The sequence below is a fragment of the Ochotona curzoniae genome, unplaced genomic scaffold (assembly GCF_017591425.1).
Source record: "Ochotona curzoniae isolate NIBS_2020 unplaced genomic scaffold, NIBS_Ocur_1.0 scaffold_1037, whole genome shotgun sequence".
NCBI lineage: Eukaryota > Metazoa > Chordata > Mammalia > Lagomorpha > Ochotonidae > Ochotona > Ochotona curzoniae.
The window spans coordinates 4,745,085-4,984,802 of NW_024467083.1; the positions used below are offsets into that span (position 1 = coordinate 4,745,085).

The 239,718-nt window shown below is 43.0% G+C and overlaps 2 protein-coding genes and 1 pseudogene across 4 annotated transcripts in view; all 3 read right to left on the reverse strand.

Moving 5' to 3' along the window:
• The window catches only part of GFI1 (growth factor independent 1 transcriptional repressor), an 11,126-nt gene extending 9,409 nt beyond the window's left edge, over positions 1–1,717 (reverse strand). Inside the window, exons 1-3 of one of the 3 annotated variants that reach the window (XM_040998805.1) lie at positions 1,671–1,717; positions 1,299–1,517; positions 774–956 (exon numbers count right to left, since the gene is read on the reverse strand). In XM_040998805.1, coding sequence (XP_040854739.1) covers positions 774–956; positions 1,299–1,413 — 298 coding nt within the window. In that variant the 5' untranslated portion in view covers positions 1,414–1,517; positions 1,671–1,717. Of the gene's footprint in view, positions 1–773; positions 957–1,291; positions 1,615–1,670 lie in introns of those variants that run through there. The other 2 variants (XM_040998807.1, XM_040998806.1) reach the window with 2 other exon arrangements.
• Positions 1,718–25,541: 23,824 nt separating this feature from the next.
• On the reverse strand, positions 25,542–195,157 carry EVI5 (ecotropic viral integration site 5). Its single transcript, XM_040999074.1, has 20 exons — positions 194,818–195,157; positions 155,575–155,804; positions 132,238–132,427; positions 129,582–129,806; positions 128,492–128,566; positions 123,685–123,810; positions 122,226–122,369; positions 120,300–120,389; positions 120,097–120,194; positions 112,333–112,393; positions 105,448–105,501; positions 103,993–104,025; positions 103,284–103,430; positions 95,495–95,629; positions 92,697–92,837; positions 92,000–92,158; positions 81,650–81,796; positions 79,208–79,303; positions 60,115–60,210; positions 25,542–29,077 (listed from the first exon to the last, which is right to left on the reverse strand). Exons 2-20 carry the CDS (start codon positions 155,721–155,723, stop codon positions 28,763–28,765), a joined length of 2,481 nt encoding a protein of 826 aa, XP_040855008.1. The 5' UTR covers positions 155,724–155,804; positions 194,818–195,157; the 3' UTR covers positions 25,542–28,762.
• A 17,540-nt stretch (positions 195,158–212,697) lies between these two features.
• Positions 212,698–212,934, reverse strand: LOC121168694 (annotated as a pseudogene).
• Between the last annotated feature and the right edge of the window lie 26,784 nt (positions 212,935–239,718).

Below are 239,718 nucleotides of genomic sequence, written 5' to 3' on the forward strand. Positions count from 1 at the left end.
GTCCGGGGCGGCCGCGTGGCACACACCAGGAAGGACCCTCCCCGTCACGCCTCCCCCCACCGCCCCACACACGCACTCCTCCGAGCCGCGGCTCTAGCCAAGTTCGCTGGCTGCGTTAAGGATGGATAGTGAGTGGTGGCGTCCTTTGCCACACCATTCAAATCTCCAGCGGCAGCAACGCCGCTGCCTGCTCCTTCCTCCCCCAGCCGAACGGAGCTTCTCCCCCACTAAACGTGCAGCCACTCGGTTAGCAGGAAACGCGACTGCTCGCTGGAAATGAAACCCCAGCAGGCTGGTCTCGAGGCTGGGCCGACCTGGCCAAACGAAAAACGAAACAGGCTCCCTAGCCTGTTCCTGCTCCAAGACGGAGCCGCCCGCCGAGATTTTCGGCCCAGACCCCTCCCTCTCTGGACTCCCTCTGCACTGCCCAGTCCTCAGTTTGTTTGGGGGGCTCAGGGATCTAGATTCTGGAATCCTAGCACTTTTTATCCAACGCGGGTCAGAAAACGAAAGGTGGACCTTGCTGCGCGTAATCCCCGTGGACTGAGCCTACACCAGTGCCGGGGACCAGCAGACCTGATCCCGCCGCCCGGCGTGCGGGAGCGGCATTGGCAGACCAGATGCCAGCCCGCCGGGTCTCCCACCCCGCACTGTCACCTCCAGGAAAGCCTCTCCGCCCGCCACCCACTCGGCGTTTCTGCAGTCAAGGTCGCGCGTATTCCCTCAGCACCGCCGGGTCCCCGCAAGCCCCGAGTGCTCCCCACAATCCCTACCTGGAGACACGGAAGGCGACGGAGGCCTCCACAAATCCTCAAACTCAGAGCTCCGGTCGCAGACGCTGCCTTCACAGCTGTCCGGAGACGTAGAGGTTCTGTCAGGGGCCTCGGTCCTCTGTGACTCGGGGGACAAACGGTCCCCGGGCTCCGTCTTCGTTCCGCCTGCACTGGAAGTGCTGTCTGCGGAGAGGGAGGTGGGACAGGGGCTTAGGCTGGCCCGGTTGGGATGAAGTGCGGCCGGACCGCAGCACCCGAGCCTCCTCCTTCCCCTCCCAGACCCGCACCAAAACCCTCCGGGATCCAAGGGCGAGCCGGTGCAGTCCGTGTTGTCGAAGACACAAAAGCTCCCGGAGGAACCAGGATGATCAGGGGACAGGTGCGAGGGAGCAAGGCAAAACCAAAAACAAAAACCCCGCAGCACTTTGGACGTAGGGGTTGCTTCTCTCGGTCGCAGGGAGAGTGATAAAGGACATCCCTCCCCCACCCCACAGCAGCCCCAGGCGGCCCGCGCGCGCCTCGCACCTGCTCGGCCCGGCGCAGGTGCATTCTCCAAACGCGGGGAATAGTCCGGTCCGGGGGAGCGCGGCTGGTGGTAGCTGTGAGCCTTCTTGCTCTTGACCAGAAACGAGCGCGGCATTGTGGCTCGGCGCTCTTCGCCGCCGCAGCGGTCCTAGAGTCCCTGGAGCCGCTGTCAGCCCACGGTCACGGCCAGCGCTTCCTCAGTCCCGGCCGAGCAGAGATCTGAGACTGAGGGATCGAGGAGAACCAGGTTGGAAATGCAGATCACTGGCCTGCGGGGCCTGGGACTGGGCCCTCAGGCGGAGAGGGGAGCGCGGGCTGGGGAGGAGCGAGGTCTGTGGAAGGAGGGGCCGGGCCCCGGCGCGCCACGCTCACCAGGTGGCACTCGGACAGGTGGCGCAAGCCGCCGCCGCCGCGGCAGCTCAGAGGCAATGCCCGCCTCCCGAGGGCCCTAGCGCAGACCCTTAGCCCAGCTCTGCCCATGCCCCAAGGACCCTGTCCTTGCCTAGCGAAGCTGCTCATTCCCGCAATCACTCTTCTCTAAGATCCCAAGCACCCAACCAAATCGGTTGGTTACCCCGACTCGACCTCTCCCGGCCCGCCAGGCTCTGCTTCAGGCCTGGGGAGGGAGCGCAGGGCCTGATGATGCATTAGTGATGGAAGCCCCAGAACACACTCGCCCCTCCCAAAAATCCACGGCAAACGGGAGGAATACTAGGGGCGGGGAGGCGCGGGTTGGGGACAAACAGCAGGACTGGGGACAAGCGGGACAACAGTGTGTGTGTGTGTGTGTGTGTGTGTGTGTGTGTGTGTGTGTGTGTGTTGGGGGGCGGACAGAGGTGGGGAGCCTGGGGTGGCAGACGACCAACCCCAGCCCCGGGATGATCTCGCTCGCCCCTCACACTTGTCCCACACGTGGAAAGGCTGGCCTGGGTACATACAGGGGCCATGGAGAGCCACCCCAGGGGTGAGGAGTCGCTTCCAATCTGCTCACCCCAAAGCTTGTCCGGGGGAAGTCGAGCCCGATTCGGGCGCGTTGACCAGGAAGGGTAAGGTGCCTGGGATCCGTGGAACACCGACCGTCTAGGAATCAGGCTACACAGACGCGCCAGCGCGGCCAGACAACCGACCAGAGCGCGAGCCCAGCCGGGAGCCAGCCGCCCGCTGTGTGCCTCTCATTAACCCCCAATCAGTTCACCTAATCCCGGGTCGAAATCCGAGCTCAGCGGGAGGCGGGGCTGCGAGTGGGGGCGGGACCCCGCGGCTGTAGGGGTGCAAGGGTGGGGAGGCGGGTCGGAATCTGCCGCCTCCCAGGGCGAAGGAGGTGGGGGAGCCCTAACCACCCCGTCTGAGCTGCAGCCTAAGTCGAGCTGCTAGTGGTCACGGCTGGATCCGAAACGAGGGCACTGGGGACCCCAGGCCAAGGCGGGACCCAAGGTCCTCGGGTTTCGCGCGTTTTTTTCTGGCCGGACTAGGAGCGGCTCAGTTCCCAGGACAAGAGGCGGGACGCAGTCCGCGTGTGTCCGATCCTAACAAGCGGCTCGTAACGAGTTCCGGGGAGGATTCGCTGTCTGCAAGGCGCACAGTTCCCGCTCCAATTCCCCAGCCCCACTGCGTCCCCTTCCCGGGAGGAGTGGGGACAAGCCTGGGAGGAAAGACGGCTGGGCCCGTGTGGGGGCCTCTCAGTGATACTTGAGTACCACGATGCCCCTAGTGGGTGGAGGGAGCTGCCCGCCTCCGTCCGGACCGGCCGTGCCAAGGCCTGGGGCTGTGCTACCTCAGCTGCCCCTGCCCTTTTCGGCAGGCACAATCAGACGGCGCCCATAAGCCCCCCAAGGATGGCATTTGGGAGCAAAGAGAAAACGGGCTGCAGCGATTCCGAGGACCTCGCTGAGGCTTGGATCCACGCCCGGCCACCCGGGAGCAGAACGACCTCTCACACACGCGCCTCTCGCGGCCCCGGGGGCCGGCCAGCTTCACCAGTTTCTGCGGCGGGGGGCGGGTGGCAGGGCCGAGCGCGTGGGAAGGCGACCTGGCGCTGCAGCTGGCCGCCGGGGGCGGGGCGGCGGCCTGGGCGCCCGGGGCCGAGGGGGCCTCTCGGGCTGCTCCAGGGCCGGGGAAGGCGGGAGCTGTAAAGGCGTAGAGGGGGCGGCCTTCCCGGGCTCCAGGGTCAGCGCTCCCACCAGACGTTTCCTTCTCGACTGGACCCCCTCCCCACCCCACTACCCTGCAGAATCACCAAACGGACCCCGGAGCGGGCAACCCCACTTGCCCAGCCCGGCTGCCCTCTGCAGCCCTGGCACTGTCCCTCTCTCCCTCAGGGCAGCCAGCAGCAGCTGCGAGGCTGCCTGCGCCCTCGGCTGCGCCCCCGCCATGCCCCGGGCCCCCCACGGTCCCCGCCGCCGCCCGCGAGGGTGGACCTACCTGCGGGCTCAGAGCGCGGCCACTCACCGCGCTCCGACAGCTTTCAAACGGGATCCTGCTTTCGGGAGAGCCCGCGCTGCCTTTGGCTTTTTTTTTTTTTTTTTTTAATCTTCTTCCGAGCTCAGCCCCCAAAACCACAAGCTGCACTTCCTGAGCGTTACTGGGCGGCCCGCGAGCCCTCGCAGACCTGCCCCCTCAAGCAGCCCTCGTCGGGTGGCCGCAGGCTCCCCCTGGGCGCAAGACTGGAGGGCGGACACCGACCCGGCCTCTCCACCCCGGGTCCCGGGCGACCCTCCGCGGCCCTTCCGGCTCTTCTTATTGTTGTTGTTGTTTTAATAATCTGTGGGAAGGCAGGGGATTGTTGTTGGGGGTGGGGGGGAGAGGTGCGGCGTGGGGTTGGAGATCTGCAGGTCCGAACACCCAGACGACTTGAAATGACTTGAAAGAAAAAGAACTATTCTTGGCTCCCGGGAGACTTCCGCCGCGAGAAGTCGCAGAGAAGAAGACACAGATTGACTGACTGGAGCGGCGGGGAGCTGGGTGTGCGCTGGGCTCGGAGGAGGCCCGGCCGCCGCTCCGGCCCCGGGCAGCCCCCTGTCCCCGCCTGGACCGCACCGCCCCCGGGGTCCCGGCCGTGAATCACCCGCGGTGCCGCCGGCCTGGAGCCCGGGCGAGCGTCCGCAGAGCGCAACCTGCCCCGTGGGGTCCCCGAAATAGCTTGTTGTGGAAACACTTGGGGATAAATACGCCCAAGGAGGCTGAAAATACCTTGACACCCAATCCGAGAGGTTTGCTCATTTCCCTTCGGATTTAGGTAATGGTTAAATTTGGAAGAGGTGGGCGAGCGCCGAGCCCCCGGCCGAGAGCGGGCCCAGGCGGCGCGTCCCGCGGGCGCCCGGCTGGCCTCGCCCTCCCCACGCCCAGCTCGCCGGCGTCGGCCCCCGTCGGGCCCTCGGCTCGTTTCCGGCGGGCCGAGCTGCGAAAGGGGCGCGGGGGCAGCGGCTGCGGCTCGGCTGCCCGGTCCGGGCTCCGCCGGCGGGCGGCGGGAGGGGAAGCCGGAGCACGCCCGCGGGCACACCCGGGCCAGGCGGCCAAGCCGCAAGGCGTGCGTCCCTTCCCGGGTGATGGCTAACAGCAAACCTCTTCCTGGGCCACGGCACTTTGGGGAGGGTCGGCAGTGGCCCTCGGCGCCGCGTCCCTGTGTGCTCTCCATTAAGCGTCCGTGGGCTGAGTCAACGCGAGTGTGAAGGATGAATTCGGTTTATTCATAGAACGGAGGAAAGCATTCTAGAACCTCACCCACATGGGGCAACCCCCGCGGCAGACCTTGTGCTCTGCGTGTGCGGCCTGATCAAGTGGGCATCGCTGTGACCCCTTTGCTTTTCTGAATGAAATCTATTGAATTTTGATTAGTACTGCGTGCACAATAAATCTCCCATCAGACACGGAGAAAAAGATACTGTTTCTTCCTTGCAAAATAACCCTACTAGTAGATCAACCCAAAATTATTACTTTAAAAAAGTGTTTTAAAAACCTTGAAATCGTTTCCCTAAAGGATGTTTTCTGAAATGATTTTACATTGTACATTTAGGAACTATCTGGGTAACATAGCAGTGCTTCAAGCATGCACTTATCGATTAAGCATTTCATACTGCCAGGTCTGTGCTGGACGCCCAGCAATGGGCAAGGGACACGCAATGGGGCTGCTGACTTAGCCTCCTTCTGCTGCTTTTTGTTCCACACAGCCTTTCTTGACAAATGAAGAAATCAGCAATCTTAGAGGGCTATGAGCAAATGAAGAACACACTGCTAATGCCTGATGGTTTATGTACTTTATTTCACTCTAAGAGTAATCTCAGAGTCATCCAAAACTGAATCTTTCCCTTATGCGCTGCTATTCTGCTCAACAGAAATGATAGATCAGGCAAAGTAAAGTTTCTTATCAGCAAAGTTCTAGAGAAATGGCTGATCCATTTCCTCTGCTAGTTAACAAGTTCAAAGCCAAATTTTCTTGAAAAGATGCTGTGACGATTGAGTAGACTAGCTGAGAGTTGCTGTTGGGGTGATAACCAGAGCCTACGCTCGAGTTTCCTTCCCAGAAGGACAAGAAAAGAGGTTGAAGAAATGAAATGACAGTGTTCCAGGAGGTGGAAGTGCATCAAACATTGTATGTGTGTATCATATTTTAATACTGTACCATAAATAGCGAGAGAAGGAGAAATAGTATATATCAATTTACAATAAAAATTTTTTAAACTCTAAAATTAAAAAAGAGAGAGAGAATTTAGAAGAGGCTGTGAAGCCTCCTAGTAAGCACCAGGAACACTGCTTAGAAGAAATCTCTAATACAGATGCGGATTGGTCACCTTGCTTTCTGATGATCTTCCATCACCTGAACTATATGGATGCATCAAACCAATAAACCAATACCCAGGAAAAGTGCTTAATAGTAAGCTCAGGTTAGCTACCTGGAGTGCAGTGCTGAGCGTGGGCTGCTGCACTGGAGGGGAGGAGGGGAGCTCATGAGAGGAGGAGAGCCCGGAGAGGATGAGGGGCTTTAAAGTGGCAGCCCCAGAAGCCACACCGCCAGGACCCTCCTGCAGACTCCCCACTGCTCCAAACTGCCCCTTGTCCACTTCTAAACACAGGGTGAAAAGCAGACACGTGAATGTTTTTTAAAAGCTACAAAGAATCTTTCCCCACCTTCATTTACCACTCTAGAACGGAAATTGATCTAATGATAAGCAGCGTGTAAACTTGGGGCATTGTTGTCTATAAACAAAGCCTTATAGGTACTTTCCAAAAAGAAAAAAAAAAGAATTTTAAGTTTACAAATTTTTATCCATGTTCTAATTGTTATTAAACCATAATTTATGTGTGGATGCCCAATAACAAATGACCCTCTCATATCTCAATCCCAACCCAAGTTTGGGTCAGTGGCCCGTGTATTTCAAACAGTGGCTGATAGATCAGCATTCCCTTATAAAAAGGTTGGAGGCATTTTTTTAGAAAGAAAAAATCGAAGCAGGCTATTATACCTCCCTGTTTTTCACCATGTATGTCCTATTGGCTGGGGGTTGGGGGTGAGAAGCACAGAGGAAGAGGGTTTGATCCTGAAACCTCCCAGGGAGATGGTACCACCATTTCTAAGAGACGTTTCTTGTAAGGCTGGCTTCACTTAATGCCCACGGTGCTGCTATTCTGAATGGAACCATGCTCTGACGTTCTGAAGACAGTCAGCTGGAATGGTCCGTCTCGGTTCTGCCAGGACTGGCTTTTGCACCCTTGGGGAGTTAGCTCAGCTGTCCAGCCTCAGTCTCATCCTTGTAAAGGCACCTTGCTCGACCCTGGAGCTGTCCTTTGATGTCCACTGATGGCAAGTTGGCTGGGCAGCAGGAATAAGAATGTATCCAAAGGAGTATATCCCAGGTTTAACAAAATCTTTAAAAAATATATGACTCATGCTACACGTCATAGAAATGTGTTCTAGAAATAATACAACCGGCAAAAACTACTCTCCAATATTCTTACTCTGTTCTTTAGAAACAAAAGTAAGAATCTTTTTTTTTCTTTGAAGATTTATTTTTATTGGAAAAGCAGATTTACAGAGAGAAGAAAGAGAAAGATCTGCCATCTGATGGTTCACTCTCCAAATGGCCACAATAGCTGGAACTGAGCTAATCCAAAGCCAGGAGCCAGAAACTTCTTCTGGGTCTCCCACATGGGTGCAGGGTCCCTAGGCTTTGGACCGTCCTCCACTGCTTTCCCAGGCCACAAGCAGGGGGCTGGATGGGAAGTGGAGCATCCAGGACACCCATTTTGGGTCCCTGATGCCTGCAGATGGGGGATTAGCCAGCTGAGCCATCATACCAGCTCCTGGAAGTCAGAATCATATACAGACGTGATCCCATAGTCTGGTTTCTTTTCAGATCATACAGACATGATCTGTATCTGATTTTCTTGCTCAATATTATAATCATATTTCTTCTTTCTACCCTATTTTTCATACTTTCTATAATGAAAAAAGCACTCTTTTGCAGTTAAAAATGTATTTAAAACCACAATGTTCATCTTACTTGCTTTTTAACATAATCTTTTTTTGATAGCTGATAAAAAGTTCTATCAATTCATTATTATAATTTACTTAATAGATCCAGCATAGTATTTAGCTTATTTTCACTTTTTAAAAAAGTATTTATTTATATTTTTTTGAGTGACAGTGAGAGGCAAAGAGAGCCCCTATCCATTGTTCCGCTGGTTTGTTGCTCCAGTGCCTGTACCTGCTGGAGCCGGGTGAGGCAGAAGCCAGAAGCAGGGAACTCAATCCAGGTCTACCACGTGGGTGGCAGGGCGTCACCTACTGGACCCTGTGTGAGCCTACCAGGGTGTGCAGCAGCAGGAAGCTGGAGTGACAGGCGTCAAACCCAGACACTCCAGGATGGCAGGGGAGCATTCAAGTAGCTTCTCAAACACCGGACACCTATGTTTGTTTTCATTTTTTCATGATTTTAAGTAATGCAATGGCAAGTTTGCTTAACAGAGCTTTCCCCAATTTGTAATGATTTCTTTAGGATGAATCTTTAGGGGTGGCGTCTCTAGACCTAACCATGAATATTTTTATAGCCCTTCATATGGTATGTACCAGAACAAGTGTTTTGGGTATCAGGTTTATGGTTATACATAAGCCAAAGAATACTTATCACTGAACAGTTAAGAGACTATACACATCACCTCTGGAAAAGTTAGACTTCAATAAAGACCAGCTGTAGTACTGGTCTTTATTTCATATACAAGAAGAATATGTTAGACTGGGACCCAGCCCTCCAATTGCTATGGCTTTATCCTCCTGGCATTTAAAAGGACTTAGTTTTTATTTTTGGATTAGCTGCCTTGCTATTAGTTAGATAGCAATGAAAATTGCACACATATACGTATTTTCTAAGTTACATGAACTTGAGGAAAATAAGTGCAGAGTGGAATTTTTTTGTGTGATGACCTAATTCCTTACAGGGAAAAGAACTCTCTCCCTTGTTTGCTTGCAAATATGAGAGTAGCAAAACAAAATTAATATGACACCATAGGTCACCATGTGCATTAATGGCACCATTATTTGTGAAAAGGGGAGAATACATTTTTTAAACCAACATTTGTAAAAACTGTGAAATGAGCTAAAAGTTTGGAGACAAATGAATACAAGACTTCCACTATGAGTAGGCTCCACTCTTGTGTTAGTATTTTGAATCTTTCAAACATGAAAAACAACATTATTTGCTGTTAACACTTTGAGACTGGCAAGTGTAAATCTCATTGTATGTAAAAATGCAATCTACTATTATAAAAATTTAAGTCAGTTTTTATGCAAAGAGGGACTCCCTGCTTTGGTGTTCAGAGTTCAAATAAGAAAGCTGTTGCCCTCACCTCATACATATTTTTACACTGTTCCTAAGAACATAGTGACCATTTGTGTGGGTTGCACGAGATGACTCTTCACAGAAACATATCCAACATGAACTTTCATGGGGGGAAAAAAGGAGTAGACTTTAGTTGATGAATGGAAACTACAATGAAAGAGAAAATGCAAAATGATTTTTCTTTCAGGTTTTTCATCATTTCCTCCAGGATGTTTGGTAAGCACCCTGCCCTACCTCTGATGGAACACTTCACTGTAAAAGAGTAACTCCTATATATTGAAGCTTCAAGTCTTTACCCACAGAGCTCAGTGCCCTGGAGGAAATGTCTGACACCTCACCTCCTGGGGACCTCAGGCCAGGGTGGTCTGCCCTGGACTCGGAGGACCTGACCGCGTGGGTACCCTCAGCCTCACCTTGCAGGTCCTGCGGACAAGGACAGCATAGGCACTGAGGCTCTGGCTCTGTTGCTGTCCTGAGCCTCCCAGAGGAGAAGGCAAGACCAGGAGCTCTCTGAGGATGACTTCTGGTCATTTCTAGCTCATGTCAGGGACACCAGCGGTTTGAGAAATCCAACTCCTAGCTAGCAGCTTTGCAAATCCAACCAAGTCTGTTGATTGCAAATCTTGTGTCTTCCCACCAAACCACACAGCTTGTTCCACATGCAGCTCGGGGGAGGGAAAAGCCTTGAGACAGGAGTCATGTGTCTGTCACAGGCTGGGGAGGTGATGGGTTTGGGGTTGGTGCAGAGGGGACCAACCCCAGCAGTGTGGGCTTTTGGGGCATTTTGCTTAAGAAGGTCAGGGGATAACAGCGTGAAAGCTGCCGAAAGCAGCATGGCCGTGGGACAGCGGATTTGTAAAAGAAATGAAACGATAAGTCAAAACTATCTCACTGTTTTGGTCTAACCATGAGCAACATCTTGGGATGTTTTCTTCCCATCTTAAGGAAGAAAAGAGGCTAAGTATATATTTTATATGTTGTGTTCACATTATGTGGTTATGAATTTTACACATCGTGCTGTAATTTTGCTGATCCTGTCCTGGGAGAGTTGGATTACTCCTGTTTTATCCCTACTGTAAATAATGATGCAATGTAGAATTCTTTTCTTTTTAAAAATTTTTTATTTTTGAAATTTATCATACAATTCTGTATAGTCTGGGATTCCCCTCCCCACAAATTCCACCCCCCCAATTGATTTTTCCCATAATGTCACATTCTTCATAAAGAGTTACAACTCCATCAGTTTGCTATGTAAGTGTGCCCAGACATCGCTGGTACAGACAATGTCAGACAGTCCATTGTCCCATTGTCTAGGTATATCTAACATTATTTGGAAGTAGAGATGCATGCTGCATTATGTCTTCGCATCTGGATATGGTAGTCTCCATTACTCTACCACTATACATTCCAATTTGCATGATGGATTCTTTATATTAAAGAGAACATATGGTGATTCTACTATTGGATGAAAGGGTAAGAATTTAAGAAAATATTTTAAAAAGATTTCTTTGTTTATTTGAAAGGCAGAGTTACAGACAGAGACAGAGAGATCTTTCATCTGCTGTTTTTCTCCCCAGAGGATTACAACATCCAGAGCTGGACCAGGCTGAAAGCAGAAACCAGGAACTTTTTCCTGGTCTCCCATGTGGCTAGGGGCTCAAGAACTTGGGCAATCTTCCATTGCATTCCCAGGTACATTAGCAGGGAGCTGGATTACAAGTAGATAGTAGGCATGTGAACCACGGATGCTGGAGTGCAGCCAGTGGCTTTATGTGCTATGTCCCAGCACTAGGCCTTTTTAGGGGGACAGGGGTGGGGGGTTAAAAGAAGAGTTACATTTATAGGGAGCTGGATCTTGAACCAGCACTCACATAGAATGCCTTTATCCCAGGCAATGACTTAACCTGCACTCCACAATGCCAACCCCTGAAGAACCATTTTGGTTTTTAAAATTTTTCTTTCTTTGTCTTTTTTTTAAAAAGATGTATTTATATTTATTGGAAAGGCGGATATACAGAGAGGAGGAGAGACAGAGAGAAAGATCTTCCATGCACTGATTCACTGCCCCAGTGACCGCAACGGCCAGAACTGAGCCAGGAGCCTCTTCTGGGTCTCCCACGCGGGTGCAGGGTCCCAAGGCTTTGAGCTGTCCTCGACTGCTTCCCCGGGCCACAGGTTGGGAGCTGAATGAGAAGCAGGGCCATTGGGACATTAATTGGCACCAATAGGAAATTCTAGCACTTACAACATGAGGACTTTTAGCCACTAGGCTAATTCACTCGGCCCTCTTCATAATATTCTTAATGGGGGAGAAGAAGCTCCACAGGTTCCTAAATTTCCCAATCTCAGCATAGAGGCCCTTTTCACCTTCATCACTGCAGCCGGAGGACCTGCGCAACCCACCAGCACCCTGTCACAGCACGTCCTTTGAGGCTGAGCAGGACCTAGCAGCTGGCTCTGGTGACTTCTTATCCACAGAGGTAAGGATGCTGAGCAGGCATACTGACCCTACCCATGGCGGCATGGTGGCACAGCTGTCATGGATGGCCACCTCCAAGGTCCCTGCTGACATAGCATCCCTCTCAGGCTGTGCACCTTGAGTCTTTCCTCCTGCTATTTTTCTAATGGTTTCATTTGTTCCTCGTTACTTGTTTATTTGAAAATATTTATTTATTTTTATTAGAAAGGCAGAATTATGGGGAGAGAGGGCGGGGGAGGGAGAGAGATCTTCGCTCAGCCACAGCTGGGCTGGTCTGAAGCCAGGAGCTTCTTCTTGGTTTTCCGCATGGGTGCAGGAGCTGAAGGACTTGCGTCCTCCTCTACTGCCTTCCCAGGCCATTAGCAGGGAGCTGGGTCAGAAGCGGAGCAGCTGGGACTGGTGCCCGTATGGAGTGCTGGCGCTACAGGTGGAGGACTAGCCTGTTATTCCTGATTGCTAATCACTCCTTCCTCCAGGAGGAGAGAGGCTGGAATTCACTCAGACTTCCGTACTTTAAGTCAGCACTGACAGATGGCCCCGGTGGCAGCTCACTGGCAGCTCCAGTCCTGGGTCCCTTTGTTTCCTTCCTCACTCCCCACACTGCTGGGCACAGAAGGTTCGTGTTTCTTTTTCTTGTCCTTGTCATCTTTCTTACCACCTTCAGGACCAGGGTCACCATTCTGACCCTGACCCACCTTGATTCCTCTCAAGAACCATTTATCTATTTATTTATTTGTTTATTTATTTCTTTATTTTAGAGCTTTCTTACATTTTATTTAAAAGGCAGATTTAACAGAGAAAGAGGGGCGATACAAAGAGAAAGGATTCCATCTGCTAGTTCACGCCCCCAAATAGCCACAACAGAACAGAGCTAAGTTGATCTAAAAGCAGGAGCCAGGAGCTTCTTCTGGGCCTCCCGCATGGGTGCAGGGTCTCAAGGTTTTGTGCCATCCTCCACTGCTTTCCCTGGCCACAGGCAGGGAGCTAGGCGGGAAGTGGAGCAGCTGGGAGTATGAACCAGAGCCTCTATGGATTGCTGGCACCACAGGAAAAAAATTAATTTGTTATGCCACTGTACTGCACCCTTCCCCCTGAGAAACCACTTAAAGCCTATGAACACATATTGGCAAGCTATTTCCCCAAATGAATGTAATAATTATAGTCTTGTCAAAATATCACAGTATCATGGTACTGAGAGGTACCAGAATATAGTCATTACAGGCATGGCTGAGCCAGATAGCCGTGGTCATGACATTCTGGCTCTGCCATTCATTATCCTCCAAGAGTTCCTCACCCCCTCTGTATCTGTCTTCATCTCTGAACATGGTTACAGTAAAAGTAACTGCCCCCAGGCTGCTGCAGGCATTGGATGAGCCAGAAAGCAGAAAGCGTAGAGTAGCATGTACTGCAGGTTACCATCCAGCACAAGCCACGCACTGCCCAAGGCCCTTTAGTTTTAAATTTTTTAAAATTTTTATTTGAACTGCAGAGTTACTGAGACACACACACACACACACACACACACACACACACACACACACAGAGAGAGAGAGAGAGAGAGAAAATATCCTCCATTCATTAGTTCATTGCCCAAATGGCTTCAACAGTCAGAGCAGAGTCAATCTGAAGCCAAGATCCAGGAGCTTCTTCCAGGTCTCCCAAGTAGGTACAGGGACCCAAGCATTTGGGCCATCCTCTACTGCTTCTCTAGGTGTATTAACAGGGAGCTGGACTGGAAATGGAGCGCCCAAGACTAGAATTGTTGCCTATATGGGATGCTGGCACCATAGGCAGGGGCTTAGCTCACTATGTCACAATGCTGCCCCTCCCCCGGGTCCTTTTATACCTCCTCTCCACCGTTTTAAATGAGCTGCAGGGTCAGGTCACACAGCCAAAAATGATTATGCCGTCTCTTACTAGACCTCCAAGTCTCACGGCCATGGCCACAGTGAGCCCTGGGTTCCAGATTTTCTAATGACCTTTCCAATGGTCACGGGCTGTGTCTGCATGGCACACAGCCATTTAGGCGAGCTTAAGCAAGTAGAGAAGGGTAGAACACAGCTGCTTCCTTCTATAATGCTCTTAACTATTCCTGTGGTCAGACAAGGGCCAAATTATTGACAGGGGCCACCATGAGTTTCCGGCTGAGCTTTAATAAAGCATATGCTCACATATACTCCACCACAGGCCAGCGCACACGGCCCTCTGTCCCTTCCCCTGGAGGGACCATGAGCAGGGATTCTGTGCAAACCACACATCTGCTGTGTACCTTGCAGTCCCTCTGTTCAGTAGTGGAAGAAGCAACAAGATGCCCCAATAACACCAGCATGAACTCTGCCTGTGATGCTCATCCTGGGGCTACCAGTGTGGAGCAGCTGTTGATGCCTGCAGGGTGGAAAACCCAGCACACGATAGGTTCTGTAGATGCAACTGTACAAAAACTCATATCAATTTAACAAATAACTGAACATTGGCTAGATGGCCGTGCGTGTGCCAGGTGTGGGATACAAGAACAAGTATGGGGTTTCCACCCTCCTTCAACCTGCTGAGGAATGAAAGTAGCAAGGATGGAAGACGTGAATGAAGAATTTGGCTTTCTTGCCCCAGCTATTCGAAATGGCCACCTGACCCCATATGGAATGACTTGGCTTTTGCTACTCAGCACATTGCATGATTTTTCTACAGACGGGAGACTCATGTAAGATGGGACTAGAGTGGGAATTTGGAGCATGGACGTAGTGTACTGGCTGCAGGTGCATGAAGACATCCTTGCTTCTGGTTTAGGGATATTTAGCAGTGTGCCCAGTGGACAGGTATTTCATTTTGGCATCTTCCATGTTGCTTCTCTACCAAAACTTGATGGTTGCACTTGCATTTGAGGAGGAGGAAGTTTTGGTCACTGGCAATGGGTCTCTACCTTCCTTCCTTCCTTCCTTCCTTCCTTCCTTCCTTCCTTCCTTCCTTCCTTCCTTCCTTCCCTTCCTTCCTTCTTTTCTTTCCATCTCCTTCCGCTTTCTTTCCAATCACAAGTTAGGATCAACTGCGATTATTAATCATTCTTGGTTACTGGATCAGACACATTTCTCCTTGGGGACCTAAAAATGGTCATTGTGATGCAGGCGAACACAAATTGCTATTTCTTGAAACAATCAATATATATTCTTGACATGACGCAGCAGTGCCATTTTGTTAAAAAAAAAAAACACTTTGAGAAATTATGACACTGCTAGCAAGGTACCAGCTGTCTACTGTCCTGGCTTAATCCGTGGATATGTTTAGACTAAGCTATCTGGAGAAAGTGCATAAGCTAACATATGCCTTAAATAATCCTCCCTGAAAATTGCTTCTCCCTCGTAAGTTTTTAATAAATATTGGATGACAAGATGAGATTATGCTCCCAGCCAAATCCTGGAATGCTGCTATCACATGTCTAAATTCAACTCATCTGCCTTAATAGACAGTTTAAGGGTGGAGTTGAACCTCTCGTGAAAGCTGGCGTGCTCGGGGCAGCTGGCGGTACAAAGGCTTTGCCACCTCCCAGGGCAAGCCAAAGTCAGGTGTGAGCTTTCCCCAGGAGACTGCCTGGTCTGCATGTCGCAGCCAAAGCTTGAGAAAGTCACATCCACACAAGCAAACCTTTTTTTTTTTTTTTAATTTTTAGTTTCAATACAGAAAGTTTAAATAATAGGACAACAGACCTCCAAGTAATCGAACTAGATTCAACATCAACATAATCTTGAAATTTAAAAGAAATTTTAGGGGCTGGCAGTTTGGCATAACAGGGTAAGTCCCCTGCTACAGCATTGGCATCCCATACAGGTACATGTCCCAGCTTGCTCCATTTTTTAAAAGATTTATTTATTTTTATTGGAAATTCAGATATAGATAGAGGAGAGACAGTGAGGGAGATCTTCTGTCCATTGATTTACTCCCCAAGTAGCCACAGTGGCCGGAGCTGCACTGGTCCGAAGTCAGGAGCCAGGAGCCTTTTCCAGGTCTCCCGCACGAGTGCAGGGTTCCAAGGCTTTGGGCCGTCCTTGACTGCTTTCCCAGGCCACAGGTAAGGAGCTGAATGGGAAGCGGGGCTGGCGAGATTAGAACCAGAGCTCTTATGGGATCCCAGCAGCATGTTCAAGGCGAGGACCTAAGTCACTAGGCTATCGCGCTGGGCCCTCTCAGTTTTGATCCAGTTTCCTGCTGATGTGCATAGAGAGAGTAGAGGATGGCTCAAGTGCTTGGACACCTAAGCACCTACACCAGTGTGGGGGATCTGGAGGAGGCTCCTCATTCCTAATCTCAGTCTGGTCCAACCCTGGCTGTTGCAGCCCCTTGGCAAGTGAACCAGGAGGTGAAAGACCCCCCTCTCTCTCTGTGTCTCATGCCCCTCCCTATAACTCTGTCTTTCAAAGAAATAAACTAATTTTTAAAAATGTTAACCCCAAAAGAAAATCTTAACCACCCTCAGGATTCTTTAATTGGAGTAGTGAACTTTTGCCACATCCTCCAAGGATAGAGGACTTGGGATGGAGCAAGGGCATGACTGAACAGTGACCTGCATGATCTTTTGCTTAAATACCAAGTTTTAATACTGGGACTAGCATTGTGACACAGGGGCTTAAGCTGCCACTTATGCTACTGGTATCTTATATTGGAGTGCCAATTTGAGATCTGCCTTGCTCCATTTCAAATCCAACTCCATGCTAAAAATCCTGGGAAGGCAGCAGAGTTCCTGCCTTCGCATGGGAGACCAGGATGGAGTTCCTGGCTCCTGGCTTCCCCCAGCTCCAGACCTGGCTATCGTGGTCATCTGGGGAATGAACCAAAGGGTGATGGATATTTCTTTCTTTGTTTTAAACACTCTGCCTTTAGGGCCTGGCAGTGTGGTCCAGTGGCTAAAGTCCTTGCCTTGAACGCCCCGGGATCCCATATGGGCACCGGTTCTAATCCCGACAGCTCCACTTCCTACCCAGCTCCCTGCTTGTGGCCCGGGAAAGCAGTGGAGGACGGCCCAATGCTTTGGGACAATGCTTTGGGACCCTGCCCCCGTGTGGGAGACCTGGAAGAGGCTCCTGGCTTCGGATTGGCACAGCATCGGTCGTTACGCTCACTTGGGGAGTGAATCATCGAATGGAAGATCTTCCTCTCTATCTCTCCTCCTCTCTGTATATCTGACTTTGTAATAAAAATAAATAAATCTTTTTTAAAAATTAAAAAATAAACACTCTGCCTTTCACATAAGTAACTTTTGAAATGGGAAACGCAGGGTCAGACGGTGATGTATCAGGCTAACCCTCTGTCTGCAACACCAGCATCCCCTGTGGGCACCAGTTTTAGGCCAGTTTGCCCCACTTCTGATCCAGCTCTCTGCCTGTGGCCTGGGAGAGACAGGGAATGGCTCAAGTCCTTGGGTCCCTACACCCACATGGGGGACCCGGAGGAAGCTCCTGGCTTCAGCTTGGCTCAGCTTCCATGGTTGAGGCCATTTTGGGAGTGAGCCAGTTGATGGAAGATCTTTCTGTAGCTCCTTCTCTCTGTATCTGTGCCTTTCAAATAAAAATAAATACATCTTTTTTTTAAAAAAGAGAAATACTCACTAAATGTAAATTATGTAGCAAATATCAAATGTTTCTGACAGTAATTAAACAAAGGGGGTTTAGAAAGCGTGAGATAATAAGAATTAAAATATCCGCATGTACAGTAGTGCCTATCATTTTCCAACCCCTTCCGCCACGCACACACATCAGAAAGTTGTTTTTCTGCTCAACCAGGAAAGCTTTTCTATTGCTGAGGTTCAGTGTTAGGGTTGACAGTGGGTAGATAAAGGGAGTGAATGTGTGTGAACTTGTGCAATTGTTCCCATAACCAATGCCTGCCAATGCACCTAAGGTGGAGAAAGTTCAACACAATTTAAAAAGATAGTGTTGCTGTGTCATAGACAATCTCTTGTGGACAGCAGCAGCCTTGAAACTTGCCAAACTAACTACTTTTATCAGTTCTTGACCAGGAGATTGTGCAAGCTCTTCCTGCACACACTCTCGTTATGAATACAGCAGTCCTGGGAGATGAGATAAATGCTACTCTGGCTTCTGCCAGGGCGGAGCATGCCTGAGGGCGAAGAGAAGTGGGCACTGCCTCCTCCAAGGACCAGAGCTTGTCATTCACCAGGACCAACACTTCTGGGCAGGAGGCTTGGGTTGCTGATTCTTCTTTCTGAAGTGTGACTGATCCAATTTCCACACACCAGGCTTGAGGAGACAGCTTGGTCCATGGTGACTTGGAAACCCACAGACACTCAAGTCAGGACCTAGAGCGCACGCACATCCTTAATCAGTTGCTCCCAGTTGGGGGAGATCATTCCCAAACTCTTGTTTCCTTCCCGGCAGGTTTGGGAGCCAGCAGGCCATGGACTCTATTTCTTTCCCCCTGCGTCCTGTGATCAGCATTATCCAAAACTCATGTGGCAGCATCAGCTTGGGTCTTACAGCAACACCAGGTAGAAGAGTAGTTGGTGCCAGACAGGTTGGCAGAACAAGCGCATGCTGAAAGCCACTGAGCATGTCAGGCCATTTGTGGCCATCCCAGCTTAACCCAACCGATCCTGAATGATCCCAGCTGTTGTACCATTCAAGAAACATCTACCGTTCCCATCAGCAACAGAAATCAGAAGTGAACATTGCTATATGCCTCACTACAAATGAACGTATTCGTGTAGAAATCTCACGCCCAAGGTATAACTGCCACACGTGTGGACAAACCTGGGGAGCCAGGGAAGAAGGAACATTCACACAGGAAGCTCTTTGCCCAGCGGCTTGTACTGGTTTGGGGGAACTTTTGCAATGCAGTGCAGTCTCTCTTTTTGGAGCGCTTCAGCTAGTAGTAGGAACTAGCCATGCCAACAAGCTCCTGGGGGCCGAGCATCCTCCGTGCTGGCTCTGGTCTCCCGTAAGAGCAGTTTGGTGATGAACAAGGAGCTTCTCCAATTTTGACCCACAAAATAAACACTTCTATTTTAGAAAAATTAGCGAAGCAAATGAAAGGTTGTGGGAGCCGTTGAAAATAGCCACTCCAAAAACAACACACCTTCCCACACACCCTTCCTTGGGCCTGTGATTACCCAGATCCCAGCCCTGGCCTGGCCTGCAGGGCTGTGCCTAGCAGCACTCTCTCTGGAAGGCGTCCTTAGGTGAGGCGGTCTGCCAGAAAAAAGCAAAGAAAAGAAAGGCAGAGCTGGGCTCCTAGCTTAGCCTTGCAACCTGCCCAGACTCCACGGGTTAAAAGCGGGAATTTCTCTTCGTGGCTACGGAGGGATGCTTAACGACCTCACGCCAGCTTTCTCACCACTGCAGTTTTCCCCATTACCGGCCAGTTGGCAGGAGCCTTTGCGGCAATCAGCATGCCTGCGGGCTTTGCGGAAGGAGAGAGACGCCCCTGGGGCAGGTAGTTTACCTAGTCTCCGGTCTTGGAGCCTGTGGCCCGACCAGTCCTGCGCCCCAAGGGCCGGGCGTGGAGGTGGGACCCTGAGCGAACCAACGTAAGCGAGTGGAGAATGTAAGTTGTCTCCTCTGCCTGCGCTGGGAGCGGGCGGTGCTCTCCCAGTGGCACCTGCTGCAAAGGCGGCTGTTGCACGTCTGGGGGAGCTCCCGGGTGGGGAGCAGAAAGGCGCCGACGCGGCTGCCAGGGCTGGCTGTCCCGCCCTCGGGGAACAGTTAGGAGCCCCCAGGTGCAAGTCAACTGCCACCGCCTCTCTGGGTCTTGCAGTCTGTCATGTGTACAGCACGCATTTCCTTTGCAGCCAAGTCAGAGAAAGGACACGTTCAAAGCGGTCCTTCCCACCTGGCCCTGGGGGTGCTCTCGGCCGGCCGTTCTGGGGCAGCCCCGAGGTGGCACCTGCGGCTGGTCCAGGGCGGCAAGGGGGGCGAGACCCCAGGTGGGACGCGGAGGGGGCAGCCGAGGACAGAGCCGTAGGTTAGCAGCTCTGGGAGGAGAGTGGCTGGGCACGGAGGAGCTGGGGCTAGGTCCTGGGGTACAGAGCAGAGAGTGAGAAAAGATACCTGGGAGGCCCTACCTCCCCCGCCCCCAGCCAGACGTCAGCTCGGAATTCACTGCATTCTCTCCCGGCCCTAAAGGTCTGTGAGTTCCAGGCTTGGCTCCGCAGGGAGGAGCCTGGAGAGTCCATGGGGCAACCGAGGCGGCCACGGCCTCGAGACAAGCTGGGGTGCCACTGCTCCCCACAGGAGCCAGCTTGGCCCTCCTCCTCTGGCCAGGGATGGGGCCGTGGCTCCCAACCGGGCTTCCGCCCTGCCATCTGCCTTCTGCCATCCCGGCCAGAAGGCTCCTCAGAGTCAGCTTCTTGTCCTCCCGCTTCCCAACCTGCAGGACCGAGAACCACACGAATCTTTGCTTTTCCCTAAACTGACCTAAGGTCCAGCATTTTGTTGGCGATGGAAAAGCCATCCCACCGTGAGGGTTAAAGTCGGTCTGGTTCTTTTTGCCACCTCAGTCGGGCCTGCTGCGTGCTCCGTGCCTTAAGGCAGAGTTCTGCACCGTTAGGGCGCTGGAGCAGGGCTGGATGCCTTGGGATTCTGTTTCCCACCTACCTTTGAGGTCGTTCGAAAAATTTGAAGAAAAAATGGAATTAACAGGTCCTGCCCACTTATGTGAACTTTTTCAAGTGCTCACATTTCGCAGATTTGCTTATTCCATTTTACTAAGGAAGAAACTGAGTGAAAGTGATTAATTTGGCAAATCAATATGTACTGAGCCCCAAGGCAGTGCTGTGGACCACCCCTGCACTCATAAGCTCCACCCTAGTGTGAGGAGACAAGCAAGTGAAGATGGGAAATGCATGTCAGATGGGAAGCAGTGGCACGAGGAAGAAAGTAACCTGGAATGAGAGGCTTTTTCAAAGCAAGGGCCACAGGCGAGCACTGTAGCACAGTAGGTTAAGCTGCCACCTGGGGATACCTGCATCCCATTTTAGAGCACCTAATACTCTACTTTTTAAGAAAAGATTTATTATGATTTTTTTAAAGATTTATTTTTTATTGGAAAGGTGGATATACAGAGAGGAGAGACAGAGAGGAAGATCTTGCACCTGATGATTTACTCCCCAAGTGAGTGCAACGGCCGATGCTATGCTGATCCGAAGCCAGGAGCCTCTTCCGGGTCTCCCATGCGGGTGTAGGGTCTTAAAGCTTTGGGCTGTCCTCGACTGCTTTCCCAGGCCACAGGCAGGGAGCTGGAAGGGAAGCGGGGCTGCTGGGATTAGAACTGGCGCCCATATGGGATCCTGGGTGTGCAAGGCGAGGACCTTAAACACTGCGCCACCGCGCCAGGCCCTATTATGATTTTTATTGGAAAAGCAGATTTATAGAGAGAAGGAAAGCTAATAAGATCTTCTATCCAGTGACTCACTCCCCAAGTGGCTGAAAAGGCCGGAGCTGAGCTGATCTGAAGCCAGGAGCCAGGAGCTTCTTCCAGGTCTGTCATACGGGTGCAGGGTCCCAAGGCTTTGGGTTATCTTGTACTGCTTTCCCAGGCCACCGGTAGGGAGCTGGATGGGAAGCGGAGCAGCTGGGCCACCAAGTGGCATCCATATGGGTACTTGCAAGGTGAGAACTTAGCTACTGAACCATCCGCCAGGCCCAGGTTCCACTTTTTGTCTTTTAAATATCTTCATTTCAAAGTATCTTTTTACAAAATTTTTAAACTTCTTCTTATTATCATTTTATGATACAGTCCAATAGCCCCTGGGATTTTCTTTATTCCCTCCCCAATACCCTCCCCACTGACAGAGTTCTCCTGTATCATCACCATAGCATAGTTCCTCATACACAGTCATATGTCCATCATTGCGGGCATGGATAACGGCAGAGAGTCCAGCATCCTATCATCAAGATATAGTAAACAGCTTCATTGGGAGTCCATCTCTGTCTGGAAGTAGAGATGCACTGCAAAGTATCTTTATAAGTCAACTCCACGTTCTTACCATATTTAGCACTTTCTTTTTCACCATGTTTTAACTTAACAATTCAGTGGAGTAAGCATATTCAGTGCTGTACATGGCACTGAACAGCTCTGTAAACAAGGAGTGCCCTCCCCTCTGCTCAACCCTGGTGGCATCAACTGCTTTTACATTTAAAAAATGAGATGAGTGAAAGAGTGAAAAAGAGCTGTCTTCTATCCATTGGCATTCCTTGGTTCACTCCCAAACTGGGTCAGGCTGAAGCCACGAGCCAGGAACTCCAACGAGATCTTTCACTTGGGTGGCTAGGGCCCAAGCTCTCAGGCCATCATCAGTGGCTTTTCCTGGTTAAACCATCTCAGTGATTTCCCTAGTCCAGGTCTCATGGTATGTGGCAGGTTAGGATGTGTTTGGCTTATTTCACATAGCACAAGGCTTTCAAGGCTCCATCTAGGTTGTAACGTGTCAGAATTATTTCTCTTCATGGCTGGATAACATTTCTTTTGCCATTGGCAATAATGTAGCTAAGAACACCAGCGTACAAGCACCTCCTGGCTTCGTTTATCTAGAAGCAGAACTGCTGGATTGCATGACAGTTGTACTTTTAAAAAAGAAAAGATTTATTTTTTATTTGAAGAGCAGAATTACAGAAAGGAGGTGAGAGAGGGAGGGAGGAGAGAGATTCCTTGCTGGTTCACTCTGCACATGGTTGCAAAGGCTGGAGCTGAGCTGATCCCAATTCAGGAGCCAGGAGTTTCTTCCAGGTCTTTTAAGTGAGTGCAGGGGTCCAGAGACTTGTACCATCCTTCAGTGTTTTTCCAGGTCATTCATCAGGGAGTTAGATCAGAAGTGGAATCGCCAGGAGACGCAAACTGGGGCCCATAGGTGGAGGATTAGCCTAATATGCCATAACACCAGCCCAGATAATTGTATGTTTTAAAATTTTTTAAAATATTTTTATTTGAAAGCAAGATATACACAGAGAGAAGGAGAGACAGAGAAATATCTTCCATCCGTCTGCTGGTTCACTCCCCAAGTGGCCATAATGGCCAGAGCTGATCCAATTCCAAAGCCAGGAGCCAGGGAATTCCTCCAGGTCTCCCATGCAGGTGCAGGGTACCAAGGCTTTGGGCAGTCTTCAACTGCTTTCCCAGGCCACAAGCAGGGAGCTGGATGGGAAGTGGGGCCACTGGGACACAAACTGGCAACCATATGGGATCTGGACCGTGCAAGGTGAGGATTTTAGCCACTAGGATACTGTGCCAGGCCCCTAATAGTGTGTTTTCAAAAACACTTTAAAATGATTTACTTTTCAAATGTTTATTATTATATGAAATTCAGAGTTGCAGAGGAGAGACTGCTCTCTGTATCTCTCTCACTCCCAAAGAGGCCACACAGCATTGATTGAGAAGACAAGGGCAGAAGCCATGAGTCAGGAGTTTCATTTAGGTCTCCCACGTGGGTGGCAGAGGCCCATGGACTTGAACTATCTTCCACTGTTTTCCTAGGTGTATTAGCAGGGAGCTAGTTCAGAAATGAAGCAGCTGGGACAGGAACCAGTGCCCACAAGGATGCCAGCATCGCAAGTTGGCTTTACATGTTAAGCCACAATGCCTACTCCAAGATTTACTTATTTCAGGGGGAGAGAGAGAGAGAGACAGAGACAGACAGACATCCACTTGTCCACTAGAAAATGTCTGTAATGGCCAAATGGCCCAAGCTGGAAGTCAGGAACTCAATCTAAGTCTTCGACCTGAGTGGCAGGCACTCAATTATTTGAGCCACCACTGTTACTTCCTGGAGTTTGCAGGCAGGAGGAAGCTGGAGTTAGGGACCACAGCCAGATCTTGAACTAGGTATTCTGATATGGGATGGATAACATCTTGACCTGTAGGATGTCTGTTTTTCCTAGTTATTTTTTTTTAAAGATTCATTTTATTTTTATTGGAAAGGCGGATATACAGAGAGGAGAGACAGAGAGGAAGATTTTCCGTCCGATGATTCACTCCCCAAGTGAGCGGCCACAACGGCTGGAGCTGAGCCAATCCGAAACCAGGAGCCTCTTCCGGGTCTCCCACGCGGATGCAGGGTCCCAAGGCTTTGGGCTGTCTTCCACTGCTTTCCCAGGGCCACCGGCAGGGGAGCTGGATGGGAAGCGGAGCTGGATGGGAACCGGCGCCCATATGGGATCCTGGGTGTGCAAGGCGAGGACCTTAACCACTACGCCACCGCGCCGGGCCCTCCTAATTATTTTTTAAAAGTCTACTTACCATTTTTACTTATTTGAAAGGTGGGGTGGGAGAAAGATGATGAAGAGAGAAAAAGAGAGTATTAAACTTATAACTGTCACTCAACGATGTGCACAACAGCTGGGGTCTGGCAAAGCTAAAGCCAGGAGTCAAGGACTCAATCAGGCCTCCCAGTGGGTGACAGGGACCCAGCTACTGGAACCATTACATCCCCAGGCACATTATCCAGAGGCTGGCTAATAAGTGGGACCACTTGGACTCCAACTGGCACTCCAACATGGGATGCAGGTGTTCCAAGTAGTGGCTTAACTTGCTGCATCCCAGCACCTGCCCTCTTCCCTTCTTCAAATAGCCATCATTATAGGTGTAAGGGCCACGGTGGCTCGGGTTTTACTTTTTTCACTGCTAGAAATAGTCAAACTTGAAATGTATCTTCAATATATGTATATTTGTATGCTTAGTGACTTTGGTCTTTCAGTCCCTTCTCAAGAAGTAGGGGCTAGGAATGCTATAAAATATCTTAAAAGGTACAGCTTCCTGCAACAAAGACTTCATTGGTTTCAAATGTCAATGATGCTGAGATGGAAAATCCCTGGATTATATCTATTTTGTCAAATTGCACGGCTCTTTATTAAGTGCAATGAATCCCTGTGGTAATACAGCAGCATACGGAATGGTGGTGACACTGCCTGGAACATTTGCACCTCTCATGGGAGTGCCTGGGTTCCAGTGTGGGCCCCTCTTCTGCTCCCAGCATTCTGCTAATGTGCACCCTGGGAGGCAGCGGCTGGTAGTTCAAGTGTCTTGGTCTCTGCTATCCAAATGGGAGATCTGGACTTAGTTCAAGGCTCCTGGCTTTGATCTGGTCAGTCCTGGCCACTATGGGCATTTGGAGGGAGTAGGGGTGAACTCTCAGATGAAATATCTCTTTGTGTATGCCTTTCAAATAAAAAAAATAACTCATACAAAAAAATTCCTTCCATTCACTAGTTCATTTCCCAAATACTTGCAACAGCCAGGGTCAGGCTGAGTCAAGCAGTGGCCCAAAACTCCATCTGTGCTTCGTCATGGGTGGCAGGACACTTCTCCTGAGCCATCACCGGCTGCCTCCAAGGTGTGCATTAGCAGGAAGCTACAAGCGGGAGAGCAGACAGGACTTGACCCAAACACTGCTGGGGAGTGTGCACATTCCCAGGTGTTTCTTAGCCACTTCGCCAAGTGCTCACCGAACTGAAACATACTAACATCGTGACAAAGATGCATTACCTCTATGCATATACTGCAGCACTTGCTAATACTACTACTGCTACTTTTAATTTCTTTAAAATTTTGAATTTTATGGTCCAATTCTGAATAGTCTGAAATTTCCCTCCCCTCAATTCCCCCTGCAACTGATTTTCCCCATATTGTCATAACAGTACATTCCTTCATAAGGAGTTACAATCCCATCAGTCTGCTGTTTAAGCGTGCCCCGACACTGTTGGTACAGACAATGTCAGACAGTCAGTCTAGTTTTAGTTTTAAATCTCCATGTTCCAGAAAGAACAGATCTAGACCAATTGCATCCAGACTTTCCGGAACTGCACAGACGAAGCTGGACCAGGCAGACAGGCAGAGCCCAGACTTCCACATGGAAACCGTCTTGTTGGGCCAAGCACTTGGGAATAATGTTGTGGTACCCCTTCCCTTTTAAAGTCCAACAATTTAAGGAAACACAAATTTTTATAAAATGGAAAACTTTAATTGTTTAAAGCAAAGGCACAAGTAAACATTTCAGGTTATCATACAATGTTACAATAAAAAAAATTCCAACAGTAAAATGGAATATACATTATCACTTTGCATGTCCGTGGTATATTAAATGTATTTTTCTATCATCTCTTCTTCGGAGTGACAAGAAGGGATCAATGGATGCAATGTAAAAACTCTGATTATAACATCCATTCCACTTTGAACCAGAAAAGTTCATTTCGGGAGAACTTAAAATTAATTTTAAAAACTTACTGTTTTGTTAATGAGAGCAGCAATAACTTTCAAGCTAAATTCATTGCTTTATTACCTAAATCATTGATTGTATGAAATGTTAGCTGTCAATAGTCAAGCTGGTCACAAAAGAGCTTTATCAAAACATATCTAGATATTTAAGTTATAAGTTTGAATATTACAGTTTATTATATAAAAAACAATGAGGAGCAAATGACTTATGATGCCAGCAACAACGGACTTAAAAAGGCTTCCACCTGATTTCACTCAAAGGCACTACCTGGAGAGGGGCGAGCTGCACCCACTCTCAGCTGAGAAAGAGGCTTCTTTCTTCTTTCAAAATAACTGGCCAGTTAGTTGGAACTTGTCTCAATTCACCAGCAAACCTGAGTACTGCTATCCAGCAAAGACATAAGACAGAGTGGAGACTGCAGAAAGTTACATCTTTGACCTCTTCTTTCAACAAAAACAAATGTACGTTATTTTCAAAGAGGCTGTTGCAGTGTGTTCTTGATCTGCAAGGTCTCCATGTCGTGATCGCAATGCAGTTTCCACTCTATTAGGTCACTTACGGCCTCTGCACTAAGCTGACCGGCCAGGGTGGCCTCAGACCTGGAAGTGACCTATCCCAAGGCAGCAAGCTGTTCACTTGTCCCTGAATATTCCTCAACTCTAGACGTTTAACTGAATAGCATGTGAATCACACAGAAACATCAGAGGTCAAATAAAATCTATCACAGGAACGTTGTTTAATTCCTCGAAATCTCGACTGAACCACTCCACACTCATTTCAAATGACAGAAGTGGAGTCGAGTCAGGGCCTGGGTTGCTAAAGGCCAGGAGAATTTTACATTCTTTATAGCATCTTTGAATCACATATTGAATGGGAGGAGTGCTGCTTCCAGATTTTTACTGTCCAAATTATAAGAATGTCAAGAAATTAAGGCTTGCTTATCAGGATTCTTTAAATATTTAACTCCTACACTCAAGGGTTAGCAGATTTTTTTTTCTGTTAAAAAACATTAAAAATATTTGACTATATGAGCCAACAACAACAAAAAATTAGACCATGTGAGCCATATAGTCCCTGTTTCAACTATTCAGCTCTGCATGGGTGTGTACGCTCCTGTCCTTACTATGGATAGATATTTGAATTTCATAGAGTTTTCACGTAAATTATTCTTTTGTCTTTTCTTTTTTAAACAAGCTAATATTGGGAGTAGCCCACGGGCCATGGTTTGTGGTTCTCTCATCTGGATCATTCAGACCTTTCAATGGGGTCAGAGTGGGCATGCGGCCGTGAATCTATCTTGCTACGCTCAGGGACTGAGAGCCTTCCCCAAAGATAATCCCCAGAGCCCTGGACAGGTAGAGGACCATATCTGCACTCATGCACCTGTGTTGAGCCATCGCGTGAGGGTACTATGGGTGTTTTCTCCTATTTACCAGTGACAGGCATTCCATTTTCTTATGAAGAAGTTTGATGAAAAGGAAGAACTGGCAGGAAAAGAGTTTTATGGCTTTATCTCACAAACTAGAGAATCTGAAAATCCTGTTCATGGATTATTTGCAGATATTAACTGCTGTGTATCTTGGACTTTAGCCCGTTGCTTAAATTATATTAAGTAGAATATTAGCACTAAGTAATATGTGTTATCTCTTTAGCCATGACAATTTTAATAGGTATCGCCACACAAAAGAAAAGATTTGATCAATAGTGTTTTTGATCAGGCATCAGTTAAGTTATGACTCTGCTAGTGTTGTAGGCTAAGCATAACACTAAAGCTATGAGAATATTAGTGTTTGGCTTTATTTTTCAATTTTCTTTTAACCTACTATTTACAGAAGTTCTGTTAGAATGTTGATAGCAGTCATTTTGTAAAGTGTATGTTCCTCATATAAAATGATGTTCCGTGTTTGGGTGGTACAGATTTACAGATATGTACAAATAAACAGTGTGTCTGCAGTTAACATGCTACTCTTGACGGTGACAACACGTGGAAGCATCAGGGGCACAGAAAAAGCAGAAATTGAAACAGACCTTAAAACTCTCAAAATACATAACAATTCACTGTGTTTATAAAATCATACCGAAAAAAAGACTTTGTGTTTGGGAACTGTCAGTGGCCCACAAGCATAACAGTGATTTAAAATTTGATTAATTTATTCAAGAGGCAATGAGGAAGACAGACAGATACACACACACACAAGACAGACAGAATTCCCTTCTGCTGGTTCACTCCCTCAACGGCCCTGCTAGCCAGGGCAGGATCAGGTTAAAGCTAGGAGCCAGGAATTCAATCCAGGTCTCCAGGTAGTGGCAAATACCCGAGTAGCTGACAGGGTGTATATACATCAGCAGGAAGCTGGAATGGGATGTTTAGTTGGGACTCCAATCCAGGCCCTCCAACAGGGGATATGGACATCCTTAAAGGCATTTTAACTGCAATACCAATTCCCTGCCCCTAAAACAGTGATTCCAATGGGTAAAAATATCCCCCCAAACACGCAAACAAAAGGTAAATCAGATGTACATCTCGCTCAAACGTCTGTAGACAATTAGCTTAAAAGCAGATTGATAAACACAAATATACAATTTGTTCACTAAGCAAAAAAATATTGCACAAGAGCTTTCTGTGAAGAAAGTTCCATTTTCCAGGGTTTTAAACTTCAAAAATGGTTCCCACTTACATAGTTATGTTTTCTAAACAAGAATCCTTAATATTCAGTAATACTGTTAGAGCCTTATTACACCAATTAACCATATTCCACTCTAGTTGATGGCAATGGTAAGTCAGTGGTGACGATTTGGCAAAGATAAAAAGGTAGATAACATTGTAAAATATATATATATGTATATGTATTTATATGTACATATGAAACAGCTGTGTCTCAAAGATCCCTAGTCGTATGACAACTGATCCCTTAGGAACCCCCAGTCTAGGTCACAGTGATGGTCAGACAGTGGTTGAGTACGACTCCCGCCTTGCCTGGGGCCGCTCCTTTGCAATCCCGCGGTTGCTCCCTCCGGGCTCCAGCACACTGTCTTCCGTTTCGCTCTCACTACCATCTGCCCCGGCAGGGTCCAAGGACATCGGGCCAGACTTTCTGTGAAAAGGAAAACCAATGCCACTTCCCTGGAAGGAATTATCTATAAAATCTTCATCAGAAGAATGGAATGATTCGTCATCTCCCATCAAATGGTTGACAATGTGGATTCCATCAAAAGGAGGTTGGCCTGAGAAGCCCCTCTGGCCTTTTAGGCACCTGAGCTGTTAAAACAAAAATCCAAGTTAACATATGCAAATAGAGGCAGGGTACACACATCTAACAAGAAAATAAATGTTCCTACTGGAGGAAGGCAACACCTTAACTTCTTTTTTTCTATTTATAGATACGGTAACAACCAATTCTTGAGTACCTCCTATGAGTTATGTAATAGGTACATAACTTATCTTCAATGTTGTAACAGTCCCATGTGGGGATTTTAGTATCCTCACCTACAGATTAGAAAATACAGCCTCAGATAGGCTAACTTGTTAAGGACATATGGACATCTAATTAACAACATTTAGATTCAAACAGCCCCTTCATTTGCACTAGAGAGCATGTATCCATCAATCAATTTCATAGCCAACATACCGTGGACAGTCTGGTTACATTATACCCTCTCCTCCCCAGATTATTTTGAGGTAAGTCCCAGAGGTCCTATTATTTAGTCTTCACTATCACACACAGCATGTTTTCCTATTTCTGTAAAGTTTGGAAACGATCTGTAAGTCATGAACGTTCACGACGAGTCTCCACCCTTTCATAAGGATCACTTCATGCTCAGTCACAGCAAGAAATACTTCTCCCCACTCTTGGATGCACTGGAGGGGAAAGGTGGAGCGCCAGTGCCGAGCAACATTTCTGCCTTCTGCTCCAGACCCAACTGGTGGGAAGGCGAAGGTATCCCACTTGGGGGAAACGGGAGTGGCTCAGCTCTTTCCCCGACCCCTCTCCACCCTTGGCGATCAAGCTGTGTTCTTCCAACCTGAGTGTCACAGGGCTGGACCTGCAGGTGCGGAGGGCTGGGGGTCAAATTGCACTGGTTACAGGGATAGGTGGTCAAGTCTGGCTAGAGTTTCACAACTGAAAACCTGTTGTCAACAACTAAATGCACAACACACTGCACAGAACCAGTTTTATTGGGATTAAAGGTGTTTTTTTAGTCTGCTACTTCTTTGGGTCTCCTCAAACCCCCAAGCCCACACCACAGATACTGTCATTGTTATTATCGGAGTATCAAGATACCAGAGCTTATGTTCCAAATTAAAGCTTAAATTTGGTATTCTGTTATTTGTTTCATTCCCTCTACACACCAAGAATTTTTTCCTATAATAAAGAAAGAAACAACAACAACAAAATACAAATAATTAGCTACCCTGAAGATCTCTACCTTAACTGGCAAGAATCCTGCTGAAGCGCTCTGCATGTCTTCTACACTTACTATACCTATCAACCTGGTCCTGGTTTCTTAGGGACCATTCTTTGACACTTGCTATCTTTCAGAGCTCGAGTTAAAGGCAAGCAGAAATAATCAGGAAATGTTGCATACATTTTCAAAACTAACGGTTCTGAGAGCAGACACTGAAGCCTCGCCATGCTGCCTCTCGGCATTCCTGATGGGACTTCCAGGAGGAAGAGACCTAATCATCTCCCTGCTTGTCTGGGACACTGGGAAAAAAGAGGGGCGCTGGGACAAGGACTTGTGGGCAGGCACACCTTTGACCTGTGCTCCAGACCAAGAGAGCAGAATGGCAAGGAAGCACGATGTAAATTTAAATGTTACCTTTCTCCTTGGCTGAACAGAAGGCATCTACCTAACTTGGAGCGGAATCTTTAGGAAAAGTGTGCAGTGCACCAGACAGACCTCCTGGAGCTGAGGTGCCCAGGGCACTATTACAACTGCCGTCTCTGATGCAATCTCCTGTCATCACATTGCCACACAGGAGTTACAGCTTCAAGTGCTAAATTAAGTCAGTTAATCTCTTCCTTTCTCTTTTGCCCTTGGGGACCTTCTGAAGAAATAACACGGAACACCACGTGTCTTCCTTCTTCCTGGCTGTTGAGGAGCATTGCAGAAGAACCACAACTTCCCAGTTGTTTGGAAGGCTGTAGCTTTCCTTTGCCCTAACAAAATCTACTGTAATTAAAACATGGCAGCCTCATACTGGATGCAACTGCTGAAAATTAATTATAGAGAGTACAGTAGTTGAAGACTTTGGTGCCATTTTTCATATAACACACATGTCCTGAGGCTCAGGGGGTACACTGACATGTTTACACTGTACAAAACGGGGTGGTACTCCTCAGCGATAAACTCCACTAAACACCCCATTGGACCTAGACATCAAAATGCTTGCATATGAGTCCCATCTCTTCTTCCACTTTCCTTGAAGGTAAGGGACAGTCTGATGACGGTGAGGTCATCCACTGGATTCAGCTATGTATGCTGGTCCGATGAGAGATGCTGGAGGAGGCCCAGGCCGTGGGCATCTGAACTGAGAATTCAGAATCCACAGTGTGGTCAGAGGGGTTGCATGGATTTCAGATGGCGAAGAACTCCTAGAGTCCTGAACCTGGTAGGGGGAGAGGGGCAGAGCTGGGAGAAATTCGGAGCTAGATTAAGGCCGTTGAAAGTCTTGGCTGCCTGGATCTAAATGCTATACTTCATTATGTCTTTATTTAATTTGAAAGAGAGAGAGAGAGAGAGAGAGAGACTATCCAGCTGCTGATTCACTTAGCAAATGGTTGCAGCAGCCAGAGCTGGACTGATGTATTTATTTTTATTTGGGAAGGCAGATGTACTGAGAGGAGAGACAGAGAGAAAAGTTCTTCCATCTGCTGGTTCACTCTCCAAGTTGTTGCAATGATCGGAGCTAAACTGATTTGAAACCAGGAGCCAGGAGCCCTGCAAGTTTCCCACACAGGTGCAGGGTATCCAAGACTTTGGGCTGTCCTTGACTGAGTTCCCAGTCCACAAGCAGGGAGCTGGATGGCAAGTGGGCATCCGGGATATGAACTGGTGCCCATAGGGGATCCTGGCACATGCAAAGTGAGGACTTAAGCCACTAGGCTACCACACCATGCCCACAAATAACAAATACATCCTTTTAAATAAAATATTCATATATTTCTTTAAGCTTTTATGAACAATAGTTCATAAATTTTTGTATGCATAAGAACCCATCTGGGTTTGCTATTTTAACATAAAGCTTCCTGAGTCCTGCTCTCAGATGTCTGGGTTCAGCAGGTGCATGCAGTTTTAAAACAAGCATCCCAAAGGATTACTGCAGAGGGCAGTCCACAGATCATACTTTGAAATGAACCATATATCAGAATAATGTTAAGAGTAAATAATTTTGGACTTAAAGGTTTCTTGTGAATTTACTGCTGTCATCTGCATGCCATCATAATTTTTTTTATTTTAAGTTTACAGTTTACTGATCTCTTTGTAAGGCAGAAAGACCGATCTTTCATCTTCTAGTTCAGTCCCTTACACTGTAGGTGGTGGAGAGCTATGTACTTCAGCTATCCCCTGCTGCCTCCCAGGGTTTATTAGCAGGAAGCTGGAAATGGAAGTGGAGACGGGACTCAAATGCAGGCATTTTAATGTAGGAAACAGGACCAACCAGGAGGAAAAAAGCTAATCAAAATGTCAACACAGATGAGGCTGTATACACTCAGTCTCAGATATGACCTATTCTTGGGGTTTGAGGACTCCTTCACCACCTAGTTTGAAGTCTAGGTCCAATGGGGGTGTTTTATGGGATTTATCACTGAGGAGTACCACCCAGTTTTGTACAGTGTAAGCATGTCAGTCCACCTCCTGAGACACAGAATTTGCATGTATATACGAAAATGGCACCAAAGTCTTCTCATCTTCCTACCTATGTCACCTACAGGTCGAAGTTTTATTCTGAGGATCAGCTTCATAGTCAGATAATGGAACACGTCCTTTAAGAAGCAATACCTCAACCCTTGGTAACAGAGCCCTAGCTTATAGGCCCTCCTCATGCTACAACTCAGTAGACACATGCAAGGAGGCACACAGGTGTGAGAGTGTGGCAGGCTCAAGGAGGGGCAATATCCTACAGTAAGATGTAAGTTCATTTAGAACCACTGCCTATGGCAGTGATATTCTGATAAAATTGCTCTCATATACCTTGCCATTTCATATCTAACATTAGTGATTTTAGGATGATTTCTGCAATAACCTTACACAATCTTGGGCTTGAAATTTATGTGCTAAAAGTGACTAGGGCAGCAGGTGCTTGACACAGCAGATACCACACTGCTTAAGATTCCAAAGTCCCCACTCTGCTCCTGACTCCTAACTTCTGCTAACATGTACCTCCAAAAGTGGCAGGGACAGCTCAAGAAGATACATCCCTGTCACCCGTGTAATGTCCCCAGGGAGCCCCAGGCTGAGTTCTAACTTCTGGCGCTGGTCTGATTAGCCCAGGTTGTTTGTAGGTATTTGGGGAGTGAGCAGACAGCTCTCTATTTTTGTTTCTCTGCTTTTCAAGCATACAAAATGAAATTTAAAATGATTATGTATCAGCACTGACATAAAAAAAATTCTCTGATTAGCTTATCATATATTGGATCCACTGCCATCAGTCGACTGCTTCTTTCAGAGCCAGACTCTCTTCCTAGAATAGTAGGAAAGTGTGACTGTAGTTGTGCTCCAACATAAACAGGCCAGAGAAAGCCATCTCAAGGGAAATTCAGGAACTTCACAACACACACACACACACACTCTCTCTTTCTCCCTTAAAAGCAGAGCTGTTTCTAAGATTTTAAAGTCCTCATTTCTCTCTGATTGAGTCTCTGAGTAGAAAGTATCTCATACTGTCCCACATCTGAAAAGCCTCATTAGGCAGAGGCAGCACCCACGTAAAGCACGGAAGTGGGAACAGGTGCTCAGGCTAGCGGCTCAATCTCCCAAGCCCTGTGTGCTGCAGGACAAGGTGCAGTCCCTGGCTCCTGCCAGTGCATACCCCGAGGGACAGTGGCAGACAGTCCACTTAAGCCAACTGGTTTCCTGGCACCTCTTTGAGAGACTGAATTTTTTTTTTTTTTTTTTGATTCTTGTCTCAGTCCTGCTCTAGAGCCAACTGTTGCGGGGATCAGAGGAGAAAGCCAGTGGATGGGAGCTAGTTCTGTTTTTCAGATAGAATTAAAAAAAGCACTAGGTCTGGAGAACTGCTTAGCAATTTAATATGCTGGGATGTTGGGGCTGGGTGACAACCTGCAGCAATATTTAATGCACATTGTTAAGTCAAAGAAGCTTACTTGATAGGGTATTGTAGGATTACAACTATATGAAAAGGTAAATTTGTGGATACAGTTAAGTAGACCAGTGGTTCAGTGTGGGAGGGGAGAAGGATGAACAGGCAGAAGATAGTGGACAATGAGGTAGCACAACTGACTTTACACTTTTGAAATGGTTGACGCGTGTAATTACTCATTTGTTGCAGCACACAGAATGCACAATACAGAATGAACCTGCGTCTAAACTATGGACTTGAGCTGACAGCTATTATCAATATTGGCTCATCACTTGTCACCTACGTATCATAGTGTAAGACGTCAGTAACAGGGAACACTGGGGGAAGGTGTTGAGGGGGTGTGTGGGAACTCAGTACTTTCCACCTATTTTTTTTTTTCCATAAAAAGATTGTCCTCCAAGATGAACTCTACTGATTGAGATTTTAAAGCTACTTTGCTATGGTATTTCTTTTTGGTCACAATACCCTGAAAAAATATTTAGATTTTTTTTTCCAAATAAGACTTACAAGTATAAAGTACATTTATTTTAAGTGAACAGATTCATTCGATTACACTCACATATGTAACCCCAGAACCTTTCCAGCACCCCAGGAGGCTCTCATCTGTCCTCTCCTTACCCAGTGGTTACTCTGCACTCCTCCACATGGAATTACCAGCGGGCATTTCTCACCACGGAATATGTTTTGCCTGCTCTTCTACTTAACATAAAAAATCATGCAGAATGTGTCATTGCTTCTGTCTGGCTCCTGTTGCTGAATATTTTATCTGTGAGACTCATTAAGGTTCTGTGTGGCATAATATCCCATTTGCACAAATATCATAATTTATGTTTTCTAGCATTGATGGCCTCTTGGGCTATTTCCAACCGGTTACACATAATGCTGTCAGGAAAACTCTTCACATCATACGTGGCTTTTGGTGAATCTAAACTCTCTTTTCTCTTGAGCTTATACCCCAAAGTGTAATTGCTGGATCATAAGGAATATGCATGAAAACCAACATGTGCCACCATGTACACTGAATTTCATGCCTTTAATTGCTTGTATTACAAGAGTAAAGTCATGAATAAAAAAGCACTCAAGTATGCTTCCAAGTTTGTTTGTAGCATGACAATGTTGATAGTAGTAGCTAAACTGAGAACCATAACTCAGTCAACAAAATAAAAAACTTTACATAACTTTATTCTTCTCTAGTATATTAAGCTAGCTTAAAATAATAGAATTTAAAGATCATTTTTATAATTTTTTAAAAAAATCAATGAACATTTTCATTAATATGGTACTCATAACACACATGCCTGATTTATCAAATTGTATGATTTAACGCTTTTATTGAATTTTTTTAAAAAAGCACTGCTTGAGAGCCTCCTCAGAGGCTCAGACGGAGCAGTAGAGAGCATAACCAGGTCCACATGGAGGATATGGCAGTGTATCGTAACCTGCAGAGGGTACCTGGCATCACAACAGAGGACAGAACTAATCAACCAACTACCCCAGCCAAAGTTGGCAGTGAAAATCTGGGCAAACAGACTGTAAGGTGGACTATGTCAATCAGTGGATTCTCCAATGACCTCATCATGCTTGGAATGGTGAGATTGGCAGCAATTCATAACTGTTGAACTATCAAAACCACTTGAGCAATGCCCTTGGAGCATGCCCTACATCAGGGACCTGGGATGGGTGGAAGACTGGGTGGGGCTTCTGCCTTAAAATCTCCCATTTACCTTAGATACAGGGAAAAAAAAAAAAAAACAATGTGGAAAAAAATGTCTTAACCACTTTCCCGCAGCCCTTGAACGTTTTTGCCCTAATTAATTATATAAAGATTGTCAAAAATAAAGAAAAAAAAAAGCACTGTTTGGAAAACTATGGTAGCTGTATCTATAGTCTATCTCTTCTCTTAACCTCTTAACTCTAGGTGTCCTTTCTTCATCACTTTTGCTTTCCACAATTCAGCATTGTGGCTTAATAAAGAGGTACATAGATGTTGGGTGATGAACTACACATAAAAATGCCCCAAGCGCTCATTTATTCTTACTCCTTTAAATGTTGAATGAGAGTATCAATAAGCAGTCAAATGGGAATGCTAGTATTAAAACCCAAATGATGGATTGTTTCTTACCTGATGCGGACTGTTTCATCATGTTATGCATTAAGAGACAGAGTAAAAAAATGTAAAAAAAATGTGTAGAATTTATTTAAACATACTTAAGAATCTGATATACTAATTGTAACTTAAAAAGCTAACAAAATCTTAACCTTGCAATACCAACAGATTAAAAAAAAAACTTCCCTGCATATATTAAACAAAGCTAACCCCCTAAAGCACTTAGTAAATAGAAAAGGAAAGTGATATGATATTATACAACTTACACAGAGAAAGGCACAAATGCAATACAGTTAATAAGAAAACAGGAAGCTATCATGCTCATAGTCTGATGAATGTAGGTTTTGACAGGAAATAGCAGAGTTTCTAACTCACAAAAGTAAAAATTCAAATACTGAAAAAGAGTATTAAAAATCACAACAACATTTTTACATACGAATCATCATTGAAGTTTTAAGGTAGGAAGAGCCTGCAGATATGGATACCCTGATATTCCAAAGGACTCCAAAATCATTACGGACACATCATCGTTGAAAATTTTCTCAGTAGTTCACATTATTAGCCAAAAAACTCAATGTTAAACACATAAGCTTTTGTTGTGATAAACAAAAATGTCAGTGTCAGAATTTTGTAGTCTTTAAGTTCTTTCTTGCTAGTTTATTCATTTATTTTCATTTGTTTGAAAGGCAGACTGATGGAGTTAGTGGGGGTGGGCAGTGAGAGAATGAGACTAAGAAGTATCTTTTATCTGCAATTTTACTCCCGAGATGCCTGCAATGAACAAGGCAGTGTCAGGTTGAAGCCAGAAGTCAGAAACTTCATACAGGTCTCCCACGTGGGAGATCCAAGTACCTGCATTATTCTCTACTGTTCCCCAAGGTTGCACACAGTAGAAACTGGATTGGAAAGAGGGACAGGGCGTGATCTCAGGTGCTCCAATGGGAGATTGGGTGTCCCAAATGATGGACTAACCCACTGTGCAACATTACACAGCGCATCAACTAAGTAACAGAGAAATCTATGCTGAGACCATTCAATCACTCAGACAAGTGTCCATGGAGATAAAGGAGACAGAATGTTCTCTACCGTATTCTTTCTTTTAGCACATTATAGGATACTGCTAACTAGAAACAACTTAAGGCTGACTTAATATTTTAATATTTGGGAATAATAAAATTGATAATGAGTCCCTATATTTATGCTTATGTGATGCTTTATAGTGAAAAGTACTTCCATGCATATTATCTGATACTAAAAAAAAATTCTTTTCCCTTGTGTGAGATTGGAGGTCGCACTGTGCAGACAGCTACCATTTTCTGAGATTCAAAAGAATAAGAGGAAGGACTGCATTGGGTATTTTGAAAGACAATCAATCCACAACAAAGTGGAAAAAAGTCATCCACACACCAAAAAAACCCCTAACCAAATGAACTTTGATCACTACTAGACAGGGTTTAAACCATTGAAGTGAGTCATGTGATACCAAGTGAACTGCAAAACAGTTGCAGTAAGTTTCCAGGACTGAGTCATATCAGATTACAAAAGCTCCTATTTGTACATCTGGCTTTATATAATCAATCTTTGTAAAACAGAAAGCTAATGCTTTTAAAAGTATATGTAACCATTTCTGTAACTGATGTACAATGCATATAAGTGCAAATAGTTATACGTTATCTTTTATATAAGATGTATGTGAAGTCCACAGTCACACAGATTTGTATTTTAGGTTCTGAAACTTCAGTTTTCTTTCCCCTTCTTTCAGAGTTTCACCAGTAATTCTGTTCAATTCCCTACAGAATCTTTGACAGCTTTCAAACTTAAAAAAAAAAAAACATAAATGGAAAATGACCTGCTACATTTATTTCCGTTTATCACCTTCTTTAAAACCTGAACTGCAAACCAAAGATGAAAACCGGTAACAAGCACACACACCGACAGACTTCCAGAGAATGAGAACAGGAAACCAATTAGAGTGATCAACAGAGGTCACGACTCCTTGATAGCTGTATTACCCAGACAAGAGGCAAAGCTCCACTCAGCACTTCAACCAAAGGGGGAAAACGGCATCAAAAACTTATCAGGATAATATTGAATAGCTTAGAGTCAAGAACACTTTCAGTTCTGACTAAACAACAAAATTCTGGAGCACATTTAAAATTGTAAAAATCACAGATTGTATGCAAAATGGATAAAATAAAAGCTCACCGAGGGACGCTAAGCCACAGAGTGTAAGGCAAGGGCTGGGACAGGTGAGGGGCTCTGCCAAGCTGAGTCAGAGCAAACACTGGCATGCATATGATATTTGGCTGGGATCAGGCCCGGTTGGGGAGCTAATGGGACACCCTAGCTGGGTTGAGGTTCCCACTAAGGAGAACGTGGGCTGGAATGGGGTCTGCGTTCTGAACAGAATACGGTTGTAATCTCACTTGGCACAAGTGTGGACAGGGACTGGACGCATCAAGCTGGGCTAGACTCCAACACCCTCTGGTGTCCTGGAGGACCAGGGTAGATGTGGGATGGACTAGGCAAGGCCTCAACCCCTACTGAGCCATGTGTGAGCCATATGTGGGTATGGACAAGCCATGGCTGGGCTGAAACATCCAACAGTAAAAGCCAGATTGGGTTGAAGGCCAGTCAGGAAAAGCCACTGTTCCTGTTAGGACAGGAGGTGAACTGAGTAGGGCTTGCTCATGGACCCCCTGGTATGTGCAAAATCTGACATTGGGAGAGATTCTGATGGAGGAGCCTGGGCAACAACTCTGGCAGGACACAGACCTGGCAGGTGAGCGCAAGAAGCATGATCGGAAACAGCCCAGAACAGGCCATGGAAAGTTTCCTACTGGCATACATATGGCATGGGTTGGGGGCAGACCAGGCTGAATCAGTTCACATCATCCTCTGGCAAATCTGAGCACCAGAACAGAGTGTGGGTCGAGCCAGGTTTGGTCACGACAAAAACCAGTGCACAATACGGAATGCCTGTACCAGATGTGACCACAGTGCCCAACCAGCACACGTGGGAACCAGGAAGGGAGGGGGCAGAGCCAGCAGTGGGAACATGGGGGAGGTTCCCCTGCTGGACAGCTACTCCCACTGGAGAGCATTAGCTGGCATGGGTGCAGACCAGACTAGGCAGGACTACAACACCTGTGTGCCTCATGTGAGCCAGATCAGGGAAAAGCCAGGCTGAGCTGATTGTTCCTACTGGTGCAAGCATAAATCGGAGCGGGTGAGGGTTGGCTGGGCTTAGCTGCAGTATCAACTGGCAGATGCTGGCACAGTTCTGTCAAGTCAAACCACAGAACCACCTGGAGAGTGCATGATCCAGGAGTGGGAGTGGCCTACAAAGGAAATAGTGGGCTCATCCCTCTTGGATTACCACTCCCACGGGAGGGCACAATAACTAGGACAGGGGGTGGGGTAGCTAGACAGAAAGGCACCCAACAGCATGTATATGGGCTGGATAGTTGGGCTCACTGGATTGAACTAGGCTTCAATGTCCATTGACACGTATGAGAACTGAATGGGATGTAGGAAAGACTGGAAAAGTCTGCCACACATACAGGCAAACCAGGATAGGGGGCAGGCCTGGTGGGGGTTATTGTGGGTCACTCCAAATAGGCTGCAGCTCCCACTGGTTTATGTGAGGGTCAAGTGTGTGCTAGACAAAACCAGAATGGTTGGCAACACCCATTGGTTAGTGTGGAAGACAGGGCTGGAAACAGAATCAACTCAGCAATTGCAACCACCAGCTGATTGGGGTGATGGAGTGTGCCGGGCCCTGTACTTGCTAGTACATACAAGAATCTGGTCTGGGAACACTTCAGACAAAGTTTCTTTGGGCATCTCCTCAATTGAACTGCCAGACTCAGAACCCTAATCATGAAAAGACAGAGGACAGAACTAGTCAATCAACCAACTCAGCCATATATTGACAGAGAATAACTGGGAAAACGGAGTCTCTAAGATGGACTATGTCAATCAGTGGATTCTTCAACGACCTCATCACGCTTAGAACGGCGAGATTGGCAGCAATTCAGAACTGATGAACTATCAAAACCACTTGAGCAAGACCCTCGGAGCATGCCCCACATCAGAGAGTTGGGGTGGATTGGAGACTGGGTGGGGCTTTTCTCTTAAAATCCACCTTTACCTCAGACACATGAAGGAAACAATGTGGAAATAATAGTCTTATCCACTTTCCTGTAGCCATTGAACCTTTTTACTCTAATTAAGTATGTAAAGATTATAAAAAATAAAAAATGTGCAGCAAAAAAAAAAAAAAATCTGGACCAAAAAAAAGCTCACACTTTCAGAAGCAAAGTGTTATGCAAAGTGGAACAAAGCAAGAAAGTCTGAAATGGAAGGAACTTATACCATGCTTTTGTTAGCAGAGGAGGAGAGGGGGCAGAAATTTACACAGAAGTCTTTCTTCGTCTTTAATGGTGCATACTTAGGTCTATTCAGCATTCTGGGCAAGTAAAATGAAACTGTCACTGAACATCTTCCTGGCAGCTGACACATCTTGATCAAATTGAAACCATTAACATTAGTTAGAAGGTAGACTAATGTCAGTGGCGCTGAGCCTAGCAATGTATGAGGTTCTATGTAAATTTATGACCAATTACAGGAAATAAATCACTTCACACTTGTTTCACTCTGAACTTTTTAAAAAGCTACATCAAAGTGTCACGTAGGTTTCATTTGATTTAACCTTTAGCTAAAGCATTTTAAAAAGTCAAACCATTAGTGAAATATCTTCATGAAAATGAAGTACTTCTTTTTTGTCTAGATTGAATTCTGATAAGAGGAAATATTGTTCTTTAACGCTGTATCCTGGGCTTGATTAATCTCTCCATACCTCAATCAAATATACACTGAATATCTGGATGAGAAGAGCTATATTATATGCTGGAAGGGCAAAGACAAGTGTAACTGCAAGGCTTCTGGCCTTCAGTGAGTTAAGAGTCTAGAGGGGGAGACAAAGACAAAAGCCAAAGCCTGGTAGACTTTATTCCAAGATGGCACATTCAGTCATACAGTCCTTCAGGGGAAGCAACACACTGGCTAGGATGCATTTTTTGGGCAGGAGAAAGATTACGATGCAGGAGTTGGATCTCAAACAAAATGGTAGGTGAACAGTGGGAAAATCCAAGCACGTCTGGCATGGAGCAAAGCCCAGAGGACAGTAACGGTATTACCTGCAGGGACACTGCCATTGGTTGCTGTGGCTGCAATGTATATTTCAAATTGAGAGTATGAGAAATGGAACTTGAAGGAGAACAGGTGCTAACTTACGAAGGATCTTATGCCATTCAAAAGACTCGAAACATTATTATGAAGGCTGTGAAGGAATCAATGCAATGGAAATAGTTCCACTAGGTTTATCTAATCATTTGTAAAATATTGTGACTGAACGATGTGTTTTGTGCTACAGCTGGCATAGTAACAGCACTTTCTTTTGTTAAAAGGAGAACTCTAAGTCCTACTGTGTTAAGTGTCTTCAGTATTAATTCTCAATCAAAATAACTTCCATAAGATGACAAGGGGACAAAGAAGTGAATTAACTTGCCCAGAATAACACTATAAAGTATTTCCAGTTGGACCCAGCGTGGTAGCCTAGTGGCAAAGGTTCTCCCTTTGCACATGCCGCTGGGATCCCATATGGGAGCTGATTCATGTCCTGGTGACCCCACTTCCCATCCAGTTCCCTGCTTGTGGCCTGGGAAAGCAGTCAAGGACAGCCCAAAGCCTTGAGGCTCTGTGCCCATGTGGGATACCCGGGGAGGGGGGGGGTGCTCCTGGCTCCTGGCTTTGGATTGGCTCAGCTCCGGCCTTTGCAGCTACCTGGGGAATAAATCAGCAGATGGAAGATCTTCCTCTCTGTCTCTCCTTTTCTCTGTATATCTGACTTTCCAATAAAAAAATATACATAAATCTTTACTGTGTCACCAGTTAAGAGCCAGAAAGTGGCGAGATTAGATTGCATCTCCTGTTATTCTGGCTTCAGAGCCCAGTGCTCTTCAATTTCCTTAACAAGTCTGGTCTGACGGGAAAAGCTGAGTTTCATTCATTAACAATGCCTGAACCAGGTACTGTTCTAGGCCCTATACTGTCTACCTAGGCAGACACAAATTACATAAACATTGACAAATAAACTGCAATGTAGGATGGCAAATAGAATTAACCAAAAACCAAAGAGATCCTTCATCCAAATCTAAATAAGATGTATATGATATATCACAATTGCTAAATACCATGGTTCCACTTAGTGGCTCAATAATAGTATCCTTAACTTTTTAGGTGTCAGATCACAGAAAAACACCTGATAAAATAATGAGCCCAGTCCTCAAAAGGTACATCTATGTCATATACAAAATAGCTGCGAACACTTTAATAGAGCCCATCTATGGATGCCTGGCTAGATCACTCTCCAGAAGGCAGAGACTACAAATCATGCAATGGCTTTCTTGAAAGACAGTTCATAATTCGCCTGCTTACAGTATATAACTAAATGGATTTTAGTGTAGCTATGGACTTAGGAAACTGTCACCAGATTCTCATAGAATATTTTCATTCCACCAAGAGAAACCACATACCTTTTTATTGTCACCAACGAATCCTGCCCCCTTCCATAATTACTAACCTAATTTCTCTTGTAGATTTACCTGTCTTCAATATTTCATATCAATGGAATCATATCATATATTGTGGTCTTCTGTGCTGGATTTCTTTCATTTATCAACCATGTGGTAGCATTTGCGAATATCTCTCTTCTTGTATTCATTGGTAATATTCTACCACATGAAAATACTACATTTTACTTATCAGCTAACTGACTGACATTAATCAAAATGCTGCTATGAACAATTATGCATGAGTTGCAATGTGGACATATTTCATTTCTCTTGGGTATCTAAATCCTGTGGGTGGGATTGTTGGTAATGCAGAAGCCCTATGTTTAATTGCTTGAGGAATAACCCAAGTGTTTTCTAAGTGTGTGTTTTGCAACCTCACTACTGTGTATAAGGGTTGCAACTGCATTGCATCCTTGTCAGCACCTGTCATGCTGCTACATAAGTGGCATCTCACTGAGGCTTCAACTTGCATTCCTCTGATGGCTAACAACGCTGGACACACTTTATGGTCTTCATTGGCCATTTGTATTGTTTATGACTGTCTATTCAGATTCCTTAGCCTGTTTAATAACTAGATAATTCATTTTATATTTTAAATATTTATTTATTTTTATTGGAAATTCAGATATACAAAGAGGAGAGAAGACAGATCTTCCACCCACTGGTTCACTCCCCAAGTGGCCACAATGGCTGGGACTGAGCTGATCTGAAGTCAGGAGCCAGGAGCTTCTTATGGGTCTCCTATGTGGGTTCAGGGTCCCAAGGGCCCTGCTGCTTTCCCAGGCCACAGGCAGAGAACTGAATAAGAAGTGGAGCAGCCAGAACATGAACTGGTGCCCATATGGGATTGCATTGCATGCAAACGAGAACTTTAGCCACTATGGTACAGCACCCGACTCAATTAATTATTTTTTAAACTGTGTTCTGAGCATTTTAAGAATATTCCAGATACAAGACCCTTAATACATAAATGTTTAAATTATTTCTCCCATTTTGTAGGTGCTCGTACTTTTCGTAAAAAAAAAAGTTATTTACTTATTTTCTTTTTGTTTGATAAGCCAATAGAGGCAGTAACAGAGTGAAATCTTCTATCTGCTAGTTCACTGATCAAATGCCTATAACAAGCCCGAGCTGAGCCTGAAGTCAAGAGCCAGAACTCCACTGGGTCACCCCCACGGGTTGGCCCCAAGACTTGAGTCATCAACTGATGTCTCCCAGGGTGTGAATGAGCAGGAAGGCGGGACTAGAAGTAGAACTGGGACTCAAATTAAAGTCTTCCATTAAGGGATGCTATCATCCCAAGCAGCTCATGGCTGCGCCAAACACCTGCCACTTCTTAGTTTCTGGATGTGTTCTTTTCTTTCTTTCTTTTTTTTTTTTAACATTCATTTATTTTTATTGGAAAGGCAGATATACAGAGAGGAGAGACAGAGAGGAAGATGTTCCATCTGGGGGGATTTACTCCCCAAGCAGCCGCACTGGCTGCAGCTAAGCCAATCTGAAGCCAGGAGCCAGGAATTTCTTCCAGGTTTCACATGTGGGTGCAGGGTCCCAAGGCTTTGGGCCATCCTCGACTACCTTCCCAGGTTACAAGCAGGGAGCTGGATGGGAAGTGGGGCTGCGGGGATTAGAACCTGAGCAGCAATCCAGAGGGATGAACAAGAAACCCAGGCTGAGACACTACTTTATACTTGCAAGAATGGCTATCCTCAAAAAGACATATATGGCAAATGTTAGTAAGGATACAGAGAAATAAGAAGCTTCATCTGTAGCTGGTACAAATGCAAAATGGTACAGCCACTCTGGAAAATAGTATGGTTGTTCTTCAAATGTCGGAACACAAGTTTATCTTCCTAGCAGTTCCACAAAGTGTACACCCAGACCAACGACAGCAAAGGTTCGTGGGAAGTTCACTCCATCTTATTTTTTTCCCCCTTGAATGTTTATTTTATTTGAAAGGCAGAGTTACAAAGGGAGAAAGAGATCTTCCACTCATTGCTTCACTCCACAAGTGGCCATGATGATCAGGGCTGATCTGCATTCAGGAGCTGGAGTCTTTCCTGTTCTCTCACTAGGGGTCTAAATATTTGGGGCAGCCAGGCCATGAAATGGTGCTCCTAAGAGATGCTAGCATTAAGTTGTGGCTTTTAATGGGTCAGGGTGATATTCTACAAGCTCTGCCTTCAGACCAGAGATGGTCTCCCCAAGAAACTGCTGAATTTATCCGGACAGTAAGATGCTGGGCTCAATGCATGGTACATGCTTACAATGATTCTTTCATTGCAATTTGATTTGAACTGTAATACTGCAATAAGGTGGAGGAATCCACCATAGGGGGAGGTATGGAGAGAGGTTGGGGGAATCCCAGAGCCTATGAAACTGTGTCATAAAATCAAACTTTGAGAACACTCCTCCTATGTTTACATGGATGCTTATAACAAATATTCATAGTATTATTTTCATAGTAAAAAAGTAAGAATAAACCAAATAACAATCAGCAATGGATAAATAAAATATGGTCTGTCTACATAATGAAATACCATACAGCAAAAGGGGCGAAATACTGAGAGAAGACCACATATTGCATGATTCCATTTATATGAAATGTTCAGACCAAGGACATTCGGAGGGGCAGAGAGTACATCAGTGGGTTGCTGATGCAAGGGGAAGGCGTCATGGAGGGAAAAGGAGGAGTTACAGTGAGTGGATAAGAAAAAATGTCCTAAAACTGATTGTGATGATACCTATACAAGCCTGAATATACTAAACAAACAAACACTGGCTTATTTTAAGCTGATGAATTGTAAAATATTTCAATATTTCAGAAAAGCTGTTACATATACATATATATGCACAGTTACAGATAAAATCAGACACTCGTTTAGTCTGACGGTGTCAGACTAAAAATAAGTACGTTTTCTTTCCCCCAATATCTATTTATATCTATATAATTTGATCTTATTAATCTTTATTTTTTTGAAAGACAAGGGGAGGGAGGGAGGGAGAGAGAGAGAAACAGAGAGAGCGAGAGACAGAGAGCGAGCGAGTGCTCTTTCCTCTACTGATTTACTCCCATGTGCCTGAACAGCCAGGGCTGGGCCAGGCGTCAATCAGGAGCCAGAAGCTCCATCTTGCTCTCCCACGTGGTTGGCAGGGATGCAAGCACTGCAGCCATCATCTGCTGCCTCCCACACAGTCAGACTTGGAATGACGCTTGGACTCAGAACCAGGCATTCTCACATGGGATGCAGGTGCCCCAAGCAGCAGTCTTACCTCTGAGTCCAATGCTCGCCCAATAAGCAATTTTCTATTTAGGAAATTCAGAAACAAACCTCGATGGAGAAAAGTAAAATTCACGAACAATGTTGATCTACATCTAGATTTTTCCTCAACAGGAAAAAAAACACTGATTACCTCCCAGAGCTTCATTTTAAGCAGGCAGAGAACACTTACAACAAAGGTCTAAACACTTACCACTGAAGTACTCATAGGTAAAATAAAATGAATTCATTTGAAGTATTCACTTTTTTCCCCCTAGAAAATGTAACTCCTGAGAGAAAATATTTTTAAAAACATATAGTATACACATACAGCCACAAACACACCCCATGCTATTTGGCCACAGGATACAAAAATAAGCTTTCCAACAGACAAGGTTAGTATTCCTCTCTTCCTCATCCCGAGGTGCTTACAGGCTGCTGTGTTAAGATTGGGCACTTACAAACCACATGACCTCATGAATGCTATCTTATCATATCACAGGTTCCTCAGGCTGACCACAACAACTTAAATCAGGCAGGCAGCAAAGAAGCACTGAGCTTTTGACACGTACTACTAGCGTGACATACTCAGCTATCCAGCTTGTGGGGAATGAAAATCTGATTATCATGTCCAGCTGCATCTGTGAGATACGGTTCACGAAAAGCACATGATTTACTGCACTGAAGACTTCCAACCACAGTTAATGCCTAGTTTTTATAAATCTGAGAGTGTTAGCTATTCAGCTTTTACCAATTACCCTTTAACTGACAGTAAATTATGGAACATGTTTTCAAATGTTCCCATTTTAGACAACTGCCACTGACATGACATTGTTCCTTAAAACAACTAGCATTTCAAAATTGAAGCACTTGCAGCAGGTGTTTTGGCATAAAGTGGTTGGGATGCCAGGTGGGTCACCTGCATTCTCTACTGGAGTGTCTGGGTTCGAGTCCTGGCCCTGTTCCAACTCCTGTTTGTACGTACCACGGAGAGCATCAGATGATGGTCAAGTGGCTGGGTTCTGGCTAGCCCTGGCCGAGACCTGGCTATTGGGAACATTTGGGTATGTCCTGTCTGTCTTTTTCTGCCTTTTAAATAAACATTAAAAAAGACTTATGTATGTATTTGAAAGACAGTTATATAGGCAAAGAGAGACAGATGGGGAAAGAGGAAGGGCTGAAGAGAGTAGAAATGCGGGGACAGAGAGGGAGAAGAAGAGAGAAGGAGAGAACGAGAATGGGAGAGACGGGGACAGAGAGATCTCTCCACTGGTTCTCTCCTCCAATGGCTACAAAGGCTGGAGCTGGGCTGACCAAAGCTGGGAGTCAGGAGCTTCTTCTGGATCTTCCACACTGGTGTAGGGCACAAGCACTTGGGCCATCCCCCACTGCTTTCCCAGGTACATTAGTAGAGAACTAGATCAGAAGTGGAGTAGCCAGGACGTAACCAGCATCCCCTCTGGTATTGTAGGTGGTGGTTTAGCCCACCATGCCACAACTCTGGCTCCAATAATTAAAAAAAGTTTGACTTACTCAATCTGAAGGAAAAAAGATTTTTCTTTAAAAAAGATACTTAAAATTCTGAATTTTTACATTTAAAAATATAGCATACATTAAAATTTCATTGGGAATAATATTAATGAAAATGCAAAAAGACCCATAATTCTCCAGTTAATATTGATTAAAAGAAAATAATGACTAAAGAAAATGTAAAAAAAAAAAAAAAAGAAAAACAAAATGTAGTTCTTAGGGGAACTTCACCATATCTATGTATCTATCTGTCTATAACTGAGACTCAATGAAATGAATACATTATTTGGCTACAAAATGAATGCACATAGAAATAAGCATGCTATGAAAATTCATTCTTAGAAATATAGGGCATTATAACCAGTGAGAAAAATTGGATAACTTAGTGGATAATTAAAAAAAAAGAATCCAAATTAGATTGAAAGGATCCAAATCAGCTCTAAATCACATCGTATGGGCCAAAACCTTAAAAAAGCAAAATTCAAAGCCATTCCAAAACGGAACCAAGGAAACAGGTTGTATTTCATAGATGTCCTCTTGCTTAAGACAGCCTTCTCCTCAGCCTTCAGATCCATCTCTATAAAGGCTATTTTCAGTACCATGCACTAAAAACAAACAGAGGAAGTCTCTTTCTCCTTGGTTTCAGGGGTACCCCCCTCTTCATTGTTTTCCCTCCTCCCTAAATAAAACAAAAAACACCAAAAGTATTTATTTGAGAGGGAAGGAAGGAGACAGGGAGGGAGGGAAGGAGAGCGAGACAGACAGAGCTATCTGCCTGCTGCTTTATTCCGAAATGCTCACAGCAGCCAGCGCTGGTCCTCAGCTGAGGCAGGCAGCTGGGAACTCAATCCAGGACCTCCCATGTGGGGTAGTAGAGACTCAACTGAGTCCTCATGGCTGCCTTCCATGGTGCACAGAATTAAAGGAAGCTGGAATTGGGAATGGAGCCAAGACTTGGAACCCAGGCACTCTGATAGGGAATGTGGGCTTCCAGGGGCTGCCTTACTGCCAAGACCACTCCTTCCCTCATACCCATACATTGCTCCTTCCTGGCTTCCTTTGTTAAGTTTTTTATTTGCCTCCAAATCTTTGCACATGCACCTCTGCTTGAATTGCTTTTCTACTATCCTTCTTCTGGCTCTTTTCTATACCTTCTTTACTACACAGATGAGGCAGCCCTATGACAACAGACCTGCTATCATGCATCTAGACCATGCTGCCATGTGGTGCCACAATACTGCCCAGATGTCATTCCCTACCATTCTGAACTCCTTAACAACTGGGTCTTTTATATACTTAGCACAGCACTTGGATGGAAAGTACCATTACATACAAAGAAAGAGAGACTGAGAAAGAGATAATCTACCTGCCTATTCATGTCCCAGATGGTCAGAATGACCAGGAATGAGCCAGGTTGAAGCCAGAAGCTTCACTCAGGCCTCCCATTTGGTGACAGGAGTCCGAGCAACAGAAGATGATTGGGTCATCTTCCATTGCTTTTCCTAGGCCATTAGCAGGAAGTTGGATCAAAAGTAGAGCAGCTGGGACATGAATAGGTGCCCATATGGGATGCTGGCATTGCAGGCAATGGCAGCTGTACCTGTTTTGCCACAACTCTGACCCCTGAAAGCGAATTTAATGATCACTTTACTGATGTCTGAGATCTGAGGATGCCACTAGTATGGTTTCCTCACGGGACTGCAAAAAGAGAAGTTTCTTCCGTCCTTGAATAAAATCTGCTTATGAACTGCTATAAATAACCATGAAAACCATCAGTGGAGCTTAGTTATCTCCATTTCCTTCATCTGCCCTTATTTCCCAAAATTTAAGTGCCATTTTCACTTTGCTTCTTTTAAGTTGGTTTTTAATACTTGTGGGTGTGAGCATTTGGTCTAGCAGTTAACACATCGTGTATGCACTCACCCCCATTGGAGTGCCTGGGTTCAATACCCAGTTTGGATCCTGACTTCAGCTTCGTAGCAAACGCACAGCCTGACAGGCAGCGGATGATGGCTCAGGTGGCTGGGTTCCTACCACCTGCATGGTTAGTGACTATCGGTTTGGTTCCTGGTTGCAGCCTGACCCAGCCCCTAGCCATTGTGGACAGCTGGAGAGTGAGATGAGAGTGGATATGTTCTCTCTTCTCAGCATCTCTTGAATTTAAAAAAAAAAAAAAAAAAGATTTACATTACCATTCCAATTGTCATGGAGTAATTAGTAAAAAGTCTACCTCTTAAGAGATTTACTGACCAGCAATAATAAACACTGGTTCCGCCCCAAACACATGAAATCTATCTATACTCATGTAATGTTAAGCGTTGACAAAACTTCGCAGTTATCCACAAATTCAGCATACTGCGCCAGGACCTTCAAAACACACTAAGAAATGTAAGTTTCTACTTCCTGACCGGTGTGAGGTACTTTTTTTACTTGGAGCATCGTGGGTCTGAGTCTCTAGTTTGAAGCCGATTCTTTGCTCTACAGGTATCTCTTGCTTAGGTTTGACCCTTTGAGAAGACTTTCTGGAGGCATTTTAGGTAACAGTCTTCACAAACTTCCTTTCTTGCTATCTTATTTTTTCTAATACCTTTACTTTTTATTTTTATTTATTTATTTTTAATTTCGTTTTATGACACGGTTTCATAGGCTCTGGGTTTCCCCCAACGCCTCCCCAGGCCGCCCCTGCATGTTGGATTCCTCCACATTGTTGAAGTAGCACAGTTCATATCCAGTCATGATTCCTTCATTGCTAACACCTTTAACTCATCCATCTTTTTTCTTAGCTTGATTTTTTTTTCTTTCTCAAGGAAGTGACTCCATTTTTGTAGCACATCCCCTTTGCCACTAAACCTGTTTTGTTTTTTGCTCACACTCTCATGAATAAACCCCCGTTCCTTAATGAAATTATTATCATTAGAAGCACAGATTTCATTTACAAGCTAGTATTTATTTTTTCTTTAACTTCAGGAATGAGATATGTAGATGCATATGACAGGACTGAACTCTCCTTTTATGAGTGGAAGACTGGAGACTGTCTGAAAGTATTGAATAAGGCAAGGCATCCTGTGTGTGATTTATTTCAATTTTCTCCTGAACGTGGTGTTTCAGGGGCAAGGAATGAACAGGAAGTAATATATAATCCTAGAGTTTAGAAAAAAACCTAATTTAGAATCAGCTGTGAATCACCCACTCAATTACTCTTCTAACCAAATATACTTAATAGCTAAGCTAATTTGTCCTTGAATAAGTTTGTATTTTCCAAATGACATGTAAAATGAATTGGATTGATTAATTTTTTTATAGTTCTGTGCATTTGGAAATGCTGAAGTTAGCTATAAAATCACAATTGCCTCTCTTTTTTTCAGAAAGCCACCGAAGTTTAAAAGCCAAGCTTTCAATAGCTACCAGGGGAGACGGAAGCAGAACCTAAATGACCAAGTGAGAGAAACTGCCAGCACAGATGGAAGGAAGCCAAGTTCAAAATCGATTGTAGAAAGAGAAGGAAGAAATACCAAGTGACACAGATGTCTACAACTCTACATAAGACACTCATCTGAGAGAAAGAATTCATTTTAACTCAGCTGAGCAATATGTATGGGACTCCTATGATGTTTCACAGATGGTAGAGGGTCAGCAGGATTACAATGGGGCAGTGGGTTATGGTGGATCAGAAACCAGAATGCCTGGGCAGGAGTTCCTTCTTGCTGACCAAACAGCTGTGTAACTTTGGGTAAATCCTGTAACTCTCAGGACCTCAGCTTCCTCATTCATAAGATGAAAAATTCAGACACATTTTAAGAATACTTCTGGTTTCAGAATTATATGAAACTTAAATCAGTTTACAGTACTTTATGTAGTGATATTATTTTAGACATGAAAATCTGTACATAGCACAACATTGTTTTCTTTGTAAATCTGGGACTTCAAATTAGGTAAACTGTATTCAAGCTAAGACGGTACATAGGAGAAGAATGGGAGGTTTAGCCACTCATTTAAAAAAAGTCAGTAGGGGGCAGGTATTGTGGTACCTACCACAGGCTAAGCCGCCCCTTGGGATGCCTGGGATCAAGTTCCATCTCTACTTCCAATCCAGTGTCCTGTGAATGCAACTCAGAAGCAGCAGGTGATGGTTCAAGTACTTGGTTCCCCATCAACCACAGGGAAACCTGGATTGCATCCTGGACTTGACTTTGGCTTGGTCCAGTCCCTGGTGATGCAGGCATTTGGGGAGTGAACCAGAGTGTGGGAAAAAAAAATCTCAGGCCCGGCGCGGTGGTGCAGTGGTTAAGGTCCTCGTCTTGCACGCCCGGGATCCCATATGGGCGCCGGTTCTATCCCGGTAGCCCCGCTTCCCTTCCAGCTCCCTGCCTGTGGCCTGGGAAAGCAGTCGAGGATGGCCCAAAGCTTTAAGACCCTGCACCCACGTGGGAGACCCGGAAGAGGCTCCTGGCTTCGGATCAGCATAGTATCGGCCGTTGAGCTCACTTGGGGAGTGAATCATAGGACGGAAGATCTTCCTCTCTGTCTCTCCTCTCTGTATATCCGCCTTTCCAATAAAAAAAAAATAATAAAAATAAATCTTTTAAAAAAAAATCTCTATCTCCCTCTGCTTTTCCAATAAATAAAAACAAATGTTTAAAAGAAAAAAAAAAAAGAAGCCATTAGGCATAATATCTTAAAATATAAATAGAGACAGAAGATTACAAAGCAGCAGTAACCATTTGATTTAAGGGTCTTACAGAAATTTTCACAGGAGGAAAAATAAGACATCTCATTATCTCCATGGAATCTTTTGGACTGGGAAGAAAAAACTAATTATCTGAGGTGTGTGTGAGCTCCTGCATGGTACTTTAAAAACTGCTCCAATGAGAGAAACAACAAATTTAAGGGCTGCCATTGTGGCACATGGGGTTAAGCTGCTAACTGCAGTGCTGCCATCCTATACTGGTTCAAGTCCCAGCTGCTTTGCATCCATTCAGCTCCCTATCAACGCCCCATGGGAAGGCAGGGGATGATGGTCCACATACATGGGCCCTTGCCACTGCAGTTGGAATCCTGGGCTGTTGGCTTTGGTTTGGCACAGCCCAATCTGTTACTGCCATTTGGGACTGACCCACTAGATGAAACACACCTCTCTGTTTTTCCCTGTCATTTTGACTTTCAAATAAATAAAATAAATCTTAAAAAAAGGGGGGGGGGGCGGCCCAGCAGCGTGGCCTAGCGGCTAAAGTCCTCGCCTTGAATCCGCCAGGATCCCATATGGGCACCTGTTCTAACCCCGGTGGCCCGGCTTCCCTTCCAGCTCCCTGCTTGTAGCCTGGGAAAGCAGTCGAGGACGGCCCAAAGCTTTGGGACCCTGCACCCGTGTGGGAGACCCAGAAGAGGTTCCTGGTTCCCGGCTTTGAATCGGTGCAGCACCAGCCGTTGCGGCTCACTTGGGGAGTGAATCATCGGACGGAAGATCTTCCTCTCTGTCTCTCCTCCTCTCTGTATATCTGACTTTGTAATAAAAATGAATAAATCTTTCAAAAAATTTTTTAAAAATTTAAAAAAGAAAATTTAAGGGCATAGTTTTGTTCTTTTACTAGGAAGATGGGACAGGTGGTGCTGTGTAGCAGGTTAAATATGAACTCCGGAACAGCCAGAGTCCACAGTGCAATGCCTGGGACTGAGTTCAACATGGCTTCCTGCTAATGCACACACTTGGAGGCAGCCAATGAAAGCCCAAGAACTTGAGTCCCTGCAACCCACATGGAGACCCCAATGGATGTTCTGGTTCTTGGGTTTAGCCTGTTTGGCCTTCACTGTTGTAGACATTTAGGCAGAGGAGTGAACCTGTTGATGGAAGATCTTTTCATTATTTTATTTCAAACATACAATAAAAAAAAGGAGCTAGCACATATCTATGAAACTAATAGGAATTTTGTTTTTAAAAAGCTGCTATACTCTTAGGGAAAATGGACATTTTCTACTGCAAAAACATACACAAAGTTTTACAACTCTATACCTTAAGAGCTTTTCTCAAACACTAAAATTTTATTAAAAATTAAAATTCAGTCATCAGTAGCCATCAACACAAATAAAATAAACTTTATTTTTGAGTCTCATTTCTGCCACAGAAGTAGCCTGTTTTGGCAATGTAGTTTGCCAATTCTATTCTTGGCTACCATTCTCTAAACCTGTCAACAAACACGCAGCATTGCAGTATCCACAAGGCAACGAAGACTGGGAGAAGCAGGTAGTACAGAACAAGCACAAAGTGAAAAAGGTATGATTCATTATGAAATAAAGAGAAAAAATAACTATCAGTAACTATAAAACCAAATGACTAAGCTGCTTTTTTTTTTTTTACATTTAGTATTTGGGTTTTGTTATTAATTTAAAAAATGATCTCATTTATCTCATTTATTGGAAAAGCAGACACACAGAAACACATATATCACTCATTTACTTTTCATTCTCCAAATGCCTGCAACTGCTGGGGCCAGGCCAGCTCAAATCCAAGAGCTAGCAACAGGGACCCAAGCACTGAAGCCATCACTTGCTGCCTCTGGGGGTGCACGTGAAGAGCAAGCTAGACTGCAAGCTGAGCTAGGACTTGAACTCAGGCACTCTGATAGAGCATGCAGAAGTCCCAAGCACCAAATGCCTGGTCCATGAAGTCACTGTTATTAAGTTCATTTTTAAGAAAGTTTAGGGCAATGTGTAACCCAATCACAGCCCCATGCTGAATGTTCCTTCCTTTCTTTTTTTTTTTTTTTAAGATTTATTTATTTATTACAAAGTCAGATATACAGAGAGGAAGAGAGACAGAGAGGAAGATCTTCCGTCTGATGATTCACTCCCCAAGTGAGCGCAAAGCCCTCTTTGGGACTCCTGCTCTCCACATGCTCCAGGTTTCTTCCTGTCTGTCCCAATGTTGATTCTGGTCTCCTGGATTGGCACTCTTGATCCGAACTGTGAGGAATGCCTTCCTTTGAATGTCAATTACTCTCGTCTCACATTTAACAGAAAACAGAGGTCTTTTTCTTCTACCTTCCCCTAATCCTAATCAGTAGCACCAACCAGCCATTCACTCAATTTCTCAAGCTCGAAATGTGTTTTCTCTTATGAGAAGCATATCTAACGAATCCATATGGTGACATTCTACTTCTACCCTCCTTCCAAACCACTCTTATGCTCCTTCCTGGATTATTTCAATAGACTCCTGATACATTTCTATTTCCATTCTTCCCTTTCTACAATCAATTCAACATCATCAGGCAGCAAAAAATGAGGGCGAAAAACCATTCAAAAGCTTCCTATTATAACAGGAACAATAGTGTACTAAGAACAAAACACAAATTGTAACTACTGACTTATAATGCACTGTACATGATCTGAGCTCCCCCACTCCACAATCTAGGGTTTCTTTAGCATGGTTTCTCAAAGAGCCCCTCATTTTATTCTGTAGTCTTTTTGTTAGTTGTTTCTTCTGTCTGGAATGTTCTTTCTAACGACTTTTACATATAATGACATTTCTTTGCATTCCTTTTGCAGATTGTATGCCACCTTATCTGTTCAAAACTTCTTCATGGAGTTACTGCCCTATGTCAGCACCGTTCTGAAGGCTCAGTAGTAATCAGAGAAATGCATATTAAAACCTTGACACAGACAGAAAATATCTGACATTAGAGTAACTGATTGTACATGTTGATGAAGCTGTTGAATAGTAAGAACAATCTTCAATGCTCATGATGTGGCATGACCACTGTAGCAATGCTACTAAAAGATCAAACTAGAAATAATCCAAATGTCCACCAACAGAATCAACTGTGGTATATCTATGCAAATGGAAATTATATAGCAATCAGAGTGAACAGCTTATTGCTATATTTTACAATATTTTACAACAAAATTCCCAAAATCATGTTGAAAGAAAGCAGAAAGACATAAAAAGAGTACATACTGCACGAAACCATTCATAAAAAAAGTGCCAAAACCTAAAAAGTATTTTATCAGACGCAGGGCTCATGACCACCTTTGAGAAAAGCCTGAGTATTGCCAGCGTATGAAAAGAACGCTGGGTGCTTCCTGGAACTGGGTGGTAAATCCGAGTGTGAGCACTTTGTGGCAACCCACTGAGCTGTTAACTTGTGGTCCGGGTAATGCTTTCTGCTATGCTTTCTATGCAAAGGAGTTTCTTAAAATGTTCAGTTTTGATGATGGTGCATTTTTTCTGTTACAAAATATTAAGAATAGTAATAAGGAATGCAATTAGGTCTGCTTTATGAAGAACCACTGAAGAAACAGCTGCTAAATGCCTCAGCATCAGGGACAGCTGGGGCTCTTCTAGCAGACTGATCTGTTCTTCATATACTCTAAAATATGCAAGTGACCAGGTTTCTCCTTTTATGCTTTTTTGTATTGCTTTTATTCAGAGTTCTGTATTATATGCCTACAACTATTGTTTCTTCCTTTTTCTCAAAAAATTGTTGTTTTCTATACTGTGGCATTTGCAGATCTCCTTAATTTCATCTAGACCAAGGAAGAGTATTAACACACATGCTTTAAAGGCTCCTCTTTATTTTTAGAAACAAGCAGTTTGGTTTCATTTTATTCTAGGTTAATACTCTGCAACCTGACTAAAAGTTCTGCTTTGGAGTCCTAGCCTCCACCACATACTAGTTATGTGACTTTGTACAAGTTATTCAGCCTTTCTATAGCTACAAAACGTGAGTATTTGATAGGCTAATCATGAGGGTTAAAGCAATCATCTAAGGTCCAACACCTGGTTTAGCAGCTGCTGCATGAAATGTTCAACAGGGAAATGTGCTCCATGTAGAAAAGCAAATAAAACTAGAATTACTTTTGTAAAATTTTAAGGTCATAAAATACATTAAAATTATTAAGACATCATAAAATTCAACAGAGTTGTTTAAAGTGGAGAGATTTTAACTTTTGGTATGTGTTATTCTTAGTCTGAAATAAGTTTTTCCAGTAACATCCACTAGAACTATTATATCACCATCAAGAAGTGAAAAACACATGTGCACTCCAAAACATTTTCAGACCACTAGGCTAGTATGTGCTTTCCCATAAATTATACTGTAAATGTATAATTTACAAAGTTCTAATGGACCCAGAGAAGTCTAATTGACTGGTGATTTAGTTCAGCCACAGATTATACTTCTAAATACTTCTACACCCAAGTGAGTCCTCAGTGCATCTTTGGGCTTCTAAACCAGATTACCTTTCTACCCACTTCTCTCTTTTTGACATTTGTAAAATATCATTTGTTCTTAGTGGTCAACAGCTGTAGGAAGATAGTCACATTGCAGATGGTTTATTAATTCCTAGAACTAATGATTTTATTTCATGTCTCTGCCTTAAATGTTCTGGAGTCTCAATGTGCCTGACAAACTGCTTACTTTTTTCTTTCCTTTTCTTTTTTTAAAGAACTCAGCCCAAATTGTTGTAATCTGATTCATGTTTATTTCAAAGAGGCTATACAGCACACAGTGGGTGAACTTGAAGTCCTATGATCTGAGCTAAAAAAAAAAAATCCAACCTGTGTCACTGACTAGTGCATGACCATAAGGAGGTACTGAATTCCTAGGAACATTTTACCACATGTAAAACATGAATGATAACAATGCCACTTAATTTAGAGGACTACTGTAAAGATTAGATAATGGAAGCATAACACTTAATACAGTGTCTAACTCGGAGCAATTATTAAATAAAGGGCAGCTAGTACATTATTTTCACAGCACAATTTGTGTGTCCCACTCCACTGTAGATTGTGAAGCCCTACAGGGCACAGTCTGTTTCAAAATCCTTTTTCTTCAGTTCTGAACCCAGGGCCTGTCAGGCGCTCTGATAATGGGTGGGCAGGATGGGGAGGAGTGTGGTAGGAGGCATAAGAAAAGTGCAGAAAGTGGACACCTGGATTCTGTTATGGGAAGAGGATTTAATCATGTTCTACAAGGTTCCAAGAAAAAAAAATGTTTTTCCAGGGAAAGTGGATAAAATCAGGAGCAAAACTAGTCAGGCAATTAGGGCAGGAGTGCTAGGGGACAAAGAAGCCACTGGGAGGGATTCCAGATGCAGCAGGAGCTGCACATCAGTCTCTATTTGCAGTACCAGCAGGGAGTTCTTGTGGTTAGGTCAGTGGCAAAACACACTTACTGCATGTATGCAAATTTAGGCAGCAGGGTAGAAGAGAAGAGTAAAAAGCTACTATTAATCACCATTCTTAAGACTGCAGATACTGATGATATGGTTTTATGATGCCTGGGTAAGCAGCACAGAGAACAACAGGGCAAGCTGGATTATCCTCTGGTTCAGTTTGCTCCTATTTACAAGTAGCAATATTCAAACAGCATCTTGCTTGGCAAGATACTTAATAATTGTGAATCTCAAGTTTACATCCATGGAACTGAAACAACAGCACCTTTCATGGGGTGGACATCATATGGATGTGGTGTCTGACATAATGTTTGGCCCATGTTAGGTACTGGTACTCAACAGATGGTAAATACTAGTGTTATCGCACACACCTATGGCGTGTTCAGCCATTCATAAAACCAAAAAACAAAAAACCCACCGCACCCAGGTGTCAACCTGACTGGGTTCAGGAATACCTAGAACTCTGGCCCGGCATCATTCTGAGTGTCTGAGGGTGTTTCCTAAACAGCTAAGCATGTGAATCTGAGTGGATTTGGTAGAAGACCAAGCCTCCACGTGTACAGCACCATGGAAGTCTGGGGAGAATGAACACAGAAAGCCTGTTGGTCCCTCCCTCTGAGAGCTGGGGCACACAGGGCTCTCCTGAGTTCCGCCTGGGATTCTAGGAATCGGTCCAGTGCCCCAGGCTTTTTAGTTTTGAAGTGAGAGTTATATCCTTGATTCCTCTGGTTCTGATGTCTACAAACTGAGATTGAACCCTGTTCTGGCACCCAAGTTCCTACCCTGCAGGTAGAGACTCTTTCAGGTCCTCCCAGCTGTTATAACCGCATGAGCTAATCATCTTTAAAAAAATCTGCCTTCAAATACCTATATACACACACTTATCAAAATTCATTGTCTCTAGAGAAACCAGAGGAATCTAGCACTGGCAGACAAAATTGACATTTGTTGATTAGTTTTAGACTAATTTAAAAAATAGTCACTTTATATATCATTTCCTTAATTCAGCAATATCAAAGCTGCTTATCATCATACTTGGACATTTTACGTTAGTCACAATTTCATCTAAAAATGCCCTCTTGATTTCAAAGAATAATTTCTAGAGTTGTCAAAAGAATAAGAATTTCTGGAAAATGCCTATTTGTATATTGTGTTTTCATACATGTTTATGGATAAAAACAGATTATTTTAAAATGTATACAAATAGGTAAACACAATATGTGTAAGATCCAGAATCCCTCAAATTTTCCCATAGCTAAAGAATTAGCATTTACATGAATAATGCCTCAAATCTCAGAGAAAGTGAACTACATGTTCCCTTTTTGTTTACATTTTGGTCCTTCTTCATCCAGAATCTACTCTTTGCCTCCAGGAGGCATTGCCCAAAACCATCGAGACTTTAACTGAGGCTGTAATACCAGGAAAGGGTTATGTCCAAACTTTTTCCTTTGAGGTCTAAATTTATTTAGTGGCCAAAATAAGTTTCCTTCTCTCTTTTTCCTTCTTTTATAATAAAAGAGGTTTGTGTTACTGTTTGAAATCTCCTAAAGCAAGAAACATTACTTCACAAACAATTCAAAAAGATTAATATCCTTTCCTACTCATTTTGGTAAGATATTTATCATTAAAAAAAAATATATAGGCACAACTACTGACCCAGAGCTACATTAGCAAAAAGTATCTCTTTAAGTAAAACACATTAGTTTCAATACTTTAATCAGTACAGTTCCTAGTAAAACTAAAAATTTCATGAACTGAATAATACAGACTCAAGACAGAACCAGTTTTAAAAAGTGTTCAAATACAAAGAAATCTGTTAACTGATATTAGGCAAGTATCCTTTTTTGCAATCTCAGAGATAGCACCATGAGGGGAAAGAATGCATGAGTAATAAGACTTCCCTGCTCTTCACAACAGCAAACACCACAAACCAACTGTACAGGTGAAAGGCGAATTTTAGTTTACTGGAAAGTAACTTAGACACCAAGGCAAACTACCAACAGCTTCAAAACACAGTAAGAAAACCTGTCATGAAAATATTCACCAATTTTTCAGCTCACGATTACGGTTTTAGGAAAGCACATCTTTAATGAGCAGAAAAAAATCCTTTAAAAAGAGATAATCTTCTAAAATGATTAGTTATAACCAAGGACTCACAGAAAATGTTTAGCATGAAAAAGCCAGTCCTGCAACCAGTAATCAAGGGTTGTTACGATGCAGAGGAAGGAAGGAAGAAATATGTGAAGATCAAAATTTATCACTTACCTCATGATTGAGCTCTGCTATCTGATCTTTCAGTTCCCTAATATACTGGTTAGAATCAGACTTGTTTAGCTGTCCTTGAAGCTTTCCTTCTTCTTTCTGTGTGGTGACAACAAAGCAAAAACAAGAGATAATTTTCACAGCAGGTACTAAAATATTTCAATAAACAGGTCAGCTTCAGTAGACACATCCTTCAATTAGCTGAATCAAATCTACTCTTAAATTGTCTTTGAAAAGTAACACATAGTAAACAATACTGAATGGCTGCAAATAAGTTGTTCATAATCAGCTCAATTTAAAAACTGTAGCTTTTGTGGAAGTCTTAGAAAACAACAATTGCATGGATCTTCTAATTAAAAAAAAAAGTATCCTAGAATTTAAAGCTGTTTAATTTTAGGGTAGCTGACTCTATCCATGAGATTCAAGACTCAGTCAAGCTTCCTACAACCACACTGGATTTGCTTGGGAGAAAAGAAAGGAAAGGGGGGAAAAGAAAAAGCTCTGCAGGGGTCAGCATCGTAGGGCAGAATAGGTAGAGCAAGCCAGCTCCCTGCTACCGTTCCTGGAAAACCAGTAGAGGATGGCCCTAGTTACCTGGGTGGCTGCCACCCACAATGGAGACACACATGGAGTGCCTGGCTCCTGCTTTCAGCCTGGCCAATACAACCACCATCTGGGGTGTAAACCAGTGCTCTGTGTGTGTGTGTGTGTGTGTGTATAGCTCTGACTTTTGAATAAATACATTTAAGAGTAAGGAAAACAAAGTTCTCCAAATCAATCTCAAAAGTTGAGGAGGACAACCCTGAGTTTCTTTCTCTGATCATCTCAAGAGTATTTTGGGACATGGTACTATGGCATAGCAGGTAAGTCACAGCTTAGGATGACTGCGTCCCATCTTGAAGTGGCAGGGTACACAGTAACTTCTGATCTAGCCTCCTGCCGATGTGCACCTGGGAGGCAGCACATGATGGCTCAGGTAGTTGGGTCCCTCCCATCCACGTGGGAGGGATGCAGTTCTAGGCTACTGATTTTGGCCCTTTTTTTGGCAGGTGTCTGGGAATCAATTGGGAGACAGAAGAGTCACACATATTCTTTCTCTCCCTTTCATAAGTAAATCAACTTCAAAAAATATATTGGGAGTCCTGAAATAGCTGGCTAAAAGGTCCTTCTAATCCTAAATTTTCGAAGATTATCGGGACCATTTGCCAGGGGTAGAGACAGATTTGAAAGAGCTTTCTTTTTGTTTTACACTACCTGAAAACGAACATGAACTGTTTTAGATAAACAGGCTTATAAAAGAGTAAATCCAGAATTGTCTTTGGAATCTCCAGATAAGTTAAAATCAGGAAGCTGTTTGTTGATGGACAGCCTTTTAAGATTAAAGCCCTGATCCAAAGACATTTCCTGAAGTTATTGAGTAACTCCTGAAACTGGCACACCATCAGTTAACTCTGAACGGTTCCCCAGCTGCCTTCCATAGATGGAACCACCGGCAGCAGTCTTTGCTCAGTGCATCTCCTCATATTTTGTACGCAGATAGCCAGACACCTGAGTGTACACGCACACGTTTTTGTCTGTCCTGCATACCCTATGCATGCCGTTCTGCATTTTGCTATCAATCTCATAACAAACCAATCTGAAGATCATTTGGTAGCAATCCATACAGAGCAGAAAGATATACATTCAAATCTTTGGAGAGTTTTGAAGTCCCTGTAAAACTTACCTAGGTGATACCTGAATAATCACAGGTTTTTGAAAAAGCATGTTTTTAAATGTGCCTTGGGTTCTGTGAGTTACCTAGAGAACAATGGGGTAGGGAGAAGAGCAATGTGCAATACGGAGAGTCCTACTGGCAGTTTTCAAATCACTGCTCCAGACTTTCTTTTTTTTTTTTAAGATTTATTTATTGGAAAGTCAGAAATACAGAGAGGAAGATCTTCCGTCCAAAGATCCATTCCCCAAGTGAGCACAACAGCCGATCCTATGCTCTGTGGTATCCCACATGGGTGTAGGGTCCCAAGGCCACGGGCTGTTCTCAACTGCTTTCCCAGGCCACAAGCAGGGAGCTGCATGGGAAGTGGAGCTGCTGGGACTAGAACCAGGGAGCTGGATGGGAAGTGGAGCTGCCGGGATTAGAACCAGTGCCCATATGGCATCCTGGTGTGTTCAAGGCAAGGACTTTAGCCACTAGGCCACGCAGCCAGGCCTCCAGTCTTCTTAATACCGCCAACTTCACCCTGCTCTTTCTCCTTACATATTTTCCTCCAACGGCTTCTGAGGGACATCAGACTAGGTAGGACTGCTTTGGGAACAGAAAGGATAGCTACCCTGCAGAGTCAGCACCCTTATTATCACAGCCAGTTTGAACACGAATTCCTGTCTCCTGGAACCAAAACAGCAATGGCTACTACAGACTGAGTACAAAGCAAACCTTTTCACTTGAGATTCCCCAAAGGAGTTACGTCCGGAGGCCGACACAGTTACTGCGTGTGATAAGACTTTAGTCCTATGCAATCAGAGTGGTGTTGTGTATCATATTATAAGAAAACATTTAAATCATTACTTCTGTGGAGTAGGGTTTAATCCTCTACTCCAGTGGAGAGACTGGCACTTAGATACTGGCCTCTCCCTTTCTCCCTATGAAACTTTGCCTTTGCAATCAATCAATCAATCTAATTTTTAAAGATTAGTCAAGAGTTTCAGCCTAATTGATAGATGCTGAACATGGGAAATAATGAAACAAAGCGATATGTACAGAGATTTACAGAATGGACTGAGCAAATTAGCTTGGACTTGGTACAGAAGTCTGTCTTCAAATATTTATTTTGGTCTCTGCCAATGTAAGTGAAAATTGCAATAAGTCACCACTGATGAGATGGCGTACACAGCATTTATGGCCCTACAGTTAGAGCTGTCCAACACATTTGCATATTTATGTCTGGATCTTAGTTTTTTATTTATTTTTTTTATTTTATTGGAAAGTCTATATAGACAGGAGGCGAGACAGAGAGGAAGATCCTCCATGCATCAATTCACTCCCCAAGTGGCCGTAACAGCTGGAGAAGTGCTGATCCGGAGCCAGGAGCCTGGAGAGACTTCTGGGCTTCCCACATGAGAGCAGGGCCCCAAGTCCCTGGGACATCACTGACTGCTTTCCCAGGCCATAATCACAAGCTGGATGGGAAGCAGGGTTGCTGGGATTAGAATCAGTGTCTATAAGGGATTTCGGTGCGTGCAAGGTAAGGATTTTAGCCACCAGGCTACCACACCAGGCCCAAAATCTTATTTTTAATCATGTCTTTTCTTGGAGAGGGTGGAGGAGACAGATTGCTTTTTAACTGAAACATTTCAAAGGCAGAGAATAAAAGAGTATTACAAGAAAGACTAAGGAGTTTACTTCTCATATTGGTCATATTCATGACTGCTTCCTCCTAAGAGTTTCACTGACTCTGAACTAACGTTACCTCAGTTCTGCATATCCTCATGGCAGAAAAGGATGATGTCAAGCAGTGGGGAGTCAGGCAGAAAGACTGGGGTAAGGAGACAAAACAGAAAGCTCGAGAATGTTCACTGATAGGAACAGAATCTATTCTCTTCCCAGATGTAAGGCAGGAAATGGCAACAGCGAAAACACAAGTGGATACACTTGCAAAGAGGATGACTTGCCAAGAACCACTCCCTCAGATATTTAGGATTTTTAGGATCTACTGCGCTTTTTCCTTTTGTGTGTGTCGAGTTTTGGAGTCACCGTATATTCACCCTACACCCTTGTCTGATTAAATGAAAAGCAACATCCATTACTAGGGAGAAATCCTTCCAGATGAGATGGAAAGGCTAAATGGTTCAGTTTGGAGAAACATACTTTTAAAGAAAGGCAAAGTTCTTGTGGCTTCTGGACATCCCACAGCAATATCACATGAGACAACATAGAAAGTTCGAGGCAAGAAAGCTAAAGCCTAAGGCAGAAAAGACTTGCGGTCAGACTAGAAGATGATCAAGAACAACAACTTACAATAACTCTTTGCTGTAGGAAAATCTGCACTGAAATAAAGGCCCAGCAACACAGGAATCACCAAGTCCTGTTTACAAAAAGCAACCAAATGACTCCAAAGAGCTTTGTCCTCTGAAGGCGAGTCTTAATACCAAAATTTTGTCAAGGCATGATTTCTTTGGTGGAAATACAGTTAAAAAAAAAAAAAACTGGGTAAGTCAGAAACTTCACAATAAAAGATGGGTTTTTAACATTTTTAACAACAAAGGCCACTCTGGAAAAGTGATTGTGAAACGTTAAGAAGCTCTCTTGGATTTTATGTGTTTAAAAACAGAATGTTCCTTGAACATTTCATTGTAGAAAACAAGACAAAATTTAAAACTGAAAACTTAAAATATCGAGTCTGACTGGAAACCATTATCCTTCCTAGATTTAACCATATATTTTCAAAGCTTAACAGTGGATTTTTTCTTCCCATGGTAAACTTGTCAGTCAAGAAATTGGGTTCTGAGCTCCACTGAACTATTGTTTCTGTGAACATTACACACACACACACACACACACACACACACACACACACACACAGAGAGAGAGAGAGAGAGAAAATGGGTAACAACTTTGATTGAGTCCCAGGAGTCAGAGGAAGAATGGTCACGCAGCTCCCGGCCTTGCCACTGCTGCCATCAGGATGAGAGAGAGTCTATCCTGGCGCACTTGTCACACATTGGTGACACAGCAGTGTGAGACACAGCAGTTAGAGAGCCCTGCCTGGAGTATTCGGATTTAACAGCTGTCTCGGGGAATACAGCTGATACCTCAAAACCACAGGTGGAAAGCTAGAGAGATGTCTTGTTCTTTTTTTATCTAAAATTTGTGATTTTTAAAAAAACGTTCTAATGGGATCTTATTTAAACATGCTACTTCAATGATTTTTAGGATTTTTTTTAGAATATGAAAACTGAGTCATCATCTACACAATCCCAAAACAACAACAACATACTACTACACTCTAAGAAGTGGCTATCAGTTTAACCTCACTTCTGAGATAGTTCTTTGAAGTATCCAATGGTTAAGATTTTTCTGTATTTTTTAATAAGTATTTTTATAGCTTACTATTTTCAAACAGTGTCCATATGTTTGTTTCTGATAAGAAGGTGGGAAAATGTCAGCAGCACTAATAAATTTCCTAGGAACCTGCATTTTCTTGAGGTTTTCTTTTGGCCTAGCTGATAACAAGACTGCCAGTTAACTGGTTTCCTAAGTAAAACTAATTAGGTAAGTAATAAACATAAAGCAAAAGACACACAATATAACAAAGATTTTGATTCTGCTGTGCTTTCATTGAAAAGATCTTACACCTTTTGTCACACCAAAAATGAAAATTACATAGTAAAAGAGTATGAAGCAATGTTTGTGAAAGCCATAATATCACACCTTTGAATAATTATTTTAGCAATCAACCATATGTTATGTGCAGTAATCTGATTCACTTTAAAGATCTAAGCTAGAGCACTTTGTAGATGAGACTCTTAACAGTTCATCAGTAACACAGTTAATAACAAGCATGTTTAAATGTTTAGGAGTAAAGTCTAACAATGCCAACTTACTTTAAAAAGAGAGAGAGAGAGAATGTGGAAACACTTTCCTGTAGCCCTTGACCTTTTGTGCCCTAATCAGCTATGTAAAGATTACCAAAATTTAAAAAAAAGATGTATCAAAAAAGAAAGAGCAGATAAAGTGACAGAAAAAGCAAATCTATCGAAATATTAGTAGAACACAGAGTACAAATTTTTGGGTGTTCACCATATAATTTTTAAAAATTACTGCATGTTGAAAACTTTATTAGCAGTAGGAAATACAAAACAATTCATTATTCCGTTCTTCCTGCCATTTGGTAAGAGGGGTCCACATTATAGTTTGAAATCTCCCTTTTGCTCAGTAATGGATACTACTCGCTTCACATTTTGCTGGAAAAGTACACTGCACAGTAATAGGCTTCAGTTACCCTTTAACCGAGACACTGAGGACCAGAAGTAGGGTTAGGGATGGAATTCTGTACTGGTGGAGTTGTGATGGCCTTTCGAAAGTTTTGAATTTTGGAGCATTTGAGAGCATGGATTTTCACATTAAAGATGTTCAACTTGTATGACAAAATTCACATATATCAGGACTTTAATAAAACAGAATTTTTACCTATTAAAGTTTGTGGTACATTCTATAGTTGTAATGTCAAAATCTTTGCTGGAGTCCTTGCTAATGTGCCTGGGAAAGGCCCAAGAACTTTGGCCCCTAAACCACAGTGAATGGTTGGGGAGTTAAATGGCAGATGTAGGCTCTCTGTCTCCTTTTCCTAATGCCCAAATACACAGAAGGTGAACAATTTGTGTGGTCTTGCATCAGTAAGATTAGAGAAACGATGGAAGAAGTTTTCTCTAGTCCTGAGAAGCATGCTAACACAGGTTGTACAGGTGCTGTGGTATTGGAGAACGCAGCAGATACTGTCCTGCAGGTTCAGGGCACTGGAAATGCAGTGCAGAACTCTGCAGGATGCCTTACTCTCCCTATCCCACCCTGCAGACAGCCTGGCTGCTTCATGTGTTTATAGAGTGTTCTGTGTGACATTTTCTCAGAAACCAGGATTTTATCTAAATCTTCCCTCCAGGAACTCATTCTATTTGTACCTTTGTCACATCTTTCCTCCATTTGTTGTGGGACACCAGTTCCCACTCAGAGTTACATTATCTGTCATCATATCTCTTAGCTAACAGCTGTTTGACACTCTCACTCTCTCCTTCACTGTGATTATATCAAGCCTTTTAAAAATTGTTATTACTTTATCAATGATTGTAACAGGTAACTCTAAATGAACCTTTCTGAATAAAGAACAAGTGTTTCTCTACTTATGATAGGGTTATGTTTGAGTAAATGCACTGCCAACTGAAAATATCTTAAGTCAAAATGTAATTAGTAGAGTTCTCAAACCACTGGTAGCCAGAGAAAAGATTAGAATTCCAAGTATGGTATCTACTGAATGCACTGCTTTTGCACTAATAAAAAACAATTGTAAGGCAGGGGGTCATCTGTCCTTAGAACCTGCTACTTGATTTTATCAGCACAGAGGATACCAAACTCTTACCCAAGACTCTCATCTCCTTCCTAAAAATCATCGAGCAGTTAGTTGTTGAGCACTTGCTCTATGCCAGGCACCAAACATACAGCAGGAAAAAGTCACAAAGTTCTAATAAATGGATAGGTGGATCTTACGGTAAATCTTTAAAGCCAAGATAATTTTACAACTTTTGGAAACCAGAAAGAATACTAAATGCGTGGACAAGACAGAGAGAGGGAGTTAGTCTTGTACTTTACAAAGGTAGTCAGTGACTTCAAAGCTGAGATTCCAATGAGAAGGAGTCAACCAGGGCAGTATCGAGTACAGAATTAGGAACGAGCAAGTGGAAAAGCCTTCAGGTGGAAACCAAAGAACATGATTCAAGAAACAGAAAGAAGGTGTATATTGCCAAGAACTCATCTGTGACGTAAAATAGTTTAGAATGCAGTTGGGGAAGGAGGTATTTGTCAGACAACTCAGGGACTGGCAGGCCAGAGAAGGCACTTGGATATGTGAGCAAGCTTCTCTGCTTTTCCCCTAGTCATCTGGAAGACCCAATTCTTACACTCTTTCTAGCAACAATTATCTTAAAAGTGATTTAAATGTATGTACATCTTATAAAGTACAGTCATAATCCCATACATTTGTAGAAAAAGAAAAAATGAACTCCTATATGCCACTTTTTTTTTTGTGGCAAGCTTACTCCTCCCAACGGGAATATTTCAACAGTCCTGATGTGATTATTGTACACGTTTCCAGTGCGTGCAGCCATGTTAAGCGCCTTTGCACTTAGTAAACACATATACTCACATGCATGTTGCATGATATTCAATATGGATGCACATCTCATTCATACTTAGTACAGCTTTATACAAATACACATACCATCCACACACATACTTACATGCATGCTTTCAAACATACAGAGAAATGTGATGTGTACTGTTCATGATTTGCTTTCTTCACTTAGTGGATCTTACAAGTGTTTCCACATTTTTTTAAATGACCTCTTTTAAGAATCCATTAACTTATTTTAAAGATCATTTTTTGAGAGAGAGAGAGACACACAGGGAAGGCGAGAGGGAGAGAGATCTTCCATTCACTGGTTCACTACCCAGGAGGTCCAGCTCTGGCAGAAAGCAGGAGCCAGGAACCCAGAGCTTCTTCCAGGACTCCCTCACAGTAGCAAGGGCCCGAGCACTTCAGTCATCTTCTACTGCTTTTTCTAGGCCATCAGCAGGGAGCTGGATTGGAAGGGGAACAGCTGGGACATGAACCAGTGCCCCTATGGGAATGCCCTCTGCATTGCTTCTTAAGGAAGTGAAATATCCGACAGTATGGAAATAACATGGCTTAATCATTCTCCTATTGACTGGCAATAATTAATTTTTTAGAATGTTACACCAAAAATAATGTTAGATCCATCTAAGTCCTATAATAATAATTAAAAGTAACAGGAATACACAAAAACCAAAGGTATCTTTCCATGTAAATATACAATTATTCACTAATATTTACCAGCCGATGGGTTTAGACCAGGTCAAACTGGGGGAACATGTGTTAAGCACAGTGGGTTGAGCCACCACCGTGATGCCCCCATTCTAAACTGAAATGCCTAGTTTGAGTCCCAGCTACTCCCCAATTTGGATCCAGTTCCTCTTTCATCTGTCTGGAGGCTGGAAGACGGCTCAAGTGCTTGGGTTCCTGGCACTCACATGGGCAATCTGGATGAAGTTCTTGGCTTTGTCTTGGTTCAGTTCTAGCTACTGTGGGCATTTGCAGAATAAAACAGTGGATAGAAGATCTTCTCCCCTTTGCCTTTTAAATAAAATAAACAAATACATCTTTTTTTTTTTTAAATAACTTTAGAACAGAAAATGACTATGATGTATTTTAACATTTTAATTCTGGCAATTAAAATTAAAAACATGGTTTACAAATAGACATCACACCCTTAAAGGAAATAACAGAAACAATTGGTAATCTCTCTAAGCTCTTTTCATAGTGATTTCAAAATAAATCTAAGGTTATACATAGGATGTGGGTTTTTCTCTGGGAGTAGCATTACAGAAGGTTTGTGGTATTAGAAGGGTCATGACACAATGCAGGTTGCACAGTCTCAGATGCAAGTACAAAGCCTGCATTTAAAAAATATTTTATACTATACCCACCACTGGGGAAAAAAAATCTACAAAAAACAGAGATTATGCTATCTAAAGACACGGCTTACGTTTTCTTTTGGATCAAAGTCATATCCTTTTTGAAACAATTTAAAAAGCAATCTCTTGACAGTTATAAGGGTTAAATAACACTTCTTTTCAAGGCTCTATTATGAAACTTGTGTTCAACGGTCTCGGGCAACCATGGTAACTTGCAGCCTGGGCACAATGTCTAAGTTTCAATTCAATATTTTCAATTCATATTTAAAAGTGAATTGCAACTGATTATTAAATTCCTATAAAAAAAAAAAACTTCAGTGATCTGAGTAAATCCGTGACAGCAGATAAGTTTAATCAACATAGCCACAGTACTGAAACATCAACAGCAACCACTGAGTTTTAGTAAGTTATTACTGATTTCTACTTTGCCCCAAGAAAAATTAATCAGAACAGTAAATGTGGTGAGTGGTAGCCTCTCCATGACTTCAAGGTGACTCATTTGAAACATCTAGAAACAAATCCTACTCATACCATGTTCTACTGATAAGTCTCGAAACAGTTTCCTGTAACTTAGAGTCACCGACTCAGAGGTTTTAATTTTCTTTTTTGTAACTAGGAAAAATAAATCAAAAAGTACACATAGAAATCTTAAGGAAAATAACCATGCAATCAAAAAAAGTATAAAGAGAAAAAAATTAGATATTTTCCTGGCATTTTTCAATGCTGAGACTGATTTAATTTCATTTCAGAAGACAAACTAACACACATACACACAAATGTTTTTAAAGTGATAAATCTTTTAAGATCAATTAAATGCACACACAGAAGATCGCCATTTACTGTAGTTCCACATCTTTTAGGAGATAGTCCTTACAGATCATACTTTAATGGGAAATGAATTGATTTTGTGACCAATGTTTATAATTCAATGGGTTCCTAGAAGCCCAGAATCATATAAACTCTTTAAATTAGTTTTTTTTAAGAACAGTTTCAAATTCATAGAAAAACTGAGAGTTCTCATATGTGTTCCCATTATAACTTACACTTTACTATGGTACCTTTGTTACAATTAACCAGCCAGTATTGATATCTAATAGCTAGAGTCCCTAGTTTACTCCTATCTCTTTGGTTTGGCTTATTTTTGTTGTTGTTTACCTATTGCCTGTTTTTCTTTTGGTTTGTTTCTGTTCCAGGATTCCATCTAGGAGACCACATGACATTCCACTGTATGCTTAGGTCTGACTGATAACGTCTCAGATTTTGCTTGTTTTTGATGACACTGGCAGCGCTGGAAGCTGCAGTGCTCAGGTATTTTGCAGTATTTCCATGATTAATTTATCTAGTATTTTCCTCATGGCAAGACCTTTATGGGGTTTGGGGAGGAAGACCAGAGGTAGGGTGTCATTTTCATCATATCCCACCCATGGCACATAGCACCAGCATGACCCGTGACAGTGTCTCAACCTTCTGCCCGAGATCAAGTGCAATAGGATTCATAACTGGTGGCACTGACCGCGATCACCTAGCTTGGGTAGTGTTTGTCAGGTTTCTCCAATGCTGTCTTGCCCCTTGTCCTGTGAGGGGAAGTCACCATGTGTAGTCTACAATTAAGCAGCGGGGAGTTGTGTCTGCCTTGAAAGCAATCTACAAAATTTATTTCTAATTCTTCCACAAATTTGTCTCTTCCTTGCCATTACTAATTTATTGTATCATTATTTATATTGGTAAGGACTCCTGAAAATATTTAGTTCATATTTTGGGCTATAATCTATTACCATTTCAAATATTCCATCCCTTACTAACTGCTCCGCCTTTGCTCAATGGAAGCTCTTTCAGCTGGTCCCTTTGCTCCTTTAACACAGGCCCATGAATGCTGGGGTATGTTTGCTTTGGAGCACTTCCTTGCTTTCTGGCATTACAAGCTGTTCCAGGCTTATCTCATGTACTTCCTACCCCAGGTCAAGAATCACCTACTTCTCTGAGTAGTCTGGGTTCCATTTCTTGGAGAATGGTGTTGAGACACAAAGTCAGGGCACTGGGTATGAAAAAATTCCTTTTACATGAACACCAAGATGATCAATCTTACTAAGCAATCACTTTTCCTTCATTAACTCTTATCTGAGATCTTTCTAGCGGATGGTTTTAAAGGATCTGAATGATGACCTTTTAGATTCAGCAATATCCTAAACACCTCTGGATACTTAGTTCTTTTAAATTGAACAGTATACTTACCTTGGATAGCAAAGAATCATCTTTCAGTACTATAGAAAACCCACTTTATTGTAAACAATTCCTTAATTCCTAATGACTACATAATAACCCAAGTTAAAACAGTCTATATAGTGGCCCGGCGGTGTGGCCTAGTTGTTAAAGTCCTCGCCTTACACACGCCCGGGATCCCATATGGTTGCCGGTTCTAATCCCGGTGGCCGTGCTTCCCATCCAGCTCCCTGCTTGTGGCCTGGGAAAGCAGTCGAGGATGGCCCAAAGCCTTGGGATCCTGCATCATCCATGTGGGAGACCTGGAAGAGCTCCTGGCTTCTGGCTTCAGATTGGCTCAGCTTCAGCTGTTGCAGCTGCTTGGGGAGTGAACATTGGACGGAAGATCTTCCTCTCTGTCTCTCCTCCTCTCTGTATATCTGACTTTCCAATAAAAAAAAAAAAAAACAGTCTATATACCTAAATTGCTATGCTGAAAACTTGTGTTAAGACTAAATATTATTACAAAATAGCTATTTTTATCAAATTCAAAAAATGCTAAGTTGAGAAAGTAATTAAAGACAAGTAGAAAAAAAAAGCTTAATATTTAAGCGCTTAAAACGGAAACTATACCCCACAGGTACCACTCTACATCAAAAGGTTAAAAACTTCTGAAAAGAAGCTTTTTACCTAAGAGTTGGCATATAAGCCATCAACCATTGTGAAACTATTAACAAATTAGCTCAGGAAATTGGAAAGTTCAAACTGATTACAAAGCCTGATGATAACTCTAGTAATATCACAGTTACTTCACATAATTAAAAATAAAATATTTTAGAGGTAATGGTGAAGATTTTATCACTTCCTTTCCATCTCTGCTAAAACTGCCTGCTGATCTGAGCACACTGATTTAAACCTAGCTCCCCATTCTATGTCAGAACAGAATTGTGAGTGGGTGTTTTTTAAGCCAAGAGTGGTTGGGGTATTGCCCATATGAGGCATCCCTAGAGGTTATCTGTTGGGCAAATTAACGAAAGTGGGTAAATGCTACTGGGTACCAGGAAAAGAACCAAAGTTGGAGTTCAGTAGACCCACAAGGTTTTAAGTAAAGAACTTTCCATTACTTATAACAAGGTGGCATCACGTTTACAGATGTGTTCAGCTTAGTGTACAGAAGCTTTTACTATGATTATGAAAAAAACAACACTTCTTATTTACAACTGCCTAGCTTTATAGTCATCAAAACAAACTTAATTTTCGTTAAACATCTAAAGGGTTTCTCATCTATTTTTCTCAAATAACTAAACAAACAAACAAAAAATGTTTTGTGTGCTTTGTTCTACTACCTGGGAAAAAAGGACAGTTTTATTTGCAAAAATAGTCTTCAGGGCCCAGTGCAGTAGCCTAGTGGCTAAAGTCCTCGCCTTGCATGTGCTGGCATTCTATATGGGCACTGGTTCGTGCCCTGGCTGCTCTACTTTCCTCCCAGCTCCCTGCTGGTGTCCTGGGAAAGCAGCAGAGGACAGCCCACACCTGCGTGGGGGACCCAGAGAAATTTTCTGGCTTCTGGCTTTGGATCGGCTCAGCTCCAGCCGGAGCAGCCACTCGGGGAGTGAACCAGGATAAGGAAGATTTCTGTCTTTCCTCTTTGTAGATCTGACTTTTAAACAAACAAACAAACAGTCTTCAAATAATAAATAACACTAGGACCAAGAGACAAAGTTAGAAAATTAAACTAACAGCAAGTGAAATGTACTTTTTTTCCCTCCTCGCCCCCGAAATGTGTACTATTTAATTACCATTTCCTTCCAGCTAGAATGCTAACATTAACAGATGACTGGAGAAAGACAATGTGGTGTACATAAACACTAAAAAGAAGAAAACCCTGTCTTTTGCAATACAATGAATGCAAATGAAAACCATTAAAAGTGAAATAAGCCAGTCTCAAAAATATGTTTTCCCTGATTGATAGTAACATAAAAAGCACAAAAAATGCCATGTATATGAGACTGAGATTTTTCAGATTGCACTATTGTTTATAGTCAGTGTATATTCTTTAAAAGTTTTCCCCCTACTTTCTAGTTGTTGAATTCCTTACCTAAATGTGATTGTGAAGCAAATGGAAAGCATGCTACTGTAAAAGTGAAAAAAAAAAAAAAAAAAAAAAAAAAAAAAACGAGGGCCTGGCAGCTAAAGTTCTTGCTTTGAAAGTGCCGGGATCCCATATGGGCACTGGTTCTAATCCTGGCAGCCCTGCTTCCCATCCAGTTCCCTGCTTGTGGCCTGGGAAAGCAGTGGAGGACGGCCTAAAGCCTTGGAACCCTGCACCCATGTGGGAGATCCGGACAAGCTCCTGGGTTCCTGGCTTTGGATTGTCTCAGCTCCAGCCAATGCAGCCACTTGGGGAGTGAATCTCCCCGCTTGGGAGGAAATCAATGAACAGAAGATCTTCCTTTCTGTCTCTCCTTTCCTCTGTATATCTGACTTTCCAATAAAAAGTAAAATAAACATTTAAAAGAAAACGAAGGATGGATGCAGAACACGGGCAGGAGGGAGGGTATGCCGAGAAGTATCACTACGTTCCTAACTCTATTTTGTGAAATTTATTTTGTGAATCTGTCTACTTTGTATAAATTTTTAAATAAATAAAAAAAAAAGGGTTCTGCGGCAGACATTTGGCAAGATGCTACCTGGGATACTTGAATCCATGACAGTTGGCTCTCTGCCACCCATACAGGAGACCAGGAGAGAGTTCCTGGCCCAGCCCTAGTCACTGTGGTATCTGGAGAGTAAACCAGCAGATGGCAGCTCTTTCTTTCTGTTTGTCTCACTCTCAAGTAAGTAAAACAAAACAGTAAAACAATTTTAGGAAAATGCCTATCTGAAAGCAGCTATATGTAATAATGGCCAGGTCACTGTAACAGAGGTGGAGACAGTATAATCTTACAGAGAATATTAAGCAGATTATAGGTGTAGTGATGTTAGAGTAATAAAATTGGGGTACAGCATGAACTTTAAGTATGAAAGTTTCAGGCTGACTAAATAATTCTTGAAAATTTAACAAATCAAGCCTTGTAAAGACATATGCTACAAAAAGCTACAGCATGTATACACTTGATTTCAGCAAAAAGGCCAAGAAGTGATGCTATAGCATCTATAAAAAATAGGTCTTTCTTCATCCAAAGTATGTATCTAAACATAATACTTACAACTGCAATTTTCATAATTAAATTAAAATCAGACTTTAACTTAGAAATAACAAATTAAGTAAATGTACAATTTATTAAATGAGCATTTTTATAACGTTTGATTTAGGAGAAAAACTTGTAGTCACAAAAGATTAAGAGTAATCCAAAAAGCCAACCTGGAGAGGTTTGGGATAACAAGATCCTTGACTGAGTTCTCCCCCTAGTGGAACCTGAACATGATGGAAGATTTTCCCATAACTAATAACTTGCATTGTATTCAAATTAGAAAAGGAATTCCAGGTTTTAACAAGAGACCTATTTACGAAACTTAATCTGCATTGGATAAACAAATGATGAACCATTAATACATTTAGCGAAAACACATTTATTAAACACATTTACAGCAAGTTATCCAAGTGACCCTCTATCCTAAATCCCGAAAGACAAACAGAAATAATGCAAAAGCATGGAAGTAAGTACAGAAAAAGACAGCAATAGGGAAAGCAGAGCAGGGAAGCTTGGAAGATCCAGAACGCTATAGGAATAGGACAGTTCAGAGTGCACAGAACACAGTGTCCACAGGGGCTGGCTGGGAAGGGAATGGTGTGACCTGGGGCTACACACACAAACAGGGGCATAAGGAAGAGACCAGGACTTTATGCTATAGAGATTTGATACGATTTGGTAGGTAATAAAGGATTCCACGTTTTAGAAAGACAGCTCTACTAACAGCGTAGAAAGAGACAGAAGAAAAGGAAACTGAATGAAAAGTCACTACAACAATCCAAGCAAGGGGTAAGCAGATGCAGCAAAGGAGTGATGGGGGAATTGCGATGTTGCTGAGGGACTCAACCATTGTAACAACAGGGGGAAAACAGTGGGGGAGGGAGCCTGAGGGGTGGAAGGAGAAATCCCTGAGCCTATGGAAATGTATCATGAAAAATAAAAAGTAAAAAAAAAAACAAAACAAAAAAGCAATTATGCCATGAAAAGTTTCCAAAAAAGTTCTTAAAATGATTCTTAATGCCTTTAGTAAATTTTAAAATCTTTTCTCAATTTTCATATTAACTTTGATTTAGTGTTCGGACTTCCTTGAGATTTAACTCTTTTGAAAGAGAAGAATTAGTAAGACACTTTCATCTGCGTGTACTCTTAAGAATTATCTGAAGGCTGATCTCCAGGAGTAGATAAAACGTCAGTGGGGATGCTAGCAAACACAAGTACTTTATAACATGATTTGTTATTTATTACAGTTGAAAATGTTCATAGGCATATTACCTTAGAGGATAAGAACAGAACAAGTCATGACGCATTAAAAGATGAACCACTAGGCAAGACTTGAAGTACAAAAGAAGGAAAACATTTCATATGGAATAGGAATACTCTCTGATTTTGAACACATTGACCTGGAAGAGCCAATACAAATTCTAGGTGGAAATGGCTACTGTTAACTAAAGCTTTTGGACTATTAATAAAAAGATACAAGAAAAGAAAAAAAAAAACAAGAAAATAAAGAGTGGGATTAGATATTTGCAAAATACAATATCAGTAAAGAAGCACATGCTCAAAAGAAAGAGACAGTGTACTAGAAAAGAAAAAGGGCCAACCTCCCTAGTAATGAAGTAAAGGCAAATCAATGCCATGATGAATTCTTACTGCATACCCCAGCAGATGGCCAAAAATCAAAACGTGTAACACTATTAAGTATCAGAGAAGATGGGAAAGAAATAACAAGCCTTTCAGATGCTGTCACTGGGAGTTGGAATTACTACAAGCACTTGCAGAAAATACAGTTAAAGATCTGCATATCCTACAATCTATTAATCTCACACCTTGGCACACCAGCTAAGAAACTTGTGTTCCCAAGGTCAATGTAGCGTTCAAGATTGCTTGTAATCAAACCCTGTTAATAACAGTTCCACCCTGGAAATGCACAAAGTACAATAAATATACTGTTACATCGCTTTAAAATGAAATATGTATAATTAGAGTGATGACTTAGAAAACATCTGACCAAGAGATACAAAAGAAAACATTAAATATATCTATCAAAAGCTTAGAGCCCAGGCAAGCTAAGCAAATGCTCTTAAAAAATGACACAACTATGGAGTGATTAACACCGAGACAGCAGAAGGGAACAGGCTGTGAATGAGTAGGCTTCCCGAGTACAGGCATTACGCTCTAGCCTCATCTTGGGTAGCAGTTACATGCATACTATTTTTAGACATACTATAATGCAGCTTTGTTTCATGATCTCAACATATTCTCTACTGCTTCATAAACTTTTTAAAAAATTATTCTGTGATTTAAAAGGCATGCAGGGGGACACACAGATCTCTTATTTGCTGATTTGTTCTTGCATTGCCCACAATAGCCAGGGGAGGGCCTGGTCAAATCAAAGAGCCCACAACTCAATCCAGGCATCTCTGCTGGATTTTACAGAAGCCACTATTTGAAAATCATCACCTGCTACCCTTCAGGATGTACATCCCAAGAAGCTGGGATTGGTAGTGGAGCCAAGACTCGAACTTGGGCATTCTGAACTTTAGTAAAACTAAAAGCTTTTGTGCATCAAAGGACAATAGCAGCAGAGAGAAAGGCAGCGAAGAAGGAAGAAAATGCTTTTGCAAAACCATGAACAAATCTATGAAAAATCTAAATAACTTACAATTCAGCAACAACAGCCTGATTAAAAATGAAGGAAGGGGTTTAAACACCAACTAAGCACATGAAAAATGCTCAACACTGCTAATCATTAGGGAAATGAAAATCAAAGGTACTATTTGAACTATCACTTTATACCATATTATGATGTGGAGAATAAAAACACAAAACCAGTAAGTGGGTGAGAATGCAGAGAAAATGGAACATCCTGTGTACTGCTGGTAGCAGCTGACATAGTTGTTGACACAGTTGTGAAAAAATGACATGGACATTTTTTCTAAATGACATGAAAGCTTTTTCTAAAACAAACAAGCAAACAAACAAAACTAAGCATCATTATTACATGATCCTACAATTCCACTTCAAGGTATGTATTCAAGGGCCCGGCACCATGGCCTAGCAGCTAAGGTCCTCGCCTTGAACACACTGGGATCCCATATGGGCGCCAGTTCTAATCCCAGCAGCCCTGCTTCCCATCCAGCTTACTGCTTGTGGCCTGGGCAAACAATCAAGGATGATCCAAAGCTTTGGGACCCTGTATCCATGTGAGACCCAGAAGGAGCTCCTGGATCCTGGTTTCGGATCAGCGCAGCATCGGCCATTGTGGTCACTTAGGGAGTGAATCATCAGACAGAGATATTTCTCTCTGTCTCTCCTCTCTCTCTATATATATATATACACACACACATATATATACGTATACATATATATATATCTGACTTAGTAATAAAAATAAATAAATCATTTAAAAAAGGTATGTATTCAAAAGAAACGACAGTGGGGGGCTGGTACTGTGGCACAGTACGTTAAGCTACAGCTTATGATGTCAATGCCCCCATCAGAATGCTAGTTCAAGTCCTTGCTTGCTCTGCTTCTGATCCAGCTTCCCACTAATGTGCCTGTGAAAACAGTGGAAGACTGACCAAGTAACTGGGTCCCTGCCACTCACTTTGGAGACCAGGACAGATTGCCTGGCTCCTCACTTTTGCTGGCACAGAGCTGGCTCCTGAGGCATTCAGGGAGTGAATCAGCAGATAAAAGTCTCTCTCTCTCTCTCTCTCTCTCTCTGTTTTCTCTTCTCTCTCTGTCTTTGTCTCCCTCTATCTCTTTAGGTCCCTCTCCTTTTGTGTCTAAAATACATAAATAAATATTAAAGAGAGAAATGACTCTAACAGATATCATCCAGATATTTGTACAGCTATGTTTATAGTAGCATCACTCACACTAGCCAAAATGTGGAAGCAATGAACAAATGAATAAACAAAATATAGTCTCGCATATAATGGAATATTGTTTCACCTTAAAAAGGAAATTTGGACACACACTACAACATGAATGAACCCTATGGACATTATGCTAAAAGAAATAGGCCAATCAGGAAATAAAAAACACTATATGAATCCATTTACAAAAAGCATCTAGAATGGTCAAGTTCAAAGAAACAGAAGTAAATGGTGGGTGCCAAGGGCTGGGGTGAAAAAAGAATAGGAAGTTAGTGTTTAATGGGCATGGAGTTTCAGTTAGGGAAGAATGTTCTAGTGATGGACAGTGTAATGGTTGAACAACAGTATGAATGCATGGAACATTACAGAACAGTATCCTTTAAAATGACCAATTGTATGTTATCTGCATTTTGCCCTGATGAAACAGAATCACTCTGAAAGCAAGCAAGCACTGGAGTGAAGGAAGCCATGAGGGTGATGATATAAGCAGATCATTGTCCAGCCAGAGCGAAGGGGGGATACTGTGATATTTTTCCACACACTTGCGTATTATCATACGGTACCTGGATTTCAAGTTCAGCAATGTGCTGCTGTAGCTCAGCCACAGCAGCTATACTATCTGCTTCCCGGAGTCTCACAGCCATCACTTCTTCCTTATTCTAGGGTGGCAAACAGAATGACAGATCACGTGAATTGGAGCTCACTGAATTTTTTCAGATTTCAGGAAAGTAACAAAGTATATAAATCTTGTGTTTGTGTAACCCAGCATGGTCTTGGGCAGGACACATAATTGAACAGCATGCTCAATATACCCAGGGAGGCAGTATCACCCACACCAAGCGGAATGAAGACAAATCATAAAAGGCTGTGCATAGAAGAAGACATCCAAATTCCATATGGGGATATATAAAAATAATGAAACAAAGCAGGGTAAAAGAAGCAAACAAATAAATGGCAGTACATCAACTCAAAACAGGTTTTGTCTCCCAATAGATTTGTGTAGAATTCACGAAAAACTTCAGATTTGGATTCTGAGATTGGGTATCATTTGATTTGCACTACTCCATTTTTAAGTGAGAACATCTGATTTCAGTTGAGAAGGGAAAATAAATGAAAATATTATAAACAATATCCTGACATAAATGAAAAATTAAAATGTTCTAATGATTAATTATCAACAAAGCAAAGGCTGTAATCATAAAACTCAAAATGAAACAGGCTTAAATAATTTAAGAACTGGTTTCCTTGGAAAAAGTTGTATTTGAACTTGAATTACTCCAAACAAGATAAAACACACACATCCAGCATCTGTGCCACACTTCATAAAGACACAAACATCAAAAAGTAGCATTCCAATAGGTTCTTAAAACTCTCTACTATTCTGAATCTGTGTCTATTACGGATTCAAAGAAAACGAAGTGATTGTCATGATAAAACTCCCCAAAAATTTGTTTTTGAAAAACACTTTACCTTGCTTAACGGTGCTATAGCATTTAAGAAGTTAATACAAATAATCTAAGCTCTAAACAATAATGAAAGAAGATGAAATTTACTTCTCATAAACACAAGTCAGCATGGATAGTTAGCATCCGAAAACTCAAATCAAATACTGGTATAAAAAATCAAACTGGTATGAACTCAATTCACATTATTTTATTTTTGACCTAGCATAGTGAAAATCCTTCAAAAAGGACCATGGTTCAACTAGTACAAGCTCAGTACTGCCTACAGATTTCTGTCAGTGTAAACTATAGCAGCATGAATATTTATCAGGATGTAATTCCATCTCTGGACTTCAGTGACACTGATAAACCACTCAAGCTTCACTCTTGGTTTTAAATGACACCAGAAGAAGTTGATGGAATTACAGCTTTTTATGTGCCACTGAAAGTCTTATTTCTTGTAGAATATAGTATGGCTGGAATCTTTAAGGGGTATCATTCCTATGATCTCGCCATGAAAATGTGGATGCCTAGTCTACATTTCAAATCCCTGACTTGCCTTGAAGCAATCTATTGCACAACTGAGACTAGACTTATCTCTTCAGTTAATTCACACACATCCCTCTCCCTCCTTTCACCTTATCCCCCAACTCTTCTCTATATCATCTTTGTTAGATTGTAAATTTATTCCAGGAAAATGTATACATCAAATAATTTCATTTTTTAAATTAAAATATTGTGGAGAGGGGAAAAAGAGAAAAGATGAGAGAGATTGATTGGTTGAGGAAAAGAATAAGGGCATTGTGGTCCAGAGGTTTAAGCTGCTGATAATGATGCTGGCCTCCCATATCAGAGCACCAGTTCAGGTCCTATCTGCTCTGCTTCCATTACAGCTCCCTTATAATGCACCTGGGAAGGCAGCTTATGACAGCCCAATAACTGGGGGTTCAACACCCAAGAGGGAGACCAGGATGGAGTTCCTGTCTCCTAGCTTCTACTGAGCCCGGGCCTGGCTGTTGCTGCCATTTGGGGAGTGACAAAGCTAATGGAAGATCTCTGGTTCTTCCTCTCTCTGTCATCCTGTCTTTTAAATAAGAAGCTCATTTTAAAAATACAAGCATAAATAAAGGAAAATATGCTTATTTATCACACCAGTGCATACACATTTCTTTTGCTTTCTATCCAGAAAATATATTGACTGCCTGCTAATAAAATATCAGCCAAAGGAAGATTTAAGCCCCCTAAATTATGTATATCTTGGAGGCAGCTATTAAAAAACCTCAGTTTTACAGAGCCAGTAGTCAAAAGAAACACTGTAAAGAAATAATAGCGAATGCCACCACAGAAAATTAAGTTCATCAAGGAAATGTTTGAAAAGGTTTCTCCCCCAACATCTAGCCCCAATCAAGATGAGCTAATCTAGTCAGAAAGCAACCGTCAAAACAAGTTCAGGGAAAGTGGAAAGTATAACAGGGATAATGCTGGTTCTATTTCCTTTAGAATCATGATCCTCAAAGGCATGATTAACATGAACAGAAACAACCAGCTGGAAGGCACGTTTACCTTGCATTCAATCTCTGCCTGCTTGCGCTTTGCTTCACTTAACTGAGTAAGCAGTCCTTTGTTCTGCGCAGAGAGATACTGCACCTTCTCCTGTAGGCTGATCACCTCTTGCTCTGCTCTGCGAAGATGGTTACTATTGATCTGGTTCTAACAATGAAAAATAAAATTGCTCAGACCACAGATAAGATACCTGGCAAAGTTTTAAAAATGTATCCATTTTATACCTGAACAACAGCATAAAAAATGTTGCTACTAGTTCAATTTAACTTCATTCAATCAATAAACTCCAAACAAGGAGGATATAAAACTGCTTTAAAAACATATAATGTGCACCACATTGGAAATTCTCATGGTAGCACTACGTAACATTCATACAACAAGTACCTGTGGACTACAAGGATGTTAACACATAATCAAAAGGCAATGGGGTTATCAAGTGAACAGATGCAGGAATAATGGATTTAACTCTTTTCTGGTTCCCAGAGAAAACTAAAAGGTTATCACCAATACTCATTGGACTTGACACTTCCTGATGTCACAAAATGTGTAATCTGACTTGCTCTCAATTTCAAACAGACTGTGTAAAGCATAGATTGATTTTGAACTCTGGCTGTGACATCTAATGATTTTTAAGTTGATATTTCTGAGTTTCTATTTCCTAACTTGAAAATTTACATTAATGAAAGATTTTATTTCTCATTTGGAACTTAATGAGACAATATGTATAGTACAGCCTAACATGTAGCAAGAACTTAGGAAATATTAGTTGCTTATCATGATTACAGGACATGCTAATAAATATATATATTTAATATATATATACACATATGTACACACACACACACACACACACCTTAAGTTGACAAGCATGAGTTGGTTTTCCCAGTTAGCATAACCTAACCTAAATTCTACCAATCCGAAATGACTGTATAAGTGGCTTAAAAGAAACAGGAGGGATTTCATAACCAGACACATGATATCTGGGTCCTTGTTTATCAGGTCTTCAATTTTGGCTAAGCTATTTAATCCCAACGAATTTCAGAACAATAGCATAAGTGTAGATACTGTATCTGCCATTTCAAGCAGATTGTGAAGAGAGTCTCACACAGCGCCTGGAGTTTTATAAATAAATAATAAAGGCTCAGATATTTCTATTATTATACTTATGCTGTCCCACAAGACAAAATCTGGATCCTCAAACAGAGTGAGGCTCCAAACTTTCTACTGTTTCAAGAGTCTTCATCTTTGCATTATTACCTTACTGCCTCACAGAAAGTATGCCTTCCAAGTTATTCCTCCAACCATAACAAATATCTATTCTTGGGCACAGTATGATCAGTGTCTAAATCCTCGCCTTGCAACCCCTGGGATCCCATATAGGAGCTGGTTTGTGCCCGGCTGCTCTACTTCCCATCCAGCTCCCTGCTTATGGCCTAGGAAAGCAGTAGAGGATGGCTCAAAGCCTTGGGACTCTGCACTTGCATGGGAGACCCAGAAGAAGCTCCTAGCTCCTTAGCTTCAGAATGGCTCAGCTCAGGCCATGGCAGCCTATAGGCCAATGGGCAACACAGCTTAGTACTGGCCTTAAAGAGAAGAATCTGCTAACCAGAAACATAAAAACCAAGAGCAAAAGAACAGACAGAGGCACAATGAATATTACTGAAGACTCCCCTGCAAAGGAGCACAAGCCTTTGCCAGCCTCAGGGTTAACGGAGGAAGACATCAAGGTAATGGTGGATACAGAATTTTAAAAACTTGGATAAAGCTTCTTAACAACAATGAAGCACATATAGAAGCTCAAGGAACTTCAGGGATATGTCACACAGGAAATAGCTACACTGAAACAAAATCAAGCAGAATCATTAGAAATGAAGAACAAAAATAGAGCAAATTAAAACTCAGAGGAAAGCCTCAATAACAGAATGATTGAGGAAGAAGAAAGAATCCCAAAATTCGAAAACATTTCCTTCAACAATGGGGGAGGGGTGGACTTAAAAATCTGAAAGAGGACCTGAGTCAAGCTAAGAAAAGTAGTCAAGAATTAAAGAACACTATTAAAATGCCAGATGCAAGAGTTATGGGAGTTGCAGATGGCACAGAAAGAGAAGCTGGGTTGAGAAATGTATTTAGTGAAATAATAAAAGAAAACTTCCCTAATTTGGAGAAAGAATTGGGAAACAGAATACAGAAGAGGCAAAGGACTCCCAGTAGGGGTTGACCAAAAGTTGTCTTCACCATGACACATGATAATTAAGCTCTCTTCAGTTGCAACAACAAAGACATATAGAAACTAAAAGTGAAAGGATGGAAAAAGATATTCCAGGATATTGGAAAGTAAAAATGAGCTGCTATAGCCATGCTTATATCAAATAATATAGACTTTGACATGAAAAATATTAAGAAGGATACCACATAATGATCAAAGGATCCATTCAGCAAGAAGAGATCACCTTACTAGATTCTTTTTTTTTTAAAGATTTATTTTTATTATTATTTTTTATTGGAAAGGCGGATATACAGAGAGGAGAGACAGAGAGGAAGATCTTCCGTCCGATGATTCACTCCCCAAGTGAGCCGCAACGGGCCGATACTATGCCAGTCCGAAGCCAGGAGCCTCTTCCGGGTCTCCCACACGGGTGCAGGTTCCCAAAGCTTTGGGCCGTCCTCGACTGCTTTCCCAGGCCACAGGCAGGGAGCTGGAAGGGAAGCGGAGCTGCCGGGATTAGAACCGGCGCCCATATGGGATCCTGGGCGTGCAATGCGAGGACCTTTAACCACTTGCGCCACCGCGCCGGGCCCACCTTACTAGATTCTTATGATGGATTTTTTAATCTCTAATTTTATTTGAGATATTTTGATTTTTCTTTCTTGCTTTTCTTTGCTAGTCTCACTAAAAATTTGTTTCCCTCATTTTAAAAAATGGCTCTTGTTGCAATTTATACTTTAGTTTCAATTCCACTTTTTTTGCTGCGATTTTTATCATTTCTTACTTCTTGTTCATTTTTTAATAAGTCCTTGAGAGGCATTATTAGATTCTAAGATATCTAGATTTTTATAAGCATTTGATGTTATAAATGTCCCTTGAAATACTGTTTTACTACATCTCACGGATTTGGGAATTTTCTTTTTATTTTCATTTCTTCAAAAAGTTTTTTTTTTCTTGTCAATTTCTTTAGTGACATACAGGTCATACAAAAGCATCATTTTCTTCAGGAAGGTTTTGTATTTTCTTTTTCATTTCTTCAGTGACACAACAGTCATTCAGTACCATGTTATTTAACTTTCACCTTATAGCAAATTTTCTGCTTTTCTGCCTGTTGGTGATTTTGTTTTCATTTAAGGGGTTGCAAAGTAACTGTAAAATAAAGAGTCTCATATCCAGATGTGAAGATACAATGCAGTACTCATCTTTACTTCCAGATCAAAGATGGACTCCCAATGAAACTGTTAAATATATTCTGACAATGGGATGCTGGACTCTGCCATTGTCCATGCCTGCAATGTCAGGACACACTCAAATATCAGAATGATGGACTTATGACTATTGGACTTAAGACTATATACTATTGGTCCTGGCGTGGTAGCCTAGCACCTAAAGTCCTCACCTTGCATGCACTGGGATCCTATATGAGCTCTGGTTCTAATCCTGGCAGCCTAGCTTCCCATCGAGCTCCCTGCTTGTGGCCTGCAAAAGCAGTGAAGGATGGCCCAAAGCCTTGGGACCCTGCACTCGTGTGGGAGACCAGAAAGAACCTCCTGGCTCCTGGCTTCAGATCGGTGCAGTTCTGGCTGCTGTGGATGCTTGGGGAGTGAACCATCAGACGGAGAATCTTCCTCTCTGTTTCTCCTCCTCTTTGTATATCTGACTTTCCAGTAAAAATAAATAAATCTTCAAAAAAACTATTTTAAAAAGGACTATACTATTGTAATAATATAGGGAAAATCAGTGGACGGGAGGGAAATTGGGGGGAGTATAGGGAAATCCCAGAGCCTATGGAACTGTATCATAAAATAATAACATAAAGAAATCAATAATCAAAAGGAAAAAAAAAACAAGGTTAAATAAAGGGTTAGCTACGTTGAAAAAATAACTGGCGCCCCAGATGAGATCATTAGACATGAGTAAGAGAATAGGAAGATCCACAATAAACACAAAAGGAGTTATAAGATGAAAACAGAAAAAAGCTATAAACGTTGTTTCCTTCCTAGCAGCAGCGGAAGGACCCTGGCAGTCATGGCCAAGACCAAGGATTGGGACTCCCCGGCAGATGGAGTAGCTGAAGCACCTCAAAGTGGAGCTGTTGCAGCTGGGCGTCATCAAGGTTCCCAGCAGCGCAGTGTCCAACCTGTCCACAGTCCGTGTTGTCCCCAAGTCCACTGCCCAGGTGCTCATGGTCATCAACCAGATCAGAGAAAAAAGGAGCAGGAGTGGCGTGCCAGCTGCGCAAGTACGTGGGCAAGGCTGAAGCCCAGCTGGAGCGGCAATAATAGAAAGAAATACCCAACACACACACAATTTATATAGGTTATATCTGGTAGTCTAAGAGAGGGAAACCATTGAGAATTTTCAAAATTGGAAAAGAAAAAAGATACGAATCACAGTTCAAGAGGCACCACTACTGATCTCACAAAATAAATACAGACAAATCCTCACCAAGACATGTGGTAACAAAATGAGGAATGTTAAGGAAAACAAGAGGCAAATCAAGGGAAAATCGGGGTGTCTCGGAAGGAAAGTCAGTGAAATATCTGGCGGACATCTCACCAACAAAGATGTGTAAAGTTTACGAAATAAATTTAGCTAACTAAAGCAAACTCAGTGAAACTGTCATGTGAGAGTGAGCAAAGAGAGTAAATCTATTTTTACATTACTTATTTTAATAGGAAAAGGGGTCCAGTGCAGTCGCCTAGTGGCTAAAGTCCTCGCCTTGCAAGCCCAGGATCCCATATGGGCCGCAGGTTCTAATCCTGGCGGCCATGCTTCCTATTCAGCTCCCTGCTTGTGGCCTGGGAAAGCGGTTGAGGACGGCCCAAAGCCTTGGGACCCTCCACCTGCACGGGAGACCCAGTGAAGGTTCCTGGATCCTGGCTTTGGATCAACGCAGCTCTAGCCATAGCAACTCCTCTTCCTCCTCTGTATATCTGACTTTCCAGTAAAAATAAAATAAAGATTAAAAACAAAAAAAAAAAGAAAGAAAATGAGGGAGTTTACAAGGACTGAAACTAGAAAAAAAAAAAAAAGTAGCATGAAAAAACAGAGCACAAGGCACTGGCAGCCAAGCAGACACATCCAAATCGGTGCTGGCTCCACAAGCCGACAGTGACCACAGCAGTGACGCGCACACAGGAGCTGTCCAGCAACAACCTGGAAGACTGAAGCAGGCATTCAGATAACAACTTCAGATTCTGTTCAGTCAGGTAAGCATTTAGATGTCTTCATGCAATAAACACTAATGGGAAATAAAAGGAATTAGTTTAAAAAAATACAGAGAAGGTAGAAAAAAAAAGCTAAATAAACCCAATAAAAATGCAGGAAAGGAAAAGAGAAAACCAAGAAGAAGTAATGAAAAAATAATAGAATTCCAATACATCATTATGAATTCCTTTTGATTTCTATCATGACAAATACAGATTTAGAGCCAGGCTATCACTCTTTTTAGTTTAAAAAAAAAAAAAGAGAGAGAGAGACAGCCAAAGTTTCTTTCAAACCTTGGAGCCCCAAGGAGAGATGGGATGGGGTTTAAATATTTTCTGAACTGAAGCAGATTAGAAGCAGACACCAGTCATCAAGAACTACCCAGTGAGAATAAATATTAAGACTGCTGGAAGCCGAGTGTTGGTTGATGAGAGTGTGTGGCGCCCACAGGCAGCAGACCAAGAGAAGCTCACAAAATCCAGCCTGTTTTGTTTTTTTCTTTGCATACTCCAACAGGTATACGCAGCAGAGAGTGCCAAGAGGCCTGAAAAAGACCTTCATGATGCTTCAAGAGGAACACTCTGCTTCCTTCCCCAGGAAACTAAAGCTCTCATCTGTATGAAGGGGGACCAACACTGCTGTCCTTGGCGCAGTGGACAGAGTCCCCAGTCTGGGTGAACTGGGAGAAATAGCTCATCTCTCTCTCTCTTTCCCACCCTCCATTTATTTCAAAGGCTGGGAGATGGAGAAATAGAGATTGACAGAGATTCTTCCCAAATGTCCACAACAGGTAAGACTGGACCAGGCTGAAGACAGGAGCTCAGAATTAAACCCGCATCTCCCATGGCTGGCAGAGTGGCAGGGACGCATGCATGCACTTGAGCCATCCTGTGGTATCTCCTGCTGAGCATGTCAGGGAGTCAGGGCTTGAAGCAGATATTCTGAAATGCAATGTGGGCATTCTAAGCAACAATTTAGCTGCTTTGCCAAACACCCAATTTGTTTTTCTATAAATGCATACTATTCATTTTTATTTATTCTGGAAGGCACAGTGATAGAATTAAACAGAGAGAGAAAAATCCTGTCTCTGCTGGATCACACCCAAAATACCTACAACAGTAGGACTGGGCCAGCCCAAAGCCAAGAACCAAGAACTCCTCAGGTCTCCGGCACAGGTGGCAGGAACACAAGGACACAGGCTGCTGCCTCCCCAAGCACCATGGCAGGAAGCTGGGTCAGAAGTGGAGGCAGGACTTAATCCCAAGCACTGCAATATGTGGTGAAGGCATCATAAGTGGCAGCTTAACTTTCTGTACCACAATGCCCATTTTTATTCCCAATTTAAAAAAAATTTATTTGAAAAGCAGAGAAAATGAAAGATTTCCTGTTGAGTGGTTTTTTCCCCCAAATGCCCAAATAGCTCCTACAGGCAGGAGCCAGGAACTTAATCCAGGTCTCGTAAAAATGAGTGGTAGGGACCCAAGTCCTTAAGCCAGACCCTGCTGTCCCACAGGGTGCCTGTGCTGGAATGGAGAGTAGAAGTGGGACTGGAACCCACGTATTCTGATACAGGACGTGGGTGTCCTAAGTGGCACTGTCAACACTGCGCCACACGCCAGGAAGATCATGTCTTGGACTTAGGACATGTGTGGGTGGGGAGACACACTAAAACACCAAACACACCAGTCCAAGGTCACATTGCTGCCTAAGACAAACCCTTCATTAGAACAACAGGTAACACTCCCGGCCCTTCTTCTCTGAATGCTGCTGGAGACAGAATCTTTGTGAGGTGTTGTACAGAGGGATGCCCTAAAGATAATAACAGAAACATTCTGACACACCAGTCCCACTCTAAAAATAGGGCATGGCTAAAGGACTTTGAAGCCTATGGTGTGCCGTGGAGAACCACAGAAACAACAAACCTCAAACCCTGCCTATCTCCTCCGTGTGTTAACTCAAGTCTCCCACATTAAAGGCTTAGCAGAAGGAAAGGTGTGCCCATTTCATGACATAAAGCTTATAATCCCTCCACTCCACTGTCCTACACAGACTCAACAACAAAAACATTACAGAGTGCAGAAAAAAGAAGACAACATGACCAAGAGATAAAACAATCAACAAAACCAGTCTTACACAAGACACAGATATTGAAATTATCTGAATTAAATGTAACCATGACTAGCAGGCCAAAGGCAAGAAAGGAAAGGTGGAAAGGAAGATCAGACAGGTAATCCTGGCAGAAATGGGAAACCTACACACGAGGAGATGATAATGCTTCAGTGGTTTACTGGAGCACTTGAACAAGTGGAGAGGGGGAATTCTGTGAACTTAACAATGTCAGGAAAAATGCTACAGTCAAGACAAGCTGGGAAAGCAAACAGTAAAAACAAAAACAAACAAAAGGACTGGGGGATAAAAGAGCACCAAAGGGTTGTTAGGCAGCATTATGTAACCTAAGATATGTGTGACCAGAACCCCAAAAGACGACAGCAGGGGAAGAAATATTTTATAAAACAATCATCAGTGTTTATTCTTCCCATTTCCATGACCATTCTGAGGGCTGGCGACTTGACACTGGTGCTTTACACAATGGCCTTCAAGCAACAGTGTAAATCATCTGGCGTTGCTCAAAATGCACATTGCTGAGGAATCCTTCCCCAAGTCATCTAGCTGGAACTAATTTCCCTTTTTACTCTCCACAGTGACTTCTATCTAACTCTCTACTTCCCAGACTTTAGCACACCTGATTTCTCAAATCTAAGTCCTTCAACAGCTGGGACAATGCTTATCCTGCTGGAAGTTCACAAAATCATGTTGGTTGAATCTGATTAAGTCACCTACACTCATGATGAGACAAATCCTTAACACTGGCCTGGAAGCTGTATTTGCATTTTTCTTAACTACAGATAAATTCTGATCACCAAAATAAAGCTTCCTTCCCACTGTAAGACTTACATTTCTACTTTCAAGACTTTTCAGCACTATTTTAATTATATCACAAAGATAGAAAGTAACCTTGAACAATGTAAAACAAGACATGTTTATTCTTTTTCTTTTTGACTACCAGAACATCACATAAGTTTATTTCAGATGTAACAGCAGTGTTAAAATTGACAGATTTAATCTCTTCTGCACCAAGTAAACTTAGCCATTAGATTTTTTTTAAGTTATCCCCTCCAAAAACTGAGGGAGCTTTTCTTTTTCTACCACCACACATCATTTTCCCAATAGTTCTCTTTTTGGAGAGTTTCAATTGAGGAGCAATTGCCTTTGAGATGCATTTCAGAACTTCTTTCCCCAAGTGAAAACTAATCTGGACAAATTATATGTTGCATAGATTCTCTACAGATGCTTTTTGTTAGAACCCAAATGGAAATAATCTATAGTAAAATTTTGATTCAGCTCACAGTAAAAAAATATGTCCTAAAAAATATGATGTAAATATACCATGATCTTCCAGTTAGCAAGTACTGTTTGACTTCAACGATAATTTTTATCACATATCAAAACAACCAAATCAACATGGGACATTACATTAGTCACTACTGATTCATAGACATATGAACTAGACTTAGCTTCTACCTCTTCCATCTCCTCTTCCTCTGTAAGTGGAAGTTTGATGTACGACAATACATCCTTTTCAAACACTTACAGCTGAGATCAAGGCACTCAGTAGTGTGGAAGAAGAAAATCTATAATAGGGTGCCTAAACATTCAATTCAAAATTTATTTTTTTTCCTCCTTCAAAGAACATGTACTTTCATGTTTTTCAATAACATTTAGGGACACATTCAAAGGACTGATTACAGTCCAGGTGAAATGGTTGTAGAAACAGAGGCAGTGTCATTACGTATCAAAATCTACTTTGATATCTGGAAGTTTAGAAAACGGCTGAGTTCTTCAAGACATGTATTCTAACTGTGCACTCATCACATTTCAGGTGGGATGGGTGCTTTGGCAACTCTAACACATACAGAGCGGCACATGAGTCAACTCTGCCCCCTACTGACTATTTTGATAATGGAATAACATCACAGGACAGATTTCAAAAATCTGCAAATTGAACATCTTTGCAGGAAAAACTACTACATCTGTGCTGAATACGGAGCTTTTTTCCTTAACAATACAGTATAACAACTATTTATACAGGATTTATATTAAACAAGGCATTATAAGAGATTTAGAGATCTGAAGTTTATGGGAGAATATATGTTGTTCATCTACAAATACTCTGCAATTTTATACAAGGAACTTGAGCACCAGCAGATTTTGCTGTATCTCGGGATACATGGAACCAATCCTCTAGGATACTGCGGATAAGAAACTGCAGAACGTGGCCCCCGTACACGTGCTATCTGGAAAACAAATGTACTTCCACAACGCAAATGGGAATGGGTTTTATGAAAATGTCTTTGCAGATCTCAAGCATATTTAAGGTAGAATTTATTGCAGAATAGGATGATTTCTTCAAAGTTATTCTAGAATGAACTGCAGGAAGCAACATTCATGTTACAGGTCACATCTGTGGTTCTCAACAGGTGCAATTTCGTCCCCCAGAGGACATCTGGCACTAACTGGAGGCACTGTTTGGTTGAGATGGTGGGACATAGGAGAGAGGTGAGCTTCTAGGGTAGAGGGCAAGGACGTTGTCACAACTTTCTACAAGGAACAGGCCAGCTGCATAACTTATGGTCAGACTTTTCCTCTCAAGCTGTGCAATAAGGAAACCCCATGAGTGTTACCTAATAAAGTCAAACAGAATTTAACTTAAAGCAGACATTAAACCTCTGAAATCAAACAAGACAATTTTTAGGCTTCTTATTTAGGCTGGAAAATTTCAGTCTAGACAGTTTAATATGGTTATCTTTTATCTTTATTCTACACATAGTACAATCTGTGTAGAAACTTAAACTTATTAGACTTTCTCATCATACCTGTGTTTCCATTTCCATCATTCTTTGTTTTATTTCTCGTATTTCTGCTTGTGTTTCAGCTTCCCGAAGTCTAATGGTCATTAGTTCATCTTGTAACTCATTCACAGCATTTTTCTTAGGTGGGTCTTTCCATCTCCCAGTAGTACGAGCTAAATGGCGCTAAAGCAGAAAAAATATTTTTCAACAAATAACTCAGTATCAGAACAGGAGCTGGTTGTACTTAACACTTATTTCATGGGTGGCACTATATCAAAACTCTATTTTGTTTAATCCCCAGAAAATCATGACAGTTACGCATTATTACCTTTGCTTTATAGGTTAAAAAGTGAATATGATGGTTACATAACTTCAAGAAGGTCACACAGCTAGTAACAGCAGACCTGGGATACAAACCCAGATGTAAAAGGAGTATTTTTCTTACAATTTTTTAAACAAAAAGTTATGTAACACAGAACGGTGTAAATAATAGCATAATTTCTGTTTTATCTTCATGTAAAATATAAAAGGGTTATTATTTTATCTTTTTCAGATTACACAAATTAAGAATGGAGCAATAGCTTATATGTACATCCAATTTATAAACTTTCTCCATGGAACTCTCTCCTACTGATGGGTATCGGCTGCCTTCAAACTCCCACAAATGGAATAGCTGGTTTTCACTCTGTTTGCAAAAGGCATACATCCCGTACTGACATACCTGCCAGTGTTCCTCTAAATCCTTGACCTGCTGTCTGAGTTCTTTCAAACCCATAACAGCTTCTGCTTCTCTCAGTTTCACAGCAATGAGTTCTTCCTGAAGCCTTGCAATGTTATTTTCATCAGGAAGAGAGTTGTTCCTCTAAAGCAAGAGAAGATTTAATTTAGGAGTTTTACATTTATGGAACAGAATAAAATGAAATAAAACACACAAAATAGTCATTTTGTTCCTACACCAATGTATTTAGCTTTATATAGTTTACTGAAATAAACTGACCCTCTCAAAGTTTGCAAGTATTTTTCAAGAGTACTCATAGGGTTTAATGACCATGATCTAATTTGAGGGTATCTTTATCACTCGTAAAATAAAGCCTACACTCTACAGTAGTCTTGCTACATTCCACGTTCCCTGATCCCCTGGTTGCCACTAATCTAACTCTTTCCTACATGGATCTGCCTTTCTGCCCATTTAGCATAAATGAATCATACAATGTTGATTTTTTTAAATGACTACCTTAATTCACTTACTATCTTCAAAATCTTCTGCTAGTTCACTCCCCAAATGGCTCTAACATGGCTAGTCTAAAATCAGAAACCAAAAACTACCCAAGTCTTCCCCATGAGAGGCAAGGGCCCAAGCACTGGAGCCAGCTACCGTTGTTTCTCCAGGTGTATTAGCGGGAAGCTGGATCACAAATGGAGCAGCTGGGACTTGAACTGGGATACTGGTATTAAAGGCAGTTTTACCGTGTACACCACAATGCTGGTCTCCAAAATTCTTATTCTTAATAACTGTTGAATAACACACTGTAGTTGTACAGTTTTACAGGGTACAAAGTAATATTTCAACATGTGCATATCACAGCCATTGATCAAATTGGGCAACTCCTACCCTCACATCCCTACTTTTCTTCTATCAATGGAGTCTGTGAGCCCTCTCCTCCACTTTTTATATAGCACATAATGCATTTTTTGTGATCAATAGTCACCCCACTGTATGTGCAACACTAGAATCTATGACTTCTACCTAACAGCTTTTTGATACCTGTTATCCAGTCCCTCTCTATCCTTTCACATTTCCCATTCTTGAAGAAATGAGAAATGACTTTTTTTAAAACCACCAAATGTAAGAGAGAGCCTGTAGTTTCTATTTACCTTTCTATATCTGATGCATCTCAATCAACAGTAATTTCCAGTCCACCCATTTTGCTGACATGGAATTTCATTACTTTTATGGCTCAATAATATTCCACTATACACGTAACAACACACACACACAATCCATTCATCTACCCACCAACACCTGGGTTGATCTGATGTATTGGTTATTGTGACTGATGCTACAGTACACATGGCAATACAGGTATCTTTCTGCCCACCAATAAATAAAAAAAACACATTGTGTAGAAATAATAAAAATAATGTGAATATAAGAAAAATATTCCACTACTAATTAAAGTTAATTTGTTCCACTTCATTAGGAAAGCGGTTAAGAGGGGACTGGCGTTATGGTATAGCTGGTAAAGCCTCTTCCTGTGTTGCAGCATTCCACATGGGTACCAGTTCAAATCCTAGCTGCTGGACTTCTGATCCAGCTCCCTGTTAATGCGCCTGGGAAAGCAGAATATGGTCCAAGTACTTGGGATCCTGTGCCCATGTGGGAGAGATGAATGGAGCTCCTGGCTCCTGGTTTTTCAGCCACTTGGAAAGTGAGCCAGCAAGTAAAAGACTCTCTCCCTTTAACTCTGCCTTTCAAACAAGTAAATCTTAAAAAAAAAAAATCACACAAGAGTGTTATACCCATTGTTTCATGTCTTTTTGATTAGTACTTAGGGATAGAGAAATAAAAAGAGCAGACAGCTCAGGAATTGACAAAAAGGGAATGAGTTTATCATCTAGAACACAGACTCTAAATCTCAAAGTTAGAGAAAACCTAAAAGTTTCTCTTCTTCTACTTCTTATCCTATCCCTGACATTCTTTAGCATCCTTTAAAAGAGGTAACTTAGAGTCTGAAGATTGAGTATACCTCAGGCAAAAGGGGGCTCACATTCTGAGGTGACTTCTTCCAGTTTGAACAGTTGTAACAATTACACTCAGACGGGAAACTCCCAGAAACATCTACACCCTAGTTCTATCCTACCTCTTCTACAAGATATTATGACATTTCAAGACAGTTAAGATGCTCTTCTTAAACATCTAAATATTCTTATAAAATGATTCAGCGGGGCCCGGCGCGGTGGCGCAAGTGGTTAAAGGTCCTCGCCTTGCACGCCCGGGATCCCATATGGGCGCCGGTTCTAATCCTGGCAGCTCCGCTTCCCTTCCAGCTCCCTGCCTGTGGCCTGGGAGAGCAGTCGAGGACGGCCCAAAGCTTTGGGAACCTGCACCCGTGTGGGAGACCCGGAAGAGGCTCCTGGCTTCGGATCGGCATAGTATCGGCCCGTTACGCTCACTTGGGGAGTGAATCATCGGACGGAAGATCTTCCTCTCTGTCTCTCCTCTCTGTATATCCGCCTTTCCAATGAAAAAATAATAATAAAAATAAATCTTTAAAAAAAAAAAAAGATTCTAATTGTTTTCCTCTAAAGAGGATTTAATCTCCATCTTAATCCTTCAACATGGGGCTTTCCTTAGTATGGGAAGCAATCAAGAATAACTGGAAATCTTAAAAGTATTTTATTTTTTCTTCTTTTAACAACTAACATGTAAATTTTCTAATAGGCAAATACATCAAGTACTTTTAGAATGTCTATCACTCTCTCCAATCCAGGAGGGAGGGCATTTATGCAGTCTCTTACCTTCTCTATGTCCAGGACTTTATCTTGCATCTCCTTCAGGGCACACTGGGACTCGGCCTCACTCAGTCGGGCCTGGACCAGCTCCTTCTCTAGCTGCAGCACAAAATCTTCGTTGTAGTTGGAACTGCATTTATGCTAAAGGTTACAGATACACAATGAAATGTCATGGAAGCATGAACATGCATACACTGTAAAAACAATGCAGTTACACAATGTAATTATTAAGTGCAACCAAACTGTCCAGGTTCCATCTAGCCTGCATGTCTCCTCCAGTTAAAATGAGCCAGTAAAAAAATAAGCTCAGTTTTGCAATATATAAAGATGACCACTTAATTGGAGTGACTAGTTATAATCCTATCCAAATCAAATTCATTAGAGTAATATCTTCTTTTATAGCTTCATTCATCCAAGTATTAAGGATTCATTCTGAATCTATAGCCCTACACTCACTATACAATAGGGTAGCCATTTAGTTAGCCAAAGGGGGCTACCATGCACCTGGAATAGTGACATGAATTGAGACAGGCTGTAAGCATGAAAGACAGATTGGATCTCAAAGACTTCATATGAAATAAAGAAGTAAAATAGCTCAATGATTTTTCATTTTAATTACATGTTATAACAATATTTCTAACTTAATGTAACAAAATGCTAAATCTATCTGTTTTTACTATCTAAATCTATTACTTCTTTTAATGTGGCTGCTGGAATATTTTAAATTCTATTATGTGGCTTATATTATATCTTTATTATAGAGCACTACCACAGAGTACAGAAGATAGTACATATTTACTGAAAATTCTGTTTTAACCTAATGGAAATGAAAACATGGCAGCCATAATAACACGAACAGAGCAACATCTTATTATTCCAACAGAGCAAAATCTTATTTGCTCTTAGAAATGCAGATCCCATTAAAAGTTAGGCAAAGAAACAACTGCTGGAAGCAGAGGAAAAGCACTTGGTGCAGAAAAGAAATGGGCCACAGAAGCATGAAGTTCTCTCAGGCCCCTTCCTCCTCTAGAAGGTGAACACCAAGCATTAAGTTGTTCTCCAAACAGAAAAGAGAAGAGGAGAGGGGAGGGGAGTAGAGCAAAGGAGGGGAGGGAAGAAGAGTGAAGGGGAGGGGAGTGGGGGGAAGGAAAGGAAGCATGTGGAACAGAAGTGTATCTAATTCATCATCATGAAAGACTAGCTAACATTATCACTTCACATTTAATTCATGTACTAAAGAAGAGAAGTGGCAGCTGAATGTTGGACTGGCATGAGTAAATAATAGTACATCTTTACAAAATTAAAACAATAAAAAGTGACTAAATGTTTAATGAAAACACATAGTATTTTCCTGCTCTATTTGCCCAAAAAGATGTGTAAGTATCTTTACCCTGTACTACTTCTAGGGATCTTGACACTGTTATCGCAATGCTTGCACCTGTTGTGATACACTGTTGTGTATCTGCAGTAAGTCTTTCACCTTAGTAAATACTTACCTTATCAAGTGGGAAGAAAAGCACTTTTCCAGAGCAATCACACCCAAAACTAGAGGTGTCATAATTTGTTTAGAGAACACAGCTATTTTATGGATGCTACTAGAATTTCTGTCTTCCATCTAAAACCCCAATCGTAGTTCCGGCTTGTCTGCCAAGACCCTCTATTAGGATATCTAAGAAAACATCAAGCTCAAGTGGCCTGCACGAGGATGGAATCCTTGATCCAGTATAAAATTACTATTCCAACTAAGCACAAAGACCTACAGCAATAACGAGAGAACAACTCTGGCCAAACTCAGTTAAAATGCTGAATAACGTGGCATTCTGGATAGTGTACATGATATGCCTTTCATGTATTAAAATATCATATCCTGCTGGATTAAAACCAATCCACATGTTCTAGGTAAACTCTGATAGTGACACAGTCCACACATCATAATTTTAACTTTTATGTCATCATGATGGATATCAAATCACACTGCAAATTATAAAAGATCTAAGGAATACAGAGCATTTTTGATGGTCTAAAGAACAAAACATGAAACTACATTTTAAGTTTATATTGTTAAAAATATATACTGTAATGCATTTCTTTACTTTTTTCCTCAGTGCAGATTTGCATGCATAAGCGATCACTCTTCTCCCACCCTCTCCCCCTCATCCTTTCTTTTGCCCTTCTCTTAAGAGGCTCAACTTCCCCTCAGCTGTCATTTTCTGCACCTTCCAATTCTAGTCTTATCTAGGGTCTCTGGTCTTGGTGTTCAGTCTAGCTTCTATGATGAGTCACCTGTTCCATTCTCCAATAATAATATACTTTGAGTCATACAGATCCTTTGGGAAACACATGAAGGCTACAAAACTTACTTAACCTCAAAATTACACTCACAGAATTTTATATATAAGTTCAGACTTCTTGAAACTTCTACATGCCCCAAATTAAGAATCTCTGCTCTTGGAGCGAGCCATAGCACATTAAGCCACTTCTTGTAATGCCAGCAATACACATGCTCCCAGTTCATAACATGGTTGCTTCACTTCTGATCCAGCTCCCTGATAATGGCCTGGGAAAAACAGTGGAATAAGGCCCAAGTGCTTATGTGCCTGCTGCCCAAGTAGGAGACCCCAGAAGACACTCCTGACTCCGAGTCTCAGTGCATTCTAGCCCCTGCTGTTGCAGCTATCTGGAGAGAGAACTAATGGATGGAAGATCTCTTCTGTGTCTCTCTCCCTTTCTTTCAAATAAATAAATCATAACATCTTTTTAAAAAGAATCTTTGTCCTTATAAGGTATTTCCTTTAATCCCTATCCTTGTGCTCAGAAATTTATTTCTGAGAGACTACACTAGATCATGAATATTAAGTTATTACCATTTTCAAAAACTATGGCTTTTGATTTACTACTGAACATTTCCACACAAATGTTCTCTACTTAAATAAAACTTAATTCAGAGGTTGATCGTCATCTTCCCCAACCAATTCCTTCTTTTGAATTCTGTACTTATAACTGGTCTCAAATCTCCCTGCCTCAATAATGAAGTGCTGCTGCCTTTCATGGAACAGTAAGATTTTTTGCTATAGAATATTTCCTTTTAGTCTCACCTTTTCATTACCCCAGAACTGGTCACCACATTACCATTTGACCCTATAGTGACTGATTGTATATACTGGTATCATAGTTCCCCACAACACTCCTTTCAACTATGCATTCATTAAATAAAAACTTGTAATTATCTTCCATTGTTCAGGGGGTAATTTTTAAAGTCTGCAGCATGCTTGTGATTTCTAATTTTGTATTCCCATTTGTTCCTCAACAAACTCCAAGAGTTTAGTCCACAGTCCTTTATATACTATTCCACTCTTAAAAACCTTCTCCTCCTCAGCTTGTTGGAACACTTGCCTAAGAATTAACGGTATAATGTTAAACACACACAAAGAATCTAAGCTTCTAAAGATGGTGTTGTGGTGTAGTGGGTAAAGCAGGTGCCTGTGATGCAAACATCCCATATGAGTACTGGTTAGTGTCCAGACTGCTCCACTTCTGGTCCCAATCCCTGCTAATGGCCCAAGTGTTTGTGCCCCTGCTGCTTTTGTTGAAGACCCAGATGAAGCATCTGGATCCTGGCTTTGGTGTGGATTTTGGCAACTTGGGAAGTAAACCAGTGATGGAAAATCTCTTTGTTAACTCCTTCAAATAAACACATACATAAATAAATTATAAATCTCTTTAAGAAAAATCTATGCTTCTATAAAAAGAAGAGAATCTAGGTTTTACATAATGTGAATAAGAAATAATAAGAAATGCTAGAAGGGTGCAATTCCTATTCAAATCAGTAAGGTGGACATACAGTTTGTTTTACTAAATAACAACTGTCAAAAGAATCACTTAATGTTTCAATGATTATAAACAACGCCATTCCAATGAAACTGACAGAAATACTAGTAGAAACTGCTTTTAAACCCTGCATGCTTTTTTGTTTATTGCAGAAGTTAAAAAGGTGAAGTTGTAGTCCTTGGTGATCCTTTTTGCTTCTGTCATTTTAGAATTCACAACTTCCACTGACAAACAGGTAGTTTTTGTTTCATTAAAATTTATCCATATGTTTAATCTAGATGAGATTAGCTTTTATTCCTCATATCACTTGTTTCTTAAATGTACTAAGCAATTCTTTCAAAGTCTCAAGTTACAGAAAAGGAGGGAGGTAGGAACAAATCTTGTCTAACATCCTCTGAAGAACTTTTTAGTATAGCAATCTGAAAAATTTGACAAAGCAATTTAGCATTCAGCTGTTTTCACTACCAAATCCTTCCTTCTTTATGCTGATCTGCGCCAAGAACACCCAGACAAAACTGTTTAATCAGGGGTAACTAAAATGACAAGCTGTGATATGCAGGGCTAAAGTCTCTTGAACAGATAAAGCAATAATCGCTTAGCAAAAATGTCATATCCAACATACATCTGTATCCGACCACACTGAGGAGGGAGGGTTGGACCTGGAACTGTCAGTTTATATGGTACATTTATATTATGAGCATTGCATCACAACAGAAAATCCTCCCCCAAACAAAAGAGTGAGAATAAGTGAAAGAACTCAAAGACATCAAAGTGCCACATCTTACAACTCCAATTCTAAGAAACACTAGGAAAGGGAAAACCATGGTGACAGAAAGCAGACAGCTTATTGGGAATGGGGAGTGGGTGGGGAGTGTGAACTGCAAGGATACAGAAGGATTCTGACAAACATTCTTTTATTGTGGTGACAGTGACATAACTACCATACATTTCAAACAAAAACTGTATCCTTTATATTCGATAAACTTTATTACATTTAAATTGCACTCCCATGAAGTTCATTAAAAAGTGAGAGATCTGAAATAGCATAGTCCTATTTGATTATTTTAGAAGACAACAACAAAAACTGTTCTAAACTATCCAAGGTCACAGAGTTAGTAAAACAGGACCCGAAACCTAGTTCCACATATGAACGCTAAGTCCTCTGTATCATGTCAAATGCTATTATTTGGCAGCAGGGGGTGGTGATGGCACATGTTCATACTGGTTTATCTAGCCTGGAATATGAACTGGAAATGTTTATTCTGAGAGGTTTGAAGAATACAGTTATATTGAAAGGCTGCAATCAAAACATTTACTAATAAATGTCTGCTTTCTACTAGTCGTACTCAAAAGCTCACTACTTTACCAAGCAAATACTCTGTCGGTCCAAATTCTAATGGATATGCTTGGATCTTGAATACATTCTGCCTTCTAAAGCTACATATATTAAAAAGGCTAATGATTTTAACATAAGTTTTTTTTTTTTCTCCAATATCTGAAAATGACTACGGTATTCTTCTGAAGTCTTTTGTTATTACTGAAGCCTAAGAAAAAGTCTGGGCTCACAGTCTTTTCTTTGCAGGCCACAATACAATCGGTTGCTGTTTCATGTGAATTTGGTGATCAAACTAGATAAAATACTGTGAACTTTTTACAAATTACTTAGAATTCAATAGGTTCATTACACTCCTAGGAAGACTGCCCTTGGAATTGAGGGGAGGGCAGTCACCTTACAAGTCACTGACTGATTTCGGATTTCAATTAAAATCTCTAGCTTTTTGTTTACCACAAGGTGATGCTAACACATACCTAAATTTTAAATCTAAGGGTGGAGCTATAGCTTTGTTTCTATAAAATAATCTTTAACTTTAGTTTCTTGTTCTCTATGAATACTTTTGGAATTCTGATCCACCATGAATACATTATCTACATTTCAGAAATATTTCATGTTTGAGTAGAAAAGCACTCTAAGGAGATCTGAAGTTGAAATACTTCACTTCTAAGGTTAGGAGAAAAATATCGGTGACATCTCTTCCCTTAAACATAAATAGTATTCTTGGTAGGTGAATGCCCTATAAATCCACCTAATTTTACCATTTCAATATTATATTTCTGTAGCTAAGCTAAAGCCCTGCTCTTATGGCATGGTTCTTATTGGTTATGAAACAAAATTATTTTCCATGTACAGTAAACCTTCATCAAGATTCTTTTTTTTTCCCCCTAATTTTTTTTTTCTAACTGGTCACACAACAGAAATGCTGTAGGAATTTTTAATCAAGCATTGCCAAGGTCACCAGATACACTTTTCAGAAATGTAACCTTTTTTTTCACTGCTTTCCGTAAGAAACATTTTTGTTCATTCTTAGAGCCTTTTGTATGTTTAACTTTTCTAAAATCTCTTAAAGATTATATTTCTATGAGTATACTGTAAAGCAAGCTACTATGTAGGAACCACACACCCTAAAATTGGAAATTTAACCAGTGTTACTTTCTTTTACCCACTCTAAGCATCACTGCTTTTTATATTTGTGTCATCATTTACTTCATTTTAGAAAGTCATCGAAAAAAAATCAAGGCTCTGCTTGATCCCTGCTATATTTTAGCCCCATTGTTCTTCAGACTAGACCTGTTACTCTTAACAATTTATAAAAGCCTCAGTTCATTTTGGGCAGTTTGGCTTGTCCTGTTAAATTTTTTATTCTTTATAAACTAATGCTCTATCCTTTCATCTACTTAAGGATGTTGAGAATGGGAAAACAATATGAAAAAAACTCATCATTCTAAAGCATGACTGCAGATTGGCCTAAACTCAAACTTATCCAAAGATAAGTATATCTTTCCTTCTAAGACAAGCACACTGCGTTGCCAATCCATTTCAGCACGATCTTCAACGCGGTTCGGCTGCTTTGGCTTCATGCTTTGACACTGACATTCCATGCCAGTACAGATCAAAATACCCAAGTCCCCGACTTTTTAGCTTTGTTTTATCACTCTCCTAACCATTTTCTTAATTATCCTCAATAATAGAATAAAACATACAGCTATGGTCCTTCCAATTACCATCCTTTTGCTTTTGCTTTTAGCTTTCAGATGGCAATGTGGCTTATTAATGTTATCAAATAGAGACAATATCCAATTTCATGTTCATCCTGCTGGTCCTCCAGATCTCTACTGAGTTCTAGGTTTAACATGCCCTTTTCTGCCTACTACTGCACTCCTATTCTGAAACAGAAAACTGAAAGAAGAAATAATTTTATAAAGACAATTAGATTTTTTGTAGCTTTCCTACTATTAAGATCACTTTACTCTATTTTCCCAGTGGAAAATTATTTTTAAGTTGCAAAGCATAACTAAAGCAAGCTGTATCCAGTGATTGCTTAGTACTCTATCTTGGCTACTATAATTGTTGAAGAGTTCGTTATATTTCCATCCGGATATCTTCCCTTGAAGAAATGAAGTCATACATCTTAACGCACAATTCAATGTCTTGATACAATAAATCTAAAGTACAAAATAAAAAGTGCCCCATTATCAAAGCTGTAAATGAGATAATTACATATTTTCTGCAAGTTGGATAATGTTCAACTGCATAGTAAAGAACAACTAGTTGCAATTAGGACTTGCAAAAATGCAACACTGCAACAGATTTGCCAAGCCTAAAAGGTAAGTCTGTTCATTTGTTTATTTCCTAGGACTTAGAACATAATGTATGGAAAGAAAATATTATCTATTTCCAACAACAAAACAAAACAGACAGAAAAAAAAGTTAGAATTAGGAGTCCACAGGCCAAAATAAGACCCCTGTAAGTATTAAAGGACATAAAACGGCCTAACTTAGAGTTGAAAGTTATTTAAGATAGCAGCACAGAAGCAGTGCTTAAAGAAAAAGAAAAAAAGGCGACAACCATGTACGTAAAGGGAAGGGGATGTGGGAGATGAGGAGTAGAAACACTACCAGACTCCTTACCCATTGCTGCTGGTGCTGCAGCTTCCTGATGGTATTTTCAGCATGCTCCAGTTTAGCACTGGCCTCATCACTCTGCTGTTTGATGGTGGCCAACTCGCGTTTTATGAGGTAGTTTTCCTCAGCCTCCTGGGCTCTTGTCACTTGTCCCTTAGGACATAATTTGTGTTGTGTATAAAGCAATTTCAGGTAGATTCAAGACAGACTGCCTTCGTGAGGCTTAGTTATCTACTTCGACATGTTAAAAAATCAATCACCTCAGAGAACAGAACAGCCTAAGTCATTATCAGCTAGCAGTTTCTTATTGGCCCAGCAAATTTGGGGAAACTAAAAATTTCGGGTGACAATTTTAACAATTCTTGTAGACAACAGAAATTCGGTTCATGCAATATTACTAAATTATACATGCAGGACTAAAGTTTTCAATGCATAGGGGTTAATTCTGCAAAATCCACTGATTGCTATTTTAAAATAAATGCTTTAAAAAATAAGGTTAGCTTTAAGACACGTGCAAATAGTGCTTATTTTAATGAACCAAAAATAAAAGTTACGAAAAATTAAGTTTATATCCACAAATACCATCCCAAAGTATTATTTCTAGAAAAATGCATGTAAAATTGCATGCATTAAAATATGAATTTCTAGGTTTAGGACTTTCCTTACAGTTAATGTTAGAGAAAATGCTAAAACAAAAACAAAACCAAAACTATACCTGTATCAATCTATCTGCCAAGGAAGCACTTTCCTACAAAAGGAAAAATTCAGATGGAAATATAAGAGAGAGAAATGAAAGTGGTAAAATTAGGAATAAGAGGAAATATACTCAAATTCCACCTACTTTGCTAAAACAGACACGTAAAATTTAAAACTACTTTCCACTCAATGTGCAGTGATCCTTAAGCATTAAAGTATATCAAAATAAGGATAAATGGCAGGAAATTATGTATTTCTTTAAAAGATCAACACACACAAAAAAAAAGATCAACACAAATTCCAAGTGGTTTTTCACTTCTTGGGACAAATATTTTCTTTTGAAAGCAAAACTTTTACATATTCATTTTTATACTTAACCATGTTAACAGCATTTTCAAGAAAAGGAGAAAGAATTTGAGTAAGTAATTCCACGTACGAAGTACCACAGCAATTTGTGCAATAATAAATTCCAAAGAAACAAAGCAAGAATGTGAAAAACAAAATCAATGCATTTAAACTACTAAATCATTGCAGCAATTGAGTAAACTTGGAACAGAATCCAACTGACACATGGTATGTATATATCCTAGAGAATCTGAACCAATACGAAGAAGGTATTTCATTTTCTAAAACAAAAGCCAAACAAAACTTTTCACTGCATCTTTGTTACTTGGGTGGTTCAATAATGTTCAGGGAAGATGTTAAGATACTTCGCAACAGAATAGTAGAAACTTTTTAAATCTTACTGCCACCTTTATTTAAAAATTAAAAAAAAGTAAATAAAAGAGTTTGTGAATTCAGATGTTAATTCTTTTAATAAGCATTTTTTCCTCAACCAAGCTCTTATTTTCAGTTCCTTCTTACAGCACCATAAGCACAACTACAAAACACATCAAAAGCACAAGAAGAAAATGTGAAATTTCTGCATTTGCCCAGTTACTGTTTTATCAGAGAACAGGAAGAAGCAGATATAAAAATAACTCTAAAACCTGAAAGTTTATGCATAATTACTTTTTGTTGAAAATCAACATAACACCGAATTTTCATATCAGGAATCAGTTACTATGACTAAATGTAAGTAATTCTAGGACTTACAGGAATCATTACCACATCTAAAATTTATCTGGAAAGACAGAGCAACATCTGAGACTCATCTCAACTGCTACGTCAGAATACAGTCCCAACTACATTCTGAAAAGATTTACTTTATAAATATTTTATGTACAGAAAACAAATGGCATCAACATGCTACTCCAACCACCTCAGTGAAAACTTTAATAAGGAGGCACAAGGAACAGTACTGTTCAACTTTATTCATTACAAATTATTTTGTGAAAACAATAGCTAGAGAAGCTAAGCAGGTTCATATCACAACTTATGAAACACATATTACAGTGGCTTTTTTTTTGGCTTTTTACAGAAAAAATACTTAAGGAGTCAACATAAATGACTGTAAAAATACACATTTACTTACTTTTTCTAATGTTTCAATACGCTGTTTTAAAAGTCTATTTTCTGTGCGTAACCTCTGGAACAGAAAAACGATTTTGTAAGCACTCTTGAATTGAAAAATCAGTCCTAAACTATAGTCCTAAAAAATGTACATTTTTACAAATAAGAAGAGTCTAAGGAATGGTTACAGTATCATTATGTCGAATTATGAAAGGCTCAAAAAACAGCAAAAAAATCCTATTTTTCATTCCAGATGTAAGTGCATTTCAAATATAAGCCTAGAGTACATCAGAAATAACTCTTTTCTTTTCTACTTACTGCAAAAAACTGTACAAAAATATTCAACAGCTAACTCCCAAAATTTGCCAAACTATTGTTAGCAAAGTACTCAACACAAATCACTTAACATTTTAAAAAATCATATTTTTGCATATTCCACCAATATAATTTCTCATTAATCCCATATAGAGGTTCTCTTTTCACTTTTACAAATTCCCCAAGTTGTCCCTCCTTTATTTTGTCAAAACCCAAACTCAAACTCTTCACTGTTTTGTAAGTTTTTAATAATGGAATTTTAAAAATATGAAACACCCAAAATAAAGGAATCCGTTTCAGACAACTTACTCCTGAACAATCATCTCCTATTCTTTCCAGCTTAAACACCAAACCCCAACAATGCTCCTTCTCACTGGGACAACACAATGATCTCAACCACTTTTCACTGCCCCCCAATTCCTGAATTCCTCTCTTCCCAATCCATATATATCTTCCCTTGTTCTTCTCTTTTATATCCCTCTGCCCCTCTCCTTCCTGAGCACAACAGCTGCCTGGTAAATTAATTCCTCGATATCAAGTCCGGGGAACTCTGTAGCTGTGACAGAATCTGGTCCAAGAGGAAAGGTCTTTACTTAAACTCAACATCACTGAAGTCGGCCGGACTAGCAATGTTTCCTAGTAGTTAACAACACACGTGCATACCCTTCATTCACTCCTCTCCCTCCTCGAGCTCACCAGTTCACACTCCTCTTTCTTCAGATCAGCAATCCACCAAGCAACCATCCTCAGATTCACTGAAATAAACTGAGGCAATCAGAAGAGAACTTCACAAGCTCCCACAATTATGCAATTTGCCAATACGCTTTATCTCCTGTGACGGTGGTTTGGCAATCCATTCTACTATACCAAATCAGACCTTCCACATGTGCACCGAGTCCCACACCCTCTGGTCTCCAGTAATAACCCCTGCTCTCCTACCATCTGCTTTCCCACCTCACTGATACTGAAAAAGAAAGCAGCTATTTTTCTTTAAAAACAAACAACAAAATAAACCCTCAACATATCTACCCTAATTATCCCCCATTTCTCTCTTCTTTAAACTCCTTGAAAATCATCTCCAGGGCTCCTACTTCCCTTCTAGTCAGGTGTTAGCAACCAACACTCGTTTGTTCCTGTCCAGTCTGTTGACAATGCTGCTAAATCCAGTGGTCACTTTTCCATCTTCACATCTCAAAAACAACCTGCAGCACTGAATTCTTCTGGCACATTTGTTCTTGGGATCAAGGACTCTGCACTTAACTGGTTTTCTCCTCCCTTGCAGCTTTCTCCTCATTTTCCTAACCTTTAAACTTCAGCCTTCTTTTGGACTCAATTTTTAAAATGCCATCTTTATACTTTCTCTACACTCATTCACCAGGTAATTGTAGTATCTAGCCTCATGGTTCTCTCTCTCTCTCTCTCTCTCTCTCTCTAAGATTTTTTTATTTATTGGAAAGTCAGATATACAGAGAGAAGGAGAGACAGAGAGGAAGATCTTCTGTCCGATGATTCACTCCCCAAGTGAGCACAACAGCCAATGCTATGCCAGGATCCAGGAACTTCTTCCAGGTCTCCCACATGGGTGCAGGGTCCCAAAGCTTTGTGCCGTCCTTAACTGCTTTCCCAGGCCACAAGCAGGGAGCTGGATGGGACCTGGAGCTGCCGGGATTAGAACCGGTGCCCATACGGGATCCTGGCACGTTCAAGGCAAGGACTTTAGCTGCTAGGCCATGCCGCCGGGCCCTCATTTCTTTTTTAAAAAACTTTTCTTCAATTTTTCAGTGTCATGTTTAAAATCTACTCAGAACCCAACTGCTTCTTAGTCCCTCAATCTAAGCCAATCTAAGCCATCATCATTTCTTAAAGTGTATCATCTACCTGAAAGTCAGAACAAGAAACACACACACACAGACAGAAAGAGACAGAGAGAGAGAGAGACAGAGAGAGAGAGAGAGAAAGGGAGATAGAGAAAGGAGAAGGGAAAGAGGGAAGGAGGAACAGAGCGAGAAAGGGAGAGATTTCTTCCATATGCTGGCACGCTCTACAAATGCCTGCAACAGGTAGGCCTGGCCCAGGGTGAAGTTAGGAGCACAGAGCTCCATCCTGGTCTCCCACATGGACAGCAGGGACCAAAGTATTTAAGCCATCTTGTGCTGCCTCCCAGAATACATCAGCAGGGAGTGAACTCAAAGTGGAGGAGTCAGGATTTACGCCAGGAATTCTGATATGGGATTCTGGCATCCCAAGGAATAGCTTAGCCTTCTACACCATAACACCTGTCCCACCATCATTTGCCCACATTACTTCATTAGCCTTCTGGTTAATCTCCCTGCTTCTGCTCTTATCTCCTACAATTTACTCTCAACACAGCAGCCAAGAAGATCACTGAAAACCTAAGTCCTCTACTGAAAATCCTCAATGGCATCCACTTGACCACTGTAGAAGCCAAAGTCCACTGCATCAGATGTGACCCATTCTCTTATCTCCCACTATGGTTCTCCACACACTTTATGCCTTCCACACGGCCTTCTTACCAGACATACTCCTGACCAGGTTGTATCCTCTTTACAGTCACTTATCTGGTGCCTCTTGGTCTTCACAAACATCACCAGGTCCATTCCCTCAAATTATCAACCCATTCTCTTCCCCTGAGGTACCTCTCCCTTCTTAACATTCATCATCACCTAATTACTACATAATTGACTTTTCTGTTTGCTCCTGATTTCCATACTAGAATACGAGCTCCATAAGGGCAAGGATGGGTCTAATTCATAACTACATCTTAACTCACCAGAACACTAAGTTATCTGTTAAATGAATCACTTACTGCAGAAATTGTGTTAGTATGTCTTCAATATGGATATGAAGTAGCCAACAGTTTCTCACGAAAAGTTTGTGGTGCCATAGAAAAGCAGACACCCAAATCCTGCTTACATCATATGTATATCAGTCATTCCCAGAAAGCAGCACACTGTATGATAATAAACACCCATCAGAGCTCAAATCCTAGACTTTCACTATTGTCTAGCAATGTAAAGTGAGTGTTCTGAAGCTTAATTTCTTTAGGGAATGGCCAAGCTAAGAATCCTTTCATCAGGCTGCTTGTAAAAACAAGGGCAGAAGTGGGGCAAGACCATAGCACAATGGGTAAAGCCTCCGTCTGGTAGTGCCAGCATATCATATGGGCAACGGTTTGAGTTCTGGCTATTCACCTCTGATGAATATGTCCTTACTATGTCTCTTAGAGAGCTTGTTACTATGTCCCTGGGAAAGCAACAGATGATGGCCCAATTCCTTGGGCCTCTACACCCATATGAGAGGCCCAGATGAAGCTCTAGGCTCCGAGACTCAGACCAACCCACCTCCAGCAATTTGTAGGCATTTAGGGAATGAAGCAATGAGTGGAAGATCTCTGTCTCTCCTTCCCTCTCCGTAAACCTGCCTTTCAAATAAAAACAGATAAATCTCAAAAAAAAAAGGGTAGATAATACATGTAAATGACCTACTATGTATTAGAATGAAATAAATGTATTTCAATTCTTTCATGCTAATTGTTAAGTATAGTTCGTGAAAAACTTAATATGCACCATGTTTTCTTTTTGTAGGCTAGGCAGTAGATACAGACTTTCATCTGATCTGAAATACATATTTTGAAACAAGAAAAAATACTTCTTACCAATAAACCCATCACAATGTCTAAAATCATTCCATTTACTCTATATCCCAATGTGCAAATTTAAATAAAAAACTGGATTGTCAGTTGGTATGTCCATCTGAAAGGAGTGTAAAAATAAAGAATTTTCTTTTTAAACGTGAGTGTGTTATCCTAAATAAAATGAAAGATTTGAGTGTTTCTTCCCTCTTCCCCCTCGGTAGAATATCAACAGATGATAAAGATATCCCTCCTAATAGAAACTTCACATGGTTAGTCATGAGCTTTTCCTCGTGAAGTCATTATTATCAAAATCTGCAATGCTTTCACGCAAGGGGCCCAAGAACATACTTAAAAACATAATTAACCCAAGTGCTCACTGACAGGTCACCATCTCAAAAGGCTTAGAGTTCTAATTAAGATTTAATGAAACCAAGGGCTGATTTACACTTTCAAATCAGCACATCAAATAATGTGATGGTAATACAATTTGCTTCTGTCAAGAATGGTACGGAGCTATCTCCTTGGAGGCTTTTGAGCAGGGCAAGACAAGAAAGTACGAGTTTACCAGACCCCTTCCCTTCTAAGAGACCTCAGGCGAAGGAGTCAGGGAGCGAGACAAGGCATCTCTCATGTCACAGTAAGGCCCAGTTAATACACAGCTAACAAATGGACTGAAAGTAAGGTGGTCCTCGGGCCACAGCCAGCTACCAGGTCACACCCAGACAAAGAATAACAGACTCGGGTCACTCAAAAGTTGCTTTGACTTTGTCCCTCTGGGGGCTGGGGAAGTGAGGAAAGAGATGAACATGGTTCAAGACTACATGGAAGCAGGTCTGTAAAAAAAAGGACACACTCCCTTTGAGATTAGCATACTTTATTTACCTGGTTATTCCCATTTTAAAAAAACTCTTTTTCCCCCTAACTTCTGTATGGAAGAGTTTCACATGCTATCTGCCAAGGGCATTTGGAGCTAGTATTCAAATGCATTTTGGGGGCATATGAACCACAAGTTTCCCAAAAAAAAAAAACCAAAGTACTGGGGTGAAAAAAAAAAAAAACTTCTACTACAAGCTAGAGCTAAACTGTTTTTGTTTCTATATTCATGTGGCTTGATTTTGAAAGAAACATCAAGAACCAGGCTTGTTCACAGGATTGTGACTTGTTTTGTTTCCAGTAACAGCAGGGGGAGATGAACAGGCTGGCTTCCCCACCCTCAGATTCTTGATCTGCAGTTCCAACTCATCATGGTATGCGACAGAGCATGCTTTCTCCCCACTCATCACAATGACGTGCTTTTTACTCTCAGTAGGCTGGACTGCAGGATATGATTTAATATTAAACTTACTCATGGTACCTAAAAGAAAAGCAAATGATAGAGCAGCAGTCGGGTGACAGAATTTTAAAAAGGGAGGAAAAAATGTTCACAGGAGAGACTTTTATCTGTGAGGCATCTTCAAAAGTTCATGTATGGGGACAGTGTTGTGACAGAGTAGCTTAAGCTGCCCCTTGAGAGCCTAGCATCCCATTTGGAAACACTAAATCAAGTCCTAGCTGCTCCACTTCTGATCCAGCTCCCTGCTACCATGCCGGAGAAGGCCCAGCTGCTGGGACTCTACTACCTACCTTCCCACTCTTGGCAATGCTGGTCCCTGCCACTGCCACCATTTGGGGCATGAACCAGGAGGTCAAAAATATCTTTATTTCTCCCCTGTTCTCTGTTACTCTGCTTTTCAGATAAATAAAATAAATCTTAAGAAAATTCATCAAAAATGCCTATTATGAAAAAAGTTTGCATGGATTTCAAAAATTTAAACCACAACAAATTTATCTTTTAATTCAATTTTCCATTAGCTCTTTTGAGGAACCTTTACATTTCCAACTGGTAGGGAAGGGAACAGATGACTTTTTTTTTAAGTGAATGAAACACCTAGAAAAGGGACAGAGCTGATGAGAGAGACAGAGTTCCCAGAGGAAAATGGGTATTTCCCAGGAGGCTTCTGAAGAGGTACAAAGCAAGAAATGGTGCTAGTGTAACAGCAGCTGTTGGCTGTAGAAGCGACCTGTGCAGGCTCTCACCACAAGGCTCTGTTAACATGCAGCTCCTTATGAACAGAGTGACCAACTGATGTCTCTGCAGGGCCAAGGCAAAATTCAAACACACCTAAGCAGAGTCTGATGATGGGGCTGGGAGTCATGCAATGGATGCTGGTTTCTATGGGAGGGGAGGACTTAAAGAGGCAGCAAGCTGGAGAACAGATCACCCCGTTTTGGGCTCAGGCTCACAGGCAGCACTGACCTCCTGCTTTAGCAGTGTAGGGCAGCCCATACAGCCTGCCTGAAGCCTAGCTCCACCACAGCCACGGGCCTTGGCTTACGGCAAGCACAAGGAAGAATTTCAAGAGTATAGCTAGTATACTGATATGTCCTTCACATTGAAAATCTACCTGCCTTGCTGAATACAAGTAGTTCAAAAGCATAAAATATTAGTCAAAGTTGCCTGCAGCCTGACACAACCCTAGTTAGTTCTAGTGCTAAGATTTCTCTATTGAGTCCATCTCTGATTATACCACTGTCCCTGTGATATATCACAGATGATTTTCTCTGCCACTTTTAAAAATATGCTTAAACAGAGGCTAATCATCTTGCCCATGGAGATATTTTCCACTGCTGACTCACAAATCCAAGAACAAAGAGAGTCTCTCTCTCCTGGGAGAACAAAGTCATTTCAGTTACACTATTCTGCCTTTTGAAGTATCAATTTTTAATGACAGTCCAGGCAACGGTAAATAATTTTACCAACACACACAACAAACAGGGTCTCCAGTGCTACATCTACTACAGATGGTAACAATTCAGCCACATAATCTAATATCTGGTGCCAGATACTGACATCAATTAATTTATCTACAGTACTTTAGAAATTCCTGAGTTGCTTACTTTAATTTCAACTTGCTCTTCCATTTCTTTAGTTTTTATTGTAGTATATTCCTTTTCAAGCCTAAGAAGAAAAAAAAGAGGTAAGAATGAATCTTTCCATTCATAAACCATTATTAAATTATGCTATCTACATATATTAACATAGTTTCTACAATTCTTCCAAGGTTATAACTTGGCACATTTGATCTAAAAAAAAAAATGATTGTTACACAAATTCTTACAAAACAATACATCAGGGCCAGCATGGTGGCATGCCATGATAATCCTCTGCCTACAGTGTTGGCATTCCACATGGGCAGCAGTTCAAGTTCCAGCTCCCTGCTAATGTGCCAGGGAAAGCAGCAGTGGATGAGTCAAGTGTCTGGGCCTCTGAATCCACATGGGAGATCTGGGAGAAGCTTCTGGCTCTTAGCTTCCAATCAGCTCAGCTTCAGCCATTGTGGCCATTTGAGGAGTGAACCAGAATATGAAAGATCGATCTGCCTGTCTCTTCTCTCTCTCTTTCAAATAAAAATAAATCTTTAAAAAAGCCAAAAAATAAGACATCCATAATAAATAAAAAGACTCTAAAGAGCCGTAAGACATTCTGAACATTGGTTACCCTGTTAAAGCAGGTGTAGGGCCTTCAGAAATGACTGCTCTGAAGCAGTTACCATGAGGTGTTATGTGAAAATGTCATCATTTTGATGAATGAGTATTCATAATCTAAAGCAAAACAGGAGTCATTACTCAACCCTTGCTTCTCCACACAGTCAGCAAGTGTGTTCAATTCAACCCCAGAGACACAGGGTCTGAAATGTCAGTGTCATTTGCACTGACTGTGTTTTTTAATAAATTTTTTCTGGGAGAACAGCTTTAGGTTTATAGAAGGACTATGAAGGCAGTATAAAGTTTCCAAGTACTTTGTTCAAGCTTCTTCTACTACTAGCAAGTTACAATAGCATGGTACATTATTACAATTAGGGAACTCACACTGATGTGTAATTGTTAGCTAAAGCCCATACTTTATACAAATTTTCTTAGTTTTCCCCAATGCCTCCTTTTCTCTCCTAGGATAACATTTAGCAGTCAAGTCTCTTTAGGTTTCTTTCTGGTGTGATGGCTTCTCAGACTTTACTTGTTTTTGATGACCATGATAGCTTTGAGGAGTGCTGGTCAGGTACTTTGTGAACGTCCTTCTAATGAGATTTATCTCATGCCATTCTCTAGGTCATCCTGGAGCTATGGATCGATGCGAGAAAGACCACAGCAGTGAGTACCATTCTCATCAGTTGCACAAGAAGGGCAAGCTATCAGTACATAAGATGTCACCACCCAAGTGGTGTTTCCAGGCTGCTCTGTGACAAAGCCACTCTGTTCCCCCTCACAGTGTTTCGGGGTCTTCATGCTGGCTTGTCCAATCAACCAGAAGAAAATCACAGCTGCTCTCTGCACTGTTAATTTCACAGCAGAAACTTATGCATGCTATTATCAAGCGATCGTTTCTTTTTCTTTACATCTGTATTTTTCAAAGGCAGAGAAAGAAATTTTGTTTATTCCTCAAATGTTACCAAGAGCCAAGGTTGGGTCTGGCTCAAGTTAGCAGCCTAGAACTCAATTCTGGTCTCCCAGAGCATTGGCAGACTAAACTAGAGTGATCACTGATGCCTCCTAGGGTGCACATTAGCAGGAAGCTGGAATTGGAAGCAGAGTCAGGACCCAAGCCCAGGTTCGTGCTCTGGCCTCCTGCTTCTGACACAGCTGCTATCTAAAATACCCAGGAAAGCAAGAGAAGATGGCACAAAACCTTGGGTTCTTGTACCCACATGGGAGATTCTGTTATTCTTCCAGCTCCTGGCTTTAGTCTGGCTTAGCTCTAGCCATTGAGGCAACTTGGGGAATGAATCAGTAGGTGGAAGCTCTCTCTCTCTCTCTAACTCTACCTTTTAAATGAATTTTAAAAATGAAAGAATCCTTAAACTTGCAGGAAAATGGATAGAACTGGAGAACATTATGTAAAATGAAATGAGCCAGATGCAAAGAGACAAACATTACTATGTTCTTTTTCATATGGGAAGAAAACAAAATTGATCTAAGAGCAGATCTTAATCTAGTGGTTGCTGGAGACTAGAAAGGGCAGAGGAGGGAGGAGAGACAGAAGGAGGCTGGATAATGAGTTTGAAAATAGAAGTAAAAATTTCTACTGTCTACAGCAGAGGGACAACCCAAGATTATGATGATACATTAATTACTCTGTAAAGAAGTGGAAGAAAATCCAGTACGATGCAAATATATAAGCTAACTGCCTGGCTTAACTGGTTTATGCTCTATATGTATGAAAATACTATACTGTGCCCAAAAAAAGGAATAGTATTCATGCTAATCAAAATTCTTTTAAAAATTTAAGAAAAAAAAAAGCCTTTCAAAGGATCATAGCACATTAAAACTAACTGAATATAGATTCTTAATAGCATACCCATTAAAAAGAATGACTGGGTGGAACATCGTCTTACTAACTCCCTTCTCTGAGTAAAAGGACATCGCCTCCAATTAAGGAGGAAAGATTCACTTTTAAAGCCAATTAATGAAAGTAACAAGAGTAACAGATCAAGAACCCCCTGGCTGGGGTGAGTGCTGTGTGGTACACTCACATTCAGGTGCTGGTTCCAGGCCCAGGCACTCTGCTTTCATTCCAGCTCCCTGTTGATGCAGCCCAGGAGACAACAGATGTGGTTCAGGAACTCGGGTTCCTGCCATCCACACGGCAGATGTGGACGGAGTTTCAGGCTCCTGGCTTCCACCCAGCCCAGCCCTGGCTATTGAAGGCATTTAGAAATTAAATCAGCAAATGAAAAAATTCCTCCCTCCTCCCTTTTTCCTTCTCTCTCCTTCTCCTTTCCTCTTTCTCTCCTTTTGCCTTGAAAAGAGGTAAAAAAAAAAATAAGTATTTTTTTAAAACTAGTTCCTTCTTAAAAAAAGAGAAAAATCTTAATTTTGTTGTCATAAATGAAATAATATCAATATAAAAAATATCAGCAATAATTTTTTGAGCAATACTGGCAGTCTTGAAGAATTATATAGTCTTATTAAGCCAAAGCACCATTTGCTGCAAGAAGCAAAGTTCAACTTCGTAACAAAGAAATCTGCCTTCACTTATTACTTTCCTCACTCTATTATCATATTATCATTTAAAAGATACTAACCTTAAAGATTATTCCAATGTAAAATAAGTTAACAATTTTACTTTTCAATGGTTCATGTTCAATTTCTTCTAGTAAGTCACAAATTTATCAAACATTCAAGATGTAGATTAAAATAATTAGTACATGAAGTATCTTACTGTTGAGCTCTATATTGAAAGAAACGCATTTTCTACATATAAAGTTATCATCCATTTTCAGACACCAGTCCAACCTCCAGATGGCATCTAAAGTGTGACAAAACCATATTTTCTACTCAGCATTTTTTGTGGAAACTGTTTTCTCTTAATCTAAGCCTTTACATTTAGCTTCCAGTTTACCAAGGTTAAAAAAAAAAATCACAAGAAACAGAAAAGTTAAATAAGATCGCAAGGATACACACAGATGATAAACCCTTAAGAGGACACTTGCTTTCTTCAATAGCTCAACAAATGAGAGTACCTCAAAGGGCCCATGGTAAAATGGAATAATATGTTTATTAAGGCACAAAAATCATGAAATCCATATGCAATTTTATAACACATATTTTTCATAAAATTTTTGCCGTCTACTCATATGCATGGATTTAAATTTTTCCTGTACCCAAATCAGCATATCTGTCGATTTCACGCTCCATGAATTTTTTTAAGTTCTCGCATACTTAAGAGAGGATCTGCACTGCCAATCTCAATCTTGAGAAATTTAAATGACAGAACAAGTGAATGCACTCCAAATCAGCAGCAAATACAATTTTGGTACAACTGAGAAAATCTGAACACAAACTAACTGGCAGGTAATATTACAGAATTACTGATAAGCTGTAAGGACAATACGATAGCAGAGGCAAATGCTTTTCTAAAGACAAACACAATGATTTAAGGAGCAAAGCATCGTGACTCTATAAATTACTTGGCAGTTTCAAAATTGGCAAAATATTAATATTAAAGTTAGATAACAAGCATATGAGTATTTATTATCCTATTTTCTTCAAGTTCTAAGAGTTTCCCCAAACAAAACAGAAGGGCAAGCAGCAGGTGTCTGACACTGCGTGGGATGCCTACCCCCTTTCAGGGTGCCTTAGGTGTGAATCCCAGCTCAGCTCCAAGGTCAGCTTCCTGCTGATGTACACCCTGGGAGGGAGCAGGGATGGCTGAGTTCCTGCCACCCACGTGGGGGAGCTGCTCTAGGTTCCTGGCTGCTGGCTTCAGTCTGGGCCAGTCTCTGCTGTGTGGTCTTTTGGAAGGTGAATCAGTGAATAGGAGCTTTCTTTCTGCCTCTGTCTTTATCTGTGTTTGTCCTTCAAATAAACAATCTTTAAAACGGAAAAGAAATATGATATAAAGCTAATGAGTATAAACTATTCTTTCCCTCACAAATAGGCAACATAAAGGGAAATAGAAAATTACACTGTACATTGAGGAATACTTAATTTTTCCGGATTTTTTGCTTCTAAATCCCAGTTCAAAACTGACTTAGAAGGAAAAAATTAAACAAAGAGAGGCGTTGGAGATCAATAATAGAAGGAAAAATTAACAGAGGAACAACCAAGAAGAGATGGGGATGAATTACATCTGACATTCTGGACTGGATGTTTAGAATAGAACAAGAAACTGTATTCTGAAGAGGGAAGAAAATAAACATGACCCAACTTCATATGCTGGAAAAAGGAGAGTTTGAAAATGATGGCTGATGAATTAAGAACAAGGTAATCTTCTAACAGGTAAATGTGGTAAACAGGAAACAAGCTGCTTGGGAAGAACAGTTTAGTCAGAGATGATCACAGTAGAGGACAGGAGAATTAACCAGAGTTGGTATGAATACACATGGATGGAGCTCTGGCAAGATAACATAAGTCCTTGAGGTTTTTATTTATTTTACAGAATGGAGCACATTTTTGGGACTGTGATGGCCACAAGTAATTATTAATAAAGGTTAAAATTTGTGAATTGGTTTGCTTTTGTCAATCAGAGCAGAATACATTTTTAAAGATTTATTTTATTCTACTTTATATTTTATTGGAAAGGCAAATATATACAGAAAGAAGCAGAAACAGAAAAAGAGCTTCCATCCACTGGTTCACTCCCCAAGTGGCCACAGTGGCCAGAGCTGAGCCGATCTGAAGCCAGGAGCTTGGAGCTTCCTCTGGGTCTCCCAAGTGAGTGTAGGGAGTATAGAGTCCCAAGGCTTTGGGCCATCCCACACTGCTTTCCCAGGCCACAAGCAGGGAGCTGGATGGGAAGTGGAACAGCCAGGGCACAAACCGGCGCGCCCATATGGGATCCCAGAAGATGCAAGGCAAGGATTTAGCCACTAGGCTATCATGCCAGGCCCAGAGCCTAACATGGTTTGTTGTTGTTTTTTTTTAATTTAAAAGATTGCATTTATTTACACAAAAGGCAGAGTTACAGAGAGAGAAAAGGAGACAGAGCAAGGGGAGAGATCTTACGCCCACTAGTTCACTCCCCAAATGGTCACCATATCCAGAACTAGTCCCAGTCAAAGCCAGGAGCCTGCAAGGGCTGGGCAAGGCTGAATTCAGAAGTCTAGAACTCCATCCAGGTCTTCCACATGGGTGGCGGCGTCCCCCTAACCCACCCCACCCAAACATTTGGATCATCTTTCATTACTTTCCTAACTGTATTAGTAGGGACTCGGATCAGAAGTGAAATACTAGGACTCCAACCAGCATTCACCTGGGTTGTCAGAGTTGCACGTGATGGCCTGATCCACTGCACCACAATGCTGGCCCCAACTCCTATTCTGCATTTTTGAGTAAGAATATACATGGCAGTATACTGTCCTTGTCAATATAATTTCATGTTGCAGAAGAAAAGATACTATCAATTAAGGCGTTTTTTAAGTACTGAAACTCTGTTATCAAAAATGCTAACAATGACCTCAAACTGAAATAGGCAAAGAGGTATATTAGCAGGAGGAGTTGTGGTTTCCCAGACAGTGGGCCAGCAGGGCAACCCTGGCCTGTACTGTTCAAACCACCCAAATCCCCAGCACTATCTTTCCTCCCCTCGTATATTGTAGAAGACCACTGGTTCCACAATTTGCAAGACAGAACCAGTGCTACTAAAAATATCCAACATGGTTTTCAGGCTGTGTCCCTAGAACAATATTTAAGTATGAACCATGGCCAACAGTACAATTCCCTGGATGCATCTGACACTGTGATCCTTGCAAAATAGCAGAAAAAGAACAAGGAAATGGCCGGTGGGTGTTCAAGCCCTGCCTCAAACCCTAACCCTTTGGAATATTTGATTAGGCCTATTCTATAACTATGAAGAGTTAGATGAGTTAACAGGTAGTTAAGTAAGGTTCCTGTTAGAATGGAAGACCAGGTGCCGTCAAAAGGGGAAAAAATGCTGCTTTCTTCCTGAGGTCAGCCTCTATACACACAGAGCTTCACCACAAAACCTGGGTGTTTCCTAGTTATCCCATTTATGCTTGCTTGACCCCAGGGATAAGCAATGAGACTCACAGCTGGCTGAAAGGGTAGTAATTTCTACCCTGGGTCTCTGGATCAGTTGTTATTTCTATCTATTGAGTGGCACCAATTTGTATTCCTGTTTCCCTGAGCGGCTATTAACCCCCACCTACACAGGCAAATCAAAAGTGAATATTCCCATGGTCCTTACTGCCCTACTTTGGAGGCCTCCTCCCACCTGCTGCAGCAGCAAGTTCCCTGCTATCAACAAAGCCTTCACTTCTGTCACTCTTGTGTCTGTGTGAAAAATTCCTTTTAATCATAAAACAAGAATTGTTAGCACCTGCCTGCTGTAACAGAACCAGCCTGTAGGCCTCCAGATGGTATTAGGATAACTCTGAACTTTACTGCTTATTTCTCTCTCTCCCGGTCTGCCCTTTTCCTTCCCTCTGTGTGCTCTTTTGCTTTGCATGTGATTAAATCTTGCCTTCCTGCTCACCTTTATCTGTTATCTCTTCCTTGAATCACTTCTCATGCAGAGACATGATCCTAGATCAAGCCTATCCAGGGGCAACCCACAAGAAGGCAAGGAACTATGAAATACTAAATGCTCAAAAAGTAATACCTATCAAATTTCATTAATACATTTACCTTTTTTCTTTAAATAAAGCTCATGAACCAAGACTGCTTATCTTGAATTTCATAAAAACACATACTAAGAAAAGCTTCAGAGGAAAATAATACACAATAAACAAAATTTTAACTTCTCCATCCATATTCATTGCCTTACTGGTTACATTAATCCTGTGTTGAAGCTACACAATGCTCTCAAGGTAATGAGAGCAATGAACAGGCAATGAACAGCACTACTCCATAAAAGTAGCTCTTAAAATAACTGCACCTATGCCCACACCAGACTCCTTACTCCAGTTGTGTGGAAGGTGAACGGGCAGTTTTTAATGGGGTACATAGTAGTCCTACGTACCATTATTAACACTAGTACGATATTCCAACATTAACTTCATGTTATACTGAAACCACATCACAAGATAATGTAATAGTTCCATCTATGGAAGAAAAAATATTTATCACCAGAATGGTTCTTTAAATTGAACTGTCCATATGCTTCAACAAACTCCATCACTAAATATGAAAACATCAAATCCTTACTTTTTCATTTTTTTTGAGTTGTATTTGACTTGATAAGCTGCTTGGATTAGTTTGTCTGGACCACCATCAAACTGATGTGGAATGACCTTCTGAAAATGCTAAGACGCAATAAAAGAAAAACACAGGAACAAGTTAGTGTCATTTATTATTTACTAATTTGTAGCAAGATCTAAAGACATTGAGGAAATCATGGGCTGACTTACCTGTAACATACCCTCCATGTCAAGCTGCATTAGTTCTGCCTGATTCATTTGAAGAAGCGCTAATCCTACTCGAAAGACTATTTCTAAACCCTGAGGAAACAAATAAAAGTCATATCCAAACTAATCACTCAAAAGCATTATCTAATGTCAACACTCTGGATCCTAAACCATGGAACGGCAAACATTTCCAGTAAAGAGCCAGATGGCAAGTATTTTAGGCTTGGGGGTCCTCTGGCCTCTTTCCTCACTAGTCAGCTTGGCCAAGAACAGACACACATAAGATACAAACAAGTTGGCAGGGAATGTGGTTCAAGAATTTTATTCACAAAATTGGGTGAAAGGACAGATTTGGCACGAACACCAGGAAAGATCAGAAAATGAATCACAGTTTGCCAAGTCCAATCTAAAATTGTTATTTCAGTAATTCAAAGTTATCTTCTTAGGACATAATGAATAACAATTAACACTAGGTTCAGGAAATAGAAGCCAAAGGATCACTCTGACATGTCACTGACAAAATGACAATGTGAAATGTGCTCATGCTATGAAAAAAAATTCATTATACTTCTTACTGTTTGGACAACAGATATCAACAAATTTTCTCTCTCACTATCTCATTTTATGATCCAGCAGGTAATAAAGAAGTCTGATTACCAGTGTGGGCTCCAGGGGCTGGCACAATGGCATAGCTTACAACCTGTGACATGGGCTTCTCATATAAGCACAATGTTGAATTTCAGCTGCTCCACTTCTAATTCCTGCTGAGGCACCTTAGAAAGCAGTGGAAAGCCCCAGCGTGGCAGCCTAGAGTCTAAAGTCCTCACCTTGCATGCACCGGGATCCCCTATGGGCGCTTGTTCTAATCCCGGCAGCTCCACTTCCGATCCAATTCCCTGCTCGTGGCCTGGGAAAGCAGTCAAGGACGGCCCAAAGCCTTGGGACCCTGCACCTGTGTGGGAGACCTGGAAGAAACTCCTGGCTCCTGGCTTTGGATTGGCTCTGCTCCAGCCATTCCAGCCTCTTGGGGAATGAATCAACAGTTGGAAGATCTTCCTCTCTGTCTCTCCTCCTCTCTGTATATCTGACTTTCTAATAAAAATAAATAAATCTTAAAAAAAAAAAAGATTTAAAAAAAGAAAGAAAAAAATAAAGCAGTGGAAGTGTGTAAATATCTGAGCCCCTGCCACACACGTGGGAGATCCAAATGGAGTTCTTGACTCCCAGGTTCAGCCTGGTCAAGCCCCAGCTATTGCGGTTGTTTGAGAAGCTAATCAGTGATGGTAGATTTCTTTCTTTCTTTATAATGAATCTTAAAAATATATATACATATATGGGCTCCAGAATTTTACTGTCTTCATCTGAAATCTTGTCACTTATGGGCTCTGTATATACAGACAAGATAACTGTCCTTTTTCTTTTTTTAAGATTTTTTGGGGGTTGTGGAGAGAGTCAGAAATACAGAGAAGAGGAGAGATAAGAAGACCTTCCATCTGATGAATCACTCCCCAAGTGGTTGTAACAGCCAGAGTCAAGCTGATCCAAAGCCAGGAGCCCAGAGCCTCTTCTGGGTCTCCCATGTGGGTGCAGGGTCCCAAGGCTTTGGGATGTCCTTGACTGCCTTCCCAGGCCACAGGCAGGGAGCTGGATGGGAAGTGGGGCTGCCAGGATTAGAACCAGCACCCATATGGGATCCTGGTGCGTGCAAGGCGAGGACTCTAGCTGCTAGGCTACTGCACCGGGCCCTAACCATCCTTTCTTTATGCCTCAGCTTCCTTATATGTCATCCAGTAAATAAGGATGACAGCTTATACCTGAGAGAGGAGGGGTGTTATAAACTTTAAATGATGGTCCATGCAAGCAGTTTAGCCTGACACAGTTCAATGACCCACTGCTAAACTCCTAATCCAAGCCTCTTCATTAGCTTACCTCAGACATAAAGATATCAAATATCCTTGTTGCAACTGGTAACGGAAAAGTGGTAAGAAAGATGGTCAGAAACCAGGATGACGCATACATTGAGGTATGAAAGCTCTGAGATTGAAAATGTACGAAGAGTTCTGGAAGATGCTCCTAAAGAGAAGGAAACAATTAGCTAAAACCTAACAAAATTAAGTAGTTTAAATCAAACCACTGTATAAACACTAGGCTGGCCCATTCAAAACAAACAGGTAGGATGAAGCCCCATGCAGAAAACTAAGATAGAAGAAAGCTAACATCCATTGCTGGTTCCAGGAAGAAGAAAGGGGAAACAGGATGTGGAGTTGAAGCTTTAGATATGTCTATCACATTTATTAAAATTTGGTAAATTAACACCAGATTATATTAAAAAAAAAGTCTCCATCCTCGAATAATGTTTTAGGTGGCCATGTCGTGCCGTGTTCATAATTGGTCTATAACCAATCGTGTATCCTTACCTTCCTAATGAATCAAAAAAATATCTAAAATAAGATGCTTCAGCAATACTAGGACTTCAAAATATGAACAACACATTTTCTAAAACTCTACACTTGATCTTAACCAAACAGCCGAGAAGCGATAACCTAAACCCCCAACACCAATAGAGTATATGATTGACACAAAATGAATTTCCTATTTCAGAAAAAAAAGTAAGAATCATCTCAAGGACTATTTTGACTTTTTCTTTGAAATACAGAACTTTTCAATTTGTTCTTCTCACCACACAAAAGCTTTCTAAGGGTAAGGCTGCCATGCCAACAGGTTCTTAAATGACTCTCACACCAGCTAAATTAAGATGCATTTTAAAATTCCATCTCTGAAGTAAGTTATTCTTAAATTCTGTGATGTAACTGAAACAAGTAAATCATAATTAAAAATTGCTACATATAGGTGGCAAAATGGTTACCTATATTTACAAACTAGCAACATAAAATGATGGAAATATTATTTTTAAAAAAAGATCACAGGTTATTTTAAAAAAAAAAAAAAGGAACACAGATAAAAAAGAGACGCGAGACGCAGGGGTGAGGACTGAGAGAGACAGTACACTTTCAAAGCAAAGGAAGTGACATCAGTGTCACCGTGTCCCAAGCATCCTACAGGAGAACTCGGAACACTTTTCCAATTATACTATATGATGGGTCTCAACAAAGGCATGAAATCATAGCACCTTTGAAACAAATGCTTACAGTCAGAATACAGAAACTACAGTCAAGACGCAGGCTGATCTATTTGTAGACAGGTCCTCCTTTGGAAGTAGTGCTCTACTTACATATTAACTAGCCTACAAATGACACAGAATTAAAACATTGAAATATTTCTTTCAACTTTTATAAGGTTTTTTAACACTCAATTTTCTTGGCTATCACTCAGACTAGACCAAAAAAATAGAAATGCAATATGCCAGTTTGTCAAACTTTACTTTTACCTGTATCATGCATTCAAATTGGTACATACAAAGGCCCAACTCTGCCATACTTGGTTTAAAAAGTTCACGAAGTCTATAGTCTTGCATTAACTTAAAAAATACACAGAAAGCTTCTTCTTCTGGCATCTGCAATAGGTAGGAGAATAAAAGTGACATAGATTAATATATTGTGGCATACAAATAAGTTAAACTATACTTAAATCAAGTACCCATCCAACCATACACACTGCTGTGAGCGGCTTTGTGATGAAATGTTAGGAGCCACAGACTAACAAGCAAGAGTCCAGTCTCCCATTCTTTGAGCAAGAGTGAGAAGTTGGGCCAACTTTATATCTCTCTGTGACTGCCTCAACTTGCCTAATCATTAATCCTACCAACATACAGTATGTTGAGCCAGGTATTTTTTCTGAGTATAAACCACTGAATAAGATAACCATGACCTCCAATCTTGAGGAGCCTGAACTTCCTAGTAGGGGGACAACCTAGACAACACATGGAATATATCAGACAAGTCAGATGGGAACGAGTGCTATGAAATTAAAGTAATGTGACAGAGAATGAATGCTGGGGAGACATACTGGCATTCAGGGAAGTGACAGGGAAACACCTCAGCAAAATCTTGAAGCTCAGCATTTCCTCTCTGAGGAAAGAACTTTCCCAGAGGACAGAAAAGTCAAAAGCTCCAACACAGAATCATAGCTGACACACTCAAGGAACAGTGAGCAGGGAACTGCTGACAATGTCAGTGATGTTATGCGGGGAGATGAGGCTATGGAGGACAAACAACAGGGAAGCGAAAGAACTGGGCTCTAGAGCCCACTGTGAGGAAGTTTACTTGGACCTTAACTGATGCGAAGCATTTCTGAGAGTTCTGAGTGGAAGTGTTAATACATGATAAGGATAAATGTTTAAAAAAAAAAAAACAACTTACAAAATAAGTTTTCAAAGTATTTGTCATTTGGGAATTAAATGTACTAATGATATATTTTACATATACACCACACACATATACACATACATAAATCACCAGAAACTTATATCAAATAGAGAATGAATGTAAAATATCTCTGAAGAGCTGCAAAGTCATTCAGAATATTTAGGCAAAAAACATAATCCAAAGTTAAGCCAGTTTTCTCAAAACAACAAGGTTTGTTAATTGGCACTCCCATTAAACCAGTGTGTTTCAAAGAGAACACTCCCAACTGAACATCTAGTTCTTCGGACTGAAGACTTGCTAGTAAACAATGCACTTCCCCTGGCCCTGAGACTGCCATGAGTGGGAGTCAGATATCTGACAAAACCTGTACTTCCTCTTCCCAACACACATGGTCACACTTCTGCTTAGAGATCATTTCTTTGCATCTTATCAAACCTTACAGCCCTCCAACGGACACAGGCCAATCACTGCAAAAATCCCAAGGTGCCAGAACTCTCAACTTTATTATTCCCCCTCTTTTGACCCTATTCCCAGTCTATACCTGTATTGTAATTTCCTTTCTCTTCCTTTTGCTGAAATCTGGCTCTCCCTTAAGGTGCCTGTATTTCCTCCCATAGTACCACCAGGGTGGGCATATGGCTCTCCTCGAACCTCAGACTCACTTCCACAGCACCAATCTCCCCTTGAAATGCATACCAGCAGACATTCCTCATTTACTTCTCGTTTTGGCAGCATCCACAAGCACTCAAGTCACACTGGCCTGGCAGCTATCTTTCACCTCCTTTCCTCCAAGAGCCTAACAGGCAGTTACTACAGAGCTCAGGATCTATAGAATCACATCAAAACCTGAAATCCTGGTTTCTTTACTTAGTAAATATGTGACCTTTTAACAAATTATTTAACTTGTCTGTTGCTCCCCTTCACCACCTATTAACCAGGTAAAACAATAGTACCTACTTCACAGTGCTGCAATGAAGTTATTTATGGTTGTCTAATCTTGCCAGGTCTGAAATCCACTTAAACTCTGCCAAGCCTACACGACTGTTTTTTCCTTCAACACTCCCATGCTCATTTTGGTGCTTATCCTGTTATATTTATTCATTTGCTTAAATCCATAATTACTTGGGTCTTTCTCCCTAATTCCAGCTGGCAAAGCTCCACCCTTGTATAAATCCAAGTCCACACCTATATTAAGTCAACCGGAAAACAAAACAAAAGCACAAAAAAAAAACTAACCACCCTGGCTGTTCTCACTCTGAATTTAGTGCTACTAATTTCAGTAGGTCTTCAGGGCTGCCTCTTTGACTTCTTTATCCTAACTGAAACACTCTCACTGAAATAAACATGCCAGAATTTTTCTGGATCATCAATCTTCCAACACCTCTTTGCTAGGTTTAAGCTAATGATCTTGTTGACTATTTCAAATTCTTAAAAAGTAGCAGCAACACAAGAGAATTTCCCTATACTTATACCACCACATCTACTACCTACCTGCACCTGTAACCATTTTTACAGTCTCTAGTATCTCTTCTATCTAAAGCTCTGAACATTTGCCCAGTTCCTGCTTCACACTCCCAACTGCCCACTTGATATCTCCATTTGGATAGCCAAAAGATATCAATAACAGCCACACTCCTAAATTTCCATCCTATCATTATCCCATCATCTGAAACTGCTCAAAATGAGTCATCGTTGAAGAGCTGTCACTGATTCCTTTTCCTCTTATTCTAAATCCATTCCAGCAGCAAATTCTGTGGGCTATTGACAGTATTTCAAGAATTCAACCACTTCTTATCAGACCCCTAGTCCAAACCACCACAAAGACACTAGTCTATTTTCTGGACTTCCTTCCTGGTGGCTCTGCTGCTTCCCTGTACGTCCTTCTGTACCCCACTCCCTGTGCAGCAGAAAGCTACCAAGAAATCCTTCCAAAGCATCATGCATAGTAATGGGGGGAATGTCTGGCCCACCGTATAAGACCTGTAAAAACATTTGGTCTGGCCATGCCAGAACAACCACAGGCAGTATTTAAAATGCAATAAGCCTGTAACAGAGTAATTTTAAAGTTGATAATTCTGTACAGCTCATGAATGATGTGGCAAATCCCCAAATGGCTTTTGGTAGAAAAGTTTCTCAACCATGATGGATCACTTTATTCCAATGCTCAAAATATCCTATTGCCTTCTCATATCTTAAAACAAACAAACAAACAAACAAATAAAAGCCAAAATCCCTACAAGGTGCTACATTCCACTACCTCAGCAAGGTCACCTCTCACCAGTACCTTCCCATTCCCTCTTCCCAGGTCCTCAGTCCCATCACAGCAGAAATGAACCAATTAATTCCCTTGTTTTTTCTAAGTGTTACCTTCTTCTCTGGATGTAACTGCCCCCCAAACAAACAAATAAATTTTAGTCCCTCTTCTCTTAAGAGGTTTTGCTAATTTTTTTGTTAAATGGTAATATTTAAAACACAAGCTGGAGTATTTGATAAAAGGGCCAAAGGAAACAGAAAAAATATTATCACTGGGTCCTTCTAAAACTACAGAAGCAATGATGACAAACTGAAAAGCAGTCAACCAAGTGATATCCACAAACGGGTTGAACAATCAATTGTTTCACAATGATGTTCATTATACAGAATTCAGGCCACTTCAGTCGCCAAGCATAATGCTACTACACACATTTTCAGTAACACTGAGCTGATAAGAACCCATGACTTGCAAATACTGAATCTGGTTCTGCCACATTTTCCACGTTGTGGAATTAATATTAACAAATCTATTTTTAAACTGTGTTATTCATAACCTAAGTTCACTCAGAAATGGAAAAATGCCCTGCAATAACCATGGAAAACAACTCTTATAAAGTAAAAGTGGCCCGTTTTATCATAAACTGGTTATCCTTGACATCAAGCTTACGCTACTCAGAAAAGAAATGCATGTATTCCTGAAAGTTACGAGTTTTCAAAGTCAAGTAGAATAGTAGAGGAACTGAAGTAAAACATTTGGAAATATAATTTTCTGAAACCTGCTCTGCTTTTATCCACAAAGGCATGTGATCTTAGGCAAGCAAGTGAACTTTGATCATGAATTCACTGTGTGCCAAACATCATGCCAGGCTTCTAGCTACCCCATGTAACACTCAAAATAAATCTGAAAGTAAATCATACTATCTAAGGGAAGCTATCTAGCCCAAATTCACAGAGCAAGTGCAGAACCAAGATATAAAGCCAAGCCTGTATGACTCAAATCAAACTGTCTCCCAAATTTCTTTCAGAACAAAAATTCTAAGACTTGATAAAGAGTAAATAAAGTAGAACTTCTAAAAAATTTTTAATGAGACTAATGAGGTAACATCATATAACACTTCCTTTCAAAGTTCCTCCCCATGAATTTTGAAACCCACTCAAAAATAAGCCATGGTCAATGATATTTATATCCCTGGCAGTAACAGTGGCTGTAGTATCACTATTTCAAGCATATCACAAGATATGCATAATAAAGTGATAAATCAAATTCTTGCAGATAGTTTTTTAAATGTCATAAAACAAAACAAAAAAAAATTTTCATATCAACAATTGTATCATGGTCAGCTGGGGTGAGACGATTACTCATTATTTAGTGTTGACAAGTTTTAAAAGCAGATACAGTCTTTTGTTGAACACTGTGGTACAAATGTTAAGAAGTTAAAATTTTGTTCAGTGGTAAGATACCACTGCATTAACACTTTAAATGCAAACTAAATATTAGGATTCAAATTATACCTATAGAAAAATACTAAATATTCAATTATATTCCATGAAGACAAATAATTTGCAAACTTTCCAATACAACTTTGAAAAAGACCTTGGACATTCAACTTTACTTACTTGCATAAGCAACAGCCCAACTATAAAAGCACTTCCTTGACAGTAACCGACTTCACGATCCACCAAAGAATATGCCTAAAAGGCAAAATAAATAAATGAAATCTGTTGTTCAAAATATTTCAACATGATATATTATACTTCCTCCTCCAAAAACCTGCAGTTGTTAAAAACAGATAAAAGATCATTTATTTAGAAAAAAATTGCTTGTTACAGAAACTGTCCTAGAAATAACTGAAAAGCACATTTTAACACATAAAATTTTCCAATTATAAATTAGCAGTTCTTGAGGGTGAAATAGAAAGAAATAAAGGAATTTGTACTCCAACTGGTAATAGAGTTTTAAAACCAAATAAACTGCGTATCTGATACAGATAAAACTTGACTATGGTAAAGCACTAGGAAAATTGAAGCCAACTTTAGAAAAAATTTACAACAGTACTCCTTTTCAAAGCTTAGACATCTTTTTCCCCATTTTATTTGAAAGGCAGACAGTCAGAAGAGAGAGTGAGAATTGCCCATCCACAGCAACGGCCTCTCGGAGCTGTGCCGATCTGAAGTCAGGAGCCTCTTCCGGGTCTCCCCCACAGGTGCAGGGTGCCAAGGCCTTGGGCCGTCCTCAACTGCTTTCCCAGGCCACAAGCAGGGAGCTGGATGGGAAGTGGAGTAGCTGTGACAAAAATCAATGTCCAAATGGGATGCTGGCACTTGCAGGGAGAGGATTAGTCAGGTGAGCTATTGTGCCAGCTTCGACTCTTAGCAAAGTAGGCAGAAAAAAAAACTGCCAATTAAATGAATGCAGTCATGACAGGAGAAACTTTCAGAGGATAAATTACATGTTCATGGAGGAGCTTCCTATGCACAAGTCTCATACATTCTTACATTTCCAACAACAAATGCTGAAGAATCTGATACATTTCCAAGCTCTTCAAAACAGACAGTAGCAGAGCATTAAAAGTAAAGCAGAAATGATGCTTAACTCAATTTTACTTAATTACAATCATGGGACTTCACATATCATCACAGGAAATACATCACTTCAACCTTATCAGAATTCATTTCATTATTTTAAAAACAAACGAACAGAACTCACCTTCATTACATTAAACAAAACCTCCTGTCCAAGGCTATCTTTTTCCTTGAAAAAATTGTGTTCAGGATAAGTTCTAGCAATATCCCTTCGGATCAATTTTTCACAAGGTGAGGTCATTTTCAGGAGTTCTGAATACTGATCCTTAATTGGCATGCTTTGTGCACTGCATAAAAGTTGCCAAACTATTGCTCTAAAGTGGTGGGGTATTCCTTTACGAACAAGTTCCTAAAAGGAAAAAATACAACAAATTTTTAGAAATTTGGAAGTCACAGATTTCCCAGAGTTTAGGATGGAAAGGAAGACTGTCAAATTTACCACTCAGAAAATTAGTTTAATAGTTTTTCTACTTAAAACTGGGAAACACTCCAAGCCAGGCTAAGATAGGATTGTGTTTCAGGTGTATCCTGTATATGTGCATCCAGGGGTGGGGGTGAGGAGAACCATTTCATGAATAAACTTTGTCAGAACATGCCTCTGAACACAGGGACTTGAAAACCTGTAGCAGGGCCCGTGTTATGGGGTAGCATGTTAGGCTGGCGCTTGCAACATCTCATACGGGCACCAGTCCAAGAATCTGCTGCTCCACTTCCGATCTAGCTCCCTGCTATTACACCCACGAAAAGTACCAAAAGATGGTCCAAATACTTAGGCCCCTGCGCACCCATGTGGGAAACCAGGAAGAAACTCCATGCTGCTGACTTCAGCCTGGCACAGCCCTGGCCATTCTGGCCATTTGGAGAAAACCAGCAGGTAGATTTCTTTCTCTGTCTCTTTCCCCTTTCTGTAACTCTTTCAAATAAATTTAAAATAACTCTATTTTTACAAAAAGAAAAATAAAACCCATGGAGATGTGAATAATGGCACAAGACACTTTAAAGAACTTAAGGAAGGCAAGAAAGGTAAAATATCAATAATTTAAATATATATGATATCACAACTTAATTTCTGACTATAAAATGACAGAATTTACCCCAGCTGTAGGCAACTGTCTAAGTTGTCTTGTACCTAAACAAGCGTTACACTGCTGAAGAAAAGAAGCCAATGAGTTGCAGGCATTCTGGGCTTGTTAGTGCTAACTTTGTGTTAACTATACCAGTATGCCAGCATAGTTGCTCTGGACAGGAAATGCCACTCTGACTCCCTAGGCCAGGGAGTTCCGGGGGAGGCAGACTGCCCAGGGAAAGGGATTTGGGGCCATATTGGAGGACATGTTTGACAGGGGAAAAATGACGTCTGGGGTCCTCCATGGAACAGGCCACTGCACTCGCAGACAGGAAAGGGAGCTGAGGTGGAATGGTTTAGAGGGGAAGAAACCTGAAGGCAGGTCTGGGTCAGGCAAGGCATCCACCCAGGTAAAATACCTGGGTTAGGCTAAAAAGCATCACCTGCCACCAACTGACACAAAAGCTGGGGCTGGAAGGCATGCTTGGCTGGGCTGGCCACAGTACCCACCTGTGTCCTGGAGCAGGAAGTGGGCCATGTCATGCTGGGCTGCAGCACCCATGAGAACACAAATACAGATCAAGGGACAGATTCTGTTGGAGAACTGTGGGCTCACCTCTGTGAGACTGCAGCACCTGCTGGTTCACATACAGCTGGGGGAAGTGATGGGCTGAGCCAGGCTGGACCACGGAACTGACCTGACAGGAACCCATCTGATACTTACAGGGGCTGCAGCTGAGAGAAGACCGGGTAGGACCAAGCTACAGTACCCATTGGTGCATTTAAGTGCTGGAACTGAGGGCAGACCATGCCAACCAGTGCCAGGGGCTACAGTAGGGCTGGAGCCAGCCCAAGCGGGCAGGGCTGCTGTAGCACTCACCATCATTTGTGTGAGCTGAGTCTGAAGACAGGCCAGGATGGGCCAGCCAGACCTGAGCTCCTGTTGGCATACAGAAAACCAGGACAAGGTGTGGACCAAGCATAGCTAGGCTGGGCTGCAACATGTATGAGCGAGAGCTGAGACTGCAGGCAGGCCATGCAGAACTGGGCTGAAGCACTGCCAGAACACATAAGACCTAGGGCTAGAAATGGGCCTGGAAGAGGAAGACTGGGGACTCCTCTGTCGGGCTGCACTTCCTGCTCCAAAAGGGGATACTGAGTAGCTCATCAGAAAAAAAGCACAGCAGGTTGGACAACTCTCCTGGCCAAGCTTCTGCAGAATGTTCTTGGGTCTACGGATGCGCTAAGGTGGACTTTGCAGCCAACAGACCTTAGGAAGATTTTCTCAATCCTGGTGCAATGAAGCCAATGATGTCTCAGAACTACAAAAATCACTCAAGTAATACCCTCAGAACATTCTTTCCCACATCAGGGTCTCTTAAGGTGTCATCAAAGAACTGTCTCCCATTCCTGGATACTAATACAGTTTGACAGCAAGGATAGGCCCCCTCTCCTCTTTCCCTGTGGGCACAGGAGGGAAAAAAACCTGAAACATTTGTCCCACCCACCTTCCTCCATGCCTTACCCGACCCACACTAAGCAGAGGTCCACACGTGCATGCATCCCTCTCAACTACGTATAAGCAATATTAAAAATAAAATTTTTAAAAAATTTTAAATGTCAAAATTTAGTAATTTTAGCTATATATTTCTATTATTACATAAACCCTGTCACAAATGATTTGCAGAAATCAAATAAATAAAAACGCACATACCTTAACCTGCTTTTCCTTCTTTTTGCGCACATCTTCCCACTCATTAACAATTCTTCCCCAAAGAATCCAAGAGTCTTCCTCAAGGTGGCTGAGGTTGCTAGAGGCTGATGAACTGGACACAAGAGAGGAGCCACTGTTTCTTCTTGACCCATTTACAGATCTTAAAGACTTACTGTCTGTTTCTAACAACCTAAAAATACAGTTAGAAAGGATTCAGGGTCTCACCTCACAGTGATCCTAGAAGAAGCAGTGATGACATTTACAGTGTTAGCACCACAATTAAGCCACTGTTTTCAAATATGGCTTTTGTAAAATGCCTAATTTTGATCATTTTTGGTTGGTATCAATGAAAGAGCTATGGTATTTTTCATCTATATATATAGTAGTTGCTGTGTTTCAAATAGCAAATTATGTCGACTATCTTAGTGTTGTCAGCCCTAGCAACATTTTTTATTCAACCTCATTAAAATATCAAATTGGGAAATATTTGTTTCAAAAAAAAAAAGCAGTGGGTTTCAGAAAAAAGAGAATACATACTTAGAAGAGGAACAACAAATTCTATAGAATTACTCATCTTATCATGTTAATTTTGTGTTCAGGGCTCAAAAAGAAAGAGATACAGAACTTTAACACACCTCTTTTCTTTCTTCCTTGGATTCATACATGTGTAATGTAACTAATGTGCCCAAATATTTTGTTTGGCCAATGCAGTGTTTGGGTGAAAAAAAATAGCACTGCTACTAATATTAAAATTGAATGATTACATGTATTTGTTAATCTACATCTACATTTTATTTATAAGTCCATATTCTGCTGAAAAATGAAAAAAAAGAAAAAAAGAAAGAAGGCCCACAGTAAAACTAGGAGATGGCTGAGTAGGAATCTTCCTTCCGATGAGGATGGACTTTGGCCTGTATAATCCCTATAGCTTCCACTCCCTCCACTGGGCTTGTCTCACTCATCCGGGATCTTTTTTTGCTTGCAATCTTGTTTTAGGCCTTATGCTTATCAGCACATAGATGGTTAAGATAACTGGAAAGACTCCTTCCGTGACCGCACTAAATCCTTTGTCATGTGTCCTAAACATGGCTACTACGCATTTCCGGTAACTCCTTCAGAAAAAGTCACGTGATTAAGGTACAACCAAATACTCCCAACATGGATTTATTAAATTTAAAAACTAAGAAAAGAAACAGATGAACCAAAGGCTCTTTCGCAAATCACAGAACTACCCGTTGGCAGCCTACTCATTTGTAACCTATTTATCTTTATATTCCTTAGTACATTTAGCTCAGTGCAGGATTATATTAACTATTTATTGAATTGAAATAAAAATTTAATTCCATATTTTTTAAAAAACTACCAAATTCCAGACAGGTCACATTAAATAACATAATGAAAACCAAATAAATTATGTCCTGATTTAGAGAAATGTGAATATCTTTTCAGAGCCACAATTAAATAAAATTTCCCAAATACTGCTAAAAATATAGAAACTTATCATATAGTCAAGCTGAGCTTGAACTGCCATAGCATTTTTATTTATAAATAAGAATTGATGACATTTTATTCTACTAAAATATTATGCTTCCCATATATGTAAGGTCTTGAAAGAGTTCATAGAAAATGTGTATTACAAAAAAAAATCAGGCATACATTTGTTTTTCTGAACCCAATGAACTAATCCCATTGCAAGTGGTTTATTTGCTTGTTTAAGAGGTAAACAGAAAGAGCAAGCTCCCATTCACATTTGGTTCATTCTCCAAATGTCTGCAAGAGTTGTGGCTGGGCCAGAGCTGAAACCGGGAGCCAGGAACTCCATCCACATCTATTTCCCCTGCGGGCGTTACAAACCCGATTCCTAGAGCCATCACTGCTGCTTCCACAACAGCAGAAGCTAAATCAGGAACAGAACTAGGAATCAGATCCACATACCTCAATACAGGAGACAGCCATCTCAATCACCAGGCCAAAAATCCAATCCCCAAATTATCTTTTAATTCTACTCTGCCACAATTTTTTTAAATGCTGATTTTATTACTCGAAGGGCAGATTGACAAAGAGGGGGAGATATGTTTTGTCTGCTGGTTTTATTCCCCAAATACCTATAACAGCTGGACTGCCTCAGCTTGAAGCCAGGAACCTGAAACACCATGTGGTCTCCCCTATGCTGGCAGAGGCCCAAGGTACCAGTGCCATCCTCCACTGCTTTCCCAGATGCATTAACAAGAAACTAAACTGGAAATGAAGCAGCTAGGACTTGCACGAGCACTCTGAGATACAGGCATTGCAGGAAAAGCATAGCATGTTGTACCACAAAACCAATATCTTCACAAATATTTTGATGTCCCCTCATATTATCTAAGTCCATAACATTCCCCCCAAAACATCAGTGTTCTCTATATAAGTAATTTTTCAGATCATTCTAAAGCCAAACATTCTACATGGAACACAAAAACAAATGTTACTGAAATAATCTGCACCTAAGTTTTTCACTTTTCACTGAATGTTTTCTATTTGCCAAATAAACTGTATCATTACTGTAAACAGACAGGCATAAAGTTCAAAGAAAATAATAGTATTTCCTAAGTTAAACTTAAGTTCAAGATATAATGGAAGCGCAGATGAAAAAGTGCATAATAGAAAACTTCTAGGCAGGCTGGCACGGTAGTGTAGCAACTTGAGCGGCCATAAGCAATACCAGCATCTTCCATCAAAATGCTGGTTTCAGCTGCAGCTGCACCACTTCTGATTTGTGCCTGGGAAAGCAGCAGGTGACAGCATTTCCTGCCACCCACAGGAGAGACCTGGATGAAGTTCCAGGTTACTGGTCTCCACCTGACCCAGCCACGGCTGTTGCAGGTGCTACAGAAGAGAATCATTGGATGGAAGATACTTCTCTGCCTTTCTTATAGCATATAAATTTAAAAATTCAGATGCTGTGAAATGGGAGCAGGTGCCACACACTAACAGGTTAAGATATTACTTGGGACATAAACCAATACCTGAGTGCTTCATTCAAGTCCAGGCTATTCTACTTCTGAACAACAATGCTGCTAATAATGTCCCTGCGAAGGCAAAAGATGATGATTCATCCGAATATTTATTGAAATATTTTATAACTTAAATATTTAAACAAAGTGGGAGACACAGATGAAGTTCCAAGCTCCTGGCTACAATTTGGCCCAGTCCCAGCTGTTGTAGGCATTTGGGGAGTCAACCAATGGATGGAAGATCTCTCCCTTCTGGTCTTTCCATCTCTTTCACTCTTTCACATAAATGAATATAAATCTTTGGGGGGAAAATGGAAACTGTGGGAAATGCTTACAAATGAAACATTCAAGTAAAGATCTTACTTGATTTAGAGATACTGTTCCTGCTGTTTCATATACAAAAATCATATTCAAAATTACTTCAAATGTAACCAGAGAGCTCCTAAAAGCAAGCATTGGACAATCTCTTCCAAAAACTTGGTGTCCGGAAAATTCTGTCAGTAGAACACAAGAACACACTAACCATACAAATTTTCAAGTGAAAGGAAAGTAAGTCATTGCAAAAATTTAAAAAAAAAAAAAAGGAAGGAAGGAGGTGGTGGGTGGTGAAAGTGGGCAGCAGAAATGGCAGGAAGTCCTGCTATGCTCCTAAAATTGTATTATGAAATATGTGAAATTCGTTCACTTTAGAGAAATACAACAAATTATTTTAAAAACCAGATTTCACCAGGGTGCAGTAAGCTAACCCTCTGCCCTGTGGCACCAGCATTAAATCAGTGCTGGTTTGTGTTCCAGCTGCTCCACTTCTGATCTAGCTCTCTGTGGCCTGGGAAAGCAGCAGACGACGTTCCACGTCCGTGGGCCCGTGCACACATGTGGCAGACCCAGGAGAAGCTTCAAGCTCCTGGATCCTGGCATCACATCAGCCCAGCTACAACTGCTGCGGCCAAGTGGGAAGTGAATCAGTGGATGGAAGATCTCTTTAGTTCTCCCTCTCTCTTTGCCCTTCTCTCTTCACATAACTCTGACTTTCAAGTTAAATAAACAAATGCTTTTTAAAAAGTGTACTGTAAAACATCTCGGGCAGGTCCTGCAGGTAGTGTGCAGAAAAGGCATGGTGATGACAGCATCACACATGCTGTCGCCTCCAGAGACATTACAAAATGGACAGGAAGAGGCGACAGAAGACCACGGTACTGATTATTCTGAACCTGCGTAGGCTTTGCACGTATTTTCTTCTCTGTTTTCGACAAAACAAGTTATGCACAATAAAGTGGGGGGGGGGGGAGTTTTCTAATTTAAATCTTGAAAAGGTTACAAAGGGGTCTCGTGCAATAACCTAGTGGCTAAATTTTCACCTTGCATCCACTGGGATTCCATATGGGAACTGGTTCACATCCTGGCTGCTCCACTTTCCATCAAGCTCCCTGCTTGTGGTCTGGTAAAGCAGTGTAGGATGGCACAAAGCCTTGGGACCCTGCACCCACATGAGAGAACTAGAAGAAGCTCCTGGCTCCTGGCTTCACATTGGCTCAGCTCTGGCCATTGTGGCCACTTGGGGAGTGAACCAGTTGATGGCAAATCTTTTCTCTCTGTTATCTCCTTTTCTCTGTATATCTGACTTTCCAATAAAAAATCTTTTTTAAAAAAGGGTTATATAATAACGACATAAAGAAAGAAAAAAGAATTTTTTATGGATATACAATATGCAAGTATCATTTAAAAAGAATGAAAAAATTAATATTTTGAGGCCAGAACCCACACTGGCTAATCCCACCCTGTTCCATCTGCATCCAAAATGGACACCAGTTCATGCCCAGGCTATTTGCCTTCCAATCCAGCTCCTGCTTATGGCCTGGGAAGAGTTCTCAGGACCCTGCAGGCACGTGGGAGATCCAGAGGAGGCTCCTGCATTCTGGCTTTAGATAGCTCTGCTCTGGCTACTGCAGCCATTTGCGGAATGCACCAGTAGACAGAAGATTTTCTGCTTTACTTTCTCTGTTTCTGTAAAAACCTGCTTTTCAAATAAAAAATAAATGTTTTTTAAAAGTTAATTTTTTTTCAAACTTCATTGAGTAAAAATTCCAAAGGAAGCTAAGGTTAAATTTATTATGAAGAAAAAAATCTTTTATTTGAAAGGGAGAGTTACAGAGAGAGGGAGAGACAGAAAGATCTTACATTTGCTGGTTTACTCCCCAAATGGCCACAACAACCAGGGTTGGACCAGGCAAAAGCCAAAAGCCCGGAGCTTCCTCTGGGTCTCCTACATTAGTGCAGGAGCCCAATGGCTTAGACCAGATGCTGCCTTCCTAACCTTCTTAGCAAAGTAACTGGATCAGACATGCAGCTGCCACCATTCAAACTGACAGGTGGCAGCTATGCCACAATGCCAGTGCCAGGAAAAAAAATGTTTTAAAACATTTGATGTAGTCTAAGTGTTTACTAGTGTTTACATGGCCTGCAGTAATATGTGGTAATGTCCTGGGACCTTTACATTCACGATCACCATTCATTCACTGATACCCAGAGCAAACTACAATATGTCAGGCACATGGTTAGTACACAACACGGCCATAAGATTTCCTATAAAATATTTTAACAAAGATTTATTTGTTTCTTTATTTATTTGAAAGGCAGTATTACAATGAGAGAGAGGGAGAGAAAGAGAGGTCTTCCCATGTACTGGTTCACTCTCAAATGATCCTAATAGCTGGGGCTGGGCTGGTCTGAAACCAAGAGCTTCTTCTGGGTTTCCCACATGGGTTTAGGGGTCTCCAAGGCTTTGGGCCATCCTTTGCTGCTTTATGAGTTCATTAGCAGGGAGCTGGGTAAGAAGTGGAGCAGCCAGGAATTGAACCAGTACCCATGAAATGCTCACACTGCAGGCAGTGGTTTTATTTCTACACTAAAGTGTTGGCCGGCATATTTTATATTTAAAGCATATATCATTGTGATTTTTTTGTGCTTAAATACACAAATATTTACCATTGTGTTATCAATGTCTACAATCTTCAGCCCAGCAGGATGCTGACACAAATTTTAGACTAGGAGTAAGACAGACTACATTACATAGCCCCAACTGTATAGTAGGCAATAGAGCTAGCCTGAGTATGTATACTTGTTTGTGTCAGAGCAATGACTCAATTAGCCCTGGCTGTTATGGCCATTTCTTCAAATACACCTCTGCAATTAAGTGACACGTGTCTATATTTGGTCATGGCATATAGAGGGAGAATTTACGCGTTCTTTAATATGTAGCTAGAATTAACTCATTTTATTCCTCATAGCTAAAAATGGTCATAAATTACTCAGGAAGATTTCCAAACAGGATGCCACCCGCATTCCTTATAATTAAGATATTTGGACTTAGTGATGGTTGGGCACATTGCCTGAAAGCCAATAATTTCCACAGAGTAGAGCCTGGCAAATGGTAAGGCAGCATTACTCACAGGTCCGTGGGCTAGTGAGAAGTCTATCCAACACTTATTCAGTGCTTTTCCGCCTCCCACGTCACATGTGTGTACTGAACTGCAGTGATTGAATGGGGGCAGGGACAAGGAGCTATCCATTACTCTTCTTTCTACCCTATCAATTTTCTTATGACTAATACAAGTAAAAATGCAGCAGATTAAAGGAAAAAAATACAGGCAGAAATATTACAAATTGTACTCAAAGATGTTTGCCACAGGTTCCCTATCATTTCTTAGCTACACTACAATACAATCATACATATACCAGCCCAGATTTGTCCATCCTGCAAGAACACTTCCAGACTAAAATCAGAGGTTGGGTTTCTGTTTTCTGCAGATCCGACCTATTACGTTCACTTTATTCAAAAAGCAAAATGACAAAGGCAGATACACAGATATCTTCTACCTGCTAGTTCACTCCCTGCAACAACCAGGGTTGGGCCAAGCTAAAGCCAGGAGTTAGAATTCAATCCAGATCTCCATATGGTTGGCAAGGTCTCACCTACTAGAACCCTTACCCGGTGCCTCCCAAGGTAGGCATCAGCTGGAAGCTGGAAGGAGAAGCAGAGCTAGAACTCTGCTGGCATCCAAGTATTATCTTAACTGCTGTACCAAATGCCCACCCCAGAAGTTGGATTCTGTTCATTTGAGGACATACAATTCTCAGTCTCCTAACTGGACAATCCAAGCTTCTCTTAGAGTAGATCCAAATCTTAAGGACAGCCATTCAAAATGAGTACAGCCTAGTACATGCAGAGCTAGGGAAGCAGGTGCAGAGGCCTAGATAGACTTTAAAAAGTAGTAAAGGTGAAAAACACCAAGCACTGGAGACTTTCAAACAGCATAGACCAGGTATCATGCTGTCTTCCCTAACGGGTGGGACAAGGGAATAAGCTGAGAGTGAGAACATTATATTATCTTGGATGACTTTCACCCAGTCTTTGCTTCTGAGAATCTAAGCTTCTATTCAGAAAATGCCACATATCATAGGAAAGTGGGTCCTTAATGATGGGCAAATAGAAAAGAGAAAGTTGCTCATATGTTGGTAGTATACATGTGACCTAAAAAACAAAACAGAAAACAAAACTTCTCTATCTATAGTACTATGACTGAAAAAGTAAAAAGACAACGACCAAAACTGGTTATCTTTGGAATGTCTGGAGTACAAATCAGTTGTGGTCACTCATGTAACAAACATAGCAGTTGAAAAGACAAGTCTGAAGCTCAAAAGAGAGGGGAACACTACAGACATCTGGCAACAATACATGAAGAAGTTATATTAGAATTTTTGAAAATGCTACTGTCCCACAGCATAATGTTTTCATGTGGATATCAGAACTAAAATGCCATCTGGTCAACAAGCCAGCTGGTAATCTGCAAGCTGATAAAGTAAGCCTATAAGGATCAAAGGAAGTTAAAGAAAAATATAATGAGGAAAAACACCTGGGAAGCTAAAATATTACAGCACTTTAGAACAGAAAGCTTTATTAGGAAATAACTTTTCAGACTCCTCTTGTAATGTTTACACTAAAGAAATAGGATATGAACATGCTGGGAGACGGATGGCAACTTGCCAGTGGAAAGATCAGCAGGCAAATGAGTAACAACAAACTCGCTGGAGTTCATTTGGGCCACTGCAACAAAGTCCTTTAAGCCGGGTAATTTATGAACCATTATAAACCACAGAGGCCTACTGCCCACAGTTCTGATGGCCAGAGGGCCCAAGGCAAAACACAGCACATCCAGTGTTCCACCTGCTCCTCAGGCGGCACCTTTCTCAGGCGACTCTTAAGAAAAAACAATCCAGGAACTTCTCAGAAGCCTTGCTTCTTAATATCTCACATTTAGGATTAGATTTCAACACGCAAGTCTGGAGGGATACCAAGATTCAGAGCCCAACAAGATGGCATGCAAAACTCAAGAGTCACACCCTTTTGGATCAACATCGGCAAAACTCTGCATCGCACAGTACAAAGGAGAATCAAGAGAAACTGAAGGAATTAGCACAAGAAACAAACCTTCCAAGTAAGACACAGACCCACAGAAGGTAAATATAAATAGTTTCCTCCTAAAATTCTGACCAGAAACTGATGCTTTGGAGATTTACTTTGAAGAATGTTCTAGACAGAAAACCTGGCAGATTTTACTGCTTCAACTTTGTGACTTCAGCAGACTCAGAGAGTTCCCGTGAAAAAACCTATAGAATGAATCTTTCAAAATGTGTTAACAAGATATTTCAAAAAATAATAAAAATAAATCTTTTTTAAAAACTGGAAAAGTGAAACTAAAAGTTTATTTTGGTGCAAAACTTTTTGAAATCCATGCTTAGGTTTTTAATAACACATTTTCAATGAACTTTCACAGGATCCTACGTCATTAGGGAACTGCTAAAAAGAAATTTTAAACAATCCTGGAAAAAAAAAATAGATAGACTTGGCTACCTTTTTTATAACTAAAAATGCATCAAATTTTAACAGAGACTCAGACACCTATATGTCACTTGCCTGCTTTCGGAGAATAATTCCAGAAAGTCTGAGATAATGCTATGGCAGTAAAATTACAAACATTAGATGAATGTTAGACAAGCTAACTCAGCTTGTACAGAGAAATATAATGCAAGCCATTTAATGTAACTTTAATTGCTCTAGTAGACAAAGTGCAATTAATTTTAATAATTTATTTTTGCAAATGTCTTCAACGTGACATTTCAACCTCCTGTAACCATATTTTCGTAAAACTCATGAGATGTTTTTTGGCAATCAAGTTCTAAACTACAACATACATTTTATGCTTATGGCATATTGTGTCCCACCAGCATTCCATAAGCCACAGTGATTACCATATTGAACAGTGCAGGTCTAGAGATTAGTAAGAAGCGATGAAACAAAGATTTCTGCTTACCACATTTCAAAAAGTATCTATATATATATATATGCATGACTACATTTAATTCAATTGTTTTCATAAAAATACTTTCCATTTCTTTATTCTCATTTCACTCCCAGAACTATGCTGAAAAGAAAATATCTGATTCCAAACAACAAAAAAAGGAAACAAACCTAACTTTTAAACCATGCAAATAATGGCCTGCTCAAAATCTAAATTAGCAACATTCCTTAACACACTGCGCTGCTGTTAGACACTCACCTCTGTAAGCTCATCTCCCCCAAAGCTTTCATGTTTGAAATGAAAAGAAGCACATTTATCACACAAATGCAGGTGTTTACGACTAGTAATGATTAACTTTCATCAAACAGATCTTTGACACCGCGCTAAATCCTTCATGTCTTTCTAAAGTTTCCACACATTTATTTTTAAAAAGTAATAACTGAAGTAAAACTACAGAAATGAAAATTTCTTTATAGAATTTGATATTTGTGCTTCTTAAATTTTTCTATAATATTTTCATTTTTTATATTTTGAATTAAGGAGAATAAAATAATACAATCAGCAACTCATCTATAATTGGGGAAGGAAAACAAACCTACACTGTGGTCACTTTGGCTTATCATTTTTACTTTATGGTAAAATTGACAACTTAACAAATGTATACTACGAGCCGCAGAAATAAGGAAAATTTAAACTAATATTCTTAACAATTTTCCCTGGGCCTATTAAGTTGCTAGTATGGTAGGACAGAACAAGAGTTTTAGGAAAAACTAAATCTTAGCATTTGTCACTTTATTTTACTGTTTTTTAAAGATTTGTTTATTTTTACTGGAAAGTCGGATTTCCAGACAAAAGGAGAAACAGAGAGAAAAATCTTCCATCCACTAGCTCACTCCCCAAATGGCTGCAACAGCCAAAGCTGAGCCGATCTGAAGCCAGGAGCCAGGAGCTTCCTCCAGGTCTCCCACACAGGTGCAGTGTCCTAAGGCTTTGTGCCATTCTACACTATTTCCCCAGGCCACAAGCAGAGGTGTGGGAAGAGGAGCGGGCAGGAACCAAACCAGCGTCCATATGGGATCCCAGCACATGAAAGGCAAAGATTTAGTCAGTAGGCTACTGTGCTGGGCCCTGTCATTCTATTTTTTTTTTTTTAATTAAAGTTAGAGAAAAGTAGTTTTCAGCTAGGATTGTTCTCTTACAGCCAAACAAAATGATGCTACAGGCACCTGGGTCTACACACAAAAATCCTTCCAGGGTCCAATGCAGTAGCCTAGCATCTAAAGTCCTTACCTCGCACATGCTGGGATCCCATATGGTTCCCAGTTTTAATCTTGGCAGCCCAGCTTCCCTTCTAGCTCTCTCTTTGTGGCCTGGGAAAGCAGTCAAGGATAGGCCAAAACCTTGGAACCCTGTGCCCACGTGGGAGACCCGGAAGAGGCTCCAGGCTCCTGGCTTCAGATCTGCGCAGCTCCAGCCAATGTAGCTGCTTGGGGGAGTGAATCAACAGACAGATCTTCTTCTCTGCCTCTCCTGCTCTCTGTACATCTGACTTTTCCTAAAAAAAAAAAAAAAAAAAAAATTAAAACCCTTCTGATTTCTGGTTTTAGTGCCTTCAAAAAAAAAAAAACATACTTACACAAGTGCTTCAAAAAATCGTAAGAAATGACAAATGTATTTAGGTACAAAAAAATGCCTTAGATCTGTGTGTAGCTCTTTCACAGTTGGACATGCATTCCCATGAACTTTTTGAAGACCTTCCATTTTATATATATAAGACTGTGGCAAAAACAAGATTACTTCCTCCTGCTCCTCTTATTTTTCAAAATCTCAATATCTTCAGACAACTATATTAATTACTCTTTAATTATTATATTAACACGCACACCAAATATCAGCTAGTATTCTGGAGCAAGCAAATTGTGAATTACTTGGGAACAAGTTCACCCATATCTTATCCACAGAAAGTCAGATTACTTGTCACACCCAGCTCTCCACCTCACCCATCAAATGCTAATAGTCAAAACAACAATTATTTACAAAAACCTTCTGTAAAATGTCCAGAACAAGGCAATTTCTGTAACAGGCTTTACGAGGCTGACATTTTGGTCTTCTTTCACGTGGCTTAGCTAGACCAGGCTCAAAATCCGTAACACCTAAAATCTTTTCCCCAAAAACTTATTTCTTGCCTACATTTTCCATTTCAAAGGAAGGAACAATATTTGAACATAGGAATTTTAAAGCAGTTTTTTAGCAACTAACTCAGCAATAACTTATTTTAATTTTTCTTACAGATTGATTTTATTTGACTGGCAGAGCCAGAAAGAAAGGAAAGATAAGACAGATCGTTAGGCCTACCAAAGTGGCCTAGCGGCTAAAGTCCTCATCTTGCACGTGCTGGGATCCCATACGGTCCCCCGTTTTAATCTCAGCAGCTCTGGTTCCCATCCAGCTCCCTGCTTGTGGCCTGGGAAAGCAGTCAAGGATGGCCCAAAGCCTTGGGACCCTGCACCCATTGGGAGACCTGGAGGAGCTCCTGGTCCCTGGCTTAAGATCGGCTCAGCTCTGGCTATTGCAGCCACTTGAGGAGTAACTCATCAGATAGAAGATCTTTGTCTCTGTGTCTTCTTCTGCAACTTTACCTTGTGGGTTCCTGGGGAGGAGACGCAACCAAAAAGAAATGGGGGACAGTGCTCTCTTAGACAAGTGACAAAGTTTATTTCCAGGGTTCCAGTTTATACACATTCAGCAAAGCAACACTTCAAACACAGTTCAGCTCAGACATCGGTTACAATGATCAGGTTTGAAATACAGCTTGTGTCACCTGTGTGTAAGCAATGCATTCTAGGAGAGCTACCAAAGCACCAGGATCAAAGCACCATCAGTGTGAGATATTGATAAGGAGCGCTACTTTGATCTAGGAAAATAGGCTAACTAAGCACAGATGTTCGCCCTACATCAAGGAAACACAAAAGCACATCCGAGGACTCATTGGGGACAAGTGTGCACTTCACCTCCTCTTTCCTGGAGCCTCAACAGGATCCCATAGGCCTCTGCTGTCTCAGCTATCCTGCTGGATGTACTGCGACACCTTCTCTCTGTGTATCTGACTTTCCAATTAAAATAAATATTAAAAAAAAAAAAAGACAGATTGTCCATCTTCTAGTTTACACCCCAAATGGCTGTAACACAGGGCTGGGCTAGGCCAAAGCCAGGAGCCAGAAGCTTCCTCCGGGTCTCCCACATGGGTGCAAGTGGCCAAGCCTTTGGGCCTTCTTCTAATGTTTTCTCAGGCATATAAGCAGAGAGCTGGATCAGAAGCGGAGCAGCTGAGAATCCAAGCAGGATTCATCTAGGATGCCAGCACTGCAAAAAGCAGCTGAACATATTATGCCACAATGCTACCCTACATATCATTGCTAAAGTTAAAGAAATACAACACTCAGAGTATATGTATTATTGAATTCTGATTATCAATATCCATTTTCTAATCTAATTCATACTTCTTCCCTATATCAAAGGGCAATACAACATTTTACTAAATATCGTGTCATTCTTGCCATAACAATAATTTTCAAGGATCTGGATAACAATTCTTGAGATAAGTTCTATAAATCCTATGATTTCCATCTCACTCCTCTTGAGAGTTCCAGAACCTGGCGTTAGGAAGGGAAACTCCACTAGACCATGGTGCACCGCCTGAAGGGGGGAGCTGGAGCTAAGGAGCATCACAGGTCAGACATGCCCTGTGTCAAGCCCTTGGCTGCAGTTAGCTCACACTGCTGAGAGTCACAGGACACAGCGCCGGAGAACCCCATTCGCGCATCCCCCTGGGATCGTATCAGTGGACTCATGTCAGGACACTGCTCCATGTCAGAGCAAGAACCAGCAGCAGAGGCCAGAGACACCATGTTCAACACCCACATGGGGCTGGGCACAGCACCTGTGCCCGTTGGACAGAGAGGAAAACCACCTGCCTCAAGTCACTTTGGAGCTTGCCTCAGTGGGGGAAGAACAGGCGTGGCTGTGCACTATTCTTGAGCAAACTCTGTCAAGAATTACTTGCTTGCCAGAACAAACCTCAAGGACAATTACTAGAACACAGTCAGACGCTACAAGGTAAAAGTCACTGTACCAGATATCCAATCACTACCACTTGTTAGGTAGTGGAGGGCATTGTGGTACATCTGGCTAAGCTGCCGGGGGAATGCCTGCGTCCCACAGTCATTTCTAACCTAACTTGCTGTTAAAGTACACACTGCAAAGCAGCAATGCTTGGGCCCTGCCATGCACACGGGAGATCCAAACAGGATTCCCAGCTCCTAGATCTGGCCTCACCCAGGCCTGGCCACTGCAGGTGTGTGTGGGGTGGTGGTGGTGGTCAGGACTGGGAGGGTAGAAGACCCTTTCTTTCTCCCTATCTATCTCTTTGCCATTATGTTTTAAAAAGTCACATAAACCGAAACAAATTTCTAAACAGAGGTCATTCCTTTAAAAAAAAAAAAAACACTTTATCAGTCATTCATAGAGGAAGGAAGGCACACCCAATAACAAGTAGAAAAAGGAATTAACAGAAGCAAATCAATATTGACTCAAACAGCAAAATTATAAGACAAGGCCATCAAAAGTTAATGTAACTGTATTCCACATGTTAAAACATTTAGTAGAGACATATCCTCCCCCCTCCAAAAAAAACCCCACTCAACTTTACCTCTAAATATAAAAACTACTTTGTGGGGCCTGGAGTGATGGTTCAGTGGCTAAATCATTAACCTTGCAAGCACCAGGACCCCATATGGATACCGGTTCATGTTCCAGCAGTTCCATTTCCCATCCAGATCCCTACATATAGCCTGGGAAAGACATACAGGGTGGCCAAAGACCTGGGATCCTGAACCAGGGTGGGAGACCTTGAAGAAGCTCCTGGCTTCGGATCAGCTCAGCTCTGGCAGTTACAGCCATCTAGGGAGTGAGTCAGAGGATAAAAGATCGTTTTTCTGTCTCTCCTTCTCCCATAAATCTGATCTGCCTTTGCAATAAAAAATTAAATAGATTAAAAACAAAAAAGGATGCCTTTTAGACAGAAAAAAAAAATCATCAAATGGAAGTCTGGATCTAAATAAAGAGCACCACAAATGATAATTTCCCCATGAAATGAAACTTATCAACTTAAAAGATAATTGCTGATGGAAAAACAACATAAAGGAAAATGCATGACAAAATTAGCACAAAATACTGCAGAGAAGAAATGCAGGTGTACCATTTTAAGGTGCTTACACACTACACATGACTTAGTTTAATGTCCCCCAACGTAGTCTATGACAAGATGCATCCATTTAGCACAAACCTTAACAGGATCACTAAAATGACAGCAACTGGGTAGACAGCCGGCTGAGTTAAGACGACAGCTATGACATCAGTGTCCCCTAAGGAGTGCCTGCACTCACTTCCTGATTTTTGCTTCCTACCAACACGTATGCCAGGAGGTGACAGATGATGGCTCAGGAGGTTCAGCCTTTGCTGTCACAGACAAAGCTGCAATTCCCAGCTTCAGCCCAGTCTAGTCCTGGCTCTGCTGGGCTTTGGGGGAGTAAAGTAGCTATATCTGGCCCTGTCTCTCAAACAAATTAAAATATAAAATTAAGAGTTATAGCTTATAAATAAATAAAGCAGATAAAATGTAATCATAAGAATACTTAGCTCACTCAGCTATACTGGAAGGCAGAAAAACTAAAGCAAATAATGACAAATTTAAATATAATCATACTCGTCTTAATCATGTTTAATCATAATAGTCTATTTTCTTCAAAATTTCAAAACATCAGACTAAGTGAAAAAAAGCCTTTCACAAAAGAATATCTTTTATATGTGTCCACTATAAAATCTTTTTTTTTTTTTTCAAAGCATTACCTATTTAGCTGAAAGGCAGCATTATAGAAAGTCTGGAATTCCATTCAGTCCCCCATGTGGGTGACAGGGACCCAAGGATTTGGGTCATCTTCTGCTGCCTTCTCAGACACATAGAAGAGCAGCCAGGGCTTGACCTGGTGCTCATCTGGAATGCCTGTGTCACAGACAGTAGCTTTACCCACTATGCTACAATAATGGTCTCCCCACCCCTGCAAGATAAAGTCTTAATAAACATACAGAATAGGCAAATCTATAGAGACAGCAAGTAGATTCATGGTTACAAAGAAATGGAAGGAAGGTGAGATGGAAATAATGCGTACCAAGTTTCTTTCAGAAGTATTAAAGTATTCTGAAATTGGACAATGTTAATGTTTGCACAATTTTGTGAATATATTAAAATTCACTAAGTTGTACCCTGTAAATGAATGGATTTTGGCAATATAACTAAATTTCAAATAAAAATACCAAAAAGAGAAAGTAAAATAATAAAATGTCTTTCTTTTTAATCCATCCCTGCAAGATCACACTTCTTTCACATTCATAAAACGTTTTATCACTTAATTTGCTCTGGCCAATAAACTGAAAGTAGAAAAAGTACGGGGCCCGGTGGCATGGCCTAGCAGCTAAAGTCCTCGCCTTGAACGTGCCAGGATCCCATATGAGCGCCGGTTCTAATCCCGGCAGCTCCACTTCTCATCCAGCTCCCTGCTTGTGGCCTGGGAAAGCAGTCGAGGACAGCCCAAAGCTTTGGGACCCTGCACCCGTGTGGGAGACCCAGAAAGAGTTTCCTGGCTCCTGGCTTTGGATTGGCGCAGCACCAGCCATTGCGGCCACTTGGGGAATGAATCATCAGATGGAAGATCTTCCTCTCTGTCTCTCCTCCTCTCTGTATATCTGACTTTCCAATAAATAAATAAATCTAAAAAAAAAAAAAAGGTTTAAAAAAAAAAAAAAGAAACAGTATGAACCACTCTGATTTTCCAATAAATAGATAAATAAATAAATCTTTAAGGAAAAGCATTTCAGCTCTATTTTCCATCTGTCACAAACCCAGTTTATCTGAGTTATGGGCTAAATGTCAGTTCTAGAATGCAGACATATAGAACAAAGACATATGCAACCCACTGATGAATAAGAATAGAACATGAGCAACAAACAGAACTTTCTTAATAAAAAGGAAAGCCCTCTCTAAACTCCCAACCAAAATGCAAAGATTATTAGAATATAGACTAACAGACTCTATTTCTGAAGAGGCAGATCCATCGACAGGCGGCCCAGCAGACAAACTTCAAAGCTTAAAAACACAGACAGACAGACAAGGGTGGGAAAATAATGCTATTTAAAACACAGCTGTAGTGACTCCACCAGCAAAAGCGAGTTCCAGGCAAGCAGTTTCAGCAGACAAAGGTCACTTCACAAAAACTAACAATCCTAAATGTTTACATAGTCAGCAACACAACTTCAAAGAACATAAAACGATGACGGAATTTGAAACGAAATAAATGAATCCACAATTATATCAGTAATTGAAAAATCCAATTTTCCTCTCTCTGTACCTGACTTAAACAGGTAAGAAGGAAATCAGCAAAGACAGAATAGACTTCAAACACTCTCAAAAAGTCTGGAAGGAAGTTACTCGGCTTCGTTTCAAGATCTATGTACAGCACAAAACGCTCATAATAGAAAAGGAAGATTACACAGCCATTACGAGGTCACAAGATTAGAGACACATATCAACAACATTTAAGACAACTACCCACTGCCCTCACAGCAGGTCACCATGCCCAAGAGGAAGGTCAGAACAGAAGGGAACTTCCTGAGCCTGATAAAAGGCACATGCAAAAGCCTATCTTTAGCATTATACTTCATGTTTTTCCGTTAAGATGAGGAAAACAACAAAGATTTCTGTTTATTGTTCTAGCCAGACGCAGAGATGAAAGGCACCCATATTTAAAAGAAGGACTATTACCTCTCAGACCTGCTCACATCTATACAGAAAACATGGTTGTATTGAATCGGCAAGGCTACAAGATACACAATCAATACAAGAAAAACGACTGTATCTCTTTAAATGCTGGCAATGAACAACTGAAAATTAAATTTAAGAGCTAGTGATGTAGCACAGTTTACAATGCCACTACCGAATGATGCAGTGACAGCTGAAGTTCCTGCTGCTTTCCTCTTAATGTGCGCTGAAAGGCAAATGACAGCCCAAGTGCTTGGAACCCTGCCACCCACACAGGTGTCACAGACGGAGTTCTGGGCTCCAGGCTTTCGCCTAATCCAGCCCATCATTGCAGTCATTTGGTGAATGAAACAGGAGATTTAAAAGTCAGTTCCTGCTCTTGACTCCAGCTTCTCACTAATGTAGACTAAGGGAAATAATGGCAATGGCCCAAGTAATAAGATCCCTGTCACCGACTGGAGTTTCAAGTTCCTGGTTGGGGTGCCACTCCCAGCCCCACCCCAGTTACTGCAGACATCTGGGCAGCGAAACAGTAGATAGCTCTATCTCTCAAATCAAGTAAAAAAATAAACTTCTGCTTTCCAAAAGGTATTTTTAAGAAAATAATTAGTCACCAAGAGGGAAAAATAGTTAGAAATTATGAACCTAACAAAAGATCTACAAACCAAATACATAAAGGACTCTTGAGACACAAAGAAAGCAAATAATTTAACTTTTTAAATCAAAGAAGATACACGGATGACAACAAATAAAAACATGTTCAACAGAGAAATGCAAACTAAAAACACAAGAGGGGGAGTTGGCATTGTGGCACAGTAGGTTGAGCCTCAATAACCAATGTGAGTGCCAGTTCAAGCCTTGGCCAGTCCACTTCTCACTCAGCTCCCTGTCAATACGCCTGGGAAATCAGTGAAGATGGCCCAACTGCTTGAGCCCCTGCACCCACATGGGAGACCCAGAGGAAGCTCTTGGTTCCTGGTTTCAAGCCTGGCTCAGCTCCAGCACCATTCCAAGCCTTTATGGAGAACTGGGGAATGAACTAGCAGAATAAAGATTTCTATCTACCTATCCATCTCTCCTGTAACTCTTTCAAATAAAAAAAAATCGTTAAATTATAATAATACTTAAACAATGAAACTGCTAACAGGGGGCAGACTTGTAGAACAGTACTTTATGCCTCCGCCAGCGTCATGGTCATCCCATAAGGGTGCTGGTTTGTATCCCAAGCTGCTCTACTTCCCCGGCTTCAGATCAGCTCAAATCTGCCACTGCAACCATTTGGAGTGAAGCAACGAATGCAAGATTTCTCTCTCTCCTTTTCTCTCTAACTCTGCTTTTCAAATAAATTTTTCTTAAAAAGTAAAATAATAGTTAACAATAAAAAGAGTGATTACAGGTGGGCATTGAGCCTACAGGTGAGGAAGCTGACTCAGACACCCACAACCCAGAGTGCCTGGACTGGCTACTCAACCCTGGCTCCAGACTCTTTGATAATGTATACCCCAGAAGAAAGCAAGTGATGGCTCAAGGAAGTGTTCCAGCCACCCATGTGTCGGAAGCCTGAACTGACTTCCTGGCTCCAGCTTTGTCCGAGCCTGACCGAGTTCTCGTGAACATCTGAGCAGGGAATCAGAGTACGTAAACTCTCCCTGTCTCTCACAAACTCTCTCCCTGCCTCTCAAACATTTTTTAAAAATTGTATTTATTCATTTACTTATTTATTTATAATTGGAAAGGCATATATATAGAGAGAAAGATCTTCTGTGTGCTGGTTTACTCCCCAAGAAGTCATAACGGCCGGAGCTGAGCCGATCCAAAGCCAGGAACCAGGAGCTTTTTCCAGGTCTCCCATGCAGGTGCAGGGTCCCAAGGCTTTGGGGGGTCGTCCACTCCTTTCCTGGGCCACAAGCAGGGAGCTGGATCAGAAGTGGAGCAACTGGGACATGAACTGGAAACCAACCACCAGCACATGCAAAGCGAGGATTCTGCCACCAGGCCATTGCACCAGGCCCTCAAACTTAAAATAAAAAAAAAAAAAGACTGATCATTCCAAACACTGAAAAACTTATAAAGGAACCAGAAATTACATATACCACTGGTAAGAATGTGAAAAGGTGGAGGACCTCTGGAAAACAGTGTTGACATTTACACCTGGAGGTCCCAGCCAAGAATGACTTAGACATTCCATCCCTATATATTTGCCCAAGAGATATTAAAGGCATATTCATATTTATAACATTTCATAGCAATTGTGACACACCCGTCAATGGAACACTGTACTACAAGCCAAAAAGAGAAATAAACTACTAATATGTGTAATGTACATTATTGATATGTGCTATGATGTGATGACTGTCAAAACAAGCATGTTAAATGAAACAATCCATGCAAAAATGACATAGATTGAATGAATTCATTTCTATTAAAGAAAATTCTAGAAAATGTGAACTAATCTCCAGTGGCTACCTGAAGACAGGAAAAACAACAATGAAGAACTTCATTTTCTCCAACTTGATGGGCATTTCACAAGGATGTCTATATGTCGAAACTAAGGATCAGAAAAGCGGTTTATAAAAAGTTATTTTTGGGCCCAGTGCCATGGCCTAGCAGCTGGGGTCCTTGCCTTGAACGCTCCAGGATCCCAAATGAATGCCAGTTCTAATCCGGGATGCTCCATTTCCCACCCAGCTCCCAGCTTGTGGCCTGAGAAGGCAGCTGAGGATGACCCAAAGCCCTGGGACCCTGCACCCGTGTGGGAGACCTGGAGGAAGTTCCTGGCTCCTGGCTCCTGGCTTCGGATCAGCACAGCACCAGCCATTGCGCTCACTTGGGGAGTGAATCATCGGATGGAAGATCTTCCTTTCTGTCTCTCCTCCTCTCTATATCTGACTTTGTAAAAAAGTAAGTAAATAAACCTTTAAAAAAAAATTTTAAGTAAAAAGGTATCTTTGGTATCGAAGACTAAGCTCCAATGGTTATTCTTCCCCATAGCCTTGGTGGATGATGATCTAAAGAGTTCTGATGACCAACCACCAGTCAAGAGGCACACAAGATCCAGGGCACAGGCTCCCCCGACAGCAAACACAACTCCACAGCCACAGTAAGAAAAGGTTATCTTCCCTCTTCAAATCATACATCAGAAATCCACATTCGTTTATCTTACAGCTTAAGAAATTTAAGTGGGTAAGTAGGACAATTTAGGGAATTCTAAAAAGGTAGTTTTATTTACCTTTAAAAATTGGTAAAATTCAACAAGGATTTTCGTGAATACAAAATCTCTAAAGTCATCTGACTGTGAAGAAAGTTCTAGTCTGTTTTAAGATCAACTCCCTTTAAAAATAAATAGAGACTTGAGGGGCTGGCACTGCAGTATGGCAGGTTAAGACACCATCTGTAATTCCACCTGAGTACTGACTGCTCAGCTTCTGATACAGCTTCCTGCCGAAGCACCTGCAATGGCGGCAAATGATGCCAAAGTACCTGGGCCCCAAAACCCACGGGGAAGATCAAGGATGGAGCTCTGGGCTCCTCGATTTAACTGGTAGTGAACCAGCAGATAGAAAATCTCTTTGTCATTCTGCCTTTCAAATAAATACGCAAATTTTTAAAGTCACTTCAATAAACAAAGACCCCAAAACCAGAAAATAATACAACTTATTGTAAGGTTTCACAATTCTAACTATGACATATACGTATATGTACATATGCACATCCTTGTGAGAGATACATATGGCTGGAGTTACTCAGTAATTAGAGAAGAAAAGAATCAAGTCTCCAACTGTAGACAACTGCCTAGGTTGCCTTGTATCTAGCTAAGTGCTATGCTAGGAGAAAATCAGCCAATAGTTGGTGAGTGGACCCGGTACAGTAGCCTAGTGGCTAAAGTCCTCAACTTGAAAGTGCTGGGATCCTCTATGGGTGCCAGTTCTAATCCGGGGTGCTCCACTTCCCATCCAGCTCCCTGCTTGTGGCCTGGGAAAGCAGTCGAGGACGGCCCAAAGCCTTGGGACCTTGCACCCATACGGAAGACCTGGAGGAGCTCCTGGTTCCTGGTTCCTGGTTTCTGGCTTCGGATTGGCACAGCTCCAGCCATTGCATTCACTAGGGGAGTGAATCATTGGACAGAAGATCTTCCTCTCTGACTTGCCTCCTCTCTGTATATCTGACTTTGCAATAAGAATAAATAAATCTTTAGAAAAAAATAGTTGGTGGGTATTCTGGGCCTGGTTTATGCCAAATTTGTGTTAACTGGAGAGACTGAGGAGTACCAGGCCAGGACCTGCCTGCCACGTTGGCCCCCAGGGTGGCTGCAGACTGCCCAGGGAAACGGGTCTGGGGACGTATAGGAGTGGGAACAGCTGAGGACATGTTTAACGGGGGAGGAATAACTTCTAGGGTCTTCCACAGATCAAGGCACTGTTCTTGCAGGTAGGTGAGGGAGCTGAGACAGTGTTTTTAGGCGGAAAACCAGAGGACAGTCTGGGTCAGGCCAGAGACCTAGACAGGGCAAAATAACATCGTGAACCACCCACTGGCACACACAAAAACTGAGGCTGAGGGGACATGCCTGGCTGGTCTAGGCCACAGTATCCACTCACTATTGTCAGAGTAGAGGCTAGGCAACATCAGGTAGGATGCAGATCCACCAGAACCAAGAAAAATCTGAGAGCAGATTTTGCCGAGGACATGTGGGACTCATGGCTCTATTGATCTGTGAGGAGAGCTGGGGGTAGTGATGGGCTGAGCCAGGCTGGACCACAGAACTCACCCTATATTCACAGAAGGCTGGATGGTAAGGGACTGGGCCGGGCCAGGATGTAGCACCTGCTGGCACATGCAAGAAGCAGGACTAAAGACAGACCACACCAAACAGGCTGCTGCACCTGCCGGCACCTGAGATCCAGGGCTGGAGGCAGGCTTGCTAGGGGAATTGGAGAACTCCCCTGGAGGGCTGCAGCTTCTGCTGCTGAGTGTAAGAGCCAAGACTGGGGCGGGGCCAGGCTAGTTAAGGTAGCAGCACCCATTGGCATATGTGTGGGCTGGGTCTAGAAACAGGTCAGGCTGAGCTAAGCCATAGCACCTATGGGTGTGCTCAACAGCCAAGAGCCAGATGGGATGTGGGGCTGACCTGGCTAAGCCATAGCACATGTTGGTACGTGCAAAAACTGAGATTGGGGACGGGAGGGGGACCTGGTAGTGATTACTGGGGGTTGCCCCGACTAGGCCACAGCACCTACTGGTGCTCATGAAGCCTGGACCCTGTGGCCGGTTGGGCTGGGCTAGGCAACAGTACTATCAGTTCGTGGGAGAGATGGGGCTGAGGGCAAAAATGGTCAGGTAGCTGCTTCACCAGTATGTATGTCAGCTGGCGCAGGTGAAAGACTGAACCTGACCCCACACTCACTGATGCACATAAAAGTCAAGTCTGAGGTCACCCCAGGCGAGATTTCTTGGGGCATATCCCAACTAGACCTCCCTACTCAAACCCCAGCCACCGGGAAAATCACAACATATGTGGTCCAACCCTGAAGTGCATGTGTCTGGGGCCTCCTCAGTTGCTGATGCCTGCACAGTGGATGGCATGCCCAGATGCACATGAGGACATGAGAGCCAGCTTACCTAGGCCAGCAGAGGACACTGAGTGCCAATTCAAAGGATGGAGAGCAGAACAGGTAGGACCACTCCCCTGGCAAAGCTCTGCAGTTTGTTTCTGGGGTTGGGGACACACTAATGTGGTCTTGGTCAAACAACAGAACCTTGGAAAGATTTTCTCAATCCTGGTGCAACGAAGCTAACAACAGCTCAGAACTATTAAAATCACTCATGTAATACCCTTGGAACACGATTTGCCCCTCAGGGTCAGTGAGATGTCACCAAACGACTGCCCCTTTCCCCGGGTGTTGTAGTCTGACAGCAAGGTATGGCTCCTTTCCTCCCCTACCCCAAGGATATAAGAGGGGAAAAAAATCGAAACATTTATCTTACCACCTTCCTCCATACCTGACTGTACCCACCCTAATCAGAGGCCTACATGGGTGTGCATCTCTCCAACTATGTAAAAAACATTAAAAATAAAATTTAAAACAAAACCAAAAAAAGCAACTTCACTTACCTATTTTGTTCCTCCAGCTTAGCCAGGAGTTCCAAGTCGTCTGGACTCAGCTGGGAAGGGGAAGATGGCGAAAGGGCCGGTGTTGACAGTGTGGTAGATGAGGATGTAGTGTGTAATGAAGCCGATGGACTTGCCACCTGACTGGCCATCTGACTGACAGTATGCGTTACAGTGTTCTTCACCCATGAGAGAGTAGAACTCAGCTTTTCTGCAACCTTGTCTGTCGCCACCTAAGGACAAAAACAAAAGGTGCATGTATTTACCTCATTGCTTTCACAACCAAGAACTTGATAACCCTGTTAAGTTTGACATCACAACATACACACATTTTTCTAAAGATAAAAAAAAAAAAAGTTTTGCATCACAACATTCTTTTTGAGTTAACCAAGGTAAACCCTGTTTCAGGAACCATTTCCCTAACACCAAGCTTTCAGAAACTATCTATTTCAGTCTTGGAACATGAACAGACCAAACCACAAACTGAAACCCACCAGCGTGTGATAACAATACTTTGGATAAGTAAGACCAGAATGGTTTAAAAAAAAAAAAGGAGAAAGAGCGGATCAGTTCCATTCCTCCAAGAGGAAAAAGAGATGACAGTCGTGACACCATGTGGCCATGTGCAGCCCACCTGCTCCGAGAGCTGAGCCCCACGTGTGAGCCTGCAGCCACAGAGTGCCTCTGACACCAGCATGCCTTCCAAGCTGCATGTGAAGATGCATTGTGTGTCGAGCTGTGCCACTCACACAGCAAGGGAGTCAAACATGGATGTCACTGAAGTCCCAAATGATGGGACACCTCCAATCTGAGACCTGCTGGTACGACCCCGTGTCTTCTACCAAAGTCATACAAGGAGCTGAGTCACGATGGATGGACGAAGAGCTCCTCCAGAAAAATTCAGAAGAAGTTATATCTTAAGCAGAAAAAAGTAAAATATATACCATGTGATGAAGTTTTTCCTTTGGTTGCACATATATTAAAATGTATCGTACTTTTGCATACAAGTAGGTGGGCTGAGTCAGTGCATGAAATATATTTCGGTATTGAGGTCTTAGTCGAAAACATTTGAGCAATAGATGCTACAGTGAATGGTTACGTCACCTCCTGGAATGCTCACACCCTATACCAGAGGACCTGTTCAAGCCCTTTGCTTCAGATCCACCTTCTAGCTAAGGCTCCCGGGAAGGCAGTGGAAGATGGCCCAACTGCTTGGGCCCCTGCCACCCATGGGGGAGACCGGGATGGAGTTCTGGTTCCAGGAATCAGCCTGGCCCTGATCTGGCTGTTGTGGCCATCTGGGGAGAGAAGCGCGTATGGAAGATTCTCATTCTATCTGTATTTCTCCATCTGTCACACTGACTTTCAAATAAATAAAAATTCTTTTTTTAATTCAAAGCTGAGGAATCATCAGAAGCCATGTCCCATCTCCAAGGACCCAGGTCATGCTTCCTGCTAATGCGGACTCCAGGAGGCAGCAGTGACAGTTGAAGTAATCAGGTTCCTGACACTCATAGGGCACACCAGGACTGAAAGACACCCTGCTTTACAGCTCCAGCATCCCAGCTATGACTGCTACCTGGGGAGTGAAGCAGTGGTGGCAGCTCTCTTTCCATCTCTGGGTCTTGTAAATACACATTCAAGTGATATAAGCAGAGGGAAGACTGAGATGCACAAGAAAAAAGCCTGAGGGAAATCATCTGCACCTGCATACAAGCAAAAGAAGTTTTGGCGGCTGGTGTTGTGGCATACCATGCTAAGTGGCTATCTTTAGCACTCGCATCCCATTTGGCACTAGCTTGTGTCCCAGCTACTCCACTTCCAATCCAGTTGGTTCCCTGCCTATGGACTGGGAAAATAACCAAGGATGGCCTAAGTGCTTGGCCCCCTGCACTCATGTGGGAGATCTGGGAGAAGCTCCCGGCTTCTGCTTGACCCATCCTAATCACTGGGACCATTTGGAGAGTGAACCAGAGATTGAAAGACTTGTCATTCTCTCTCTTTCTCTAGCTCTTCCAAATATATATTTTTTAAGTCTTGCCAATTCATAGATTACTACAGTTCATCAGTGCTAAGGCCAGGTAAAAACCAAAGAATGTGGAGGAGCCAGCATCATGGTATAGTAAGGTAAGCCTCAGCCACTGGTCCCAGCCAGCATCCCATATGGCCACCAGATCATGTCCCAGCTGCTCCACTTCCCTTCTATCTCCCTGCTTGTGGCCTGGGAAAGCACTAGAGTATGGCCCCAGCCCTTGAGACCCTGCATCCACGTGGGAAACCTGGAAGAATCCCCTGGTTCCTGCCTTTGGTTCAGCTGAACTCCAGCCAGAGTGGTCATTTGAGGATGGAAGATCTTTCTGTTTTTCCTTCTCTCTGTAACTATCTTCCAAATAAAAAAATAAAACAAGTATTTTTTTTAAATATTTAGTCAAAGCTTTCTTTGTGCCAGGACACAGTAGGAGCCATGGTCAGCAACCAGATACCCTGCTGTATGATTCGTTAGCCTATTGCTCTTATCTACAGCTGCAATTAGAAATTCATTTGTGAAACAGCAATAATTTGCATCCCAAAAGGATACTGTATTTTTTAAACAGAAAGCTTACTGCATAAAAATTTATGAAATTGGTACGTTTTACTATTTTTTTAACCAGCTATTAATGTCAAATACAGTTATAAATGCCAAGAATTAATGTCTTATATTTCCATTACACAGAAGCCCCTTATTCAAGTGGCTATTTTGCCCTAACTAATTAAGACAAACGAGTTCATCATACCCCCTCTGCACACTGCAGCGACAGGCATCCATTTAAAGGGTCGGGAAGAAGCAAGAACACATTTCTGACAGCCTTTCAGCTCCGTGAAATCAGAGTCGCCCTGTAACTACTGAAGACTCAGCAACTCATTTCCTAATTTCAAACTCTTAAATACAGCTGAAGTATTTAATGGCAGCTACAGTTCAGTAGAGTATAATTATTCAAGGTCCCAGATATTCCACAGAGCAAATCGTTTCTCTTCCATCATCACGCCCTGTTTTGGCTTTTAACACTACTTCCCCAAACTTGCACCCAGCTGTCTCTGAACCACCCTCCGTCTCTCTGTGGTGGGTTCAGGTCACAAAGACAGGCTCAATCTGACAACCTAACTATGTCACAACCTTCCTCTACCTCACAGAGGTGTTGTGTGCTTATTTTTAAAAGTGAACACACTTCAAAAACACTAAAACCATCCTTTACAAGGCTGAATAATCATCCACAAAAGGTAGTAAATGGGTATGACCCCATTTATATAAAAACCCAAAGGAAGAACATTAATGAGGCTGCTGAGAGGGATTAATGCTGCTGGCCACATGGGTTTCTTTCAGTGAAATTAAGTGCTCTGGGATTGATTACTGGCAATGCTCATGAAGGCTGTATATATAGTAAATACCACTGAATTGCACACTTCTAAAAGGGATGGTATGTAAATTACAGCAAAGTACTGAAAGCTTATGTTTCTCCCATAAAAGTCAGACTTGCTGCATACAGCTCTTTCTATTTTATTAGAATGTGAGAAGTATGCTCTCAAAATCCCAATCCCTAAGATTCCAACTTTACAAGGGAGAGCGAGCCAAACTCACAAGGGAGAGCGAGCCACAGTCATAGTTAATTACTTGCTGAGTCACACTGTGAAAGTGAATCCCACTCCTACAGCACAATATATCCCTCTGAGTAAAGGGGATTTTGTGGTTGAGAAGCACCATGAATGCGAATCAGTGCCTGCACTCTGGTGTGCAATAAATTCTTGCCAGTAAATAAATCTTTGTTGAAAGTCAAATTAATTTTTAAAAAAAGTATAGTGTGACAATGCACATCTCATAAGATTTACACTTCAGCTACATACAGCTATATCCATCTTATCTATTAGCCACCAATCAGAAGCCAAGTGTTCGGCACACCGGTTAAGAGGTTATTGTGAATGCAACATCCCACACAGCAGTGCCTGCATCCCTGGCTCCCTGCTGACATGCACCTTCAAATGCAGCAGGTGATGGCTCAAACACCTGGGTCCTTGCCACTAACATGGGAGACCTGGATTGAGGCTCCTGGCTTTGGTCTGGTTCCACCCAGCTCATGCAGCCATTCAGGGAGATCTGTGTTGCTATGCCATTTTTAAAACAGATTTATTTATCTGAAAGGAGGGGAAGTGGGAGGGAGAGAAAAAAAATACTCAAAAGCTGGCCCAGATTCTCTGATACAGATCCAGGCATCCTGTTCATTATTGATTTCTTTACAAATTTATATATTTATCTGAAAGGCAGAGTTACAGAAAAAGACACAGAGATCTTCCATCATTCTGTCACTCCCCAAATGGCCATAATAGACAGAGCTGGCTGGGCCTGTCTGAAGCCAGGATCCAAGAGTAAGGAGCTTCTTACAAGTCTCTCACAGTGGTACATGGAACCAACCACTTAAAACACTTTGTGACTTCCCAGGTGTATTGGCAGAGAGCTGCAATGGAAATGGAACAGCCAAAACTAGAACCAGTACCCATATGGGATGCCTACACTGCAGGTGCCAGCTTTACTCTGCCACAGCACTGGTCCCTTTTATCATTGTTACTATTAGACCTAATTCGTATCCCTTATCCTGATTAGCCTATATATTTTTTTTCTTTACATTTATCTGAAAGGTAAAGAGGAGCTGGAGCTGTGGTATAGTGGGGAAGGCCGTTGCCTTGGAGCCATGGAGGTGCTAGCTGGAGTCCCAGCTGCTCCACCTCTGATCCAACTCCCTGCTAATGTACCTGGGAAAGACACAAAAGATGGCTCAAATACATGGATGGATCCCGGCACCCACATGGGGGACCTGGAAGACGCTCTTGGTACCTGGCTTCAAACTGGCCAGCTCCGGCTGTTGAAGCCATTTGGGGAGTGAATCAGTGATGAGAATTCTTTCCTGCTCTCTTTTTCTGTTTTCTATAATAACAATTATAAAGCACAGGAACCAGAACATAACTCTGGCTCCTTTAAACTTATAAATTCAAATGTTTTCAAGAATACCCAAAAATATTTTTTCCCACTGCCACACAACAATGCAAAACTGCTTTATCTTATTACCTTCTCTAAAGTGCCTGCTGCTCACTTGTGCCACTCACATTACCTGCTTTCTTCTCTTCTCATCCCATCTCTTGACAATTTTCTTAAACTCTGATAATAACAAAGCAGACCTCCAAAATGCACTGCCTGATATCTCATTTTTGAAATGGGTAGACCAACAACGTACACCAGTGAAAACATTTGTCTTGTTTCTTACAGGGCTTATTTCTACTGTCAGATATACATATATGAAGTTATTTCAAAAGGTTATGGAAAAATTGAATTAAAAGGTAAGTTCAGGCCCAGCCCGATAGCCTAGTGGCTAAATCCTCACCTTACATCTGCCAGGATCCACAGGGCAATGGTTCATGTCCCAGCTGCCCCACTTCCCATCTAGCTCCCTGCTTGTGGCCTGGGAAAGCACTAGAGGACGGCCAAGGCCTTGGGACTCTGCACCCATGTGGGAGACCCACAGGAAGCTTCGGATTGGCACAGCTCCAGCAGTTGCAGCCACTTGGGGAATGAACCAGCAGATCTTTCTTTCTGCATCTTCTCTATGTAACTCTGCCTTTCCAAAAAAAAAAAAAAAAAAGATAACTTGGGTACTAAACAACTACTGAAATCAGGAGTAGTTTTTTTCATACACATTTCCAATGAACTTGTTATGAGCATCACCTGGCTGTAATTGCTTTGATTTTTTACTCATTCAAGAGACAGACAAAAAAGCTCTGTTCCACTAGTTTACACATAAATGTCCCCCAAAAGCCTCAGGCTGGGGCCAAAGCCAGGAGCCAAGAATTCAATTAGGTTTCCCAAGTGGGTGATAGGACCCAGTTAGTTAATCCATCACCACTGTCTCCCAGGGTCTTCATTAGAAGGAAGTTAGGATCAGGAGCCAAAACCAGCAAACAAACTTCAATGTGGAATGCAAGCATATTAACCACCAGGTAAATATCTACCTGTCGATGAATTTTTACAGGATTTACTTATTTTTACAGGAAAGGTGGATCAGATTTAAAGAGAGAAGAGACAGAAAAATCTCCCCAAGTGACTATAATAACCAGAGCTGAGTTGATCTGAAGCCAGGAGCCATAAACTTCTTCCAGGTCTCTCATGCAGGTGCAGGGTTTAAGCCACTTCATTCTGTGTGAAGCCACTTTGCAAAACACATTAGAACGCTACAGTTAAAAGCAGTGACTTCATACAGTCCTATGGTAAAGTGTCTAAACTAGCTTCCTTTTTAGTCCCTTTGGCTTATTGAAGCATGCAGCAGCCCTGGACTTAGTGTTCACATCCAGTGCAACACATGGTATGGTCTTTAGCAACTTGTGATCAGTCTTCGGTACCACCTTATCTCTGAATTCCATGCAACTCTCACGTATGGTGGCAGAGGATTAGGAAGCCAAGTCTGATAGAACAGAAAGACTTCACCAGTTAAGTGCTGCCAAGCATTGTTCTAAGCACACTGCATGGATTATCTCATTTAACTGTCAAAACCCTACAAAACAGGTGTTAGTATCTTTCCCATTTCACAAGGAAATGATGACACAATATGCTATGCAACCTCGATAAAGTCACAGAGCTCATGAGTCAAACGTACGGGAGGTACAGCCTGCCAATTTCTGTTGGATCACTGATGAGATACACCCACCACAGTGAGCTGTCTGTGCCACTGGGCCTGAGGTACACCCATCCTGCTGGCAGAGCTCTCACACACACCCCTCACAGGTCCACAGGGTCCAGGCACCACCTCCATTTTGGCTGCATGGGATTCTCAGATCTGGCAGTAACTAGAAGTCAAAGCAAAACAGCTCAAGGCTTCTATATTACTGCTGGAAGAAAAGTCAAACAGTGTGAGGCTTCCACACAGCTCAAGCACCAGTGCACACACTCAGCCAACTTTCCTGAACAAGCAATCAATAATCTTCCAGCTGATGTAGCCAATAGCAGTTAACTATGGATGAGCCAATATTGCAAGTGGAAACTTTATAGGAAGGTGGAGAGCACCGGACAGAAATCACACCACAGGAACATGAAGTCCACAGCTTCAAAGAGAATTTCTAAAGGGAAATCCTCAGTGTGGGAACTGCTGGATACCTCAGAGCAGAAAAGAACTTCGATTCTTCAGTCACATATTTCACCAATTTGGGGTGATACCGGGGTTTGTCATTTGGCACAGATGACATTGGCTGACACTTGGGAGGCCTACATGCCATGTCAGAGTGAAGGATTCGAGCGCCACCTCCACTTTGATTCAGCTTCCTGCTGTGCAACCTGGGAGGCAGCAGGTGATATTACAAGTAGCTGAGACCCTGCCAATCAACTGAGAGAACCAAGGGCAGTGCTCCTGGCTCCTGGCTCCTGGCTTTGGCTGGGCCCAGTACTAGCTGTTGCAGGCCTTTGGGGAGTGAACCAGCAGATGAAAAAAAATCTATCTCTGTCTCAACCTCTTTTTCTGTGTCCTTGCCTCTCAAAATGAGACAAATTTTTTAAGTTTAAAATAAAATGTCAAGGATGACACTGAGCAAATAAATTATTTGATATTCCAAAATACTTGATGCTCAAAGATGACCATTTCTTCAAAGTTCCTAAAAGTAACACAAAGACACAATTATTTATTTACTCATCATCTTCTAGTATTTCACTGTTTAGAACTATACAGTCTCTTGGGCCCAGTGGCATAGCGTAAGGGCTAAAGTCCTCGCCTTGAACACACAAGGATCCCATATGGGCGCCAGTTCTAATCCTGGCAGCTCACTTCCCATCAAGCTCCCTGCTTGTGGCCTGGAAAAGCAGTCGAGGACGGCCCAAAGCTTTGGGACCCTGCACCCGTGTGGGAGACCTGGAGGAGGTTCCTAGCTCCTGGCTTTGGATCAGCACAGCTCCAGCTGTTGCGCTTGCTTGGGGAGTGAATCATCGGACGGAGGATCTTCCTCTCTGTCTCCCCTCCTCTCTGTACATCCGACTTTGTAATAAAAAGAAATAAATCTTTTTTTAAAAAGAACTACAGAGTCTCATCTTTGGCTATACTTTGTTTTCTTTTAATGATTTAGTTGTTTGAAAGCAGAGTGGTGGGGGAGAGGCAGGGAGAAAGGGTTGGAAGAGGGGTGACAAAGACAGAGAGAATTAGTTTTCCATCTCATGGTTCATTCTCCAAATGCACACAACAGCCAGGCTGGGCCAAGCTAAAGCCATGACAGGATTCCACCTGTATCTACCAAACGGGTGTGAGGAACCCATGATGTTGAACTAGGATCACTGCTTCCCAGATGCACTGAAGCCTGACTGAAGTATAGAATAACTAGGACACAAACTGAGCACTTTGATAATGTGGGCATTCCATGGGGTGGCACAATGCCCATCTCTGGCTACATTTTTTCAATATTCATTTTTATTTGAAAGGCATATTTTACAGAGAGGAGAGGGGCAGAGCTGAGCTGATCTGAAGGTGAGAGCCAGAAGCCTCTTCGAGGTCCCCCACATGAGTGCAGGGTCTCAAGGTCTTAGGCCATCCTTTACTGCCTTCCCAGCCCATAAGCAGAGAGCTGGATTGAAGTAGAGTATCCAGGATACCAATCAGAGCCCATACGGAATCCGGACGCCACAGAGTGGAGAATTAACCTGTTCTGAAATTGTGTCAGGGCCTTAATAATATTTTTAAAGCAAACATTTCCCTTTCAGGATCAAACTCTGACAAGTATTTATATTAAAGAAAAATTCTGTATGGTTTACGGTGTTATCACTCTGTTCTGGCATGGTTCCAATGGTACCAGAATTACTTATCTATGACAGCCAGCATGTACACTCTGGAGTACTTTCCACACAGATGGCCCAATTCGGTTTTATTGCTATCGTAGTGATAATGGATATCAGATTTTGATTTCCTCCTAGTTTTACACCTCTAGTCCTTTTTACAATCCACTTGTCCTCCAGCAAGCACCTGCCACTTTTCCTAACAAGCCGAAGTCTAGAACGAATGGGCCTCAGTAACTGCTTCATCTTCTTTGTGAACATGATCTTCCTGCCTTGAAATACAGTGGCCCCAACCAAATGCAGAAGAAATATATCTTATAGCAATGAGGTAATTTAAAGTGAATCCTGTAGCTACTACGTCGTGCTTCAACTGCTGTACTACACCCAACATGCTACAGTACTAAAATGACCTGATTCTCTTTTTTCACTTCTTTTATTATCTTTTTATGACACAATTCCATAAACCCTAGGATTTTCCTGATCACCTCCCCAATTCCCTCCACCTTTACTGAGTTCCCCTATATCATTGCTATAGTATAGTTCTTCATACACAGTCTTATGTCCATCATTGCAGGCATGGACAAATGCAGACTCCATCATCCTATTGTCAAGATATAGTAAAAAGTTTCATTGGGAGTTCATCTTTATATGGAAGTAGAAATGCACACTGCATTGTACCCTCACATCTACAAATGACAGTCTCCATTACACAGTTACTATATATCCCCTTAAATGAAAAGTCACAATACAAAATCAACAATAGGAAGAAAAATAGAAATTTACAATGCCATGAAGTTAAATAACATGCTGCTAGATATGACAGTCTCCATTACACAGTTACTATACATCCCACTAATTAAAAAGCCACAAAACAAATAGCAAGAAAAAAAGAAATTACAAATACCATGAAGTTGAATAACATGAATGACTAAGAAAAATAAAATCAAGGATTTTCTTGAAAAAAATAATGATACTGTATGAATTTAATCAGAAGAAAGTGTTTTTTGAAGACATCGAACTAAGAAAAAAATCAAAATCCATGAGATACAGTTTCCACTGATCTTATTGGTGAAATGTGTCTCCTGAAGGCAACAAATAGATGGGTTTTGTTTTTTAATCCAGTCTACTAATCTATGATGTTTGATTGTTGTGTTTCACCCATTTACCTTCAGGGTTAATAGGAATGGGTGGTAATTTGGTCCTGTCATTTCAGCAGTGGGTTGTTCACTGGTTTAATCTTCTGCCGTTATTTTACCTGGATATTCTTCGCATCTGCCTTTGGATTTGGTGGATGCCATTCCTCTTCTCTGTCAAGAGAACATCTTTAAGTAGCATTTGTAGGACAGGTTTGGAAAAGGCATATTCATTCAAATTTTCTTTACTAGGGAAGAATTTTAATTTTCAAAGACAAAGGAAAGTTTTGCTGGGTAAGGTATCATGGGCCAACAGTTTTGTTTTTTTGTTTTTTTGTTTTTTTTTTTAGATCTGGAATATGTCACTCCATTCTCTTCTTGACTGTAGAGTTTCCTGTGAGTTTAATTGGCATTGATTTTTTTATGTGCACATTTTAAGGATCTTTTCCTTATGTTCCACTGAAGAGAGCTTGATGATCATGTGTCTTGGTGAAGATCGCTTTTCGTCTTGGGAGTTCTGTGACACTCCTGGAGGTTGTTTTCCAGTTTTTTCTCTAGCTTAGGGAAATTTTCCTTTAATATTACATTAAATATACTTTTCAACCCAGCTTCTCTTTCTGCACTTTCTGGGACTCCCACATTTGGCCTTTTAATAGTGTCTTTCAATTCTTGAATACTTTTTTTGGCCTGATCCAGCTCTGCTTCCAGCTGTTTGTTTGTTTCCCCCTGGTGAGAGGAAATATCTTCTAAATCTGAGATTCTTTCTTCTGCCTCCTTCATTCTATTTTGGAGACTCTCCACTGTACTTTTTATGTGCTCCACTGTATTCTTCATTTCTAATATATCAGCTTTCATTTGGATTTATTTTCAGTGAGACATATTCCTTGAATTCCTTGAATGCCTGCTTTACGTACTTCTCGTTGTTGATAAGAAGTTTCATCACAAGTGTTTTGAATTCTGTATCCCGCATTTTCTTGATGTCTTCCTCAGTGAACTCTGAGGTTGGCAAAGGGTTTTGCTTCTTTGCAGGGGAGTCTTCAGTAATATTGATTGTGCCTCTGTTTCTTCTTTTGTTCTTGGTCATTACACTTCTGGTTAGCAGATTCTTCTCCTTGAGGCAGGTTTCTAAGCTGTGTCACCCACAGGTCTACAGTTTGATTTTACTTATTACAGTTGGCACAAGGCTCTTTGCTTGTACTCAGTTGTGCCACTCCCTGTAGCAACTTCCTGGTCTGGGTTCTTATGTTAGATTTCCACCATGTGGACAGGAGGAGGTTTGTATCCCAACCCTGGAGACTCCCAAATCCTCACCAAGGACTATCAGTACGGGCACCAAGGACTGCATCCCAACTACCAAGGAGACCTTGGGGAATTGGAGTGCCTTCGGAGGCCAAAAATTCTGAGGTCATCCACCTCTGTTTGAATCTACCACATGGGATGGAAGAAGCCCAAATCCTTCCTCGCAGGATCCAAGGGCATCGGAACAACAGCCAGGAGTCCTGAGCAGTCCGCAGAAACAGAAGAACAGTAAACTTCCTTCAGGACTAGGAAGAGGAGCTTTCTCTGGTCCTTATTCAGTTCCAACTTGGGATCCCCACCCTCGCTTGCATTGACCATCAGGATCGCTCCAGAGGCCCCCACCAAACAACAACAAAAAAATTATAATAGATAGAGAACAACAAGGAAAGCTTAGAACCAGGGGGAAACAGTCAGCGTGGACTCACACATACCTTACTAGGTAGGACACAAAGATTAGTTACTCCTCACTAAGGTATTGAAGATTTCTTTGCACACCCCTCCTAAAACTGTTCTGCACCTCAACTGTTGACATATGGCTTGTTAGAGTTATAAGCCAGTTTAGACTACCTGAAAAACAGCCAAGTTCAGCAAAATTATGCTTCAACACTATAAACTGCTAAATACTAAAATGAAAATAGACACGAAACAGCTGAATAGTACCCTATAGCCATTTTAAAGTGTACAGAATCCGGTTATATATAAACTAAAATTGAAATGTCACTGAAGAAGTCACAGGATGTGGTTAAGAACTTGCATTTTTAACATAGTGATTACTCAATACCATGTCAATTAATTCCATAATGTTGTAAATTGTAGTTGATGTTATGTTGGGGCTTTTAATTGATCGGGATGATATTCTCCCAGCTCTGCCTTCAGACCAGAGATGGTCTCCCCAAGAAACTGCTGAATTTATCTGGACAATAAGATGCTGGACTCTATGCTTGGTATATGCTTGCAATGAAAGCATCTTGACTGAATTTGAACTGTAATACTGCAACAAGGTGGAGGAATCCACCATGGAGGGAGGGTCATGGAGGGGTTAGGGGAATCCCAGAGTCTATGAAACTGTGTCACATAATGCAATGTAATTAATAATAATAAATTTTAAAAAAGAGATCATACAGAAAATAAAAAAAAAGATTTGCACCATGGTCTCTGTAGCCCCAGCTCCTGGCTCACCGCTTACCACCTCCTGTAACAACCACTGTCTGTACAACCTTTCTCCCACTGTCAGTGGAGCAGGTCCCAGGATCAGGGAGATACCAGGTGTCCTATATAACCAGATTGTTGGTGGTGGTGATCTTGCCGGAACCTATTGGCCATTAGGTCTGAGAGCCACACACACCTATTTTGTCCCATTCAAGCCCATAGTCAGTATTATTTTCCTGTGGGGTCTGTGCAATGCCCTGAATTCAGTGAGTTCTCGCCGAGCTCAGCACATTCACAGCTCACTGCTGTCCACTGCAGTCTTTTTTTTTTTTAAAGATTTATTTATTTTTGTTGGAAAGGCAGATGCAGAGAAAGGAGGAGAGACAGAGAGGAAGATCTTCCATCCGATGATTCATTCACCAAGTGGCCACAATGGCTGGTGCTGCGCCAATCCAAAGCCAGGAGCCAGGAAACTCTTTCCGGGTCTCCCACACGGGTGCAGGGTCCCAACGCCTTGGGCTGTCCTCAACTGCTTTCCCAGGCCACAAGCAGGGAGCTGGATGGGAAGTGGAGCTGCTGGGATTAGAACCAGTGCCCATATGGAATCCCGGCGCATTCACGCCAAGGACCTTAACCATTACACTATCGTGCTGGGGCCTGTCCCCTACAGTCTTCAAACCTCCGCCACACTGTACCAAATCGTGCTTGATGTGCCACTACTAGAGTTCTTGATCTGCTGACTGTCAAGTCTGAGGGCTACTGGATAGATCTTGATTGGAACCTGTAGGATGCCATGTTGTTGCAGTTCACTGAACTAGAAATGACTTCATTCCCAGCTCAGTGCATGCACAATCCTGTCCCATAGCCCTTGCCTCCTTAAGCAAAATGGTGCCTGAGATGGCTTTAGGGGGCAGACTGGGGTGTGAAATCCAACCTGTTCCCACATTGTCCATCTCAGACCTGCCACTCTGTCTCTGCTCCTGATCACATCAAAGGGACCAACAGGATGGCAGTTCTTTGTTTGGTTCACCTCATGAGTTCCCCCAGTAAATGTCCCTTCCCACCTTGTTGCTGGTGCAATTCCAGCTGCTGGTGGAGTTCAGACTGCTGCTTGCTGAATGCTGCTGGGGTATCAGTCACTGTAACATCACACCATTGTGTCCACTGCTTTACTGTGTCTGTCAGTCTCCAGGTGCCCCTCTGCTATTGCTCTGTCCTCTCCTATTTCCTGGAATGTGCCCTCTCTGCTTCACACTGGCTAATATTTCTCCATTTGTTTAAATGTGTCCTTACCCTATTCCACCATCTTAATTCTCCAAGACCTGATACTTAAAATGTATTTATTTATCAGAAAGGGAGACAGAGATCTTCCATCAGGGGATTCAAGACCGAAGCCAGATGTCGGGAATTTAATCCAGGTCCCCTACCTGTGTGACAGGAATCCAGCTGTTTCATACGTCATTACCACCTGCCAGAGTGCACATTAGCAGGAGGCTAGACTCAGAGGCTGTAGCGGATAGCAAACCCAAACAGTCCTACGTGGGACACAGGCCTGTCAGCTTAAGCACTAGGATGAAGGCCCAGCGTCTTTACCCTGGCTCATTTCTAAACTTCTTGCTTCAGGCACATGTTGTGCTTCTTTCTCTAGTTTCCTAAAATAGAACATTAGACTGCTGATTTTTCGTCTTCTCTTCTATCATATGCATTCAAACACAACTAATTAACCTCCAAGATGTGCTTTCCCTCACTTTTCATTTCCTTCTGATCAAAGTATCTATTTTATGCTGAGACTTTCTAAACCCACATGTTTACCTATAAGTATTCAAACTCTAAATGTTTTTACATTCTCCATCCCAAATACACCAAAGAAGTTGCACAAATCATTGTTATTTTTTCTAACTTCATTCCACCATAGTCTGAGGGCACAAGTTATGTTTTATGTTCCAGATATTAGTGTTTTTGTGAATGTTCTGTATGAACTTAAAAAGAAGGTGTATTCTGCTATTGTTGAAAGTATTCCAGAAATACCAATTCACTGCAGCTGACAGACACTGCTATCCAAAGATGGCCTTACGGGTTTTCTGTCTGCTGCACTTACAAGTCACGGAAAGGTGCTGAAGTCTAACTGTAACAGTAATCCTATCTACTGCTTCTTGTAGTTCCGGGCTCACAAGCGCTTGAAGAGATGACCTCTTCATCATTATATAATGTCTGTCTTTTCCCCTGGTAACTTCCCTTCTTAAATATGCGTTGTCTGAAATTCACATAGCTATTTCCAAATTGCTGCTGACTATTCTAAAAAGCAAACAAAAACTTAGGTCCAACACACACACACACACACACACACACACACACACACACACACACACACACACACACGTGTGAGGTCATCAGATAGTTACTAGATTTTTTGACTCTACTTTTGAACCAGGGCCAACTCCCTTACATTCATGGAAACACAATTTGACATTTAAATGAATGCTTGCAGGAGTGGGGCCCAGCTGGTAACAGGCTAGGCCTCCACCTGCAGTGCAACATCCCACATGGGTGCCAGTTCCTGTCCTAGCTGCTCCACTTCCCATGCAGCTCCCTGTTTACAGCCTGGGAAGGCAGTGGAGGATGGCCCAAGTCCTGGGGCCCCTACCTCCACACAGGAGATCTTTATGGGATCCTGATGTTTTAAGGAGAAGATAGCAAATTGAGCCCTTGTATCAGGCCCCACTTCTATGATGCTTTTTGTCTATATTAAATATTCTGACACTAGTTAAGAATAACAGGACTTACAAAATGTTTACACTCAGAACTTGGGGCTATTGTTTTGTTTCTTCAACACTGTATCATTGCATTATTAATCATTAGATGTATTGCCTCCCAATTCCCTAAGGAATAAAAACACTTCAGGGCAGGTGCTGTGGCAGGGCAGGAAAAGCTGCCACCTCACCATCAGCATCCCATATGCTGCTGGTTCCAGTCCTGGCTGATCCACTTTCAATCCAGCTCCCTGTTAATGTGCCTGGGAGAAGAACAGGAGATGACCCAATACATGGGCCCCTGTATCCAGCAGAGAAACCCACAAGAAGCTTCTGCCCCCTTTTTTCGAACTGGCCCAGTTTCAGCTGGGGAATGAACCGGCACATGAACGATCTGTCCGTCTCTCTAACACTGCCTTTCAAATATGTAAATAAATACTAAAAAAAAAAAAAAAACTTCAACATATATTCATTTAGTTACCAAAAAAAAAAAAAAAAAAAAAACAGAAGAAAAAGAACAGGTCCCATAGAAGACATTCTAGCTTTATTATTCTTCTTGATAACATGAAAACAAAGTTATATGAATATTTGGCAGCACCCAATTTATGCTCTCATAACGGTTTCTGGTTGCTTTCTATTTTTAAATAGCAAATATCAATGAATGTATTTCCTGTTACTTCTTCCCTTTGCAGGTATAGTTATAATAATGTTCAAACTATTATACTCATTTACCAAAAAATGCTCTCAGATAAACAACACTGACAATAATTACAACGGCTTCTCCTGATGAGTTCCTATTGAATACAAAAAAAAAGGGGGGGGCCAGATGGGCAAAATAAGCATATCTCATTTCCAGATACAAGTGGAAAAGGAAAAAGTCACAGAATAACTTTCACAATACATCCGGGACAGACTGCACTTTCCAGAGACGGCATTTATTGATTTCCTCCTGTTGCCGTAACTAAGAACCACAAACCAGGCAGCTTCAAACTACAGAAACTTATTCTCTCACAGTTTTGGAGACCAGAATTCCAAAGTCAACATGTCAGCAGAATCATTTCCTGCAAAAACCCGCAGGGAGAATCTTTCCTTGCTTATTTCTAGTGATTTGTCAGTCATGATCGGTATGTTGGCTTATAGATATAGTGCTTTATTTTTTATTTTTATTATTGTTATTTTAGTTTTGCTGAGAAGCCAAAAAACACAGAAAGAAATCTCCCCTCTGCTAGTCCGTCAGGGCTGGACGGGGGACTGGAACTCAATTCAGGCCTCCCACACGGTGCAGGCATGGCCAGCCCTTGGGCCATCTTTCGCTTCTCTCCCAGGCACATTAGCAGGGAACTGGACAGTAAGTAGAGCAGCAAGGACCCAAATCAGGACCCATATGGAATGCAGGCAGCACAGAAAGCAGCTTAACCTGCACTGCCCACAGCACTGGCACCCCAAAAGCCACACGTGAATCTGCCTCCATTGCCACGTAGCATCCGCTCCTTAAGTGTCTGAGTCTTCCCTGATTACAACTACTCTACAAGGGGACTCAAAAAACTTCACGGAATGGGATCAAAAGGTAAATTTCAAGATGGGTATTTAATCCGGCAGTTAAGAAACCAGTTAGGAACTGCATCCCACATTGGAGTGTCCGGGCTGGATCCTCTATTCCAGCTTCCTGTTAATGCAGATCATACAGGGAAATGCTGATGGTTCCACAGAGTTATTTCTGTCACTCACAAGGGAGATCTAGAGTGAGCTCCCAACCTCCAGCTACAGCATGGGCAGAACTAGGGTGTCAAAATGAGCATCTCAATAGTGAACAAGTGTATGGAAGATCTCACACTGTCTCGCTCTACTTTCCCCTCTTTCTCTCTCTCTCTCTCTGTCACACATACACACACACAGTCTTTCAAATAAGTTTTTTAATTTAAGTTTATTTTTGGCCCCGGCACGGCAGCCTAGCGGCTAAAATCCTCGCTTCGCATGAGCCACTGGGATCCCTTATGGGTGCCGGTTCTAACCCCAGAGGCCCCACTTCCCATCCAGCTCCCTACCTGTGGCCTGGGAATGCAGTCAGGGATGGCCCAAAGCCTTGGGAGACCTGGAGAAGGTTCCTGGCTCCTGGCTTCAGATCGGCACAGCACTAGCCGTTGAGGTTTCTTGGGGGAGTGAATCATCCTCTCTGTCTCACCTCCTCTCTGTATATCTGACTTTGCAATAAAAAAATAAATAAATCTTTAAAAAGAAAAAAAAAAAGAAGAAACAAAAGGGCAAGGCATGATACCCTAGTAGCTAAAGTCCTCCCTTTGCATGCGCCAGGATCCAATATGGGTGCCAGTTTGTGTCCTGAAAGTTCCATTTGTCATCCAGCTCCCTGCTTGTGGCCTGGGAAAGCAGTCGAGGACAATCCAAAAAGCCTTGGGATCCTGTACCTACGTGGGAGACCCAAAAGTTCCAGGCTCCTGGCTTCAGATTAGCTTAGCTCCAGCAGCTACAGCCACTTGGGGAATAAACCAGCAGATGGAAGATCTCTGTGTCTCTCCTTCTCTCTGGAAATCTCACTTTCCAATTAAAATAAATAAATCTTTAAAAAGAATCAAAAAATTAAAAGTTAGGGTGTTAATAAAGACATACCAAACTTCTTTTTGGTTTTGAGAGGGTAGAGTATTCAAATATGTAGTTGAGAAAAAATATTTTTTTATTTGTCTATTGTATGTTTCGAACAGGTACAAGAACAACACATTAAGAAAATACCAGTATCATAGGGAAATAGTCTTACCCACTTCCCTATAGCCCTTGAACCTTTTTACCCTAATTAACTATGTAAAGTTTGTCAAAAAAATAATAAAAAAAGAAAATACCAGTATCAGAAAATTCTATTAATAATCTGAAGACATGTGAAAAACATTGATTTATTTATTTATCTATTTATTCAAAAGACAGAAAGAGAGAGAAGAGGAAGAATCTTCCACCTTTTCCCTTTGTTTTCCCTTCCACTGTTGCCACAGCTTCCTTTGAAGAATCTGCCTTGATGAACCCTCTCCAAGCCGGAGCAGATGTTATCCTACATCACCACTTCCCTTCTCACTTGGCTGGCTCACCCAAGCTCTATGACCTTGGGCGATTCCCTTCACTTCTTGGGGCCTCAATACTTCCTCAAAAGGAAGGTTAACAGATATGTCAAGCCCTGTGGTTCTTCTATCTATCAATGGCACAAAGCTGGAGAGGAAAGCAAAGCTGGAACTTAAATCCAGGCACTCTAATAAAAGATGTGGGCATCCCAACACCCTATAGATGAGTTGGACTTCTGTTTTTGCTTTTCATTTTATTTGAAAGATAGATGCAGTCAGAAACAGATAGATGTTGAGGGATGGGATAATGGTTCAACTGGCTAATCCTCTGCCTGCAAGCACCAGCATCCCATATGGGCACCAACTGCGGTTCCAGCTGTTCCACTTCTCATTCAGCTCCCTGCTTGCAGCCTGGGAAAGCAGTGAAGGATACCCAAAAAGCTTTGGACCATGTATCCATGTGAGAGATCCAGAAGTTCCTGACTACTGGCTTCAGATAGGCTCAGTTTCAACCAGCCATTTGGGGAGTGAACCAGCAGACAGAAGAGCTGTCTCTGTCTCATCTCTCTGTAAATCTGCCTTTCCAATAAAAATAAATAAATCTAGGAAAAAATAAAATAAAATAAAATAAAATAAAATAAAATAAAATAAAATAAAATAAAATAAAATAAAATAAAGGAAACAGATGCCTGCAACTGTCATATCTGAACAAGTGGAAGCCAGGAACTCAGAATTTAATAGAGGTCTCCCTCCTGACAATTTCCTTCTAAGCTTATGGATTCTATTAAATTATCCACAAAACTTTTAGATGTCTATAACAGTCAATTTTAGACTATGGATATAAATAATTTAAGAAGTTTGATGATGGATCTGGCACGATGGCTGTGGCTAAATCTTCTCCTCGCACACACCAGGATCCCAAATGGGAAAATGGGTTCATGCCCTGGCTGCTCCACTTTCCATCCAGTTCCCTGCTTGTGTCCTGGAAAAGCAGCAGAGGATGGCCCAAAGTCTTGGGATCCTGCACCCGTGTGGGAGACCCGGAAGAGGCTCCTGGTTCCTGGCTTCGGCTCAGCTCAGCTCCGGCCATTATAGCCATTTGGGGAGTAAACCAGTGAATGGAGGATCTTTCTGTCTGTTCTTCTCTCCATAAATCTGATCTGCCTTTCCAATAAAAATAAATAAATCTTTTTAAATTTTTTTAAAGAAGTTTGATGACGGTGATAGAGCTTAGAGGTGTATACATTTATCCATCCATTCATTCTCTCATCCAGCTTTTGTTGTTGTCTCTCACCTTGCAGGTTCTGTGCAGGGTCTTTTGGGGGGCAAAGCAGTACCTTCTTTTTACTCAGGACAGAAACAGTAAGGTGCTTTCAGTTCCCAGTGGTGCTGCTGACGTACAAGATTAACCTTAATGTCTTACCTTCAGTAATGTCTCGCCTTTTTATTTCCTCATTGTGCATTTTTTTTTTCCACATTAGAACAGAGTAGCTTAATGAAAGCTTCTACAAAAGTCATATACTCTGTTCATGTAAACTTGGGAAAATAAAAATTTTAAAGTAGTGTTAAAACCATGAAGGTGGTATTTTACAGTTGTTGAATTATGGTATAATTGCTGTGGCAGCTGCTATAACTGTTTTCCTTTGTAGACCTTCTGGCTTTCTAGCCAGAATGGAGTATTACCGATCAGTTTGTGGTGCTGTATGCCTGCATCCATACTGGAGCACTGGTTTCAGTCTAGCTGTTGTGCTTCTGATTCAGCTGCTTGCTAATGCACCTGGGAAGGCAGAAGATGCTAGTAACTCAGGCATCTGGACCCCTGCCAGTTGGGCTAGAATACAGTACCCACCAATGAGTGCCATGACGGGGGGCCAACCATGTCAGACTGGGCAGCAGCATCCACCAACACACACAAGACCCACTGTTGAGAGCAGGCCTGGTAGGGAAACTTGAGGACCTCTTCTGTAGGCCAAAGCTCCCACTGGTGAGCGCCAGAGCTGACACTGGGGGAAAGCCAGATCAGGCTGGGCGGCAGCACAAGTTGGTATAGGTGTAAACTGGGTATGCAATCACTGACCCAAATCAGAGCCAAGTCAGGGCACAGGTCAGGCCAGCTTGGACCACAACTCTCACTAGTTCACATGAGGCCTGGGGCTGGAAGTGGGCCAGGCTGGGCTAGGCCACTACACTTGTGCACAAGAGCTGGACAGCAGGCAGGCAAGACTGAGCCAAGCTATAGCATCTGCAGATGAACACTGAGATTAGAAACAGGCCCTCTCAGACTGAACGGCAGCACCTGCTGGCAAGCATAAGATCCCATCTGGGAGTGGGCCTAGTAAGGGAATCTCTGGGACTAGGACTAGGACTGGAGTGAGGGGTGGGCCAGTTCAGGCAGGGCTATAGCACCAATCAAACAGCATTTAAGCTGGGTCTAGGGGTCGGTCAGGTTGGACAAGGCAGCAGCACCTACGGGTGTGCACAAGAGTGGGAAGGGATGTGGAACGGACCGGGCTAGACCACAGCACATGCCAACACAGGCAAACACCAGGACCCAGGGGCAGACCTGGTAGAGGATACTGTGGGTAGTCCCAGCTAGGCCACAACACCCACTGGTATGCATAAGGACTGGGTTTGTGGTGGGATTGGCTGGGCTAGGCCTCAGCACCCATAAATCCACATGAAATATGGGGCTGGGCAGAACTGACTAGGCAGCTGCATCCACTGGCATGTGTGGTGGCTAGTGCAGGTAACAGACCAAACACGCAAGAGTTCAGTCTGAGGTGAAGTCAGGCAAGTTTTCTTGGGAGACTGCGGGATTTTCTCAACCCTGGTACAACAAAACCAACAATTTCCAGAACTATCAAAACCACTAAGCAACACCCTCAAAATGCTCTTCCCAAATCAGCGTCTCTAAGGAGTCTTTAAATGGCCATACCCCAACCCAGGGGGCTGATACCATTTGACAGCAGCTACAGCCCCTCCAAGCCTCCCCTGGAGAAAATCTAAAAAAAAAGGGGGGGGGGGGAACATTTGTCCCACCCACCTGTCTCAATACCTGACCCTCCCCACCTTAACCAGAGGCCCACACAGGAATGCATCCCTCTCAACTCAGTAAACAATATTTAAAATAGAAAATTTTGGGCGCAGCGCAGCAGCCTAACCACTAAAGTCCTCACCTCGCATGCACTGGGATCCCATATGGCTGCCTGTTCACATCCTGGAAGCCCCATTTCCCATCCAGCTCCCTGTTTGTGGCCTGGGAAAGCAGTTGAGGACAGCCCAAAGCCTGGGGACCCTGCACCTGCATGAGAGACATAGAAGAGGATTCTGGCTCCTGGCTTCACATTGGCTCAGCTCTGGCCATTGTGGCTGCTTGGGGAGTAAATCAACGAGATCTTCCTCTCTGTCTCTTCTCCTCTATATATATATCTGACTTTCCAATAACAATAGAATAAATTGGGGCCTGGCGCAATAGTCTAGCAGCTAAAGTCCTCACTTTGAATGTGCCAGGATCCCATACGGGGGCCAATTCTAATCCCAGCAGCGGCGCTTCCAATCCAGCTCCCTGCTTGTCCCATGGAAAAGCAACTGAGGATGGCCCAAGGCCTTGGGACCCTGCACCCATGTGGGAAACTCAAAGAGGCTCCTGGCTTCAGATCGGCTCAGCTCCAGATGTAGTGGCCACTCAAGGAGTGAACCATCAGGCAAAAGATCTTCCTCTCTGTCTCTCTTCCTCTCTGTATACCTGCCTTTCCAATCAAAATAAATAAAATCTTAAAAAAATAATAATATAAATCTTTTAAAATAAATAAATAAAATGAAATCTTTTAAATCTATCAATGGGACTATATATCATTGTATAAATAGACACATATAAATAGCGTCTTACCCACCGATACATTATTAACAAACATGGCATGCAGGCTTTTAAAACAGCCTATAAATATCCACAAAGGAACTGCACTCCATGAATGGTTTTCACTTATTTCAGCTTATGGTTATCACAGTGAGAGAGAGAAGCAGCAAAGAAACAAACAGCATTGGGTCAACAAAATAAAAAATCAGAAGAGGGGTGGTTGATGTGCCACAGCACATTAAGCTGCATCCTGACAAACAGAAGAGTAAGAATTGCAGAAAAAAGGGAAAACATAAAATAACAAGAAGGCTGCTGCCTTCTGGTTCTCTTTCCTTTGTTGTCTAACGGCAAGTTTCCCCAAGTTAATTCGTTTCTGAGGCATACAGCTAATTCCCCTCTCTCCAATTCATCCTGACTTAAGAGCTAACTTTTAAAGAAGCAAAACACAAAAATACACTACTGCTATTACCAACATTTATAGCAAACCTGGCTGCATACACAGGCCACTGGGATAAAACTCCACATTCATTATCTGATTCAATCGTCACAATAACTTTGAGATAGAACTTTACAGACTTTTTAACAACTATTTTTTATTGTTATTTGCAAAATAGAGTTACACAGAGAACAAGAAAAATTTCACATCTCCTGGTTCACTTCCCAAATGGCCACAATGGCCTCAGCCAAGCCAACCTGAAGCCAGGGGCTTATTCCAGATCTCCCACATGGGTGCAGGAGCCCAAAGACTTGAGCCATCTTCTACTGTTTGCCCAGGGCATAAGCAGCGAGCTGGATGGGAAGTGGAGCAGCACCAGGTCAATGAACTGGTGCCCAAATGGGACACTGGCGCTGCAGGTGGAGGTTCATCTTAATATGCCACAGCATCAACCCCAAATTTTACAAAATCTGAAGCTTTGGGAGGTTAAACCGCTTGTCCAAAGTCATTTACATTCAACCCTAAAAAAAGTATTCACAACTCTAAATCTTTAAATAAGACAGAGCTAACTAGACAACAAAAAAGAAAACACCACACATATCATGGACTTAAGGATTTTTATTTCACTGACAGACCCTGCCTAAAACTAACCTGATTACCTGTTCAAGAAATTCAACTACATAAAATATTGAGATGGAAATTATATTTGCAATGAAACTGTCAATAGCACATAAAAATTCCTAGCTTCTTTAAAAATAGTCTATTATAGATTATGCTTGATGTTATTCTACCTATCAATGTAACAATAATAGCATATTTAAAAGCCTCAAGGGCCCGGCGAGGTGGCGCAGTGGTTAAGGTTCTCGTCTTGCACGCCCGGGATCCCATATGGGCGCCGGTTCTAATCCCGGCAGCTCCACTTCCCATCCAGCTCCCTGCCTGTGGCCTGGGAAAGCAGTTGAGGACGGCCCAAAGCTTTGGGACCCTGCACCCGTGTGGGAGACCCGGAAGAAGTTCCTGGAACCTGGCTTCGGATCGGCATAGCATCAGCCGTTGCACTCACTTGGGGAGTGAATCATCGGACGGAAGAATTTCCTCTCTGTCTCTCCTCCTCTCTGTATATCCGCCTTTCCAATAAAAATATAATAAAAATAAAATCTTTTTTAAAAAAGCCTCAAGAATATCAATAAAAACCTCTTTATAAATTTATCCTAAATATCAATACTCTACAATAAAGGAAACCTTCCTACTTTGTAAACTACAATAAACTCTAAAGAAAATAGAGAAAGAAAAGGAAAAGATAAAGGAAAAAAGTTAATGGTGAAAAAGCACCAATAGCTACTACTGTAATTTTGCATGCCCTTATCGTGGCAAATGAAGTTTTTAACCAAAGCTAATAAGAACATTTAAACCAAACTAATTCAATTTGGTTACAACACATGATTTTTTTTTTTAAATCTTCTAGGGAAAGGCATTTGCACAGTGGTGAAGACACCCTGTGGGATGCCCTCGTTCCACACTGGAGCGCCTGGTTCCCAGCCCAGATCCTCTGCTTCATGTCTAACTGCCTGCAAGTGGACCTTCTGGGAGGCAGCACAGGATGGCTCAAGTGCTTAGGTCCCCTGGCACCCGTGTGAAAGACTTCGACAGAATTCCAAGGTTCTGTGCTCAGCCTGGGCCTGCTCTAGTGGCTGTGGCCCTCTGGGAGCGAACCAGTGGATGCAGGACCTCCACCTCTCTCTCTGCCCTTCAAAGAAAATGAAAAGAAAAAAATTTTTAAGTCCTCTAAACATAAATTACTAGTCTTACAGATTTTCTGTTTTTAATTAATGCCTCAAGTAGTGTGAATGTCTAGTTGTATGGCTATCAATCTGCATTTACATTCACTGGTAAAGAATCTGACTACGTAGTACCACATGTCCTGCCCTCCAGAAAGCAAAATTCCCACAGTTCTCCCACAGCTCAGAAACACCCCAGGCTGTACAGGTAATGTACACAGACACACTTTTCCCAACTGATCAAAACCCGAGGATTGCTGACATCTGTATATCTGATTGCAAGCATTTCATGTAAATAAATGAGGTGTTACCTAGCCTTAGCATTTTAAATGTTAACACAAGAATATTTAAAATAAAAAGGAGCAGAGATGTGTGAGAAGTCTTCCCAGTTTTGTGTGTACTTTGAGAGAAAACACTTAAAGTCCTCCCCCAAAACAACAAACATAAGGAATAACACCAGGCACAGTCTTACATCCAATAAAACCCAAGTTATTACTTGGTGTCAATAATTACCACATTTCAGATAGCTGAAGCTGCAGTACACACAGCACACAATTACCATGAAGAATTAGCATTCACGGTAATTCACTGACCTTGCAAATCCTTTGAACCATACAAGTTCAATTTTACTCAAAAATAACTAGTGAAACATTTTAGCAGCCATTTCACCTACGACCTTGTATCAGTATATCCATCGCCAGGTTATATTTACTTATTTTTTAGCATTTTTTTATTTGAACGGCACAATTACCAAGAGAGAAGGAGAAACACAGAGAGACATCTTCCAAATGGCTACGACAGCCGTGCCTGAGATGGTCCAAGGCCAGGAGCCCGGAACTTCTTCAGGGTCGCCCACAGCAGTGCAGGAGCCTGAGGACTTCGGCCAGCCCCTGTAGCCTTCCCAGGCCACTAACAGGCAGCTGGATCAGAAGTGGAACAGCCGGGACTGGAACTGGCACTCATGTGGGATGGTGGTGTCACAGGCTTACCCTGAACTGCCACAACCCCAGCCCTCTATACCTACCTCTTTTGAAGAACAGTGATGATTCTTTAAACCACCTTCATCAAATGAAAGTTTCATGAGCAAATGAAATACATGAACTTTTATTCACGGCAAAAAAAAAAAAAAGCTATTTAATGCTACACACTTCTACAAATAAAGAATCAGACAAGGACCTGGCGCAATAGCCTAGCAGTTAAAGTTCTCACCTTGAATACGCCACTGGGATCCCATATGGCAGCTGGTTCTAACCCTGGAGGCCCCACGTCCCATCTAGCTCCCTGCTTGTGGCCTGGGAAAGCAGTCAAGGACGGCCCAAAGCCTTGGGACCCTGCACTCGTGTGGGAGACCCGAAAGAGGCTCCTGGCTCCTGGCTTCGTATCAGCGCAGCACCAGCCATTGTGGTCTTTTGAGGAATGAATCAACGGATGGATGATCTTACCCTTTGTCTCTCCTCCTCTCTGTATCTCTGACTTTGCAACAGAAAGAAATAAATTTTTTTAAAAAAAGAAGTATCACAAAAAATAAATGGAAGTCCAAATAATCTGTAATGCCACTGTAAAAAAGAATCACTGTTAGCAGTATGGTACATAGCAGAGATTTCTTATTACAAAATTCACACCAACACTGACACACGAGTATATATGCTTCTCCTTAATCTTATAAAAAATGAATCATACTATACATACATCTTTTTTAAAGAATAATTTATTTTTTGGGCCTGGTGGCGTGGCCTAGCAGCTAAAGTCCTCGCCTTAAACGCTCCGGGATCCCATATGGGCACCAGTTCTAATCCCGGCAGCTCCACTTCCCATCCAGCTTCCTGCTTGTGGCCTGGGAAAGCAGTCGAGGACAGCCCAAAGCTTTGGGACCCTCACCCATACGGGAGACCCGGAAGAAGTTCCTGGAACCTGGCTTCGGATCAGCATAGCATCAGCCGTTGCACTCACTTGGGGAATGAATCATCAGAGGGAAGATCTTCCTCTCTGTCTCTCCTCCTCTGTGTATATCTGACTTTCCAATAAATAAATAAATCTTTTTTAAAAAAAAAGAATAATTTATTTTTATTGGAAAAGCAGATATACAAAGAGAAGGAGAGACAGAGAGAAAGAACTTCCATCTGCTGGTTCACTCCCCAAGTGGCTGCAACAGCAGGAGCTGAACTGAGCCAATGCAAAGCCAGAAGCCAGGAGCTTCTTACAAGTTTCCCACCGTCCCAAGGCCTTGGGCCGTCCTCCACTGCTCTTCCAGGCCGCAAGCAGAGCTGGATGGGAAGTGGAGCACCTGGAACATGAAGCAGTGCCCATGTGGGATCCCAGCAGAAGCAAGGTGCGGACATAGTCACTAGGCTATCGCACTGAGCTCTATACACTTCATGTTCTTGGTCTTCTGCCCTGGGCAGTTATTTGTGACACACTGATTAATATTAGCCTCACTCCCACTTTCAACCTCAAGGGAGATGCACATCCTGATACCAGGAATCTACAAACATGTTTCCTTTTTATAACAAGAAGAAACTTTGTAGACTTGATTCGTGTGACCAGAAGGTCGAGTCCTACGTTGTCCCAGTTACAGCTGTGAGAGACAGAGAAGGTGATACAAAGCAGAGGTGAAGAGGGAGAGTTGAAGCTGCTACGCCATTGGCCTTGAGGAAAGAGGAAGGGGCCAAGGAATGCCGCTCTGCGGGCTAGGACAGGTCAGAGAGCAGGATCTGCCCTGCAGCCTCCGGAAAGACTAGCCGTGCTAAGCCTCTGCCCTTAGCCCAAACAACCTGCCTCTGGCCTTCTGAACTGTGCAAGAGGACATATGTGCTGCTTTAACCACCAAGTGTGTGCTAATTTGTTACAGCAGCGCAGGAAACGGACACCACAAGTGCACCAGACTCTATCAACTGTACAGAACCTCATCCCATGACAGCATCATTTTCTACACAACCACGGGGGGATACGTTAGTTGGACTCGATGCTTTATGTTCATACATTAGCAACAGTAAACATCTCTGAACTTCTCTTTTCACATTTGCATGCGAGTGCTTAAAAACATTCACAGAAATTTCCAATAAAATAAAGTAAATCTTTACCAAAAAAAACACTCAAAGATTTCTCTTCCTTTCAGCTTCAAAGCTATTTAAAAAGATTTACTTACTTACTTGTTTATTTGAAGGACAGAATGGCAAGGAGAACTACTGCACCTGCTCCTCAGAGTTTCCTATCCATTCAACTCCTGTGAAATCTCTTCCCAAGGCTTCTTTCAATGCACTGGTTACTCTTTCACTCCTACGTAGACTTCTCACCATCAGCTCAGTTCTTAGAAAGGCGGGACACAGACAGACACCAACCACAACCCACTGGTAACGCCACAAATACCCATAAAAACTTTGGCTGGGTCAGCAGACCAGGTCCCCACAAGAGTGGCAGGGCAGTGCAGTAGCCTAGCTGCTAAAGCCCTTACCTTGAACCCTTCAGGATCCCATATGGGTGCAAATTCATATACCAGCAGCCATGTTTCCTGTCCAGCTCCCCGCTTGTGGCCTGGGACCCTGCACCCGCCTGGGAGATGCAGAGGAGGCCATCTGCCCATTTCCTTTTATCCTCACAGACAAAATAAAATTTACTCTCTCCTCCAAGTCATCCGACAGCATGCAACATACATATGGGGGTCATTTGGTCCTTGCCTTATTCTTAACCCCATTCCAGTCTATAGGATTCCATACTCTATTTGTTATAGAATCCATAAGCTTTGGTTTTCAAATGTATTCGTTTAGTATTTTTTTTCTCAAGCCTTGTATTTCCCTGTACTAGAATAATCTTTGTGAAACTCAGTTCCAATGTGTCACTCAACTAGACCTCTCACAAACTGCTGCCTGTAACCACTTGGAAAAACTCTTCGTCAACATCTTCTCTGGTTAAACATACCTCTGTCCCATGACCCAGTAATTCCACCACTTATCCAGAACAAATTAAACATTTACCTACAAAATGTTTCACAGTCAAATGTTCACGCCAGCTTTACTCATAACAGCGAAATGAGAGAATGGATAAATCAACTGCAGTATATTCACACAATGAATTGGTATACATGAACCGAAATGAACAAACTAGGGGACCAGGTAGAGACACAGCAGGTTAAACTGCCATGTGAGACGCCAGCGATATGGGACACAGCAGAGTGCAGGCTGGAGCCTCTGCTCACTGCGTCCAATCCAGCAGCACATGACGCCTCAAGCTATTAGGCTCCTCCCAACCACGTGAGAGCTCCAGATGGAATTCTAGGCTCCTGGATGCAGCTTTCCCAGCTGCAGCCATTTGAGGAGTAAACCAGCAGATGGAGACGGAACATCAATCGCTCTCTCTCATAAATCAATAAATGGATGACTTTGAGAAGGAACTACCAATATGCAATAACATGAATGAATCTCAAAACCATATTGACCAAAAAAAGCCAGACAAAAAGGAATACAGATAGTACAATTGTATTTACATGATGCTCAACCACAAGAAAAAGTAATCCATGATAAAGGAAATCACAACTGGGAGTTAACTAAAGGAACCGCTGACACATTTATCCAAACCCATTCAACTGTATAGTCAAGAACTATGAGTTTCACCACATATATTTTTAGCTCAAAATTTTTAAGAAGATATTAAGATTTAAAACAAATGGGGTCACTGCAGTCAGGCTAGTTCTCCACCTGCAGTAACAGATCTCATATGAGCACTGATTCGAGTCCTGGCAGCACCACTACCCATCCAGCTCCCTGCTTGTGGCCTGGGAAAGCAGTCAAGGACGGCCCAAAGCCTTGGGACCCTGCACCTGCATGAGAGACCCAAAAGAAGCTCCTGCTTTGGATCAGCTCAGCTCCAGCCATCACAATATCTGGGACATGATTCAGCAGATGGAGGATTTCTATCTTTGCCTCTTTCTCTAACTTCGACTTGTAAGTAAAATCAATCAATCTTTAAAACAAAAGGGGTTTTTAAAAATATTTTTTCAATATTTTTATTGGAAACGCAGATAAGATTTAGGAAGAGAGAGAGGAAAAAAAGATCTTCTCATCCACTGGTTCACTCCTTAAATGGCTACAATGGCCGGAGCTGAGTCGAACCAAAATCAGGAGCCAGGAGTTTCCTCCAGGTCTCCCACACGAGTGCAGGGTCCCACAGCTTTGGGGCATCCTCCTCTATTTTCCCAGGCCACAAGCAGGCAGCTGGATGGGAAGCAGAGCAGCCAGCAAATAAACTACACCCTTATGGGATACAGCACCTGCAAGGGGAGGATTAGCACATTAAGCCATCATGCTGTCCCCGGCACACAGCGTGTATATACAGAGCATGTTCAATCAGTCTCTTAAACTACAGTTCTAGATTTCTTTTTTTTTTTTTAAGATTTATTTTATTTTTATTGGAAACGCAGATATACAGAGAGGAGAGACAGAGAGGAAGATCTTCCGTCCAATGATTCACTCCCCAGGTGGCAGCAACAGCTGAGCCAATCTGAAGCCAGGAGCTCTTCCAGGTCTCCCATGCGGGTGCAGGGTTCCAAAGCTTTGGGCCGTCCTCGACTGCTTTCCTGGGCTACAGGCAGGGAGCTGGATGGAAAGTGGGGCCGCCGGGATTAGAACCGGCACCCATATGGTATCCGGGTGCGTGCTTGGTGAGGACCTTAACCACTGCGCCATCACGCCAGGCCCTACAGTTCTAGATTCCAAGCATATTTTTGGTGCTCAAGTCAAATCTGATCCTGAAATATGCTGTTGCAGGTAAGATAGATGGCATTTCTTTTTTTCCACAGTTTTACTTAAAACAAGCTGAATGGGAAATGGAGCAGAGAGACACAAACTGGTGCTCACATGGGATCCCGGCACTTGCAAGGTGAGGATTTAGCATTTAGCCATTGTGCCGGGCTCAAAACACAAATTTTTTTTTAATTGTCACCTCAGAAACAAGAATATATCAGATGTGTCTTCCCTTGGTTTGCAAATTCTAAACAAGGACTTTGCCTACCTGGAATACAAATCACCATAATCTCAATACCCATCACTCTGCTGGCCACACAGTGGATGCTAAGTGTGTAGTCGCTGACGCTGACAGGTTATGCACCACGTCTTCTAATCTTCCATGTTACACACAGACATGCCCTGTGTGACTGCCTCTTGGAGTATAACCTTGCTCCTCCAGCAGAACAAATGCTTTTCCACATCTCTCCAAAGCTCCTTCATGCATTCCAAAGAAACATTCATCTTTTCCAAGGGTTTATTCCCTATAATTCACTCTCAACTTACTTCAGGGTCTATCTTCTCACCATCAGATTGCTTAACTACACTGATAGCTGGGATACCTGAAAATATTACCTTTTTCTTCTTTCTCATGTATTCTATTCAAATATATTACATAATTATTTCTTAAAACTACAATTTTATCCAATGTATGCTAACACTGTTTCAATAACCTTATGAGTATAATTTATAAAAACAATGAATTAATTTTTGACCTAACTGAAGATTCATGCAAGGCCAATGAAGGCATGCAAAAAATGACAGAATTCCCTTCCTCAGTACTACATCAGTACTTACACTTTCCTAAGAACAAATTAAAACAACAGACAGACAATGCTCCGTCATAAAGTCAGCTCCCTTCCTATCTCTGGGTAAGTTCCCTTCCAAGAACAGCAGGATTGGCAGCTCTCTAATGGAGAGAGCCCTAGTAATGAACTCAGGACAGTGAACAGCAAAAGCAACAATCGAAACTCACAACAGAGCCAGTCCCGCCAACTGGGGCCTTCGGGAACACTCTTCAGAGTACAGCTGTAATGGCTAGACGAGCACAAAGGACAATTAACAAGTACCAACCCCACATTATCTTTGGCCACTTAGAAGAAAGAACTGCACACAGTGTGGGCAGGGAAAGTCGTCTGGAAACACAGATACAGTGATAAGCAGAAACTCAACAGATAAACATACAAGGCAAGTTGCAATAACGGAAAACTCTTTCAGAGGTAACTTAGGAAGCTACAGTCAACAGGTTCTATCTACAAAATGACATTCTACACTGAAAACATGCAAAACTGTTATTTACTCATTTAACACAAGTAGGCAGTTCCAGACCCCCTACACAGATCCACAGCCTGATCCATTTTTTCTGTCATTCACTTCCTCCGATCATGAGTTTCCTCCTATTCCTGAGCCTATAAAACTGTAGCATAAAAAAAATAAATAAATAAATAAAAATTTTAACTGAATTGCCTTGATTTTAGGTGTGTCAGTGGCTTTACAGAAGCATCAGATTGTTCAGCAGACTGGAGTCTATCTTTGTAATCCTTTCCATTCTTGAGATAACAAGATTCCCAAACAATGAATACTTCTACAGAGAATTTGGGGACTTCTAAAGAGACACTTGACCCAATATTTAGGCCCTCTCTCCCAACACTCTATTTAGACACACAGAAACTTCAAAGGTGCAACCCCAGAAAAAGTGGGGGCAAATGGCAACACCTTTTTTACAAAATGGAAAGTAGACTTCCAGGGTAACACCACAGATCGAACACACACACAAACACATCTAATTTTGCTTTTTCCCAAACCTTTGCTAAAATAAGAAGAAAGAAAGATTTGTCATGGTTCTTTCATCCTATTTTTAGGAATAAGTCATAAGCACATAAAGAATGGAAAAAGAGACAACAGCAATACAAATTTGGAAGCTGGAGAGAAGTTAGATTACTGACACAGCCTAACTTGGATAAATTCTAAGCTACTAACTCTGGCGACTGAAAACAAACCCGCTTTAAACCACAGAATCCTCAAAAAGCTCCGAGACTGCCAGAACAAAGAAGGGAGAAGCAACTACAATAAGGACAAACCAGGGGAAGCTGGCAGGTTGGCAATCTGGATCGCCAGGGAGCTGCTGGGGAGTTCCACTCTCAACACAGCCCTTCACTGGGGATTTACTGTCACAGCAAGATAAGTCATGCATGATGGAAAACACACCTGTAGGTTGCTAACCAAGAGAAAACATCTCATCCTCCAGGCTAAATGTTCTATACCTCATTACCGAGACCTCATCACCTAAAAGACCAAAATTACTGCCAACTAGACCTCCACCTGCCAAGGGGAAAACTGGAAAACACTGCGGGAAAACAATGAGGCCCAAAGGAGAGACAAGATACTGGAGACAGTTTCGTGAGTCCATCCAGGCCACCACTTTCAGCTTTGCCCACATACTACAATCATCTGGGCAGCTTTAAAAAAATAATAATAGGGCCTGGCGCAATAGCGCAGTAGTTAAAGTCCTCACCTTGCATGTGCCAGTATCCCATAAGGCCGCACGTTCTAATCCTGGCAGCCTTGCTTCCCATCCAGCTCTCTGCTTGTGGCCTGGGAGAGCAGTTGAGGATGGCCCAAAGCCTTGGGACCCTGCACCCGCGTGGGAGACCCGGAAGAGCTCCTAGCTCCTGGCTCCTGGTTTTAGATTGGCTCAGTTCCAGCCATTGCGTTCACTTAGGGAGTGAACCATCGGACGGAAGATCTTCCTCTCTGTCTCTCCTCCTCTCTGTATATCTGCCTTTCCAATAAAAATAAATAAATCTTTAAATAATAATAATAAGCATGCTGGGGGCTGGTGTTGCAGCAAAGCAAGCTGAGCTGCCCACCTCAGTGTCAGCATCCCACATGGGCAATGAATTCAGGTCCTAGGTGCTCCACTCTCGATCCAGCATCCTGCTGGTGGCCTGGGAAAGCAATGGAAGACAGCCCCCATCTGGGAACTCTGCACACAAGTGAGAGATCCAGATGCTGTTCCTGGCTTCAGCCAAGTCCAGACCAGACTGGAGAAGAACCAGTACATAAAATTCTTACTCACTCTCACTCTCGCTCTGTCTTTCAAATCAATAAAACTTTAAAAGAAAAATGTTAACCTATGGAGATGGAAATCAGAATAGTGGCCACCCAAGGCAAGCCATGGGGACATAAAAGGCAAGAATGTGAAGTTCTTCCCGGGACCCTCACCATGCTCTGCCCCTTGCACTGGCTACCCAGCAAAAATTACCAAGCGGTAAACCTAAACTGCATTCAACTTATACGTAGTCACATTGAGAGTTTTCAAAAACACTACTTTCTGGACCTTACCTCTACAGATTGCTGACTTACTGGATCTAGGTTATTTTTTTAATATATATATATATAAAGCTCTCCATGTGACCTTCACGTGCAGCCAAAGTTGAGAACCATTGCTTCAGGTGAGATTACAGGGTAAAGCCAGAAAAATTAAAAAGCCCTACTTACAATCTCAGGGCTTCCAATCAGCTTTTAGTTAGCAACTCTCCATCATGAACAGCCAACCAAGGATTATTGGATCTGGGAGGAGCATCTACCACTGGGACTATACCAAATGGGACACAAGTTAACAGGGAGGAAAAGAAGGCTTGACAGCACATTCTCAGGTAAGAAAAGACATGGTATCTATGAAACAGGAAAAAAGGACCACGGAGAGGCAGTAGAACCAGCCTGCAGAAGGGGCAAGGGCCCATTCATCAAAACCTGGAGAGGCTCAGCACCGCAGTAGGCAACGGGAAGGTACGATTCCAGAGAAGAGGGGCTTAAACTCCGTAGCAGGTCTGGGTTCCCTTTTACAACACCACCTTAGCTTCTCAAACATTTTTTCCCTCTGGAAACCCTGGAAAGTAAAGACACCAGACTCAAAGAGAACATAGTGAGGGTGGAGAGAATGGCCAAGGATAAAGCATGAGCATGGTGAGCCAACAGTAGCACTGGCCCACAGCCGGGCTCCTTTGCTCAAATCTCACAGCAGAGCCCCTGCTTTCCTTGGGAGGGGGCAACCTGCTGAGACCCCAAGAGCAAGTCTGAAAGCTCATACAATATCTTCTCCATTTGAACTGAGAACCTGCCACACCCCAGGACCATCACTTCAGGAGTTTGCCTGGCTAGAGCAAACCCAGCGCCAAGTTCTCTTCGCTTAACAATTTTACAGACAGAAAAGTGGTCCTTACCACATACCTTAGGAAGTTCAGTATCCATTTCTTTCCTTTTTAACTCAAGAACTTTCACCTTTTCACTTCAAGAAAGTGCTTCACAGCTTCTCACTGGCAAATCCAAACTCTGCGCAACACTACCCTTGTCCCTTGGGGCCACTGTTCAGCCAACTAAGAGCTAACTGAACACGAGGCCTGCAATACCAAGACAGTCACTCTGATGACCCGAGATGGGTGCTGCAAGTGATTCCTGGCTAACAGGAGTGTATACAGCACAGAGACACTAGACAAAGGGACCATTCACTTCCCAGCCAGGACAGTGAGATTTCACCATGCTACTCCAAATGGCACACAATGCAAAATCTATTAATTGTTTCTTTCTGGGATTTTCCAGGCAATGTTTTCAGATGGTACTTGAGCACACGCAACTGAAAACTGTTAAGAAGTGAAACTGCAGCTACAAAGGAACTACCGGGCCAGGCGCAATAGCATAGTGGCTAAAGTTCTTGCCTTGAACGTGCTGAGACCCCATATGGACACCGGTTCTAATCCCAGCAGTCCCAGTTTGAAGATATTCCTCTTTTTCTCACCTCCTCTCTGTATATGTGCCTTTCCAATAAAAATAAATAAATCTTTTTTAAAAAGAATAAAAAGGAACCACCTTACCCCACACCTCTCCTCCCAGTCTGATTTAGATGCCCTTTCTGCATCTGTAGTAGTATCTTAGTGAAGAACAATGGTCTTAAATTTCTGCTACAGCCACAGGCTCTAAGCAACCTGAGGGCAGGAGCAGCCTGCGACTCAGTTTTGTATCCCTGGACTATCAATATACCAAACCTCACTGCACTGAGACATGAATCCCCTCTCAGACTTGACATAGCACATACATGTGCAAAAACAGATGCCACATAAAACTTAGTTGGACTCATAGAGCATACAAAGTATAATTAATACTAAGTCATGAATAAAGCATAAAAATCTAGAGTTGATTAAAGACACCATACCTAGAATTAATTTAAAACTATCCCATAGGGCCCGGCAGCGTGGCCTAGTGGCTAAAGTCCTCGCCTTGAATGCACCGGGATCCCATATGATTGCCGGTTCTAATCCCGGCAGCACCACTTCCCATCCAGCTCCCTGCTTATGGCCTGGGAAAGCAGTCGAGGACGGCTCAAAGCTTTGGGACCCTGCACCCTTGTGAGAGGCCCAGAAGAAGTTCCTGGATCCTGGCTTTGGACCGGCCGCTGCGCTCACTTGGGGAGTGAATCATCAGAGGGAAGATCTTTCTGTCTCTCCTCCTCTCTATATATCTGACTTTCCAATTTAAAAAAAATTTTTAAACTATCCCATAGCACACCAAAAAAAAAAACTCAACTGTACTTTTGTGTGCTGGACACAAATGTTTTAAAATTATCATTTGTAATCACACAAAAAGTATCAAATATTTAAAGAAAAAATTTGTATACACAAAATTATAAGACATACCTATAGAAATTTTAAAAGATTTTTTTCAAAGTTAAGAGTTATTTGATACTTACAAATTGAAAAGACTTAACACTGCTAAGGTGTCAATTCCTCCCAAATACATACATATATTCAATTCCAATTCCAATATGTTTTAAAAACTGACGAGCAGATTCTGAAATGCATAGGGCTATGTGGAGAGCCAAGAACAGGCAAGACCGTCAAATGGGACAAAGTCACATATTAAGGATTATTATAAAGTTATATCAATACGGTGATATCAGCACAAGGAAAATCAAAAGCAAATCAGAGCTTTCAGACAGACCCATACTTACTCATCCGACTTAAGCAAGACGTCACCATGAGAAGGGCAAGGATGATATTACAGATGCAGTTCCTGGGGGAGGGGAGGGGGAAGGCAGAGATTTGGCCAGCCACCTGTATTAGTGTGCCTGAGCTGAGCCCCAGTTATTCTGTTTCCATCGCACCTTCCTGCTAATGATCAACCAGATGCAGCTCAAGTACTTGCCACCCCAGTGAGAGACCCAGATGGAGTCCCAGGCTCCTGGTGCTCATCCAACCAAGTCCTGGTTTTGGGGGGGCATTCTGGGAATGAAGGAGCAGAAAGCTCTTTCTCGTTCAAATACAATGAAAGTAAACCACAAAAAATTATTTTAATAATAAAAATGGTGTTGGGTCAAACAGATATCCACATCCTGAGTACTCTTGCAGTTTAGCCCTTTTTTTAAAGATTTATTTTTTTTTAAAGATTTATTTATTTATTGGAGAGTCAGATATACAGAGAGGAGGAGAGACAGAGAGGAAGATCTTCCGTCCAATGATTCACTTCCCAGGTGAGCGCAATGGCCAGTGCTGCACCGATCCAAAGCCAGGATCCAGGAACTTCTTCCGGGTCTCCCACAAGGGTGCAGGGTCCCAAAGCTTTGAGCCATCCTCGACTGCTTTCCCAGGCCACAAGCAGGGAGCTGGATGGGTAGTGGTGCTGCCGGGATTAGAACCGGCAACCATATGGGATCCCGGTGCATTCAAGGCGAGGACTTTAGCCACTAGGCCACACCGCCGGGCCAGATTTATTTTATTTTTATTGGAAAGGCAGATATACAGAGAGGAGGAGAGACAGAGAGGAAGATCTTCTGTCCGCTGATCCACTCCCCAAGTGACTGCTACTGCCGGAGCTGTGCCGATCTAAAGTCAGGAGCCTGGATCATCTTCTAGGTCTCCCACGCAGGTGTAGGGTCCCAAGGCTTTGAACTGTCCTTGACTGCTTTCCCAGGCCACAAGCAGGGAGCTCAATGGGAAGTAGGGCTGCCAGGATTAGAACTGAAGCCCATATGTGATCGCAGCGTGTGCAAGGTGAGGACTTCAGCCGCTACGTCACCACGCAGGGACTGCAGTTTAGCCTTTTAAGTGGCCAAAGATAATGCCTACAATCTATCTAGACTTAAATGTAAATTGCATGCCTTAAATGCAAAAAGTGAAATAATATTTCTACAAGGCCACACAGAAAGATCTCTTTATCTTCTTAGGCCAGAACAAATTTCTTAACGCCACTCAAAAGGTGGCAGACCTGGGGCTGGTACACTGACTCAACTGACTAATCCTCCCCTTGCAAGCACTAGCATCCCACCTGGGCACTGGTTCCTGTCCCAGCTGCTTTACTTTTCATCTAACTCCCTACTTGCACCTGGGAAAACAGTGCAGCATGGCCCAAAGCCTTGGGACCCTGCACCCACATGGGAGATCTGGAAGAAGCTCCTGGCTCCTGACTTCAGATCAGCTCAGCTCTGGCAGTAGCAGTCACCACTTGGGGAGTGAACCAGAGAGTGAAAGATTTTTCTGTCTCTCCTTCTCTCTGTAATTTTGCCTTCCCATTAAAAAAAAAAAAAAACGCAGCTGCCATAAATAAAAAGACTTGCAAAATATATTTCTTTAAAGTTAAGAATTTGCATTTATCAAAAAACATAACAGTGAAAAGATGTAAATCCACTCTAGAAACCAGAAGAGACTATCCAGAATGAAGAATTATAAATTCACTCAGAAAGAAACATACCAACGAGAACCAGGCAAAAAGTCACAAGAGGGCACAGGAAAGGTCGATTAAAAAAACACTCAACCTCAATCCCCAGCAAAACGCAAAATAAAACCATGTTGTTGTAAATCCCTTCTCTACCAGAAGACCAGCCATCTTCCAAAGCAACAGGCACCATCAGCACGGGGGTGGGGTAGGGTGGGGGGATCCCTGGGACAGCATTACTGAGAAACTGTTCAACAACATCCAATCCTAAAGCTTTCACATCCACAAACCTCAAAAGCCAACTACTCCTCTCCCGGGTAAACCCCATTTAGAACGTTCTACGTTTCGAACTGTTGGGGGTTCACTTTGTAAAAACTCATTCCCTGCACCCTTAGCCTTGTAAACTTTTTCTACTGATTGTAGTTTTCTAATGTTTCTTTGACACAAAGTTCCCAGCGATCTCAAGGTTAGCATTTTTTGGAACAAGAAAGAGTTTCTGGGACAATGATGAAATTTTACTAACAAAAATTCCAGAGCAAAAGGAAAGCTACTGACATAATACCAGCCAAGAAACAAAAATAAAGACTGCCAAGAGAGATCATTTTCCTCCGACTTCATGAAGCACTGGAATTCATTCTCTCAGCAAAGAAAGGAGGTGATTATCCCACACGGCCACCGAAAGAAAAAAATACGTTTGCAAGAAATACTGGTGCCTGCTGAAACCAACCCTGACAGCGCGGGCAGATCGGAGGAAAGAGGGAGACAGTCCAAAAGTTCTGGTTAACTCTACGCTTTAAGGATACCGACTCAGGTGATCTAGGACGCCCAAAAGAATAAAAGATTGAAAATAAAATCACAGTAACTGTAAAGGCAAACACGGGCACCACAAATCCGACCTACCGGAAATCCTGTGGTTAATTTGAGGCTTGCCCCGCTAAGTCATAAGGTGATTCAGTGATGGCTACAAACGCTCCCCCGAGCGCATCCTCAGGAGTCACCTGGCACACCCTGTTGTCCATCACCTGCCCGGAGACAAGGCCAAGCCGGCATCCCCGAGGCCAACTCTGCAAGCGAGGGACCACCTGCAGGTGGTCTTGTCCTCCCCCGGTCCTCCCAGAGGGAACTGACCTGTGGCCTCGAGGGCGGGGGTGAGGGGTCGGTTCCCCCCAGGACTCGCGGGGAAGTGTGTATGCGTCCCCACCGCCCACTCCACCCCACACACACACATCCCGTCCCCACCAAGCTGCCCCGGTCCCTCCAACCAGGCAGGCACTCTCGCCGGCGAGTTTCCTCCCCGCGCCCGCAGCAGCAGGGTCGCCAGGCGGCAGCTGCTGACGGAGCGAGCGACCGCAGGGAACTTAGGCCCCGCCGGGGCCGGGCGCGCCCGCTCGGCAACTTCGGGGGCGGCCCAGCCGCGCGCCCCGCGGCCCCCGGGACTCGCCGGCCGCCCCTGGCCTTGGCGCAGCGCCCCTCACCTTGGAAACGCTGGGTGGACTTCGCTGTAAACATTAACTTCCCATGCAGCCGGCAGCCGCGCCGCCGCGTCTCAGCGCCTCGGCCCCGCTCCGGGCTCCCGCGGGCCGTCCTCTCCCGCGTCCTCGGGGCGCAGCGCGCGGGCTCGGGGGCTTGGGGGCGCCTCCCCGATCCTCAGCCGGTCCTCGGGGAGCCGCTGCCTCGGCCACCACCGCCGGAGCCCCCTCCGGTGCCCGCCGTCCGCCGGTTTCCCCTGGGTCCGGCCCGGCCGCCGTCAGGAAAGCCCAAGGCGCAGGCGCGGCAGGGCCTTAAAGAGACCCAGCCGCCTCTACCGCATAATGGGTTCGAGCAGGTTAGGGGCCGGCGAAGCTGACCCAAAGAAAAAAAATAAATAAATAAATAAAAGCAGAAGCCGAAGGGATTGGGCCGACTGGGGCGGGGGCGGGGAAATGGCTCTCTCCTCCTCTCCTTCAAAGCCCCAGCCCTCGGCCCCGACAAATTGCTGACTTGTCCCGTCGCTCGGACCGCCCCTTCCATGCGAGAGCCCCGGAAGACACACACCCCCCTTCCTCGCGAGCCCGGAGCGACCCCGCACCCCAGGCTGCGGAGCCTCGGGCCCACGCGCCCGGCTTCTGGGGGCTCCGGGGCACGAGGCTGCAGGGGCGCAGGCGTGGAAAAGCCTCCCCGAGGGCGCCCCTGAGAGATGGCCTTAGGTCACCCTGGAAAACACGAATCAAAGTGCAAATGGCCTTGGGGAAGGTAAAGCGTCAGCCGCCCGTGACTCAGTCACTGGGGCCTTAGTCCCGCAGGGGGCCAGACGTGGGCATCGACATGTGAAGTCCAGCCGGGCAGTCGGCCAACACCGACCAAGAAGTTCTTAGAAGCAAAGGACAGAGTTCGAGGTAGAAGTGGTGTTCAGTTCAGTCCAGTCCCACGCAAAGAGGCCAGAAAAGTGATAAACCTGCTATGCATTTCTCTCCACTCCAAGATTTACTTGAAACTAGGTGTCTTCAGTTATCTTCTAATTTAAATCTGAGACAGATCCAGAAAGAGGTTTGCTGTAACGCCCTCTTATTTCAGAAAAACTCCCCGATTTTTTTGTTTCAACAAGTTTTGGAAATACCAAAAAGTAGGAAGTAAAAGTGTGTCTCCCACCCATTGGAGAAGTTTGCAAATGTCAAACTCATCAGGTCATGCCAAGATTCAAGGTCAGCTTCAGTGAACAGTTTCTTCCCAACCAAACCCATCCTTGAGAAAACTGAGCCACTTCCTGCCCCTCCCATGCTCAGTGTGTACCTGCCAGATGTTCCTGAACCTGATGGTTTGTGTCTCATCCATCCCCAGCTTGCTCAGAGCTACCTTTGCCTGCAGAATAGAAGTGGAGAGTCTACTAGCGTGATCTGATTGGTTACCCATATCCCCTTAGGGCCCCTCTCTAATCTTTTCACACAACAGAGGGAGTGACTTCGAAAGTGCCGATGGAAAGCACTGGCTGTGTCGTGCAGTAGGCAAAACCACTACCAACTACAATGCCCACATCTCCATCTGGGTGCCAGTTCGAGATCCAACTGATCCACTTCTGATCCAGCTAATGCTCCTGGGAAAGCAGCCAAGGATGACTCAAGTGCTTGGGGCTGAGCACCCACCTGGGAGACCTGGACGACACTCCTGGCTCCTGGCTTCTGGCTTTGGCCTAGGCCAAATCCTAGCAGCTCCAGTCATCAGAGGAGTGACCCAACAGATGAAACATACTTTCTCTCGCTTGCTCTATGTGTGTAACCTTAGCTTTCAAATATGTACAGATTTTTTTTAAAGAATACAAGATGACCCCATCACATACTAGCATAAGCCACTTCAATAGGTCTGCATTGTCCCAGATCTTTCTTGGCCCCCTTAGAAAAGGCTACATTGTCAAGTGCCTTGCCCACTTTCCATAGCTTCTTGCTGTTCAGTCACAGCTATCCAGTGTGGCTCCAGCCTCTCTGGCCTCTTCCATCCCCTCTGACTGATCGGCCCCCTCCCTCCACTGACTGTGCTGGAGTTTTGTGGCTTTGTTCCATGCCGGCCCTCAGCCTTGCAACCTCTGCAGGCTGCACCTCCGAGGAGCACCTGCTGGCCTCTCCACCCTGGTCCCTCACTTTCTGTCACTTCCATCAGACTCACATGCAGCAGGCCACGAGCTTGCTTTGGTGTGGTTCACAGGTATGTGCTCCTATTTGTTCAATGAAGGGCACTCATAGATGTTTAGACCTTGAGCCAGACATGTGTTAAAGGTTACCTAAATCTCAAAAAGGGAAAAATGTCACAGTCTGGCATTTGGAATTAGAGTCTCAAAAGAAAAATTATTTCAAAACTGATTTTATATTGTTTTTCCTGGGTTGTCACAAGGATTTCTGGGCAAACTTTGAAACAGAGCTTTTAAAGCATGTTGTATAAACCCCTGAGTTAGTAATGACAGCTGTGGGATAAGCCGCAGGAAACTAACAACACAGGTTACTGTAAGGGAGGAGGACTGGGTGCCCAGTGGTCAGGGATGGAAGGGAACCATTCTGCTGTCCACCCAAGAAGTTTAAAATGCACCTGGTCCATTTTAAAGCTGGTAAAAATAGCCTACTGGCTAAAACCTTGCCCTGCATGTGCCAGGATCCCATATGGGTACGGGTTCGTGTCCCAGTGGCCCTGCTTCCCATCCAGCTCCCTGCTTGTGGCCTGAGAAGGCAGTCAAGCACAGCCCTAAGCCTTGGGACCCTGCACCTGCGTGGGAGACCAGGAAGAGGATCCAGGCTTCGGATCAGTTCAGCTCCGGCCTTTGCATCCTCTTGGGGATTGAACTAGCAGACTGAAGATCTTCCTTTCTCTCTCCTTCTCTCTGTATATCTGACTTTCCAGTAAAGATTAATAAATCTTGGGGGGGGAAAAAGTGACACAAGATTGCCTAGTGTATGAGTGCATTTGTTTCAAATTCCAGAAAAGGCAAACACTTCCCTATTGTGGTGAAAAAAAAAATCATGATAGTGATTGCCTCTGACAAGGAATTGAAAAGATACATGGAGAACATTATGGGCGATAAAAATGGTCTATCTCTCGATGCAGGTTTGAGTTACATCAGTGTATTGGCTATGAACAAATGCACGGGGGTGGATGTTTAAACTAGTAATTGAGACACCTGTTGAGATGCCCACATCCACATTCCAGAGCCTGGCTTCAGCTCTTGATTCCAGCTTCCTGCTAATGCAGACCCAGGGAAGCATGGCTGGTGGCTCCAATAACTGAGTTCCTGCCACCCACCTGGCTTTGACTCGGCCAACACGTGCTCCCCTGCTCCATCACCTGCAGTTGTAGGCACCTGAGCAATGAACCAGCCGATCTAAGTCTTCTCCCCTACCACCCCAGTCTCTCTGCCTTTCAAATAAATGTTTTAATGTCATCAACATTTCAATATATGAAAACTTTACCCTAAAATATAAATATTAATGCAGTTAAAAAATGATATTGGATACTAGTTGACATAGTTAAGCACTTAATACTCTTTATTTTAACCCTTATGCTATCTTCATGAAAATAAATATTATCATAACCCTCTTGAATATAGGGGAACTGCAACTTAACAAATACCAAGTAATTTGCCTTGATTTGTGCCCCTGGTGAAAGGTGGTAGAGCCTTGAATACAGTCTACCTGGTGGTCCCAGAAGTGGTTAAACACTGGACCCTGAGCTCTTGGTGTATGTGGGCTTTTTGGTTTTTGTTAGTTTGGGTTGGTTTGTGTTTGTTTTGTTTTTGCTTGTTTGTTTATGTATTTTGCTCCCCTACTGGAACAAGAGCATCAATAATGATTGAAAACACATTTGGTCTTAAGCTTCTAAGTAGACATAGCACTTTACAGAGTAGCTTTTTAATATATTTTTAGTGAATGATTAAAAACAAGTCTGGTATTGATTTAATTGGGACAAATTATATATTTAGGTATTTTCTAAATAACTTGTATATATGTATGCATAGACTGTCTTTTCTAACATGTTAACATTTGGCTATATTTATGTGTGTGTATATAATTAAAGCAGCTCGGCACTGCTGTGCTGCATGCCTGAGGTGTTTTATCACCACGCGCACTGAGCTTCTAACACCAGGTTTGGTTTACCCTTTTCTTTCACTCACCCTGAGCACATCAATTTATTCAGTGAAAGAGCTTACACTTTAATGTCTCACTGAAACACCTCATTCTACTCAGGGAAAGAGCTAATTCGAACCTCTCATGAGCGCTCAAGCACTTGCGTAAGTGAAATTCCACTGTGTGAATTCCACACCCCCACGGTCAGGGCTCCAACTCCTGCCATTCTGCTCTTCACTCTGCAGAGTCTCACATGTAGATAGATGCTAGAAGCAGCCCCTTCCTCGGAGACAGTTCCATCTGCAGTAAATGCAGTTAGCACTTCAAGTTTTCTAGGTTGTCATACTGCACACACACAGCCTTAGTGTAGATTTGGAAGGACAATTCCTCCAAACCTGGCTAGAGTTAATTCCTAGAATATCAAGTCTTTAACTGCCAACTGCCACACAGGTGCAAGTCAGTGAGGCATTATCCACAAAAAAAGAAAAGCAAGAGAGAGGCCTTTCCTAAGAGGCAGAAACAACGATTTCAACAATAAGGTCAAACTGGTGAACAAGACCCCGCCCTCTCCTTAGACAGCTGGCACTTGGACTTGTGAGACAACTAGCCATGCACAACTACTGATATCCAAACTGAAATTACCATTTGAGGGGCAGGCAGTTAAGGCAGGCATTTGTGTGGTCCAGCAGTTAAGACACCTACATTCCACCTAGGAGTGCCTGGATCCAATTCCCACCTCTGGCTCCAGCTCCAGCTTCCTGCCAGTTCAGACCCTTGGAGGCAGAGATGGCTCAAGTTGGTTGAGTCACTGCTGTCCACATACTGCTGCCTTCCCAGCCTCAGCCTTTGTAGGCATTTGGGAAATGAATCAGCAGACAGGAGCCATGTTGGTTTTCCTTTCCCATTCCTTGCCTCACACACACGAAAAAAGTTTCTGAATGACACTCCTACATGCTAGTTGGCCAATAGTAGCGCATGTAGCTACTGGCTTTTGTCTTCCACAGCACAGGTATCAAATATTTCCATCCATTAGAAAGTTCTACTGGTGACTGGCATTGCAGCGTAGTTAGGTTAAGCCTTAGGCTGCAGTGCTCCCATCCCATTTGGGTAGTTTTGCGGCCCTTCTGCTCCACTTCTGATCCAGCTCCCTGCTAATGTGCCTAGGGAGGCAACAGAGAATGAACCAGGGACTTAGGTCCCTACCAGCCACATGAAAGACGTAGATGGAGCTCTGGGCTCCTGCTTTCAACCTGGCGGAACCCCTTGCCCTTGCAGCCATTTGGGCAGTGAGCCAGCAGAAGAAAGGTCTCTCTCTCATTCTGAATCTCACTCTCACTCCTCTCTTCCTCCCTCCATCTCTCTCTCACACTCACTATCTTTCTCTCTTCCTCCCTCTATCTCTGTAACTGCCCTGCTTTCAAGTCAATAAAGAAGTCTTTTTTAAAATCTTTGGCTCACAATGAAATTATATCCTATCTCACTAGGCACATTTCTTTCCATAATACAAATCTAAAGGGTTCTCAAGCACAAAATTGTGGCTCTCCACATCCTGGGGTTATGAAACTCTCTACTTTGTCTTCATCGTATCCATTGTCTAGATGACACTGACAGCATCTTAGGAAAGAGCATTGCTAAGAAATGTGTAATTCTGTTGCCATCTCTTGCCACTTGGGCACAGCTAGATTTTGTATCTGTCATTATTGTGATAAAGAACAAGTTACCAATGGCGTCATTTTTATACACATTATTAGAAGAGAAGAGCAACCCCCCCAAAAAAACAGTTTTTGAAATCATGCCACCAAAAATGGGAGATCAAGAGCATGCCTCCACCCACCAATTTCTACCCCACCCAGCAAAGGGAGAAGTTCATTCATTTCTTGATTTTCTGAAATAACTATAGTTATTTAGAAGCAAGATAAGGGGCAGGCATTTGGTGCAATAGTTCAGCTGCATCTTCACATCCCCTATCCGAATGCCTGCGTTCAGCTTCCAGCTTTGTTCCTTAGTCTAGTTTCCTGGTGAAACTGCCATGGGAGGCAGTGGTGATAACTCAGCCAGTTGAGTCCCTGCCACTCCCATGGGTGATCCAGACTGGGTTCTCATCTCCTGAACATTTGAAGAGTGCAACTAGCATATGGGAGATCTCTTTCTCCAACTGTCTCTATCATATTGTTCTGTTTTTCAAACAAATTTAAATTATTTTTAAATAATAGAAATATAAAACTTGGTGCTTTTTAAAGGCCACTTAAACTATCGAGATAACTGACAGCTAGCAACTTGTACCCTAATGCAAATAACTAGACTCTGTGACCCAAAATTTCAAATGTGTGAGGGTGCTTCAAAGAATCTATGGAGGGGGCTCAGAGTGATGGTTTAGTGGCTAAATTCTCACCTTGCAAGCACTGGGATCCCACATGGGCACTGGTTCATGTTCTAAATGCACCATTTTCCTCCAGCTTCCTGCTTGAGGCCTGGGAAAGCAGTAGAGGATAGCCCAAAAAGTCTTGGGACTCTGCACCCACTTGGAAGACCCCAAAGAAGCTCCTGGCTTCAGATCAGCTCAGTCCTGGCTGTTGCAAACATTTGGGGAGTGAACTAGAGGATGGAAGATTTTTCTCTCTGACTTTCCTTCTCTCTGTAAATGTGCCTTTGCCACAGAAATAAATATATCTTTAAAAATATATAAGCCATAGCAGGGCTGTTATTGCTGCAAAGCAGATTAAGTTACAATTTACAATGCTATTGTTCATGACAGTTCATGTCCTGCATGCTTCATTTCTGATCTAGGTCCCCAGATGACTCTAAGAGCAAGAGCCATGAAAGGCTGAAACCAGAAACCAGGAGCTTCATCTGGGTCTTGCATGTGGATGTAGAAGCCCAAATACTCAGACCATCTCCCACTGTTTTCCCAGGTGCCTTGGCAGGGAGCTGGATCAGAAGTGATACACATGGTCTCAAGTGGGTGCCCACCAGGCAGGCCTGTGGGCATTTCAGTTGCCAATTTAACCCACTGCACCTCAACACCAGCCTCTAAGCTTCAGTTCTTTATCAGGTAAATAAAGATAAGAGTCCCCAATATCATGAAATATGTTTTTTATGCAAAATGATGAAACAAAAAAAGGCCGTGTGCAACTAATACTGACTGGTGCTTTACTCTCATCTCCACAAAAATAAACAAGTAAATGAGGAAGCCACACAACGGAGTGTTGCTTTTAAGTGGAATAAATTTAGCTTTTATTACAAACTGTGCTTTTAAATGTGACTGGGGAGCAACATGCATGACAAGCTGTGCCACCACCACCTTTACTGCTAAATAGAATTTTTTTTAAAGATTTATTTATTTTTATTGGCAAGGCAGATATACAGAGAGGAGGAGAGACAGAGAGGAAGATCCTCTATCCGATTATTCACTCCCCTAGCGAGCGCAACAGCTGGAGCTAAGCCAATCTGAAACCAGGAGCCAGGAGCCTCTTCCAGGTCTCCCACGCCGGTGCAGGGTCCCAAAGCCTTGGGCCAGCCTCAACTGCTTTTGCAGGCCACAAGCATGGAGCAGGATGGGAAGCAAGACTGCCAGGAGTAGAACCAGCGCCCATGTGGGATCCCAGTCATGCAAGGTGAGGACTTTAGCCACTACGCTATGGCACCAGGCCCACTAAATAGAATTTGTGAACAAGTGCTATGGTAACAAAGTGCTATGGGCTAATCTTCTCCGTAAGAGAAATCTGAAGCCCTTGGAGACACATCAGGCCTCCACTATGAATAGACCTTAATGAAAAAGACAACCAGCAAACAGTTACAGCAAGAAGAAAAGCAGTATGAAGTTACAGAAAGCCAATTTTAAATCACCTTTTTTTCCCCAAGTGTCCCACTTCATAAATTCTCGTCCATCACTCAAGTGGCCGCAATGCAATAACGTTCTTAAAATAAAGCTGAAGAAATGCTAACAAGCTGTCCCTGCGTTTTGAAGAGTAAGGAAAGTATACAGATCCAAACTTGATTAAGAAAAAACAAAAGTCCTGTTGTAACAATTACATTGTTTTATGCACAGTTTAAGCATCGTTTTAGACATTTACCTGTTTCCCTTTAGAGTCTCTAAATGCAGCAGTCATTTCGGTGGTAACCATAAGCAGAGAACACAGGGAGACTGGGAATTTGAATCAAATTGCGAGCTGACTCACAGGGAGTGTTTACAAGGACACTGCCAGGAGATCCACCCAGCTGACACCCTTTCGGTTTCATCCTCAGCGCTGGTGAGGTAGTACCTGGGAGGGAAGCTGGGATTGGGGAGGACTCTGAATCCTGAAAACAAAGCTTTGCAGAGCTTGTGAGTATTACCAGGATTTTATTTCTATTTCTTCTCTCCTTTCTTTGCTTCCTTCCTTCCCTCCCTCCTTCCTTTTCTTCCAACATTTCCCTCTTTTCCTCCTTTGACTTAATTTGTGTCAGAATGACATTCCAGAGGTGTCCCTGCCTCTCTTCTTTCATGAGCACCCCACGTCCTGGCTCTCTCCCAGAGGGGTTCTCCCCCTCCTTCTTTTTTCTACGTTCACCTGGTCACTTTGCAAGTAAAATTTCTCTGTCTGCAACCAGGAAAAAAAAGAATGACATTCTGTTGTGCTTAGGATGCTCGTTCTGAGGCATTGGCTAGAGACTGGTACAATTAGATGGTTTCAGTTTTTGGCACTCGACTTAGACAAAATTATTAAATTTGGTAGAAGTTTTTGGGGGGCTGTTTTTTTTTTTTAACTGAGATTTGGAGTCCTGCAGCCTATTGTGTTCTATTCATGGAGATTGCAGTTACGTAAATCAAGAACAATTAATTGTGCAACACAAAAGCAAGGAAACACCTCTAAGAGGTCTCTAAAAGAAAGAGCAGCTCCCATTCTCTTAAAAGAGGTCTGATGTACTCTGTTAGTGTCAAAGGATTGCCCCTCTGATGATGGCTTGTGTTTTCAAAGCACTTACTGTAATCTGGAAGGACTTTTAGTCTATTATCTCACTTTCATCATCACTCCTGTTGGCATCCTTGTTTACAAATAAACTCCAAGGAAATCTCTAAGACTGCTTTTTATCTACTAGCTCATTTGCTCTCAAACACTCAGCTGTTTCAGGCACTTTCCCTGGAAGAACTATAGCAGGTTCTTCCACTATGACAGGTCAGCAATAACGCCACATAAAGTAAAGCCACATAAAATGACCATTATTAGCCTCATTTAGAAGGTGTGCAAGCTATGGCAAGTCCAATGTCACACTGTTAGCTAAAGGAAAAGCAAAAATGCTGCATGTGTGTTTCTTGTGTTGTTTGGAGTTAGAGAAATGTAGTGGTATCATGCTCACACTCTTGTATGGGCTGATATAAAAAGCAGACATGTAGGCACATAAACGGTTGTGTTCTGTGATATCAAGATACAATTTAATGAGAATATCTCATCTGATTGAGAGACTTAAGCTCTTCCTATCTGCCTAGTCCCCCTTCCATCTTTTCCTATTAACGTGTGGAATAATTTTTTGAAACTAAACCCGTCATATTTATGCCCTGACCATACAGATTGGTTTCAAGTCAGAGCTTGAGAAGCAAATGCCTTTTACCCCTTGATGATAAAGCTCTAAGGAAGCGAGCTCAGTGATCCTGGCTATGCTGAGAAAAGCAAAATGAAATGGAAAGCATCTTAAGAGTATTACAATTCCTGATTCCTGCCAATTTTCTCAAAGATTTATTTATTTTTATTACAAAGTCAGATATACAGAGAGGAGGAGAGACAGAGAGGATGATCTTCCATCTGATGATTCACTCCCCAAATGAGCGCAACCGCTGGTACTGCGCCCATCCAAAGCCGGAAACCAGGAACCTCCTCAAGGTATCCCACGCGGGTGCAGGGTCCCAAAGCATTGGGCCGTCCTCGACTGCCTTCCCAGGCCACAAGCAGGGACTGGATGAGAAGCAGAACTGATGGGATTAGAACCTACACCCATATGGGATCCCGGCGCATTCAAGGCGAAGACTTTAGCCACTAGGCCTCGCTGCCGGGCCCCGATTCCTGTCAATTTTGACTTTCATTAATACTTTATTGCTCTGATTTAAAAAAAAAAGAGAGAGAGAGAGATTTACTTATTTGAGACTCAAATGGGAGAAAGGCAGAGAACCTCCCATGCACTGGTTCAATCCCCAAGCACCTGCAACAACCAAAACTGGACCAAGCTGAAGCCAGAAGTCAAAAACTCCATCTTGGTCTCCCACATGGGTGATAGGAACTGAAGTAGATTATTCCATCTTCCATTGCCTTCCCAGCACATTAGTAGGAAGTTGCAGTAGAAGTGGAGCTGATGGGAAATGAGCGGATGGGAGATGCCAGCCTCTTATGCAGCAGCCTAGTGTTTTCTGCTTCTTGATCATTTAACTTGTTATATGGGGAGCCTAGTGAGGTAGCCTAGTGGGCTACCTAGTGGCTAAGCCCTTGTCTTTAATGCGCCAGAATTCCATATTGGCACCGGTTCATGTCGCAGCTGCTCCACTTCCCTTCCAGCTCCCTGCCTGTGGCCTGAAAAAGCAGTAGAGGATGGGCCAAAGCCTTAGGAACCTGTACCTTAGTACAAGACCTGGAAGAAGCTCCTGGCTTCAGATTGGCTCAACTACAGCCATTGCAACCACTTGGGGAATGAACCAGCAAACTGAAAATCTCTCTCTCCTTCTCTCTATAAATTTGACTTTCCAATAAAAATAAATAAATCTTAAAAAAAAAAAAAAAAGAGTAGTACTGAGTTGTAGGAGCAACTGGCAGAAAGCATTTGGAGACATAAAACAATGAAGTGTTAGATTGAGTACTAAGATGCCTGCTGCCCACATTGGAGCACCTGGCTAGGATGGCACCTCTGGCTTCTGGCCCCAGCTTTGGGCTAATGCAAAGCCTGGGAGGCAGTGGAGATGGCACAAGTAGTCGCATTCCTGACATCAAGGATTGACTTCTTGGCTGCTGGGTTCATCAGGCCCAGCCTTAGCTGTTCTGGGCATTTGGGACTAATTGGTTCTTGCCACCCAGCTGAGACCTGGATGGCTTTCCTGTAATAGCCCTGGCCATTGTGTGTGTGTGTGTGTGTGTGTGTGTGTGTGTGTGTGTGTGTGTGTAGGCATGCAAGGCTCTCAAGTCAGCACATACAAATGGAGAAAAAAGACATGAAAGTAAATAATGCATTCATTAGAAAAATGTAAGCATTTTTTTTAAATGCACAACTATTCAAAAGAGATAAGTTATGGGCTACTGCTGTGACACAGCAGGTAATGCCACCACTAATGGTGTCACCATCCCATATGGGCAAGTCCCAGCTGCTCCACTTCTGATACAACTCTGTGCTAATGGCCTGGGAAACAGCAGATGTTCCACGTACTTGGAACATCCCTGCTCTCTGTGTGGGAGATGTGGAAGAAGATTCTGGCTATTGGATTCAGCCTGGCCTAACCCCGGTCTTTGTGCCATCTGAAGAGTGAACAAGCAGCTAGAACATCTCTCTTTCTTCTGTCTCTCTAGTTTTGACTTTCAAAATACATAAAGAATTTTTTAAAAGAAAAGAAAAGGGCCTGTCATGGTAGCCTAGCAGCTAAAGTCCTCAACTTGCACGCACTGGGATCCCATATGGGTCCTAATTCTAACCTTAGTGGCCCTGTTTCCCATCCAGCTCCCTGCTTGTGGCCTGGGAAAACAGTTGAGGACAACCCAAAGCCTTGGCATCACACACCTGCATGGAAGACCCAGAAGAAGCTCCTGGCTTCTGGCTTTGTATCGGCTCAGCTTCCACCATTATGGCCACTTGGGGAGTGAAATCAACAAATGGAAGATCTTCCTCTCTATCTCTCCTCCTTTCTGTATATCTGACTTTCCAATAGAAAATAAAACAAATCTTTATTTATTTTTCCAGGTCTTCCACATGGGTGCAGGATCCCAAAGGTTTGGGCCATCCTCGACTGCTTTCCCATGCCACAAGCAGAGAGCTGGATGGGAAGCAGGGCTGCCGGGATTAGAACTGGCGCCCATATGGTATCCCGGCAGGTTTAAGGTGAGGACTTTAACCACTACACTATCGCGCCGGGCCCATAAAATAAATATTTAAAGAATAAAAATTTAAAATTAAAAAAGAAAAGAAAAAAGAAAGAAAAGGTATGAGAATGGTAACATTCAGATTGTTTTCCCTTTGGAAAAAAGAGGCAAAACATAAAATTTTTAAAAAGAAAGAGAGGCCATAGCAGGTCCTACGTGACTAGTAACGTTTAGTGATCAGATAAGAGTTCTGGATTCAAAGCCCTTTATATTCCTTCTCTCTCTCTCTCTCTCTCTTTCTCTCTCTTTTTGGTTTACATAGTTGACAAGGATACATGTCCATGTGGACCACTGATTATGCTGTGAAGGGTCATGTTTCTAATTTTCTTTTTCTTCTTCCTGTCTCTGGGGGTAGAGGACAGAGATGAGGAGAAGCTGCTGACCAGGCTCACTCCCAGCCACAGATCTTGCATGTGCAAGTGGTTGCTCTGACCCAGCCCAGTATAGTCTATCTCTGGTCTTGGCCTTTACCACCAGATACTGCAGGCTGACCTGGCCTGGACCATCTCCAATCCCAATTCTTGCTAGTGAGGGCTGCAGCCTAGCTTTGATCACCCTGCCCCAACCCTGGCTTTCATACAAACTGGTAGATGTGATTACCTAGCCCAGCATGGTCTGCACTCCATCCTGGCCCCTGCATGTACCAAGGTACTAAGGTTAGGCCAGGCCCTGCCATGTCTACTCCCCACAGAATCAGCCCACACACTTGCTGACAAGTGGAGCTGCCTTGCCTGGCCAGACCAACACCCAGCACTGACTCACATGTTCACCAGCAGGTGTAACAGCCTACCAGGGAGTTCTCCAAGTTCTCATATTAAGTTCACTCCCCGACCCAGATCTCACACATGCCAACAGGTGCTAGGCCCTTATCTAACATGTCTGCCTCCTCTGTCTCCGCTTTTGTGTGTACTGGTGGATGTTGTGCACAGTCTACCTTACACCCTATTCTTAGGGGTGCCTTTGGGGTGCTGCAGCCTGGACGGCCTGGCCTGTTCCCATTCCAGCATCCATGAGTGTCAGGGTTCTATGGTCTTGCCTAGGTCAGCCTGTCACCCTCCCCAGCTCTTGAGCAAACTAACAGATATTGTGATTCCACAGGGGTGAGCCCACATACCCCCACAGATTCTACCCCCAGACTTGTTCTCTAGGGTTCAGATATTAAGCTGGCTAGTGTCACGACCCTGCCTAACATTACCCATCTCCTGTTCTGACACTCACTGGTGGGTACTGTGATCTTGCCCTGCCAGGTAGGATCCCAGCCCTAGCTTTAGTGTGAGCCAGTGGGCAATGGTGGTCAATGATAACTAGCCCTGCTCTGGTCTTCCCACATGGAGTTTGACCCAGAAAGGTCCTCTAGCTTCCCTCCTCCAAATCACTCAGCCTCAGCCCTTTCGTTTACCTGCAAGTACAGTGGTCTTGTTGACAAAAGTCACTCCTTACCTGCAACATACTCTCAGTGGTCCTCCTTCACACACATCCCAATACCCCCTTCTCTGGTCAATGTACAGCCCCCCATGTTCATGAACACATGGGTTCCCCAGCCTGATCTTCTGGCAGGGTTGCATGCTAGCCTGAAGCCATGCCTGCCCACCTGGGACCCCCCGAGTCAGTCCTCTGGCACAATGCCATCCTGGGACACTACCCCTCTGCTCAGCTGGGACTCAAACATGTTGAGACCACAAGCTCCAGTCCACCAGCAGACTGTGCCAGCATGCCAGCCTGGGGCCCTAACACTGCCCTCCTCTCTCCTACCTGCCCACCTGTGACCCATACATGTGGGGGAGTTCCCATGTCCACTCCATTCCACTCCACTCCACTCAGCCCCCAGTCCAGGTTCCCAGGCCTCCCGAGGCTGGCTAGGTGCCATTGTGCACCTCAGCAGAAGGATGGTCAAGCCCTTCATTTTCTTTATTAAAGTTCATTACTCAGAAATACTCTTTTTTTGGCAAAAATAATTCAGAAGGAAATTACATTGTTACAACCTCCAAGTCAAAGAACTAAAAACATCCAGGGAATTCTCATTCTGTCTCAAAGGACATCCCAGAGCCTGAGGAGTCATGACCTGGATTCCCCAACTCCCTTTCCATTGTGTGTCCTTAAGGAAAGCCCCTGCCCCTCAGTGACCAAGAACCTGAGAAGCATAAGTAAGTCCCCCCGGACAATGCAGGCAAGTGGGTGCAGTTTTTGCTAACCAAGGTTTTCTCTGTGCGTCTCATCTCCCCCATCCAAGGTCCCACTCTGCACGTTTCTTTCATTTCCAAAGTGTTCTGGTTGCCTGAGTGGGAAGGGTGTGTTTTCAGATTTATTGGGTAAATTTCTCTGTCCCCTTCCTGCCATGCATCCTTCCTTTTTCTTTTTAATTTGATTACAGAATCATATTAATTGCATAACATGTTATTACAGAAAAACACAAAGCTCAAAATCACTTGTAATCTTATCACTAAATGATGATCACCTCTGAAATTTAGTGTTTCCTTCCTGGCTCATTTCTAAGTGCATGAATACATAGCTTATTTGTTTACTGAAAAATGTGGTCATGCGTCTTAATGCATTTAATATCTTGAAACGGGGACACTGCAAAAAAAAAAAAAGGCTCTTCTTGCGATGCTGGCATGCCATATTAGAGTGTTGATTTGAATCCTGCTACTGGTCCAGCCTCTGGCTAACACAGTGGAAGACATCCCAAGCGCTTGGGTCCTTGCCACCCATAAGGTAGATCAGGATGGAGTTCCTGGCTCCTGGCTTCAGCTAACTCATATCAGATCATTGTGGTCATTTTGGGAGTGTACCAAATAGATGGAAGAGAGAGTATGTGTGTATGTGTCCCTTTCAAATAAGTAAACAAATAAACATTTTTTGAAAGGAAGAAGCTGATGAAAGCATCCTGTGTTTGCAGCAGCCGGTCTCTGGCTGAACTGCCTGCCCAGTGTTCCCTTGCTGCACGTTCAAGAACTGCCTGCCTGCCCTGGGTGAATTCTTTTACCACCCACAATGTTGGACTCCATCAGCCTGCAAGCACTCTTTCTCTCTTCCTCTTACATAAGCACAATTTTAAAAAGAAAGACTCTTACTGTTGATGGCATGTGCTGCTGTTGGTTTGAGAGAATCACTGAGTATAGCTCCATGGAAGTCATTTGTGACCATGTGAGAGCTGTTTCCCTGGAATCGTGGAGGCAGAAGCCTGACTGGGGTGGATCCAAGAGAAAATAGCAGAAAATGTGAAATAGGCACATCTTTAAAAGGATTTTGTTGGAGACTTTGCAGTACCAGATTTCGAGACATGCTGTAGGGGAAGTTTTAAATAAAACAGTCTGATACTGGGATAAAAGTAGATATGTAGAACAATGAAACAGAATAGAAGCCCTAGAACTTAACCTGTGCAGTTACAGTTATAACCAATTACTCTTTGACAAACAATCTAAAGTAATCCCCGAAGAAAGAACAGTCTCTTCAGCACGTGGTGTTGGGCAAATCGGATCTGTGCATCCAGAAATAGGAAATGAAACCTCTAACTTATACCACAGGAAAATAAATAAACAAATAGCAATGGATCAAGGATCTGAATCTACAACCTGATTTCTTACATCAAATTACTAGAGGAAAACATCAGGGGAAATCTGTAAGATGTTGGCCTAGGCAACGATTTCTTGGAAAAGATTCCAGAAGCACAAGTGATAAAAGCAAAAATAGATAAATGAGATTACATCAAGCTCAGAAGCTCCTATACTGCAAAGGAAACATTCAAAAAACCGAAGAGACAACCAATAGAATAGGAGAAAATATTTGTAAACTATCCAAATGACAGAGGTTTAATATAATGAGCTCAAGAGGCACAAAAACAACAAAACAAGCAATCCAGTTAATCAATGGTTAAAGGATGGAAACAAACATTTCCCAAAGGATGAAAAGGAACGCTAACATACATAGGGAAAAACTGCTCAGGATCACTAGCCGTCAGGAAAATGCAAATAAAATCCATATTAAGATTTCACCTCACCCAGTCAGAATGGCTATCAGTCAAAAATCAAAAAATAATAAATCAAGATAGCAAAGATGTGTGGAAAGTACCTAGACCCACTGTTGTGGGAATGCAAACCAGTACAACTATTGTGGAAGACAGTGCAGAAATTCCTCGGAGATCTGAAAACAGACCTGCCTTACGACCCAGCCATCCCACTCCCAGGAATTTACCCAAATGAGATCAAATCTGCATGTGAAAAAATTATCTGTAGCCCATGTGTACTGTAGCCAATTCATACTAGCTAAGATTTGAGATCAATGCAAATGTCCACTAAACTGACAATTGGAAGAAGAAAATGTGACCCAGCCTCCTGCTAATGGCCTGGGTGCCAGCAAAGAATGGCCCGAGTGTCTGGGCTCCTGCCCTCAACATTGGGCACCTAGGTGAAGCTGGCTTCAGCCTGGCGCAACCCTAGCTGTTCAGTCATTTAGGGAGTGAGCCAATGGATAAGGGACTCAATCTCAATCTCTTTCTCTTATTCTCTCCCTCTCTCCCTCTTTCTCTACCTTTCATACAAATAAATAAATCTCTTTAAAAAATAAGATAGAAGGAACACAAGAGGTCTCTTAGAGCTTCCTTGTCCTTTCCACCATGAGGACACACACAGCCGGATGTTACCATCTACCATCCAGAAAGTGAACTCTCACCTGCATCTCAGCCCGCCCTGCTTCCAGAACTAAAGTAGTGTAGCTGATAAGTTACGCAATTAATAGTATTCAGTTATGAAACTCTGAATGCACCAAGACACACAAGGAATAAAATAGCACATTCACTAGAGAAGTGGAATTGCATTACCAGCCTGCTCTGTTGTTCACGATCATAATCTCAAAGTAGGAGCATCCAGCACTGGTGTGTTTTCTCTCGGCCTAGACAAAGAGTAGACAGAGATTACAAATAATATCAAAATTCATATCTTGGTCAAATGAACCATGTCTTTCTGAGAATTTACAACTGCATTAGTCCCCAAATTATTTCTTCCATGGAGAAATAGAATAAAACCTATTTTAACAGATTTATTTATTTTCATTGGAAACACAGATTTATGGAAAGAAGAGACAGAAAGATATTTCATCTGCTGGTTCACTCCCCAAATAGCTGCACTGGCCATAGCTGAGCTGATGTAAAGCCAGAAGCCAGGAGCTTCTTCCAGCTATCCCATGTGAGTGCAGAACCCAAGGGCTTAGGCCACCCTCTGCTGCTTTCCCACGCCACAATCAGAAAGCTGAATTAGACTTGGAGCCACCAGAACTCAAATCAGTACCTGTATGGGATGTTATGCCACAGGCAGAGACTGAGCCTGCTGTATGTTCTGGTACAAGTTGTTTAAGAGAGGGGGAAAAAAAGTGTGTCCAACCGGCCATGTTTATCAGAAAGGCACCTAATGATTATAATATAAAAACATAATTTCTCATACTGTATCTACCCGGGGTTCTAGTTGCTTGGTGGTCCTCAAAGTACAGCAGTCCATTTTTTTTTTCAGATAACTTTCAGCAGAACATGGAGTGAATAGCTTTTGATGAGTGGAATTTTAAATTTTTTAAATTTTCTTTTTAGAAAGTTAGAAGAACTTCTAAGAATAGAAGTTCTTTATTTTACGTACAAAGAGCTATCGTGATTTTCCAAAGCCACAATGTCTTGGAGCATCCATTCAAGGAAAATGGCTTACTGCATCTTGATGAAGCTGACATCCTTGTTGGACTGGCAGAAACACTGGGCGCACATGTTCAGGACATGTTTCTGGATTAGACCATGCCAGTTTGCGCTCACTCAGCAAGAGCAGGAACCCTGGCCGAATTTTCATGGGTGATTCCAGCAGAGCTGCCGGTGACCCAACTTGTCCTCAAGAGAGCAAAGAGGTGAAAGGGAGTGGATTTTTTTTTTTTTTAGAATCTGAATCATTCATGCAAATGTTGCCTAAGCAAAACCTGCCTCTTGCCCAGACAGCAATTTGTTTATCTGAGTTTTCATCAATGGGTCAGGACTTTCTATGACTCCAAAAAAGCTATTTCTAACTCTCAGCTATGAGCTCAAAACTGCTGTGTCTATGACAGTCTGGGAAGTGCAATAGAAATCTACAGCATAAACCAGAATTCACATTGCTAAAGGCTTGCATAGATTTCCTGCCTTTTTTTTTAAGATTTATTTATTCTTATTTGAAAGGCAGAGTTACAGAGAAAGAGGGAGACATCTTCAGCGACACGTTAGTCATTCAGTAGCATGTTATTTAACTTCATGGTGTTAATTTCTTTTTTCCTCTTGTTGATTTTGTTCTGTGGCTTTTCATTTAAGGGGATGTATAGTAGCTGTGCAATGGAGACTCATATCTAGCAGCATGTTATTTAAACTTCATGGCATTGTAAATTTCTATTTTTCTTCCTGTTTTGATTTTGTATTGTGGCTTTTCATTTAAGGGGATGTACAGTAACTGTGAAATGCAGACTAACATCCAGATGTGAAGATACGATGCATTATGCATCTCTACTTTCACACAAAGATGGACTTCCAATGAAGCTGCTTACTATATCTTGATAATAGGATGCTGGACTCTCTGCCATTGTCCAAGCTCACGATAATGGACATATGACTGTGTGTAAAGAACTATACTTTAGTAATAATAAAGGGAAACTCGGTGGCGGGGGGGAATTGGGAAGGGGATAAGGAAAATCCTAGGGCCCATGGAACTGTACCATAAAATAATAACAACAACAACAATAATAATAATGATAATGATAATAATAAATAAAAAATTAAAAAGTAAAAAAAAGATTCATTTATTTTATTACAAAGTCAGATATACAGAGAGAAGGTGAAACAGAGAGGAAGATCTTCTGTCCAATGATTCACTCCCCAAGTGGCCGCAATTGTCAGAGCTGCATTGATCTGAAGCCAGGAGCCAGGAGCTTCCTCTGGTCTCCCACATGAGTGCAGGATCCCAAGGCTTTGGGCTCTCCTTAACTGCTTTCCCAGGACACAAGCAGAGAGCTGGATGGGAAGTGGGGCTGCTGGGATTAGAACAAGCACCCATATGGGATCCTGGTGTGATCAAGGCAAGGACTTAAGCAGCTAGGCCACCGTGCCAGGCCCTCAGAAGGACACATCTTTGATGTGCTGGTTCACTTCCCAGATGACCACAATAGCCAATACTGGGCCAGGCTGGAGCCAGCAGCTCTTTCCAGGTCTGCACATGGGTGTAGGGGCACAAGGACGTGGGTCATCCTCTGCTGCTTTTCTAGGCCATTAGCAGGGAGCTGGATGGGAAGTGGAACAACTAGTACTCAAAGCAGGGCTCATGCGGGATGCCAGCACCATGGGTGCAGGCTCAACCTGTTACACCACAACACCAACCCAAAGCAGATCTCCCTCGCATGTATTTTGTTGGCATTTGCCTTTTATCCAGTAATATTAGGCAGGTGGGAGGGCTGGTCCTCCCACAGACTGTGGCACAGCGGGTCCACAGTATGACTGACTCTGATGTCCCTGAACCGCAAGGAATGAGGCACCTCTGGCAGCTGCTCCCTGGGAGTGCCAGAGCTGCTTAGGAATGTGGGAGAGTAAGCAGCTGCTAGGAGAAGACCCTCAGCAGAAATGAAGAGAAAGTTTTTGAGGAAATCAGGCCTTGGTGTGTGTGTGTGTGTGTGTGTGTGTGTGTGTGTGTGTGTGTGTCTGGTGTAGAGCACTATCTGAAGAACCCATTCCTATGGAAGTTCTAAGTTAGTCCAGAGATCTGTCTAGAAGATTCTATTTTTCCTTAGCATCTCTCCTGAATTCTCTGGATGCCCCAAATAAACCATATACATCAGAGAAACAGAACCAGGAATTACACACACAGACACACACACATCCTTTAAGAAATTGGCTCATGTGACTGTAAGTGTTGGCCCATCTGAAGTTTGTCAGCCAGAGAAATAAACTGGAAACCCAGGTGGGAGCTGATGTTCTAGCACTGACTGTGAAATTCTCAGGGCAGGCTGATTCTCCGGGAAATCTTTCTCTTCAGGTTGTCTACTGATTAGACAAGGCCCACCTACATTATCAAGATATTTCCTTTACTTAGTCTACTGATTGAACCAACTACAAAAATAACTGCATTTTACTCAACATGTACTACATGCCAACTATAAAGTTAAAGCACTTTAAATGAACTATTCTTAGAATACCCACAACAATCCCAAGGAGTATTTAGTTTAATATCATAACACAGACAGAAAGCCAGGGATTAGAGCAGTTAAGCTAAAAGTTACACAGTGAGTGGTCCACTAAGGCAGGAATCAAACCTAAGTGCATCTCAACCCTCAGAAGTTCACGTTCTGGACTGGCATATAGGTAGCAGCCAGGTCACCTGAGACATGGGCATCCTGTATGGGCACTGGTTGGTATCCTACATGCTTCACTTTTGATACAAATGCCTGTTCGTGGCCTGGAAGAAGCAGCAAAGGATGGTCCAAGTGCTTGGGCCCCTGTCACCCACATGGGAGTTCTGGATGAAGTTTTTGGTTTTTGGTTTTAGCTTGGTCCAGTCCTGGCCTTTTTGGCTGTTTGGGGAGTGAGCTAGTGAATCCAAGATTTCTCTCTCTCTTTTGTTTAGATTTATCTGTTTTCGTTGAAAAGGCAGATTTACAGAGAGAAGGAGAGACAAAGAGAAAAAAGATCTTCTGTCTGCTGGTTCACTCCCCACATGGCCACAATGGCCAGAGCAGAGCCAAGCCATAGCCGGGCGCTTCTTCCGGGTTTCCTCTATGATAACAAGGTCCTAAGGACCTGGGCCATCCTCCACTGCTTTCCCAGGTCACAGACAGGGAGCTGGATGGGAAGTGAAGCAGCCAGGACACAAACCAATTCCTATATGGAGTGCTTGGAATTGGAGGATTAGGCAGCTGAGCCACTGTGCCAGCCCTCTTCCTGTTCCTCTTCTCTCTCTCTGTAACTCTGATCTTCAAATAAATAAACATTTTTAAGAAGAATTCTGTGTTTTAGGAGGTTCTTTCGGTCTCTAATAGATCTGTGCTTCATCCTCAAATCTCCAATAATATCACTGTAACAGCCTCAACTCTGACGACTCCAGCCTGGGAACCCTCCTCCATCCTCCCCATGAGACACAGCCCTAACACCCAGCCTTCAGAGCACACCACCATCCACAGAAATCTGCCAGATGAATGCCGACTGTGCAGAGAGGCGAGGAGGCAAGCCCAAATCCCTACTCTGGGTTTTGGAAGGCAGTAGCCCCAGATGGAGGTTTTTGCACCCTCCTGCTACCTCGTCTCCTGCCTCCCAGATACAGAATCTGCTGCCCTACCAAGATTGTGCTGGCAGGCAGACTCTCCCAGCTCCTAGCATCCTCAATACCGAATCCTTCACACTTGTGTTTGGGACCCACATCTTCTCAATTTTCTAACTTTTTTTTTTTTCTCAAAATCCTCTGCCCATTGCCTCTATACTTTTTCCTTACTAATCTCACTCAGAAGCCCTCTTCCAAGACAAAGAATGCTTGCACTCACTTCTTGCAAGGTATGACTAATTATTCCATTTTAGCGTTCCCAGCAGCATCTGCACTTACAGTGCCATGGGCTATGAGGTCACAGCCAAGGAGGGATGTGGGAGCTTTGAAGCCTTCTGGCCGTGGTGGCTGGAGATCATCCCTTGCTCTCACTTGCCTGCCTTGGTAACATCCAGCCCTGTTAAGCAGAAACCCCCTTTGCGTTCAGCTGCTGACTCTCACAGAATCCATTTCAAGAGGTAACTGCAAACCAAGAAGATCCTGGAAATCAGCTTCCATGTATTTCTGTTAGCTCTGCTGAGGAGGATGATCCCATGTTCTAATCATTACTTCCATGACAAATGACCAAAGAAAGTACACGTGGTAAAGGCAAACATTCCAGCTGCGCAGAGAAGTTAAAATTATACCACTTGGACCCACACTGATACCGATCCTAATCAGCTATTCCAATGTCAATATTGCAGCTGCACTAGTTGTATGGGACTTGGTGGGCAAAGTCCAAAAGATCTCAACTGCAACTCCTTAAAAACTAGAGAAGGCTTTTACCACCAAGCCAGGAAACCAATTGCAGATAACAGGGGCATAGGGCAACTTTTGAGGTGGGGAGGTGAGCGAAGGGGAAGGGACTGAGGCTGCATATGCACAGCACTTTCCAGACACAGAGAGCGTTTCTCCAGCAGTGGCCAGGGGTGGGGCACGGTAAACATTGTGTGCACACTGAAGCCCACTACACCCTTTCATTCTGTTCCTGGCTTGGGCTCTGAAATTGTTTGGAGTCTTTCTGGAGTACTGCTTTCAAACCCAAGGCCGGTTCTGTAATGGTCTTCAGAATCTACAGATTCACCACTATGCATGAGCTCAGGGAGTGCCCTGGGCTGGTCTGCACCTCAATGCAATGACTGGCAGCAGGTGTTCAGAGATCAGAGTGGGATGAGAATGAGGGGACAGTGGGACTGGCTGTGCTTCGCAGAAGGTAAAACAGCAGGAGCTATTGTAGTAGCTGTATTGAGGACTCTATAGTTTCGGGTCAAACTGGAAGCCCACTGCCGGTTCTAATTCCAGCAGCTCCCTGCTTGTGGCCTGGGAAAGCATTAGAGGATGGCCCAAAGCCTTGGGACCCTGCACCTGCGTGGGAGACCCAGAAGAAGTTCCTGGATCCTGGCTTCGGATCGGCATGGCATCAGCCATTGCACTCACTTGGGGAGTGAATCATCGGACAGAGGATCTTCCTCTCTGTCTCTCCTCCTCTCTGTATGTCTGACTTTCCAACAAAAAATCGTAAAAAAAAAAAAAAAAAAAACCTGGAAGCCCACATGAATGTAATCTACATAAAATTTATCAAGTCTTGTGCTTTCTCCTTGGTTTTAGATACTTCAACTTGTGAAGTCACTAATACCCACTGACACTATCACTAACGTCCTTCCCTTCCTGAAGCATGTCCTCTCCCAAGCCCCCAAGACACACTCACACTCACACACACACACATACACACACACACTCTCTCATACATGCACTCTCACACATACTCACACACACTCACACAGACACTCTCACACACTCACACACACACACACACACACACACGTTTATTTATTTGAAAAAAGAGGTAGCTCAGCAAGCTTCAGGCTTTCCACAAATAACCTCCTCCTCTTCCCAATTGCTGACCAGAAGCTGCATCCTTCCTGAAGACTGCTTGGGTGGAGAGGAGAAAAACATATGTCCACTTCCCTATTTTCCTACTGCCCTTGAAAATACAGCTTTGGAGCTGGGGCTGTGGCTTACAGATAAAGCCACTGCCTGTGGCACCAGCATCTCATTTGGGTGCCGGTTTGAGTCCTAGATGCTCACTTTCGATGCAGCCTCCTAATGCTCCTGGGAAAGCAGTGGAAGACAGCCCAAGTGCTTGCACCCCCTGCGTCCACATCGGGAGACCCAGAAGAAGTTTCTGGCTCCTAGCTTCTGGTTGGTTCAGCTCTGGCTGTTGTAGCCATTTGGAAAGTGAACCAGTAAACGGAAGATCTCTCTCTCTCTCTCTTCGTTCCTCTCATTTTGCCTTTCACATAAATAAATAAAAAGAAAACAATATGGGCCCAACGCAGTAGCCTAACAGCTAAAGTCCTCACCTTGTACCACCAGGATTCCATATGGGCACCGGTTCTAATCTCGGCAGCCCCACTTCCCATCCAGGTCCCTGTTTGTGGCCTAGAAAAGCAGTCGAAGATGGCCCAAAACCTTGGAACCCTGCTCCTGTGTGGGAGACCCAAAAGAGGCTCTGGGCTCCTGGTTTCAGATTGGCTCAGCTTGGCCATCATGGCCGCTTGGGGAATGAATCAATGAAAGGAAGATCTTCCTCTTTGTCTCTCCTCCTCTCTGTATTTCTGACTTTTCAATAAGGAAAATAAGATAAATGTTTTTTAAAAAAGAAAAGAATAAATGCAGTTCATCTTCAGGCTACTTCCAAGTGGCATGCCCCCTACTGGTGTGTGGTGGTACTGTAAGAGACCAACCTCAGAGTCAACTGTGAAATTATAGCTGTGAACAAATATTTCAAATAAAAGTTAGAAGATTAACAACAACACAGGAGAACCCTTAATGTTCCTAATACATAGAAAGCATTCACAAATAAATCAAGGAAAAGAGCAACAAGTGAATAAAAAAATTGGTAACGACATAAGTAACCGACAGAAGTTACTCAAGTAATATTTGCCAAGGTCAGGAGTTTAGCCAATACCTATCTAACTGCAGAGAGAGAGAGTATTTGCAAGTGAAATCAGTTGAAAATTAAAATAATTGGGATGTGTGACCAGAATACTTCTTGTTAATATTTTCAATTTTCTTTAGCACATTTGTTTTAATACCAAAGGACAGAAAAAAACTGTTGTCATGGTGAAGAATCTTTTTACCAAAAAATGTATTTTTATTTGCTTAGAGGGACAGAGAGACATAGGTGGATGAGAGCTCCCACCTGTTGAATCACCCCTTCAATGTCCACAAAGGCTGGACTGGGTGGGGACTGAGCCAGTAACTCATTCCAGGTCTCCCGTGTGGGTAACAGGAAACTAATGACCTGAGCTGCTTCTTGGGGTCTACACCGGCAGGAAGCTGGAATCAGGAGCCAGAGCTGGGACTCAAACCCTGGGGGGATGTGGGGCCACACATCTTCACCACTAGGCTAGTCACCTGCTCTCATAGTATAGCTTCCTAGTGTGAACCTTAATTACAATGTCACATAGTCACAAATATACACATTTATTAGTTGTTGCAATTATAACCAGTTTCCTAACAATTACCCAGCAGATTATGTTTTTCAAAGATGGCTACAATATCTTCCATTCTGCCTTGTCCATTCAACTACTCCCATTAGAAAGTGAAATTCTTGTCTTTTCCTCTTTTGAGATGGTCTTTCTGATGACCATGACCCACAGAGTACTGTGTAAGTCATTCTATGCCAAGTGCTTCTCCCTGATTCTTTTAGAAACTTGGCCTTGGAGCCTAGCCATGATCAGTGAAAAAGCTCTGGAACCCACTGGCACACACAAGACCTTGGGCTGGGGGTGAGCTAGTAAAGAAGCTGTAGGGATATCCCTGTTGTGCCACTGCTCCTACTGGTGAGCATGAGAGCTGGGCCTCGGGCAGCCCAGACTGGACTGGGCTGCAACAACCATAATAACCCAACATGTGAGCTGGGTTTGGGGAAAGATCAGGCTAGACCAGGCCACTGCATCCACAAGTGTGTGGAAAAGCCAGGAGAAGTGCAGACCAGCCAGGCTTTGTAGCAACATCCACTGGCAAGTACCAGGACTGGTTTGTGTCAGCTTGGGCCACATTACCTCCTGGAAAGTGCAAGATCTGGGGCTAGGACTGGGCCTAGCAGGGAAACTGTAAGCATTCCTCTATTAGGTTGAAGCTCCCCCTGATGAGTATGAGAGCCAAGGCTGGGGCAAGCCAGGCTGGATAAGGTAGCAGCACCTGTTGGCGTATGAATAACTGGGTTGTGGGATGGGGTGGGGTCATCTGAGCTAAGTAACAGCACCCATAGATGTATACAAGAGCCAGATGGGATGTGGGACAGACTGGACTAGACTGCTGCACATATCAGCATGCACAGGATGGCGTTATTGGGGGTTTCCCCAACTAAACTACAGTTCCAGATGATGTATAATAAAGGCTGGGTTTGTCACAGGCTGGATTGAGCTGAGATCTAGCATCCACTGATTTGCATAGAAAATGAGGCTAGGGACAGAACTGATCAAACAACTACAATTAACCAGCATGTGGCTAGGCTGATACAGGCGACAGTCTGATCCAGACCCTGAATTAGCTGGGGCACGCAAGAATTTGGTCTGGGTCTCTCCAGCTTAGGTTTCTTAGAGGACCCCTAAATGGACCCCTGGGCTCAAAATTCTGGCCAGAGGGGTAAATTATAGGATTTGTGGTCCAACCTTTGAATGCATGTGTTGAAACGAGGCTTCCTCTGATGTGTATGCAGTGGACAGCATGCCCAGATGTACAGGGGGAACATGACAGCCAGCTCATTTAGGCCTGCAGAGCATGTCGATTGCCTTATCAGAGGATGAAAGCAGAACAAGTTGGACAACTCCCCTGACCAAACTTTGGCAGCAAGTATCTGGGTGAGTGGACACACTGGGGTGCATTTTTTCAGCAAATAGACCTTGAAAGATTTTTCTCAGCCCTAGAGCAATGAAACCAAGAACATCTCAGAACTATCGAAACCACTCAGGCAATACCCTTGGAACATTCTTCTCCACGTCAGAGTTTCTAAGATGACATCAAGTGGCTATCCCCCATCCCTGTATGCTGACATAGTTTGGCAACTAGGGGCAGCCCATTCCCCTTTTTTCCTCACCTTTCTTATCCTTAAATACAGGAGAAAAAGGAAAAAAAAATACGGAAGCATTTGTTCCTCCCACCTTCCCCCATGTCTTGACCCTTCTCACCCTAATTAATGGTCCACATGAGCATGCATCCTTTTCTGAACTCTGTAAACATCAAAAATAAAACAAACCCCTCTCCCTGGAACAACAAGAAGAAATAGCAAATTTGGAAGCAATAAATTCACCCAATTTTCCCTAAACCTCAATCCTTCCCACCCTGATCAGCCATGTAATCATTTTTATAATTAATTAATTAATAATTAATTCTGAAAAAAGAAGCAGTCCCAGCTAGGAGCAAGCTCCCACATGCCAGCCAAGCAAAAGAGACATCTTGAACGTGGCGCTTCTTGATCCCAGTTGGGTTGCTTCAGCTCACACTGAATGGAGGAGAGATAACACCTTTCAAAGTGAGCCCTACCCCATTGCAGATTCCTGTCCAAAACAGATAAGTGAATGTACAACATGAATGAAAAATTACCATTTAAAAAAAAAAAACCTCTGTACTTTGGGGTAGATTACTACAGACAAACTGATACATGGAACATGCAGAATAAGTGGTCAGAAAGTATAGTATACTTGCTGCGATATAGTAATTTCACTTATTAAATTAATTTCATACCAAAATTCTGTTCTGCATACCAGGAATATAACAGTGATGAATTCATTGCAATAGATACGGTGCCCTTCTTGATTTCCGAAGTGTATGTGTGATTGAGAGGGACTGTAGACTACATTATAAACAAATCAACCAATGCAGGCATAATTGCTAGGGGATAACAGATGGTATGGAGAAAAAGCAGGATATGAGGCAATAGAGAGTGAGGGGGTGTTTGATGTTAGATCTGTTGGTTAGAAAAGGGCTTTCTGAGAAGACAATTGAACAGAGAAATGAAGGAAGTAGGACAGCACACCTGGTGAGTACCTCGTGGATGTGCATCAAAGCTGAGCAGCAGCAATGTCAGGACTGGGAGACACTAGTGTGCATGAAGGCCAGGGAGTTGGTCCAGAAGGAAGATGGGACTGAAGGAGGAAACATGAAGTCAAGGAAATCTGGGGGAGGCCAGAGCACACGGGCTCCAGAGGCTGTGATGGGAACTTCAACTATCAGAAAGTTTGAGCAGGGCCCGGCGCAGTGGCGCAGTGGTTAAGGTCCTCGCCTTGCACGCCCAGGATCCCATATGGGCGCCGGTTCTATCCCGGAAGCCCCGCTTCCCATCCAGCTCCCTGCCTGTGGCTCAGGAAAGCAGTCGAGGATGGCCCAAAGCTTTGGGACCCTGCACCCGCGTGGGAGACCCGGAAGAGGCTCCTGGCTTCGGGTCGGCATAGTATCGGCCGTTGAGCTCACTTGGGGAGTGAATCATCGGACGGAAGATCTTCCTCTCTCTCTCTCCTCTCTGTATATCTGCCTTTCCAATAAAAAATAATTAAAAAATAAATAAAAAAAAAGAAAGTTTGAGCAAAGGAACGACAGGATCTGATAAACATATTTTTAAAATTTATTCATTTTTTAATTTGAAAGGCAGATGTATAAAGAGCAGTAGGGAAGGAGAGAGAAAGTGAGAGAATAAAAGAGAGAGAGAAAGAGGGAGAAAGAAAGAGGTCTTCCATCTGCTGACCCACTCCCTGGAGTTGAGCCAACCTGAAGCCAGGAGCTTCTTCTGCGTCTCCCACGTAGGCACAGGTGCCTAAGACTTTGAGACGCCTTCCACTGCTTCCGCAGGCCACAAGCAGGGAGCTGGATGGCAAGTGGAGCAGCTGGGACATGAACTGGCGTCCATATGGAATCCTGATCATACAAGGTGGAGGACAAGCCTGTTGAGCCACTGTGCCTGCTTCCTGACTTACATTTTTGAAAGATTAGCCTGGAGTGAAGAATAGACTTCCGGAAGACAGGGTTGGAAGCAGAAAGAACTGTTAAGAGGGTAATACGATGACCCAGGCATTGAAGAGGATAGCTAAGACCAGGGCAGTGGCAGTGGAAAGCATCAGGAGGGCCAGATATTTTACACACCCATATATTATAATGTACTTATATATTATTTAAAAGTCAAAGTAAAGAGAGGGAAAGAGGAAAAGATCTGCTGGTTACTCCCCATATGACTGCAAGAGGCAGTGCTGGATCAGGTTGAAGCCAGGAGCCAAGAACACCAATCAGGTCTCCCACACGAGTGGCAGGAGCTCAAGTGCGTGGGCCATCATCTGCTGCTTCTCAGGCACACTTGCAGGGAGCAGGAATGGACGCAAAGCAACCAAGACTTAAACCAGCACTCCAGTATGGGATCCAAGCATCCATACAAACATTTTCAAGTTCAACTCCCAAGTGTAAGGTTTTTGCTGTTCCTTCCTCCACAGCCAGTGCTTTGCACGTACTCATCTGTCTTCTCCACGCGAGTGTCTGGAGTCACTCTGTGAACACACAAGCTTGCCTGATGGCCATGCTGTGCCATTAAGACAATCCTTTAACTACAGACTCTCCAAGGTGCTGCCCCAAGCAAAAACGCACAAGTGACTCACAGCATTACGACCATCACTTTGAGATTGTCTGTAACCAATATAATTACACCTTTACAGACACAATATTTACTTGATGGAATTGGATTTATCGTGTTGTGCTAAGGAGAAAAATCAACAATTTGTGTTGCTTTTCCCAAACAATTTGGCGAGGGTGGTGTATTTATCTGATGTCCGTTTACCCCTGAAATAACTGAAGAAACAGATATAATTAATGTTTGCATGACGGGATTTAATACAAAGGGATTTATGGAGTATGTCATTAGTCATGTTTTCTTAAGACTTATTTATCTTCTTTTTTTTAAGATTTATTTTATTTTTTCTTGGGAAATCAGATATACAGAGAGGAGGAGAGACAGAGAGAAAGATATTCCATCTGTTGATTCACTCCCCAAGTTGCCACAATGGCCGCAGCTGAGCCAATCCAAAGTTAGGAGCCCAGAGCCTCTTCTGAGTCTCCCACATGGGTAGAGGGTCCCAAGGCTTTGGGTCATCCTCGACTGCTTTCCCAGACCACAAGCAGAGAGCTGGATGGGAAGTGGGGCTGCTGGGAAGCCCATATTGGATCCTGGCAGGTTCAAGGCGAGGACTTTAGCTAGTAGGCCACCATGCCAGGCCCGTTACGTATCCTCTTTTTAAAAATATTTTATTGACTTTTTACTTGAAAGACAGAGTTACAGAGAAAGAAGGAGTGACCAAGAAAGATCTTCCATCTGCTGGTTCACTTCCTACAGGGCCACAATGGCCAGAGTTGGGCTGGTCCGAAGCAAGGAGCCCAGAGCTTCATCCGGGTCTACCACTTGGGTGCAGGGGCCCAAGCACTTGAGTCATCTTCCTCTGATTTCTAAGCCACTGATTTCTAAGTAGTAGGGAGCTGGATTGGAAGTGGAGCAGCCAGGACCCAAACCAGTCCCCGCAGAGAATGCTGTGCTACAGACAGAAGCCTAATGCACTACATCACAGTGTCAATTCCATTTATCTTATTTTAAAGGCAGATAGCAAGAAAGAAAGAGAGAGAATCTTTCTTTTGCTTATTCACTTGCCCACAGCAGCAGACTGAAGCCAGAAACTCTGAGTCTGTCGTATGGATGGTAGGAACCCGAGGTGGGTCATCATCTGCTGCCTCCCAGGCACGGGAATCCAGACTGTCAGCACAGAGCAGCCAGGACTAGAACCAGCCCTCTGGTAAGGGATGCGGGTGTCCTGAGAGGCAGCTAACTTGCTGTGCTACAGTACCCATCCTAATCATGCGCTCTAAGCCCCACAGAGCGGGCAAAATGAGATTGTGGCAGCTTTCGGTAATTATTGCAAAGCTGTCAGCATAGAAGTTTAATTCTCAGTAGAATTCCTGTCATGGAACACCTGCCTACTTGGATGCTTCTTATTTCAGTCCTTCTCATTCGAGTGTCAATAACAGATATTTTAGGCAAGTATGTGATGACAACTGTTTTAAACCAGCATTGACCTCTGAAGTACAGTGAACATCAGACTTTTAAAAAACTTTGTCTTAATGACTTGCTGTCAACCTAGCCTCCGGGGACCCATCTCAATATTATGGTGTCATTTAACTATTTTACCCTTCACATATAGTGTTAAAGTAACCAGAAGACAAATTGGTGTTTAACAGTTTCAGAGAGTCCTAACTCTGCCTTCTTGGGAATTCCTTCTGTTCCCAGGAAAGCAGGCTTTGCCTCATGAACTGACCCTCAGTTCATCCTTATTAGAGTTCATACATCTTCATTCTCTAAAGGATTCTAAAGCGTCAAGTTCAGCATGGTGATCAGAAGACAGCCATTGATTAGTTGTAGCTCCTTCATTTTTTAATTAATTAGTTAATTAATTAATTTGGAAGGCATATATAGATAGGTAGGTATAAAGAATTTCTGCAAATGCCCTCAATGGCTAGAACTAGACCAGCCTGGGTCAGAGCTGTGCTGGGTCAAGAGCTGAGAATCCAACCCAGCGTTCCCATGTGGTAGATAGAGCCCCAGCTACATGGCAGGCAGCTACCTGAGCCACCACTGTGTTCCCAGGCCTGTCTTAGCAGGGAGCTGGAGTCAGGAGCTGATACTGGGGAACACACCCAGGTGCTCCAATGTGGGACCTGGGCATCTTAAACTCTAGTTAAACACTCAGCTCCATCCTCATTTTTAAAGATTTTTTTATTGGAAAGACAGATTTACACAGAGAAAGAAAAAGACAAAGATCTTCCATTCGCTGGTTCACTCCCCAGATGGGTGCAATGGCTGGTGCTGAGCTGATCCAAAGCTAGGAGCCAGGAGCTCTTCCAGGTCTCCCATGCATGTACAGTGTCCCAAGGCTTTGGTCCCTCTTCTACTGATTTCCCAGGCCACAAGCAGGGAGCTGAATAGAAAGTGGGGCCACTGGGACATGAATCAGTGTCCATATAGGATCCCAGCGCATGCAAGGCAAGGATTTAACCACTGAGCCATTGTACCAGGTTCCCTCCATTCTCACTTTTAAAGAGGGATAGTTCTAACAGTCAATTCAAAGAATGCTTGCCTTTTAGCAAAACAAAAATGTCTCTTTGGGGTCCGGAGCAGTAGCCTTGTGTCTAAAGTTTTCACATAGCATGCTCTGGAATCCCAGAGCTGAGCTGATCCAAAGCCAGGAGCCAAGAGCTCCTTCTGGGTCTCCCACATGGGTAGAGGGTCCCAAGGCTTTGGGTGTTCCTTGACTGCTTTTTCAGGCCACAGGTAGGGAGCTGGAAGTAAGTGGAATGGCTATAACACAAACCAGCACCGATATGGCATCCCAGTGCACGCAAGGCATGGACTTTAGCCACTAGGCCATGGCGCAGGGCCCTCTACTAGTTTTAAGGATTAAATGAGATATATAATAAAATGCTTGGCCTGGTCTGTGGTACCTCCTAAGTCCTCAGTAAATGTGTTGTTATTAGTCGGTAAAAGCCCAAAGCCCCATGTTCTCTATAGCTGAGCCCAAGTTGTGACACCAACACCAGACACTGGGAAGCCACTGGGAGTCCAGCACGCAGCAGTAGAACGGGGAGGAACAGCAGGGGCAGACACTGCAGGGCTGTATCCTCGGGGGAGTGTCAAGTTCCCAGCGTTACTGCCTCTGAGCCAGGCCAAAGGAAGCTTGTTCTGGCCTTGAACTTTATAAAACCGCCCCCTGTGCTCCTATCACCAGCACACAGCAAATGTCAAAGCGATAAAGAAGGCATTCAAAACAGAAACAATGTCTGAGCAGGCAAGTGCCTTCCCTAAAGGCTCGGCACTCAGCTCTCACCAGAAACCAGAAGCCGCTGCCCTGGTAAACCAACACCCTGCAGGCCCCAGGCCAGTGCTGCCCTGCCTTGCTTGTGCTGTGTCCTCCCAACAAAAAGCCATTGTGCCCCAATGCCATGAAGATTTTTAGGGTTTTTGTTCCTGCTGACTTTTGAAATGGATCCTATTTTAAAGGCCACAAGGATTTGAGTAATGGTTTTCCTAAATTTTTTTTTATGTTAGAGAAAAAACACCAAAAACAGTTATCAAATTCAGTAATGGAATATTATGTCTGAGTAGAACCAAAAATCTTTTGTTTTTAACTTGTCTTCATGACCCAATTTCAGGTTCTAGAGATATTTATCATATTGCAACAGCAAGGGGACAGGTGGTGAGCCTAGCGGATAAGACACCTGTATCCTGGTGTTGTGGTCTTGCAGGTTAAACTGCCTGCCTGCCTGCAATGCTGACATTTCTATGGGCACTGTGAGTCTCAGCTGCTCCACTTTATGCCAACTCCTTGTTAGTGTGTCTGGGAAAGCAATGGTGTATTGCCCAAGAGCTTGGCCACCGAACCTAAATTGGAGCCCTGGTTGGAGCTCCTGGCTCTTGGTTTGGCCTGGCACCACCCCAACCCCAACCACTGCACCCATTCTGAGAGTGAACCAGTGAATGCAAGATTCCCACCCACTATCCCCCAACCCATACTCTCTGCAACTCTTCCCTTCAAATAATTTTTTTTTTTGAGAGAGAGGGAAAAAGATATGTTTGTAAGTATCTGGGTTCAATTCCCAGCTCTGGCTCCTGACTCCAGCTTCCTGCTACTGTAGACCCTGAGAGGCAGCAGGTGATGTTTCAAGTGCTTGATTTCCTGCCATCCATAGGGGAGACCTGGACTGAAACGCTACCTTCCAGCCTCTGTCCACGCCCAGCCCTTGCGCTGTGAGCATTTGGGGAGTTTGGAGACTGAACCATCGGATGGAAACTGTCTCTCTTTGAATCTCTACCTCTCAAACAAATTAAAACAAAAATGGTTAGAATTGGTTTGTCAGATAAGAGGTGCTCTAGGGCAAATCTGAGTATTACAGGAAAATGAATGTTAAATCTGTGTTGTCTGGTTATTTCACATGTAGCATTGCTGAAGCCAAGAGCCCAGAGCTCCAGGTACCCCAAGGTGATAGAAGCCAAGGCACTTGGGCCCCTTTTCTGCTGACTTCCCAGGCGCATTAGCAGGGGGCTGAATTGGAAGTGGAGTAGCCAAGATTTGAACTAGTGCTCGGACATGGGACTCCAGCACCAGAGGCAGCAAGTTAACCGGTTGGGCCACAATCCCAGCTGTGTAAGTTTGACTTCTTTTGGCCTAGTGGAGAGGACGCCCGTCAGGATGCCTGGGTCCTATAGCATGGTGCCTAGGTTCTGTCTCCTGACTGTTCCTGCTTGCTGCTAACGCACACCATGGGAGGCAGTGGTGATGGCTCTGGTGCTTAGGTCCCAGGCGCACACATGGGCTCCCGGCTCCCCAGCCACAGCCTGGCCATCATAGACATTTGGAGAGCGAACCAGCTGAGGCAGCATCCTCTTTGTGGGTTTTTCTCATTATTTCTCTGCCTCTCTAGTAAAATTTTTTAAATGTACTTACAATTTTAATTTTTTTTTTGTTTTTGTAGGACAAAATTTCTCCAAATTGAAATGAATAAAGGCTAAGAACAACAATGAAGCAAGAAAGATGATCTAACCTGGCATTACTTATGTAGAGACGATGTGTATATTGATAGCAACAGTAAATAAAGATTTTGCTAAAGTGAAGGCACAAAAAGGAACTTTGATGAGATAGATATGCTGTATCATGATTTATAAATCATGTACATCTTTATCTTATTGATCATCAACAGAATACCCTGACAAATGCTCCATTGTAACTGCCTTTGCTATTTTGGTGACTTTTAGTCCCACTAAAAATATATAACCTTGTCTGAACTAAAACAAAAAAAAAATTAAGAAAAACATAGCTCTAGGGGAAGGAGTTAGCATAGTGATTAATTCACTATTTGTAATTCACTGTTTATACTTCATGCTTATTATAAGTAACAAAAGCTACATGCCCTGCTCTAGCAAGAATCAACAGTCTTGATGTCTGTGTACCACATGGGAATGTCTGGTTGGTTTCCTGGCTCTGGCATCCTGCTGATGCAGATTCGGAGGGGGGGGGGCAAGATCGGGGCGCCAGGGATTGAGTCCTGCCACCCTTTGGGGAGATCTGGACTGAGCTCCTGGTTCCCAGATCCAGCCCCACTTGGTTATCTTGGGAATCTGGGGAGTGAACCAGCAAGTGGGAGCCATTTCCCCTACCTCCTCCCTTTCTCTGCCTCTCAAATTAAATATTTATGATCCTTCATAAATAAAGTTTATTCTTTTGGGGGCATATTTTTTCCTAGATAAAAATACAAATTTGAAATGTTAAAACATCGTGGGAACCAGCCCATGAGCCTCAGCAGGGGCCAGGCACAGCTTAGTTCAGGCAGTCTGGGACACCAATAGTACCAGACGAAAACCCTGGGCCGCCCAGTGGCTTGTCCATGGGGGCCTGGATGTGTGGTTTACAAGGGGACCTGAGGGTTCATGTCCAGGTTAGGAATGACCTCTGAGGGACTTGGCTACTGTTCTTGCAGATCTGAGCCTCCTCACTGGCTTAGAAGGAGCAGTGGATGACATACCCAGACATTTTAGTTCATTGTGGCCTGTAGAGGACATGTGATACCATAGTAGAGGATAGAGGGCAGATTGCACGGGGAGGGGGTGAGGGGAGGAAGGACTGTTGAGAGAGTATGTTGCAGGTAAGTAATAATTACTGAGGGTCTTTCATTGACAAGGCCACTAAACTTGCAGGTAAGTGAGGGGGCTGAGACTGAGCACTTTGGAGGAGAAACTGGGGGATCTTTTTGGGTCAGACCAATGCACCAGCCCACATGGGAGCTGGGATAGTTAGCATTGACCATAGCCAACTACCACTCAGTGGCACACACTAAAGTCAGGGCAGGGGGCTTACTTGGCAGGGCTAGATCACAGTACTTGACTTTGAGAGAACAGTGGACAGGCAATGTTAGGCTGGGTCATGACACTAACCAGTGCTTGAGAGAATAAGATCTGGTGGCAGATTCTGTGAAGTTTATGTGGGCTCACTCCTGTGGAGCTGCAATCTCTGCCGGCTTGTTCAAGAGCTGTGGGCAGTGATGAGCAGAGCTAGGCATGATCATGGAACCCTCTGGCACTCATGGGTACTGGGGTTGAGAACAGGCTGGGCTAGTCCAGGCTGCAGCACCTGCAGGCAGATCCAAAAATAGGGTATGGGGTGAGCCAGGCCACAACATCCTCCAGCTCATACATAGGCCAGAACAGAGGAGACAGACTATGCAGGGTAAGGGTCTAGCACCTGATGGCATGCATGAAATCTGGGTCTGGGATTGGGCCTTGTGGGGGAACTTGGGACACTCCCCTGGTGGGCTGTAACTCCCACTGCTGAGCATGTGATTCAGGAGAGGTGCAGGACAAGCTGGTTTGGGCCTCAACACCAGCCAGTTCACATTAGAGCCTGGGTCTGGGGGATGGCTGGGCTGAACTAGGCCACAGCACCCATCAGCATGACCTGGAATGGGACACAGACCAGGCTGGGTCAGGCTACAGCATCTGTTGGCAAAGGCTGAGGTGAAGTGGGCTACTCCAGACTGAGCTGCAGCACCCACCAGTCCCATGTGAGACCCAGCGGGGGTGGTGTGAGCTTGCTAGGGGAGCAGCATGGGCTCCCCAGCTGGGCCTCTGCTCCCACTTGAGAGCATGAGAACTCAGACTGGGGGTGAATCAGGCTCAGCAAGGCTACAACACCTGTTGGCCTGCATGTGAGCTGGGTTAGGAAGAAAGCCAGGCTGGCTTAGCCAACTGTACCCACTGGTGTATGCATGGGCCAGAGTAGGTGTGGGCTGGTTGTGCTTTGCCACAGCAGCATCAGCTGGCAAGTGCTGGGACTGGGAACAAATCCTATCAAGCTAGGCTGCAGAACCTCCCAGAGAGTACAAGATTCGGGACTGGGAGTAGGCCCGGTAGGGAAACTGTAGACACCTCTCTGATGGGCTGCAACTCCCACTGGTGAGCATGAGAACCAGGGCTGAGGGTCTGCCAGGCTAAACAGGTGGTGGCACCCACCATCATGAGTGTGGGCTGGGTAGTGGGGTCTGCTGGGTTGAACTAGGCTTCAACAGCCATTGATGTGTATGAGAGCTGAATGGGATGCAGCAGGACAGACTAGACAAGTCCACAGCACGTACTGGCAAGCATAGGAACCAGGGCTGGGAGCAGGCCTGGTGGGGACTACTAGGGGTCTCTCCAACTAGGCTGCAACTTCCACTGATGTACGTGAGGGCTGAATGTGTAGTGTGCTCTGTTGGGCTTTGTTGGAGTCCATGCACTGGATGTGGGGGACACGAAGGTGTGAAGAGTATTGTTCCATTGCAGGCAGGGCCTGGCGGATGTCTACAACCACCTGAATGCAGCTCCACCTTCCTTTGCATGGACACCGGACCACCCTGCAGAAGAATTCTAATCCATTCAGGCATTGTTTGCTACTGCGAGGTTGGCCTTTTACTCAATGTGAGCTTGAAGGTTAATGTCAATAATTGTGTCTTGCAAAAGGGCCTTCTATTATTCGTACTGTCTTGGCTATCCCCATTGACCTTATGCTAATCAAGGGACCTGTATTTAGGACTTCATTCTTTCCTTGATCTTCAGGTTCCCCTTTTCTTTGTGATACAAGATTGAGTTGTAGGATAAGAATTGTAGCAGGAATTTCTAGAGTTTTTAGGTCAAACAAACGGCAGAATTATCCTTGGAAACACCCACTTGACCATGACGTAAAAAGCCTGAGCCAGAGTTTGAATGTTTCTGTATAAATAAAGCAGACAGCTTTCCTGCATTGTCCATTATGATCACAAAATCGTAATGGTCCATTTCTTTCCTCTTTACGCCTCCTCCACGCACCCTTCTCGAGTTCTGAACTCAGCTGGAGCTGGACTCCGGCAGGGCTGGGCCGCAGGATACACTGAATTGTGTAAGAGATGGGGGCTTGAAATAGAAATGACCCAGCAATTGCAACTAGCACTGTGTGAGTAGGCAGATGTGGGAGATGGACTGAGCCAGACCCTATACTGTCAAGCACACACAGGAGTCAAGCCTGGATTGCCTCAGATGAGGTTTGTTTGGAGACTTCCCCTGGCTGAATCATTGGACTCAGGATTCCAACCACGGGGAGAATTTCAGCATCTGTGGGGTGAAATTCCACAGAGTGCATGTGTAAGAACTGGCCTCCTCAACTGCTGAATTAGTGCAGTGGATGGCATGTCCAGATGCACAGGGAGGATATGGCAGACCACTGAGGCCTGCAGAGGACGCCTGGTGCCGAGGCAGAGGAAGGAGGGCAGAACAAATTGATCAACTACCCCAGCCAAATGTTGGCAGCAAATATTCGAGCAAATGGAGATTCTGAAGCGGACAATGTCAGCCAAGGGACCTTGGAGGGATTTCTCCATCCTTGGGTCAGCGAGCTTGACAGCACTTCAGAACTATCAAAACCACTTGAGCAGAACCCTAGGCGCATGGTCCACATTGCGGACCATGGGATGGCATCAGGTGGCTGTTCCCCATCCCCAGGTGCTGAGGTGGCTAGGAAGCTGGGTGTGGCTTCTCCTCTTATCTTCCCCCTTCCCCAAGATACAGGGGGAACAAAAAGAAAACTCAGAAACAATGGTTTCACTCACTTTCCCAAAATCCTCTACCCTTCCAAGCCTGATCAGTTATGTAAACATCATCAAAAATAAACAGCTTTTAAAAAATTAAACAAAAAATGTTAAAACATGCCCTCAGTGGCTTAGTAGGCTAAACCTCTGTCTGAATAGCTGGCATCCCATATGGGCATTGTTTCAAGTTCTAGGTGCTTCACGTCCTAGCTCCCTGCTTATGATCCGGAAAAGCAGCGGATAGCTCAAGTCCTTGGACCCCTGTACCCACATGGGAGACCTGGAAGAAGTGCCTAGCTCCTGGCTTTGAATCAGTTCAGCTCTGGCCTTTGCAGTCATTTGGGGAATGAACTGGCAAATGGAAGACCTCTTTCCTCTCTGTAAATCTTTTAAATAATAACATAAATCTTAGAAAAATGTTAAAACATTTTCTAGACATATTTCTAAAGGAGAGCCAACTTTAAAATAGCTCATCTATTAAGTGCCCTCTAGTGTATAACTATAAACTCATGTAAAGCAATCACAAGGAAAAACAGTTGAAAAAAGATATTTTAAAAATATCGAATTGGCAGGCATTGTATATATTATATACAACACATTTTGAAATATATATAAATAATGAAATGATTAAATTGAGTTGCCTTGCATTTGCATTGCCTCACATAATTATCACCTTCTTGAGGTAAAATACTGAAAATGGAGCCCTATGTGGCAGCCTAGTGGCTAAAGTCCTTTACTTCAACGTGTCCCGGGATCCCATATGAAAGTCAGTTCTAATCCTGGCAGCCCTGCCTCCCATCCAGCTCCCTACTTGTGGCCTGGGAAACCTGTCCAGGATAGCCCAAAGCTTTGGGACCCTGCACCTGCATGAGAGATCTGGAGGAGACTCCTGGTGCCTGGCTTCAAATCAGAGCATCTCTGGCTGTTGTGGCTGCTTGGGGAGTGAATCATTGGATGGATGATCTTCCTGTTTCTCCTCCTCTCTGTATATCTGACTTTCCAATTTAAAAAATCTTTGAAAAAAAATTTTTTAAAGATTTATTTTTATTATTTTTTTATTGGAAAGGCGGATATACAGAGAGGAGAGACAGAGAGGAAGATCTTCCGTCCGATGATTCACTCCCCAATTGAGCGCAACGGGCCGATACTATGCCAGTCCGAAGCCAGGAGCCTCTTCCGGGTCTCCCACGCGGGTGCGGGTTCCCAAGGCTTTGGGCCGTCCTCGACTGCTTTCCCAGGCCACAGGCAGAGAGCTGGAAGGGAAGCAGGGCTGCCGGGATTAGAACCAGTGCCCATATGGGATCCTGGGTGTGCAAGGTGAGGACCTTAACCACTGCGCCACCGAGCCGGGCCCTGAAAAAATTTTTTTAAGTTTTTTTTTTTTAAATAGTGGTGAATGTTGGTGGTTTCTGTTCTGAGCCCATTGACTAGGGCAGCTTGTCCCTTAAATCACCAAACTTTACTGTGTGTGTGTGTGTGTGTGTGTGTGTATCACAAACAACAGCAACTGTTCTTTCCCAGTGGTTCTGGAGGCTGGGACTCCCCAGGGGCCAGCAAGGCGGGGTGTGCTGAGGCCCCTCTTCCAGGTTGCAACCTGCTGGCCTCCATGTCTCCGCACCAGGTGATAGCAGGCAGCGAGAGCTGCCTCTGCGTTTTCAAGGTGTAAATACGCTTCACATGTTTGGTGACACTGAATGCACTTGCATTACATGTCATAAAAGCTGTGCTTCCTGCTCTAATAGAATCAATGTTTCCTTATTTATTTTGGCCTAATTTCAAAAATCACCAATTGGTTACAAGGATTGACCAAGACTGCCCATACCTCCTTTCTCCCAAACTCTCCATGATTGACATTGTAACACATCCATACTATTAATCAATTGCTCTCTCTCTCTCATTTTTACTTGTTAAACTAAGAGAGAGGCAGGCAGCTGGGGAGTAAGAGAGATCATCCGTTACTGATTTCCTTACCAACTGCCCACAAGGAAGCCAGGTGCCTGGAATTCAAACCTGACCGTCCAACGGAGGCAGGGACCTGAGTATTGTCGCCACTGCTGCGACTTTTTAAAAGATTTATTTATTTTTATTGAAAATGCAGACTTTACATAGAGAAGGAGAGACAGAACTCCTATCCACTGGTTCATTCCCCAAGCCATAATGGTGGAAGCTGAGGTGATTCAAAGCCAAGAGCCTCTTCCCGGTCTCCCACACAGGTGCAGGGTCCCAAGGCTTTGGACCATCCTCTACTGCTTTCCCAGGCCACAAGCAGGGAGCTGGATGGGACACAGAGCACCCAGGACACAACCAAGTGCCCATATGGGATCCTGGTGTGTCAAGTTGAGGATTTAGCCATTGGGCTACTGCACTGGGCCCACAAACAATGTCACTACACCAGACACCTGCCCTAACCTTGCTCTGTGCATGGATCTATGCACACACAACTTTCCCCCAAGCCATTTTTGAGAGTAAGTTGCAGAAATAATGCCCCAAATATTCCAGCAGGTATTTTCCTAAAAGCAAGAACCCATACATATAATGATGGTATACTTATCAAAATCTGAACTCAACAATAAACCATTCGTGGCCTCTAATCCACAAACTTCATTCCAACTTCACTGATTCGGACAGGAAAAACAGAACAAAGCCTTCTCCACCCCTATTTTTCTTTCTTGTCACAGGGTGCAGACTAGAATCCTGCACGGGACACTGCTGTCTTATCACTTTGCTCTCCTTCAATCTGGAATTTTTTTTTTAGCCTTTCCTTGTCTTTCACAATCTTAGCGCTCACAGAGACTGCAGAGGTGTTACCAGGTAGAATTTTAAAAATCCGTATTTACTTTCAGTTTCATCCGGATGAGATTCTTTCAGCTTAGTCTAGCTCAGCTCCTGTTCATCCCGCGCGAAGTGTTTCTGTGTTCTCGGCGCCCCCTATCGGGAGGCACACCACGTTGATTTGTCCGGTTACAGAGGTCAAAGGGGAAAACAGCAGGCGCTGTGGGACGCCAGCACCAGGGCAGGAGGTGGCCTTGGGTTGTGCTGTCTCTGCTGCTCAGGCAGCTGCCTGCTTGTGCTCCTGGGAGGAAGCCGAGACGGCCTAAGCACTTAGATTCTTGTCAACCACGTGAAAAGACAAGGTGAGCGCCAGCTCCTGGCTTCAGTCCCGCCCTGCCAAGGCTATTGTAATTATTTAGGAATGTAAGAGATCTTGGTCCCTGTCTCTATCTCTCTGCCTCTGAAAGAAAGAAATTCATTGGGCCCGGAACGATAGCACAGTGGTTAAGGTCCTCGCCTTGCACGCACTGGGATCCCATATGGGCACCGGTTCTAATCCTGGTGGCCCCGCTTCCCATCCAGCTTCCTGCTTGTGGCCTAGGAAGGCAGTGGAGGACGGCCCAAAGCTTTGGGACCCTGCACCCATGTGGAAGACCTGGAAAGAAGTTCCTGACTCCTGGCTTTGGATTGGCTCAGCACCGGCTGTTGCGCTCACTTGGGGAGTGAATCATTGGACGGAAGATCTTCCTCTCTGTCTCTCCTTCTCTCTGCATACCCATCTTTCCAATAAAAGTAAATAAATCTTGAAAGAAAGAGAGAAATTCATCTTTCTTTGAAAAAAAGAAAGAAAAGTTTCAAACAAGTTTAACAATTTGAGCAACGAATGAGTCACAAATGTGGCAGTTTTGAGAACCTGAACAGGTCATGAAAATTCAAGAATGAGGGTTGGTGTTGTGGCACAGTGGGTAAGGTCACTGCCTGTAACACCAGCATTCCATATGGGTGCTGGTTCGAGTCCCTGCTGCTCCACTTCTGATCTAGGAGAAAAGCAATGGAGGAACTCTCTAGCTCTGGGACTCTATCTTTCAAATAAGCAAATAAATCTTTTTAAAAAATCTTTAGAATTGCGATGTCGTCAGGCTGTATTTCTGGATGGAATACAGATGTGAGGTATATGAGCCAGCTGAATCGGCACAGCTTGGCTTTGGGCCTTATTTGGATCTGCTGGCAGCCTATGTTATAGGCTGTCTGCTCATAGCAACCTGGGCTTCAGTTCATGACATTAGGACTGGAGCGCGGAGGCGTCTGCAGTGTTGAACTCGATTCTGATGATTCTTAACTTTCACCACTCGCAGAAGGTAATCTAGGCCAAAGGCACAGGACATATTCTCCCAGACTCCTGGCTTGACCAGCCACACTGGCTAAGTCAGCTACACACCCACAGATGCAGCCAAGGGGAATACGTACACATATCTCAAAATTTGCTGTTACAGACTTACAAGGTAAAGCATATTTAACTCAATGTTGGTTCACATCATAGTTTCTCTTATGCCGATGTATGGTACAGGGGCCTCCACACGGCCTCTGGATGCGTAGGAGATGGGCAGGTCTTCTTTTCTAGACTTTTCTTCCTGGTGCTTCCACCTGCAGGATCAACAAGTCCTGGCTGCCCTGTGCATGACTCCTGGCAGGCTAATGGCTTGATGAAATGCCAACATGGAGCTGTTTAAGTATTTGCCTTTTAGATTCATTGGCTTATTTAGTTTAGCAATATATTTTTATTTTTTAAGTTTTTTAAAGATCTATTTTATTTTTATTGGAAAGGCAGACATACAAAGAGAAGGAGAGAGAGGAAGATCATTTGTCCAATGATCCCTAAATGACCACAACGGCCGGTGCTGAGCCAATCCAAAGCTAGGAGCCAGGAGCTTCTTTCAGGTCTCCCACACGGGTGCAGGGTCCCAAGGCTTTGACCCATCCTCGACTGCTTTCCCAGGCCACAAGCAGGAAGCTGGATGGGGAGCAGGGCCACCAGGATTAGAACCAGCATTCATATAGGATCCCAGTGCATTCAAAGCCAGAACTTGGGCCAGAGTGTAGCAATATATTTTGAGAGACAGAAAAAGAGACAGTCGATTCCTATCACACGTCTCATTTCTCAAGCGCCCACAAAAGCCAGCAGGGCCATAGCAGAGCCAAGAACTGAGAACCCAATCCAGGCTTCCTGCTGGGGTAGCTGGTCACGACTGAGTCCTCACTGGCTCACCCACTCCCCCTGCCAGGGGGCACATGAGCAGGCAGCTGGAGTTGGGCACAATGCTGGGACTCCAGCTCGGGCACTGTGATGTAGGCTGCACGTGTCCCAAGTAGTGCCATAGCCACTCGCCAAATGTCTCCTCATTTTTAAAAATTGTTTTCCCTCTGACCTCTCAGGGTCATCGCTCTGAAAATTGCTTGGAATTGGAATGTCCTTCATCTTGGTCGGGTGAAATTGATCTGTCCTGCAGAGGGGGAGGGGATGGCCCTCATCACCATCTGTCAGGCTCCTGCTGGAGGTTTCCTTCCCCAGCTCTGCTGGGAGCCTGGCAGCTCCTTCTCTTTCCCTTCTGGAGTCACCTGCTCTGCACGTCTCGCTCTGCCTGGGCTTGGCTCTGTGAACGTACCCACTTTCCACAGCTCTAGCGACTTGCACAGTAGACGAGTGGGTGCCCAATCTTCTGGCAGGTGCTACAGCCTAGGTTTGACCTACACCCTTGGGCATCTTCTCAAATATTGCCACGTCTAGTTCTTATGAAGGTCTGCTCGGAGTGGGCGAGCCCAAGGTGGGGAGACCTGCTTGAAATGGCTCTGCCAAGGGGAAGAGAAGTGTTTTCTGGGCATACAACTCCCTGCATTTTAATTAATACCCAAATGACTCCCTTGCACAAAGTCCCAAGTGCACCTGTGAGCGCAGCTAGGTGAGGTTGCTCCATTCTCTTGAGGTCACTTTTGTGCTTGTTTCTTTCGATGGTTCTCCTCAGTCTCCATCCCAAGCAGGGAGAAAGGACCTAGTTCATTCTCCCAGTTCTCGGTGAGAACTCACTGAGCTCAGTGGATTGCACTGGTACCACAGGAAAATAATACCAACTATGGCTTCATATGAGTCAAAATACGTCCAAGTGGCCTTCAGACCTAATGACCAACAGGTGGCAGCAAGATTACCCCTAACAACAACCTAGCTTTGAAAATGAAATAAAATTCTTACACAGTAAAGAAAAGTTGAAAGAATATGCCTTTTCTAACCTGCCTTACAAATGATACTTAAACCTAGGACAAATGATGCTTAACCTATAGGACACCTGGTTTCTCCCTAATTCTGGGACCTAATCCAACCAGAAGGGGGAGAAAGGTTGTACAGACAATGGTGCAGCCTCAACATGTCATCACATCAGGTGGTGAGTGGTGAGCCAGGAACTGGGCCTACAGAGACCATGGTGAAAATCTTAACATAAGAACCCAGACCAGGAAGTTGCTACAGGGAATGGCACATGTGACTGCAAATACTCTTGTGCCAACTACAATGAATAAAAGCAAACTGTAGACCTGTGGGTGACACAGCTTAGAAACCTGCCCCAAGGAGAAGACTCTGCTAACCGAAAGTACAATGACCAAGAGCAAAAGAACAGAGGCACAGTGAATATTATTGAAGACTCCCCTGCAAAGGAGCACAAGCCTTTGCCAACCTCAGAGTTCACTGAGGAAGACATTGAGAAAATGGGGATTACAGAATTCAAGACACTTGTTTTAAAATTTCTTATCATAATGAGAATCACATAAAGCAGGCATTCAAAAAATTCAAGGAATATGTCACACTGGAAAAGAATCAAATGAAAGCTGATATATCAGAAATGAAGGAAACAGTGGAGCACATGAAAAGTACAGTGGAGTGTCTCCAAAATAGAATAAAGGAGGCAGAAGAAAGAATCTCAGAATTAGAAGGT

Bases quoted from the DNA above. Each gene is read 5' to 3' on its own strand.
- EVI5 (XM_040999074.1), bottom strand. From the start codon at position 155,723: ATGGCCAGTCAGGTGGCAAGTCCATCGGCTTCATTACACACTACATCC. The intron at 128,567-129,581 runs GTGAGTTCTGTT...TTTGCCTTTTAG, and splicing joins TTTTGTTTAATGTAATGAAG to GCATATTCTTTGGTGGATCG. The intron at 92,838-95,494 runs GTAAGAGACTGC...CTCTTGCTTTAG, and splicing joins AAGTCCTGGACATAGAGAAG to AGGAACAACTCTCTTCCTGA.